The sequence below is a fragment of the Panulirus ornatus genome, chromosome 13 (assembly GCF_036320965.1).
Source record: "Panulirus ornatus isolate Po-2019 chromosome 13, ASM3632096v1, whole genome shotgun sequence".
Taxonomy (NCBI): Eukaryota; Metazoa; Arthropoda; class Malacostraca; order Decapoda; family Palinuridae; genus Panulirus; species Panulirus ornatus.
In genome coordinates this window covers 52,025,966-52,249,081 of record NC_092236.1, presented here as the reverse complement: position 1 = coordinate 52,249,081, position 223,116 = coordinate 52,025,966, and the positions used below count along the sequence as shown (strand labels likewise).

Sequence of the window (223,116 nt, the reverse complement as noted above, 5' to 3'; positions counted from 1 at the left end):
TCAGGGTTTGAAGTGATGGTAGAGGGCCATGGTTGTTGTGGTGGGGTTGGGACCATGTAGGAGAAAGCAGATTTAACATATACAACACCTACAGTAAAGCTTTTACATTAGACTTACGTATGTACTGTTGTGAATATTTACTAATGCTGTTGTAGGTAGTAGTTGGTAGGCTGCCACTGAGCAGGGAGGTATATTACCAGTGCTACTTGCCAGGGTGTTGGGAGAGTTAGTGACAGCTGCGTTGTGAACCATCACTAAAGTGAATGTCAAGTTGCACTTCTCTGACCCAGGAAGCTCTTTTTTTCTGCTTCATCCACATGTGGACTGCTGGCACTCTGTCCATAAACATAGAATCTCTCCTTGCTACACATGATTATTGACACCTAACCAACACAACTCATTCTTTGTAACTAGATTTTCCTGTGGTGAGTGCTGTGTGCCAGCCCTGCCTTTTGGCAAAATGTTAGGAGCAATAATAGTAGGGAGGTAGGAACGGTAGACAAGGGCATTATGTAGAAACAGTAGGCAGAAGTAGTTGGTAGTAACATTAGGTAAAAGTAATAGGTTGGAACATTAGACATACATTGTAGGTAGACATAGTCCTCAGGAACTTTAGGTTGGAGCCTCTGAAAACGCTGCGTTTGAGTTGCCCTCTGCCAGTGACCTGTTAAGGGCGAGGCAGTAAAGGCTAAGAAGTGGTACTGGAGTTCACCAGTTATGGAGGCTCTTTTGTCATGGGGTTGATGGCCACTTCCTTGAGGGAGTTGCTGAAGTGAATGAGTGTCAAGAGATATAAAAAGATTGATAGATTTACTGCTGTAAATTTCTTTCAGCATCACCCACATGTGGACTACTGGCATTCTGTCCACAAACATACAAGCCCTTAACTCACACAGCTCATTCTTTGTAACTAGACTTTCCTTTGATGAGCGCTATGTCCTTACCCTGCCCTTTGACAAAATGGAAGGAGCAATAATTGGAAGTAATAGGAAGGAGTTTTAGATAGAAACATCAGGTAGTATTAGTTGGTAGGAACACTGGGCAGGAGCATTAGGCAGAAGTAGTCAGGAGCCTCTACAACCACTGCACCAGACTTGCCCTCTGTTAAGGGTGAGGCATTAAAGGCTAAAAAGTGGCACTGGAGCTCACTAGTCATGGAGACTCTATTGCCATGGGCACCCCAATGAGGGAGTTCCAGAAGTGAACAGATATCAGGGATGTAAGTAGATAGATAGGAAGTGTCACAAGTTGAGAGTGCAGGTTAAGAGATGTTGATAGCCTGGGGAATGTGGCGAGGTGGGCAACGTTAACCAAACCAAACCAACTGTATACATATATCAATATTTTATTACAGTACAATGAAATCTTTTATTTTAGAGGAATTCATAATTATATTTGCTGTGTATGTGGTGGATTCCACGTCAGTGAGAAAACAGTACATAAGTACATTCGCGAAGCTTGGTCATCTGTTGTTTATTTTATCTCATCTCTGCAGAAATAACCAAAGCTTGTTGAATTACTCCAAAACCTTTGTAGCCTACAATTATCTTTGTCAATCTTTCCTCGCTCATTCTCTCCATGTGACCAACCCATTTCAACACACCTTCTGCTCTCAACCACTCTTTATTACCTCGCATCCCTCTTACCCTTTCGATTTTTCCAACACATCCACTCTCCTCCGCACAACCCTATATATATATATATATATATATATATATATATCATGTATGTGTGTGTGTGTGAGTGGATGGGCCATTCTTCGCCTCCTAGTGCAACATCGCTGACGCAGGAAACGGAGATCAAGTATAATAAAATGAATAAATTATATATATATATATATATATATATATATATATATATATATATATATATATATATATATATATATATTGGAAAGGATCACAATTTTGCACTAATGGAGCAGGAGCCAAGACTCAAGCTTGGGTGTTTGAATGAGTGACGATGCAAACAGGAGGAAAGGAAAGGGAATCTGAATATTTTGCCTCTGAGGGAAACAAAGCTCAAGGGTAAAAGGAGGAATGTTTTTTGGAAATGCCTTCGGGGTAGAGTCAGAGGTTGAAGAAAAAGAAATGGAGGACGGTAATAACTCCTGGAACTCTACCCAAGTGCATTACTATGAAACATGATTAGTATTAAAAAAAATTCTTCTGTAACCAAGAATAAGAAAGATACCGTAACATAATACTGTAGCGTTGGCATTAATAGTATAGTATGACCTTTTGGCATTTTATGCGATAATCTTGATAGGATACTATCTATTTTCTTTGCCTTCGACGAGTCGCAAAACCCCCGATTCTTCAACTCAGATGGACAGAAGCAGCGAGAGAATTTATTAGCACTAGGAATATTTCAGATGAGGTTGCTGTGAATTTATTTATACTTATGGTGATCGAATGTAATGTAAATGTATTTGTGTGTGGCATCGGTAGGAAGATGATGTCGGTTTCACGAAATCGACTTGATGCGCAAAGTGAAGAAGTAAGAAGCGTTTATGTAACTTTTATATGACACCGTCGGATATGAGTTGAAAAATATTACTGAATAATTTCTAAAGCTTTTTGTTTCTGGTCCAACTCAGATGGAAATGGAGTTGATGCTGATAGACAGATAACTAAAAAGCAGCTATTGGAGCTGTCTCGATCTTACTAATCTGAATCTGGATTTGCAGTTGGACAAACCAAATTGTTAGCAGACTTTATTATCGGTTCATATTGTTGAGTTGTATCGAAGTTTTTTTAATCTAATTTCTCTATTACTAGGACTTTGATACATGAAAAATACTTTATTTTTTTTAGAAAATGTGAATAGTTGCTATCTTTTTGTGCAGTGATATCATACTAGTATTTCAAGCGTAAAATCAAACAACCTGTACATATCAGAAGGCGATTGAAACCTTGTGCGCAAAGTAAAATAATTCTTTATTAGTTTACAATTTTGCGTAAAGAACCCTGTGATTAGATTGATACTCAATTGTTTAATGAAATTCATAATCATACAATTTTTTCGAGTGAAGATGTATCATATAATTGGAGTCAGTATATTCATAATAGAGATTATTTGCTGCCGTCGAAATTTTTGCATTCTTCTGTTTATTTTGGGCGGAGAGAAGTGCCAAGTTTGAGAGGGTTGCCCCAACAGGTACTCTGCCGACATGTGTGTTTTTCATTTGTATGAATTAGATGTGTTGATCAAGAAAGATTCCATATTTCGCAGTTGGCAAGGTAAACACCTTAGCCTGAATTGGTCGTTATGACAGTAGTGTAGCGTGACACATGCCAGTTGAGGTGGCCGGCCTGCCGCTGACCTAATCATATACAAGTTGTGGCTTTATCGATTGCATTTTTATGAGACATGCTATACAGTGCTGTGGCATAAATAACTTTGGTAAAAGTGTTGGATGACTGTGTGTTTTAGGGGCCTGTCTCAGCTGATGGCTTTGAAAATCGTCCAATAAATGTCTCATTAGAATACATTGAATGGAGGTAAATGATGTATCAAGTGGTTATATACTTTCCCTGAGCAACCATATTGAATTTCTTTTATTCAGCTATACAGGGTAATTGATTTAATGCTGGTTATGAGAAATTTTCGAGGGATTGAATTACTTGTAGTTGATTTCCAGTTCAGGGTCAATCTGTACTGGACTCTTCATTCCCTTTTGTTCTGTTGGTGTTGCTGAATATGTTGGCTTTGAAGTCCTCCTACAGGTATATCAAGGCCTGCCCACTGTTTGTCCAATCTGTGTCTGAAAGAATCTTGGCTTTTGGATATAGTTTAAGGCAGTGTCCTGTCCTGCATATTCTGTTGAGTATTTTCTTAGCTGGACCATGTCACATACATATCTGGTTTAGTGACCATGATTGGTGAATCGTTTCATAATTCTTCACCATGCTTGCCGTATGTACTCTTCCTGTACCTTAAGCTGAGTAGTATCATATCCAGAGTCTTTCTGGAGGGATTAAATCCATCATCCATGGCAGTTGTTTATTGGATGTGTGTTGGAGTGTCAAAATTTTTCAAGATTTTGTGTCATGACGCCAGGTTACACTAGCAAAATCAAAATATGATTTTATCATTGAGTTTTGTAATTACCCAAATGTACTTCATGGGGAGGAGGTTGTACATTTGTGGGACCCCATCTCTTGAACACTCTCTATCATAGAACCTCTTGACTTTATGTATACTGTCTGCATTAACTATCTCCTCAGTAGATCTTTTCCAAGCATCTGTCACTCTTATATTATAAATGTATTTCTTTACATCCTTGATTACATTCCTTCATAATTTCATGTTATGTCCTCCGGTTCCTCCATCCCTATATTTATCAAAGTACTGTTCACTGTCCACTTCATTGGTCTCTAAAAACCTTAATTGATGTGATAAGCTCACCTCTCACTCTTCGGTTCTACTTGGACTTTTATATCATATAGCAGGAAATAGCATATGGGACATATATGAAATAGATTTGGTCAAGAATATGGTACACTAATGCCCTTTAATTTACTTAATTTTCAGTCATCTTTAGCTATGGGGAATTATAAGTCCAGACCTAAGTCTTCATGTTCTCGAGAACTTCTTCAGAAGATCTTAGAAAATTATGCTCTTTTAGAAGAAAAGTTGCAAGAAGACTTGCATTGGGAAGATGTTGAAGACTGTACAGACACCCAAAGAATATGCTGGTATGCAACTTTGTGTATTTATTATACTTTTCATTACTTGATATTGTTGCTGATTGACTATGTTGTGCTTATTTACAGTCAGTAATGTTATCTTTTTCATTAATTTGAATTTTGTTTTCCATCAGAGATTTTAACAACCAAATTGTCCTTAATCTATGCTGTTTAATCTTAGGTTGAGCAGCTGTGCACTGTGGTAAATGTATGATGTACAAAATGAATTTTTCATTTTTTCAGTGATGGAACGACAGATCAATTGGTGAATCTTTTGAGTTCTGAAAACTATGTTGAAAGAATAGACAATGATATGACACTCATGCATCTCTGCTGCTTGTCCTCTGTTGGTGTAAAAAATGGTGAGGCGGAAGAAAAGAAGGATAATGAAGTAGATATAAGGAAAGTTATATCCCAAGCACCTTGTTTCCTTCAGCTTATGAGATCTTCATGTGATAAGAGTCATCAGAAAGTTGGAGTTCAAGATAATGAAGGCAATAAAGTTGAACCAGATGCTTATAGACAATACATGAAGATGCACACAAGTAAAGAGATAAAAGACCAAATTCGTCTTCTGTTGCAAAAGGGAGCTGATCCTTCCATCATCAGTATCAATGGGTTTTCACCTCTTCACTTGGCATCTTACAAGGTTAAACCAGTAGACTGTTTGCGTTGGTTAACCATCCTACCTGCTTGGAGTGATCTCACCCTAGTGTACTCAAAGATGCTGGAATGGTGTGTATATTCTAACAGTTGATAGTGTGATGTAGTTAGAACACTTTTTATCTTTCATTTGTAATAAGAATAACTTGAGCTGATGCAGATTGGAATATAGAAATGCATTTACTGTAAGTGGGTATTAATGCCAATTTGTATTTGCCTGTTTTAACAAAAGGGAATGACACTCTACACCTGTGGGGCTCCTCCCCACATCTCTGTTTTCTCTTCAGGTTCAGATCGTCCTATGAGCCTTGAAAGAAACTGGTGAGGTAAGTGCCTCTTATCCCTTGCTAACCACCTATTTGGTGCTAGTGGCCTACTGGCTTGGCCTTTGGAGGAGAAGCAAACAAGACGAAGAGGAGGAAATAAGAGGCAAGATATCTGCAGAACCTTAAGAATTATATTCTCAAGTTTGCAGTTTTCAGCTGGGCAGCAGCCTTGAAAGACACGAACATTCGGATGCTTGACAATAGTTGGAACAAGCTGCTTTATGATGTGGATGCTGAGCCTGATTTTCAGGAGCACGAGCCAAGAAACTACCTCTGAATTCTTTTGAAGGCTGTAGAAAATTCTGCCAGTAAGGATTATGTTTGTGCCTGTCTTGGAGATGATACTGATGGACCATCAATTGACAGATGATGTTTTGGCTGGTGAGATTCATAAAGAAAGTGATAGCAAGTCTGATGAGGAACCTGTACTAGTTAAACCCAAACTGTCCTTTATATGGAAGTCCTTAGATATTATCATCAGTTTCATTGGTATCTCATCTGACATTAATGTGCAGTCTTGTTATAGGCATTTGAGAATTTTAAGGGAATTCATTGTAAGGAAGCAGCCCCAAAGCAAAATTCAGCCAAAGCTTGACTATTTTTTTTAAGCGTGTTACTCCTCCTCTTGCCATACTTTTTGTAGAATATTTTACCAGCACCAGCAAGAGGTCCAGAACCTGGAAGTAGTAGCAAAAGGAGAATCACTGTGTACTTTTCATACTCTGAATCATCTTTATTCAGAGTCCTGACTATACATCATGGCAATTTCCAACTTTATAAAGATTTACAAGACACAAGAGGTTAGTTGATGAAAACAGTATATTATATTATTTAATTTGTTTTAACACAGTACTGTATCTATTCATTTATTTTTCCTTCTCAACTTAATGATAGATATACATTGTACAGCAGTGTTAGTGAGTGTACAAACTTGCAATTTAATGGACAATCTGCATTAGCTGACAGCTATTCCCCATATTATTCCATTGAAGTGAGGGGTATGCTGTACTAATATGATTGTCTTGCCCTTGCACCTTTCTTTTGACCTCCTTATGCTTGCTGTTATTTTATACATCATCTAATCAATTGCATTCCTTCCATGTAAGTACCATCCAAATGCCTTCCTTTTCTCTTTCACTAGCAACTTTACTTCTTCATCCCACCACTCGCTCCCATTTCTAATCTGCCCACTTCCCATATTTCGCATGCCACATGCATCTCTTGTAAATGCCAAAACTGCTTCCCATTCTTCACCTTCTCCCATCGCTTCATTTACTCTCACCTTTGTCCATTCTACACTCAATTTCTCCTCGTATTTCTTCATACAAGTCTCCTTTCCGAGCTCACATACTTTCACCACTCTCTTCTCACGATATTGTTTTCTCTTTTCCTAAAACCTCTGCAAATCTTCATCATCTACTCCATAAGATAGTAATAAGACATCCTACCAGCTGCCCTTCTCTGCACATTTACAACCAAAAGTCTCTCTTTTGACCTCTTATCAATTAGTATGTAATCCATTAATGCCTCTGACCATCTTTCCTCTTCACATACTTATACTTGTATATGGCCTTCTTTTTAAAGTAGATATTACCTATCACCAATCCTTTTTCAGCACACAACTCCACAAGCTGTTCACCATTTCCGTCCATGATACTGAATAGCCCATGCCTTCTAATTGTACCCTCAACAGACACATTGCTTACCTTTGTATTCAGATCACCCATCACTAATACTCAGTCTCTTGCATCAGAACTTCTGACTCACTCACCCAACTGCTTCTAAAATACTTGCCTCATGATCTTTCTCTTCATGGCCAGGTTTATGAGCCCTAATAATCACCCTTCTCTTGCTGTCCATTTTCATTTTCACCCAAATCAATCTAGATTTCAATTTCTTACACTCTTTCACACACTCCCACAACTCCTGCATCAGGATTAGCGTAGTGCTGCTCTTTCGTTAGCTCTTGCTCCCAAAGACATTTCCAAACCATTCTTCCCCTTCACCCTTGATCTTTGTTTCACTCAGAGCCAGATCATCCAAGTTTCCCTCCTCAAACATATAGCTTATTTCTCCTCTCTTATCTTGTTACATCACACACATTTAGACACCACAGCCTGAGCCTTTGAGGAGGATGAGTATTCCATGTGTGGCTCCATTTCTGTTCCCTGTACATCCATATTTATATATGAATACCCTAGCCTAAGCCAGGTACCCATTTTATTGACCAGTACATAGAGGAGGATGAATGGCTGGGTTGACTGAGGACCAACTTCCACGAACAGGATTTGAAACTATGCTCTCAACCCTGGGCAGCTCACAAATGCATCATGTTCAGCGTTGCATACCACTCTGCCACAGAGATAATCTGTTCATGATCATTTCTGTCGAATATAGATTCTAGGTGCGGCGCCGGGTGTTTTATGAAATGATTCAAAGAACATTTGAAGAAAGCCCTCCAATTATTTTTTTGTTAAAGTTACCCCTTCCGAAAACTTAGGTATCCATCTGGAGATTAAGGTTAGATTGATTGTTAGTGTGATTTTTTGGAAAATATTTTTATGAATCTGTTGGTCATACTGATTTACTGTGCATATATGTGAACTTACATGTTAGATACTTTTGTAGTATATTTTGAAAGTAGTTAGCTCTTGATTATTGATATGCTTAGCACTGTAATTCATTTGTTCATTCCCAAGTTGATGTAAAAGTACATTATGAAATATTTTCTCATGTTATATTATTTCTAACACCCACAGGGAGATGTGGATTTAGTTCGACTATTCCTGGAAAAGTGCAACTACTTGGACCACACTGGTGCAGGGAGCTTGACTGCTCTTCACATATCTTGTCTTGCTGGCCATCTTGAAGTTACACAGGCATTGGCTCAACGTGGTGCTAACATTGAGGCCAGGGATGCTGTGTCTTTTTCTCCACTTCATATAGCCTGTTTGTTTGGGAATGAATCTGTAAGTTGTTTTTTTTTTTCATCAAAGTTGTCTTGTTTACAGGTTAGGAAGCAATGGACATCCTTTTTGCTTTTTTTATATATTATTTGCTTTTTTGAGTGCCTATTTTATTGTACTAGTACTATGCTGTATTTTATCTACCGGACAGTAATAGATCACAATGATATTTAAAACTTTTTTTTGTGATATCTTGATAGTTTCCCTTGACACCAGTACCAAGGCCTTCTTCATTTGCCTCTTACTTATGTTTCCTTTCATGTATACTGTTTATGCTCAGCTGACATTACTTTGCAGTTTTACACTCTGAGTCCCATCTACTGTTTCATATTACATAGGTGTCTGAATAATGCAGAAGTTATTCTAGTCATCATTGTCTCTACGCTACTTGTTTTTCTTACTGTTTTAACTTGTTCTGGGTCATATAAAGAGATACTTTTGATTGGTCTAACCAGTGTATCTTTAGTTTTCCTTATACCTTATTCACATACACTCATTTAGTCAGTCTTTTCACATCCAATCTCCTTGGTTGTTACTAGCTCATTTCATAATTTTTTTCATGATTTACTCACTCTATATTAACTGTTTGCCCTTTAGTACAGTAACATGAACTTATCTGGACTCTGGAACATGGAGAGCACAAAGAACTGTATTAGTGCATGTATGTATCAAGACACCTGTATCCTAGCTGGAGCATGCAGTCAACCACTCACTCCTATGCATGTAAGGCTAATGGTTAGGACAGAAACTTTTATGTAGTTCTCAGTCAGCATTCATCTTTCAGGACACAACAAGCTTATCCCCATTTTTATTTACAACAGGCTTCCCATGTTTGCCAGTTATAATCACAATTGCCATATCACCCAGTCTTGCATTCAGATTCCTTGTCTCCTAGTTTTAATCACATGCATCAAAACTACCAAAGCATTTGCTCAGATTCTCTTAAGAAGCACCTCTTTCTTTTTCACTTATCACACTTCCAGGTGCATAAACACTTACAGTCACCCACCTCACCTCACTTTAACCCACATCAGTCCTTAACTTCCTTACACTCTTTAACATATTCCCACACCTCACTCATCATAAGTACCACCTCATTTCTTACTGTTGCCCCTACACTATCCCTGGACTGTAACTCCTAAACATTCCTGAACCATTCTACCCCATTTCCATTAATCTTAGTTCACTCATGGCCAGAACATCCAGGTTCTGACGTTAAACAGAGCGTCTCTCCCATTTTTTGTCTTGGCTACTACAGACTCAGACAAGATTTTCTGAAGCTTCAAAGACAAATCTTCACTTGGCTCTTTCTTCTCATGTTTTGGAAAGGAATATTACAAGGATAGGAGGGGTTTCAGACCTTCGCTCCCTTTTGTGTTTGTCAGTTTTTATTACACATTGGAGACACATGGGTAGAATTGTTACTACCCCATCCCCTGTTTTTCATTTAAGATAGTTTTCAAAACACAAGGAATAGGGATGTTATCTCTTTGTACAAAACATAAATCTTGTAAGATTATTTATCTCCGACACAGAAAACTGCTAGATCCATGAAACAGAAATGAAAATGTATGAAAATTCCAAGAAATGGATGATCAAGTATATGCTATCTGTCTGTCGAATTGCAGTATTGTCATTGAATCTATACCCATGGACTAGACCAAGTGTGTGTTGGCCCCAGTCTATCAGTCTTATCAATAAATCTGCTTCCAAGTCAATAGGATGGATCAGATAATTTTTTTTTTTAACATTGGAGGCTCTAGTCAATGACAAAAATCCACATCATAGCTGGGCCTTCGTTGACATATAGAGAGGATAATGGAAGGGAAAAAGAAGAGACAAGAGAAAGTATTTATAGATTTTGGAGGAAGTAGATAAAACTTTCTGAAAATATGTAAGGTCATAGTTATTGGAGAAGACATGAGAAGGTAGAGAGTTCCAGAGCTTTAAGGTTTAGGGAAAGAAACAGTTTTTAAAATGCCCCACCCTTGAGTTGCTAACTGCCACACAGTAATCATGTGATGCTGCAGCTTGCTGAGTATTGTGTGGTCTAGCTAGTGGTGGGGGCACAGAAGCAGCCAGTTCTCGGGAGCAAAAACCACCAAAGTGATACGTACAGAAGGTGGAAAGTGAACGATCAATGTAATGCAGGGTAAGCAGGTCAAGTGTTGAAGTTAGCATGGGAAAGTTTTCAACACAACTTTGTCAAGTAAGGATACAGAGCAAGAACCACTCCAGATGGATCACTTTTTTGTATAAACTGGGCAACTGTTTGGAAGAAAAGAAATTTCAACATCTAAGGTGGACTCTTGGGTTCTTAGAGGCAGACTTAGTTACTTCTGTAGTGCAGGGTTTCCAAGGTAGAGTGGATATTACAGTAATACCATGTATGTTGATTGAGTCAAGAGGTGGAATTACAGGACCATAGAAGAAGAAAGGAAAGTTGTGAGGAATTTTCAATAGAGAGATGAGCAGAGACTGGATCGTGGAGGCAGTAAACATAACCAGATTTCATCTACCCCCCTGAAGTTTCCTGTCCAAGTCTAAAATTATTTGATAAGTTGTTTTGAGATGTGATGCAGATCGTGTCAGAGAAGGAGGAGCAGAGTTGAAGAATGTGGAGGAATGCATTGTTAAGTTATCAGCACATGAGTCCTTTTGGTCATTTGTGGAAGAAAGGAAATCTTTGATAAAAGGAGAAAACGTTTTGGGGAGAGGACAGAACCTTAAGGGACATCTATGTCGATGGAGATAGATTGGCATGAAAGGATGCTAGACATTAGAGAACAAAGTGAGAGAGGGAAGCCAAAAGAGGGAACTTTGAGATGAGACTTCTATGCTACACCCTGTCAAAAGCTTTGTATATGTCAAGGGTGACAACATACGATTCCCCAAAATCATTCATATAGCATTTCTAAAGATTAGTGATTGCTTCTTTTAAGAAGTTTTGATACAAACTTGCATCAAACTTATGACCCATTTGTAATGTTGATATTAGGTCTTGTTGGTAAGGAGTAGAATCTCTCAATATTCTTAAGATCATTTGTATGCCTGAACCTGTGAGCTGACATATTCCCCTGTCCTGGGAATAGTCCCAGGAAATGATAAAGTTTCTGTGGGTTACTTTTTTACCATTGTTTATTTTTAGATGAACTACTGATAGTTAGGTGTATATGATACTTTTTTATATACAAATGTAACGCCATAGGACAGTTAGGGTTTTGATGGTAATATTGATGTTTTGTATTATGAAAGCTTGGGTCCTGAATGCATCTTGTTTATTCCCATTAGAAGATATATATAATTACTGTACTTTTGATATTTGTGCAGTTCTCTAGGAATTGTAGAAATTGATTGTTGTAGGCACACACACTCAGGATGTTTGTGTGAATGGCCTGTAAAGATAGTGCACTTGATTTACCCCATAAAGATAAAGATAGTGCACTTGATTTACCCCATAAAGATAACAGTGGAGTTGAACTTGATAAAGATGGTTAGGTTAATTTGATAGTTCTTTCCATCATCAAATGAAATGTACAGTTGACTTATTGTAAGTTTTATATGGAAGATCAAGCATTGATTATCTGTCTTTTGTAGTAGTTTAGTGTTTGATATGGTGATTTTCCATTCGCAGGTAGTAGAATACTTACTGTCTCGTGGAGTAGATGTCAATATTGCAGGATCTGTTGGTGATCGACCGCTTCATTTGGCTGCTACTTATGGATATTATAAGATTGTACAAATGCTTCTTAAGAAAGGAGCAAAAGGTTGGTGTTAAAAGGATACTGTAGTTATAGATGAATGAACCAAAGCTGACCTGAGGAGAGGTTTAGGAAGCATTAAGTTATTCCCTATTTAGTTTGTGTAAGGGTTTCAAAGGCAGAAAAGATTGTTGGATGACCTAAGTGATGAAGAGGGACTCCTACTACACATATCAGTTTCAAAGAAATATGAAGAATAACATGAGAAATGAAGATTTTTATGATGACCTAAGTGATGAAAAGGAATTCCTGTGGTATGTATCTGTTTGTGAGGAACAAGAAGAAGAATATGAGAAATGTGAAGAAATAAGTGAATCAAAGAGTCATTTTTGTAGCAATATGTAAGAAGGAGGGAGCCCACCATGAGAGGCATCCCCTCTGACCTAATGCTTAATGGAGAGATTGCATAACAACTGCACCTAAGTTTCTCTCTGAGATTCCCGAGTAATTGAGGACTTTGGTAACAGACGATAGGTAAAGATTTTAAGATTTCCAAAGAAAAACAGATCTGATATCTAGTCCATCCCTCTAAAGGTATTTATTTATGATTATGTATTGGAACTTTATGGTAAGAGGTTTTTACATTAATGAATAGTTTAAAAGTATTGTGCAGATTTTACACCAACTCAGTCTAATAATAGATATTGAATGATCTTCATATGATTTGGTTTGATCCTTACAGTGCGCCTGCAGGATGAAGAGGGCAACACAGCCCTCCACTGCTGTGTGGGAAATGGACATTTTGGTATTCTCAATTTGTTACTTCAGCCTCAGTATCGCACAGATGCTCATGTAACCAATGTTTATCATGATACTCCACTTCATGTGTATGTATATCTCTTGTTTGCCACTTTAGAAATTGCTTAGACCTTTGTGCTGATTATTATCACATGCTTGGCTTTCAAGCTTTGAATGAATATCTGCTTATTTTCATTACAATTGCATGGTTATTAATCATTCAACAGTATAGTAAAAGACAAACATTGGCTCTGTTTACTCACATCCACTCTGTAGCTTCCATGTGTACTACATTGAAACCAGAGCCCATTATCCACAGGCTAGCTCTGCAAACATTATAGGGATTCCTTTAACAGCTTTACATGCCCAGGCTCAGCCCATTGACAGCTTACTGCCTTGGTGACAGCACACATCCTTGACCATCATACGACATGTAGGGGTGATCTCTCTATAGATGCATCATCCCTATTTTCATTTACATACCTTCACTGGGAACTACTCTCCTTCCTCTCAGCCTACTTACTTACGAGCCTTAATCTCCCAATAGAAACTTTACATTGCATGTAGTAACTTTACATTCACCCCATACAGTAGATTTGTAGCACCTCCCACAAGGTCTCTCTCTTAATCCTATCATGTTTGTTTTCCAGATCCATAGATGCCATACATTATTATCGTTATTATTGTTATTATTATTATTATTTATTATTTATTATTATTTATCCCTGGGGATAGGGGATTAAGAATACTTCCCACGTATTCCCTGCGTGTCGTAGAAGGCGACTAAAAGGGGAGGGAGCGGGGGGCTGGAAATCCTCCCCTCTCGTTTTTTTCTTTTTTTTTTCCAAAAGAAGGAACAGAGAATTGGGCCAGATGAGGGTATTCCCTCAAAGGCCCAGTCCTCTGTTCTTAACGCTACCTCGCTAATGCGGGAAATGGCGAATAGTTTGAAAGAGAAAGAAAGACTACTATTATTATTAGTAGTAGTATTAGTATTATATTATTATTGTTATTATTATTATTATGATTATGGGAATGAATAAAGGCAGACAGTGTGAATTGTGTGCATGTGTATATATGTGTCTGCGTGTGTATATATATGTGTACATTGAGATGTATGGGTATGTATATTTGCATGTGTGGACGTGTATGTATATACATGTGTATAGGGGTGGGTTGGGCCATTTCTTTCGTCTGTTTCCTTGCGCTACCTGGCAAACGCGGGAGACAGCGACAAAGCAAAAAAAAAAAATTTTTTTTTTTTTTTTTTTTTTTTTTTAATACTTTGTCGCTGTCTCCCGCGATTGCGAGGTAGCGCAAAATTATTATTATTAACATTATTATTATTATTATTTTTTTTTTTTTTTCCAAAAGAAGGAACAGAGACGAGGGCCAGGTGAGGATATTCCCTCAAAGGCCCAGTCCTCTGTTCTTAACGCTACCTCGCTATCGCGGGAAATGGCGAATAGTATGAAAAAAAAAAAAAAAAAATTATTATTATTATTATTATTATTATTATTATTATTATTATTATCATTATTATCTTCGGTCAGCCTGTGGTTGGCGTTTGAACCTAGCTTAGATCATTTTGAGGGTCTAGTCAGGAAGGCCATTAAATGCAACACACTCATCTTCATTAAATTACATCTTTTGCTATACCTTCATCTTCACTAACTTATGTCTTCACTGTACCCTCATCTTTACTACACTTTATCATCTCTGCACCCTCATCATCATCATACTTTCATCTCTACTAGACCTTAATCTTCACTTCCTCATTATATTTCGTACATCCTTATCTTCATTAACTAGGATCAGTCCATGTTCAATACGCTATTTATTATACTGTCATCTTCACAGTTTCCACATCTTTACTAAGCTTTATTTACTATGCTTTTCTGCACTGCATCCTTAGATTCACAATCCATATATCTGCACTAACCTAAGTTCACCATACTCTTCTTCCTAACACCCATATTTTTATCGTTACCTCACTATGGTGTTTTCACTATACCCTCATCTTCCTGAAGGTTTGTTCATTGTACTTCTCTTCACTACACCCTTATCTTCAGTTAGTTAGGTTCATTGTTTTCTTTATCACTACTCCACAATCTTCACAATACCCTTATCTTTGCTAGGCTAGGCTTGCTGAACTTTTGTTCACTACATACCCTCACAGTAACCTTATCTTTTTAAAGCTGGATCAGTTTGCTGTTTCTCTTTACATCCCCTTCTTCACAATACTCTTGTCCTCACTAATTTAGGCTCTCTCTACTCCTATTTACTACTGGAGTGGATGGTATTACAGTTGAATTTCTTGGGAAAGGAGGTGACTGTGTTATTGATTGGTTAGTTAGGATTTTTCAGTGTTTGTATGGATCATGAGGAGGTGCCTGAGGATTGGATGAATGCATGTATAAGAAGTGCCATTGTATAAATGCAAGTGGAACAGAGATGAGTGTTCAGACTAGTGTTCAAACATTTAATAAATGTCAGATGTTGATGGGATGGAAGTGCCAAAAGGTATGCAGACAAGACTAGGGATGATACATATAGAGAAAGATCATCCCTAAATATCATATGATGATCAAAGAAAGTTGGCTGCATTCAATGTTTTATTATTTGAACATTCTCATTGCTGTGACAGTATCATATAGAGATGATCTTGATAATTGTATCATCCCTGTTCTACTTCAGATACCTTTTGGCACCTCCATCCCAACATTGTCTTTCATCTGTTAAATGTTTTTATTACTTATGCATATCTGATTTTTATTCCAACCATGGGTTACTGTTACCAACCATTTCACTGCCTCTTTTGTGATGTGACAAAACTCTACAAAGCATATTACCAGGATTGGTTTAAGTGTGCCATGACAAATTGGAGGCTTAAAAATTTCTTAGAAATGAGACTAAAGAGGAAATATAATGCATATGTACCTGTTACTTATTTGATTAGTATTGTTCTTTCCTTCCTGAATGGGAATAGCTGAGCCACTGCCACATTTTGTTTAACAACGAAGGTTATATCCCCTACAGAGCATGCTACCAGGGATGGTTTGAGTGTGCTAAGGCCCTACTGACTTATGGTGGCTCCAGTCTCCTTTTGAAGGAAAACCTGTGGGGAGAAACAGCTCTCCATGCAGCTTGCACTGGAGGACAATGCATAGATCTTGTGGATTATTTATTGACCCAGGATGCTACTTTTGTCAACTATCAGGTATATTTTTTTGTGTTCCATAGTTCTAGTGGTCTGTGTGGTGCTTTTAAAGAAGTGGGTCCAATATTTGAATTAATTTCCATGACAAAGTTACCAGTGAGGTGTATTCATAGAGAAACATTAGAGAAGATGTTCTTTGCTGTAAATACAAAAGGTGCAAATTTTTTAAAGAATTAAGATACCTGAAGTTCTGTATGCATTCTAGGAACCTTTGGTTCCATGACTCAACTATTACTGAGAGTCTCCTCCTGAGTGTTCCTTCATTGACATCACAGTACATCTTTTCTGGGTTACTGCACTTTCTTACAGAGATGTAAACTATCAGTAACACTGTTGGTTTAGGATCAGTAGGGTTAAAACAACTTGAATCAAATATCCCTTGCAGGATAACAACCTGCTAAAGGCTTAACCCTATAAATCTTTTTGATATGTTAAAGCTTTCAGGAATGGGCAAGAGAAACATGGAAACAGCATATAAGAAGTTTACTGAAATCCATCTTTTGCTGACTCAGCAACTTAAGATTGCATCCAAGATGGCTGCCATTTTCTGTTTCACACGTCTTAATGACTAGATGTGAGAAAAATGCAAAGACGTCTAAACATAGGTTTTTTGACACATAATTCAATGAAGTAACTAATTCAAACAAAACCTCAAATTCCAGATAGCTGCCAATATGGCGGCCAGAACCAATGTAAATAACACCTTTACATTGAAGAGTGGTAGAATTGTTTAAGAAAACGTTCAATTTCAACTTAGCAAGGACAGTGATATCTGGTCTTTTAACATTCATAGAAATTTACATATAGCTATTAGACATGTACTAAAAGTATAGCCATGTACCTTGTAATGTGTTCCACAGATGGAGAAGTAATTGCATGGTTCAGTTCACCACTTGCTACATTTGTGCAGGGTAGCACAGTTAGTCTATTTATATTTTGTTAAAATCTGTTGCACAATGTTACTGACCCTGCTAGGGTTAAGGAGGGTAAATAAGGCCATAGTAAACTTTTTTAGTGGCATTATGAATTTGCTCAGCTTTTAGATAATGTTCATAGGTCACAGAAGCATACAACATCATAGCTTTTTTCAGAAGCCTTGTGATTGGCTGATTTTTGTTCACTAGATCAGATCTTTTACATCATTATAAGTCATGTTCATGGGATTATATAAATCTTTAGCTTTTTCAGTCTGTACTGGACCTTAGATATGGTGTCTAATTGCTTTACTTTAAGTTTTGATAGGGTTTTCCATTTACCAAATAAATGGTGTCTAACTTACTTACTTTAAGTTTTGATAGGGTTTTCCATTTACCAGAAAAAACTTTAGTAGCTGTTCTTCATGAGCCTTAATATTGTAAATATTTGATGAACCAGCAATGTATTCTTTCATTGAATCGGTAATCATTTGCAATTTTTTTTTTCTGATGCGGTATTAGTACAGCATCCTTGCATTTTACTCCTCTACTAGAGGAATGTCTTTCCATTAGTATTTTGTTAGGATTAGATGCCTTCATGATGTAGAAAATATCCATCACCTAAGTGCTCAAGACCTCCCTGACAATGTCACCACTACCAAAACCTATCAGTGGGGTGATGATCTGGGGTTGCTTTAATACTTCATGTCTTAGGAGGTTATCTTTAGATCTAGAAGTCTTCTTTGGGCGACCAGAGATAGATTTTGGTGAAGATGATATTGTAAGGGAGGTCCTGAGCACTGGCAAGCAGTGCTTCTAGAAATCTCAAATGCACCTGCATTTTTGTGGTTGCAGGCAAGAACTTTGGCTTTCTCTTCCTTAGAAAGGTAAGAGCTAACCATTTTGAAACACAAGTGGAAGAAAGTCAGCACTCAGAAGTGAAGTTTCCAAAATTAAGCAGGAGCCAGGAAGAGTAAAGAAGGAACATCCTTCCCTAAAGATAGCCTGAGGCACAGTGGGGTAGATTGCTGGTGCTCATACTATTAGAAACGCTAGTCTCAGCAACCAGATATACAATGATTTCACCCTGAGAGCATTATATGCTTATACCAGCAGCAAACCTAAGCTGAGTATCACATTTGAAAATATACTGTTAATGGACTTTGTTTTTTTTTTTCAGACTGTAAATTCATTACATGTGACGAATGTGAAAAACTAACAAAGCTGCCAAATGGTAACAGTAGGAGCTAATATCGTGTCCTATATCTTCAAGAAGCTTTAGGAGCAAGCTAAAACTTAGGATCATATGGATACTAGTTACTGAAGTATGCTTTTTCACTGGGAGGTATTGAAAATTTGGGATACAATATTTTTTTTCCAGTTACTTGAAATTTACCTCTGTCTAGTATTACTCAGAATCTTGTAAGGATACATATAGTGCTATTCAAAGCCTAGAATTTGATTGTTAGTTGATTAAACCTGTTCATGGCATAGTTAGTTAAGCTTTTTCAAGTTATGTTATTTCAAGTGAACTGATTATATATTTATGACTTGGATGTGGTATGACATATTAAGGGGAAAATGTTTGAAAATTGAAGAAAACAAATAACTGCCAAAATTACTTCATGCATGAACAACTTAAGTACTTAATTGATAATGTTTAAGTAATTTCACTACCTGTATTTAAGATTAATTTACTCAAATGCCATATAACAATTTCAGAGTCCAGATGGTCACACACCTCTTCACTCTGCATGTTACCATGGACACACGAGAATAGTTCAACTCCTCCTAAGTCATGGAGCAGACATCAACCTTACTGCTCATGATCGTTTTTTTATTTATGAGAAAAAAGTGAGTATATGAGAAACAATCTTAATTTTAATCCTACATGAAATAAACAGTCTCCCCAACATTTTATTGGCTTTACAGGTTCTCAGCAACTAGGTCTTGTTGATAGTTTAGGCTATTTTCAGTCTTCAATGTCTAAGGGAAGATTTGGCTAGGCATTGTGACTTGAGTTATGGTCCTATATGTACTTGAGACTCAGTCTGCCCTGGATTCCATACAAAACACCAAGATATCCATTGAGAACTTCACATTGTCTACACACAGTGCCAGTTGCCTACAGTCCTCCATGCTTTGTCTCTTCACATTTAGTAGACCTATAGAAAGCACCAAGTGTCAATTCGCCTCTGATCATGGAAAACTATTAAGTCTCTGCTTGCCCTTCTGCTCACAGGATATTGCTGTATCTACACTTGTACATTTGAAACAAAGATTATCCCAAAGGTATTCTGTGGTATACTGTTCAACAGAGAACCCCCTACAATGTGACTTTACATTGTACATATACATCTTTCTTGACAATCAAAGATTTTTATGGTGACCAGACAAAAATATTATGATTCATAACACATATGATATATCGCACATCAAATTACTTATGACCCTCGTTGACAAGTATATCATTTGTATCTAATAAGTAACTTACCATAACCCAAATAACACTTGCAACTTTTACATGATAGTAGAGGATTGTAGAGGATTGTGATGCTGTTTCCAGTGGGGCAGGGTAGCGCCAGGAATGGATGAAGCAAGTATGATTATGTACATGTGTATATATGTATGTGTAAGTGTATGTGTACATTTTGGTATGTGTATTTATGTACATGGGCATTTATATATATATTTGTGTAAATAAGTGGATGGGCCTTTCTTTGTCTGTTTCCTGGCACTACCTAGCTGACACAGGAGAGAGCGATTAAGTATGATAAAAAAAGATTAACATTTATGATATATCATTGCCTCAAAACATATGCAAAAATTAGTTATGAGCATAAAACAACTCACAGTTATTGAAAGTAAGATTGTCCAACTTCCATGAAGTTTTACAGGACTTCAGGCTGGTGTTGGAACCTCTCTTGCACATCCAAGTCATTGTGCTGTCTGCCACTGCTTCACGTAATCACAGCAATTAGAAGATATGGGGGTCTTAAACACCTTGGTGCTTGTAAACTAAAATGACCTGCTGCTCTAAGCTTCTGGTGTCATATGTCTTAGTCCAACCCTGCCTCTGCCATGTTATCTAACTTTCTTGCTTTATCCTATCATGTACTTTCCCCTGTTCTGCTTATGCCAATCATCTCCCTAAGAAGTTGTAGTGGCAGGGATTAGCAAAACCGTAAACTAGGTAGTTTGCACTGTCCTATCTGTAGTTAACATCATACAACACATTTCTGAATCAATGTATATTGTACTTACATCGTCATACTTCTGCTGTCTTAATTTTGCTTTGTCTTACTTTTATAGCAGTAGCATTTGTAGACTGGCATATAGACACATGAAATAATACTGCATTAGTACTGAACCCCCTAATAGAAATGTAGATAACAAGCGCAAGAGTGGTTGCAGGCCAGTACAGATCTCACTAAAGACTTTGCTTTTATTAAACAGATGGAAGATATTACGATGTTATCTGTCCTTTGTAAATTTCTTTCTTGAGGCTTATTTTCATTGTTTTCATACCACTACACCATCTCTACATGTTGTATATTACTCCTCATGTATCAAAGCTGGATTTTGTATTCGTATTCGGACCTTATTAGGTATCCTAGACCTGAGAGTAATGATTAAGATACTCATTGAAAAATTTCCAAAGTTGTTTTGGATATTATATATTAGAAGCTGTTACAGCTTATATAGACTTATGTGTGTAATGAGAATAAGATCTGCCCTAGAAACTGATATAAAGTAGGTTGATAGTAAATGACTGCTGTTTAAGGGTTGTATGGGTTCAGTGAAAGTAACAGATCACTAAGTGGGATGGGTAGGGAATGAGGCCAAAGAAAATAACCAAAAGCATAACAGGGACATTCTTTTACCTTTCTCTTGGTGTTGTTTCTACTGGTGACAATTTTTAGCAAACCTGTTACTCATTATTATGTCGTAAGTTCTTCAGAAGTAATAGTAATCATTTTGATGTAAAAGATTTATACAGTGTTAAAGGTAAATAGGGATACAGTATTTTCATTTTCCATTCATCAGATTTGCTCTTAGATCTCAGTATAACCTTTAACAGCTTTCAAATTTCATTGCATTTTTATGTGTTATTTCCTTTATTGCTCAGGAAGAGCAGACCCCTCTGATGTGGGCTTATGATCGAGGGCATGATGACATAGCCAACTTCCTGAAGCATTTTCGTCGACCAGGATTATGTGAGGATTATGCTAGAGGAGACTATCTGTCAGGATTTGACACCTCTTATTTCCCCATTCCTTCACCCATTGGCAAACTGCGGACAATGATTCAAGGTAGTGTCTTCCCATGGGTCCTATGAGAAAAATAGACTGGTATTGTCTTTTAGATACAGTTTTTTAACTTACAAAACTTGATTTCATTTACTAAAACAGTGTTTTATATTATCTTATAAATTTCAGAAAAGATAGATGTGCTTCATTTGCGTTCAGTGTTACCACCTGATCTTCACCTTAGTCTGTCGGAGATAGAAAACTTGGAAAATATTGGTTCTGGCTCTTTTGGGAAAGTCTATAAAGTGAGTATTTAATCATGATTTTAATGAAATTCTGTAAAATATGATGACACAGTCATGAGTGTTATTATTAATATAACACCAAAACCACAGCTCCCTATCCACATCCAGGTCTCACAGACCTTTCCATGGTTTACTCTGGATGACTTACATGCGCTGGTTCATTCCATTGACAGCATGTCAACCTCATTATACCATACTGTTCCAGTTCACTCTATTCTGTGCATGCCTTTCACCCTCTTGCATGTTCAGGCCCCGATTTGCGAAATCTTTTTTTATTCCATCCTTCCATCTCCAATTTGGTATCCCATTTCTCCTTTTTCCCTCCACTTCTGACACAGATATCCTTTTTGTCTGTCTTTCTTTACTCATTCTCTCCCTATGTCCAAACCATTTCAACACACCATTTTCTGTTCTCTTTTTATTGCCACACATCTCTATTACCATTTCATTTTACTTACTCAATCAAACCACCTCACACCACATACTGTCCTCAAATATTTCAGTTCCAACACATCCACCCTCCTCTGCACAACCCTATCTATAGCCTACATAATATTGTTGGAACTACCATTCCTTCAAACATACCCATATTTGTTCTCTGAGCTACATTATCTCTTTCCACACATTCTTCATTGCTCTCAGAACCTTTGTCCCTTCCCCACCCTATGACTCACTTCCACCTCCATGGCAAACAATAAGTGGGTTATTTCCCAGGCCTTCTCATCCCAACAAACTGCATACTCTTCCCTGTCCCCAAGACTCTTGCATTTATGGAATAGATGAAAGCAAGCAAGTATGAATATGGATGAATATATGTATATATGTCTGTGTATATGTATGTATATGTTGATATGTATATGTATGTATATGTGTGTGTCAGGGCATTTATGTATATGTGTATATGAGTGGATGGGCCATTCTTCATCTGTTTCCTGGCGCTACCTCACTGATGCGGGAAACAAAAGTATACTAAAAGAAAGCAAGCAAGTATGAATATGTATGAATATATGTATATATGTATATGTCTATGTATATGTATGTATATGTTGATATGTATATGTATGTATATGTGTGTGTCAGGGCATTTATGTATATGTGTATATGAGTGGATGGGCCATTCTTCATCTGTTTCCTGGCGCTACCTCACTGATGCGGGAAACAAAAGTATACTAAAAGAAATGAAATATAAGTGTTTTTTTTTTTTTTTTTTTTTTTTTTTTTATACTTTGTCGCTGTCTCCCGCGTTTGCGAGGTAGCGCAAGGAAACAGACGAAAGAAATGGCCCAACCCCCCCCATACACATGTATATACATACGTCCACACACGCAAATATACATACCTACACAGCTTTCCATGGTTTACCCCAGACGCTTCACATGCCTTGATTCAATCCACTGACAGCACGTCAGCCCCGGTATACCACATCGCTCCAATTCACTCTGTTCCTTGCCCTCCTTTCACCCTCCTGCATGTTCAGGCCCCGATCACACAAAATCTTTTTCACTCCAATTTGGTCTCCCTCTTCTCCTTGTTCCCTCCACCTCCGACACATATATCCTCTTGGTCAATCTTTCCTCACTCATCCTCTCCATGTGCCCAAACCACTTCAAAACACCCTCTTCTGCTCTCTCAACCACGCTCTTTTTATTTCCACACATCTCTCTTATCCTTACGTTACTCACTCGATCAAACCACCTCACACCACACATTGTCCTCAAACATCTCATTTCCAGCACATCCATCCTCCTGCGCACAACTCTATCCATAGCCCATGCCTCGCAACCATACAACATTGTTGGAACCACTATTCCTTCAAACATACCCATTTTTGCTTTCCGAGATAATGTTCTCGACTTCCACACATTCTTCAAGGCCCCCAGAATTTTCGCCCCCTCCGCCACCCTATGATCCACTTCCGCTTCCATGGTTCCATCCGCTGCCAGATCCACTCCCAGATATCTAAAACACTTCACTTCCTCCAGTTTTTCTCCATTCAAACTCACCTCCCAATTGACTTGACCCTCAACCCTACTGTACCTAATAACCTTGCTCTTATTCACATTTACTCTTAACTTTCTTCTTCCACACACTTTACCAAACTCAGTCACCAGCTTCTGCAGTTTCACACATGAATCAGCCACCAGCGCTGTGTCATCAGCGAACAACAACTGACTCACTTCCCAAGCTCTCTCATCCCCAACAGACTTCATACTTGCCCCTCTTTCCAAAACTCTAAGTGTATTTTATTATTATTATTATTAGTGGATTGAATCAGGGCATGTGAAGAGTCTGGGGTAAACCATGGAAAGCTGTGTAGGTATGTATATTTGCGTGTGTGGACGTATGTATATACATGTGTATGGGGGTGGGTTGGGCCATTTCTTTCGTCTGTTTCCTTGCGCTACCTCGCAAACGCGGGAGACAGCGACAAAGCAAAAAAAAAAAAAAATATATTATTATTATTATTATTATTATTATTATTATTATTATTATTATTTGTAATAGTAATATAGTAACGTTCCACCTTTTAAAAACTGAAATGCTAAAAGGGGGGGTTTCTAGCCTTCCTTACATTCCCACTCCCTTTACTTGCCTTGTGTGACATGTAGGTAATATGAAGATAGAAATGTTTCTCTCTTACCCCAGGGTTTGATTACCTTTTCATGCTCTAATTCTCATGATTGACTTTACCTATAATTTGTGTAGCAGGGTTGCAAGTTTATCTTAGAGTGATATGCATCCTAAACCTTTTTACTTGCTTGCAGGGTTAGGATTGGGGAACCCAGTTTTATGAATATCTTTCACAAAAGATGTATGTACCCTTGGATGAAAGAGCTTACCATAAACTGCTTTCATCTAGAAATAAAGGAATGAATGAGTAAGTAGAAACTGAGGGAAATGAATGATGAATGTGAGAGGATGGAACTTGCAAATTTTTTTTGAAAGTAGAAATTTGGCATAATTTGTTTATATGAGATAAGGCAATGAGTTTTTAAAGATTTTACAGGCCTCATCCTAGAAGATTTGGCATAATTGGTTTATATGAGATAAGGCTATGAGTTTTTAAAGATTTAACAGGCTTCAGCCTAGAAGAGGCCCTTGTCTTTAGATGACCTGTAATGAGACCTTTGAAGCTAGTTGTGCAAGAGAAGTGCTGTACTGTGAGTGAAGGATGAGTTCTTTGGAAAGATGTTTGATTAAATGTCTTTGAAGAATATTAGTTGCTGAGTTTAACTGTGATAGGATAAGAATATCTGTAATGGTTACATATGTTCCATATAATAATAGATGAGAAGATGTTAGGATGCTTTCTGTAGAGAACTCGAAAGGGCAATAGAGAAAGTGAGAAAGTAGATTTATGAGAGAGACTGTACGATGGATGAACTGTATGGATGGAAGGGGGAGAAAGTAGAGAAGGGAGTGATAGGTGGATGTAGGGTCCTAAGTGCAAATGACAATATTGGAAGAGTTAGTGGACTGTATGCATCAGTAGGTATAAGTGTCACAAAACATGCCTTAAGCATGAAGATGCTCGTAAGTACACTTAATACAGACATAGGGAAGATGGAGGACCTGGTGTATTTCAATTGCTGTGTAATTACAACCTTTGACAGAAAAAGAGATACAATTTGGAATTGGATTTTTGTTGAAAGTTCCTGTAGAGCCTTCAGAAATATAGTGTCACAAGTCATCACTTTAGAAATTTGGCAGCATTTAGATTTGATTATTCATTTTGATCTTTATTTTTCAAAACCTGAGTTTTTGCTGCTACCTGTAAATAAGTTCCACTTTCTTCCAAAAGGAAACTTTTATCCCAAAAGTTATGATATCTTCTTAGGCCCCAGTAAGTATTTGTTCATTACACTAATTTCCATAGAAGGATGTTTTCTTAGGCTTTTGAAAACTGGTGAAGATATATGATTTTGCTTATTAGTGTGGATATAACACCTGGCCATGTAAATAAATGGATGCTCTACTTTTTTTTTTTTTGCAGCCGAGATGGCATAGGCAGCTGAGGCCCTAATCAAGCCCATCCCATTAATGCTATGTATATATATGTATGTGTCTCCATGGTTGTTTAATATGTTTATGGATGGGGTTGTTAGGGAGGTGAATGCAAGAGTTTTGGAAAGAGGGGCAAGTATGAAGTCTGTTGTGGATGAGAGAGCTTGGGAAGTGAGTCAGTTGTTGTTCGCTGATGATACAGTGCTGGTGGCTGATTCATGTGAGAAACTGCAGAAGCTGGTGACTGAGTTTGGTAAACTGTGTGAAAGAAGAAAGTTAAGAGTAAATGTGAATAAGAGCAAGGTTATTAGGTACAATAGGGTTGAGGGTCAAGTCAATTGGGAGGTAAGTTTGAATGGAGAAAAACTGGAGGAAGTAAAGTGTTTTAGATATCTGGGAGTGGATCTGGCAGCAGATGGAACCATGGAAGTGGAAGTGAATCATAGGGTGGGGGAGGGGTCGAAAATCCTGGGAGCCTTGAAGAATGTGTGGAAGTCGAGAACATTATCTCGGAAAGCAAAAATGGGTATGTTTGAAGGAATAGTGGTTCCAACAATGTTGTATGGTTGCGAGGCGTGGGCTATGGATAGAGTTGTGCGCAGGAGGGTGGATGTGCTGGAAATGAGATGTTTGAGGACAATGTGTGGTGTGAGGTGGTTTGATCGAGTAAGTAATGTAAGGGTAAGAGAGATGTGTGGAAATAAAAAGAGCGTGGTTGAGAGAGCAGAAGAGGGTGTTTTGAAATGGTTTGGGCACATGGAAAGAATGAGTGAGGAAAGATTGACCAAGAGGATATATGTGTCGGAGGTGGAGGGAACGAGGAGAAGAGGGAGACCAAATTGGAGGTGGAAAGATGGAGTGAAAAAGATTTTGAGTGATCGGGGCCTGAACATGCAGGAGGGTGAGAGGTGGGCAAGGAATAGAGTGAGTTGGATCGATGTGGTATACCGGGGTTGACGGGCTGTCAGTGGATTGGATCAGGGCATGTGAAGCGTGTGGGGTAGACCATGGAAAGCTGTATGGGGCCTGGATGTGGAAAGGGAGCTGTGGTTTCGGGCATTATTGCGTGACAGCTGGGGACTGGGTGTGAACGGATGGGGCCTTTGTTGTCTTTTCCTGGCGGTACCCCGCACACATGAGGGGGGAGGGGGATGGTATTCCATGTGTGGCAAGGTGGCGATGGGAATGAACAGGGGCAGACAGTGTGAATTGTGTGCATGGGTATATATATGTATGTGTCTGTGTGTGTAATATATATGTGTACATTGAGATGTATAGGTATGTATATTTGCGTGTGTGGACGTATGTGTATATACATGTGTATGGGGGTGGGTTGGGCCATTTCTTTCGTCTGTTTCCTTGCGCTACCTCGCAAACGCGGGAGACAGCGACAAAGCAAAATAAATAAAAAATAAAAATATAAATATATATATATATATATATATTTATATATTCTTTCTTTCATACTATTCGCCATTTCCCACGTTAGCGAGGTAGCGTGAAGAACAGAGGACTGGGCCTTTGAGGGAATATCCCCACCTGGCTCCCTTCTCTGTTCCTTCTTTTGGAAAATCAAAAAAAAAAGAGAGGGGAGGATTTCCAGCCCCCTGCTCCCTTCCCTTTTAGTTGTCTTCTACAACACGCAAGGAATACGTGAGAAGTATTCTTTCATCCCAATCCCCAGGGGTATATATACATATATACATACACATACATACCCTAGTCTGAGCCAGGTACCCATTTTATCGACTAACCCTTAGGGGTGGATGAACAGCTGGGTTGACTGTGGACCAACTGCCGTAACCAGGATTCGAACCTGTGCGCTCGACTTAGGGTGTCCCATGAATGTGTCATGGTCAGGAATGCTAACCGCTACCCCTTCTTCATTTCTTCCGTATGAACACTCAGATACTTCGGAAGTGTGGAGAAAATTTGCTTCTGAGGGAAAGAGTTTGGGGTCTTTCGTCACCCTTCCCCTCATTTTCACTATAAAGTCCTGTATTGTAGGCTGATTGTATGTGTAGGGGGATGAAATTACAAGTATGGAAGGGAAGGAAATTAAAAATGGTTGTCTCTCCATGTACAAATAAATCTCTGTTGGTTTTTTCCTCAGGTGTTATGCATTGATTTATCTAATCATTCTTCTCGGTAATTATGCTCACAGTAATTCCATCCATGATCTTGGGTTTCTTTGTATATAACCTTGAACTCAACTTTAGGAAAATATACCACTCCTGCACCAAAATAGCTTTTCTCTTTCAGTAGTATACTGCTTCAGTAGTATACTGCTTGGGTTAACTCTTATGTTTTTTGTCATGCATTTATGGAACTCTGTGGTGCTCTTCAGAGATATTTTTCCTTTCTCTTTTATTTTTTCCCATGGTTCTACCTTTGACTTCCTGCTGCCACATTTTGTTCTCTTAATTGTGCTTTTTTGAACTTCTTTCATTCTTAGGATATCCATTGAGAAGCCAACCGGTTTGGAGTATTCTTCAATATATTTTATGTGTTGCCATTAGTTCTGCAAATAGTAAAGCATGGAGATACTTGAAGATACTGCATGTACTAACCTCTTTCATCAGGGAAAATGCATGCACAGAGTAGATGGATGCAGTAATTATAAGTATCTGTATTGATAGACAATAAGATATATAAAGAAGTCTTCATGATTAGGATATTCTTATAAATTTTTTCTGCTAATACCATTTAAATGTGATTTACTGAATTTTCTAATTTCCAGGGAAAGTACAATGACAAGATTGTTGCTGTGAAAAGGTATAGAGCCAATATGTCTTATGGGAAAAGTGATGTTGAGATGTTTTGCCGTGAAGTTTCTGTTCTTGGATCTTTGGATTCTCCATATATTGTCAAGTTTGTTGGGGCATGTCTACATGACCCTAGTGTAAGTGCCAATTTTCACATTATATTTATGTATTCAGGAAAAGCTGTATTACCTGGCTTTAAACTTAGTGGATGGTTCTTGTATCCAGAATTTCCTGTGTTTCCCAGTAGAAATGTATATTAGTGGATGGTTCTTGTATCCAGAATTTCCTGTGTTTCCTAGTAGACATGTATATTAATTGAACCATTTTCCACACAGTTTTATTTTGATTTTTTAGCCTTCTCTGAATGCTAGTTGAATATCTATGCCTCTACAGTAGTTCCCTACAACATTTCTTTGTGGTATTATTTAGGTTACCCACCTGTATTCACTTGCTATTCACCACTACAGTTATTCTCATCCACACATATGCTGACTATATTTTTAGATACTTTCTACAACATGCAGTTATGGCATACAACTCCAGCAAGATAGTATTGGAAAGACTTTCTTCAATAGAAATTAGTTATACTAAAGCTACATTAGCAAGTAGACATTTATAAATGAGTGAAGAAAGGTGAAGAACATAATAATGAACATATTTATGTGTGTGTATGAGTGGATGGGCCATTCTTTGTTTCCTGGCGCTACCTCACTGATGGAGGAAACATCAATTATGTATAATGATAATAATAGTAATAATGATGATGATAATAATAATGATAATAATAATAACAATAATTATGGAGAGAATGAGTGAGGAAAGATTGACCAAGAGGATATATGTGTCGGAGGTGGAGGGAACGAGGAGAAGTGGGAGACCAAATTGGAGGTGGAATTGGAGTGAAAAAGATTTTGAGTGATCGGGGCCTAAACATGCAGGAGGGTGAAAGGCGGGCAAGGAATAGAGTGAATTGGATCGATGTGGTATACAGGGGTTGACGTGCTGTCAGTGGATTGAATCAGGGTATGTGAAGCGTCTGGGGTAAACCATGGAAAGTTGTGTGGGGCCTGGATGTGGAAAGGGAGCTGTGGTTTTGGGCATTATTGCATGACAGCTAGAGACTGAGTGTGAACGAATGGGGCCTTTGTTGTCTTTTCCTAGCGCTACCTCGCACACATGAGGGGGGAGGGGGATGGTATTCCATGTGTGGTGAGGTGGCGATGGGAATGAATAAAGGCAGACAGTGTGAATTGTGTGCATGGGTATATATGTATGTGTCTGTGTGTGTATATATATGTGTACATTGAGATATATAGGTATGTATATTTGCGTGTGTGGACGTGTATGTATATACATGTGTATGGGGGTGGGTTGGGCCATTTCTTTCGTCTGTTTCCTTGCGCTACCTCGCAAACACGGGAGACAGCGACAAAGCAAAATAATATGATAAAAAAAATAATAATAATAATAATGATAATAATAGGGGAGAAAGAATACTTCCCACATATTCCCAGCTTGTTGTAGAAGGTAACTAAAAGGGGAGGGAGTAGGGGGCTGGAAATCCTCCCCCTCTCATTTTTTTCAGTTTTCCAAAAGAAAGAACAGAGAAGGGGGCCAGGTGAGGATATTCCCTCAAAGGCTCAGTCCTCTGTTCTTAATGCTGCCTTGCTGACACGGGAAGTGGCGAATAGTATGAAAAAAAGATAATAATAATGATAATATTAGCTTTTTGTGGTATTGATGCCCAAAAAGAAAACTCAAGTCTATTGCTGATTCTGAGTCAGAAAAAGATTTTGCAAAGCAAAAGGATCTTGCCAAACTTAAATTAGAGCAGTTAGACACCATACTATATGAATGGTTCAAGCTGAAACAGTCTGCAAATGCACCAGTTTCAAGTCCCATGATGATTAATTAAACCAGTTTTTTGCATGCATATTGTTGTTTAAAATTGTTAATATGATGCAGAGTTAAATAAAGTCAGCACTTTAAAATGTTAACATTGTGTTAAAAATGTCAAATGAAATATGCAGGGAAACGGTCTCATGACTGGCATATTGTCATGTGTCACTGTATAGGTCTAGCAGATGGTAGATGATGAAGTGTTTTCACTGCTATAATTAAAGGAGTCTTTAATTAATTAATTGACTGTATAGAAAAGGATTTTTACTATCATGGTGCCTTATCTTGTAATCTCATAATTTTACCATATGATTTCATTATTTTGAAACATGTATCTCTTTTACTTATAATTTGTTCCAACTGTTCTGTATTTTTTTTGTTTGAAATACTTTCATATATGTCTTTTGATAAATCTTTTTCTTTGTTGCAACCACTAGCAATCAACACTTGAATAACAAAACAAAAATTGCCTACAGTGCAGTCCCACCTCACATGCTCAGTGCCCAAATTTTTGGGTGCTAAGTCTGTCACTTAAGTAGTCACCATTTTTCATGCACGAAAAGTTCACCCATGCCTCACACTTTAAAGATGTCATTCTGATCTGTTTCTGTTTTTCTCATTTTGAGGTTGTCAAGTCAATCTAAGTTAATCTAAGGACCTGTAAAAAGAGAGACAGGGGGGGGGGGGGAAATAACATTATTATCAGTCTTTGATTGATTCTTTTATATTGTTGTGCCATTATTATGTTAGTTTATGAGCCTCACTGCCTTTCATTTTATATTTGGACACCATTACTTGCAGATATGCTAGCATTTCTCCACTTGATGCATGCAATATGTAGCAAGCCTTTGTTTAGCTCATTGTATCTTCCCAGGTAGTTAGACACAGTTTATTATGGAAAATTGGCCCATCTCACTTTTCTTTATAGTGGAATATATGTACACCATAGACAGGTATCAAACTTTACACAGTACAGTAGGGGGACAAATGTATTAACTTTAGGGGTGTCATACATGATTAGAAATGGTACAGATGCATGTAATGAAAGGATGCCACACTTTGCAGTTGAATTTAGTATGATAATCATACATCATTTTAGTTTATAATATGCCATTGATGTTTAATATCTCTTGGAAATGATATAAATACAGGGAAAATGTAGAAAACTGGAAATGATATAAATACAGGGAAAATGTAGGGAAAATGTAGAAAATTGATAAAGGTAAAGGAGAGATTAAGTAAAATAGTTTATTATTTTCACAGCAATTTGCAATTGTTACCGAATTTGTACCTGGGGGCTCTCTCTTCAGTACATTGCATGAACAGAAGAGGTCAATTGATACCATAACAAGATTCAATATAGCCATTGATGTGGCAAAAGGCATGCATTATCTTCATACTCTTCCTCAGCCAATCATACACCGAGATTTGAATTCTCATAATATCCTGCTCAACAATGAGGTTGGTGATTCACAGTTTAGTTGACTGCAGAATGGAGTTAATGGTTGCATGGATTCACTTCATGTTGTGAATGTGTTATGAACACACTGATTCTGTATGTTGTTGTGAGACCATGATTGTATATCTCAAAGTTTGCATTTGTGTATAAATGTGCATGAGTCAGTGGACAAGTAGTTAATGATAGTTCCTTTCGTTAAAGGATTTTTGCATGTTGATTTTCAAGTAATGTTTACATTAGATTTCTTTACCATGATATTATGATGCTTAGTCATTCGTAAGAAAGTTAGTGTAATCTTTGGTTTCTTTATGCATCAGTTTTGTTGAAAAAGGTTTTTCTAAGCAGTTAATTCGTGAGTAGTCAAGGCTCTTATTTTGCAGTGCAGTGTAATATTGAAGATCATTTGATTAGAACCAATAATATTTGCACTTACATAAACAAATACCTTCAGAGGCGAAGTATCAGTTTACCCTTGCCAGTCTGTGCTTTTGTAGAATTAGACAAAACTGGTATCCATACATACCACACACTTGCTCAGTAGAAGTGATATATACAGGTTCTGCATGACTTGGAGCAATTTGTGTTCTGAATAATCATTAGTGGAAGGGCTGTAAAGATCAAGGAAAATCTGGGGTTAATGAACATAAATAGTTGAAACGCTTTCAGAAATCAACAGAACCTATAAAAGTCTCACCTGGCTTTCCATAGCATCTGAGATTTGTTGTAGAAATTATACATCATTGATATGGCCTGTTGCAAATAACCTCACGGAGTGAGTGGTTTTAGGGAGGATAGATAGTGGTGCCACCAGCCGTCTGATGTGTTGTCTTATGGTTTACATTTTTCATTGGTTGGCATGATGCTCAGTCATGGGTGTGTCTAATGTAAATTTACTGTGACATTGAAAATCAGTGTAAATCTTAGCTTATAGGGAAAGTTAGGTGAGTTTTTCATAAGTGTTGTTTATTTCTAAAAGTGTTTCACCTACCTTTCTATTAATCATTCCCATACTTTCCCTAATCTTCTCAACCTCACTAATTGTCATATATTTATTGTTGTAGAGTAAAACAGAATGCTCCAAACCATGCATCATCTGTCTAAATCACTTCTACAAAGTGTAAGAAATGTACTGATACCACATTCATCTTATTCTGTATGGAAATATAGTGGTGGGGCTAAACTGATACAAAGTTAATATTAACTTTTTGTAATGTTTATACTAATAACATTATAATGATACATTTGTAATCTTTAACAACATCAATGTTATTATTGTTTAACCATTAGCTATAAGTAGCGTAGAATTACAACAATTGAGTGTGTTTAGATGAGTTAACCTGAGACCCATACCCATCAGTAAGAATTGCCATGTCTTCTATGTTTCAAGAACAGGGAAATCCCATTCAAAATTCATGTCTTCTTATATGTTTCAAGAACAGGGAAATCCCATTCAAAATGAATTTGGACTGTACATGTTGCATGGTATTATGCTATATGACTTATGGTAGATTACATATTTCATTTGTCCTAAAAAAAGATGAAGGAAAATTATATAAAATGCTGTGCAAAAGATACTATATTCTCAATTTGTGTGGGAATTTACTGTATGAGCAGAGGCTACAGTTTCAGGCAATGTAACAGATGTAGATCCAGTCACATTTAGGGGAGTTTGAGGAGGGAATGGGTTATGATGATGAGTCACATCTTAATTGTACATTGAGAAAAGCCATATGAACAGGTATGAAATTGGAAGCTTGTACAGCTTTACTAATTAGCAGTCATAATGCTCTTGCAACAAATTTTGTTTTGCCATATTGACAAACCAAGAGTACATGCAGTAATAAGTTTGCTTTCAATTTTTTTCCTTTGCACATTTGGGTGACAAATATAATGTAACAAAACCTAAAGCGCTGCCTTTAAGAAAACACTTCTACATGGGTATTAGCTTTTTGTTGATATTCATTTTGGAGAAAGGGCCCAAAAGGAATCATATACAGTGAAAGGTTGATCTGCTTTACAGATTGGGAGACATCTATAATTCCTGGCATAGTCAATTTTTGAGCACCAGGAATAAAGAAAGAAAAGCCTTATCTGCCCTCATCCATTCTGTTGCTGTCATGTATAATGCACCAAAGCCACAGCTCCCTGTCCACAACCAGGCCCCACAGACCTTGCCATAGTTTGTTGATAGTTTTTAATGCATTATAATGGATATTTATGTAATGTTCTTTTGATCCCACACTTAATCTGGTGGGGCCTGAGGGGCCCATTAGAAGCTGAATTACAATACAATGAGGTTCCTTAGAATGGGATTTACTGTGACATGGGCCTCCTTAGTTAGAAAAGCAGTGTTCTTTATGTGATAGAATTTTGCTGGATACACTTCATGATACATTAAAGTATTCTGTTTAATAGTGTCATGCCAGAGTTGCTGATTTTGGGGAGTCCAGATTCGTACGCAATATTTGTGAAGAGAATATGACAAAACAACCTGGCAATCTTCGTTGGATGGCTCCTGAAGTGTTTACACAGGTGAGTGTTTGTCAACACTAGATCTGTATCTTAGGAAAAAGCCCTAGAGTAATTATGAATAAAATATAAGTGGCTGCATGTCTTTCCTGCTTGTATTAGAATGACCATTTTACCCATGAATAGAGGTGACTGAGAGAAGGCTGATAAGTGTTTTATATCATTTGTTTAATAATGTGTGTCAATTAGACCTCTGACTTCATTATTTTCGGTTAAGAACATGTAATATTCAAATCTGAAATATAGGAACAGAGAAGAGGTCCAGGTGAGGATATTCCCTCAAAGGCCCAGTCCTCTGTTCTTAATGCTACCTCGCTATCGCGGGAAATAGCGAATAGTATGAAAAAAAAAAAAAAAAAAAATCATGTAAATACCAATATTTCTTTCACAGTGTACCAGATACTCTATCAAGGCAGATGTTTTCTCCTTTGGGTTGTGCTTGTGGGAGCTGCTAGCTTCAGAGCTTCCATTTGCTCATTTAAAACCTGCTGCTGCTGCTGCTGATATGGCATACAAGTAAGCTAGATTTTTATTTTCATACTTGATTGCCACTTAATACTTTAGTGAGGCAGCTAGATATATATGGATTTTTATTAAAATGGTGCTGTGCACTTATTCTCATTACATTAAGATATGTAATCACACACTAGAAGTTTGTGTAATGCATAGTAATGACCATTAATTGTAACACATGGTAGGTAGTAGTTGTCTGGCAGCCAATGACCAGGGAGTTATATTACCAGTACTACCTACCTGGGTATCAGGAGGGTTAATGACATCTGCTTAGTGAGCCAGCACTTTAGTAGTTGTCAACTTGCAGTCCTCCGACCCAGGTAGCTGTCTTTACTTTCTGCCTCACTAACATGTGGACTGCTGGCATTCTGTCCACAAACATACAATTTCTCCTTGTCATATGTAACACTCAACAGCTCATTCTTTGTAATTCTAGGTTTTCATGGAGTGAGCACTATATGCTAGCCTTACTTTTTGGTAAAACGGTAAGAGCAGTAGATAGAAGTAGTAAGTAGGAATATTTAGGCAGGAGTATTAGTTATAAACGTTAGGTAGAAGTAGTGTGTAGGAGCATTTGATAGAAGTAGTCTTTAAGGAACATAAGGTAGGAGCCTCTGCAAACACTGTGCTAAACTCGCCTTCTACCAGTGGACTATTAAGAGTGAGGCTATAAAGACTAAGAAGCGGCACTGGAGTTCTTTAGTTATGAAGACTCTGTTGCTTTGGCCACCCCTTAGAGGGAGTTGCAATTGAAACAGGTGTCAGAGATATAGTTAGATAGATCTTTTCTTTTCTTTCATACTATCCGCCAATTCCCGTGTTAGCAAGGTAGCGTTGAGAACAGAGAACTGGACCTTTGAGGGAATATCCTCACCTGGCCCCCTTCTCTGTTCCTTCTTTTGAAAAAAAAAAGAAAGTGTGGAAAACCTCCAAGGACCCATGTAAATAAAAACCCATACCTTGGAAACCTCCAGAAGCTTCTCTGATGGTTTGGATGGACACATCAGTTCAAAGATGGGGGCATCCCTTCTTCAGAGGGTCATGTAGATGCATAACCTTGCATGGAAATGTGAATTCCTTTTGTGGCAACAAGGAACTATTATCTCCATGGTTTTATCATCTCCCAGAATGCCTTGAATCTGTGGTGTTGAATTTTATTTGTAATAGATGGAGGAAGTAAAGTGTTTTAGATATCTGGGAGTGGATCTGGCAGCGGATGAAACCATGGAAGCGGAAGTGGATCATAGGGTGGGGGAGGGGGCGAAAATCCTGGGAGCCTTGAAGAATGTGTGGAAGTCGAGAACATTATCTCGGAAAGCAAAAATGGGTATGTTTGAAGGAATAGTGGTTCCAACAATGTTGTATGGTTGCGAGGCTTGGGCTATGGATAGAGTTGTGCGCAGGAGGATGGATGTGCTGGAAATGAGATGTTTGAGGACAATGTGTGGTGTGAGGTGGTTTGATCGAGTAAGTAACGTAAGGGTAAGAGAGATGTGTGGAAATAAAAAGAGCGTGGTTGAGAGAGCAGAAGAGGGAGTTTTGAAATGGTTTGGGCACATGGAGAGAATGAGTGAGGAAAGATTGACCAAGAGGATATATGTGTCAGAGGTGGAGGGAACGAGGAGAAGTGGGAGACCAAATTGGAGGTGGAAAAATGGAGTGAAAAAGATTTTGTGTGATCGGGGCCTGAACATGCAGGAGGGTGAAAGGAGGGCAAGGAATAGAGTGAATTGGATCGATGTGGTATACCGGGGTTGACGTGCTGTCAGTGGATTGAATCAGGGCATGTGAAGCGTCTGGGGTAAACCATGGAAAGCTGTGTAGGTATGTATATTTGCATGTGTGGATGTATGTGTATACATGTGTATGGGGGTGGGTTGGGCCATTTCTTTCGTCTGTTTCCTTGGGCTACCTTGCAAACGCGGGAGACAGCGACAAGGCAAAAGAAAAAAAAGAAAAAAAATGGTAATGATGTTATCCTCTGTCTGATGTTGGAGACTTCTGCAAATCCTCAACTTTCTTAGAATTCTTAATTGGAAATAAGGCTTTCAGTTGGATTGCTTCCATAGGATTAGCAGTTTTACACATAGGAGCAGAGGTAAAAGGTCCTAACCACTTAATATTCCGAAAGAGAATATCTCATGCTCGTGGGATACCACTTTGGAGGGAAAAGGCTTTTCAAATTTTGAAATTAACATTATATTCACTTTACTCTTCTTATACTTTACACAGCTTCCTTTCTTTCTAGCCCCTTCGTTGTTCTTACTTTTACTTCCAGTTCCATTAAGCCTGCTTTGATGCTGCACAACTACCGTTATGGCTGGCCATATTCTCTTTAAACACCCCTTTAGTGAAAACTGAGTGCAGCCTTTTCTTATCCCAGCTATGATAAGTCAATCCCCTATTATTTATGAAGTATTATGTAAACATAATGCACAACCACTTAATTATTTCCAGCAGTATCTCAAAAATCTTGTACGATCTTAGTTTGGTTTAAAACAATGCATCTTTTTTCATATTTTGTGGTCTTCCTGTTGTCATTGCCTTCTGTATCATAGATATCATGAAATGATCATAAGTTTAATTTTCTCTCATAGGCACAGTCGACCACCCCTAGACTTAGCATTCCCTGTGGAGGTATCAGTCCTTCTAGAAAAAGCTTGGCACAAGGTACCTGAGGAGAGGCCTGATTTCTCTCAGGTGTGTATAAGTTACCTTAGAGGAGTTATGTTTTTGCACTTAATCATATCAATTCTTGACTTTAACATTAATTTTGAATATGTAGAGCCAGTGTGCATCTTTATGGATTAAAAGGTATTCAGACTCTAGAGACCCAGTATAGTCTGTATCTACTGGCACTTACTAAGTATAATTAATTATATTTGCTTAACCTCATTTATCTCAGTGATTACTAATCTCAACACATTTTCATGTTCAAGTTTTCAAGTTATTTGAAAACTCTCTCTCTTTTTTTTTTTACACAAGTAGAATATGACAGTGTTTTGTCTTGAATGATGCCCTTAGCAGAATATGCCAGTATGTTGTCTTGAATGATGCCCTAGTGTATTCAATTCTTTGGCACACACAATTAAAAGTAGTAAGTATGAAAATATGAAGACTGGGTAATTCATACTTCAGAACAAGGTCTTCTCCTGCCCACTTTTTCAGATTATTATGCCTGACTTATGCACTATAAAGTCTGCTGTGACTGGTCAGACCTCAGTCTTCATTACAGTTCTGTGTTTCTCATCACACTTTGTGGCTCATTATCAACTATAATGTCTCCTGAATGATGTTCCAAACTTAGCAGTTTCCTGAGTTTGGCACTTGTAAGGTTATAGGTGCTTAATGAAATAATACCTCTGCTTGAGGAATCCACCGTTCTGTTGTATAGTGCTGTGCAGGCATTCACCTATAATCACAGTCCATTGTTTTCTTTATTTTGCATCGCTCATAATAGCTTAATTACATCAAGCAAGTAACACTACAAGTTATGTTTAAGATGGCTTGAGGATTTTACACTTCCAAGTACATCAACTCTAACCTATTCACCAAACTCCTTGCCTGGTGCTTCTGGCTTAAGTTGACTTTTAATTATCTTCCAAGAACATCAAGACCAGCCCCTGTGACATTGCTCCTGCCTTTCCTGTAGCCTCAAACTCATTTCAGTAAAATATCATTTTTATTTCCTCACCCTCAGCTTCACCTGGGTTAGATAGGTACCACCCCCAGCAATTGAAAGAAAAAAAATATATAAGATTAAGGATTTTTTACTATATGGAGAGGGAATTGTACACTTATGGGGCCCCATCTCTTGAACCATCTCTACTGTCACTCAACATTTTAAACTAATGTATGCTGTCTACATTTGCTATTTCCTCATTAAGTTCACTCCATTCATCCTTTACTCTTGTGCTGTAAATTAACTTTGTTACATCCCTTCTAACAAGTTCCTTCTTTAATTGCATGATATAGCCTTTTGATATTTCTAAAAACTGTTCCTGCTGTACAACACCAAGCTGATTTAAAAACATAAAGGTTGATATCAGGTTACCCCTCACTCTTTTCCTTTTCATGGTGGGCAGATTTAGGTTTTTTATCATTTCCCTGTACTACATCATTTCTCTTAATTTTGTTACCATCTTTGTAGTATCATTAAGAATTACCAGATTCTTGAAGATATGTATCTAAGTGCTACCACATCTAGTAAGTTTCTTGCTAAGGTTGTGGAAGAAAGGATAAAACAGAAAGTCAGATAACAGTCAAAGATTAGTTTTTCAAGAAAAAGCAGCAAATCTTCCACCAACAAAGCCACTAAACATTTTAGAAGGAGAGCATTAAGCTATTGAACCTTTTTCTTGTATTGGATTCTCTTGTACATTATGTAGTGATTTAAGTATTAGATGGATGTTGTTAGAAGATATTGAAGTTAAATATCCACTTTTCAGGCTTGAATAAACTATGTTTTGGTATGGGAATGGATTGTGGACGCCCAAGGAACTTACTGATTTTTTTCAGAAGCTCCTAACAAGTATTGTTTGCAGCTTACTAGTTCACAAAAGATTCAGGAACCTGGCTTGTCAAACAAGCGTTGTCTTAAATTGTACATCAATTCCAGTTCTTCAGCTACATCATTTTTACTGTATGTTTTATCATTATCATTTGCAGATAATAGAAGACCTAGAAACTTTGTGTAAGTCTCAGAAGTATACTCTGCAAGATGGCAGTGACCATTTGCATCCACACCACCATCATCTTCATGCTTGCTGTTCTACGTGCTCTGCTGGCTCACCAACAGGAAGCACCACACCTCCAGATGCTTCTCAGCACACCAATTCAGAGCTTTCAGGTAGGATCCATGCTTCTCTCCGTTGCCACTGATGCAGGTGGAATGGTTTGTTGTTGCTCTTGCATTATTCCATGGTATCACCCTGAACTTACCTTTGTAAACCAGTATATTTGAGATTTGTAACCATTTGATAGTTTCTCTCCTCTGTAGTCTGTCCCATAATGATCAGAGATCCTATGGTATATTCATTAGCAAAAACCAGGGTGAGGACCTGACAACCCTCAGTGTTTCTGTTGAAGAAGCACTGGCCTTCTGAACCCTTTGTTACCCATTCAGCCATGGTAGCAGTAGTTTCTTTGTTTTGGTCCCACCCTCTACCAAGCAAAGACTGCCATAGAGATGATGTCATGAACTTACTCCATGTGACCACATGGCAGCACAAAATTCTCTTGGATTGTACACTTACAGATTGTCTTCCCATCACATAGATCAGTATCCTTTTTTTTTTTTATATACATATTTGATATTTCCTGCATTAGCAAGGTAGTGTTAAGAGCAGATGACTGAACCTTAGAGGAAAATATCTTCTCTGGCTCCTTTCTCTGTTCTTTCTTTTGGAAATGTAAAACAGAAGGGGAGGATTTCTTGCCACCCCTCTCCCACCCTTTGTAGTTGCCTTCCATGACATAGGGAATACATGGGTTGTATTCTTTCTCCCCTATCCCCAGGGATATATTTATTATTTAATTCGTTAAGAAAAATTATGGCTTTTGTCAGTATTTTAGGATATTCATATACAGTATAGTTTTATTAACTATACATAACCCCAGGACACCATTTATGGGACCCCTACAACTTAAGATTGTCCTCCAACCATAACCAGGACAATAATGGACTCCTTTAGAGTAGGAAGTACCTCAGTGTGATTGCATGATTGCATTCCTTTCCTTCCACTGGTGATGGCAACCTCACCAAAGAACACTTTTAGGCCACATCCCCTCTTATCCATTCTCCAGATGTCATGTGTAATGCATTGAAACCACAGCTCTCTGTTTTGGACCAGGGCCCACGAGCCTTTCCATAGTTTACCCTGGATGCTTCACATGCTCTGTTCTGTTCACTGACAGCACGTTGACTCCAGTATATCAAATCGTACCAGATCACTTTATCCCTTGTGTGCCTTTCACCCTCCTGCATATTCTGGCCCCAATTACTCAAAATCTTTTTCAATCCATCCTTCCATCTCCAGTTTTTTTCCTTTTCTGACACACATGTCCTCCTAGTCAGCCTTTCCTCACTCATTCTCTCCATATGTCCAAACCATTTCAGCACACCCTTTTCTGGTTTGTCAATCACACTCTTTTTGTTACCACACATCTCTCTTACCCTTTCATTACTTACTCGATTAAACCACCTAACACCACATATTGCCCTCAAACATTTCATTCCCAAAACTTCCACCTTCCTCAACACAGCCTTATCTGTAGCCTGTGCCTTGTATCCATATAATATTGTTGGGAACACTATTCCTTCAAACATATCCATTTTATTCCTCTTAGATAATGTTTTCTCTTTCTAGATGTTCTACAGTGCTCCCAAAACCTTCGCCCCCTCCCCCACCCCATGACTCACTTCTGCTTCCATGGTTCCATTCACTGTAAAGTCCACTCCCACGTAAGACACTTTACTTCCTCCAATCTTTCTCCATTCAAACTCACACCCCAACTAACCTGTCTCTCAACCCTGTTGGACCTAACAACCATGCCTTTATTCACATTCACATTCTCCTTTCACACACTTTTCCATACTCAGTCACCAACTCCTGCAGTTGCAAATAGTGCTGTATCATCAGCAAACAACAACTGACTCACTTCCTAGGCCCTCTCATCTCCCACAGACTGCAACTCGTTCCTCTTTCTAAGACATTCACATTAACCTCCCTCACCACCCCATCCATAAACAAAATTAACAACCATGTTGACATCACACACCCCATCATACACATATACAAAGCTCAAAATGGGAGGGAGCATTGGAGTTTCAGAAGTGGTAAAGGATGTTGGGATCAGGTGTTCACATGAAAGAATGTGTCTGAGAAATACATAGGGGAACAGATGAGTTTGTATGTGGCATTTATGGATCTGGAGAAAGCATATGGCAGGGTTGATGGAGATTCCTTATGGAAGGTCTCAAGAACATGTGGTGTGGGAGGAAACCTGCTAGAAGCATGATAAGTTTTTATCAAGGGTGTTAGGCATGTATACAAGTAGGAAGAGAGGAGAGTGAATGCTTCCAAGCAAAGGTTGGTCTGTAGCAGGGTAGTGTGATGTCACCATAGTTGTGTGAGGAAGGTAAATGCAAGATTCTTGGATAGAGGGGCAAGGATAGAGGGGCAAGTATGCTGTCTATGGGGGATGAGAGGGCCTGGGAAGTGAATTGATTGTTATTTGAGCACTGGAGGTAAATTTGAGTAAGAAACTGCAGAAGTTGGTAACTGAGTTTGGAATAAAAGCAAGGGTATTTAGTTTAGCAGGGCTGAGGGAAAGGTTAGTTGGGGGTGTCGGAATGAATGGAGAAAACTTGGAGAAAGTGAAATGTTTTAGATGCTCTGATGCCTTATACATGACTTCACCCTATCAGTTACTGTATACACTCCCATACAACTTACAAGGTACACTTAAAAAAATTATACCTCTAGTTTGAATACCCTCCTGTGTCCCCCATGCCTTTATACAATGGCATTATACATGCATTCTGCTATTCCAGAGGCTTCTCACCATGATCCATACATTTATTGAAAGTCCTAACTAACCAATCAAGAACAGTCACTCGCTTCCTTAGTAGATTCAACCTGCAGTATTGCACACTCCAGCCACCTTGTCACATTTCATCTTACACAAGGCTTACACCACCTATTCTCTCTTTACCAAACCATTCTTCATGACTTTCACTTTGCATACCACCCTAACTCAAACACCCTAAACCTGCCACCCTATCATCAAAGACTTTCAACAATCCTTCATAACACTCACTCCATCTCTTCCTGTTACTACTTCCCCATTTGCCATCTTCACTAAGGTTCCCATTTGTTCCTTTGTTTTTTACACATTATTAACTTCCTTCTAAAACATCTTATTTTCCCTAAAGTTTACTGATACTTGCTCATCCCAACTCTCATTTGCCCTATTTTTCAACCCCTGCACCATCCTCTTGACCTCCTGTTGCTTTTTCTTATACATCCTCCAAATATTTGCACTCCAACCCTGTAAGCACTGCCCAAATGCATGTCTAATCTCTTTCATGAGCAACTTTACTTCTTCATATCTCCATTCACTACCTTTTCTAATCTGCCCACCACCTATCTTTTGCATGCTTCATGAATTTCTTGCACATGTCAGCATTGCTTTCCTAAATACCTCCCATTCCTCACCCACTCCCCTTGTTTCATTTGTTCTCAATTTTTGCCATTCATCACTCAGTCTTTCTTGGTATTTCTTTACACAAGTCTCATTTCCAAGATCACGTATGAGATTGTCATATAGGGCCTAAAATACCAAGCAGCAGCTCATTTGCTGAGATTTGGCTAGAGCAATGGTGATTTGCCTTGCAAAATCTTGTGAATTTTGCTCTCCATCCAGAAGGGCAACTTGTCAAATGACCAGCTGAAAATCAAATTATATGTTGAATATATTAAAATGAAAACCAACAAACCTTTTTATGAAGAAAAATGCTGTGAATGTTACCTGTACCACTGATGTACTTTTAGTAGCATACTAATGTTATTCTCAATTTTTTATTTCAACTTTTGTTTTGACTACTATCTGTTTATCTATCTCTCTATATCTTTGATGCCTGCTCCCTTCTGGAACTCCCTCAAGGGGATGGCCATGGCAATAGAGTCTCCATAACTAGTGGAGTCTAGTGCCACTTTGCCTTTAGTGCCTCACCCTTAACAGACCACTGGCAGAGGGCAAGTCTAGTGCAGTGTTTGCAGAGGCTTCTACCTGATGTTCCTACTGACTACTTCTACCTAATGCTTCTGCCTAACATTCCTACCCACAACTTCTACTTAATGTTTCTATCTAATGCTCTTACGTGAATGTTCTTACCTACTACTTCTATCTATTGCCCCTTCCTTTTAGCCAAAAGACAGAATTAGCACATAGCACGTATCTCAGGAAAATCTAGAGTTAAGAGGAATGAGCTGTGTTAGTTTAAGAATGTGTATGAGAAGTACTTAGAGAAACAAAGATTTGTATGTGGCATGTATGGATTTGGAGAAACATCCATTTTATGTACACCTGTTGAGAGAATTCTCCAGTTTATTTTGCAGTTATGCTTCATCACAGAGTTTTTCAATTTATCCAGTTGATCTAAAGTTTTCTAGCATTTTGTACGACCCTTGGAAATTTACTCCAATAACTTCAGCTTATCCTTAAGTTATTTTATTTTAAGCATAGATTTTATTACTATAGCCATACAAGGAGCTTTCTTGTGTCATATTCACCATCTCCCTTGTGGTATCTTTTTCTCACTTAGAAAGCCTACATTTTGTTTCCAGATCCATACTAAACATCCTGACAGTAACAGTTAGCTTATTCTCTTAACAAAAATTTTCTTTCTGCTTCACCCACACGTGGGCTGCTGTCATTCGGTCCATAAACATGTGATTTCCACTTGTCACACATAACATTTTATACCACTTAACTCGTGCCACTCATTCTTCTTAACTCTAGATTTTCCTGCTGAGTTTTTTATCATTGAAATATAACTTTATGTTCTAATTAATCTTAAGAACAAACTCTAGATTTTTTCTCTTGTGTGCAAGTAGAATTGTTTTCATTTTCTCTTTGAAAGGTTTATCACACTTTTGAATGCAGGGTAGTCAGATAATTAGTTTACAATCCTTGCTGAAATGAGAATCTCTTCAGGTACAAGACTGTTTTTAGAGCCTTTAGAAACATTTAGAAACTTCTTTGGAGATTTATTGAAGTATAACTGTTTTGCTCAGATAATTAATCACAAAAGCTCCTATAAAGAGTAATTTGTATGGATCATCCAGTTAGTTTAGTGGTGTTACCAGATTCTTAACTGCATGAGGTTTCACTGCAAATGAAGTGTCATGGTGAGGCTGTATTATTGGGAGAACAGTCTCATCATGTTTTTCACTCCAAAGGACTCTCATTTCCCTGCAACTGGAAGTAGTGCAGCCTGGGACTGCAGAAGCCTTTGGAAAGGTTTTGGGGCAGTTACAGATATAGAGATGAATAAATCACTATAGTCAGGTGTGGCCCCTCTCTATAATTTTATGAATTTCCAGCCTGTGTATCTGCTATGTGAAAGGATACCTTCGGTGCTTGGCTATAGATGATTTAAAGCAGAAATTGAGGCCCATTTTGAGGCACATAGAGATAGACATTATGTAATTTGCTTTGTTATTTTAAGAGCCTATCTTGCTTTCATATGAAATATGAAGGAGTTGTGTTAAACTAACTTTATGTACCTGAGAAATGGCACGAGTAGATGAGCTTCAGCTAATTGATATTGTAAGTTATGTATTATATTTTCCCACAGGTCATGTCACAGCACTGAGAACGAGATGGGAACAAGAAGCCAGTCGAGGTCAGACAGCATTCAAATCATCACATCCCACAATTGAAGAGCTTAGAAGTCGCATGAATAACAATGGTTATGTTGAAGGAAATACTTACCAGTATCGTATTGCTCCTGTTTTCAGCAAACATCGAAAGTCCTTACTACAGAATTACTGACATTAGGCATAAGGGAGCAAATAGGTGTAACTTTAATGTGAAAAGATATTTTTTTCAACACATTTCTTACTTGAATTAGAATCTACAAAAGTATGGCAAGTGTGATATATATATTTTGGAAACAGGATAGTCATGAAAATTATCTAATAGTCTAACTAGATTTTTTAATTGGTGTGAGGATGTAGATCTCAATATCCTATGCTCAGTATGGAGCTTAATTTGGAATAATCACTAAGCATTTATTATTGCTTTTGATAAATCATTCTTTCTTGTGTTTCCTGGCACTACCTTGCTGATGCAGGAAACGGTGATCAAGTACAATAAATAAAAGATATAGATAAAGATATAGATAAATAGTAAATCAGAATTTTATTTCAGGATAGAATATGATTTATGCTACGTGACTTCCTTGATTTTGTTAGCTTGAACATCAGAACTCCCTTATACTGCAGAACAGAATGGTTTATGAGATATTAATCCCTCGAGATTTTGAAATAGATATTGAACTTCGTTGCGTTTGCAAGCTTGAATAATAAAAGATCACTTACTGCAGCACAACACAGTATACAAGATACTAACTTTTTAGGATTCCAGAATAATTAACAAGATGAAAAGTATTTAATATCAGTATTTAATCAAGAACTGAAAATTGATAATAGTTTTACAAAAACAGAAGTAGTATATAAGTTTTAAGATTAATCATTCTTTTCAGAATTACTGATTACCATAATTATGATGATGTTTAAGTTTTTATTTTGTCCCTTGTATTTTAATGTGCATTGTGTCCATTTTCTTATTCAATCAAAAAGGTTTGTCAGGAAACATTTCAAGACCATCATATATCCCTATAAATAGAAAAGCTTCCTCAAAACATATCAGCAATATAGTATTCTATACATTTTCAGAGAAACCTTCCTGTATATTTGACTTTGGCAGAAGTAAATCATTTGCTTACCTTTGTCAGTTGATTCAGATATGTAAATTTTCTGTATATATGATATTTGGTGTGGCAGTTGGTAGGCAGTTCATAGGCAGCCACTGACCAGGGAAGTATGTTACTGGTGCTTACTACCTAGTTATTAGGAGGGTCAGTGATGGCTATGTCGTGAAACAGCACTTCAGCTGTTGTCCAGTTGCACTTCTTTCTGCCTCACTCACACGTGGACTGCTGGCATTCTGTCCACAGACATGTGATCTCTCTAAGTCATACATAACACTTGACAACATAACTCACACAATTCATTTTTTCTAACTCTAGATTTATGTGTGATGAGTGCTATGCACTAGCCCTGCATTCTGGCAAAATAGTAAAAGTAATAGATAGAAGAAGTAAGTAGGAACATTAGAGAGGAGCATTAGGTAGAAACATTTGATAGAAGTGATAGGTAGGAACACTAGCTAGGAGCATTAGGTATAAGTAGTAGGTTTGAACATTATGTACACATTAGTTGATATTAGTTGATGGGAATATTAGATAGAAGCCTCTGAAAACACTGCACTAGAGTTGCCCTGTGCCAATAGCCTGTTAAGGGTGAGGTACTAAAGGTTAAGAAGTAGAACTAGAGTTCTTTAGTTATGGAGACTATTGCCATGGCCACCCCTTTGAGGAAGTTCCAATTGGAACAGATATCAGAGATATAGATAGATCATCTTTTATTCTGAACCTAGATAGTAGTGTTTGTTACATTTTTTAATAGAATGTTCAAGTGTACCCTTTTATTTTGCAAAACACGTCTTAATCTTTTATCGTCATTCTCAACTTGCTACATATTCCCATCTGTTGAATCTTAGTTTGAATCTAGCAATAGTAATATTATTACACCTCTTCTTTCTCTATGTGTAAAATCATACAACTCCATATATTTCATTGCCCTTTACTTCTGCTGTTGTCTTTAATACCTTTTGTTTCCAATATCTTCTTCTCTCTAAATTTCCCATCGACTATGTTCTTTAAATGTCTTATTTTTTGAGTACCTGAAAATCTTGCTCTTATTCAAAAAACATTCCTTTCTTTATTTGTCTTACTACTAGGTGCATAAGCATTAACTCTGATCCACTTCCCATAGTCTACTTTCAGTCTAAACCTCATCAGTCTTGAACTCACTTCCTTACACTCTTTAAGACAATCCCACAGCTACTTCATTATAAAATGAGGATATATCATATTTTCATTTATGCTTTTGATTCCATTTTCAAGTGCTGTGGTTTAGAGAACATTTAATGCACTTAGATGTGTCAAGGCATACCACCACTCAACAATGACACATGAATGTTCAGTAAGTTTGGGAATGATGAGCGATATATAGAACATCATTGTTAGTTAGTGAAGAGCATATGGATATGTGATTATGTGCAACTAGTCTTGTTTCAGTATTGTTCAAAATGCAGTTTATTCACCTCAGACCCCTAGATATGATGTAAATATTAGATGTATATATGATTATTTGTGACATTATTTTGAATCTTGTATAAAAACAATCTAATAAAAATGTGTGAAAATAGTGTGAATAATTCCTTCATTGGAAATTGGTCTGATAGAATAGTCAACTTTTTGCTTATTTGTTTGAAGTTTTTTTTTTTTTTTTTTTTTTTTTTTTTTTTTTTTCCGCTGTCTCCCGCGTTCGCGAGGTAGCGCAAGGAAACAGACGAAAGAAATGGCCCAACCCACCCCCATACACATGTATATACATACGTCCACACACGCAAATATACATACCTACACAGCTTTCCATGGTTTACCCCAGACGCTTCACATGCCTTGATTCAATCCACTGACAGCACGTCAACCCCGGTATACCACATCGCTCCAATTCACTCTATTCCTTGCCCTCCTTTCACCCTCCTGCATGTTCAGGCCCCGATCACACAAAATCTTTTTCACTCCATCTTTCCACCTCCAATTTGGTCTCCCTCTTCTCCTCGTTCCCTCCACCTCCGACACATATATCCTCTTGGTCAATCTTTCCTCACTCATTCTCTCCATGTGCCCAAACCATTTCAAAACACCCTCTTCTGCTCTCTCAACCAGGCTCTTTTTATTTCCACACATCTCTCTTACCCTTACGTTACTTACTCGATCAAACCACCTCACACCACACATTGTCCTCAAACATCTCATTTCCAGCACATCCATCCTCCTGCGCACAACTCTATCCATAGCCCAAGCCTCGCAACCATATGTGTAAAAATTACCATTTTGTAAACATCAAGCAGTATTACAGCAAGGGCTTCAAGATATGAAGATTCAAAATTTAGGAAATATCCTGAATGACATCCTGATTGTAACCAAAGAAGTCTTATTGATGAAAAGTAGAAAGAAAAAATCCCATAATTATGGTAAAACAATCTAGTATAGGTCATAAAATAAGTATTCTTCTTCTAGCACCAGTACCTACTGTGTTTATGTGTTCAATTGTTAAGAATGTGGGATTAATTGGAGGTAACAAAAAAAAATAAAACAGCTATATTAACATTACTGAATGTACGCAGCTGCTTTAATTTTCTCCAGCTAGAGTTGGAGCAAGAAATAGATGCTCCATGATGTTTCTACCAGGGTAGTGATGATGGAGTGTTGTGGTGGTACCACAAGATAGTGGAGGTGATGCAGGTGTCCCAGGTGTTTGTGCAGGAGAGAGAGGGTTTACCAAAGTGCTAGTAAGAGAAGGCTAACTATACCTAACCTAGCCTAGAACCTAAAGGGTAAGGGGTAGTCTAACCTAAGCTGACATTAAGCAGCCAAACTTATCTCAACCTAGCCTACCATAATGATGAAAGCTAGCACAAGTTAGTAATTCTAAGGCAGAGCATTAGTCTGTAGGCTGCTGGGGAAACACCAGTGTCTCTTGAGACAGTTCACCAACCATTTGGTGTTTCTGTGGGGGAATGTCAATGTCAAAGTACTGTGCTGGTGCAGCAGCACCCTGAATCCAACAGCCCTAGCAGCCAAAGACTCCATTTGGGAGGGCTGAAGGGATGTCAGGGTGTTGTAGTACTGCTGATCAAAGATTATGCAGCTGATAGAGAAGAAGGGCCCTGTGGGTAACCTAGTATATATACTCCATCTAAATTTTGACTGACGTTGGGGTATTTATTATACTAATTTTCTTTCATGTCTTTTTGTCTTACCACACTCACAGAAACCCAGAACTGGTTTTTAGGTTCTTGAATAAAGCCAGTTCTTCAATATCATGGTTAAGAAAGCAAGGACAAGAGTCTTAGGAGGTCAGATTTCTCTCGTCATGAGTGGAAAGGTTGACTCATCATAGCTCTGTGATAGTACATTCAATAGATAAGTAGATTGTATCAATTGTACTGAAACTTCGGTTACTGTACAAAGTGTTTGCTATACCAAACTGCGGAAGATAGCTGCACAAAAAGGTTTCTCCCTATGTGCATTTTAGACCACTGCTTTGCAAAGTTATGATCAAAGAAGGTTGCGAAAAGATATCAGGTTTCTCCTTATGTACATTTTAGACCACTACTTTGCAAAGTTGTGATCAAAGAAGGTTGCGAAAAGATATCAGGTTCTCCTTATGTGCATTTTAGACCACTACTTTGCAAAGTTATGATCAAAGAAGGTTGCGAAAAGGTATCAGGTTCTCCTTATGTGCATTTTAGACCACTACTTTGCAAAGTTATGATCAAAGAAGGTTGCGAAAAGATATCACTCCATTATCTGCCCATGTTTGCACACCAGCTGGAGACTTGTGGAAAGCTGGCAACCAGACCGACCATATTACCAATAACCCTTGGGATCCTCTTTAAATTTTTTTCATTGCCCGGATATGTATTTACTGTGTCTTTCCCACAACAAATCTAAGTAGGGGTACTGGTTGATAAGATAAATACTGAAAACATTAATAGTACTATTAAAAGGGTAAATTGTAGTATATGATAACCCTTTAAGGTATCGGCCAATATTTACTTGGTGGCAACTTGTTCTGTGGTCACGCGGCGGACGTCTTAGGTCGTCGTACCGTATCTGACGTCTACATTAAACCATTAAACCTGTTTACAAGAGCAAGTAACATGAGTGGAGAAGTGGAAGAGCTTCCTTCCTCGAAACTTGGTACAAAAGAATAGTAAGTTGTGGAAAATAACTCCTGCCAGTGGCTCTATGTATCTTGAATCCCTCGACCAAGTGTTGTTTGGGCGGTATCCCAACACTTCGATGTTTGCAGATTACCACCTAAATTTTTGAGAGGATTGCTATAGGGCCATTTAAAAACACCTATGACACTTTCTAGGACATAGTATGAAAGATATGATCAAGTTAATAGTGTATTGCTTTTTTTTCTGTATGTAATTGCGCGAATTTGTGTAGATATATATATATCCCTAACCCAGTGACAATGTGGTTTTAGAAGTGATAGAGGATGGATGGTTCAGATGTTTGTATTGAAGTATGTTTATGAGAAATATTTAAAGAAACATTAAGATTTTATCATCTTAATGCCTGACCATCAACGCATGGAGTGTATTTATCACACATATTTTTGTCTTCCTGTTATGAAAATAACACACTTCACACTTTTGAGACTGTAACACGACACGCAATATTCATCATGCTTTGTTTCATTATTTTCATATACATATATATATATATATATATATATATATATATATATATATATATATATATATATATATATGTAATCATGATTTTTTGCCTAGTGTGTTTTTTAATGCACAATGACCTGAGTTAGGTACATGTATGGCCACCACCACTTTTACTGGATTATACAATCTTTTTTCTTGTCTATCATGATTACTATCACTTTCCTAAGATCAGAATTATGTTCAGCATCTACTGAATCAGTATGACTATTATTTATACCCCAGGAACAATCTCTAATTTGCTGGGCCGAGCAAGAATAACTGCACAGCAATATTGTGGAAAGCAGCTAGTGAATATGCTTGGTTTGTACCTTTATTCTTAGTGTTATATAGGTAACTGACATAGCAGGATTTTTTTTATGATGCTAGTTACAGTTGCTATTGACATAAGGCATCTCCGCGTACAGTAAAAGCATGTCTTTGAATTTAATTGAGGGCATGAAGAGGCAGCTCAAATAATTAGGGTTGCAGTATCTATGTTAGGCATGTATTAATGTGTTTTCAGAGGATAAGGGGCTGAAAAAGCCAAAATGAATGAGTGTTTGTAGTTTTAAGTTTTTAGAAATGGTGACTTATGCTTAAATGCTGGATAACCATTAGGTTCTAGCAATTCGCAGAGTGTACATAAAATAATTGGTCAGTCAAACTTTTTTTTTTCAGTGAGTGACCCAATTTTTGAATCTCTTGTACTACTGTGGCCCCCTAAATTTTATAAATGACACTAATAAAAAACTATATAGCATAGCTGCAGTCGAATACATTTGCTTAGCACAATACATTCCTAATAGGGCATTTTTGCAGTATGAAACCACATGAGCAAAATTCAGCACCTTAGTGAAAAAGAACACAAAGCCACATGAGCAATATTCACCAACCTTGTCTAAAAGAACAAATTTTGGAAATTTTTGTGGCCTCCATAGGGTCTGTTGCTTTATGTGGTTCTTTAGGGATCCATATGGCCCAGTTTAAGAGTGGCCGGCCTAAATGTGGTGTGGAGAATGCACGGGCAAAAATCTATCTTCACACAGCATAGTATCAGTGGACAGGCAGCAAGTGTAAGTGCAGGGTGGTGGGCCAGGAGAGACTGGAACATGGTAGGTTGGTATGCCTTTCTTTGCTTTTGAGCCTTAACCTCCATAGAAGGAGCAAGGACAGTGTTTAGAATTTAATTTAAACTGCAAGCCAACTGTAGTATGTGTACAACGACATTGACCATACATAATGAGTTATTGGTAGGAATAGGGATGTCACATAAAAGTGAAAGTGCATGTGCTCGATTTACGTATAAGGAGAACTAAAGGACATAGGTCTTGGTAACAGTTTTGAAATGGGCTAGAATCAAAATTGTCATACTTCTGGGCACAGTGTTTGAACTATTTCTCTTTTTTTGACTTGTCAGATGGACTAGATTAACTCCTAAAAATGTTTGTAGATGATGCCAAGGTTATGAGGGAGGTACAGAATAATGATTTCATTAATTCATAACAGGCTCTAGACAAACTTCAAAGGTGGTCTGATTCACCATCAGTGAAATTCTGTAAAGTAAATGCGAAATAATGAGATAAGATAATTATATCACAGAGAATATGCTAAAGTAGTATGTGTACTTACCTGCACTGCGTTCACCACTTGTATGTTGATGAATGACGTTTCTCTCAACTGCCTCACATCCTTCCACTTGTCTTGTTTTTTTATAGTGTTATTTTTAATAGTAGCTACAACACTGTCATAATTATATATTCAAGATTCTTCAGTATTGTCCTCAGCCATAAGACTAATCTTCTGAATGTTTTTTGCGTTTGACTATTATTACTGTGCATACTATTTGGAACACATTATCTTTTCTCCCCTTTCATTTGTATAGCCTCTTGACAGAATACCTTTAAAGTGACGTCAGATTCTTCAAAATGTATAAACTATTATCAATGTTATAACTGTTTTCAGTCTTAAAACATTGATGCTTATTTTATCAACATATACATTTGGTACACGTCACTATGCCTCATATATCTCTCTTTGGTCATATCCTTCATGTCTAGAATGTGCAGAATATCTTTGATATCCTAATCTTCCTCTTAAGACCTATCCTGCCTGAATTCATTGTTTCTCTTGTAAACTTAGATTCTTTTTTTTTTACACTACCTCACTTTCAACAGTTTCACAGGGCCCAGTGCATTTGACTGCAAATATGAGAAGTACATCACAGAATATGTAAGAACATGTAACAGAGTTATTTTAAGTTAGCAGTGTAAGGAGCACTGCAACCTGCAGACTGATAGTTATGTGGTTTGAAAGGTTAATTCCAGTCTCCCTGATATGGAACATTGGTAACAGTATAAAAACCAGAAGTTCATTGCCCCAGAGAAGCAGTGATATGAAATTGTTGATAATTAAGCATTCTCTTCCTTTCAGTTGGGATTCTGCATATGATACGGAATTGTCAAACTATGCAATTGATGGAGACATTGGGGAAATTTGGTTTGGAGAAGAGAGCTTGGAACGGGTAATATCTTGGATGCTGGAATCTAATCTGGTGGATACTCATTCAGTTATCATTGATGTTGGCTGTGGAAATGGTGCTTTTCTACTATATTTGGTAAGGAAAAATAGCATATATTCATATACCCTGTATACGTATGTACAAATAAGTTACATCCTGCCTTATGTGTCTCCTCTATGTGGCTCCTGCAGTACTTAGGAATCCAGGCATACCCACTGAGTGGGACCACAGGTCATAAAGTATAGTGATATTTTGGGTTTGTGTCTATGTGGGAGAGTTCAGGGCAGTTGAGGAGGAAGTGTTTGGTGTCTTGACTGTGGTAGTTGCATTGTGGGCATGAAGGGTCCTAGGATGTATTGAATTGGAATTTGTAGGAGTGGGTGATATCTAGACTATAGAAAGGAAGGTGTGACTGGGGAGTTAAGTTATAGATGCTTGTATGTTTGATGGGTTGGTATTTAAGACTGAGTTGGGAGGGCAGTTGTGATTACTATTTGTGTGTTTTGGTAGATCTTATGCTTATGTTACCCCATCTCTTAACCTTGTATATGTGTACCTTATGTTTTACATAAAAACACTTACACACAGACACACCCCAGTCTAAGCCAGGTACCCATGTATCTACCTTTCCCAAGGGGAGGATGAACACATTGGTTGGGTGTTGGCCAACTGCCATACTCAGGATTTGAACCCATGTGGGTTAGACTGCAGCCTGGCCCGTGCTGATTCATGACCAGTAACACTAACCATTATACCTGGGAAAACTAATGTCTTCATCAGTTTGTTATTCTTTTGTAATGTTATTTCATTTCTTAACAGAAATAATTATCGATGAGGTGAAACTTCTATCTCTTTCTCATATTTTGTCCAATATTTTCTGAATATGTAGATAATTACCAATTCAAGCTTTATATAAGAACCTTTTGAAGCCAACTGTGTGGAAAAGATATATGAAAAATACAATATTCAAACAGTGGGCAATGAGAAATTGGTAAGAATTTCATGTTTCCATTTTTTCATAATTTTTTTCTTTTCTTTCAAACTATTTGCCATTTCCCGCATTAGCGAGGTAGCGTTAAGAACAGAGGACTGGGCCTCTGAGGGAATATCCTCACCTGGCCCCCTTCTTTGTCCCTTCTTTTTGGGGGAAAAAAAAAACGAGAGGGGAGGATTTCCAGCCCCCCGCTCCCTCCCCTTTTAGTCGCTTTCTACGACACGCAGGGAATACATGAGAAGTATTCCTTCTTCCCTTCATATTTCTCTAAATATGTAAATGAGTATTAATTCAATATTAATTCATACAATAGGTAAGAACCACCTGAAGAGAGATTTGTAGAAAAAATCAGTAAAAGGTCCAGTTTACAGTGTCATTTTACTGGTTGTATGCTAAATGTTTTTAGATGAAGAACATGAATGCTTTGTAGGACTTCCTTACACTTCATCTGTTTTCTCCTATATTTTTTCTGAATATAAAGGTTATCATCAGTTCATGCATTAGCTAAGAGCCTCGTGAAAACAGTGTTTAAAAATGTATGACATACAGTTTACCATTTTATTATGTGTTGGATGTTTTTAAGTGAAGCTAGATTTGCAGATGATTATTGATTCATGCATAAAGAACATCACAGAGAGAATAGTATATGAAAATATGAGGGGGGGTGGGAGATATTGCTACATGTGCTGAATCATGGTATATGAAATAGTCACAGTAAACCATGAGTCGTCTGTGTGGTTTGACTGTGGATAGGACTCTGTCATGGCATAATACATAATAGCAAGAGAGTGGATGTATGCAAGTAAGGGTTTTGTTTCTCTGTTAACACAAATTTGTGAAGGTGGGAGAAGCATTTGTGTATAAGAAGAATATGGCCATGAAAAACATTCTGTTTGCTATGTTATATGCAGCTGAAGCTTGCAATGTTTATTTTAGATCATAACAGAATATCACTTCAAGGTCTTTATCTTCTCATGTTTCAAATGATGGCATATCAGATATTTTATTGTTTTATCAGATACTTTTTATCATCAAAATTCCTTACTTTACATTTGTCTGTTGAAATCCATTCATAATTTCTGTAATCTTTTTATCAGATTGTCTAAATCTCTTTGAATAGTTGGACTATCCTTATTTTTTAGTTTTATTTTGTAAGTATGTATTGACATGTTGATTTTAATTCTTTTAAGTTGCTGAAAAGACACAGGTTAAAATGTACCTTATAATCGTTGCCATCTTAGATGAAGGAGAGAACAAAGAGTATGAAGATGTTTGTAGATCTGACTCTTAAAGGTGTAAAGGTTTTAGAAAGAGAGATATACTGGAGAAAGAAGAGAATTTCTCACTTTGTTGTGAAGTGAATGGTCAGCCTCCACACAGCGACCATTGGAGATGGCATCCAGGCACTTGCTGTGGGCCCAGATCTTCTTGGCTTGGAGTCATGCAGACAGCTCAAGAGGGCTGTGGCTGAAATAATGCCTGTAGAAGAGAGAGAGAGGGCAGAAGAATCATGGCAGACAAAAAGGCTGAGGACAGCAGATAGCAGGAGAGTTGATAAGGTGAAAGGCCTTTGATTTCACTTTACTTGAAAAAGAGATGAAGGAAGAGCCATCCCAATTATTGGATCAGTACTTCATACTGGGACAAATACAATGCCTCATAGATATTAAGTATTTGCTATACACAAATGAAAAACGATTGCAGCACCCAATACAACACTAACTTTTGGGAAGTAGTTTTTTATGATATTAATTTTTTGGGTTTTCTAAGACAAAGTTGAGGATATGGTCATGTCAGACATTTATATGTTATTATGAAGAATTTTACTGTTTTAAAACTCAATTGTGGGAAACAAGTAAGACTTGGAAATAGATGCAGGCAGAAACTGTGCCCATTTTAAGAAGCTGCACAGGTCTGAAGTAAGAGAGAGAAAATATGTTCATTCTGAGAAAAAGAACAAGTATTTGAGTGAAGAGGGGATGAGAAAGTGAGTTAAAGTGCTAGAGTGGAAGTATTGGCATAAGAATAAGTAGGATTAAAGGCTTATGAAAGATGATTAATAGGGAAAAGAAAGAGGGTAGATTACAAGACAGAACTCCGAGGTACATCAGTGTTGACAGAATGAGAGGGAGACTTTGTGCCAACAGCTACTGCTTCATTGGAACAACCAGAAAGGAACTTATACAGCAGAGAAAAGAGATAAACAGAAAGCCTGATTAAGAAAGTTTAGAAGCAAAAACCCTTTCAGAATCTATGGAGATGAGGAAAGATTAACTTGAATATCTGAGAGAGGAGGTCCAGAGATGAAAATGAGATTCCCAGTAGACCTTGTTCTACAAAAACTCTAATGATCTGATTGGAGGTAATGGGACATAGTGCTGAAGAAAGTGAAAGTGAAGGAGAATTTCAGAGACTTGGAGATGGCAAAAGTGATATTGTTAGGTTGTAGTTGGAAGGATTAGAATGATTTCCTTTCTTAGAGGTAGACTGCAAAGGAATGCTTCCGAGAAGAAGGGAAAGTTAAAAGTTTTAGGCTGAGGAAATGGGCAAACAAGGAATGTTGCTAACTCAGAGGCACTCTTCCTCAATACATGTGAAGATATGTCATATGGATAATGTTCTTTCACCCCTTGTAGCTGGAAGAATAATTGAAAGACCTTGCAAGAGGAAAATGCAAGAGAGGGCAAAAGTTTGGTAGGAATAGATGTCGGAGGACTAAATGTGGAATTGACTTAAGTAGTTAGATTTTAATAAGTTACCAGAAGGAGCAGCTTTATCAGTAGGAGAGTTAGCTGTAGATCAATCAGGTAGGAAAAGATGAGGAAATGCTGAATTGCATTAGTGGTGCTTTTGAATGTGAAATACTAATATATACCAGTAGAAGTTGAATTAACATAGTTCATATGAATAATAGCTCTACAGTGATTCTGAGCAGGAATGAAGTCAGAGTGAGATTCTAGAAGAAGAGTTTCATAGCCCATTAAACTTTGTCCCTAATATGACAGGCATCAGAGAGAGAGCTTCAGATTTTGATTCAGTTATAAAGGATTAATTGAAGAAGGGAGAAAGGACTCTATCTCAACCAAGATGACCTCCTTTATATGATAAGCAGTTGCGGAGGCAATGGCTGGTGAGTCTGTGTAAAAGCTACATAAGGGAAACAGTTGAACCCTCACAGAGCATTATAGTTGGCAAAGGGGGATGGGGCTGTACATACCAAGTTGGAAGTGACTAGGTTAAGAATGTGATCAGAGAACCAAAGTGGGCAGAAATTGGGGATGAATAGTTGGAAGCTTCTGGGGTAATAAAGAGGAGTGTGTTAGGGAGTGGTCATGATGTCAGGAATTCTGATGGGTATTTTATTATTTGCTTGAGAAGGACATCAGCTTGTGAATGTGATGAGACTATCACATCATGGCTGGAGGCCAGATAGTCAAAGATGTGATAATATACCCTGCTTGTCGTGTTAAGTCAGTCAGATGCCTCATTTTTATGTGTAGAATGATGCTCTATGTATCTTTATTTTTTCAGGCTGCAGAAGGCTTTACTAATCTTTATGGGATTGATTACTCTCAAAAGGCAATAGAACTTGCACAGGCAATTGCTACAAAGAAGAAGGTTGACATCAAATATGAGGTTAGTTTGCTGATAATTTTCAAGACCTAAAAGAATCTGGTTTTGAGCCTTGTAAATTTTGGTATGTGATCTTTTCAGTGAGTTCTTATATTTCATTATGCTTAGAGCTAGCTTATTTACTCTTATTTATCAAATTAAATTTTGTAACTCTGTAGTGGGCTTACAGTTTGTCTAGATTTGGTAGCACTAACATTATTTGCAGAAATGGCTGACTTTTCTGTTTGAGCTGACTCCTGTGTGAAAATATGAATTCAGACTCCATTCTTATCAAGTTCTGAAATTTTTAACATGTACTAAAATTGGTTCTGAAATAGTCATATTTTCATAATTGGCTACTGAGAGTAGATGACCCCTGATGGATCTCTCTCTTCTTATGGTAATGCTTCGATTGATATTCCATATACAGTATCCCCAGTAAATAGTGTGACCAGTTTTAAATTTGTCAAACTGGTGAGGTTCTTAATATCGGGATTAAACAATAAGAATATAGTTTAGGTATGGTCTGTAATCTTTTGCACCTCTTGTCCCCCTCAAAGACTTTGGTCATGAAACTGAGTGGAGCAGTGTTATTGTTATCACATGTAATGACTCAGTAATGGATAGAAATATTATTGAATTGTCCCTCATCAGACATAGTAGAGATAATTAGAATGAATCATAATGTTGGTACATATCTGGCTTCCTCTCTGGCTGATCTGTCTCTGTCGTTGTTGATGGATCAGCCTCCCCTCTTTTCTCCATCAACAGCAGTGTGACTCAAGCAATTTCCTCTCCTCCACAAAATGCACTCATTATGCTGACTACTCAACGCTGCATTCATCCCCATCCTTCGGTTCTGCTCTTCCTTCTGTCACTTGATCTGCATCTCAGTGGGTTAAATGAAATCTACTTAAGTTTAATGCCTCTAAGACCCAGTTTCTACCCATCTCTTTATAGAAAACTCCTCCCAACTCTTGTCTATCCTTTGATCCTTTGATGGCTCTGTAATTCTACCTGTTGACTCAATGAACTTATTTGGTATTACTGTAATTTATGCTCTTTCTTAAAAACCTCACATTACAGGAATAGCTAAAACTGCCTCTAAAAACTGGGTGTCCTGTTTAAATGTCAAAACTTCTTTTCTTCTGAATTTTTTTTTTATTCCAAGTTCCAGTCATGGACAAAAATTCACATCAAGGCCAAGCCCTAATTGAAATATAGAGAGAATTATGAAACAGAAAAAGAAAAGACAAGGAAGAATCAGTCCTTCCTGGCTGCTTGTGTGCTTACACCACTGGCTAGACCATAGTAGTATTTTGGTACTGTCAGTTGCATTACTGCTTCTATGTTGCAATTTTGATCAAATTAGTCTTTAAGTTTTTAAGTTTATATAGATTTAAGTTTGGCATAACTCTTCAACAGTTTATAATTACACTGTATATATTTTTATATACATCTACTGTATGTACATTTTTAATCAAGCCAGGGGTGCAATTTCAGTGCTTGCCATAGGCGCTATTTTCCCTAGGTACGCCCCTGGCACTCCGTCCTTGTGAGTATCATCCAAACACCTCTCTTTTCTCTTTCACTAACAACTTTACTTTGTCATCCCAACACTCACTACCCTTTCTGATATGCCTACCTCTCACCTTTTTCATGCCATATGCATCTTTTGCACATGCCATCACTGCATCCTTAAATACATCCCATTTCTCACCCACTCTCCGCACATCATTTGTCCTCACCTTTTCCTATTCTACACTTAATCTATCCTGGTACTTCCACACATAAGTATCATTTATTTATATATTTTGTGACATTAATTTCACTTTTGTTAAAGATATACTTTTTTTTTATCAAGCAAGTTGACTTAGTAACTGGGGATGATGGAGGAAACACATGGACCAGAAAATATGATGTGTGCCATGACAAAGGAACGTATGATGCTATCTCTCTCTGTCCAGAAGACCCTCAGAGCAAGAGGTTATCATACATCAAGAGTGTATTTCACCTTACTAAAGACAGTGGCTTGTTTGTCATAACATCTTGCAATTGGACGTGTGATGAATTGATTGAACATTTCAGTGATTGTAAGTAAATAGTACTATATTTTTCATTTTCTTAGTTTTGTGTATTTGATAGAAAATGTCTTTAGTTGGTAGGCAAACATTGACCTAGGGATGCGTATTACCAGTAATACCCGCCTGGGTATCAGGAGGGTTATTGACAACTGTTTACTGAGCCAGTTGTCAAGTTGCACTTCTGTGACCTTGGTAGTTGTCTTTTCTTTCTGCCTCACCCAGATGTGGACTTCTGGCATTCTTTTGACAAACAGACAATTTCTCCTTGTCATACATAACTCTTGACAGTGCTTAAATCACACAGCTCATTCTTCGTAGCTCTAGATTCTTCTGTGGTGAGCTCTGTGCACTAGCCCTGGCTTTTGGCAAAATGATAGTAGTTAGTAAAAGTAGTGGGTAGGAGCATTAGGTAGAAACTTTAGGTAGAAGTAGTAGCTAGGAGCATTAGGTAGTAGTCATTAGGAACATTAGGTAGGAGCCTCTGTAAACACTGTGCTAGAGTTGCATTTTGCCAGTGGCCTGTTAAAGGTTAGGTACTAAAGGCTGAGAAGCAGCCCTGAAATTTGCCAGTTATGGAGACTCTATTGCTGTGGCCACCCCCCTTGAGGGAGCTGCAGTTGGAACAGGCATCAGAGATAGATAAATGTCTACCTCCAAATAATCTATTTGAAACAGGAGTGCCTTTTTTCTCAAAGTTTGATATTGAATTGTTATTTTTCCTTACAAATAAAGCAGTAGTATTACAGAAATAAACTGACCTAATATGATGAGAATTGGTTGCAAAAGACAAAGCGCATTATAAAGACAAGTTATTGTTTAGAAACTATTTTTTTTTGTCTTGTACTTGGTTGAACCTAGGTTGGTGAATTCATAATGAGCTATTATCTGTGCAAGCACTTAGACTTTAGTAAACAGTTGTAGCATCATGGCACCATTCTTTAATAGGTCATTTGCCAAGGGGAAAAAATGTAGCTAGAAATCTTATTTTCTTTCCACTGTCAATGGGAATTCTTTTCAGAGTTAATTCTAAGAATTGTTAGATCTGCCCAATATACTGTTAAAGTTCCACAAGCCGTCATTCAACAGGTAATGCAAATCTCACATGAAGTTATGTGCTTATGATGAAATAGACTGTTTAAGCCCCTAAATTCATTTTGGGACTAAGAACTAAAGAACAAGAGAAGATACAAACTTCAGTTTGTTTTACAGAAAATAAATATATGCAAGTACTATGCAGAGAAAACTATGAAGATCTGGAAAGAATGGTTTTAGTTCTAGATTAAAATCACATAGTGAATAAAGTTTGTGGTACTTAAGTTCACAAGGTTATAAATTGAATATTAAAATATGTACAGATCAATACAACCTTCAGTATCCAAGAAACAAGAATACTTCCACAATTAATTCGATGAAAAGTAATCCATCACACAGATATATGAATTCAAAAATATACCAAAATACATCAACAGAAATGTTCTAGGGACTATTTAGTGAACAGTCAAGAATGTATTATAGCCATTAAATGAAAAATACAGTTGAGAATACACTGTTCATAGTTTTGTGAAATTATCACTTTCCTTGTTTTCTGTCAGTTTCTGTTACTTCAGATACCTTGGAATGTTTATTACAGTTGCATAAATCAATACATTTCAAATTAGATTAGACAAGTTATAGGAACATTGTTTGGATGGACATTGGTCTTGTCAACAGTGCCTTAGTCTTGATTGACTGTTTGGTTGATGATTTCATCATATATGATTCAGTTAAAAGTTCTGTCTTAGAGCTAGACTGTCAATGCACCAGTTTCTGAAATAGCTTGATATCCAGGAAGATTGACTGGAAAACTGGTCATTTCCAGCTGGTATGCAGAGGGTGTCTTGCATAGTTCAACAATCAAAATGATGGAGTACATACAGTATTAGCTAACATGATAGAATCATTGTTAGCTTATTGATATTAAGTTTATCAAATTTACACTGAAAAGTAATGATATAGATGTACTGTGAACATTTTCTTTTCTTCACTTTTCCAAAGTTAGTGAGGTAGTGCCAGGAACACACCAAGAAAAGGCCTCATTCTCTCATATCCATTCTCAAGCTGTCATGGGTAATGCACAGAGACCACAGCCCCCATCCACAACCAGGCCCCAGGGACTTTTTCATGGTTTACCCCAGCTACTTCATGTGCCCAGGTTCAGTCCACTGACAGCATGTTGCCGCTGTATACCACATCACTCCAAATCATTCTATTCTGTGCATGCATTTCACCCTTCTGCATGTTCAGGCCTCAACCACTCAAAATATTTTACACTCTATCCTTTCATCTCCAGTTTGGTACTCCCTGCTCTTTTTCCTACCCACTTCATACATATATATCTTCTTTGTCAACATCTCCACACTAATTTTGTCTGTATGTCCTAATAATTACAGTACACCCTCTTCAGCTTTCTCATCCACACTTTTGATTACCACACCTCTTACCATTTTATAACTTAATCAAACCACCTTCACACCACATGTCCTCAAACATCAAATTTCCATTATATCACCCCTTTTGTACACATTCTCATCTATAGCCCATGATTCACATCCTTATAACAGTGTTGGGACTACTATACTATCAAACAAAATCATCTCCCCTCCCAGATATTGTTCTCTCACTTCTCACATCCCACAGTGCTCCCAGTACCTTCTCCCTCTCATCCACCTTATGACTCACTTCAGCTTTAATGATTCCATTTGCTGCCATATCCATTCCCAGGTATCTGATATACTCCAGTCTTCAGAATTTCTCCACTCAAACTTACAATTCAACTAACCTGCCCCTCAACCCTGCAAAACCTAATAACCTTGCTTTTATTCACATTTACTCTAAACTTCCTTTTTCACACACTGTCCCAAACTCAGTCACCACCTTCTGCAGTTTCTCACTTCAATCTGCCACCTGTGCTGTGTCATCAGCATACTCACTTCCAAGGCTTCCTCACCCTCTACAGACTGCATACTCGCCCCTCTGTTTCATGTGTGGAGGGGTTGCAACGGGAATGGATGAAGGCAGCAAGTATGAATATGTACATGTGTATGTATGTATATGTCTGTGTATGTATAGGTATGTATTTGCTTTGTCGCTGTCTCCCACGTTAGCGAGGTAGCGCAAGGAAACAGACGAAAGAATGGCTCAACCCACCCACATGCACATGTATATACATACACGTCCACACACGCACATATGTATACCTACACATCTCAACGTATACATATATATATACACACACACAGACATATACATATATGCACATGTACGTAATTCATACTGTCTGCCCTTATTCATTTCTGTCGCTTCCCTGCCACACATGAAATGAAAACCCCCTCCCCCTGCATGTGCGCAAGGTAGCGCTAGGAAAAGACAACAAAGGCCACATTCGTTCACACTCAATCTCTAGCTGTCATGTATAATGCACCGAAACCACAGCTCCCTTTCCACATCCAGGCCCCACAAAACTTTCCATGGTTTACCCCAGACGCTCACATGCCCTGATTCAATCCATTGACAGCACGTTGACCCTGGTATACCACATCGTTCCAATTCTCTCTATTCCTTGCACGCCTTTCACCCTCCTGCATGTTCAGGCCCCGATCACTCAAAATCTTTTTCACTCCATCTTTCCACCTCCAATTTGGTCTCCCACTTCTTGTTCCCTCCACCTCTGACACATATATCCTCTTTGTCAATCTTTCCTCACTCTTTCTCTCCATGTGAATAAACCATTTCAAAACACCCTCTTCTGCTCTCTCAACCACACTCTTTTTATTACCACACATCTCTCTTACCCTATTATTACTTACTCGATCAAACCACCTCACACCACATATTGTCCTCAAACATCTCATTTCCAGCACATCCACCCTCCTGCGCACAACTCTATCCATAGCCCATGCCTCGCAACCATACAACATTGTTGGGACCACTATTCCTTCAAACATGCCCATTTTTGCTTTCCAAGATAACGTTCTTGACTTCCACACATTTTTCAATGCTTCTCCCAGAACTTTCGCCCCCTCCCCCACCCTATGATTCACTTCCGCTTCCATGGTTTCATCTGCTGCTAAATCGACTCCCAGATACCTAAAACACTTCACTTCCTCCGGTTTTTCTCCATTCAAACTTACCTCCCAATTGACTCGTCCCTCAACCGTACTGTACCTAATAACCTGGCTCTTATTCACATTTACTCTCAGCTTCTTCTTTCACACACTTTACCAAACTCAGTCACCAGCTTCTGCAGTTTCTCACCTGAATCAGCCACCAGCACTGTATCATCAGCGAACAACAATTGACTCACTTCCCAAGCTCTCTCATCTGCAACAGACTGCAGACTTGCCCCTCTTTCCAAAACTCTTGCATTCACCTCCCTAACAACCCATCCATTAACAAATTAAATAACCATGGAGATATCACGCACCCCTGCCACAAGCTAACATTCACTGAGAACCAATAACTTTCCTCTCTTCCTATGTATATGAATTGCTCAAAATGTGGTAGAATCTATGAGAGAAATTATGAATCCTTCCGTGACAGTCTGGTTCCTAGAAAGGGAAGTGATGTTTGGAGTTCATGGAGGGAACAGGCATCAGAATTGTAGGTAGATAGGAAGTAAACATGGCAGTGAATGGAACCTGAAGTAGACTTCTTTCTTTTATACATTTTTGCCTTTTCCCCACTTTAACCACTTTCATTCACATCCACTCTCTACCTGTCATGTATAATTCACTGCATTCACATTCCCTGGTTCATCCCTCTGACAGCATATCAAACCCTGTTTACCACATCACTCCTGTTCACTCTCATCCTCTGTATGTCTCATACCCTCTTGCATATTCAAACCCTGATCACTCATGTCTTTCCACCTCCTCCTTGGTTTTCCCCTTTTATGTGTTCCCTTCACTTCTGATGTGTATGCCTTCTTGGTCATCGTATTCTCACTTATCCTCTCCTGTTCAGAGTATCTCTGCTTTCTATCTTCAGCTCCCTCACATATACTTCTTTCACCACCTCATCTCTTTCTTACTGTCATTTTCTTATTTGATCAACCCTTCTCACACCAAATATTGTTCTCACATGTTTAATTTCCAACACTTCCATCCTCATCTTTACATTTTTAGCTAAGGCCCACACCTCACATCCAGACAACACCAGAGGGACTTTTATATCATCAAACATACCTACCTTACCCATAGAGACAGTGAGCTCTCTTTCCACACATTCTTATTGTGCCCATGACCTTTGCCCCTTCACCCACCCTGTGTCTCACTTCAGCTCCATGGGTTCATTTGCTTCTGTATCCACTCCCATATATCAAAAACACTCCACTTCCTCCAAGTTTTGGTACATGTAGACTTTCATTCCAAATAACTCATCTTTATTTGCTGCAAAACTTAATAAACTTGTTTTTATTACCATATACTCACAACTTTCTTTCACACTCACTCTCAAACTCAGACACCAGCTTATGCAGCTTTTTTGTCAAATCCCCAACTGCATTCTGTCATCAGCAGACAGCATCTGACTCATCTCCAAGGCCCACTTCCCAACTTCCACCTCCAGCAGATTGCATAATTGCTCCAGTCTCCAAGATCTTTCCTTTTACCTCCCTTACCATCCCATCCATAAACAAATAAACAGCTCTGTGACAGTGGCAAATATGTATGAGAATATGTAATAATAGTAATATTGATAACAAGATTTTGGTAGGAAATCCAGCTGCAGTCTCTGTAAAATTTATCTCCTTTTCACTTAGCACTCACTTATTAATATTCCTTTGTTTTCCACAGATTTCTTTAAAGAACATATCATCCCCACTCCAACATTCATGTTTGGAGGTAAGGTTGGTTCTCAATTAAGTTGCATTGTATTTAGAAAACTTTTAAAGTAACTGTTATTACTTTGTATACTAGTTAGATAAGTAGGAGTCTTAATGCACTAGAATTATATTATCCTGTGTCAAGTCACTAGTACAATAAATCATGCAGGTCTTGGTTTACAGATACTTATGTAATGTATAAAAGAGATTTCAGAACTGATTGTGTGCATCTGTTAATTTCTATGGCACGCTTCTATCATAGAAACAAGGGACTAGGGCATGGAGAACCATTGCGGTAGTAAAGAATTTACATCAGAAAAGTTTAATGCCAGAGAAAAAAGTCCTCAACAGTAATGTAATTTTCAGGACTGATAAGTGTTGCATTAGGATCATTATATTATAGTGTGTACGGTGTTAGGAATATAAAGTATTTTTAACCTTACTTGTGTTGTGAAGGAGAGTGGATAGCATTGTAACAATATGCATTTTGTATGTACGTTGCGTAATAGAATACTTCATTATAAAGGCAGGGTGTCATGAATTTTTTACATCATATTTGAGTCTTGGGACTTTGGTAATGCAAATGATTATTTCCATTAAAGGTGCATCATCCTGAATGCAAAATATTATGCCTGCAGCTGCATTTAGCAAACTATATGAATTCATATAGCTAAGTGGAATTTCTTGAGAAAAACTTGAAATGAGCATAAGCAGTAGAAAGCATTAAACATTTTTAATGACTATAGGTGTGGTGTGGATTTGTGACAAAGTTTTTAGGCAGTGGAGCATTTAATTTGATTAACATGAAGAAAGATATGAAACAGAATTTTAGAGGTTGTGGAAGGTTATATATGGTAAATTGGAATTTTTGATGTTGATAAGTTGCTTGAGGAAGGGTTGATCACAAATATTTCGGATCTAGTGTAGTATTTACTGTAGTCAAGTACATGATACCTGTAGTAGTTACTAATCCACCAGATAATGACTGAGGAGATGAGAAGGATTCATTCTAGAGAAGGCTTGAAAGAGTAGTTGAGGAAGTGAATATATAGAAAAAACTAATTTATTTGAATGATTTGATTGGATGGATAGGAGATTAAGAGTTGTTTTAGCCCTACTTTACAGGTTTTTTTTAAAACTTATGATCCTTAGATATCCAACAGCAGCTGCCAGTTGATCCTAGAGTAATACTTTAAGGATGAAGAACTGACAATGTTGGTTTGAGGTTGGGCATCTGGTTATAAAGTGTGATGTGGTATGCAATAGAGAAAGCAGAGTGGGTTACAGGATGATAGGAGCTTGTACTGATATTGATTGAAGAGTCAGTAATGTTTGCAGTGGAGCATGGCTAAATGAACTCCCATTTCTCAGAAAATTATAATTGAAAAATTGTTTGTCTAGTATTTTACATTTTTTATGTCTAATCTTTGATGTAGTTGGATTGAACATATTGTTTGGAATGGTTTGTAATTTGATTGTATTCGTGTTTGTCACCTTCATGCACTCAGTTGTTTGCAGAAGAACCAGACCCATTCCACCCAAACCACTTCATGATTAACCAACCAACCCCCAGGTACAAATACATCTAAAGAAGCACTGAGAGCTAATGGAGAAGGTTGGTGCAATTGAGAGCTGAGTTACAGGGAAATGCTTGAGGCTTTGAATTTACCCATTTTGAAAGAGAAAAATCTGGGGACTGAATTGATCTCAAAATTTAAGTTTTAAAACAGGTTGATAACCTAGATATTGAACAGGTCCATGAGAGATGCAGGGATAGAGCAACTGGAGGACATAAAATGAAATTAATCAAGAAACTTTGTAAGATGCAAATAAGTACTTTTATGATATGAGAGTGATGGATGAATGGAATAAGATGACTAAGAACATGGTTGATGCAGACAGCATATGTGAAAGTAATAGCAATAGGGAATATTCAGAAGGGGTCCCACAAGTGTAAAACTTCCACCCTGTGTGGTGCAAAATAAGTAATTAGAACATCACAACACTTCATGACCTGTGGCCCCACTTGTTAGACATGGCTGGCATCCTAAGTGTTCTGGGAGTTCCATAAAGATCGAAAGTACTCCTAGGACAGGAAATAAGTAACCTTCATATTAAGTAGTCTTGTATTGGGTGAAGTTTTTTTTTTTTTACTTGGTTTTGAATTTAGTACTGCCTTCAATAATGAAAAGTCCTTCATTTAGGATTATTTGAAATATTTAGATATGGAGTCTTTAAAGCTGTTTGTATGTGATTTAACCCATAAAATTGGGAAAAATTATGATATATTGATAGATGTAGTTGTGGAAGCTCACCTAAGGTATGCATTAATAGCTTATATTTGTTTGTTCAGTGGTTCATTTTGTTATCTGAATCTGGTTTTTGTTCATGCTTTTAGTGTGTTGATATTGAGTGTGACCTCAAGCATAAAGTAGTTGCATAAATGTCATACTCTTGTTAAGTGTAATCTTAAGAATGGTGAAGTGTTTCTTGTGAAGTCGTAGTTAACTCAAGTATGAATACTTGGTTTTACGTTGAATTCATGTCTCTGATATGAAAAAAAGTATTGGACGATTTAGGTGTTGAGTCTTCCAGACATCTGTGAGCCAGCTTTTCATGTTTCAGATGCATAGTCAAGGTATGTTTATATTGATGTGGCTAAGTAGTTTCCATTTGAAAGAATAGACTCTGCAGGATGAAGGTTGAAAGAAGTGCAAGGATGGGTTGAAATGGATGTGGAAAAAGAGTGGATCCTCAGGGGCCCTCTTTCAAGAAGCTGCTTGGTAATTTTTTTTTCTTTTTTTGAGGATAAGAAATTTTCAAGCACTCTTTTACTCTTATTGTGCGTTGTGTTAATCAGAACTTTGTCGGTATTTGATAGGGAATGGCACCATATGCTTTGCTTAGCAGTGAGTTTTGTGCTAAGGGAATTTTTTAGAATGAAACCATCTTCAGGAAGAAGCTTTATTTTATAGCATCTCTCAGACCTTGGCAGTGCTGGTAAGTACATCATACCATTATTTTAAAGCATTTATTATGTCCAAAACAGTTACAAAAGTGTTTTCCATAGATATTTTACTCCAAAAATTTTGAGTACTTATTATTTTTCTAAATTATCTTATGCCTTCATGTGTTTTTAACAGAAAGTATTTAAAGATGGGAAAGTTGGAAAAACAAACATGAATTGTATAAATCCATTGGTACTGAAGCTTGTGTATTTTAAGAACATTTCTGTTAGAATCTTTTATACAGTATGGTGTCCAACTGCTTTTTATGATTCTGACTCAGGAAAAAATTAAAAAAGTCCCTTTCTAATGAACCTTGATGGACATAGTTCTTGCTATTTTATCTATCTGTATCTCTGATGCCTGTTCCCACCTGGAGCACCCTCAAGTAGAGTCTCCATCACTAATGAATCTCCAGTGCCACTTTTTAGCCTTTAAGTTACTGACTCCTACCTAATGCTCCTGCCTAATGTTCCTTCCTACTACTTCTGCCTAATACTCCTGCCTAAATGTTCCTACCTACTACTTCTCTCTATTACTCCTACCATTTATTGTTAATGAACCAGTTTAATCTTCTCATTAACTCAGTATGCCTCTCACCTTCCTGCATTCTTTCATTGATAACAGCTTTCTGGTGCACTGTTCGTACAATTTACATTACATTTCTTATCTAGAGGGTCTTTCTCTTGGTACCTTGCTGGAGTTGGATGCCATAACAAAAGGACTTTGAAGATATTCAAAGCCTATATATGATTATGAATCACTGTAATGTTATTTAGCAGCTGAAGATTGGCAGGGAAGACTGTTAAAGAAGCATTGAAAGTGGGCTAAAACATACGGTAGAAAATTGTATGGATATCCAGTACGATGGTATACATGTGTGTGTGTATTGGGTCATTTACATGCTAGATAATAAAGCTTTTTCTGAAATTTTCATGAGAAGGTGCAGAGAGGTTGTTGGTATTGGATTTTCATGGGACAGAACTTTGTTCTGAGGGGTACTAGAAGGGTGTATAGGTCGATTTCTTGAAGGATGAATATTTCAAGTATTCTGGATGGTTTCAAAGGATGGAAATAGGTTTGTATAAGAGGCTGTTTTAATGTTTGAATTAGGATAATGGTAACTTTTTAGGTGGGTTTAGTATCTTGTATGCAGATCCAGAATGAATTGAAAATACCAGTAGGGGAAGTTATGTTTTTGGAGACATTAGCTTCAGATTTATCTGTTTTGAGGAATAAATGTAGAGGGAAGCAAGGGGGGATCCTCAACATTAATTTTTTCATCTTTTGGTATTTATTATATTGATGTGTATTGTGGATTTATAGCGAAGTGATACACAGTGGTTTATTATGTTACTGAGAGCTTGGTGGGTTGAAGTTGTAAGGAATGTTAGTTATAATGATTTAAGGTTGGAAGCTGAATTTTTGGAAAAGTGATGAGCAGTTAGTGAAGATGAGTCATCATTATACTACAGCCAATGTAATGTTATAGATCAGGTACAAATTCATGGTTAATGAAGACAGTAGTTATAAATTTAAGAAGCTGTATGACAGTAGAGAATGTTCAAGAGATTGGCCCTTACAAGAGTAAAGATCCTTCCCCATGCAGTACAGATAGGTAATTAACATGCATCTTCAACCATTGCTTAGTGTGTCATGGGGAAACATTGACTTTCATGCTCACTTTACACACTTAAGTTGATTCATCAGTGCTTCCACAGTCTGCTTACCACCTCATTCACAGAATGCTTTCGCTGCATCCAGTCCCCAGACATTCCTCTAGTACCTTCATCTAAGGTATTTCTACAACTAACCTGTTCTCTGACTACTTAATGAGTGCTGGGTATGGCTAAACCAAGGTGGAAATGGAGTTGAAGCTAACTTATTTGATATATTGTGGTGATATCTTATTTAAATATGAATATTTAAACAGAATGGTGGGTTGGTTTGAGATCGTTCATAGGAGGATGATATTGAAAGTGAATGATGGAAATGTTTTGACCCTCTTGTTAATAAAGATGAAAAATTAGGAGTCAGGGATCCTAGTCATTTCTAAGTGAATATCACTGAAGCTGGCAGTGGGGAAGGTAAAAAATTCAGAGGTGGAGTTACACAGGTACAGAGAAGTCAGAGGAATGAGAAGAAATTTAGTGTGACAGAGGCTTTACTTGTTGTCGTAGAGTTATCTCGCACTTTATGCATAGCTGTGAAACCTTTTGATTGGTACATTTGTGGAATTTGCAAGAACTTAATGGCTATACAGCACTTTGTAGCATGAAAGAGATAGAGAAAACTTTATATATTTATAGGTTATTACATCAGCACCTCTTTATAAGAAGGAGTCTTAGGGCTACCCAGAACCTCTTTCTGAAGGCATCTGCAGCCTGAGGCTGCAGTATAACTAAGAGCAGAGAAATGTGAATGCCTTTGAAGTGAGAATTTCTTTGATAAAACAGTATTACCAGTGATACAGGCCTGCCATAGGAACAGAGAAGGGGGCCAAGTGAGGATATTCCCTCAAAGGCTCAGTCCTCTGTTCTTAATGCTACCTCGGTAATGCGAGAAATGGCGAATAGTATGAAAAAAAACCAAATGTAGAATCATATATTTGGTATTCCTTTTAAAAATTTCATCAAACTTTTTATATTGGTATTATTGATAAAATTTTTCCAGTTGTATCATTTCTTCCACTGTTCTTGTGTAAATTATATCTGCCTCTGAGGGTCACAGCTATGGCAGTTCGTTAGTGCATTTTCTGTTGTAATACTGCAGTTGCAGGTGTCACATATTGATGTAGGTCTCCTCTCCATTGAGTGACTTGGGTCAGTATGGTATGTCCAATCTTTAGTCAAAAAAGAATCGTCTCAAAATGGCAGTCCTTTTGAAAGGCCAGTCTTCAATACTTTTCCTTTTTCTTCTTTAGCTTATTAATGTTTTTTATTTCCAGAGTACTAATAAGTAAACAAATGTGAAAGCTTTAGGGATGACAGACTACATAATATAGTAGAATTTGGAGAATTCATTGATGAAAGAATGAAAATGTTAGAAAGATATGTAATGAATGGTTAGATGGGTGCAAAAATAAGAACTTGAGATGATACGTCCACAGTAGGGATATAGCAGATTATAAGTTGATGTACAAGGTCTGTGATAATATGATTGATATTTTGAGATTAGGTAACTTTTAAAAGGAGATGAGTGCATACAGTGCTGTTAAAAGTTAAGGGCATTTCAGGTGAGGCTGTCTTTAAGTTTGTCTGTTTGTAAAGGTAGAAATGTGAATGCAGACTTTAATCTTGCATGGCAGCTGAACTTTATGTGCCAAGTGAATTATTAAGGAATGATTTGGTAACGTGGAAGCTTGTATTCACCCAAGTACTTGCAGCAGAAGCTGAGGACACATGATTGACCAATTGGTATTAATCGATACCTTGTAAGTGATCAGAGATCGATGAAAATATTGTTTATTGTCATGATTGTATCATTATGTGATTACAACAGATAAATTGTAAAGGTAAGAAGTTAGGGTAATTATAATGAATTTGTATTGTTTAGCCATTAAATTGAATCCTTGTTTAAAAACTTGTATTTCTTATTCTTCAGTTTTTTTCTGTATGTCATAAGGGTAAATTTCTATTGTAAAAGTCAGAAGCATAAAATTTCTTTGCACACCTTTGGTGAGGGATTATGAGGGAAGTGGCAGAGGCAAGTGAAATTTGTGTGTGACAGTGATACAGTGGAGTACAGGCTGCAGCTGTGCAATTTTCAAGATGAGAAATGGTGCATTAGGTGATTTTAAGAGAGTAATGAGGAAGTTAATTATGAATGTACATTGTTAGCATAGTAGACTCGGTACATTTGAGACTAAATTTAATTTTTTTTTTGCTAGCTTAAAGAGAAAGTATGAGATAAATGTTATATGAAAGTAAAATCCAGGAGTTATGATGTTTTATGTGTTAAGAAAATATATGCAACTTGTGTTGAAACTTAAAATCTTATTTTTTTACGTGAAGGCATGAAAATTTTTTTAAGGTGAGACCAGAGGTTTTGTAGATATATAAACATATTGGCTAAATAATTCTTTTGATTAAATATTTGCTGAAACTTATTATTATATAATATTGGATTGGATATATTGCTTTCGCTCTAGTAAAGTTCATTTTTTGCTTAGTGAACAGAAAAAATTATGGATGACGGATCAGGATAGTCAGATTAAAGCTCCTTATGGTACATAATCTTTTCTTCCTCAAAGCTTTTGATAACCTCTTGTAGTTCTCACACAAGCATTTTGCAGTCCTTTAGTGATTATTAAGTTTTTGCTGTTTTCATTTTAAGAAATGTGTACAGAAAAATGTTAGTAATAACACAGTAACCGAAGCTCCTCTGCTTTGCCATGCATACAGATGCTGATTAACCCATAAGTGCACCCTGTGCTAACCTTGCCTTTTGGCAGAATGGCAGAGAGCAATTTGAGATTTAAGAAGTTGGTATGAACATTAGGTATGGGCCTCAGGAAACTGCGCTAGAGTTGCCCTCTGCTGATGGCCTGTTAAGAAGGGTTAGGCACTAAAGGTTGAGAAGCAGTATAGGAGTTCACCAGTTATGGAAACTTTTGACATGGCAACCCCCTTGAGGGAGTTAGGCAATCAGAAATATAGAGATATATGGAAGTATAGTTGGTTGCTTTGTCCTCTATTAAGACATGCTTGCCCACCACGAGTTAAATTCTCCATTCATTGTAGGCTGGGCATAGATGGCCACCCAAAGTGAAAGTCAGTGGAGCTGCCTAGAGGCCTCAGTAACCCACTGGTGACCACAGTGTGCAGTTGCGCTCATTTTCTTGGGACTCATCATCTCTGGCATCCACTGCTGCTTGTACCAGCCACTGATGTGACCCTACTGTCATTGCATAGGAAAGGCCAAGATTGTAATTTGCTTTTCCTAGACTACAAATACTGTTAATTGGTAAGAAAAAAATAGTTGCTTTTATAGTTTCTGTTTCTGATCACTTTAATATAAATGTTATGAAGTTTATGTGCACACAGGATTAGCCAGTCCAGTAGATAAGGTGTTTTTCCAAGAGTTGGTTGTCTAATTTTTACAAAAACTGCACCTATGGATAGAATGAGATTGTGTGAGGAAAAGTTGACAAAGAGGATATATGTGTCAGAGGGAGACCAAATTGGAGGGGTAAGGATGATGTGAAAAAGATTTTGAATGATCAGGGCTTGAACATACAAGAGAGAGAGAGGCTGAGAGGTGTGCAAGGAATAGAGTGAATTGGAATGATGTGGTATACCGGGGTCGATGTGCTGTCAGCGGACTGAACCAGGGCATGTGAAATGTGGGGTAAACCATGAAAGGTATGTAAGGTTTGGATGTGGATAGGAAGCTTTGGTTTTGGGGCATTACCCATGACAGCTAGAGAACAAATGTGAGCAGATGTAGGCTTTCTTCATCATCTTCCTAGTGCTACCTCGCTGATGCAGGGGGTGGCGATAGGGTGTTGGGGAAGAGAAAAGAATGTGTGTTATCTTTTTCTTTTCTTTCATTCATTGGTGCTATTTTCTGTGGGGCAGGGTGGCATTGGGAGTGGATGCAGATAAGCAGTTATAAATATGTACATGTGTATATACTGTATGTATATATGTATATATGCACATGTGTGTATATGTATATATATGGGGATGTCTTTCTTTGTGTTTCCTGGCTCTACCTCACTAACACAGGAAACGGTGTTCAAGTATGAAAATTATTTTCAGTTGCTTTTGAGAGCTGATTGATCATTTCTTTTTCATCCTTTGTGATGGAATTTCTAGACTCATGCCCATTGTTTAAGGGATAAACATCCAACTGAGTCAGCATACCATTAGTAGCTTATAATGGTCCCTTACACCTACCATTATAGGTGTATACCCTTTAACTTGCAAATTGTGCATTCATGATCCCATGGTAATACAGATAATGTTGAATGACTTAGGTGATTAGGAGAAACAATAATAAGTACAAGTTTGTGAGGAAAATTTAAGGAGAATAACATGAAAGTTTTTAAGATATATGTAATGGAGATTTTAATGGGATTACATGAGGAGCAGAGAGACAGCACAGGAAGCCTTGGCCTTTGCTCACTTGAAAGAAATATTTAAAGACTGTGGCTGGGTTGATGGAGGACTTTCGAAGAAAAATTGCTTTAACTATCTTTCCCACACAATCTTCTTCACATCCATACATTAAGTGGATGCAAAGTGTGGCCTCTGAATGTGCATATACAGAAGACAGTGAATGTGCTTGAAATGGAATGTTTGATGACAGTATGTGATGTAATTAAGAAATGATGAGAGGTGTGTTAATAAGAAGAGTGTCCTTGAGAGAGTAGAAGAGGGTGTGCTGCAATGTTTTGGACGTAAGGAGAAAATGAGTGAGAAGTTGACTAAGAGGATATATTTGTCAGAAGTGGACAGGACAAGGAGAACGAAACTGACTTGGAGATGGAAGAATGGAGTGAAAAGGGCTCAGAGTGCCTGGAGAGTGAACATGCAGCATGATATAAGGCATGCATGGGATTGAGTGAAGTGGATCAATGTGGTATGTGGGCATGATGTACTGTCACTTCATTGAACCAGGGCATATGAAGTAGTCAGGGTAAATCACAGAAAGGATTTTAAGGTTTTGTTGTAGATAAGAGGTTGTGGTTTTAGTGTATGTGAAGTTTTCAGCCACCTAGAGACTGGATGTAAGCAAATGGGGACATTTCTTCATCTGTTCCTGGCACTACTGCACTAATATGGAAAACGGCACACAACTCTAAATGGTGTGCTTATACAGTCGTGAAAAATACTATATACTATATGGTCACTCCACCTGGGTTGCCACATATCACCACAGTCCACCAGAATGTCACGAAATATATATTCCCAGTCAGTCTTACATATGATAAAAGTATCATGAAAAGTTCTGAGGGGCTGTTTTATTTTTTTTTTCTTACACCTTACTTTTTGCTTCTTAGCAAGGTGGTAAAAGGTCTCCTCACCAAAGAGGAAAGGTAGGCAGGTAGAAAAGAGAGAGAGTATTTGATTGAGATGAAAGGATGAGAGATCAGAGGAATATCAAATGGTTACTGAGAAGGGAAGTGTGTGTGACTGTCATAAGTACTGTATGGTATAAACACACATGATATTTAGAGGCATTCCCCCTACAGCTGTATATATTTCACAGAAAAGCAAAATATATAAATCTATGTAAATAACTAAACTTTTAGATATTTTCATGCTAAAAAAGCCAAGCAACCATTAGGTTCTGGTGCTAGATAAATTCTACACAATCAATCTTTTCATGAGACAAGGCATTTTGGGTTATATATACATATGAATAAATGTATATCTTTTCTTTAATTCCTTAAAATTCTCAGTTCAGAGAATAACATACAAAAAGTATACTTCAAATAAATAAGTATTAAAAATGGAAAGATATAAATTGTAAATGTAAGATTTACTGATTTTTCACTATTTAAAAATTCTAAGGAATTCTATCTTACAAAAATAAAATGAACCCTTAGAATATGAACACATTTTTCTTAAGGTATTGTTGGTTTTAATAATGGTATTGGCTTCCTTTATTTTGGCTATTCAGGGTATTTCATGTAGGATAGTGAATATTTAATAGCCAGCAATCAATACCTTAATGCTACTGGAAAGCTATGCATAATTCCCTTTGCATGAAAGGTTATCTGGCTTGAATAAATACTGTTTCTTGTGGAAAGAGTCCTGCGTCCTTTAAAGTTAATCCTATGTCCATATGTGAGATTTCTCGGCGAGGGAAATTGGTGATCAATTCATACTGCTCACTGCTGTACCCTTTACTGCCAACATATTTCACCAGAGCCTGCAAAAAAAAAAAAGTTCGTCATTATCAAAATAATTTTAAGATAAAATTAACCCAACACTAAAGCTGCTTTACTCATAATACACAAATAAAGCATTTTTCTTTACAATATATATATAAAGGGGAAATATGTAAAACTTTGATTACAGAGGTTTGGAGAAAATGCTGCAAAGGGCCTAGTTTAAAGTTTACACTATATTACTAAATACTTCTAGAAAGGTGAACCAAGTAGCATTTTCTCAAACAAAATTTTTGGTCATTCCCTTCGCCATCCACATGAAGGGGAATATTGACTGTAAGTCCAAGCATACTTGCCTATCTATCTATATCTCTGACGACTGTTCTCTCCAGGAACTCCCATCAAGGAGTGGCCACAGCAAAAGAACCTCAGCCTATCTCTGCCTTCATATGCCTCGCTCACATACACCATTCCATGCATTCTTCCACCCTCACATAACAACCCCTTTAATTCTAGTATCATACAGTCTCCCTGTAAACTCCCAGTCTTGCATTCTTTCCACATGCCCAAACCACCCCAAAGTATTACAATTCACTTATTCTACCACTCCATAATTAATTTTCTGCCACAGCGCAGCTCTGCTCTTCTCAAATAGCTCATTTCCACAGCTCTGTGACCTCCATGACTCATTCCATGTCCATGTTTTGGTTGGCTGCATAGGTTAGGGTTGGGAGGGCTATGCTGTCCCTTAATCCTCTCTTTTCACCAACATACACCTTTGCACCCCTTTTCCCGTTTTGCTTTCATTTCTCATCACTCCATCCATAAATGTATTAAAAAGCCACAGTGACATCACACAGCCCTGCCTCACACTTAAATGTATCCTAAAACTCTTGCTTAACTCTCCATCCACTTTTACACTTGCATTTGCTCCTCTATCGAACCTTTCACTCCATCCAGCAGCTGTCCCCCTACACCATACATCCTTAACACGTCCCATAAAGCATTCCACGACTTTGTCATACAACTTCTTACCTTTCGTGAAATACTTTTCTACTGCCATCATTACAACAAAAATCTGATCCATGCACCCCCTACCTTTCCTAAAACCCCCTTGCTCTTCATTATTCTAACATTCTTGCATACATTTTTTGTGGCATACCTAAAAAACTTATTCCCTCATAAGTGCTAAACACATAGCAGGAAGGCAAAGTGAACCTTTCTGAAACTACATAATGACCCTGAGCCAAGTGAACTTCTGATCTGGAACAGTCTGATATTTCTTCCAACTGAGTGCTCTGGAAAACAAGATTTAAGAAGTTTAGGCTGACACATCCTTCTTTTGAATCTGTTATGATCAGAAAATTTTCAAGTTGTTCCAGTACTACTGCTCTAATGATGTTAGTCCAACAAAGAGTGCCAGGACTGACCTGGTAAAAATCTCTGGCAATATGGTTTGCCTGAAAGGCATCAACCTGAACTGTACGTACCTGATCCATCCCATGGAAATCGGGGCACAGTTCGTAATGATATATGGACAGATCAACAAAACATCAAAAATCCATAAAAGAAATTAAGATGTTATAAAAGATGTAAAAAAATAAGCTGTGGGAAATGAATAAATGGAAAAAGCGAAGTGAAGAAACTATGGAAGTAAAAGATATAAAAAGCCTCGTGAAACATTAAATAATTACAAATAAATAAGTGATAAAATCTTAAAAGAATTATTAGGCATAATCCAATACTCCACACATGTTAGTAGAATACTGATGAACAGCAAAGTACAAAAGGGATTATATGTATGACGATATAATGGATAAATGGGAGAGTATTCAATCTCTTGTCCCGAGACAGGAAAGAAAGAATACTACCCACATTTCTCCTAAGTGTAGTATGAAGTGACTGAGAGGGGCAGGATCAGGGAGCTGCAAATCCTTCCCTCCTATATTACTTTCCAAAAGAAGGAATAAAGGAAGGAGCTCAGCATCATTTTTTTTCCCCCTGTAAAGCTCCTTCATCTGTTCCTGATGCTACCTTGCTTACATGGGAAATAAAGATAATATAGAAAATTAAATTCATGTATGTAGTATAATGAAATTAAAGTGTTGTTATAATGCAGCAGATTAAAGTGTTTCAACACAATTGTGGCCACAATAACAAACCATTAATGGGAAAGCTCCCCAATGTACAAATGCTCCTTGGGGCAACCAAGAATAAAATGACCTCTTGACTCCAATTGTAACACCTTTAAGTACTGTGAGTTTACTTCATAACTAATTTATAATCTATCACAGGCATGTTTGCCATTTTCAGCATTCACAGTACAGGTGCAATACACAACAGAAAGGTTCAAGATGGCAGTCTAGCTTACTTCATGGTCACTGCTATATTTCCAAGAATTTTAGTAATAACAAACCATTAGTTTAGATGATGATGGCATAGACACAATGTCTCTGGAACCATCTGGCAGCCTCAGCATTAATTTTGATTCAGGATCAGTTGGTGGGCCTAAATGTAATTTCCACTCCTCTTCACTGTTAGAGCATTTATTGTCTGATGACTCTTCTTCATTACATATACTATCCCTGCCATTCTTTTCATCCTCAACTGCACTATTAAATTTCCTGCATAAAACACTTTCACCATTGAATGTTCTCTTAATGGTTTCCTTTTTTGGTCTTTCCTTTACAAAGGAATAATCTGTATCATCAGTTTCTGAGTCAAATGTCTCCAGTGCATCTGAATCTTCTTTGTCTTCATCATCATCCTCAACAGTGGCTGAGGGGGGACTGGGGTCATCACGCATCACCTCGGCAAGTGATGCTTTAATGGCAGCTTCTATTTGGGATGCTTCATCAGCCTCCAAGATGCTCTCACTCATATCCTGCAAAATCACATAAAAATAGAATACTGAGAATAAAAACTAACACATCAAATTTATTTCACAAATGGTGGGTATCTTTATTTAATCTGCCTCTTAACTTTGTTCTGAAAAAGTATAATGAAGCATATGCATCATGTGTAACCATAAATGATGCACAATTTCAGAATCAATGTGGAGGTAAAGTGAACAAGCAGTTATACAGACACTAAAAAAGTCCAAAAATAAGTATAAACAGCAAAAAGAGCCGACAAAAGAGCAAGCAGTGAGCACACAATTTGAAAAAAAAGGTTTACATTGAAACTGCATGATGAATAGATTTTTGAAGAGGTAAGAAATCTAAATGGTACATTATAAAGCTCACATGAAGAGTATTGGATAGAAATAATATTTTGACAGCCTCATACAAGTAGAGAAAATTTTATTCAAAGAGACAAACCATATCTAGATTATGCTTTCCACCTCAGTGGTATTACCCAAGAGTGGAACAGTAATGGGATCAGTTATGCAAAGCTCTGTTATCATTTGGAGGGAAGGAATGTAAGGAGTATTTAGAGATAAGTGTGAGAGACTTAAGGAAAAATGGTTTACAAAAGAAACACACACAAAAAAAAATTCCATGACAGAACTGAAAGCAGCATGAGGTCTGGGTGGAAGGTACAACACTTGAAAAACAGGGCAAGTTTTGGAAGCAGATAAACAGAATGAGAAAAACAAGAGAACAAGGGGGAACATCAGGGAAGGAGGCAAATGGAGAAGTGATCAGAGGAGAAGATGAGTTGAAGACCTGGAATGAGTCTTTGCAGGACCAATTAATTTGTTTGATAATACGATGGCTGATGTGAGGTGTCTGGGTTGTGGAGGTATGCAAAGTGAGAGTCGTAGCAAGTGGTTTGGTGAAAGCCTTGTGCAAGATGAAATATGGCAAGGCAGCTGGGAGTGGATGGTCCTGCAGCTGAATTTCTTAAGAAGTGAAGTGAGTGTGTTGTTGCTTGGTTAGTTAGGATTTTCCATGTGTTGTATAATTACATGAAATAATAATGGAAATTTCATATCTCATAAAGCTTCCAGAAGCTGAAAGATACCTAACAAATATGAACCGAATAATCACAGAATCTTCTAAAACAGTAACCATTAATTACTTATTTACAAGCCTTAATGTCCCCCCAACATATATTTCAACTCCAGATTTGAATTCAGTATGAAAATCTATTACCCTCACAAAAATTAATTTGCAAGCAACTGTTTAGGGAATTTTTGGCCAAATAAACATTTTGTTTTAAAATTGAAATATGACATTATAAAACACTCAAGCAGTTGAAATAATCATGGAAAATATCTCACAATGCTTCCCCAAGCCGAGATACCCAATAAACATGAACCGAATATTCAGAGAACCTCCTAAAAGAATAGCCATTTATTACTTATAACAGGCTTTAATGTCCCCAATGTATATTTCAATCCAATTCAAATTCAGCATGAAAAGTAATGCTTATACTGAGGTTTTGAAGCAAATCTATTACCCCCTCAAAAATACCAAAAATTACAGGTAATAGCTAAGGGAATTTTCAAGCCCAATTTTTTTTTGTTTTGCTTCAAAACTGGTATGATATAATGAAACATATCTATACTTGAAGTAATCATGGGAAACATCTCAAAAGACTTCCCAAGCAATAAATGCAAACTGCAAAACCACAGAATATTCTAAGAGAGAAACCTTTAATTACTTATTTACAGGCCTTAATGTCCCCCAACATATATTTCAACTTCATATTTGAATTTAACATGAAAAATAGACCTTATACTAAGATTTTCAAGCAAATCTATTACCCTCACAAAAAAGAAAAAAAAAATGCACATAAGAGTTTGTGGAATAACTCGAAAAAAAAGCCCATCTGTTTTAAAACTGAAATATGACAAATGAAATGCTTCTATCCTCAAAATAATTGTGGAAAATATCTCATAATGCTTCCCCAGGCTGACATATACCCAATAAATACAAACTGAATTATCATAAAATCTTCTGAAAGAGTAATTATTAATTACTTACTTATAGGCCTTAATGTCTCCCAACATATGTTTCAAACCCAGATAAGGATTCAACATGAAAAATAATCCTTATACTAAAGTTTTCAAGCAAATCTATGACCCTCACAAAAATTTATTAGGCTAAAAAACCTTCATGTTATAAAACTGAATTAAGACATAACGAAACTCTTCAATACTTAAAATAATCATGGAAAATACCTCACAATGCTTCCCAAGCCAAAATAATCATGGAAAATACCTCATAATACTTCCCAAGCCAAAAGATACCTAACAAATACATTCATAATAATCACAACCTAAAAGAATGACCATTAATTACTTATTCATATACCTTAAAGTCCCCTAAAATATATTTCAAACCCAGATTTGAATTTAGCATGAAAAGTAGTCCTTGTACTGGGGTTATCAAGCATATCTATTACCCTCACAAAAAACACCAAGAATTGCAGGTAATAGTATAGGGAATGGCAGATCTCCATAACTGATGAACTCCAGTGCCACATTAAAGCCTTTAGTGCCGCACCCTTGAAAGCCACTGGCAGAGCGCAGCTCTAGTGCAGTATTTTCAGAGGCTCCTACTGACTTCTGTTACCTGATGTGTCTACCTAATGTTCCAAACTATTACTTTTACCTCATGCTCCCACCTATCATTTCTGCCTACTACTTCTACCTAATGCAACTGTCTTATGTTCCTACCTACTTCTATCTATTCCTCCTACCATTCTGCAAAGACAGGGCTAGCACATAGTGCTCACTACAGGAAAAATCTAGAGTTACGAAGAAAAAGTTGTGCAAGTTAAACTGTCAGGGTTTATGTGTGACATGGAGAGATTGTATATTTGTGGACAGAATGTCAGCAGTCCATGTATGGACTCCTAGTAATTATCATCAGTGTCTTGTAAGCAGTCCATGTATGGACTCCTAGTAATTATTATCAGTGTCTTGTATGTCACTATTCCTCCAACCGTACTTTTATCATTCTCTTCATCTCCCATGAATTTCATACTTAATAATCAGCAATTTTTTATTATATAACATACCCTCATTTTTCACAAGGCAAAAAATACTGGTGAAAGAGGCCAAGCTTTTCTGAAATACAACCTAATGAATATTTAGATGTGAGTGTAGGATTCTAAAAATATGTAAAAAATCAAAGCTCTTTTTGTCTATGACATACTGATAAAGATCTGTGGTAATGGTTACAAAAAGAATTTAACAAACCGCTCGTGTTTTCTTCTTTGGTGGGGATGAATTTTCACTAAAGCTTGGATATGATGATAAAAACTCAGTAACCAAGTCACAAAATGTCACAGCATCAAGTTTATGCCAAGTAACCAAGCACTCTCCAGTCCTGGGGTCCAGTACTGATACATGTGGCCATTGAGACACTTGATAAAACATCATATACCGTTGACCTTCTTCACTATCATGGTAAACCTGGAAAAGAAAATACACTTCAGGTGATGAGAATTTGGAAAAAGGAATAATAGAACAGATAAAGGAGAAAGAAAAATTTAAAACAGGAAAAGAGAAATGTTTTTATTTAAGATAAGGCAACACAAAAAGCTATCATCTTTTTCCCATGCCCAGTCAGTCCAAATGTAATAAATCCATCTCTAGTGAAATAAAAATACAAACAGCAACACCCTACTTGGGCATATCAAATCTACAGTGTTGGTGAAAAAATTATGTCCACCCTCATGTATTTTCAAAGGCGACACATAGCTAAGGCTGATTGTAGATACAAGCTCACAATGCACTAGCAGTAAAATCATTGTACATCTCGTTGATGAGCCTTAGTGTTTCTGATAATGTGAGCCATCAATTGATCTCAGTGTGCCTCAGGCTATCTTGAGGGAAGGATGTTCCTAATTTTGGAAACTTTGTTTCCAGGTGCTGTATTTCCTTCAACTATGTTTCAAGATGGTTGGCTCTTACCTCTCTAAGGAGGAGAAATCCCAAACTTTCCACCTAGAAGCAAGGAAATATTGGTATACGTGAGATTCTTAGGGAGAGTGGGTGCTTTGAATGCCCAATCAGGTGCCTGCTTCCAACAACACCTCATCCGTGCCTTGCCTCATTCAAGAGATTAAGACCCAATGGACCCAAATCATGGACTTATTATACTTCAAGAACCATGCCAATTCCATGCCCAGACATTTGCAGATCAGGGCCAAAGAAGAGATTACAAAGTACTAAAATGTAAGTGTAACATCATCTTTCAAAATGTATAGTAAGGTAGACAATTGTATTTGTGGACACTGTATGTCAATGACAATAACCATGCACAATCTATGTAGAAGATACATTTTAAGTGTGTGGGCAAACGGCTACCACTTCATTATGAATTTAAGACTCCTGATTGAATTAGCCTAAAGCAACAAGTGTTTTGAAAGCTTGAGTAGTCAGTCTTGTAACCTGACTTCCATATCTAACTGCTATTAAGTTTAGGCTCAAACAGATATGGGTCTGTGTTGCTTGCCTGTGTAATGGAAACTTCATTCATAATTTTACCACCTAGCTCCTTGCATTTAGTTCCACTATGTACCTGGTCTTGGTGCATTATACGTAACAACAAAATAAATACAAGCAAGAAAGCCAGCTGTTCATTTGTTCTTAATGATGCCTGACTTAGGTGGCTAGTGAATGAATACATGCAAGGTAGGCCTATGTTCATTTGTTACTAATGCTGCCTCACCAAAATGGAAGTCATATTCATATCACAGCTCTCTTTTATACTCTAAAGCCAGCAATTCTGTCAAAAGCTTTTCTGATATTTCAAACACAGCACATCTCTGTGCACATACTTATACATAGCTTTAATCAAACTGTATCTTACATCAAAAACAAGTATACCTGCCAAAATATGAAGTGCTCCTTAACAATAGTTTTCACAGCTGATGTGGACCACACATCACGATTGAGAACTTGGCAGGCAAATTCACTGGAATCCTGAATATTAACCATCAGCCACCGTTTTCTAGATACACCTGCATCCCGAGCCTGTGGAGTTTGTCAAAACATTAATCTTATTCATTACAGAAATATACAACTGCATGGTGGAAGGTAAAATCTGTACAAAGTGTATGAAACATTCAGTATTAATAACCAATTAAAAAAGGAATGACAAGGAATTTTTACATAACAAACATTTGGGTGGCTGATAAAAAGAACTAAAGGATGCATATGAGCATTGGAAGCCACCTAAATTCCGCCCTCATTATAAGTGGAGGACATGTTCTTTGAAAAGGATGATTGATGCAAATTGTTCACCTTCAAAGTTCTACTTCAAAGTTGAAGGTTTCCATCGTGAATGGGACATTACATTCCAAATGTCATCCCCACAATCTAGTATTACTGATTTAGGACAAATAAAATGTATAAATCTAATAAAAAAGTATATGAGTAATACTCACTCTATGCTGGTTAAGTTGTAGGAATGTGCTAAGCAATGAGTAAGAAAATGAGTTGGAGCCTGATGAGGGTAAAAAAGATTGTGGATTTTAAGAGGTGGATGATTATTTATGCTTATGCACCTGGCCATGAGAATGATAAAAGATAGGCACATGTTTTAGAAGCAGTTGAGTGTGTTTGTCAACAGTTTTATGTGAGAAATCAGTTACTAGAGATGGGGAGTAGTTGGTACGAAGCCAACAACCAGGGAGGTATATCACCAGAATTACCTGCCTGGGCATTAGGAGGGTTAGTGATGTCCCCCAGTGATGACTTGGGGACAGAGTGATACTGTCACATGAACTTACTTTAATAAAAGATCCCATCAGTGCACCAATGTTGTGTGCGCTGATGGCAAACAAATCCTATGGTCTCTTTGTAGAATGATGAAGAAGGGCCCATACTACATTCTAAATAGTCAGTCATCACCAAAGAGTTCACCAGCATATCATATAAACACCATCTGAGGGATGCTACTGGACTGTGCCTTCTTGACATTACGCTGCAAGTGAAGTTACCTTTGACAAGACTGCAATATTGGAGGTACTGTCTTGTCAAAAATCTCACTCTAAAAGAGTGCATGTTTCTCTTTCACCATTTGCCTCATCAATGAGGTAGCACCAGGAACAGACGAAGGGAGACCTATTTGCTCCCGTCCATTCTCTAATTGTCATGTTTAAGGCAATGAAACCACATCCCCTATACACAACCAGGCTCCACGGACCTTTCTGTGGTTTCCTCCAGCTGCTTCACACACTCCAGTCCAGTCCATTGACAATAAATTGCACAAAGTATACCACATCCCTCCAGTTCACATTTTCCCATGTATGTCTTTCACCCTCCTGTGTTCATGCCCCAAGCACTAAAATTCTTTTTTACACCATACTTCCATCTTCAGTTTGGTCTCCCCTTCTCTTTATCACTTCCACTTCTGACTCATATATCCTCTTTGGTAACCTTCCTCACTCATTCTTTCTGCATGTCTAAAACATTTCAGCAAAGCCTCTTCAGCTTTTTTGACCACACTTCTTATTACTACACCTCTTTCTAGCCCAATTTTACTTAGTTGATCATGCACATACCTTATATTGTCCTTAAACATTTCATTCAAATACATCACCCTTCTTCACATTCTCATCTGTAACAGCCCATGCCTTGCATTTACACAACATCTTTAGGACTACAATACCTTCAAACATGCCCATTTTGCCCTCCCAGATGACAAATTCTCTTTCCACACATTCCTCAATGCTTCTATGACCAGCAACCCTTCATCCACCCTATAACTTACTTCTGCTTCCATGGATCCATTCACTGCTATTTTCACACCCAGGTATTTAAAACACTTCACTTCCTCCAAATTTTTTTCATTCAAACTCACACCCACGTAACCTGTCCCTCTGCACTGCTAAACCTAATAATCTTGCTTTTATTCATAGTTATTCTCAATTTAGTCCTTTCGCATACTTCTAAATTCAGACATCAACTTTTGCAGTTTCTCATTTGAATTTGCCACCAATGCTGTGACACCAGCAAACAAACGACTCATTTCCTAGGCCCTCCCTCATCTCATCCCATACAGACTGAATACTTGCCCTTCTCTCCAAGACCCTTGTATTTACCTTCCTTGCCATACCATCTGTAAACAAATTAAACAACCATGATGACATCACAAACCCCTACCACAAACCCACCTTCACCTGGAACCACTTTCTATGTACATACACATGTTTTACACTCTTAATAAAAACTTTTCATTGCGTCTCGTAGTGCATAAAAGATTGAGCAAACAATGCAAAAAGTATTGGAAGTGGCCCACATAGCTTATGTTTGTGAAAGGTGACCAACAACTGGAAAAATAATAGTTACAAAATATGGAGTGAAGCAGCAGGAGACTAAGGGGGTTGGAGGAATCTATATGACCTTGGAGGAACATGATGTTTTGTCCAGAAAGGTGGAGTAAGCCTGAATTTTTTTTTTCAACAGAGGCTCCAGTCATGGACAATAGATCACATCAAGGCTGGGCTTTAATTGAAATATAGAAAGGTTAATGATAAAGAAAAAGAGACAAAAGAAAGTATGAATTTTGGAGGAAGGGAAAACCTGTCTTAAAATGTGCCGGGTCAAAATTATTGGGAAAGATTTAAGAGGGTAGAGAGTTCCTAAGCTATGAAGAGTGGGAAAAGAAACAGCTATCAAAACAGCCCATCCTTGAGTTGCCAATGACAACAACATATGAGGAGTAAGAAAAGAAACAGCTATCAAAACAGCCCATCCTTGAGTTGCCAACAACCACACAATAATCATGTGATGCAGCAGCTGGCCAAATATTGCATGGGCTAACTGGCGGTGGAGGTACACAAGTTGCCAGCTTTCAGGAGCAAAAACCACAGAACAATTGTAGAAGAGGAAAAGTGAACCAACATAGTGGCGCAAGACAAGCAGGTCAAGTTTTGAAATTAGCCTGGGAGATTTTATAGGCTGAACTGTTTTCAATACAATTCTGTTAAGTGCAGATGCAGAGCAGAAACCACCAGATGTGAGAGCAGTACTCAATACAAGGATGGGTCAATTCTTTGTATAATTGGAGAAACTGTTTGGAAAAAACAGGACTCTCAGTTTCTTAAAGCAGACTTACCTATTTCTGTAATGTGGGGTTTCAAAGATAGAGTGGATGTAACAGTAATGCCAAGTATTTTCAGTGAATCAAAAGGTGGAATTACAGAACCATCATTGGAGAGAAAAGCTGTGAGGAATTTTTGATAAAAAGATGGGTAGAAACACTGTCTTGCAGGCACCAAACTTAACCAAGTTATGACCACCCCACTAACATATCCTGTCCCAGTCTCAGTCTATTGAGGAAGTTGAGTAAAGAAGAGATTCAGAGAAGAAGGAATAGAACTGAAGGATGTGAAAGAATGCAGAGTTGTTGAATCATCAGCATATGAGTGCATTTGGTTATTTGCAGAAGAGAGGAAATCATTGATAAAATTAGAAAAAGCCTATGAGACAAAACAGAACCTAAATAGACAATGCTGTTGATGGACAAAGGTGTAGAGGCTGATCCATCAACAATGGATCAGCCAGGGAGGAAGCTAGATATGAGGGACCAATGTGAGGGAGGGAGGAAAGCCAAAAGAGGGGAGCTTATTGATGAGACCTCAATACCACACCCTTTCAAAAGCTTTAGGTATGTCAAAGGTAATTACATAAGACTCCCCAAATTCTTTCAGGGATGATGACCAGACATGGGAAGATAGGTAAGAATATCACCATGATCTCACCTTATAGAAGCCATATTGGTAATCAGAGAGAAGCTGGAGAGATTCAAGATGTCTAAGGGCATGGGAGTTAAGGAAGGATTCAAAGACTTCGGATATGGTAGATATCAAAACAATAGAACAATAGTTAGAGGGGTTAGAACAGTCACCATTCTTAAGGATGGGATTTACCAATGCATGCTTCCTAAAGGAAGGAAAAGTTCTATTTTTTAAATAGAAATGAAACAGACAATCAAGCCTAAGAGCAAATTCAGAGGCACTCTTTTTCAGTAAAGAGGGACGAATGCTATCAAGAGCATATGCCATGCTTGTGTCCAAAGAATGAGTGGATGAGTCCTTCTTTATCTGTTTCCTGGCACTATAGTAATAAAATAATAATAATAATAATATTAATTTTTTTTTTTTTTTTTTTGCTTTGTCGCTGTCTCCCACGTTTGTGAGGTAGCGCAAGGAAACAGACGAAAGAAATGGCCCAACCCACCCACATACATATGTATATACATACGTCCACACACGCAAATATACATACCTACACAGCTTTCCATGGTTTACCCCAGACGCTTCACATGCCCTGATTCAATCCACTGACAGCACGTCAACCCCGGTATACCACATCGATCCAATTCACTCTATTCCTTGCCCTCCTTTCACCCTCCTGCATGTTTAGGCCCTGATCACACAAAATCTTTTTCACTCCATCTTTCCACCTCCAATTTGGTCTCCCACTTCTCCTCGTTTCCTCCACCTCCGACACATATATCCTCTTGGTCAATCTTTCCTCACTCATTCTCTCCATGTGCCCAAACCATTTCAAAACACCCTCTTCTGCTCTCTCAACCACGCTCCTTTTATTTCCACACATCTCTCTTACCCTTACGTTACTTACTCGATCAAACCACCTCACACCACACATTGTCCTCAAACATCTCATTTCCAGCACATCCATCCTCCTGCGCACAACGCTATCCATAGCCCACGCCTCACAACCATACAACATTGTTGGAACCACTATTCCTTCAAACATACCCATTTTTGCTTTCCGAGATAATGTTCTCGACTTCCACACATTCTTCAAGGCTCCCAGGATTTTCGCCCCCTCCCCCACCCTAATAAAAGAGTTGGAGCAAGTTGTTATGAACAAGAAGAATTTAATGATGAGTTAAGGGCAATGTGACGTGTTTAAGGCTTTCGAAAGTATTGGTTCAGTGTAATTAGGTGTTGACAGGCCCGAGTGTGTGACCCTGCCATGGTTTTAATTTGTCTATCGGAGGAGTTTAGGATAATCAGCATTTCCTGGTAAAGGGTCAAAGAAAAGTCGTTGGGAAGTAGGCTTGGATGAAGATCAGTGTTCTGTAAAAGAAGACAAGCGCAGGTAGTTGAATTCAGATGAAAAACTCAGAAAATGTGCATGAGTTGGTAAATGGTGGAAGAAGAAAAAGTAATAAATGTGAATTAATGAGTAGAGTTATTAGAACAGGTAGGTCTGAGTCAGTCATTTGGAGGTGAGTTTGAATGGAGAAAAGGAGAAGTGAAGTGTTTAGATATCGGAGTGTTATCTGCAGGTGCGAAGGTAATGTGGAAGGAATCAATAGGGTGGAGGGAAGGCAAAAAATTTGGGAGGCCTGAAAATTGATGGAAGTCGTGACAAATTATCGGACAAGCAAAAATGGGTATGAGACGGAAAGTTGAGTTACTGAACAATGATGGTGCGAGCAAGGGGAATGGGTAGAGTGCGCAGGAGGCAACTTGTGCTGGAAATGAGTTTGAGGACAATGTTCGGATGTGAGTGGTGGTGATGAAGTTAGTAAGAAGGGAAATGATATGGTGATATAAAGAGCTATGGTGAGAGCAGAAGAGGGTGCTGTTTAAATGGTTGGCATTTGGGAGAATGAGGTGGAGTATAGATTGACAAAGAGATGCTAAAATAGGGGATGAGGATAGAGGTTGAAGCAGGGCCAAATTTGGAGGTTGCTCATTTGATTGAAAGAAGATTTGTATGCTAAATCGGCGATAAAATCAAAGAGGTAACTGGGGTCAAGGTCAATCCATATTGTCAAATGTAGTTATAAATGAGTTGTAACTACTGTAGGATGAATTCAGAGGTCAAGGAAGATAATATTAATAATATTAATAATAATAATGATAATGTTAATGTGATGGATCTTGATTAGGGCCTTGCTTGTCAGTGCCATCTCAGAGAGAGAGAGAGAGAGAGAGAGAGAGAGATGGGTTGATAAAGAGCTCTGGATTTATTATTCATCTCAAAAGCAAAGAATGAAAAGATGAGTTACAGGGTGCCAAGGACACTGATTCAATGCCCTCTTTCTCTGCATCTTCCTGAGGAAGAAGATGCATTGCTGGATGGGACAGGCAATAATACAAACACTCCCTCACCCTGCCATGAACATCAGCCTACCACTCCACTCCACCACCAACTCACACTCTATCATCATTTTTTTTATGTTGGAGGCTTCACTTACAGAAAAAAGTCCACATGAAGTCTGGACCTTAACTGAAATATAGAGAGGTTCATGAAAAAGAAAGACAAAGGGAAAGTATTTATGAATTTTGGAGGAAGTGAAAAACCTTCATTTAAAAATGTACCAGATCATAATTACTGGGAAAGACATGAGAGGTAAAACAGTAATACCAAAGATGTTCATTGAGTAAGAACCTACAAAAGGAATTATCCTGTCCAGGTCTGAGTTTACTGAGGAAGTGACAAGATGAGATGAAGAAGAACTGGAGAATGTGGAGGAATGCATGCATAGTTTAGTCATCAGCAACTGAGTGCCGTAGGTTATTTGTGGAAGAAAAGAAATAGTCGAGAAAAAGGAGGAAAATTTAAGAGGCAGGTCAGAACTTTGAGAGACTTCACTGTTGACAGAGAATTGGGGATAGGCTGATCCATCAATAACCAGGGAGAGAGACTGGCCAAAGTTGGAGGAGTTACATGTAGGGAAACAAAGCAATGGAGAGAAGCCAAAAGAGGGAAGCTCAGAGATGAGACCTCAATGCCAAACTCTGTCAAAAGCTTTGGGTATGTCAAGGACAACGACATAGGATTCCTCAAAATCTATCAGGGATGGTGACTAGACATTAGTAAGAAGGGAAGGAATATCACTATAGGATCTTGCTTTACAGAAGCCATACTGGTGATCAGAGAGAAGAATGCAAGGTTAAAGATGTCTGAGTTTAAGGGAGTTGAGGAGGGAGTCATAGACTATGAAAACAGAAGATGCCAAAACAATAGGATGATAATTAGAGTGGTTTGAACAGTCTTGCATTTTTGCAATTTCCTCATTCTCTTTGAAGAAGGCTTCTGCATAAGTCAAAACATCAGAAGAATAAAACTCAAAAGTTCTCACCTGTGTTTATTCACTGTCCCAATCCACATACTTGTCATAATGAATTATTCATAAATATGAAATTGTTAACTACTGTATGCATGAATATTCTGAGTTCAAAAGATACAAATTCATTAAAATATTAATGAGAATCTGCTTTACGTAATAGTTCCCTAGACATACCTCAAATCCATAAAATACTTGCCAGTTCAACCATAAATCCCCATGCTTTACATGATTTACCGATGATTTTTTATTTATACTCTAACAACAGCATTAAATTAGGCTTTGGTTCACTTGAATTCTAGGTAATTATAGAATGACTTACAGCCTGGAATGTGCCTCTATATATGAGATCAATGGGTGGTCTGAAGAGATCTTCCAGTGTTTTCATCTTGCGGCGGTGGCGATTTGGAGGTGCAATGCTTCTGCTTGTGGATGCTCCAGCTACTGCCCCTGCCTCACTACCCGTGCTTCCTCCTAAAAGTTCTTCCTCTTGACGTTCTGTTGAGAAATGTAACTTAACTAAGATACAAAAGATTTGTCCTACATAAAGAGGATACTACGCTGACTAGAATTGCTTTAACACAAGTGATTCAAAAGTCATGTAAGAAAAAATTTACAGCAACCTGGAAAAAAATTGATGTCAATATACTGCACAAAGTTATCTTTGTTACGAGTGCTTTGGCAAACTTCCACACTACCTTGGAAGTCTTACCAGACAACATTTTTTATGTGAAATTCTTTTGCTGAGTAATTATATTAGGGGGTGGGCTCAAAATCACTATTCATCTACTGAAAAATAAGCCTTCATTTTGTACTTTTATTTTTTCCAGCTGTACTGATCTTGAAATTTACAAATAAAATGCTGAGAATAACATGAAAATGCAGCAAAGCAAGAAATTTGAAGTTTCATGAAATTTTTATCACAAATCTTACAAAAAATAACTTGTTATTACACTCAAGTGAAAATTCAAATGAATGATAAAATATCAAGCCTAAAGTAATCTATAATCACATACTGTAAATGTAATACACATACAGAATTTTGCATAAAATCTGCCATATATCCTTCCCTGTACATTCCACTGAGCCTTTTCCTATAATCCTTGGTTCCTGGCTGCTAAACTCCAATCTTTTTCAGCACAGAAATTGTTGAGGTTTGTGCACTTTCCATGATTATATCTCCTATTTAGGTCTTGTCTCATTTCTACTCTTTTAACATTCTCATTACCTCACTATCAAAACTGAGTATAATAAAATCACTTTTTCCAAATGGTATTTAATATAAAATTTTCTCAATATCCATATCAGTATGTGTGAAGGTACAATCTAGCATGTTGGTGTATCACTCCCTCTCACCCTAGTATGTTCCCTGATGTGATATTATTGGAAATTTTCCTGTATATGCTAACAAGGTAACATCAGGAACATATGAAGAAAAGACCTCATTTGCCTATATCAATTCTCTAGGTGTCATGTGTATTGCACTGATACCACAGCCCCCTATCCACAACCAGGCCCCATAAACCTTTCCATGGTTTTCCCACAGCTTCATGTGTCCTGGTACACTACACGGATAAACATTGCCCCCTGTGAACCACATCACTTTGCACTGTCTGCTGAAACTTTAGGCCACTTTTATCAATAGGGCTACTCCTTCCCCTCCTTTGCTTTCTCTTTCCCTCCTTACTATCATATTCTCCTCGGGGCAGAAGAGGTAAAAATTTTTCTCTTTGCTAAGTTTTGTTTCCACAACTCCAACAACATCAGGTGCAATTCCTCTTACCCTAAAATGGTCCTTGAATTCTAACTCCTTACTAATCCATCAACAAATGTATACGATGCCATCTATCAATACTCCTAACCACTTAACAGTCCTTGTTGGGGTCCTCTGTCCTCTTGCCTCATGTGGAATCTCCAGATTTTTGCCTTCTGACTATCTTCTTTGCTCATCTCCTTTTCTTCCTCTGATCTATCCCTTCTCTTCCTATGATCTCTCACATATGACAAATAACCAACTAAATTCCACCTTGTCTTTAAGTTTCTTAGCTTGTCTTAAGTACATCCTACCAAGATAACGCCAAGTCAAATATAACAATAACTGATCATCCCCTTACATCTTGCTTATAACCACCAAAACTGCATCTGGCAAATCTACAACCTACAGTAAGCTTTTAATGAACATTCCTTCTTTTTCCCACCTTTCTTTATTTAATGTGAGATCTTCCAAACCAACTGTAATCAGATCTTGATTCTTTACCCTCCTGCTTTACTAATCTTTCTAATTCTAGTGCAACCATTTTCAGCTAGATCCTTCACAGGTGAATTGTCAGCCTTTGTCTCTGACTTTCTCTGAAGTCTGTCTTATAGCTAACAAGCACTGGTCCTGAATGCTCTGCACTTTTCTAAACATTTCATCGATAGGCTATACACCTCCTTGACCACTCTATCTCAAACAATGTATTTTAATCTTTCTACAGCTTTACTAAATTTCCTGGGTACCTCTGTTTGTATGACCCCAGGTCCACTACATCTGTCTTTATGCTCTGTTTCTGTCAATCAGGTGCTGAAACTGCTTCTTCTGCCCACTCCCCACCCACTATTTTAAGTAGATTCTTAATATTTCCACTAGTTTAACAGCCTCTAAAACATATAGAAAAGACCAATCTGATGTCCTTCGCTTTATAACAAATTCGCCTTTTTTCTATGGTTATGTACTTTCTAAGTTTCAACTAAACTGAATCTTTGTTCATACTTACTATCTACATTTTTCAAACCCCTAAGTTCCTCTCACATTTCATAACACCTTTCTAGATCTTTAACTTAATTTCTCAGTATCTGTTCTTCCAGCTCCAATTGTTTGGTCTCATGAAACCAGTTTTCAAATATTTCAAATATCCTCAATCTACTGATATATGTTGGTTCATGCTTTGACTTTTCCTCATTTTTCTTCTTGTGGATCAAGTCACAACTGCACTTCCCTTTATGTAAATCTATTTCTCATTATAGAAAAAAAAATTTGAGCATTTGATAAAACATTTACGTCAGCTATCACTGTTGGTCAGGCTGTTTGAACTAAATTCTATACTTTCTTATACTACTAACTACTTTCTTAGTTTAAGTAATGTTACTTTTCCCTAGAATGGTAAGAATAATAGTAATATCCTGGGGATAGGGGAGAAAAAATACTATCCACTTATCTCCCATGTATCACAGAGGGCCACTAAAAGGTGTGGAAGTGGGATACCGGAAATCCTCCCTGCCTGTAATATTACTTTCCAAAAGAAGAAACAAAGGAAAGAGCCAAGTGAGGGGTTTTCCTCTAATGACTAATCATGTTTCTGACAGTACCCCATTAATGAAGAAAACAGCAAACATGCATGAATGAAAAAAGAAAAAAACACTAATATAGCTTGTTGGTATACAGCTAGCTGTTGTTGCCTCGTGGCTTTAAATATTTTACCATCTACTGTTTACACGCTGTTATATCAATTGTTAGATAAACTTGCTCTCTCACCCCATGTTAGCCACTCTCAGTACTTATTACCCAGATATCCTGTCCAATATTTAAAAAATTCAGTGTAAAGTTGGGAACACTCTGGGCATTAATTTGAAACCTGGGAACTTCCTATTCTCTACTGTTCCTAAATTCCTAAGAATTGGCAGAGTCAGATCTAATATCCAAACAATTTATCATAAAGGGGCCCTTTCACACTCCATTCTCTCCCCTGCCTTACTTGTATATAATAGGCCTTGAATAATCTTGAATAAAAGCTTAAAGTGGAGGCATCTCCCTGCAGCAAGTATACATGTAACTATCTATTTGTAATGTATAGGGAGAAGGCCCCATCTCTTAACCTTTCTCTATCATGCGTCTTCTTAACATTCAGTATGCTGTCCGCATTAACCATGTTTTCAGTCACTATATTCCATTCATTCACCTCTCTATTACTATAAACCTACTTACATTTTTTTTATAAGTTTCTCGCTAAATTTCAAGTTATGTCTCGTAAGTTTCTTACTAAATTTCAAGTTATTTAGCCACTGGTTGTGCTATCCCTACATGTCTTCAAAAATTTTTCACCACCTAAATCATCAATCTGTTTTAAAAACAAAGGCTGTAATCAGGTCATCACTCACTACTCTCTCTTCCAAGGTGTACAAATTTAAAGCCTCTGGCCTTTTCATGTAACTTAGCTTTCTTAATTCTTGTAACACTCTTTGTTGCCTTCCTCTGGACCTTCTCCATTAATTTTTTGTGCTTCTTATAGTGTGTCGACCAAACTTGAGAAGCTTATTCTAGTTTTGGCTTTATGCAGGATAAGAACATCTTGCTAAATAGTCCCTCATCCATATACTTAAAACCTATTCCAACATTTGCCTGTAGACAGTCAGTCTCCTTAATTATTCTCCCAAGGTGGGACTCTGGTGATAGGTTCAGGACAATGCAATCTCCCATGTCCTTTTCACAAACAGATGCCTGAAGCTTACTTTCTGATAAAAAATGATCATACTGAAGCCTTTCTCTCTGTCACATCCAAATTATTACACATTACCATGTTTCAGAGCAACTCAGGCTTTTGTCAAGGTCCCTATGTAAATTGATGCAATCCACCTCACTTTTCACTTCTGTAATGACCTTCTCATTATCTGCAAATATATTTAAAGATAAGCCATACCTTCAGGAATGTCATTTCCTTAGATAAAAAAAAATAATAATGGTTCCAGAACAGCATCCTATGGTACTCCACTGGTCATCTTGACCCATTTTGAGAAGGCTCCTCGGACATGCCTACTTTGTCTCATTCCACCTGAATAATCTATCCATCAAAGAGGTTTTCCCCCTTATTCCTGCCTGGTGATTCAGCTTTTAAATCAGCCTAACATGCAGGGTAGCGTCAGATGCTTTCAGGCATTCTAGATACAAACAATTCACCAAGCCTTCTCTTTTGTGTAAAACAGTGCTCACTCTTTCATAAAAATCGAAGAGATTTCTTCCTCTCACTTCAATACTTACTCATCAGATCATCATCCATTTGCTTTCCAATTATCTTTTCCAGAATCTTACAGACCACATTCATTAGTGAGATCAGTCAGTAGTTTAAAGCCTATTTCCAGTCTCCTTTCTTATAAATTGGAATGATGTTAGCCATTTTCCACTACCTCATCTCTCTCTCTATCTCTCTCCCTCGCTAATGAGATCTTGAACAGTATTTCTAGAGGTTGTCTGCTGCATCTGCACACATCTTCAGTATATAAGATGAAATTTCCTCAGGATCATAAGCCTTATACTAGTCAAGACCTTTTAATAATGTGTTAATGTCTTTTCTGGATATCTCAATGTTTTCTAAAACCTCCTCTCCGCAATAACTCACTAGTGATAGGACTACAATGTAATCCACTCTGGAAACATTTTTAAACTTGTCAATCAGCTCCTCACATATCCTTACATCCTCCTCTACTATTCTTACCTTTGAATCCCTTAAACTAATTACACGCTCTTTTTTCTTTTGATCGACAATTCATTCCTTATGAATCTATGGAAAAGTTTTGGATATCCTCCTGCTTTGTCCATAATTTTCTTTTGTAATTTCTTTGTTCCTCCTTTCTTATCCTGCCAAACTTGTTCCTTGCCCTCTTAAACCTAGCAAAAGCTGGCTGGCTGGAGTGTTATCTATATTTTCACCACAGCACATCATGAGGCTCTTTTACTTTTTGACATCTTTTATTGAACCCTCTTTCATAACATAAACTCTGTTTTCAAGGCTAGAGGTACACTTGTTCCTATTTCTTCATTGGAAATTTCACAGAATCTCTCACCACAGTGCCCTACTTCTTGGTTACTGAGCTGCACTTCCCAATCTATGTTACTATAGAACTGTTTCCTTGGTTATATCTCCTTTTTAGGTCTTGTCTCACCCCTGTTCTCATAACTCATGTCATTCATCACTTGGTCAAGCTTGAGCATCACATGATCTTTGTTTTCCAGTTGGTGTACCATATATAATATTTTCAAATATCCATGCTAGTACTGGTGAAGATAAGGTCTGGTAATAATGGTGTATCAGTCCCTCTCATCCTAGAGAATATACTGACTTGTTTGTACACAAAATTTTAATGTATACACTCTAAAAACTTGTCTTCATAACTCCCTGTCACATTAGGAATCTAATTCCTCCAGTCTCTCTCTCTACAATTGCAATCCCCAATTACCAGTTCTCTACCATCTCTGAGAAGTGTGTGCTTTACAGCTTCCTGCACCAACCTGACTGTTCCTTCATTGTTATCACTATACATTTGTTCTAGATCTATGCAATTCTTTGGAAGATTATGCAATATCAACAGTGTTATTCATATCTTACCTACATTTACTCCTATTATGTATTATCTGAAAGGGCCATCTTCCACTATTTCCGGAAATGTACAGTTATCTCTTATTAAAAGGGTCAATTCTTCTATGCCTTTGCCTTCTCTTTCCCTCCTTACTACCAAGCACCCCTTCGGGCAGAACAGGTGAGATCTCTAAAAAGCTCATTTCCACACCTCTAACAGCAGGTGGATTTTCCCTAATAAAATACCTAAATTCCAGCTCTTTCTTATTTACAAGTTATCTATTCGCATTTGAATACAACCCTTTCGCTGTGACATTTCCATCAAGTAATTTTCCTGATTTGTCTGCAGTACTGGCAGGAGTGTTCCATCCTATTGCCTCATTTTGCAATTTCCTTTTTTTTCCCCATTTGACTATATTCCTCTTTCCTTTCTCTACTCCCCTGGTCTATCACATATGATGCAAACCCCAATGAATTCTGTCTTTTTTAAGTTTCTTTGCCCGCGTAAAGACCTCTTGTCATCAAAATCAGATATTCTCTTACGTCTTGTTTGAAACCAAAATTACTTTTTCTTTTATTGCAGTAAGCTTTTAATGAGTATTTATTCCCTTCTTTCTCCTTTCCATCCTATTTGGTGTATTAACTTCTATAGCTTTTGTGACCCCGACTTTAAGGCTAAGTCTAATACTTTTATTAAATCAACCTCTGTTACTGGCATTCTCTAATACTACTTTTTTGCTAACAAGCACTTTATCCTGTATGGAGCTCTTCTTTGGTCAGCTGTGTAATTACCTAATTTACAGGGGGACAATTTTACACTAATGGGGCTCCATCTTTTCAACATTCTCCACTGTCTGACAATTTTGATTTATATATGCAGTCTGCATTGATAATGTCCTCAGTCATTTTATTCCATTCATATACTACTTTTACTTTAAATCACTTCTTTCCATCTTTTATACCAAACTTCCTGTTGTTTCATGTTTATGTCCTCTGGTTGCTCCATCCCTAAATGTTTCGAAGAGCTGTTCACTATCCATGTCATCAAGCTGTTTCAAAAATTTGAACATTTTGTTCAGGTCACCCCTCACCTTTCATTCTTCCTAAGTAGGCAAATTTAAAGCCTTTTGCCTTTCCCTGTAACTAAGCTCTCTAAGTCTGGTACCACTTCTGTTATCCTCCACTGAACCTTCTCTATCAGCTCTTTAAGATTCTTAAAGTGTAGTGACCAAACTTGTGATCCCTGGGGATAGGGGAGAAAGAATACTTCCCATGTGTCGTAGAAGGCAACTAAAGGAGACGGGAGAGGGGGGCTAGAAACCCTACCCTCCTTGTATTTTAACTTTCTAAAAGGGGAAACAGAAGAAGGTGTCACACAGGGAGTGCTCATCCTCCTCAAAGGCTCAGATTGGGATGTCTAAATGTGTGTGGATGCAACCAAGATGAGAAAAAAAGGAGAGATAGGTAGTATGTTTGAGGAAAGGAACCTGGATGTTTTGGCTCTGAGTGAAACGAAGTTCAAGGGTAAAGGGAATGTTTGGGAATGTTTTGAGAACAAAGTTGGGTAGGTGAGAGGACAAGAGCAAAGGAAACAGTAGCACTACTCCTGAAACAGGAGTGGTGGGAGTATGTGACAAGAGTGTAAGAAAGTAAACTCTAGATTGATATGGGTAAAACTGAAAGTGGATGGAGAGAGATGGGTGATTATTGGTGCATATGCACCTGGGCATGAGAAGAAAGATCATGAGAGGCAAGTGTTTTGGGAGCAGCTGAGTGAGTGTGTTAGTAGTTTTGATGCACGAGATTGGGTTATAGTAATGGGTGATTTGAATGCAAAGGTGAGTAATATGGCAGTTGAGGGAATAATTGGTGTACATGGGGTGTTCAGTGCTGTAAATGGAAACGGTGAAGAGCTTGCAGATTTGTGTGCTAAAGGAGGACTTGTGATTGGGAATATCTGGTTTAAAAAGAGTATGCGTATATAAGTAGGAGAGATGGCCAGAGAGCGTTATTGGATTACGTGTTAATTGATAAGCGTGTGAGAGACTTTTGGATGTTAATGTGCTGAGAGGTGCAACTGGAGGGGTGTTTGATCATTATCTTGTGGAGGCGAAGGTGAAGATTTGTAGAGTTTTCAAAAAAAGAAGAGAGAATGTTGGGGTGAAGAGAGTGGTGAGAGTAAGTGAGCTTGGGAAGGAGACTTGTGTGAGGAAGTACCAGGAGAGACTGAGGGAGAATGGAAAAAGGTGAGAGCAAAGGATGTAAGGGGAGTGGGGGAGGAACGGGATGTATTTAGGGAAGCAGTGATGGCTTGTGCAAAAGATGCTTGTGGCATGAGAAGAATAGGAGGTGGGCAGATTAGAAAGGGTAGTGAGTGGTGGAATGAAGAATTAAGATTATCAGTGAAAGAGAAGAGAGAGGCTTTTGGACGAGTTTTGCAGGGAAATAGTGCAAATGACTGGGAAATGTATAAAAGAAAGAGGCAGGAGGTCAAGAGAAAGATGCAAGAGTTGAAAAAGAGGATAAATGAGAGTTGGGGTGAGAGAGTATCATTAAATTTTGGGGAGAATTAAAAGATTTTTGGAAGAGGTAAATAAAGTGCATAAGACAAGAGAACAAATGGGAACATCGGTGACAGGGGCTAATGGGGAGGTGATAACAAGTGGTGGTGATGTGAGAAGGAGATGGAGTGAGTATTTTTAAGATTTGTTGAATGTGTTTGATGATAGTGGCAGATATGGCATGTTTTGGTCGAGGTGGTGTGCAAAGTGAGAGGGTTAGGGAGACTGATTTGGTAAACAGAGAAGAGGTAGTAAAAGCTTTGCAGAAGATGAAAGCCAACAAGGCAGAGGGTTTGGATGGTATTGCAGTGGAATTTATTAAAAAAGGGGGGTGACTGTGTTGTTGACTGGCTGGTAAGGATATTTAATGTATGTATGACTCATGGTGAGGTGCCTGAGGATTGGCGGAATGCATGCATGCAAAGTGCCATTGTACAAAGGCAAAGGGGATGAAGGTGAATGCTCAAATTACAGAGGTATAAGTTTGTTGAGTATTCCTGGGAAATTATATGGGAGGGTATTGACTGAGAGGGTGAAGGCATCAGATTGGGGAAGAGCAGTGTGGTTTCAGAAGTGGTAGAGGATGTGTGGATCAGGTGTTTGCTTTGAAGAACGTATGTGAGAAATACTTAGAAAAGCAAATGAATTTGTATGCAGCATTTATGGATCTGGAGAAGGCATATGATAGAGTTGCTCTGTGGAAGGTATTAAGAATATATGGTGTGGGAGGCAAGTTGTTAGAAGCAGTGAAAGGTTTTTATCGAGGATGTAAGGCAGGTGTACAAGTAGGAAGAGAGGAAAGTGACTGGTTCTCAGTGAATGTCAGTTTGCAGCAGGGGTGCGTGATGTCTCCATGGTTGTCTAATTTGTTTATAGATGGGTTGTTAGGGAGGTGAATGCAAGAGTTTTGGAGAGAAGGGCAAGTATGCAGTCTGTTGTGGATGAGAGAGCTTGGGAAGTGAGTCAGATGTTCGCTGATGATACAGTGCTGGTGGCTGATTCGGGTGAGAAACTGCAGAAGCTGGTGACTTTGAGTTTGGTAAAGTGTGTGAAAGAAGAAAGCTGAGAGTGAATGTGAATAAGAGCAAGGTTATTAGGTACAGTAGGGTTGAGGGACAAGTCAACTGGGAGGTAAGTTTGAATGGAGAAAAACTGGAGGAAGTGAAGTGTTTTAGATATCTCGGAGTGGATTTGGCAGTGGATGGAACCATGGAAGCAGAAGTGAGTCACAGGGTGGGGAGGGGGCGAAACTTCTGGGAGCATTGAAAAATGTGTGGAAGGCAAGAACATTATCTCAGAAAGCAAAAATGGGTATGTTTGATGGAATGGTGGTTGCTATATGTATACGTTGAAATGTATAGGTATGTATATGTGCGTGTGTGGATGTGTATGTATATACATGTGTATGTGGGTGGGTTGGGCCATTTCTTTTGTCTGTTTCCTTGCGCTGCCTCGCAAACGTGGGAGACAGCGACAAAGCAAAATAAATAAATGAAAACATATACTTGAAAGCTATTCTAATATTTATGTGTGTGTGTGTGTGTGTGTGTGTGTGTGTGTGTGTGTGTGTGTGTGTGTGTGTGTGTGTGTGTGGATTAAGGATAAGAATGTGACTGGCAACCATCAGATGCTGACTAAAGAATAATTTTCTTAAAGGCAAGCTTCATAAGTGAAATAAGCATAAACTTACTTGTTTCTGCTTCAAAGTCACGAAACTTATCAAAAACAGATCGTGCTATTCTTCGTTTTCCACGGAATGTGTACGCAAGTTCATCTAGTCCCTCTACAAGTACTTCTTGCTTCTGTGGGATGGGAGCACGCACGGTCTCCTCCTCACCCTGAGGAATATTTTCATGTGTAAACATCAGGTTCACGATAAGGCAAGAATAATCTCCTCCTTCCTCCTCCCACTTGCTTTGCCTTTTACTCAATCTACTGAATTATTAGACATTCTTCTGAAAAAAGAAAAATATTTAGCTCAAGAAAATGATATTTTGAATTATGCTTCGATGAAGGATCATGGCAGTATTACAGATTAGTAGAGAAAAAAGTATAAAAAGATATACCAAAAGCAGAGCACTATGAATGTGAAAGACAGAACTTGCTCTTAGTGGGGATAAAAAACAAATGGCATCACTTCCCTGGCCAGAGAAGCTTGTTCACAGAGATCCAACAGCCAAGCATTTGGGGAAGTTTGGACTGGAGATCTGCTACTGTAGCAGGCTAATAACTGTGATACAGTACTTTTACCCAGTCTTATTCCATACTGGCCTTCAGTGATAAGTTGTAGCTATTCAGGAGCTCCAATATGTTTTCCTCGTCTACAGATTCTTATTACACGGGATGACAAAGATAGACTCTTTCGTATATCATTATCCTTGCTCATACGTAAAGGAAATCTAAAATAACTAAAAGCAAATAAAAAATCAAGTTACTTAAATCTACACAAAGGCTCACACACAGCTATAACAGGAGTTCCTCTTGCTGCATCGACTGGACCATCAGAATTAGAGGAAGCTGATCCGTCATGAACACCTTCCATATGCATATTGACAGCCATCTCCAAGTTGTTTCCACATGCTTCTAAGAGACTTCTAGCAAGTGGTTTATCAGCACCTGCAAATAATACAAATTCTGTTAATGAAAAGATCAAAGGTATTCATTTACCAATGAAACTACAATGCAGTTAACCTTAGCTGAAAGAAAGTTGAGTGAAAATCTTAAGGAAAATAAGAAACTGTACGAGAAGGAAGTGAAAAAGAAAGCGGTTGAAGAAAAACTGGAAAAGTAAATATAAGAAATAAGGAAGGGGAGTTACTGAATCAAAGAGAGGAAGTGAAAAAAGATGGAAAGAGTGTTTTGAAGAACTGATGAATGTGTGAGAAGGTGAGAAAGCAGTATGAGTATGGAGGATGAAAGGAAAAGGATACAAGTGCAGGGGTTTATAGAAAGAAGGGAAGTAAAAAGGGGCAATTAAAAGGTTGGAGTGGATGGGATCATGGCTGAAATGTTAGTGTATGGGGGAGAAAGTGTGACATAGAATGGATGCATTTGATACATAATTCTGCATGGAAGCAAAAGGTTGTGATAGAGGATACAGTGAAAGCTATCATTGTTCCTTCATTCTAAGGAAAATGTGCTTAGGATTAACGTGATTGACACAGTGATGGAAGTGATTAATGCAGAATAAGTGAGAAGCATGGGGATTTTAGGAAAGGTAGATGTGTGGATCAGGTGTTTGTTGAGAGAATAAGTGTGGAAAACCATCTAGTTAAAGGTAAGAAGCTTTATGCAGCTTTTATGGATTTGGAGAAAGCATATGATGGAGTCAAGTGGAATGCTTTTGGGGATGTGTTAAGGACACATGGAGTACGAGAATAACTGTTGGATGGTGTGAAAGCCTTGTACACAGGAGGAAATGCATGCGTAAGAGTGGATGGAAATTTAAGCAAAAGGCTTGGTATACATGTGGTTGTGTTGTCACCATGGCTTTTTAATGTATATAAGAGGTGATGGGAGAGATGAAAGAAAAACTCAGGAAAGGGAGTGACAGAGATGGAGAGTAGGGGCGAGGTATGGCAGCTACTGACACGCCTGCTTGTAGCTGATACTGCATTGTTTGCTGAGAGTGAAGAGGAGTTGCAGAAAGTTGTACTGTATGATGTATGTAAGCAAAAAATATTGAAGGTAAATGTGAGAAAAAGTAAAGTAGTGGTGTTGAAGAGGAAACTGTGTGAAAGTACAGATTTTGCAAACCTTACAAAGTAAAAAAGAAAACAGTGTACTAAAGTGTGTTACAGCTATGGGGGAAGAAAGATTGAAAGAGGAGACTGACTTTAAGTATTTGGGAGCTATCTTTGGTTAGTGATACAGAAGGAAAGATATGGGAGAGAGCAGTGCAGGGTAGAAGAGTCATTGGGTCCCTTAACAGAACAATGAAGGATAGAGTTGTAAGCATGGAAGTGAAGAAAGGATTAAGGGACAGCATGGTCATCCTGACCTATGCAACTGAAACATGGACACAGAATGAGTCACAAAGGCCAAGAATCCAGACTATGGAAATGGGCTATCTGATAGGAGCATATGGCATGACTAGATGGAATAGAGAATGAAATAAGGGTGTGTATGAGAGATCTGGTATGGAAGGCAATGCATACAGAATAAATTGTGGAGTGGTTGATGGGTGACTTGTAATACTTTGTGGTAGTTTGGGGATATGGAAAGAATGCAAGACAGAAGAGTGCATGATGGTACAACTAAAGTGGTTGGTGTGAAAGGAAGACCACGTGTGACAGGGTGAAATACAGTGAAAGAGTACTGGAGGGAGAAAAATGGAGGAGTTGTAGTTGATGGAGTTCCTGGAGGGAATCGGCATCAGAGATAAAGACACATGGATAGCTTAAGAGCAGTAGCTGAATTTTCCTCTCAATGACCACTTTATTAACAATGTTTTGAGGTATTTGTTATGTCTCACTTATCTCCACCCTCAGTATATGGATTTAAAGGAAGCCATTTCTCTTTGGCTTTAGGCAGACAAAAAATTCACTGTTTACACTATCAAAGTATATCTATCTATTTATCTATATCTCTGATGTCTGTTACAATTGGAACTTCCTCAAAGGAGTGGCCACGGCAATTGAGTCACCATAACTAGTGAACTTCAGTGCCACTTCTTATTCTTTCGTGCCTCACCCTTAACAGGCAACTGGCAGAGGGCAACTCTATCGCAGTTTTTGCTGAGGCTTCTACCTAATGTTCCTACTGACTATTATTTAATGCTCCTATCAACAACTTCTACCAAATATTTCAACCCAATTCTCCTGCCTAAATGTTCCTACTAACTACTTCTATCTACTGCTCCTACCATTTTGCCAAAAGGCAAGAGTAATACATAGTGCTCACCACAGGCAAAACTTGAGTTACGAAGAATGAGCTGTGCGAGTTGAGTGTTGTCAATTGTTATGTATGATAAAGAGAGATTGTACATTTGTGGACAGAATGCCAGTAGTCCACATGTTAGTGAGGCAGGAAGAAAAAACAGCTACCTGGGTCAGAGGAGTGCAACTTAACAACCACTGAAGTGCTGGCTCATCAAGCAAATGTAACTAACCCTCCTGAGACCCAGGCAAGTAGTACTGGTAATATACTTTCCTGGTCACTGGCTGCCTACCAACTACTACCTATTTCTTTTCTTTCATACTATTTGCCATTTCCCACGTTAGCGAGGTAGCGTCAAGAACAGAGGACTAGACCTTTGAGGGAACATCCTCACCTGGCTCCCAACTACTACCTATATTTTACTATAAACCATTTAGTCCTTGCCCCTGTCCCCACTGATGGAGTTCCTGGAGGAAACAGGTATAAGAAATATAGATAAATAGATAGCTTAGCTGCAATATCTAAATTTTCCACTTACTGAACACTGAAGCACAGAATAAACTCAATATACAAATATTTGTCAATTTCAAAAACAGTTAACATTGCTCTATGTGTGAGGTCTCACTTGTCTCCACCTTCAGTACACAGATTTAGTGGAAGCCATTTCAGCTTCAGGCAGACCAAAAATTCAGTTTACACTATCAAAATATATTTTACTATAAATTATTTAGCCCTAGCTCTATATGTCCTATATGAATCAAAAATTTCTTGCAAACTTCCTGTAACTATACACTTTAGAAATGGTTGGCCAGATGTCAGATTTTTTTTCTAAGTCTTCACTTGCAGCATTTCCTCAGCATGCAACATTCTGAAAATGTGAATTTGTTTCACAAGAGCCTGAAGGTATATATATACATATATATTTTGTTAGGGAGGTAAATGCAAGAGTTTTGGAAAGAGGGGCAAGTATGAAGTCTGTTGGGGATGAGAGAGCTTGGGAAGTGAGTCAGTTGTTGTTCGCTGATGATACAGCGCTGGTGGCTGATTCATGTGAGAAACTGCAGAAGCTGGTGACTGAGTTTGGTAAAGTGTGTGGAAGAAGAAAGTTAAGAGTAAATGTGAATAAGAGCAAGGTTATTAGGTACAGTAGGGTTGAGGGTCAAGTCAATTGGGAGGTGAGTTTGAATGGAGAAAAACTGGAGGAAGTGAAGTGTTTTAGATATCTGGGAGTGGATCTGGCAGCGGATGGAACCATGGAAGCGGAAGTGGATCATAGGGTGGGGGAGGGGGCGAAAATTCTGGGGGCCTTGAAGAATGTGTGGAAGTCGAGAACATTATCTCGGAAAGCAAAAATGGGTATGTTTGAAGGAATAGTGGTTCCAACAATGTTGTATGGTTGCGAGGCGTGGGCTATGGATAGAGTTGTGCGCAGGAGGATGGATGTGCTGGAAATGAGATGTTTGAGGACAATGTGTGGTGTGAGGTGGTTTGATCGAGTGAGTAACGTAAGGGTAAGAGAGATGTGTGGAAATAAAAAGAGCGTGGTTGAGAGAGCAGAAGAGGGTGTTTTGAAGTGGTTTGGGCACATGGAGAGAATGAGTCAGGAAAGATTGACCAAGAGGATATATGTGTCGGAGGTGGAGGGAACGAGGAGAAGAGGGAGACCAAATTGGAGGTGGAAAGATGGAATGAAAAAGATTTTGTGTGATCGGGGCCTGAACATGCAGGAGGGTGAAAGGAGGGCAAGGAATAGAGTGAATTGGAGCGATGTGGTATACCGGGGTTGACGTGCTGTCAGTGGATTGAATCAAGGCATGTGAAGCATCTGGGGTAAACCATGGAAAGCTGTGTAGGTATGTATATTTGCGTGTGTGGACGTATGTATATACATGTGTATGGGGGGGGGGGGGGTTGGGCCATTTCTTTCGTCTGTTTCCTTGCGCTACCTCGCAAACGCGGGAGACAGCGACAAAGTATAAAAAAAAAAAATATTTTTTTATTATACTTTGTCACTGTCTCCCGCGTTAGCGATGTAGCACAAGGAAACAGACGAAAGAATGGCCAAACCCACCTACATACACATGTATATACATACACGTCCACACACACACACACACATATACGTACCTATACATCTCAACATATACACACACAGACATATACATATATACACATGTACATAATTCATACTGTTTGCCCTTATTCATTCCCGTCGCTACCCCGCCACATAATGAAATACCAAACCCCTCCCCCAACATGTGCACGAGGTACCACTAGGAAAAGACAACAAAGGCTACATTCGTTCACACTCAGTCTCTGGCTGTCATGTATAATGCACCAAAACCACATATATATATATATATATATATATATATATATATATATATATATATATATATATATATGCCTTATCAAGGATGTAAGGCATGTGCACGTGTAGGAAGAGAGGAAAGTGATTGGTTCTCGGTGAATGTTGGTTTGCGGCAGGGGTGCGTGATGTCTCCATGGTTGTTTAATTTGTTTATGGATGGGGTTGTTAGGGAGGTGAATGCAAGAGTTTTGGAAAGAGGGGCAAGTATGCAGTCTGTTGTGGATGAAAGAGCTTGGGAAGTGAGTCAGTTGTTGTTCACTGATGATACAGCTGGTGGCTGATTTGGGTGAGAAACTGCAAAAGCTGGTGACTGAGTTTGGTAAAGTGTGTGAAAGAAGAAAGCTGAGAGTAAATGTGAATAAGAGCAAGGTTATTAGGTACAGTAGGGTTGAGGGACAAGTCAACTTCGAGGTAAGTTGGAATGGAGAAAAACTGGAGGAAGTGAAGTGTTTTAGATATCTCGGAGTGGATTTGGCAGCAGATGAAACCATGGAAGCGGAAGTGAATCATAGGGTGGGGGAGAGGGCGAAAGTTCTGGGAGCATCGAAGAATGTGTGGAAGTCGAGAACGTTATCTTGGAAAGCAAAAATGGATATGTTTGAAGGAATAGTGGTTCCAACAGTGTTATATGGTTGCAAGGCGTGGGCTATAGATAGAGTTGTGCGGAGGAGGGCAGATGGGCTGGAAATGAGATGTTTGAGGGCAATATGCGGTGTGAGGTGGTTTGATCGAGTAAGTAATGAAAGGGTAAGAGAGATGTGTGGTAATAAAAAGTGTGTGGTTGAGAGAGCAGAAGAGGGTGTTTTGAAATGGTTTGGTCACATGGAGAGAATGAGTGAGGAGAGATTGACTAAGAGGATATGTGTCAGAGGTGGATGGAATGAGGAGAAGTGGGAGACCAAACTGGAGGTAGAAAGATGGAGTGAAAAAGATTTTGAGTGATTGGGGCCTGAACATGAAGGAGGGTGAAAGGCGTGCAAGGAATAGAGTGAATTGGAATGATGTGGTATACCGAGGTCGACGTGCTGTCAATGGAGTGAACCAGGGAATGTGAAGCGTCTGGGGTAAGCCATGGTAAGTTCTGTGGGGCCTGGATGTGGAAAGGGAGCTGTGGTTTCGGTGACAGCTAGAGACCTAGTGTGAATAAATGTGGCCTTTGCTGTCTTTTCCTAGCGCTACCTTGCGCACATGCGGGGGGGAGGGGGTTGTTATTTCCTGTGTGGCAGGGTAGCGACAGGAATGAAGAAGGGCAGACAGTATGAATTATGTACATGTGTATATATGTATATGTCTGTGTGTGTATATACATGCATACATTGAGATGTATAGGTATGTATATGTGCGTTTGTGGACGTGTATGTATATACATGTGTATGTGGGTGGGTTGGGCCATTCTTTCATCTGTTTCCCTGTGCTACCTGGCTAACGCGGGAGACAGCGACAAAGTATAATAATAAAAAATAAATATATATATATATATATATATATATATATATATATATATATATATATATATATATATATATAATATAAACTTGCTATGAATAGGTTTTTCAAAGACTTAAAAACACTGCTGTTTCTTCAGACAAGTATTTTAAAAGTTTTCAAGATGATGAACCAAAGAAACAATACAGCTCTATAATACACAAACAACTTTTTAGATGAAAATAGTTAATAATCAATACATAAATTTTGTTTCAGCCTCTATTAGGTATGGATGGTCAAAGACCCAGTGATGTAAATCAAAGACATATGGAGATTAAACCTCCCAGCCCTATTTTGATTTTGATGAAAAATCAAAATGTTTTCTCTGAAACTCTAACACCAGCATTTCCTGAATAAGCAGAAAGGTGAAAGGTGTGCAAGGGGTAGAGTGAATTACAATAATGCGGTATACTGGGGTTGACATGTTGTCAATGGACTGAACCAGGACAGTGAAGCATCCAAGGTAAACCATGGAAAGGTTGTGGATAGAGAGCTATGGTTTCGGAGCATTACATATGACAGCCATAGAATGGATGTAAGTGGATGTGGCCTTTCAAGTACAAAAGAAAGATGAAAATGAACAACTAGTTTGAAAATTATCTAAAGTTTCATCTACAGATATGCAAAAACATGAAAGAGGATAATTCTAATATATCTTAGCATACATGGAACAAGAGCTTTCACCAGTCAGAAAAGGACGTGAGAGTCATAACCAACAAAAGACTGAATTCTGACGATCATGATTCAGAAAACTTAACACAGCAAATGTGAAACTCTTCTGCCACTTGGATACTAAAACTTTTAAAATGTTACACACAAACCTAATTCAATTCCATGAAAAATAAGCAAACCACATGTGGTCTACAGAGGAAAAAGCATATAGAAATGATTGTAAATGTGCAGAAAAGACCAACCAAACTTGTGAAATGGTAATAATCTGACTTAAGGAAAGACTGAGAGTTCTGACATCACCTATTCTGTCATACTGAAGGGTACTGGGATATATTACTGAAATATATGTGGTTTTGATTGCAAGACATAATTATAAATGAGAACAAATTTTATATCAAATGATAAAAGGAGGCATGAAAATATCTTCATTAGGATATCATAATCATCTATAAGAAAATGTGCATTCAGTTATGTGTGATTAATGCCTGTAATTACTAATTGTGTCTAACAGGGAGATAGTTTTATATTCATGTTGTCCCATCTCTTAGCCTATATAAGGCTTTTACATACACACACACTGAAGCCTATGCCAGATACCCGTTTATTGACCTTCCCCAAGAGGAGGATGAGCACCTGCATTAGGTGAAGGGTGATTGCCACGACCAGGATTCAAACCCATGCAGGTCTGACCATAGACTGCCCTGTGCTGACTCATGATCAGTAACATCAACCATTACAACAATGAGGCCTGTGTAGTACATTTACGGAACAATAAAATTCCAGTTTAGGAGTACCACTAATTCACCTACTGCTTTGGATAAAGTGCGTATCAATTTCCCTCTGCTTTACCAGCTATATGTTACTGGAGGAGAGAAACTGTCAGAAAACAAATGTAACTGATAAATGAAAACTACATACATTTTTTCATATAACTTTGTAAATACAGTAAACTTAGATTACTACAGAAACACTGAGTAAGGTCTTCCTAGGTTCTGTAAACTTCTATAAGTTTCTCTTACTTATATCCAACATCCCATAATATCATTCCCTCCTCAGCATCATTAGCTTCAATCAATGAATAAAAAAATCACTAAATCCCTTTTCCCTTGGTATGAATCACATCAAAATACAAGAACTTCACTGTTTCTTCATTAGCCATATGTATTATCTGTGGTGCCCTTAAAGTGGGACTTTACGTACACAACTGTTTACCTTCCTAGTTTAATTGGAGCCAGAGTAGTGAAGTCTATGAAAAAAGAAATAAAAGAGGAAAATACTGTTCTGACTGGACTGGACCTTAATCATTATAAAGATTTTGAAAGAAGACCTCATGCTATAGGTAAACAACGCCATCTACCAAAATTCACCTGTGTAACAACGTAAAAAGCCCAGAGTGTGATGGCCCCCCCTTAAGGAAAACTGGATAAAGCTCTGGGATAATGAACCCTGAAAACACATCCCGAAATAATAAATAAAAAAAAGTCCTACACCCAAGACCGTACGTTGCAGTGATGACACAGATGTGACTACGGGACCCCAGCAAAACAACACAATCAAAAGAAGATTTGAGATGATTTATTACCCCACAATCAACAATGACCTGGTGCTGCACTCCAAGTGAACCCTTGGCCATTCCCGCACGCACGGAACCCCACATCTCGTGAAATTTACCTGTTATGTTACAAAATTCATCTATGAGCGTTTTGCTTGGTCTGGATGATTTACTCGGTGGCATTTTTATAAAAAGTTTCCCGTCGATGGCCTCCTCTTCTTCCCAAGTCAGCCTCTCAGCCCCAGCGCCGCCTCTGTTTACTACAAGTGTCGACCAGGCTCACGGCCCCCTCACTGCATCGCCAGGCATTGCTATCATTTCCCTCATTCTCTTCTACCTCATCCTATTTCATTATCATTACTCGACTGAAATAATGAACTGGGATATATATTTTATCAAAGGAGGGGGAGTGGGGGTGTAGAATTTTTATCAAGCTAATTTTTCTCGTGAAAATATACGTAAGATCCTAACGTTTGGTAAGTACTACGTAGACCCGCTGGGTATACCTGGCAAGTATTCATAGTAGTGAAACTAAACGTAAGATGGTAGGACCATCGCCAAAAGGTGGACTGGGGTTATTTCATTTTGGAAGTTTTTCGTCATTTCCCTCTTTCAAGTGGGGTTCAGTCATCATGGTATGGATCAAATACCCGCACAGGTCTGTCTTAGGCCCCAGGTGCCCGCTTTTTCCTCGTCTTTCATTATCTAACTGTCCTTAGAGAATAATAGCCATAACTCTGGTCACCACAGCCATCTAATGACGATATCTTTGTATTTCGGCAAAATTCTGTTACGATGATTGTGGGTAAAATGGTATGATAACGTGAAATATATCTTACAAAACATAAGAAAAAGAATAAGGATAAAAAAAAAAAGTGATTGAGCGTCACTTTGCGTCGCCAATTCCAGGCTAACTTCCAAACTTAACCCTATGGCCCTACGCCGCAGTGTTAGTTCATTTTCCCAATTCTCAAGGTATTACTTTGGTTCTTGCTCCCGAGGGCTGTGTCTGCCTGTGTACCCTTAGCACCAGCTAGATCACATAATACTCGGCAAACTGCTGCGTCACATGATTACAGTGTGGCCGTTGGCATCTCAAGGGTGGGCCGTTTTGATATCTCTTTCTTTCCCTACACCTCGAAGCTTTGGAACTCTCTACCTTCTCGTGTCTTTCTTTCCCAGTGAATATAATCTGGCACATTTTAAAAGACAGATTTTCACTTTCTCCAGAATTCGTAAGTACTTTCCCTTGTCTCTCCTTTCTTCCTTTCATAATCCTCTATATATTTCAGTTAAGGCTGGGCCTTGATGCGGTCTTCTGTCCGTGACAGGAGCCTCCAACTTAAGAAGAAAAAAATCTGAAGACTTGAAATCTAAACAGAACTCTCAGTTTCTTAGTGGCAGACTTAGTCATTTCCGTAATGTGGGGTTTCAAAGACAGAATAGATGTTACAGTAATATCACGTATGTTCATTGAGTCAAGAGGTGGAATTCCGTTGAAATACCCTAAGTAGAGGATCTACATTTGTGGATGAGAGGGTGCCGAAGTCTCATGGTAGGTGTTTAGATGGTCGAATAACGATATAAAATGTCGAGACTTAGGAGAGCACTGGGCGAAACAAAGGAAAAGTGTGGTGGTCGGGAGACAGACCTACGACCACAGACAATCAAAATTTGGGGTTCTTGGTCCTCAAGGCGTGCAGCGGGAGTGCTGATGTTGTAATGAGCAAAGACAGTACCTCTGAACCGGAATCATGAGTGGGGCTAGTGAGAACATCATTAGACAGTTGTCTGTCTACTACCTATCCTGATATATCAAGAGAGGTACTAGACAGAAGAGGGGTTACTAGAATGTTGGTATAGTGAACAGAAAAGGTGGAACTAAGGTCTCTCAGAGAGGGAAAGGTTGTGGTAGGGGCTGGTAGTGCTACTGCCTGTCCTCATTAGTTGTAGAGTCAGGCGGGAGCCCTTAGATTCTTAGCTCCTCGTGATGCCGGGGACTATGGGCCATTGTTTGATGGACTCTATCATGATTAAACTAAAAATACGATTATATACCACTAATATCCGGTCTCTTATATCCAAACTGCTGACACACACACTCAGTTACTCCCAAAACACTTGCCTCTCATGATCTTTCTTCTCATGGCTAGGTACATAAGCACTAATACATCATCCACCTCTCAACATTCACTTTCACATTTATCCATATCAATCCTTAGACTTTCCTACACTCTGTCACACACTCCCACGACTGCTTCAGGTGTAGTGCTACTTCTTACGTTGCTCTTGTCCTTGTACCAACACCTGATTTTACTCCTAAGACATTTCTGAACCATTCTTCTCCTTTACCTTTGAGCATTGTTTCACTCAGAATCAGAACATCCAGGTTTCTTTCCTCAAACACGCTACCTATCTCTCCTTTCTTCTCATCTTGGTTACATTCACACACACACACATTTAGACACTACTTGTAAGGCGAGTCCGAGGAAGAAGTCAGCCGGACGTGTACAACAATCATTGCGTCACATTAGAAAAGAGAGATAAGCTACGTGGAAAGGCTGATGGCTTAATTTTACCCACCTTGGAAGAGACAAGACTGAGGGGTGACATGATCACAACTGTTGTTGTGGACTACTTTGAAAGTTATAAAGAGAAATCAGAGAATATATATATATATATATATATATATATATATATATATATATATATATATATATATATATATATATATATATATATCCCTGGGGATAGGGGATTAAGAATACTTCCCACGTATTCCCTGCGTGTCGTAGAAGGCGACTAAAAGGGGAGGGAGCGGGGGGCTGGAAATCCTCCCCTCTCGGTTTTTTTTTTTTTTTTTTTTTTTGCAAAAGAAGGAACAGAGAATTGGGCCAGGTGAGGGTATTCCCTCAAAGGCCCAGTCCTCTGTTCTTAATGCTACCTCGCTAACGCGGGAAATGGCGAATAGTTTAAAACTATTCGCCATTTCCCGCGTTAGCGAGGTAGCGTTAAGAACAAAGAACTGGGCCTTAGAGGAAATATCCTCACCTGGCCCCCTTCTCTGTTCCTTCTTTTGGAAAATTAAAAAAAAAAAAATGAGAGGGGAGGATTTCCAGCCCCCCCCCGCTCCCTCCCCTTTTAGTCGCCTTCTACGACACGCAGGGAATACGTGGAAAGTATTCTTTCTCCCCTATCCCCAGGGATATATATATATATATATATATATATATATATATATATATATATATATATATATATATATATATATATATATATATATAATTAAGTAAGAAACTTGTAAATCAAGGTGTGGAGAAATACTTTTGAGTGGTGGATGAATGGAACAGATTAACTGTTAACATAGTTAATGCATATACTATACAATAAAGTCAAGAGGTTGTAAAACAGTGGAGAGTGTTCATGAGATGGGGCCTCACGATTGTAAAACTCCCTCCCCGTACAGTACCAAAAAGTAATACCATAATTTTAGAGAAGATATTCGTAGGCAAATAATTTGCTATCATAGCAGAGGGAATACCTGATTTATCTCACCAAGAGGCGACTTTCACCCTAAGCTTGTCTCAGAGCAGAACGTTCTTCCCTTGTCATTCAAGAAAGATTTTTGACGTCCATTGATTGCAATAAGAAGACCGGGGCTTACATTTCACATTTGATATTCGATTTCTTAACTGATAGAATACCAATATGGTTGGTGTTGATAATGGCTTAAACATTTCTGTGGAATAGCTCAAAAGCCTTACAGTCTATTTAGATGTATCCTACAGCGATGAAACATTTTTTCTAAGAATACAGGATGTAGTTTTCATGGACTCAGAGGAACATGATGGATAGATAGAAAAGACAGAGTCAGGCCGTTTACAGCCCATATTTCTGGGACCACCGATGCAGTCAGAAATTCTTCTAGTCTTACACTTATCAAAAAAGGAATAGATTCCTTAATGACAATTTGAAGTCATTCCTTGCACATTTAGGAATGGTATTGTGACTACTTATCTTTACCATATAGAGAGGAAGTTTCACGCTCCTAGGACCCCTTCTTTCGAACAGTCTCTGCTGGTATTAAACTTTTTAGATTTCTGTATGCTGTAACTGACAAATGCAGTCAAGTACTGCAGACCCACAGAGCTAACTGACACTGAAATCAATAAACTGAAAGTCTATTGACATAAAGAAAAAAAAACATGAACGTTGGATATCAGTTCTCACAGAAGCAAATTTGGTTGAAAACATCATATATGAAATTGCAAAACACACCTGCATGCTTAAATGATAACACTTTTTAGGCATAATATTAGATCTCCTCGCTGTTCATTTGGTAGTATCTTCATCAATTAGCTTAGTGTTTTCAATATTTCTGTTGTAACCCTATTACTCCATTAAATAAATGTTCTACCTTCCATGCTGGGCAATCAAACATTTCCGTATGATGCCTTTTTTTTCTGTATTTCCAGGTAATGCCACTGATTTGATAATTTCTGTATCTACTTTAGTAAGTTGCGTATAAGTTTAAGTTGTTGGTTTTTAAACCTGTTTCATCTGGGCATATGCTTTAATAAATCTATCAGGATCTCTAGTCTAGTTCTATCGGTCTTTCATGGTAGTTCCTGTGCTCATGTCCACTTGTTTTACTTGTGTTTTATTATGCTCTTTCATGAATCCTCATGCTGAAAGTTCTGATGATTGTACCTAGTAGATGCAGTAATTACATATTTTTTTGTAGTTTTTGCTCGTACGTTCTTCCAGGCAAAAGACCATCAGTGACTACTGCATCTTGACCTCATTCTACATATTCCCTCTCAGCTGAGAAGAATGAATCACATACCTTAATTCATGATAAGTCTTCCTCCTTACTTTATACCAAGAACTTGCATATTCATTGCGGCATATTTATTTTGCACAAGCAACACTTTCCTATGCCTTTTGTAAAATGTTTGATGAATTTCCCTGATTGCCCTGTTTGTGGCTGTGTAAACTGCCTTCTCTGTGGCTTCTCAATATGCTTATATGTCTGATTGTTTCCATATCTCTTTTTGACTTCCATATCTGTTCTTACTCTAAGCTTAAACCCTGCTGGCTGAAAGCTTAATTCATGATAAGTCTTCCTCCTTACTTTATACCAAGAACTTGCATATTCATTGCGGCATATTTATTTTGCACAAGCAACACTTTCCTATGCCTTTTGTAAAATGTTTGATGAATTTCCCTGATTGCCCTGTTTGTGGCTGTGTAAACTGCCTTCTCTGTGGCTTCTCAATATGCTTATATGTCTGATTGTTTCCATATCTCTTTTTGACTTCCATATCTGTTCTTACTCTAAGCTTAAACCCTGCTGGCTGAAAGCTTATGTCATTTCGATCAAGGCGGTCATTATGATAGGTTTTGTACTCAATTTGATTATGCTGAACATGTTACAATCTTGAGAGGGTTGGAACTTGAGTCTGCTGTTCCAGAAGTGCTAGGTGCTGGGTATCAGAGACCAGGACAGCCCCTTCATAGGCCCTAGTGTAGTAGCTTGGTGCAGAGATTCAGCTGAATATCAGGACAAAACATCAAGTTATGTAATGAGGTACAGTGTGAATGGGTCCTGAAACTGCTAGTCTGCTTGATGGCTTACAAGGTTTGTAAAGCATGAGCAGCTGGAGTACTCAACTGGAGGAGGTTCACCTCATGAGTGAGCCCCTGGAAATAAAGGAGGAAGCACACTACCAAGCATATATGAATCTGAGGGTTTCTGAAAAGGATATGTTTTAGTGCAGTTCTGCTACAAATCTTGTCCAAATAATTACCTTACCTGTTCCCACATAGACCACAGCCATGAAGTTGTAGGAGTCTTATAAAAGGAGTCCAGGGGTTGCATAACTTAAATGTATAGGGATTACCCAAAAGATTATATGTCTTTAGAGCCATGATTTCATCATTAGGATCACATTTTTTTAGCAGCACTATATTGATATAACATATGTAACATTTCCTGTTCTTTGTTTTTCCATCGTTATCTTCTTATGTGCATTGTTTGATCACAGCTACTTAGGTTATCCTTGCTTTTCATTTATGCTCTTGTTTCCTCTCCTCCAAGTCATCAAAGATGACTTTTTCATGTAATAGCCTGAACAATGCCAAGATTCCTTTTGTAAATGTTTCTAACGTTACTGTTAATTTTTTTTCACCACCATAATTGGAATATGAAGAAAAATGTCTTCACTCAGGATTTTAGGTTAAGTTTTGATGTCAGATTGAGAGTTAAAAAGCTAGATTGCTTTAGCAGAGACTGTCAAGTGCAAATAAAGTATTAGAGTAACCTCAACTGTAAGAGCTGTACTCCTCAGTACATATCATCCTTTGTATAATCAAAGTAACTGCTAATATATCATTTCATAAAGGATGTTCTTTTCTTGCAATGTGTGATGGAATTTACAGGCTGTGCCTACTGTTTATGGGTTAAATCATACCATCATTCCAATGTTGCTGATAAGGGTCATATAAAAGTAATGGAGGAGAGGAATATAAAATTCTTAGGCTGAATAAACAAGATTAAAGTTTTACTATGATTCATTGTTATTAGATGCTAGTGGCTTTACATTACAATGTTTAAGATCATATACTGATTAAATTAGATATATATCCAGTGATTAAAGCTCTCAAGAAGGAAAAAAAAAAATCATATGTATATTTATATATATATATATATATATATAAAACAAAACATTTATTAAAAGTTACTTTAGTACATAAATATTTCCCATTTATTCTAGCATTACCTCTGCTTACCACACAGATGCAAAGAATTATATACACACTGTATAATAAAAACACACAGTTAGTTTGAGCATTGAGTTACATGCCTTAATTAAGATGATATAGTCTAAAAACAATGACTAAAGAAAATTCCTGTCACTGCATCAAACTATATCATAAGCAATACAAAGAAACTTTTCATTATTGCAAGTTTTTCATATTTTGTCATTGCAGACAAACTGCTGACCTAATTCTACTAAAATAATGACTGACAAAATCTGAACACATGTAGAGTTTTCATTGTTAAAATTTTGGATGTTTCAGGAATAATCAGAGATAGGAACATCAGAAAAGCTGTCATTAAACATTTTCCAAAAAAAATAAAAACCAATTTTTCTTAGGTGCCATGGGCCTCTGGTAAGCTCAGTCTTTGATAAACTAATAGCTACTTCAGTCATCAACTTAGTCATTCAACAAAAATCTACTTACTGTCTTAAGAGTCTGCCATCATAGTTGTGTATAAAGCCAGCAAGAATCCAACATATCTTAACCACAATAATTGTAGGATGACCTCTCTTGATTCTCCTCTGTATATATGTGCCAAATCTTACAAATTTAATTCTTTTACAAGTAGGCTTTATCATTCAGTTACATATCTAGAAAGCCAAGACATAGTACATACATATATCATTTATAAGGGCAATAATCCAAATATTTTGATGTTATTTGCTACAAAAGTACTACTTCAAAAATCTCAATCTTTTGTCTGCATTCTGATCTTCATTCTTTTTCCTGCCTACCTTAAGCAAGTATCAGGTTTATCCACAACTGAATCTTTCTTTATCATTTTAAACCCAGAAAGAGGGGAAGGAAGGGATGGGAAAATAAGTGGATACTCATATGTCTTCTACAGGTAGAAAATTTGTTTCTTCATACTTCAAAATCTACATTTCTCATCTCTGGACTGAAACAAATGAACCTCATAGAGCATACCCACATGCAGGAAGTGGGACCTTAAGAAAAAACCTAACCCTTAGCAACAATTTTTCTCTTACTATGGATCACTCTGTTCCAAAGGCAATACCCAAAGCAAAACAAGGGAGGCTCACTGGATTCAAGAAGTATTGTCTAATATATATGATGAATGCACTGACCTCTTATGCTAATCTCATCCAACTAGAGAATTCTTCCTAGGCCCAGACAGAAGCACACTTCCTTACATTATGGGTACTAGTAGTCACCCCTAATTAGGAAAGGAGTACTGAACTAACTTTTTGATTAACAAAATTTCCCTCGAAGACAAAAGGGCAGAGAGAAACATCATGAAACTTTCAGTTAAACTACAGAAATATTAAAGCCTTTGACAAGATAAAAAGGATTATGTTACAAAGATGTGTTTCTCCCCCTCCAAAAAAGAAAAAAAATAAATATAATTTTTTTTTATTATACTTTGTCGCTGTCTCCCGCGTTAGCGAGGTAGCGCAAGGAAATAGACGAAAGAATGGCCCAAACTCACCCACATACACAAGTATATACATACACGTACACACACGCACATATACATACCTATACATTTCAACGTATACATGTATATACATACACAGACATATACATATATACACATGTACATAATTCAAACTTGCTGCCTTTATTCATTCCTGCTGCCACCCAGCCACACATGAAATGACACCCCCCCCCCCCCAGAAAGACAACAAAGGCCACATTCGTTCAAACTCTGTCTCTAGCTGTCATGTATAATGTACCGAAACCACAGCTCCCATTCCACATCCAGGCCCCACAAATCTTTTCATGGTTTACCCCAGATGCTGTACATGCCCTGGTTCAATCCATTGACAGCACATCGACCCCGGTATACCACATCATTCCAATTCACTCTATAATTAAGTAAACACAATGTTAGATGATATAAAACATAAAAAACAAAAAACTCAATCTTCATTAGCAGCTGTATTACCTTTAATTGTCCTTAGCTGTATGATAGTTTGTGAGCCTGGTTATGAACTTGTTTCCATTGTCTAACTGTCATCATGAAAAAATTTGAAATCACCATCATTCTTTCTTTGTATCACAAATTTTCATCAATACTGTATCTATTCATCAATATCGTATCTTTTTCTTTCCATGGTGCTGCATGACTTTGTTTGTGGCTGCCAAATGCAAAGGTATACCTGCCACATGCATACTTTAATAAGGATTCTTTAACCATAATGTTTGTAAGGTAACATGCAGTTGTGAAATTTCTGAGGGCTTATTAGTATTGCCAATGGCAAATAGTATCTGCATATCTTAATGGCCACTCCAGGGTACTTGGGATGGGGTGGGAAACATCATTTCACATCTCATACATGTGTAGAACTTTGGTACTAAAAGTATGACATACATGTGTTGGACTAAAAAGGACAAAACAAGTTTCAATTTGCTTTAACCATTTCATCTTAGCACAAAAAGTTTTGACTTTACTTTGGTTTTAACCCATAAAATGGTGATCATCAAATTTAAGTGAATCTCTGTCTAGACACTGCATGAATTTCAAATCCTTCTTTCTGATCCAAGTGTTGCATGAAAGTTTTCATATGAAGGCTTTACAGAGCCATGCTAACCATAAAACCAACCAGTTGTAAAGGTTCAAAGACCTAGTGACAGAGAGAAATGAGAAGCTCAGAGATATTAAAAGATTTAGCCATAATGGCAGAACCAGCATGAAGCACTCACCACACATCTTCCTCGATGAATAAGGCAGTCCTCAGCTGGAACCTGCATTACATAATTATCTCTTTTTGGTTCATCTGGGACTGGTTTCAACCATATGTCAAGTACTTTTAAATGTTTCTGTAATTGTTCCATGCATGTTTCTTATTTTTCCAGACAGTACAATTAATAATCCTTTTAGTTTCCTGGTTGGGCTGTCATATTTTTGTCTGATTTATTTTCAGTACATTCCATGGTATTTCTGAAGACTTAATAACCCTGTATTTTCCCTTTTGAGATGTGCTTTTAAGTTTAACATATTTTCTCTTAAATCTTCAAATGTTGCCATGCAGAGGATATCATACATAGTTGCAATTCTTTCATCCTTTCATGGTAGTTCACATGTTCCATCCACCTCAATTCTGTTCGAGAGCAGCTTCTGAATTCTCTCTTACATATTTGTTTCTGTTTGTTTTATTGGTGACCATAAAATACAGTGGTAATTAATTCTGCTTGTTAATACACTAAACAATCTTGTGAATATGTTTCTGTTTCCATTTCTTGTAGTGACAGTTCTCAGATTCATACTACTCATCACTTGATATTGTTGCTTACTCAATATGCTTTCTGAAATCTAGTTCCTCATTTATGATGACATCAAAATCTTTTACAATTATTCCATTATCCATCACTTTCCCTGTTTGGTCTATTAAAGGTATCACTAATGAATCCTTCCTTGTCCTGTAACTTATTGCTTGAATTTATCTTCATTAAATTCCATCAGGTTCACTTTCGCTCATTTATAAATTGTCTTTTGCATCCCCGTTTGATCAGTCTCTGATCCTATCACATAACTTGTCTCTGATCCTATCACATAACTTACTCTGGCTACATCAGCAAAGCTCTTTACTATGATTTCATTTCCTTCACTGTCAATGTCTGATATCATTATTACACAGAGTAATTAGGCCAACACTTCCTGTGGTACCCCAGACAGGACATCCTCCTCAGACACAGGTCTATAAACTTTCAATTAGAAACTGTTATCCATTTTCCTATATCACAATTCATTTTGTTTAGCTACATTCTACAGCAAAATCCTGTATTTATCTTTGTAAAATGCTTCTGCAGTCAAGAAAAATGTTCATTCCTTTTCCTTGGATAAAACTCATGTCACTGTCATGAACTAATACTGTAATTGGGTTTGTGTACTTCTAAACATAAACCCATACTGGCCTCTGTTTATATATCTATTCTTGATTAGGTGTTTAATATATGTCCCTTTATTAGTCAAACTAAATGGTCTGTCTTGTTTAAGTACTAGGTATTTTGCTGTCACTCACTTTTTTCCAATTCATTTTCGGATCATGACGTGACACTTGTTACACAGCATTGTTAAATCAATAGTTTGTATATAAAGTGCTGGGAGTCTAATAAAAATTAATCGAAAGTGTAAAGTATTGATAGTGACCTCAAAACAGCATATGAGGTGTCCACATATTTGTGTGTAAATGTCTCCACCCTTTCCCACTGCCATCACCTGGTATCAGCCACACACCTGGTCAATTTTAGATTGATTTGAACTGTTAAGTAACTGTTTAGATATGTTTTATATTCTTAGTTATACTCCTTTTGACATGCTGTTTAGTTTCTAAATGGACGGAATGTAAACAGTTGCACAATATCGCCATCCCCAACCTCACCCAGGCTGAGTTTGTTGAGTGTTTCCACAGCATATAGATGACATACTTTCTTTTCATTTGTTTCTCTATCTTTTCACAGTTAAGGTGTATTTTGTACTTTCTAGGGTTTATTTTGCCAAAATTTGACTTGTCTTTCACCAAGCTGCACTCGGGGTAAGGTGATGGGGTAAATGTGGCCCCCCCCACAAAAGGTTAATGATTAAATTATCTTACCAAGGATTTTGGAAGAAAATTATCTACACAAGTGAAGACTGAAGTTAAGAATCAAATGACAAATGAGGCTCAAGAAGGAAATGACATAAACTACATGATACAAAAGGGCTTAGGAAGGAACTGGACCCACACATGGCATATGGTCCAGACAATATCACAAGTTGTATATTCAAAAAAGTACAAAGGCCATAAGCAAGGCAATTATGATGTTAAGAACTAATATGAAAAGATTTCTGTACCAGAAAAGAGGAAGACACCATAAGTAACAACTGTCTTTATGAAAGGTGAAAAGGTTGCAGTGAACTATGGACCTATCTCATCATCAAATGTAGTTTTCATACTTCCGTAAAAGGTAATTAACATGCAAACCAATGAATTCCTGGTTGAGAGGAAATGGAATATGTAACAAATCTCCTGGACTTTTTTTTGGAGTAAACAACACATTGTACCAGAAAAGAGAGATGGGTGGAAGGACTGCCAGAAAACCTCTGTGTTTTAAATGCCATTAAAAAAAAGGGAGTTTCAGGCTGGTATTTGGACTTATTAAATGGATTAAAAACTTCTTAACAGGAAGGGAACTAACAAATCATGTAAATGATATTTTATCAAACTGGTTGAAAAATATAGTCCCTCATGGGTCAATTATGGAACCACTATTATGTTAAAAGGATATGGATAATATTTGATATATTTGGTGATTATTCAACAATTATTAAATAGGTAAGGAATACCTAAAAGTATACAAATCTAAATAGATTTAACAGAAACAGTCACAGATATGGTTATGGAAGTAAAAAAAAAAAGCAATTGAAAAGCAACAGAGATGGCACAGGGTGAAAACAGACTGTCCTCTGATTACATACATAAGCAACAAAATTCAAAATGCAATAGGACCTGGGTGTGCATATTAAGTATGATCCATTTCTAGAGAATTACTACAGTAGAGTAGTACAAGAAGTAAGCTGTAACCTGGTCAAAGTCAAAGCTGCTTTCCAGCACAGGCACAGTGATGTTTTACATAAAAAAACTATCATGAAAGATAGAACATGCATCATTTGCTTGGTCTCCCCATGTGAATAAACAGACACTTGCAAAATGAGGTCTAATTATTTACCACAATTAAGTGGCTAGATTTACGAGTGATGAGCAATGAAGGACAGAAGCCCTCAAACTACCCATGACTGAAGAAAGAATATTAAGGACATAAAAGAAATATTCAGGTTCCTCAGGAATCATGACAGAGTTCATGTTAACCACTTCTCTGATATAAAGAGGGCAGAAGCAAGTAGAGGTGATAACAGAGCTTGAGCAAAAGATGTGTCAAGAAAACATAAAACAAAACATTCCAGCCGTAGAACTGATAACTGAACCCAGGCAGGATATATGTCAAGGAAAACAAAGAAAACACTTCAGCAGTAGAGCTGGTGAACACAAAACATTTTCATAAATTCTATAACCCCAGGACCCCTTTTATGGGTCTCTTGATGCTTCATAGCTGCACTAAAATCAGTACCCTAGAAAAGATGGACTCCTCGGAAATGAGAAGTTCCTCAGCAAGAACATATACCTTGTCATCCGATAATGCTAATAAAACCTCCCTAAAAGTAACTTTATACTCATGGTGTAACTTCAAGTTAGTGGAGTCTGATAACAGCCAATCCCTAAAAGTAACTTTATACTCATGGTGTAACTTCAAGTCAGTGGAGTCTGATAACAGCCAAAGAACAAGTTAAACTAGGAAATAGTATGAGCAATAAAAAATTCAAAAGTCTCTTCGATATAAGTATAAAGCAATGAAGACTCCCAAGCATAAATCTCATCCATAAGCACACATAAGAAAATTAATTCAAACACTACAGAGAGGAACAGATAAACAAGTGAAAACATACATACCTCACTGGTTCATCCTCTCTTTAAAAAAATTTAAATTTCTTCCTTTATAAAGTTATTTGCATACAAAAGTGCAATCCCCACTTTTGTTATATTTTACACTGATTTCTTACACAGGCACAGCACTGGTGGTGAGTAACATTACTAATATTTACAGTAAGGTACATTCTTATGTACTTTACATACTTTATATAATTTTGCATACTACATTTTCATATACTTATTCAACCCAATACCACACTCACTATACCATATGACAAAAAAAAATTCATTTTGCCTTCTTACAGTGTACATGCATACAGCACTATCTGTGTTGATACTCTTTTTTCCAGCCAGTGGAACAGGTTCCAGAGTGTTGTGACATACCTTCCTTGGTTACACGACTGTCTGGGACATACCTACAACGACTAGAATTTTCAGAGTGATAGGGGTGGCCTCCCAACTCCTTCCATTATCCCCAAATAATATCACTCTCCTAGTCTTCTATCATCTTTACATTTCTCATGTTATTGTTTTGCTTTTCTCAAGTGGATACACATCATAAGAGTCTCTTGTACTAATTTAATTCATCCAACAATCTATGTATTTCCTGCAGGATTACCATGTACACATGACATCAGGTCAACAGCTAAATTACAATAGACATCATTGTTACAATTGTGATCACAGAGAGCCAAATCTTTATATGTGCCTTCCTGGTAACAGAAGAGACCTCTACTGGCTACTAATGGTATAAGTCAGCTGGATATTAAAACAAAGGCAGAAGTTAACTCATCACATGCTGATGGAAGCAGTCCTACAAGGATCATCAACTGACAATGGGAGCAGGTCAAAGTCTAAAAGAGCTGAGTTACAGTAAGAGATTAGTGGCTATAAATTTGTTCAACAGAGGAGGCAGAAAAGTAAGGAGCCAATTGATCTCGACCTTCAAATTTCTAAACCAATTTGATGATGTTGACAGAGAATACCCCTTTGAAAGATGCAGTAATATAGCAACTATAAGCCATACTATAAGATTAGGGAAGAAAATTGTTAGAAAAGATGTAAAGAAGTACCTTTACGTTATCAGAGTAGTGGATACATGGAATAAGCTCAGCAATAAAATCTGTAATTGCTGACAATAAACCAAGTGGAATGCTAAAGGCTCAGTCTTGGGGACCCCCTACCCTTCTTAGTCTAAGAAAATGACTTGCCAGAAGAACCACACTATCACCAGAAAATGTTCATGGATGATGCCAAGGTCAAGATTACATAAGTAACATAAAGATAATGATCAGGACGGCATCAATTTTCAAGGGGATAAGGACATAACTCCAGAGATGGTATGATATATAGTTGATGATATTTAACCCAAGTAAATGCAAAATAATTAAGATGAGACAGTGAAAGAAGGAATCAGTATAATCCCAATCTGGCAGGAAACAAGCAACACAAGTCTGTGCATGTGAGAGACCCAGGAGATGACACTGACAAATTTGCCAGCAGAGGTCAACATCAGGAAACTGTGATGTCCAGCTATCTGCTTGCAAACATCAAAAAAACATCTAAGTGCACGGATAAGGAAATGCCCAACACTTCACAATGTACAGAAGACCAAAACTAAAAAATGTTTCTCAGGTCTGGTCACTGCTTTTGAAGAAGTAAAAAGATCTAACCGAGATGTTCAGAGAAGAGCAACAAAGATATGGTACCTGCTTTCTCAAAGCTGAGCAACAAAGGGAGGCTGGAGACAACTGAGTTGCCCATCATAGAGGAGAGAATAGTAAGAGGTGACCCCTCTCCTCAGCCTTCAGGTTTCTTAATCAGCTGATGACACTGACAGCAATAATTTCTTCATAACATGCACAAACTGAACTAACAGAGGGAACTGTAAGAGGTTAAGAAAGAAGCCTGTGAGAAAGCATGAAAAGATGTAGGGAAGTATTGCTTCAGTAGCAGAGTGGCAGATGAGTGGAACAGGATAAATAATGAAAAGATGAATGCTGGGAGCATATACAAATTCGAGAAGCAGATTCATGATAAACAAATGTTGGGGTCACTTGAATGTGAAATTCCCTCACCAAACCATACAAACAGGTATTTAAACACATGAACACACCAGAATTACGAAATATGAGTTACAGGGAGAGGTTACAGGCTTTAAACTTTCCCACCATGGAAGAAAGACCAGTGGGAAGGTGACCTGATCACAACTTTGAAGTCTTTAAACCAAAGTGGTGATGAAGACAGAGAACAGGTCTATGAAAGATATAAGAATACAACAGCCAGAAGACATAAGAAAGTAAGCAAAAAACTTGTTCAAAAGGATGTATAGAAGCACTTTTATGGTAAAAGAGCAGTGGATGAATGGAATACACTAAAAGATATAAATGTGGACAGCATACATATGTTTGAAAAGTTGAAAAACAGTAGAGAATATTCAACAGATTTTGGGGCCAAAATGTAAAATTACCTCTGCGTTCGGTACAAATAGATCATTACACACACAAACATAAATCTATAATTTCCTGTTTGCTTTCTGAGTTTTTGACTATGTAAGAACTGTGGCTTAATAACAGTGAGAATCCTTAATTAGTCCTTAACTTTCATACCTCCTTTATTAGATGCAAATGTTTGACCAACTGAAAAAATACACTTAAGGAGAGACACAAAGAGTAATTCACTCCCAATTACACAGGCATGGCCTCAAACATACACTTTCAAAACACTAATACACATGCACAAAAGAAATACAATTAATAGGCATACATGCCTGATTTAGAAAGCAGAAATGATTTACTTATTCACTTACTCATGTATTTTTTCCATACAATGAGGAAAGATCACATCAAACATCACACTCATGAGTATTTTCTCCATCAGCCTTTCACAAAATGGCAGAAATATAACAATACCTCATGTTCAAAATCAATCAAACATTTACAAAAAATTTAAAGTTAATTGAGATTGTAAAATTCTTAGAACAATATGAAGCTTCTCACCCTGGTCTTCCAATGAAAGTGGGGATGAACACCTTATTGCAGTCTTCATGTTGTGACTGTTAAAACTCTACAGGTGACTTTTTTGTAGTTTAGTGTGGGAGAAGTGGCCACCATTATAAAGGAATCTGACCATGTGAAGGAAAAGCTTGATCTCCAATAAATACCAAACCTAGGCATGTTGGATTTGACAATATGTCAGTTGTAAGATCACTTCCCCTAGATAATTTAGAAGACAATTTTGGACAATAACATAGTAAAGAATTGCATTTTTGTAAAAAAAAAAAAAAAAAGTCCCCCAAAAAGTATAACCCAACAGGACCTGAAATTTGTGTACCTTCACATCTTTTCACTTTGACCAATTCCCAAATGGAACCTAGCTTCTCTACTCTAGGTTTGGCTTAAGTGTATCACTTAGCAAAAGCTTTCTCTGATTTTGATTCATCAAAAGACCTGAAAAACTTTATTTTCTGAGTACTGACATTATAAACAGGTGATGACACAACTGTATTCTCAACTGTATTCCCAACTTTCTGGTATTGTTAAATATGTTTATTTTCAAACGAAGCATTAGTACTGCTCAATTACGTTTCACTACTTTCACTATATGAAAGTTTGTCCATGGATGACTTGCTAAAATTGGAGATAACTGCAGTATGCAGAAAATATCCAGAATTTATATAAAGCTAGGCCATCTGATGAATGTGAATCACAGTGGCAGCAGGTAGCAACTGAAGCTTGGGTGGGGAAACAGTAAGCAATGCAGCAAAGTGGTGGCACAGCAGCATGAACTTTTCAACAAGCATTGCAAGTGGGTTGAAATTTGCCAGATAAATTTTTATGGATACTGGTTACTATATATGCTTTTGTATAGCAGAATACTGGAAATCTGATACAAGAGCTTCTGATTAGTTTGCTGGATTAGAAAGCTTTTCATGAAATATCTTCTGGCCATAGAACTACACATAAATATATAATTTCCTCTGGTTTGTTTCTGAGTTTTTGGCCAAGTTCTAACTGTGACTTAGATACATGAGAATCTTTAAACAGTCCTTAACTTTCATACCTCCTTTATCAGATGCAAATGTTTTGACTAATTGATTTTCTTTTATGATGATATCTCTTTTAATCAGAAGGGATTATTATGTTATCTAACTGCCCTTTGATCACCTACCTTTGTTTTTATCCATGAAGATACCAGCTCCCTAACCATTAACCCTTTTCATAAAAGAATAATATCACTGTCTTCACAGCTTCCCTGACACGAGCACACAGAGCTTATCAGCAATAACTTTCTCCAAACATATCAATGGGAACTGCATATATAGGTAAGCATTACAGGATACTGGGGCTAAGCACATTCTTATAGCAGTCTTGTTTTAACACAAATCTCTTGAAATAAAACATTCATTTATTAGGCTCATCTTATCTAGCCTTTTGCAGCACTAATATTATGCTAAAAATACTACTCCAACTTATTGCAGAAACCCATCAGAGAAACTGATCATTCTAGCTTTCAAATTAAGAGGTCTTAACTCATTCAGAAGAATGTAGGAATTACTGCAGTCATAGAAACTTCTTCCACTGACAAACTAATGTCTCTGAACTGCTACATACCTAATAAAACATGGATTGACAAAATGAAAATCATATATCCTTTTATTTCCAAATTAACAAAGTAAATGGCACTGATACATTGCCGACATATTTACAATTTACAATGTAAAGAAAATAAATATATGAAAAATTCTGGTAGTACAAAAAAAGAAGAAAAAATAAAGCAATATATAAGAAAATAAGCTAAATTCTTAACACTGTCAGTGCGTAAGTAACTTGTCAAGGCTCCTTTGTCTCAACTTCAACAAACTGTACAAACTAAGATACTACTGGCTGCATGAGATTACACTTGCATTCAATAAGCCCACCTAATTACATTCTGACCCAAGTTTGCTACTCATATTTCAATCTATGAGGAAACAGAAGGGTCCCACAACCATTAAGAAATTCTCAAGTGGAGAACAGGAATACATCCATGATTCTACGTCTGAAAAAGAATGGGAGAAAAATTTTGGATCATATTGCTAAATTTCATCATCACTACACATTACAAGAATTACTTAAAAACAAATGGCTTAGTTGCTAATTATCTTAATTAAGAAATGCTTATGTATGCTACAAATGAGATAGGTGTATAAGAGAAAAGATACACAAAGAAATGCCATACATATATACCAGAGGCAGGGCATTCTCAAGGGAGTTTATCAAACTCTTCAAAACACAGTTAAAGTAAAGACTAATTTAATACTTATATGCACCTACAAAATAATCCTTACAAACCAAAACTACAGCAGGGGCCAAAGCATCACATGAAAAAATTCTAAAAAAATGTGATTTGGAGAAATGAAAAAAAAGTGAGATTTTTAACTCTCAAACGGGTTACCAAAATTTGTACAAAATTCCTGCCTAAGTGATAGGAGAGCTCTCACTTTATAGCATAGCAGTCCCATTTTTAATATTAATAACAGTACTGGCAGTCAACAATTAAGAGACCACACACTGTCCAGAAAAATCTCTAATTTTGAAAATATCTTTCATTTGATGGCAGATTTACATTCATGCATTACATCCCATAAGTGCTACACTGCTGTTCAAAGGAAGTGAACTAAGGGGCAGATGCCATGACAAGTGTATCTTTGCATAGCCCTGTTTTGGTTAAAAACCTCTCAGATTCAGAATCAGTTAAAACTTTCTCCCACTATGAATGAGCTCAGTTATGTGGTTTCACTCACACAAGTTTTAATTAATGACACCAATTTCTGGAAATAAGGGATGGTTTTACTTATTACTCACATACAGTAAGTGCCAGAGCAGATGGAGCATGCTGTCCTAAAAGTGCACAACAAGGGATTGAGAGAGGTGCTGGTACTACTTTTGATTATGCATTCCTGGATTATCTCCTCCCCTTCACTCCTCCATGCCCAAATATCTAGTTCCTGTCAAAGTATTCTTGTTTCACTCTGCCATTTAAATTTTGACTATTTCTTGCTTTACTGTCTGGGATTTTGTGGATTTTGTAAAGTGCTCGAATTCAATGATTATTTAGCACACTTAAGCATGAAAGGGGGTATTTCAGCTTTCTTTAAAACATTTAAAAACTCAAAATTATTTATATACATCTATATATCCTTGCTTACTACACACAAAAAAATCATGTCTAGTTATATAAATGTTAAAACATTGTCTAAAATGTCTCTATTACTCATTTCTTCTATTATCATTATATTAATTTTATTTATCTATTTTGCTTTGTTGCTGTCTCCCACGCCAGCGAGGCAACGCAAGGAAAAAGACGAAAGAATGGTCCAACCCACCCACATACACATGTATATACATACACGTCCGCACATGCAAATATACATACCTATACATCTCAACATATACATATATATACACACACAGACATATACATATATACACATGTACATAATTCATAGTCTGCCTTTATTCATTCCCAACGCCACCCCGCCACACATGAAATAACAACCCCCTTCCCCCTCATGTGTGCAAGGTAGCACTAAGAAAAGACAACAAAGGCCACATTCACTCACTCAGTCTCTAGCTGTCATGTAATAATGCACCGAAACCACAGCTCCCTTTCCACATCCAGGCCCCACAGAACTTTCCATGGTTTACCCCAGATGCTTCACATGCCCTGGTTCAATCCATTGACAGCACGTCGACCCTGGTATACCACATCGTTCCAATTCACTCTATTCCTTGCATGCCTTTCACCCTCCTGCATGTTCAGGCCCCAATTACTCAAAATCTTTTTCACTACATCTTTCCACCTCCAATTTGGTCTCCCACTTCTCCTCGTTCCCTCCACCTCTGACACATATATCCTCTTGGTCAATCTTTCCTCACTCATTATTATTATCATGCAATTCATACCTCTCTTACTCATGAGACATATATTTTAGGCATTCTATTAGTACATGTTCTAAGGCCGTACTGCAACTGCAGGTGTCACATACTGATGAATCATAAGTCAACAAAGAAGTCTCAATATGACAATTCTTGTTGAAGGAAGAATGCCATACTTCAACATCTTTCTTTATCCTCAATGGTTTATCATTCTAGGGCTTCCAAAACCATCTAATTTGCCCTTTCCATTACAGTTTTTCATTTTGCGCATATAACTCTTATATACAGATCTGCTATTTCATGACTGTTTAATACTATAATGTCCAGAACACAGGCAAAATAACTACATTCTTATGCTGTGAGTGGATTCGTACAATCCAATCTTGGACTTTTGAACCATGAGATGTGTCACTGCACATCCATGAGATGTGTCAATGCATATTGAGGTAGAGAAATACTTAAATTCTCTAACCTCTTCCAGTCTCTCTCTTTCTCTCTCCCCATATCTGTAAGATAGTTTAGTACACTTTCTTCTTTCAATTCCTAAGGTTTTGCAATATCACTACTTTTACTCTGTTTCCTTTCAAACATCATTACTTTTACTTGCCTACACTTACACACATCGTAAAACACACTTACAATCTCCTGCAACTCCTCTACACTCTCACCAAACAACATCATATCAACCACAAAGAGGCTTGTCACTACCCACCACACTCCATCTCTAGTTTTATTTTCACCTTTATTATCACTCTATCCATACATGTGTTAAAAAGCCATGGTAACATCACACATCCACTCTTACATATGCATTTGTTACTCTATAGAAGTCTTTCACTTCATCCAACAGTTGTCCCCTACCCCATATATATCCTTAACACATCCCATGAAGCATTCAAGTCGGCTGTGTCATGTGCTTTCTCCAGATCAATAAAAGCTGCAAAGCTTCTTACCATTTGCAAAATACTTTATCACAGACATTTTTAATCACAAAAATCTGATCCAAACATCCTCTGCCTTTTCTAAAACCCCCCTTGCTCCTCACTTATTCTGCATTCAATCACTACCATAACTCTGTTGATCAACACTTGCATACACTCTTCCTGGTATATTAACAGACTTATTCCCCTGTAATTGCTACAGACGTTCTTAGCACCTCCTTTGAACAAAGGAACAACAACAGCCTTCACCCTATCCTCATGTACAACCCTCTCTTTCCATGCTAAATCATATATCAATTTTTTTTATCATACTTAATCGCTGTTTCCCATGTCAGCAAGGTAGAGCCAGGAAACAGATGAAGAATGGCCCATCCACTCATATACACATGTATATGCATAAATGCCCATACACACACCTATACATACATATACCTATCAACACATACATTATCATTTTTTTTTATTTTGCTTTGTCGCTCTCTCCCGCGTTAGCGAGGTAGCGCAAGGAAACAGACAAAAGAATGACCCAACCCACCCACATACACATGTATATACATACACGTCCACACACGCAAATATACATACCTATACATCTCAATGTACACATATATATACACACACAGACATATACATATATACACATGTACATAATTCATACTATCTGCCTTCATTTATTCCCACCACCACCTCGCCACACATGGAATAACAACCCCCTCCCCCCTCATGTGTGTGAGGTAGCGCTAGGAAAAGACAACAAAGGCCCCATTCGTTCACACTCAGTCTCTAGCTGTCATGTAATAATGCACCGAAACCACAGCTCCCTTTCCACATCCAGGCCCCATAGCACGTCGACCCCGGTATACCACATCGTTCCAATTCACTCTATTCCTTGCATGCCTTTCACCCTCCTGGAAATCCTCCCCTCTCGTTTTTTTTTTTTTTTTTTTTTTTTTTTTTTTTTTTTTCCAAAAGAAGGAACAGAGGAGAGGTCCAGGTGAGGATATTCCCCCAAAGGCCCAGTCCTCTGTTCTTAACGCTACCTCGCTATCGCGGGAAATAGCGAATAGTATGAAAAAAAAAAAAAATATATATATATATATATATATATATATATATATATATATATATATATATATATATATATAAATATATATTACGACACGCAGGGAATACATGGGAAGTATTCTTTCTCCCCTATCCCCAGGGATAATATATATATACATATATATATATATATATTAAGAATATATGGTGTGGGAGGCAAGTTGTTAGAAGCAGTGAAAAGTTTTTATCGAGGATGTAAGGCATGTGTACGTGTAGGAAGAGAGGAAAGTGATTGGTTCTCAGTGAATGTAGGTTTGCGGCAGGGGTGTGTGATGTCTCCATGGTTGTTTAATTTGTTTATGGATGGGGTTGTTAGGGAGGTGAATGCAAGAGTTTTGGAAAGAGGGGCAAGTATGAAGTCTGTTGGGGATGAGAGAGCTTGGGAAGTGAGTCAGTTGTTGTTCGCTGATGATACAGCGCTGGTGGCGGATTCATGTGAGAAACTGCAGAAGCTGGTGACGGAGTTTGGTAAAGTGTGTGGAAGAAGAAAGTTAAGAGTAAATGTCAATAAGAGCAAGGTTATTAGGTACAGTAGGGTTGAGGGTCAAGTCAACTGGGAGGTGAGTTTGAATGGTGAGAGGCTGGAGGAAGTGAAGTGTTTTAGATATCTGGGAGTGGATCTGTCAGCGGATGGAACCATGGAAGCGGAAGTGGATCATAGGGTGGGGGAGGGGGCGAAAATTTTGGGAGCCTTGAAAAATGTGTGGAAGTCGAGAACATTATCCCGGAAAGCAAAAATGGGTATGTTTGAAGGAATAGTGGTTCCAACAATGTTGTATGGTTGCGAGGCGTGGGCTGTGGATAGAGTTGTGCGCAGGAGGATGGATGTGCTGGAAATGAGATGTTTGAGGACAATGTGTGGTGTGAGGTGGTTTGATCGAGTAAGTAACGTAAGGGTAAGAGGGATGTGTGGAAATAAAAAGAGCGTGGTTGAGAGAGCAGAAGAGGGTGTTTTGAAGTGGTTTGGGCACATGGAGAGAATGAGTGAGGAAAGATTGACCAAGAGGATATATGTGTCGGAGGTGGAGGGAACGAGGAGAAGAGGGAGACCAAATTGGAGGTGGAAAGATGGAGTGAAAAGGATTTTGTGTGATCGGGGCCTGAACATGCAGGAGGGTGAAAGGAGGGCAAGGAATAGAGTGAATTGGAGCGATGTGGTATACAGGGGTTGACGTGCTGTCAGTGGATTGAATCAAGGCATGTGAAGCGTCTGGGGTAAACCATGGAAAGCTGTGTAGGTATGTATATTGCGTGTGTGGACGTGTGTATGTACATGTGTATGGGGGGGTTGGGCCATTTCTTTCGTCTGTTTCCTTGCGCTACCTCGCAAACGCGGGAGACAGCGACAAAGTATAAAAAAAAAAAAAAAAAAAAAAAAATATATATATATATATATATATATATATATATATATATATATATATATATATATATATATATATTATCCCTGGGGATAGGGGAGAAAGAATACTTCCCACGTATTCCCTGCGTGTCGTAGAAGGCGACTAAAAGGGGAGGGAGCGGGGGGCTGGAAATCCTCCCCTCTCGTTTTTTTTTTTTGATTTTCCAAAAGAAGGAACAGAGAAGGGGGCCAGGTGAGGACATTCCCTCAAAGGCCCAGTCCTCTGTTCTTAATGCTACCTCGCTAACGCGGGAAATGGCGAATAGTTTGAAAGAAAAAGATATATATATATATATATATATATATATATATATATATATTTTTTTTTTTTTGGCTTTGTCGCTGTCTCCCGCGTTTGCGAGGTAGCGCAAGGAAACAGACGAAAGAAATGGCCCAACCCACCCCCATACACATGTATATACATACGTCCACACATGCAAATATACATACCTACACAGCTTTCCATGGTTTACCCCAGACGCTTCACATGCCCTGATTCAATCCACTGACAGCACGTCAACCCCGGTATACCACATCGATCCAATTCACTCTATTCCTTGCCCTCCTTTCACCCTCCTGCATGTTCAGGCCCCGATCACACAAAATCTTTTTCACTCCATCTTTCCACCTCCAATTTGGTCTTCCACTTCTCCTCGTTCCCTCCACCTCCGACACATATATCCTCTTGGTCAATCTTTCCTCACTCATTCTCTCCATGTGCCCAAACCATTTCAAAACACCCTCTTCTGCTCTCTCAACCACGCTCTTTTTATTTCCACACATCTCTCTTACCCTTACGTTACTTACTCGATCAAACCATCTCACACCACACATTGTCCTCAAACATCTCATTTCCAGCACATCCATCCTCCTGTGCACTACTCTATCCATAGCCCACGCCACATATATATACATGTACATATTCATACCTGCTTGCCTTCATTCGTTCCTGTTGCTACCCCACCACACAGGAAATAGAATCGCTAGCCCCTGCTTCAGCAAGGTAGCACCAGGAAAACAGACAAAAAAGGACGTATTTGTTCACACTCAATCTCTGGCTATAATGTGTAATGTATCGAAACCACAGCTTCCTATCCACATCCAGGTCCCAAACTTTCCATGGTTTACCCCAAACGCTTCACATGCCCTGGTTCAGTCCACTGACAACATGTCGACCCTGGTATACCACATTGTTCCAATTCACTCTATTCCTTGCATGCCTCTCACCCTCCTGTATATTCAAACAAGGTTACAGCCCTTTGGTCTTCACTAACCATCCATTCAGCAGCTGCAATTCACTCTGTTGAGGACATCATTGTTTCCCACAAGCAGATCACTGGACAGCCTAGCTGCAATTCACTCTGTTGAGGACATCATTGTTTCCCACAAGCAGATCACTGGACAGCCTAGCCACCTTATGTTTCAAAATAAGGGCAAGGTAGAGGTTTGTGCTGGAGCAAGGGGGGATTTGTGAGGGTTTCAGGAGAATCTTTTATGGATGGTAGTAATGTGCAGAGGAAGTGGCACCAATGAGTGCATATGGAGCATCCAATGGAGTAGATATTTTTGGTGATGGGCATTTGGCAAATTGAGCAGAGGAACACTGGTGATCCATGGTGAGGGTTAGTATCACCAGCTTGCATACATATACAAAAGTAAAAGTATGTAAGATTATTGAAACCTCTGAAAATCCTACATAGGGTCTTGCTGTGGTAATAAATATGGTAAAAGTCCATTCCAATGTAAGTTGATATGGTTGGGGCACAGTGAAAGGAGGACTATTCATGACTACATTCTTGTAAAAGCTATTTGATAGCATTATGTGAATGGGATTTGGGTGCCATAGTAAGCAAACTAGTCCCAGAACATCACATCTATAGAATTGTTAGTCATCATCAAAATTGCTTTCATGTAAATGGAAATGAAAAGGTTCAAAAAAGTATTTACATCATATTTTAGACTCACATTAGAGTACAGAGCTCTAGGTTGGTCACCCATTTAATAAGTATTAATTTACAAGAGTGAGTTTAGCAGACAGCAATAAGTAGAGGAACTGATGAAAAAGTAAGAAAAATGCAACAGTGTATTCATATGCCAGTCAGCGAAGTCATGCACCATTTGATAGCTCAGTGTAATACTATAACCAATAAATTACATATTTCTGCAATCTGAGGAAAGTATTCTATTACTCCCACACTCAACAAAGTTTAAACTGTTTTTGATTAAGTGCTTCCTGGAGCTACCATGAGAATGGGCATGCTTTGTGGCTGAAAAAGAAAGTAAAACAATTGCAGGATAAGCCAAACTAAATTACTGTCTTGTTAACTACTCTAATTCATCACTTGACTACTCTAATTTATCAGAATCTTTATCTATCTACACAATTTCATTAGTCACTAAATCACTAACTTGTTATGGAGCTAGCCTTGTTGGAGCAAGTATTCGAAATATCATAACTAAAGGACAATGTTTCTAAAATGAACTGATAAAAATTAGAGCACATGATTTTCTTTAAGAAACTAGGTACTGTTCAATATGGTTGTGTCAGTAAAATTCCACTTATAAATAACTTCATGAAGGTTCTGATTCCTCTATTTCTAAACAATATGCTGAAATATATTCATGCTACATCAGTATATTGAAAAAATGAAATATCAGTAAACTGAAAAATGAAATAAGGATTATTACTTAGCCAAACCTACTCCTACCATGCTCAAGTAAAAATCAAATGAAACACTTAAGAGTACTGTGTATTTCATAGACGAAAAATATCAGTCTCAATCAGCAGCAGCAATGGGAAGGATCCTGGGTGGAAGGGTCTTTCTTCATAAAATTCCACCTCTCAAAAATAGTAGAAAACCTCAAGTCCTGGAAGCCATTGAATCTTATCACATTCAACGGTATTCCTTAATTCTATTCACTCCCAGTCAACACATGATTTATATACTTTTGATTACTTGCTTCCTGGAGATGTGACAGCCTCTGTGATGCTTAGGAGTACATTATAATATGACCTGTCTGCCTCTACATTACTGTTTCAGGCCCTTATAAAATGACTAATGGTAATTTTACAGGTATACTGAAATACACGAGCCAATTGAACCCCAAACTGGGAAGGGTGAAACATGTAACATGCTAGGTTATTCTATGGCCTGGTCAAACACACATGCAGAACATACAAACAAGCAATCAATACAGTCCAAGGCATCAGCACTCAATCACAAAATGAAAAATAGCATAGTAAAATAATTTTCATATATATCTAACGCAAAGAAGGCGAAAAATCAATACCCTTGTGGTACTGAGAAGCTCCACTGAATATGTGCTAAATCAATTGTTCTTACCGCATTATCACAGTCTTCACAAAACCATGAATAACCACGACGTTTTGGTGACTTCTTAAGTGGCGGCTCAAGGCAATTAAAATGATACGCTTTATTGCACTCATCACACCTGTAAGAATAAAAAATATACACTATTCAAAAGCTGGGATGTAATGATCCAGCTTTAACTTTGAGTGTATTCATATGTGTGAGATTGCCTATTCAGGAATATTGGGCTCCCCCACTTGCATAACCACCAAATTCATGCATACATGATTTACCTTTTGCTATCAAAATTTGCTTTTACCAAACTAGAGCTTATAATTATGTGCTTGGACTTAGATAAAACACATTTGAAAAGAACAGAGGTATAATTCATGCTTGTTTGGAAATGGTTGTCAAATTAATGATATTAACAGAATAATAAAAAACTGAAAAATTATGGACAGGTTATAAATGGTAAAGGAATTCTGATAGAAATGCAACTGTACCTAAGACAGTAAATCAAGGAAAATGTGGCATGATATGGTGCTCATTTATAGTCTGATTTGATTAATGCATTATTACTGTTAGAAAATATCTAATCTCTAATGAGGTAATGTAAATATGTTAGAAACTATAAGAAACTGGTGTAAGATCAGTTTTCTGCTTAAATGTAGGAAGCTGACAAAGAGAATGACAGCTTTGCAAAGTTGAAAGTACAGCTTGATTTGGGCCCATAAACCATGAAATAAAGACAAAAACAAAAACCAATGATATCCAACCCCTAACTGGCTATTACTTAGAAGATAGTGGGTGCCAGGCATCTACTGTCCACGGATATACTACTGCCTAAGCACTGGGAAGGTTACAGATGGTAATTCGACCCCCTTCCTAGCCCAGGTCAATGTTTTTTCATTTTGCCCTACCTATGTGTGGGATGCATGCATCTGCTTCACCTTAAGTACAACTCACCTACCTGATTATCCTCCCCATCAAAGAAAAATATCAAAGCTGCAAACCACACAGTAAAACAGAACAATCAGAACAATCACCAACTGCCTTGCAACCACAAACTTTCAACTCCAGTACTATGAAACAAAAATACTCAACATGCTCAGCAACACAGCATTAGACCCTCCTCCTCGAAGCCACTCTGTAACGAACCACTAACCCCAAGAAGAAATAGGGAGCTTATATCTGCTTCACACTCAACAACCTACATTCACAGATACTCCTCTCCAACAAACATGACACTGACAAAATATATGTGCACCAAAATGACCTCACAAGAACTTAAAAAACCACCCTCTCCCAGTCTAAAACACCACCCCACTAAACGCATACCCACCTGAAGCTATATTGTCCAGACATGTATGTTAATTTTTCTGTCTAAATTCTGGACAACTGCAGCCTTTGATTCAACATATCACAACACCCCTCATGTACAATTGCTACACTGAAGATACTGTATGTTTACTCCTCAACTTTTCAGTACTCTCTACACAAACATACACACACTATCATCAACTGCCTAGCAACCACAACATTTCAACTCCTGTATAATGAATCAAAAATACTACCTATACAATCTCCTCAATATGCTCATCACTTTGTAGACAAGGAACAGTTCTTTGAAAAGTTATAGAAAAAGTAACCATAAGAATTGACATTCAACTGAGAAAGATGTAGTTACTTCTATGGTGTACGATTGTGGGTGACAGAAATAAAATGACTGAGGATATGGCTAAAGCAGACAGCATACATAAATTTAAGAAGCTGTATGACAGAAGAGAAATTTCAAAAGATGAGGCCCCATGAATGTAACACCCTCACCCCTTGCACAGTGGAAATAAGTAATTACATCAAATTAGGAGAATAGTTAAGGAAACAAACTGTTTGCTGGTAAATATTAGAACAGGTTAAAGTATATGGATGAGGAAATATTCAGCAAGCTGTTCATATCCTATATAAAGCCCAAACTAGAATATGCTTCTCAAATTTGGCCACTGCACCCAAAGAAGCACAAAGAGCCAACTGAAAAGCTCCAGAGATGGGCAACACAAATGGTAAAGCATTAAGAAGGCATTAAGAAGGGTGAATTCCATGAAAATGATAAGAGGCTTTAAACCTGCCCATCCTAGAAGAAAGAAGAGTAAGGTGACCAGATCAATACCTTTAAGTTTTTATAACAGATTAACGATGCAGACAGCAAACAGTTCTTCAAGAGATGAAGGGATTGATGAATCAGAGAACATAACCTCAAACTATGAAAGAAATTTGATTATGAAAAATGTAAAGTACTTCTATTGTATAAGAGTGGTGGATGAATGGAAAATGCAGACAGCATTTAGAAACTTACGATGTATGACAGTGGATAATGTTCTAGAGATGGAGCCCCACAGTATATAAGTCCCTGACAATACAGTATAAACATGTAATACCAAAAAATTGTAACTACATCATCCCACATTTTGACTTGTGGTCCTGCCCACTGGACCTGATCAGCTTCTTGAGGGCTGCAGAAGCCCCACAGAAGGAAATTTCAGGGCAGAAAGTTAAAGGTGTATATATACGACCATCCCCAGACAAGGGCTCCATTTGAGACATATTGCACTTTTGAGAATCAGGGTATATTCTTGGCTTGCAATATGTACCACACCTCTCTAATCATATCATTTGTTGTTTGATCAACCCTCCTCACACCACAGATTGTCCTCAAATATCTAATTCCCGACACATTCACCTTCTTTAAAATTCTGCCTAGGGTCTATGTCTCACATCCGTATATCTCAAAAATGACTACTATACCATCAAACATACCCATCTTCACAACAAGACAACAAAAGCCACATTCGTTCACACTAAGTCTCTAGCTGTCATGTGCAATGCACCATAAACATAGCTCCCTTTCCACTTTCCACATCCAGGCTCAACAAAACTTTCCATGGTTTACCCCAGATGCTTTACATACCCTGATTCAATCCACTGACAGCACATTGACCCCGGTATACCACATCGTTCCAATTCACTATTCTTTGCAGGCCTTTCACCCTCCTATATGTTCAGGCCGTAATTGCTAAAAATCTTTTTCACCCCATCCTTCCACCTCCAATTTGGCCTCCTGCTTCTCCTCGTTCCCTCCACCTTTGACACAAATATCCTCTTTGTCAATCTTTCCTCACTCATTTTCTCCATGTGACCAAACCATTTCAATACACCCTCTTCTGCTCTCTCAACCACACTCTTTATATATATATATATATAAAAAAAACTAGGCATCTAATATAACCTCTTAATATCAATAAAAAATAGTGTGCCTTTTATCTGCATATTATATGTGGGTAAAACTATTTGCTTCCATGCTTCTCTCATTATTTCATACTAAATCAAGCAATATAATTAAGAATGTCTTTAAAAGATAAACTGTTATAATGAATGTTAAACAGAGAAATATATAACTTGAAATTTTGCTAAATCAATCAATCCATTCACTAGGCTTATCTGTGGAAAGCATTTTTTGTTGTTGTTGCAGTTGAATCATATAAAAATGTCAAAACAAACATATCTAATTTCACTCACGAAACTGTATTGGTGACTCCACCCGTCTCACCACAAACATCACACTTGCTAAATTGCTGTGGATCACTTGGATCTGATCTTCTTCGATTAGCTGAACCAGGAGAATGTTGGGAATTTCCAGTAGAGGTGAAAGTATTTGAATGACTCTGAAAAAGAAACAGTATAAATCCTAAAGATGAGTACATGTTGTCCAGGAATTTTGGTTACTGACTTACTGGAGTTCTATTCATGCTATTGAAGGGCATGAACACTTATTCAAGTGAGGGTGAATTATCACAAATACAGCTACATTTTACATAATAAGTACATTTGCAAAAAATTGTTTCCTACTGTGGCAGATGCAAAAATTTATGGTCAACAGAAAATCTGGAAAAACTGACAATTCTTAAACAATGTTACAGTAACCTTCATATCAAAGGGCTGTGGAGCTCCATAGTCACTTGAAAAATGATCTAACACAATATTTGGAAAAGGGGACACTGTACAGTAACCAAGAAATTTTGCGTATAACAATCCTTAAAAGACCATGCTTGGGGTTTATCAAAAAATTCAAAAAATATTTCAATCTAATCAGTTCATAAGAAAATTAAAAAACCTAAAGACAATGGAAAAATCTGGTAGATTTGGCAAGCTGTGAAAGCTTGGTTTATCATGAGTTTGTTGACTTTTGTTAGCACATACATCTTTGTTTCTTCGCCAACAATACAAATGGTCTACTGATACATAAAAAACTTCTCTCAGTGTTTGCCATTCAATCATTATCACCATAATTTGCACCCAAGAGCCAATTGCTAACTAACTAAAACTGATGTTGAGTGTCACCAGGGTACCTACACAAACTGATAAAATATACCCTGTCAATTCAAATTACAATGGGAAATTGATGTGGACTGTACATCAGGGCTTTACCTTCCTTCACCCGTTACATTATATGAGTATCTAAGGCACTAGGATTTTTTTATAGGAGTAGATGTCTATGACATAAGGCATCTCTTGGCACAGACAAAATGTGCCTTTCAGTTTAAATAATGGTGAGAAAAAGCAACCTGTACAAGTATGGCACTTGTCCCCAAAGGGGTAAGACATTGTGCTTTATGGGTAACTATAGACAAGGATTTTTTCCTGGTGCTATTTGCTATTACTTTTGACAAAAGGTACCTTTACATATCAATAAAGTGTGCCTTTGAACTTATATAATGGCAGAAAATGGCAATCCATACAAGTAGAGCTAGGGGCCCCATACCATAAAAAAAATACAAGTGAGGTTAGAGTCCTTTAGGGACAATGAGAGATCACCCAAAAAATAGAAAAAATTATGTATTTGAAAGTTGAAAAAACTTTTCTCTTTGAGATGTTCCATCAGCACGAGATGCATTTCAAAGTTGAAAAGCCTTTTCTCTACGAGCATGAAATACATTCTTTGGAAATAAACCAAATAGGACCATGTCCAGCCTCATATCAAATGAAGCATAAGTCTCTGCTCACCCTTACCTAATAACTCATTGATATCTGTAGCCAGTGCCCATCTATCTGGGTCCACCCTCAGGCATAAAGCTATTGTCCCTTAACAGGGACCATTAGAATAAGAAAAGCCCCCCTAAAAAAATATAAATATTATCTGAAGAACATTTTCTAAAAAAATCTGAGAAAAGATATTTTGGTTCCATAAACTTCTGGCCACATATAGGATCTGTTTTAAACCTGAAAAAAAAATCACAAATTGAGAGTAACACATGGTTCTAGTTATGTAGATATCCACTGAGAGATCACTCTAAATGAGAGGACAACCAATTAGAAAGTGTCTCTATATTGAAAACTTAATGAAAAATCTGATCTGGGTAGGTCATCTACTTACTCAAAGCATACTCACTAGAGTAAAAAACTTAGTGAAAAAAAAGAGGGCCACTGAATGTTGCTAGGTAGCATATATAAGTTGTATGATAGTAATGAATATTCAAACAGATGGGGCCTCAGGCAGTAGCAATACCAGCCCCTATCATGACCATTCCCCCTCATATAGACCTACCTCTTTTTTCTATTCACAATACCAACATCTGTGGTCTCTAGTAGCCTCACCACATATCATGTATCTCTTCTAATATCTTACTTCTCTCCAAGACCCAATTGTCTAATGATGTTCTCACAAGCCATTTTTTCATGCCCAACTGTAATCTCCATTCACGATTCAAAGGTGGTGTCTGTGATTATTCCAATGACAAAACACCTGCTGCATACCTCAAAAATCTTGAGTACTCAAACTTTGATGTTATCCAGCTCTGTCTCTCAACTACCATAACTCTGTTTTGCCTGATGCTGTCCTAATTCTATAAATCTTATATCTCTTTAACAATCTAAAATCCTGCCATGAGCTGGTGGCATCTTTTCACCCACAAACCGAAATCCTCTACCAAGGGGATTCCAACATTCACCATAGGGAATGGCTGAATTCCACCCATATGGATGGTTGGGGGATTGAAGCCCCTCATGTTCTCTATACTCAATGATCTATAGCAAATCATCTCCCAACCTACCCATATTCTTAACTAGTGAGACTATTCTGAATCCTTTTTCATCTCTAATCCTTTGCACTCTTACTATGCAATCATGCCCCCAGTTGGTTCATCTGACCATATTCTCATATGTAGATCTATTTCATTGGCACTTCAACCTTCTACATGTAAATATTGGCACCTTAATAAAACTGACTGGAATAACTTACAATAATTCTTTTCTGACTTTCCTATAGTAAATTACTGTCTCTTGTGTGGTGACACTTCTGTCTCTGCCAAACATGTAGCAAAAGTTATCATTGCAGGAATTGACGCATTTATCCCTTCTTCCTCCAAGACGACCTCTTCCTCCAATCCATGGCTCAACTGTTCCTGTTCTGAGTCCATTCAGACAAGGGATCAGGCATATCAAGCTTGGAAGAACCCTCCTTCCTCCTCCATCAAAAATTCCTCACGAAAATTCCTCACAACTTTCCTCTCTCCTTCAGCAGATCTGTAATTTCACCTCTTGACTCAATGAATGTACTTGGTACTGCTTTAACATCCACTCTATCTCAGAAACCCCTCTTTACAAAAAACAGCCACATCTAACTGAAAAATTAGTGCTATTGAATGTTAAAATTTCTATTCTTCCAAAAAGTTGCTTTGTTTATACAAAGGATTCATCCGTCCTTGTACGAAGTACTGCTCTCACATGTAACATGGTTCTAGTTCTGCATCCTTCCTTACAAGAATGAGTTGAAATCCCAGGCTAACTTCAAAACTTCATCCACTTACCCTCTGCCGAAATGCTGGTTCACTTTCCCTTTTCTATAGGTATTACTATGGTTTTTGCTCCCAAAAGCTGACTGCTTGTGTGCTCCACCACTAGCTAGATTGCACAATACTCAATTCAAGGGTGGGCCATTTTGATGGCTGTTTCTTTCCCTACACCCAGAGGTTTTGGAACTTTCTACACATTTACATCTTCCCCACATTTTAAGAGACAGGTTTTTCACTTCCTCCAAAATTCATAAATACTTCCCTTTTGATGCTTCCCCACTCATTAACCTCTCTATATTTCAATTAGGTACAGCCCTTGATATGAACTTTTGTCTGTGACTGGTGCCTCCAAAAGAAAAAAAAAAGTACCAAACTCACTCCCTGTGCTGTACAAATCAGTAACTAATAGTTCAAAAACAAGCAAATATCACAAGCGTCTGTTGCATCAGATACTGAGAAGCACAGTACATCCACAGAGTGAACATCCATACCCTAACTCAGGATGCTCTAGGATATGAAAATAGCACAGGCCCAATATCTGCTTAATGAAGAATACACAAATCCTACACTCCTTCCAAGGGCATGACCAAATGATCTTCTAAAGATTGAAAATCCTTCAAAAGACTGGAAATCCATCCTAATTCGAAATGTTCATGCGATACCTCTAGAAAAGTTATCTTTTTCCCTGTGCCCTGGTATAGCCAGGCATTCATCTGCAAAAAGAACTTCCTGAGAAGCTGCTCAAGTTGATGTTGAGACATCTAGGCTGGGAAGTTAAGAGATCTTATACCCTTAACTACTCACTTATGTTTCCTTTCCAACCATGTGAATCTCAGTTTTTCAAGTTGTTTTATACGTGCAATTAATATTACAATTTCAAAGATATTTACAAAACAATGAAAAAATCTCTTCAGAAGTCAAACACATCCCCCCCCCCTTATTTTCATTCTGGTAATGTGTAGAAGTTTTGAAGATGTTTCAGTACAGTGTGATAAAAAGTGCAGGAATAAGCCTGAGAGTCAAGTAAGCTGCCACTATATTCTATCATCAATTTTACCTTCATTGAAAAAATGAATACTGATTACAATGTTTTATCTTATAAATTTCTTTCTTCTTATATTTAGCATGATCCACGGATAATCTTTTAATATCAACAAAATATGAAAATTTGACAATGAATCCTATTGGAGTACAACTAAAGTGACTTCCCATTCAATCACACACCACTTAATGTGACTGAGATAAGATTCAATACCTATCTAATCTGGGAATGCCAATTCTGGAAAAATAAGCTTATTATTTCCTTCCTTAAAAATATATTCCACTTCTTACAAGGATACCTGAAAAGAATGGCATACAGTGGAAAAGTGCAATGGGAAACCAAAATATTGTGGCAGTAGATGGTCATGTAAACACTGCAGAGAACATTTCAAATCAAATCTGAGACATATGAAAATAAACTCACGTTTGAAGATAATTTAAGAAAAACTCATAAAACTACAAAACCTCCATTCCTTGATGCAATTAATCAATATACAATATGCATATTTCACTACAGTAGGTATCTTACCGTTAAAGCTTGGCTGGTGGTGGAGACTGAAAAGTGTGAGGAAGTGGAATGACTAGGAGCTGATGTAGGCACCAATGAGGATGAGGGCGGAGCCATCGGCTGAGTTAACGTGTAGCCAGGTGGTAGAGGTGGGTATCCAGCTGGAGGAGTCATTGTTTGGTAATTTGGATGAACATAGGGTGTGGTAGTGGTATTGGTAGTTGTGGTGTTTGTAGTGGAAGCAGTGATGGCGATGGCAGTTGTGGCTGTGGTGCTGGTGGCAGAAATGGAGGTTGTTGAAACCTGAGTTGCTGCAGATGATGGATTTACTGCTGTGGGTAGAGTCACTGTGTTAGTTCCAATGCCGTTTTCATCCGTTGGACGTGGTGGAAGTGGCTTGATCTGTAAAATACAGATCAAGTTATTATGTATCTATTTATGTTCAATATAGTATATTTCACATACTGCCAACCTGGCTGCTCATACAGATTCTTTTCCATGTATTACTATCATTGTACAGTACATCTGTGTACATTCTCTCTGATCAACTTTCTTTATGCACATATATTCTCACAATAACTAATTTTCCAGGACATTATATAAACACAAACACATATTCACTATGTCCTTTTCATCAACAACCCTCATGCAAACATACCCCCTCAGTATATCCCTTCCAACAGCTAAACCCCCTATATATGAACTATATTGCTATATCCTTCATTCCCAATTTTTATTCTCACACTCCCTCACTACATTCTCCCCTATTCCCATTCTGTATTACTGGTGCAGCTAGATATGAAAGTGTTTTGGGAGCAGAGGAATGAATATGTCAGTATTCATACGATCAGGTATAAGTGCAGGGTGATTTAAATGCAAAAGTAAGTAATGTGGCATCTGAGGGTATAATTTGGAGGCATGGGGTATTCAGTGAAGTGAATGGAAATGCCGCCTCCACAAGACAGTGCTTAGACATCCCACAAGCTGCCCCTCTTACCACATTTACATCCAAAAGTCTCTCTCCCTTTACCCAAGATGGCATGGGCAACTAAAGCACTAATCAAGCCCATTTCAATATATGTCCTGATTCAGTCCACTGACAGCAAGTCAACCCCGGTATACCACATCATTGTTTCAATTCACTCTATTCCTTGCACGCCTCTCACCCTCCTGTATGCTCAGGCCCCCGATCACTCAAAATCTTTTTCACTCCATCCTTCCACCTCCAATTTGGTCTCTTACTTCTTGTTCCCTCCACCTTTGACACATATATCCTCTTTGTCAACCTTTCCGCACTCATTCTCTCCATATGTCCAAACCATTTCAACACACCCTCTTCTGCTCTCTCAACAACACTCTTTTTATTACCACAATCTCTCTTACCCTTTCATTATTTACCCGATCAAACCCCTCACATCACATACTGCCCTCAAACATTTCATTTCCAACACATCCACCCTGTTCCACACAACCCTATCTATAGCCCATGTCTCACAACCAAAATAATATTGTTAGGACTCATTCCTTCAAACATTCCCATTTTTGCCCTCCCAGATAATGTTCTCTCTTTCCACACATTCTTCAGCACTACCAGAACCTTCACCCCCTCACTCACCCTTTAAGTCATTTCTGCTTCCATGGTCCCATTCAGTGCCAAGTCCACTCCCAGATATCTAAAACTCTTCACTCCCTCCAGGTTTTCTCCATTCAAACTTACATCCCAACTAACTTGTCCCTCAACCCTGCTAAACCTAATAACCTTGTTCTTATTCACATTCACTCTCAACCTTCTCCTTTCACACTTTTCCAAACTCAGTCACCACCTTCTGCAGTTTCTCATTCCAATCAGCCACAAGTGCTATATCTTCAGCAAACAACAACTGACTCACTTCCTAAGCCCTCCTATCCTCCACAGACTGCATACTCACCTCCCTCTCCAAGACTTGAATTTACCTCCCTCATCACCCTATCCATAAACAAATTAAACAGCCATTTTCACATCACACACCCATCACAGACCAACCTTCACTTAGAAACATTCCTCTCTTCCTACTTGAACACATGCCTTACACCCTTCATAAAAACTTTTCACTGCTTCTAGCAGCTTACCTCCCACACCATATATTAAGACCTTCCACAAAGCATCTATATCAGCCATATCATGTGCCTTCTCTAGATCCATAAATGCCACATATGAATCCATCTGTTTTCCTAAATATTTCTCAAACATTCTTCAAAGCAAACACCTGACCCACACATCCTCTACCACTTTTGAAAACACATTACTCCTCCCTAATCTGATGTTCTCTTCATGTCTTCATCCTCTCAATCAATACCCTCCCATACAACTTACCAGGTATACTCAACAAACTTATACCTCTGTAGTTTGAACATTCACATTATTCCCCTTGCCTTTATACAATGACTGTACACAAGCATTCTGCCAATCCTCAGGTACCTCACCATGATATATACATACAATGAAAATCCTTACTAACCAATCAACAGCACAGGCATCTCCTTTCTAAATATATTCAACTACAATGCCATCCACTCTAGCCGTCTTGCCACACTGCATCTTACACAAGGCTTTCATCACCTCTTCTCTCTCCACCATACCACTCTTTCGACTCTCTCACTTCATATACCACCCCGACCTAAACACCCTACATCTGCCACTCTATCATCAAACACACTTAATAGTCCTTCAAAATACTCACTCCATCACCTCAATACTCCTCATGTAAACTGTACAACACATCCAATGCCAACAATTTCAACATTACTGCCTTGAATGTACATACCACTGTTACAGACCTGTTACCACATGGGTAGTCCTTAATAGACATATGTGAGTACTTGTTAATGAAAATCACTCAATTCTCACAAGACACCCCCACTATGGTGGGTGTTAAGTGTTTGGTGTACAGCATCTATGTAACAGATGGCATGTCCTAAGAGTCATGAGTCACTTTTATATAGATAACTTTTCATGTACTAGGTTTGTAGCTCCTTGAGCGTAATAAATTGTAAAAAACAAAAAAAATCCTCCTCACTTCATCACTACCTGTTATCACTTCCCCTTTTGCTTCCTTCATCAATGCTACCATTTGTTTTCTTGTCTTTCACAATTTATTTGCCTCTTCCCAAAACATCTTATTATCCCTACAGTTTACTGATACTCACTTACCCTAACTTTCATTTTGCCCTCTTTATCAACCCTTGCACCTTTCTCTTAACATCCTACCACTTTCTCTTTTACATCTCCCAATCATTAGCACTCCTTCCTTGTAAGTACCACGCAAACACCTCTCTTCTCTCTTTCATTAGCAACTTTACTTTATCATCCCACCACTCTCTACCCTTTCTATTCTGCCTACGTCCCACCTCTTGCATGCCACATACATCTCTTGCTCATTCCATCACTGCTTCTCCAAATACTTCCATTCCCCACCCATTTCCCTTGCTCCATTTACTCTCACCTTTTGCCATTCTGCACTCAATCTCCCCATGCATTGCTTCACACAAGTCTCCTTTCCATATATACATATTTTTTACATACTTGATTGCCATTTCCCGCATTAGTGAGGTAGTACCAGAAGCACAGAAAGAAAAGCCACATCCACTCACATTCATTCTCTTGCTGTCATGTGTAATGCACCAAAACCATGGCTCCCTCTCCACAACCAGGCACCACAGTGGAAAGTCACTTTTGGTGAGGCTGTAACACTGGGAACAGTATCATCACAAACTCCTCACTCCAATGGGGTCCACATTTCCCTGTTACTGGATATAGCACAGCCATGGGCTGCAGGAGCCTTTAGAAAGAGGTTATAAGTAATAAGAAGATACTTTCACAGAAATTGGTCCTGGAGTAACAATAGATAAATAGATAAAATTCAAATCAATATAAAAGTGCATGGAACTGAATGAATTCAATTGATATGGTATCTGGAGGGGGCAGTGTTGTCAATGAGATGAAGCAGGGCAAGCAAAGTGATCATGGTAAACCATGGAGTAGTCTGTGGGGCTTGCTGTGTATGATAAATCTTGGCTTGGTACACTGCAGATGACATCTAAAGAAATGAAATGTGCAAACAAAGTCACTGTTCATTTATATCCCATACCATTTCATTGAAGATGCAGAGGCAACTGGATATAAAACTGTACCATTTTCATCATCAATACCATCAACTTATACTTTTCACTGTCGCTAGCACAAGGACACAAATTCATACACATGCCATTCATAAAACAGTTACTTACCTTAATTCTCACTGGAGTGACCATCTCTGATGCCATTTCTCCCAAACTGTGTTTATCACGGTGATGGTGTTTCTTTCTCTTTCTAACACCATCAAGTTCCTTGTCTTTATCCTTCTTTTTCTTCTTACTACCATCACGATGTCTCTTTTCCTTACGTGGGGAAGTGGGATCATCTTCTGCACTGTGGAATGATTCAGAAGTGGGTGAGTGTAGAGAAGCAGCTGAAGGAAGAGATTCTACACTTGTATCTAAGTGAACATTGGGACCTATTCGTCGGCGAGAGTGAACTTCACAATTTTCAGATGCTAATGTAGGAGGATTACCAGAGCTTGAAACTGTATCAACATCGGTCTGCACTGATGGCTGAGACTGAGACTCTGTGAGATCAACACTGAGGTCTGCTTGGTTCCTACGGCTACGGAGAGGAGATGAAAGTTGCTGATGTGGAGTTTCACTAGTTTCACATGGCTGTCGTCGCTGATGAGATGGAGATGATGTAACCTGTGAAACAACTGATGAGGGGGTTAAGTCAGCTTGTGCTCGACGAGTCCTGCTTGGGGAAGTAGGCTCTAGAGTTTGCGTTGTAGATGTTGATGATATTGTCACTGCTGTTGTTGTTGTGCATAATGCCATGGATGTTGTCATGGAAGTTGTCACAGATACTGTTGTGGATGCAGAAAATGCATTTGTTAGTGGTGCCTCTGGAAGGATTTTCTTTCCTCGAGCAGAGCGAGTTTCAAGTGGTGTGACCTGAATGATTTCCTGTGCTGCACCTTCAACTGGTACCTTCTTCCCACGAGTATTAGTAGGAGACATCTTACTTACAGGACTAGACTCAACTGATTTATTTCCTGAAACTGGTTCTCCTGGGGAATTTTCCACTTCATCCAGCAATTTTTTCTTCTTTTTCGCATTAACTTTTTTACCATCACTACTCCTTCTCCTTTTTCCAGAAACACTGGCAGCATCCATGGATTCCTCTGGGCCTGCAGGCACTGATGCTACTCCAGGATGGTAAAGATGGGTTGGAGGCTTCTCAGCTTGAGGCTGAGTTGTAGTGGCCTGGGTATTGCTTGCTATATTACTACTGTGATGACTCTTGTCACCAGAATCAATGACCTGCAATTAAGCAGAAAAAATTTTAATTGCAAATACAAGTTCTAAAAACTTACTAGAAGAGTTCTAAACATGCATTATATTCAACAATACCTAATGCTGAAAATTCCATTTAACCGTACTAACATTACTTCAATTTTTGTCAACCTCATCATATACTCCCTGGCTTGTCCTAGCTTACTGTATGGAGAGGGAATTTTAAACTTGCTGCACCCCATCTCAACATTTCTGGACTTCAGGGTACTGACAATAAAGCTTGCAGGAAGTCTTCAAATAACTTTCATTACAGTTAAAAATACCAGTCTGTATTACCTTAGGTTCTGAAGCTATTGATGGAGAAAATTTTGCAGGTTCTTTAATATTTCTACGTAATCTGCGAGGTGCTGCTGTGTCTACTTCAGGTGCTTTATCAGAGTCTGAAGACTTACAGCAGTCTGAACACTGCCTGTAAAAGAAAAAAGTAAAAAAATGATGATGTAATATACATATCATTCCCTTAATTCAATTAAAAAACAGCTCAACTATTCTCTTACAGGCAGTGAAAATCCTCAATTTCAAAAACATAAACCTTGTAATCCATTATTCCATTACCCTTTGAACTGCTATTTATCTTGTTCCCAAACACAAATCCTACTCCTGAATATATAAACTTTCCACTAATTCAATGACATTCAGCATCGTTGATTTGTATCCTACCGAGAATTATTTCAACCTTTCAATGATATGAAAATTTCTCTTTAAAACTTTTACAATATATAACAGCAACACCTATAATTCTTTTACTATCTACTTTACATAAATTTCTCTTGATTCATCTTCATATATAATCCAAAAGACAATCACCTAAAGACAATCATCTCACACACTTAACCAATAAGGAGTCCAAACATGATTTCATGATTTTTTTCTTCATCTCCACCACTGACATACACAGGAACATCAAACAAAAGCAATCAACACTAACTCTTGGTAGCATGCCTTGGTGTAACCCACCCATATGAAAGCAGACTGCTCTAACTCTTCCAAGTACTGCACCACTGCTCTCACTTCTGTTATCTCCAAACTCTTTGAAATTCTGAATACACTTTCTCAAACATTTAGAATCTCATTTCCTTCTTTCCAATAACCAATGCAGCTCTCACTGAACAAGGTCCACTATTAATCTCTTCTAAGTAACTCACCTCTAGCCCTCCTCTCTCAGGGATTTTGGTGATCTTTCACCATGGTTCTCAACATCTCTAAAGCATCTGACAGGGTGTAGAATGTCTTTGCTTTCTAAACTTCCTTTGTTTGGCTTTCCTGCTTTCTCTATTCCCTAAGAAATAGTTTCATCTCTATGAAGCAGTAGATGTTGATGGAAGAACCACCTCCTATCCAATCAACAGTGTTATCCCTTTAAGTTTTGCCCTATCACCTGATGTTTTTCTCAACTTACTTTCCCTCCCCGCCTCAACCAAATACACCTTCCCTCTCTCTCTCACACTAAAAATATCTCCTCTAACAGTTCAGACCTATGCTGCTTCTCAAATTAAGAAAGCAGTAACCTGGTATAGACCAATACTGATAAAATGCCATTTCTACCTATAACTCTTTCTAAATGTCAATAATTCCCCTAAACTGAATTTGAAAACATCACAATCCAACTTTATAATGATATAACACTTTGGACATAAATATATCTTCCACATAAAACCTATATGGGAGAGTATTGATTGAGAGGGTGAAGGCATGTACAGAGCATCAGATTGGGGAAGAGCAGTGTGGTTTCAGAAGTGGTAGAGGATGTGTGGATCAGGTGTTTGCTTTGAAGAATGTATGTGAGAAATACTTAGAAAAGCAAATGGATTTGTATGTAGCATTTATGGATCTGGAGAAGGCATATGATAGAGTTGATAGAGATGCTCTGTGGAAGGTATTAAGAATATATGGTGTGGGAGGCAAGTTGTTAGAAGCAGTGAAAAGTTTTTATCGAGGATGCAAGGCATGTGTACGTGTAGGAAGAGAGGAAAGTGATTGGTTCTCAGTGAATGTAGGTTTGCGGCAGGGGTGTGTGATGTCTCCATGGTTGTTTAATTTGTTTATGGATGGGGTTGTTAGGGAGGTAAATGCAAGAGTCTTGGAAAGAGGGGCAAGTATGAAGTCTGTTGGGGATGAGAGAGCTTGGGAAGTGAGTCAGTTGTTGTTTGCTGATGATACAGCGCTGGTGGCGGATTCATGTGAGAAACTGCAGAAGCTGGTGACGGAGTTTGGTAAAGTGTGTGGAAGAAGAAAGTTAAGAGTAAATGTGAATAAGAGCAAGGTTATTAGGTACAGTAGGGTTGAGGGTCAAGTCAATTGGGAGGTGAGTTTGAATGGAGAAAAACTGGAGGAAGTGAAGTGTTTTAGATATCTGGGAGTGGATCTGTCAGCGGATGGAACCATGGAAGCGGAAGTGGATCATAGGGTATGGGAGGGGGCGAAAATTTTGGGAGCCTTGAAAAATGTGTGGAAGTCGAGAACATTATCCCGGAAAGCAAAAATGGGTATGTTTGAAGGAATAGTAGTTCCAACAATGTTGTATGGTTGCGAGGCGTGGGATATGGATAGAGTTGTGCGCAGGAGGATGGATGTGCTGGAAATGAGATGTTTGAGGACAATGTGTGGTGTGAGGTGGTTTGATCGAGTAAGTAACGTAAGGGTAAGAGAGATGTGTGGAAATAAAAAGAGCGTGGTTGAGAGAGCAGAAGAGGGTGTTTTGAAATGGTTTGGGCACATGGAGAGAATGAGTGAGGAAAGATTGACCAAGAGGATATATGTGTCGGAGGTGGAGGGAACGAGGAGAAGAGGGAGACCAAATTGGAGGTGGAAAGATGGAGTGAAAAGGATTTTGTGTGATCGGGGCCTGAACATGCAGGAGGGTGAAAGGAGGGCAAGGAATAGAGTGAATTGGAGCGATGTGGTATACAGGGGTTGACGTGCTGTCAGTGGATTGAATCAAGGCATGTGAAGCGTCCGGGGTAAACCATGGAAAGCTGTGTAGGTATGTATATTTGCGTGTGTGGACGTGTGTATGTACATGTGTATGGGGGGGGGTTGGGCCATTTCTTTCGTCTGTTTCCTTGCGCTACCTCGCAGACGCGGGAGACAGCGACAAAGTATAAAAAAAAAAAAAAAAAAAAAAAAACCTAGAAACCTTACATAATCACAAAATTTTTCTTGTGACCAGTTATTTCACATGTACAGGGGCTTCATTTGTTTCAGTATGGGATACTGCTCATAAATCAAGTAAGTTCTCTCCCCACCTCTCTATGAGCCTGAATGAAATTGGAAGACTTTCATTTCATTAATATTTCAAGCATCACCTCTTTCCAACTATCTCTTTCTGGTTCCTGTGATCTTGCTGCTGTTATCTTCCTTTTCATGCATGCAGGATAGTGCCATGAACAGGGGAAAAATTACTTCATTTGCTGACCTTTGATCTCTAACTGTTATGTATAATGAATCAAAACCTATTCTCAATCAGCCCCAACAGACCTTTCTGTTTTTTAATTTTTTTCTTACCACTTGTTATGCTCTGGTTCAGCTGAGTTACAGCATGTTGCCCCCGTATACTATGATGCTCCAATACCCTCTATCCCACACACATCTCACACCCTCCTGCATGTCCATGCTTCAGTCAAGCAAAGCATCTCTCACTCCATCCTTACATTTCATCCTCAGTCTCCTCCTTCTCCTTGTTACCTCCACTTATGACACATATCTTCTTAGTCAGCCTCTCCTTATGCATTCTCTCCAATGTCTAAACTAGTATGGCATGTCCTCTTTAGCATTCACAACCATACTCTTCTTAAAACTACACCTATCTCTTACAGCTCAGTGTTTTGGGAAGAGCTGAATGAGTGTGTCAACAGTTTTGATGCAAGGGATTGAGTATTAGTGATAGGTTATTTGAATGTGAGAGACAGTAATGCAGCAGGGTATCACTGGAGGGCACGAGGTACCCAGTGATGTGAATGAAAATACAAAAACAGTTTGTGAATTATGTGCAAGTTGGGAATGCCTATCATAAAGAAAGATTACATAAAAATAAGTAGGAGAGTGAGGTGTGAAGATGGTAATCAGGCATTATTGGATTATATAAGACTTGTAGGTATGCATTAGAGAGATTCTTGGATGTGAATAAGCTGAGAGGGGCTGCTCGTGGGATGTCTGATCATAACTTGGTAGAAACGAGGGTGAAGATTTGTAGAGGTTTTAGTTAAAGAGGAAATGATAAGGGTGGGAAGAGAGTGGTGAAAATGAGTAAGCTTAGAAAAGAAGCTTTGTGAAGAGATACAAGGAGTGACTGGGAGTAAACTGGCAAAAGATGGGAGTAAATAAAGTTAGGGAGAAGACAAGCATTGGGAGATATCTACGAAAGTAGTGCTTACATTTGTGAAAGACACATGTGACATGAGGAAGGTGGGAGATAGGCATATTCAAATGGGTAGTGAGTAGTGGGATGAAGAATTCATGTTCCTTGTCAAAGAGTAAAGATAAGTATGGGCATTACATGCATGGAAGGAATGAAAGTGGCTGGGAAATATATAAAAAAAGCAGCATGGACTCAAAAGGAAGGTTCAGTCATGGAAAAAAGAAAAAGAGAGATGAGGTGAACTATTATTTATATCTGATGTCCATTCCCTTCAAGAAATCCTGACATGGGTAAAAGATAGCAACAAAAATTGAGAGTAGGAGCCAAGAATCTCTTCTCAACTAGTTTTGACGGTATCTTTAGAATAACAAAACATCCTGACAGATATGTAAATTTATGTCCAAAACTGGTGAATCATGGAACTGGATGCTGAGAAGAGTCATTGCCTGATTGGTCCAAAGATCATGCTTGCCTGCTGCAAACTAGACAATCACAGAGCCCCATTTCTACCACTACTTTCACTTATATGATAGAGCAAACTTGGGTAATTTGGTATACAGGGGGTGACTTGATCTCAATGGGGAGAACCATGGTTTATGAAGCAGCTATGAGAAACCACAGAACAGTCTGTGGGGTCCTGGTTGTGGATAGGAGGCTCTGGTTTTGGTGTATTATACGTGATATCTAGAGAATGGATGCGAACAAATTAAGTCTTTTTCTCCGCCCCTGGCACTATCTCACTGCCACTGAAAACAGCAAGCAAACAAATAAAAATGTCTGTGTATGTAAACAAATAACCCACACAAGTAATTATATAAACACCAACATATAAAAATTATGAAATACGAAAAAGATGCTTATCCATATCACCAGGTGACTGCAGCAGAATATAAGTGTGTATTATGTGATTTGAAGGAATCGTTAGCTCTGAATGAGTGTGAGATAGTGGGCTGATAACAACAAACTGGTGGTGGTTGCTGTTTGTCAACCAAAATGGGTAAGTGAAAAAAAGTTTCCTCACTAATATCTTCAAAAATTGTCACATAAACATCACAATCCCCTGCAAAATAAGCTTCAGTGCAACAAAATCCAAAGTTCTATGTCCTTCAGAGAAACTTATGAAGGGATTTCAGTGATTTTTAAGGAAGTTAGTTACTAGATAAGTTAATACTTAAAGTAAACTCAGTTTCTAATCAGAAAAAGACCAGTGGCAGTCAGCTGAAGAGGATGTGGCAACTGTTTGATGATATGATTTCTTATTCTACATGGTATATGCTACCAATCAGCCAAATAATTCAGGTATACCTATAGTTTACTGTCATGTATACATATGGGAAGAGTTTAACACTGCTCTTCATTCATCATCTGCCTAACCATACTTTTAACTTAAAGATAATTTTATACCATAATGTGTATACAAGACATGAGCATGTAAAACCCTGACCTGTTTAGCCAAAACATGGACATAGAATGAGTCACAGAGGTCAAGAATCCAAGCTTTGGAAATTAGTTATTTGAGGCCAGCATATGGTATGACTAAATGAAATGAAGAAAGATATGAGGGGATGTATGAGAGATTTGGTACGATTGAGAATGCAAAAGGAATGAATTGTAGATCGATAGAGTGGGTGAAACACAATACTTTGTGCAGGTTTGAGCTTGTTGAAAGAATGCGAAATGGGAGTTTACAAGTAGAGCTTAAGAAAGCATAATCAAAGAGGTTCATAGTGAGAGAAATACAACCTCTGACATGAGGGAACAGAGTGGAAGAGTACTGGATGGAGAGAAATCATGGAACAATGCATGGAATGATGTATGCAAGGAAGGCATGTATGGACGGGGAAGGGTGGAGACTCTCGCCTTGGCCAACCCATTGAAGGAAGTTCCCGGAGGGAATGGGCAGTATACAGAATGTGTATATAACACATTAGAATGTAAAACCATGTTGTATATATCAGGCAAGACAATACATAAAAAGCAACAGCCTACCATCCCATCTGCTTGGTCTTCTTAGGCATGCGTGTCAGAGGTGGATCTAGACATGACAGATGATAATAATGTCCACATGTATCACATTCAATCAATAAATGTTGTTCTTTTGTCATTTGACAGATGCGACATCTATTCAGTGGCAGGGTACTTGATACTGTCTCTGAAAAGAGAAAAATTAACTTACATGTAAATCAGCTTATACAAATATAATTCACATATTTTTCACATGTGTGTGGGGGTGAGTTGGGCCATTTCTTTCATCTGTTTCCTTGCGCTACCTCTCAGGCGTGGGAGACAGCGACAAAGCAAAATAAGTAAATAAATAAATATATTTTTCACATGTTTGGTAAACAAATACTATGTCAATTTTATAATCAATTCATGAAATTTAGAAATAATATATAGACCAGAAATGATCAACTACTGTAATAAGTTTAATCTTGATATCTACACATGTAACAAAAGAAAGAGTGAAATCTCCTAGGTAAAAATTCGTAATTCTTAAACGGGTAGGTAGTAGTTGGTAGGCAGCCAATGACCAGGGAGGTATGTTACCAGTACTTCCCGCTTGGGTATTGGGAGGGTTAGAGATGGCTGTATAGTGAGCTTGCACTTTAGTGGTTGTCAAGCTGCACTCTTCTGACCCAGGCAGCTGCCTTTTCTTTCTGCCTTACCCACACGAAAACTATTGGCATTCTGTCCAAATACATACAATCTCTCCTTGTCATGAATTACACTTGACAACACAGCATACACAGTTCATTCTTTGTAACTCTAGATTTTCCTGAGGTGAGCACTATACACTAGCCCTGCCTTTCGGCAAAATGGTAGGAGCAATATATTGAAGCAGTAGATAGGAATATTTAGGAAGGAGCATTGGGTAGACACATTAAGTAGAAGTAGTAGGTATGAACATTAGGCAAGAGCATTAGGAGTAGACAGTAGGAACATTATGTTGGAGCCTCACCAAACATTGTTAGACTTGCCCTTTGCCAATGGCCTATTAAGGGTGAGGTACTAAAGGCTAAGAAGCGGCACTGGAGTTCATAAGCTATAGAGACTCTCCTGCCATGGTCACCCCTTTGAGGGAGTTCCAGGAGGGAACATGTGTTACAGATATAGAGAGATAGATAAACTCGAATGGCCTTCAAGCTCTCCCTGATAGAGCTTAAATTTCAAATGCTGTGAATGTATTCACACAGATTCTTCTAACAAAGAATTTCCCAATTTCATCATGTTGTTTTAAAAACAACCTAGGCTAATATAATACTTGCAAAATGTTTCATCTTTTATAATACACTAAACAGAATGATTCCTCCACTGTGGCATGATATTTGAGGTATGCATAGAAAGCAGCCCTGTCCACTTTGGCTGTCAACCACTGCCTCCTGTGAGCTACAAACAACAGCATTATTCAAAATAAAATGGAAGGGTTTTCAAGTCACAGCTCTTCAGTAAAAATAATGACTGCTAGAATAATATAATTCTAGCAGGAACTGAAAAGCTGTTCTAATAACAACACCATCAAACACTAAAATGAAAAGAAGGTAAATACATGCATCCATCAGGCCTCCTTGTTAAAGATCCGATGCTGGTCTCTCCACATAAAAGCGATTATCTACTTTAAACAGGGTCTGGAAAATACATTCTAAAAATACAAAGCTGGCATTGCCAGATTCCACCTGAATGTGGTTATGCAAAGAAAGAAGTCACCTTTGGTGAGGCTGTATTATCATCAGCAGACAAAAAGGTGTCCAATTTTGTTAAAGAACTCATTTCATCTCTACACCCCTTTTCCCTAGTTTTACTTTCATCTCTCTTATCACTCCATCCATATGTATGTTAAAAAGCCAAGGTGACATACGCATCAATGAAGGAAGCAGATGGAGATATGGCAGCAAGCAAGCAAAGAAGAGATGAAGAACTATCATGAGTATTTTGAAGACTGCTGAAAAAGTTAAATGAGAGGGTGGCATATGTGGAGGTATATGAAGAGAGTCACTGCAAGAACTTAGTGAAAAGATAAGAGGTGATGAATGCATTGAGAAAGATCAAGTGTGGGAAAGTAGCTGGAGTGGACAGGATTGCAGGTGAATCTCTCATCAAAGGGGAAAATGATACTGATTGGCTAGTTTGGATTTTCAATGTACTAATGTATCACCCAAGGCAAGGTGCCCGAGACTTGATGGAATGCCTATTTAGTGCCATTGTTTAAAGGGGAACAAGAGTGAATGCTAAGATTACAGGGGCATAAGGTGGTTGAGTATCCCTTGTAAGCTGTACAGGAGAATGCTAATTGAGAGGGTGGTGGGATGCACAGAGCATCAGACTGGGGAGGGACAATGTGGCTTCCAGAGTGGTAGAGGGAGTTTGGATCAGGTATCTGCTTTGAAGAATCTGTATGATAAATACTTAGAGAAAGAAAATGTGAAGGTGGGTCTACATCAAGGGCGTGTGGTGTCACCAAGCCTATTTAATCCATTTATGGATGGGGTGACATGGTAAATGCAAGGATCTTTGGGAGGGATGGCTCTAAATTCTGTTGGGGTGGTGGGCCTAAGAGGCGAGTCAGTTGCTGTTCGATGATGACATTTCTTTTGTGGCATGCTCAATGAATAAATTGCAATAGTTGGTGCCTGAGTTTGGGAGTGTAAGAAAGGAGAAAGCTGAAAACTATAAAGTTTAGCAAAGGTGAGAGCCAGGTTCGTTGGAGTATGAGTTGAGGGTAGAAAACCTGTAGGAAGTGGAGCATTTTAAATAGCATGAAGTAGACATGGCAGCAGATGGACTCATGGGAAATGATGCAAACCATAGGGAGGATGAAGGGGTCAAGATCCTGAGTGCACTGAAGAGAGTGTGTGGAAAGAGGGGTCGTGAGGATTAAGATGAGCATGTCTCAGGTTATAGTAGTCCTAACTGTGTTATATGGAAAGGAGGTGTAGACCCTATATTAAAAAAGGTTGGGAAAATTGGATGTGTTGAAAAGGAAGTGTCTGACGACAATATAGGGTGTGAGAAGGGTTGACCTATTAACAAATGGTAGGTTACAGGATACAAGATAGGTATGAGTATTAGAAGAATATGGCTGAAAGAGATGAAGATGGTGTAATGAAATAATTTGGACATAGAGAGAGGATGAGTGAGGAGGGGCTGACTAAGAGGGTATACATTTCAGAATTGGAGGAAACAAGGAGACAGGAGAGACAAAGGATGAGATGGAAGGATGGAGTGAAAAAAGCTTGCATGATCAGGACATGAATATGCAAGAGTGTGTGAAATGTGCATGAGACAGAGTGAATTAGAGGAATATGGTAAGCTGGAAATGATGTGTTGTCAGCAGGTTGAACCAAGGCATATGAAGAGGTCAGAGGAAACCACCCAGAGGTTTTTAAGGATAGCTGTGAATATGGGGCACCTGCTTTTGGTGCAGTATGCATGAGAGCTTGAAAGAGAATCTAAGCAAATAAGGCTGATTTTCATCTGATCCTGGGGCTATCTTGTTATTTGGGGAACAGTGAACAGGCATAAAATAAATATATGAAAATTACTATCAATATCACCTGCTAAATACAATGAACTGAAATGCACTACATAAAAAATAATGATTTCTGGTCACAAGTCCAGGACTCACCTCCTGTGTGTGGTACCTGCTCTGTTATGATCATTTTGGCTGCTGCCTTAGTCTTAATAGGCCCCTGCAAAGTGCCCTTAGGTAGTGGCCTAGTAGGTAGTGGAGGGCTTGGAGGGTTATGAAGGGCAGCTACAACAGGTGGGAGAGGGAGAGGTCTCCCAGCTAAACCTTTGAGAAGATCATGAAGTTCCAGAGCCTTGTTGAGAAGTATATCATTCTCAGATTTAATGCTTTCACACTCAGCCTCCATATGCTTGCATCTGTGAAGATAAGCTGCTTTAAAACGACGACAGAAAAATTTAAGACTGATACTGAAGATAATAAAGTTACAGTTACTATATCTTGATATGAAGATGTTAACCTTCCTAAAAATAAGTGTAATCTGACCTAAAGCTTTACAGAAAAAAACCAACACATATTACTTCTCAAAGGCATGTCATGATTGTGTGATCACACATAAGAAATGAAAGCACTTAACAAATACATTCTGTTTTTAGGACCTAAGTACTCCTACCTGACTGTGGAAGCATCAGATAAAAATTAAGACATATCTGTACACATCCACTCTCTAGCTGTCATGAATAATGTACTTCAAAGAAAACATCATCTTTAGCCATGTCCAACATACTATCCACGAGTAACCTTGCCTGTTTCATATACCATGGTTCAGACCACTGGTAGCATACCATCCCCCACATACCACACTGATCCATTTCATTTTATTCCATTTAGGCCACTCACTCTCTTTATGTTCAGGCCCTGATACCCTAAAGCATTGTTCAATCCATGCTTCCATCTCCAACTCCCTTTTGGTCTTCCCTTCCCCCTTCCTCCCTTAACTTTTGATACTGAGATCCTCTCAGTCAGTCTTTCTTCATCCACCCTCTCCATATGTTTCAACCATCTCCACACATCTTGATCAGTACTCTCAGTTAGACTATGCTTACTACTATATTTCTCCCTTATGCTTATCCCTTACATGATCAACCTATCTCACAACACAACATCAGATATTTCATTTCTATGTTCACTTTCTTTTATTTTTCTTTTTTTTTGTATCCAGAGCATAGAAGTAAAGGATGGCCTAATATGATCATCATCTAGCCGGAAATAAACTGCAGAAGTTGGTGAATGAGTTTGGAAAAGTGTGTGAATAGAAGCAAGATTATTAGGTTCAGCAGGGTTGAGGGACAAGTTAATTGGGATGTAAGTTTGAGTGGAGAAAAACTGAAGAAAGTAAAGTGTCTTAGATATCTAGGAGAGGACTTAGCAACGAATGGAACCACGGAAGTAGAAGTGAGCCACAGGTTGGGGGAGGGGGCGAAGGTTCTGGGAGCGATGAAGAATGTGTGGAAGGAGAGAGCGTTATCTCAGAGAGCAAAAATCGGTATGTTTGAGGGAATAGTAGTTCCAACAATATCACATGGTTGCGAGGTTTGGGCTATAGATAGGGTTGTACAGAGGAGGGTGGATATGTTGGAAATGAAATGTTTGAGGACAACATGTGGTGTGAGGAGGATTGATCGAGTAAGTAATGAAAGGGTAAGACAGATGTGTGGAAAGAAAAGAGTGTGGTTGAGAGAGCAGAAGAGGAGGTGTTGAAATGGTTTGAAGATATGGAGAGAATGAGTGAGGAAAGATTGACAAAGATGATATATATAAGTCAGAGGTGGAGGGAACAAGGAGAAGCAGGAGACCAAACTGGAGGTGGAGGGATGGAGTGAAAAAGATTTTGAGTGATTGGGGCCTGAACATACAGGAGAGTGAGAGGCATGCAAGGAAAAAAGTGAATAGGAATGATGTGGTATACTGGGGTCGACGTGCTGTCAATGGACTGAACCAGGGCATGTGAAATGTCTGAGGTAAACCATGGAAAAGTCTGTGGGGCCTGGATCGGGAGCTGTGGTTTTGGTGCATTACACATGACAGCTAGAGACAGTGGGAACGAATGTGGCCTTTTTTGTCTGAAGCAGGGGTAGCAATGCTGTTACCTGTGGGGCAAGGTGGCACCAGGAATGGATGAAGGCAATAAAGTATATGTACAGATGTGTATACATTGATAAAGTATATGTAAATGTATGTACATAAGCATATGTGGTCATATATGTATTTATGGTGCATGTATATACATGTGTTGGGCCATTCTATCATCATTTCGTTGCACTACCTCGCTAAAACAGGAGACAGCGACAAAGTATAATAAATATATAGGGGATAGGGGAGAAAGAATACTTCCCATGTATTCCCTGTGTGTCGTAGACGGTGACTAAAGGGGGAGGGAGAGTGGGGCTGGAAATCCTCCCCTCTCTTTTTTAATCTTCCAAAAGAAGGAACAGAGAAGGGGTTCAAAGGAGGATATTCCCTCAAAGGCTTAGTCCTCTGTTCTTAATGCTACCTCGCTAATGCGGGAAATGGCAAACGGTATAAAAAAAATACACACACACATATATATATGTGCATACGAGTGGATGGGCAGTTCTTTTTCTGTTTCCTGGCGCTACCTCGCTGATGCGAGAAATGGTGATTAACATAATACAAAAATTACAGGAAATAAACTTAAGGATTCTGTGTGTGAGAAGGATGAGAGTAGACATTGCCCTTTACCCGTTGCCAGAATTCCACATCAGGAGAATGGTTAACAGAAAAACTGTCTGCTGGCAAATATAAGAATAGCTTTCATGTATATGGATAAAGAATATTCAGAAAGTTATTCATACCCTACATAAGGCCAAAACTACAATATGCTTCTCAGGTTTGCTTGCAACACCTAAAGAAGCACCAAGAGCTCATATAGAAAATGCAGAGGAGGGCTACAAAAGATCGTATCAGAACTATTACAGCTAAACTACAGGGAAAGGCTAGAGACTTTAAACTTATCCATCTTGCAACTTGTCACAACCTTTAAGTTTTTAAATGAGAATGACATAGTAGATTGTGGACAGTTCTTTGAGAGATGTAGGGATAGAGCAACCAGGGGACACTACCTAAAATTAAATAAACAACTTGTAAATAAGGATGTAAAGAAATACTTTTATGGTATAAGCATGGTGGATGAACAGAACAGATTCACCAAGGCCATAGTTAATACAACCGGTCACATGACAGAAGAAAGTGCTCAAGAGATGGGGACCCACAGATGTAAAACTCTTTCCCCATACAATACAAATACATAAAAAATGGGTAACTGCACACACCATAAAACATTGTAAGGACTACTATACCTTCACACACACCCACCTTTGCCATAACACACTCTTTAATTCACCTAAGACATATTGCCTTCTCCAAACCTCTGATGCACTTCAGCTCTATGGTTTCATCCAGTCATATCCACTCCCAGGTACCTAAATCACTCCACTTACCTCAGGTTCCTCCCATTTAAACTTCCTAAAACCATCAAGTCTCCTTCCTTTGCTGCACCATATTACCTTTCTTTTGCTCAAATATACTCTCAACTTTCTCCTTTTGCACACTCTTCCAAACTCTGCTATACATGAATGAAAATATCAAAGTATATCAACAAGACCAATAATTTATCCAAATCCCAAAATTGTAACTAACAGTTTGGATTAATCAAATGTAAGTACTAAGACTCTAGTCCCTAAATAGAATGTCAAGAACACTAGTGGTCATAACCTTCTCTAATATTTGACTACGTAAAGCACAGCTTAGAAAACTTTAAAACTTTCCATATAACCAAAAACAAAGGTCCAAACTGACACACATAGCCTCCACAACCTCTTTGCATCACTACTGCCTGATAGCAATAAACACCGTTAAAGAGCTAACACGAATAATGGCCTTACCACAGTCACTAACACGAATAATGGCCTTACCACAGTCAAAAAATCAATCTCAGCAGTCAACAACCAACAAACAACATACATACAGCTCCATCATGCTATCAGAGCTTACCTACAGAGGATATCAACTCATTTGAAGCCCTCACTGTTGAGCATGCAACAAGCAGCACTAGTTTCATGCACTACCAATAAACAAGCATTAGGAATGGCAAGTGTGTCTTCATTTCATCCTGTCCAGCACCAGAAATGAGTCTCTCAGAGTCAAAACACATCTAAGTCTGACAGTAAATTGAAGACACTAGTGTTCATAATCAATTAGTATGTTTACAGTAAATTGAAGACACTAGTATTCATAATCAATTAGGTGAGTAGTTGATGTTCAGGATGCAAACTATTCATTCATTCCCTACTATGGTTACACATTCTCTCAAGTACTCGGAGATGCTTATAACTAACATGACTGCATTTCAAATCATATCTCTAAAGTTACCAAAATTTATGTACATATGTCTCAAATGAAGGCCAGGAACAAAATAATTTCCATGTGAAGCCACTGAATTCTGAAACTCTTATTTTCTAAAATCAAAGTAAAACCTTTTCAGAAGCTAGAAGCATTTGATGAAGCCATTCAAAAAAAAAGGTGTGCACTGAAATATTACTAGATATTAGGTAATCTATTCATCAAATGAAACTCTATTCCTGTTTACATGGGATGGATCAATTGTAAACAGCATTTCCACTCACATCTACCCTTAATTTCCACTCAGTGTGCTAAAATAAAAACAAAGGCTTCTACACTAATATAGTATATCTTAAGTAATCACATTGCACACTTAATTAAAAAAAAAAAAGACATGCAAACTGATATTGGAAACAATAAATTAACTAACCAGCCATTTTCTTCAGCCTAAAGACATCAACACACACATCCCTTTATGGACCACAGACTGCAATAACTGAGGTGCATGAGGAAGATTAACTGAAGACTTGTTATCAAACATTTGACATGATGTAAGCCCAACTCAACATCAGTACACACTAGAAAACTTTCTGGTATTGACCTTTCAGTCTGTTCCAGTGATTTTTACTACACTTTAACAAGTTAGTTCAAGATTTTCACAGAAGTAATTACTTTCCAATGCTGCTCAGCAAAGCATAGAATTCTACACTGAAGAACCCCTTGATGGATACTTAAGATGGCTATGAATGTAAAGCTAGAAATTTGATCAATCAGAGACGGTATGAATTTTCTAGTGATGTCCTGGTCATGAAGAAGCATATGCTTATTTTGAAAATGCTATTTCAGATGCATCCGGGAGCTGCTCTTGTAAACCAAAACAAAGATTAACGATGATGTAGGCTCCCAAGTCCTTCCTACACACAGAATCCTGAAGATTATTTCATGATAGATAATAAAAATTCTGAGGCCTTCTTGCATGCAGTCCCATCCTCATTACTCTACAACTGCCTGGGCTGAATTTCATCAAACGTGTATCAGACCAACTTTGGATTGTGTTTGGGTCCCCCTTGTAAGTTGAAGCAATCTTCTTGCCTTTAAATTCCCTCATGACCTTTGCTTTAACACATTCTGGTTGGAGTCCATTCCATCAAGTAAGTCATTTACTGATCAAGACAAGTGATGGTTCCAGAACAGACCCCTGTGGCACTCTGCTGATCATGTCGACTCATTTGGAGGCTCCTCTGACATGCATCCTTTGTTCCCTTCCACTGTGATAATCTATAGCTCAATGGAAATTTCTCCTTATTCCTGCAAGGTGATCCAGCTTCTTAATCAGCTTACCTTCTAGTGCAATGTACAAACAATCCACTCCACTCAGCCTTCCACTTTGCATAAGACAGAACTCACTCTCTCATAGAAATCAGAGAAGTTTGTTACTTAAATGTAATTAACTATTCATACTGTATGGGGCAATTGTGGGGCCCCATCTCTTGAAAATTCTCTAACATACAACTTCTTAAAGTTTTATATGCTGTCTGCATTAACCATCTCATTCATTTAATTCCACTCCTTCACCACTCTTATGCTATAAAAGTAATTCTTTAAATTTTTTTTCAATATGTTTGTTGCTTCATTTCATGTTAAGACCTCTACCTGACCTATCCTACATCTCTAAATGAACTGTTCAATGTCTGCATCATCAATCTGTTTTAAAAACTTTAAAAGTTGTGATCAGGTCACCTGTCACTCTTCTCTCTTCAATGGTAAACAAATTCAAAGCTTCTAGTCTTTCCATGTAGCTAGGTTCTCTTACTTCTCTTCAGTCATTTTATTCCAATTTTATACTATAAAAGGAATTCTTTACTTATCTTTTTAAAAGTTTCTTGCTTAATCTCATGCCACTTTTGAATGACTACCCCTACAACTTTCAGAGAACATTCATTGCCTATGTCATCAATCTGGTGTGAAAATTAAAAGATTGTTATCAAGTCACCCTTCTCTCTTCTCTTCTGCAATGTAAGTAAATTCAAGGCTCCTGGCCTTCCCCTATAGCTTAGATTTCTTAATTCTGGCAAAGTCTTTCATGCTCTTCTCTGGACATATGTTAGCTTTTTGTGCTTCTTTAGGTCAAGAATCAAGGCTATGGAAATGACTTATTTGAGATGAGCATGTAGCATGACTAGCTGGAAAGAAGAAAGTAATAAAAGGGTGTACAAGTGATTTGGTATGGCAGGGAATGCAAAGGGAATGCACTGTGGGGTGGGAGAGTGGGTGAAACATAATACTTTGAGGTGATTTGAGCATGAGGATAGAATGCAAGACAGACAGTGTGCAATAACAGTGTATGATAGCAAGATTAAAGAGGTTGGTGAGAGAGGATGACAACCTGTGACACGGGAACAGAATGGAAGAGTACTGAAGGGAGAGAAATGAGAGAAGAATGTGTGGAATGGTGTATGTAAATGAAGCACGAACAGATGGGGATAAGTGGAGACTTTTACCATAGCCACCCCCTTGATGAGAGTTCCCAGAGGGGACATCTTTGATGGTGAAAGCTAAGTTTATATTTCATGTATCAATTTGTGAATTTCTTGTTCTCTTGGGAAAATTTGAGATACAAGGGAAATTAACTCCTACTGGACTGCTGTTACCCAATTAGTCCTTTATAATGGAATTTCATTGTATTCAATAAGCAAGACACGTCGTGACCACTACATGCTTCTTTTGGCAAAATCTCTCTGTAGGTGCTCATTAGCAGGTAATTCATTTTTACTCCCATGGTGGGAGACAACATATAGAATAAAAGAGATGTTGAAATCTACTTGAATCTTAAAGATTATGGCATGAGAACTGACTTACTTCACTCTAAGTTCTGTCTCCTCTTGTATCAACTGTGAATTTTCAGTTAGTAGCTGATCCAAACGTTCTTTCATCTCTGACAGACGGTTTGTGCGGTCTAAGTAATAACTGATGAACTCCACACTGTAAAAATTAGAGAAATAATGAGCACACATCAGGAGAAATAAACACTTTGAAAGTGATATTCCCAAATATGCCAGATATAACCAAAAAATAAAGGAAAGTGAATTACACAAAATAAATTATTTTCCTTTTGTTTTTCAAGCTTTAACAGGAGCTAGCTTCAATTTTGCTATGATGGGGTCCTATACCACACAGTGTAGATATTGGCTTCCCATGATATTCACTGCAACTTAAAAGCATTCTCCTAAAATGTCACTTGAAATATCTGCACTCACTTGAATGCTGGGGGAATATGCCACTTCTTTCTTATGTCGCCAACATTTAATGACTGCAATGGCTGGGATTCAGTGCTAAGGCCCATCAACTCTGTCTTGTGTAGTAGAGAGCGAAAAAGAGAAGCTGAGGTGGACAGCGCTCTTGGCATCTTTTGAGTGGGATCTGGATATAAAGAACAATATCAAATATATTTGAAGACTATGATGGAATAAAAGAGGACATTTTCCTTTGTCATAGTAAGTGAAACAATATTTTAAAAATTCTGTTCCTTGGAGTGTTTTAGATACCTGGGAGTGGGAACAGCAGCAGACAGAACCATTGAAGCTGAAGCTATAGTGTGGGTGAGGAAGTTAAGGTCCAGGGCACAATGAGGAGTGTGTGAAAAGGGAGTTCAATGTCTGTGAGGCACAGAAGGAGATGCTTGATGTTACATTAGTTCCAACAATGATGCATGGATGCAAAGTTTGAGCCCTCAATGAAAAAGTAAGGAAGATGACACATGTTGGAAATGAAATATTTGAAGGTAATATGTGATGTGAAAATGGTTGACTGAATAAGAGATGATATGTTTAGAGTTGATGATACAGTTGATAGAGATGCTCTGTGGAGGGTATTAAGAGTATATGGTGTGGGAAGTAAGTTGCTAGAAGCAGTGAAAAGTTTTTATCAAGGATGTAAGGCATGTGTACGAGTAGGAAGAGAAGAAAGTGAGTGGTTCCCAGTAAATGTTGGTTTGCGGCAGGGGTGTGTGATGTCTCCATGGTTGTTTAATTTGTTTATGGATGGGGTTGTTAGGGAAGTGAATGCAAGAGTTTTGGAGAGAGGGGCAAGTATGCAGTCTGTTGTGGATGAGAGGGTTTGGGAAGTGAGTCAGTTGTTGTTCGCTGATGATACAGCGCTGGTGGCTGATTCGTGTGAGAAACTGCAGAAGCTGGTGACTGAGTTTGGTAAAGTGTGTGAAAGAAGAAAGCTGAGAGCAAATGTGAATAAGAGCAAGGTTATTAGGTACAGTAGGGTTGAGGGACAAGTAAATTGGGAGGTAAGTTTGAATGGAGAAAAACTTGACGAAGTGAAGTGTTTTAGATATCTGGGAGTGGATTTGGCAGCGGATGGAACCATGGAAGCGGAAGTGAGTCATAGGGTGGGGGAGGGGGCAAAGGTTCTGGGAGCCTTTAAGAATGTGTGGAAGGCGAGAACATTATCTCGGAGAGCAAAAATGAGTATGGCTGAAGGAATAGTGGTTCCAACAACGTTATATGGTTGTGAGGCGTGGGCGATAGATAGGGTTGAGAGGAGGAGGGTGGATGTGTTGGAAATGAGATGTTTGAGGACAATATGTGGTGTGAGGTGGTTTGATTAAGTAATGAATGGGGTAAGAGAGATGTGTGGAAATAAAAAGAGTGTGGTTGAGAGAGCAGAAGAGGGTGTATTAAAATGGTTTGGTCACATGGAGAGAATGAGTGAGGAAAGATTGACAAAGAGGATATATGTGTCAGAGGTGGAGGGAACAAGAAGAAGCAGGAGACCAAATTGGAGGTGTAAGGATGTAGTGAAAAAGATTTTGAGCTATCGGGGCTTGAACATACAGGAGGGTGAAAGGCGTGCAAGGAATAGAGTGAATTGGAACAATGTGGTATAACGTGGTCGACGTGCTCTCAATGGATTGAACCAGGGCATGTGAAGTGTCTGGGGTAAAACTTGGAAAGTTTTGTGGGGCCTGGATGTGGAAAGGAAGCTGTGGTTTTGGTGCATTTTACATGACAGCTAGGAACTGAGTACGAACAAATGTGGCCTTTGTAGTTGTTTCCTGGCATTACCTCATGCGCACACGGGGGGAGAGGGGGTGTCATTTCATGGGTGGCGGGGTGGCGGCAGAATGGATGAAGACAACAATTATGAATATGTACATGTGTATATATGTATATGTCTGTGTATGTATATGTATGTATACGATGAAATGTATAGGTATGTATATGTGCGTGTGAGCGTTTATGTATATACATGTGTATGTGGGTGGGTTGGGCCATTCTTTCATCTGTTTACTTGCGCTACCTCTCTAATCCAGGAGACAGCGTCAAAGTATAATAAATATATACATAAATGTTTAGAGAGAGGTATGGAAGTAAGAGAGGTAAGTAGGAGAAAGCTGATGGGGTTGAGCTGAAATGTTTGGAAACATGCAAAAGTTGATTGATGTGAGGCTGACCAAGAGGGGATACATGCCTGAAGTAATGGGAATAAGAAGAAGCAGATAATCAAGGAGGAATTGGAAGGATGAAATGCAACAAGCTTTGAGGGCTCCGGGTCTGAACATCCAAGGAAGGTATGAGACAGAATGAATTGGTGTGATGGGGTATAAAGGGGCAACATGCTATCAATGGGCTGCACCAGGACATATGAAGCAGTCAGGGGTAACTATGGAAAGGATGGATAAGCTTGAGTGTGGATAGAGACTCTGGTTTTTGTACACTATTCAAGACAGCTAAAAACAGAGTATGAGCAATATTTTTCAAAAAGGCTACATTAAGGTACTTAAAGCTTATTGTCATATGCTTAACTTCACAAATCTTGGGTTGGAAAGACAACCTATGAAATGTTATTACAAATAACAGAATTCTTATGGCTGCACAGCATGGGAGATCTTTGTTTGAAACAACATAAACACCTTCGACAACTCCTAATTAGGAAATACGTGTCTTTAAGAAAAACAACCTAAGAATCAACCCCAGGTAGGTCTCAAAACCAGGTTAGTTAAGAGGTTCCTGACAGTGGGACCCAAAGGCAGTCTTGTGAAAGATTCTCTTTTCTTCTTTAAGGCAGCATTTAAGCAAACCTTCAGAAATCCCAAAGGAATCTAAATTTCATGGAATAGATGAAAAGGATCCAAAACTGACTGATACTTTCTGAGTCACAAAGATTACCCTATGAAGAGACATTTCCCAACTTTCAGGCTGCAAAAATGAGAATAAATCTATTCATGTAAAATTCTAAAAACCCCTTTCATGACTGCTTTAGGTAAAAAAAAAAACTAGAGATTCTATCACATCTACTTACACCAAGGAGTGGACCTGTTGTTCTTACTAATCAGATACTTGTCGCGGTAGCGGCTTAGCTTTCGCTGAATACGGTCTTGAGTTTCTTGACTTGCACCTGATTTGTCTGCCTCTCCCTGTTTCATGTGAAGCTGTAGTGCCAACCAGTTCCTTTTTCTTCGTCTTATGAAAAAAAAATATGTGAAAAAAGGAATTCATAAGCATTAGAAAAAAATTATACAAATACCCTTACACACATCCTGGTTATATATAGGAAAGCAATTATTGTAATAGAGTTGCAAAGCACACTATAAACTGTCCTTTTATTGCCTGGGTCATTCAATTCATTTTGTTTATTACATTACAGGATTCTTTTGGATTTTGGAGTATTTGCATATCCATAATATGTGGAAAACAGGATGATATGGAAACAAATGGGTTAGAACTGAGACATCCCTCAATGTTTCGACCATTCAATGGTCTTCCTCAGGAGATGCTGATTCCAGCATTTGGGGAACTGCATTCCCCAGCAAGTAATGGTCACCTGGTAGGAAGCATTGGTGTATCACTCTCTAATTGGATCGCTTGTCCTGCTGCCTCCACCTGTTCACAGCAATCTCCGCTGCCTGAAATGAGCAGCAGATGAACCTAGACCTTGTGTTAATATTGTTCCTATTCCCTTCCTCTAAGTAAGCTCTCAAACTATCACAAATGGGTTGTCACTTGCCTGTAATTGCCTTGGCATCAACTGACAGTGATTATGTGAGAGCTTACCTAGAGGAAGGGATTACGAACAACGTTAACACAAGATCTGGGTTCATCTGCTGGTCATGTCGGGCAGCGGATATTGTTGTGAACGCATGAAGCCAGCAGGACAAACAATCCAATCAGAGAACGACACGCCAAGGCGTCTGCATGGGTGACTATCACTTGCAGGGGAACACATTCCTGCTGAATGCTGGAATCAGTATCTCCTGAGGAAGACCGTTGAATGGTCAAAACATTGAGGTATGTTTCACGTACAACTTATACATATAGCCTAAAGGTAATGTATACAATGTTTCTAATAATCATGCACATGAAACAAAGTTTGTGTAACAATGAACCATCCTAAGGTGTCATAATGTCACCTGCCCATGTGGACAAATAGTGGTTGTTTAGCATCACTTTCATTCCAGACTGAATTCCTATGCCACTGATAAGCAATCACTTTCTTACATTTATTCACACAAAGCAGAGAATAAGCAAAAAAACACAGTGAATAATGCATGTAGGTCTGGTGGTGACAATGGTGTGTAACAAACTGGTGCCAAGAGAGCATCAGAGCCCAGCACGGGCAAGTGAGGTCAGGTATGGAATTTTCCACTTGTAACGTCATGTCACTGCTCAAAAAGTTTTGGATTTTGGAGCATTTCAGATTTTGGATTTTCAGATAAGGGATGTTCAACCTGTACTACAAGTCAAAGAACATTTATACAAAGCCACTACATTCACATGACAATCAATTTTGACCACATCAAGCCTTACTTATGACTCGTACCATAATCCCTAAACAGTCTATCCATCCATGAAGCTCTCCTTGATATCACTGGAGGGTGACTGATAGTGGGGAGAAATCACAGTGCACTGCAACACAAAAGCCACCCAGGCCCTGTGGGTTGCATTCAGAGGGAGAGACAAAACAGGATGAAGAGATCTACTTCTAGAGGAGTATCTTAGCTTCCATGGACCTATGTCTGAAGGGGTTTGAGGGATAAATATCTTCTGAATTATAAGATAAGGGAGGGTGGTAAATCATATTGATAGTGTTTCATGTATAGTCTATATCTAAGAGTGATGTACAAAAACGTTATGCTCAGGAACATAACTCCTCTTAAGTACTGGGTTTCAATTGCTTGTTATTGAAAGAATGCTTAAAGATTCTGGTACATCATCAAAAGCGGTTCAACATTCTATATAACTCCTCCAACTCAGCTAAAAAACAGAGCTTCATCTAAACACCGTAAATGTAGCAACCTCCATTCCGTTTTTCTGTGCCTAACCAGTTCACTGTCACAGTAAAAGCTGCATTTGTAATCTGCAAGCGTAATTTTTTGGAAAAACATAATGTATTGTGATTATGAGTGCACTGAGCAAGAAATATGATCAGAATAATGTAAGTGAGCAAGAAAAATAATCAGAATCATGTAAGAAGGGCAATAAGGAAGCATGAGAGATAGAGTCAGTGTCATGTTAGCCTCTAGGTGGTGTTTGCCACCCAACAGTAACACATCCTAACACCCAGTCCCTCAGCTAGCATGCAAATGCTTATGACAATCATTAAATTGTGATGCTGTGATTGATCTACCTTTGTCTTTTTCTGCATGCATTGAATCATATGTGATTCCTCCATGAAAATGTTTACACCCTTGGCCTGGACTGCGCCCTTTACATGATGGCAAGTGTGATGAAGAAGAGGGTAACAGTGAGTGTGGAGTTAGGTTAGGTTAGGGTGAGCACTGGCCTTGTTTGCATCCCTTACACATTGAACTGAGTGGCAATTTAGTAAGATTTTTGGGTGAGGTAGGAAGTTAGGTTTGTGTGAACACTGGCCTGGATTGCTTGCTCAACACAAAAGTCTCTGTGGAAAATTAACGAGGTTGTGGGTGAAGTTCAGAGTGCGGTTGAGGGTTAGGTTGAGGGTGAAGCTGAAGGTGAGAATATGTCTACATCGCTCCCTTAATCCATGGGCCTGTAAGGTGATCTGGTAAGGTTAAGAGTGAGGGTGAGGGTGATGAAAGTTAGTTCACAATAATAGACTAGGTTAGGGTGAGATTTGGCCTGGATTTCTCCCTTCACACATTGGGCTGTGTGATGAAATTGAGGATAAGGCCATAGTCCAAGGCATACCCAAAAGGGGAGGATGGGTAATTGTCCCTCCCTCTTGAACTATACAATACACAATAAACTTACTTTACAATGACTATGGTTAAACTATTCTGACAATAATCATTCTAACTCTTACAATCCCTTGAAAGAAAAATAAAATCATATCTATTCTTATCTAATTGTTTCAAATATAAACTTCTGAATAATGAAAGGACTTGTCAGTTTCAATGCCTTTCTAAACACTGACATAAGCTTGTAACGAGAAACCTTTCTCTATCAGTAAAAACATGTCAATGTTTCATCAAACAAAATACCTTGATAATTGTTGTCAACTGTTTTATCTTTTCAAATATCAAAGACATATTTTCATTCAGAAATTGTTGCTGGTCTCATTACATAAATACTTGTGTAGAACAGCTGCATCCAATTTCACGAGAATGTGACATATCTTAGTAAATGAAACTAATTTTTGAATAACCCTAAAATCATTAAGGTCTCTAAGGTACGATGTGTTTCTATATATCATTTTTGTTTTGAGCACTTCATTATTGTCTAAGTTCATAAACTGTCCCCCCTTGAAACTTCATTTCGTTCCCCTTTGAAAGTTCATAATCCCCCACCATATCCAGGTTCAGAAAAACCTATAAACATGAGACTTCAGGTGAAGCCTCCCAGCTACTACTATGCATGTCTGCATATCAAAATTCTTAGCATGTAATGGTTAACAGCATTCACACGTGTCTTCCAAACACACCATACTGAGTTGGAACTTCTCAGGGTATTTTCACATTCACTCTTGTGTCTTTTCCGAGTACATAAATGCAGTAAACACCTTCATTATCTCTAGAGCAGTCTCAACTGCATGTTTAAGTGCAAAAAACTACACACCCTCTCTGCTTCCTGAACTTATGCTTTCAGGATGATAAATCACCATCCTACCACATACTTTGCCAGATTCTTTCTCTTTACAATAATCATGAATTATTAAAAAGAACTAGGTGGCAACATCTTAGGCAACAATAAATGTAATCAGGTATGACCAATAAAGCATCATCATTCTTGAACTTTTCTAGTACAGTAAAGAAACACACAACTTAAAAAACATAAGCCTATGTCCTGGAAGCCTTTACTGTCTTCCAAGTATTCATGCTAAGAATACCTTATGAGTTCTCTGTCAGTGTGAAGTTTGCAATGGGCATAGTAAGGATCAGCTTGGTCAGCCTCCCCATGGTTCACCTCCGAAAGTAAACCCTCACGTTGAGCACTGCAATGAACATGAGGGAAATTAAAAGTTACATCAGAATGCATATTACATTTAAAGTAGAATAATGTACTTACAGCAGAGTAAAATAATGAATGGCAAAATATGACAATCAATCTGACCAAAGTCAATATACAAGCCTTCATTTCCACCGTGAGAGGATTTTTTAAAAATTTCCTGCCAGCCTTAATGATAGTTTTATTCAGGTTTAGGGTTGGTCCAAATAGTCATAAATCTAAAAAAGAATCAGTCTCTGAAATTGTAAGTCATACTCAGAACCACAAAAATGCTCACCTGAAGGAATACATATCAGAACAACTATAGTAAATATGCTCTGACCTCCAGAACACAGCTTTTATCCTTTTCCAATACCTTAAACCCTTTTCAAATTCTAACTTTCCCTCTACACTTATACCTTAAAGAAAACCTGAATAATATCTCTTCAGCTATGTACACCTTGATCTCCAAACTGAAATCCTCTAAAAATCCCATCTTTACTTCCAATATTGTAAACTCTTGAATAACCTACCCACCTACACTTCTTTTCCTTGTGTATTCTAAAACAAGCCACCAGCCTACCTAGCATTCTTCCTAATAGTACATTAATATATTCTAACACAGTAAGCTGGGAGGTAGTAGTTGGTAAGCAGCCAATGACCAAGGAGGTATATCACCAGTACTACACACCTGGGTATCATGAGGGTTAGTGACAATTGCACAGTAAGTCAGCACTTTAGCGGTTGTCAAGTTGCACTCCTCTGACCCAAGTAACTGTCTTTTCTTTCTGCCTCACCCACATGCAGATTACAGGTATTGAACCACTCATCCAGAAAGCTTGGGACCAGAGGCAACCCAGATTTCAGGATTTTCCAGATTTCTGGAACATGGCTTAATATATACATAAAATATAAAACAAACAATAAAAAATAAAGAACGAAATTGTACTGAGATGCAAATTAACAACTTTCTAAAGCAGGGTCTGTTTGATCTACAAAGCCTGCCACATTCAAAACTAGCCAGTTTAAAAAATATATGGATTTCTGGAATCTGATTAAATGGTTCAGTACCTGTACTGGAATTCTGTCCACAAACATACAATCTCTTCTTGTTATACATAACATCTGACAACACTTAAAATCCATTTCTCATTCTTCTTAACTCAAAAAAATCCTGCAGTGAGCATTATAAGCTAGCCCCGTTTTTTGGCAAAATGGGAGAAGTAAAAGATAGAAGCAGTAGTCAGGAACATTTAGGCAGGAGCATTATGTAGAAATCTTTGATGGAAGTAGTAGGTAGGAACATTAGGCAGGAGCATTAGATAGAAGTGGTCAGTAAGAACATAAGGTAGGAGCCTCTGCAAACACTGCTCTAGAGTTGCCCTCTGCCAGTGGCCTGTTAAGGGTGAGGTACTAAAGGTTAAGCAATGGCACTGGAGTTCAATAGTTATGGAGACTCTACTGTTGTGGCCACCCTTTTCAGGGAGTTCCAGGTGGGAAAAGACATTGGAGATGTAGATAGATAGACAGGTAGACAGATAGTATTGTCTTTTATTTTCTAGTATTTCCATCAACCCATCAACCAATATACTGTTTATGGAAAGTTTCTGATGGAAGAATGTCTTGCAGGCCAAGTCAAGGGTTAGACAAAAGGGTGAGAGCAAAATAAGGGGTGGCACTTTAGCTGAAGGCAGAGTTGTGGGAATGTGTGAAAGAGTAAGGGCATAAGCCCAAGACTATTGAGGGCGAAATAAAAGTGGCTTATAAGACGTGGGTCAATGTTAATACTATTACACCTGGAGTCAAGAGGAGCAATAGGTAGTCATTGGTAGGCCTGGGAAAAAGACCACATGTGACATGGGGAAACACAGTGGAAGAATACTGGTGGGAGAGACATGGTGGAAGAATGAACAGAATAATGCTTGCAAGGGAAGCATGTACAGACAGGGATAAGTAGAGACTTTTTTGCTGATGGGAGTTCCTGGAGAGAACAGGCATAAAAAAAGAAGAAAAATATATGTGGTTTCAGTGCATTGTACATGACAATTAGAGACTGAGTGTGAACGAATGTGGCCTATGTTGTCTTTTCCTAGCACTACCTCGCGCACATGCAGGGGGAGGGGGTTGTTATTTCATGTGTGGCCGGGTGGTGATGGGAATGAATAAGGGCAGACAGTATGAATTATGTACATGTGTATATATGTATATGTCTGTGTGTGTATATATATGTATACGTTGAGATGTATTAGCGCAAAGTCCACTAGGCTTTGTGGTATTGCAGTGGAATTAAAAAAAAGGGGGTGACCGCTATTGTGACTGTTGGTAAGGTATATATTTAATATGTTTTTATGACTATTGGTAAGGGACCTGAGGATTGCGGAATCTTCACAGGGCCATGTACTAAAGTGAAAGGAAAAGATGACATAAATTTTACGAGGTTTTAAGTTTGTTTGAATAGTCATTCTTAGAAATATATATGGGATGGGATTGTGTACAGGTGAAGGCATTACAGAGTCAGAATTTGGTAAATTGGTATAACAGAATAGTAAAAATTCAATGGATCAGAGTTTTTGCTTTGATTAGTGTATGATATGAAAAATTAAGCAAATGTATTTTGCTTTTAGTAAGCATTTTGATAAGAAGTTGCATATTGATAGAGTATAAGAGATCCAGTGGAAGGGTTAAAAATAAATGGCTTGAAGAAAAATTGTAATACGAAAGTGCATTTATATTTGATACAGTTGAATGTAAGAAGATGTTAGAACGTTGTCAAGTAAGAATGAAGGATATGGTGATAGTTTATTTGCATTCTCTAAAATTAGATTAGCGCAGGGTGTAATGAAGTCACCATTTTCAATTCTAGTCAATGAAGTCAGTTTGGATACTATTCAAAGAGTACTTTGGATCAATGGATAAGTGCATCAACGTGTTGGAGGAGAGAGACTATAGGAAGTAGTTCAGTTTAGTTCTGTGAGAGAAACAGCGTCTGGCGGATTCATGGAGTAAAATGCAATAGTCTGGTGAATGGAAGTATAGAACAAGTTAGTAATGTCTAATGATGAATGTTTCACTATATAAGAATGTCAATAAGCAAGTTATTAAATGGAACATCAGTCTTGAAGGGCAACAAGGGTGGAAGATTTCATGGTGAGACAAAAGAGCTTGAACTTGGTTTTAATATGCTGGATGGACTGGATCTTGCAGCGGATAAAAAACATTGGATGGACAGGATTACTAGAGGCCCATTTGGGGAGTTGGGTCGAAATTATTGGGAGCCTTGAAAAATCGTTAGTCGAGAAAATTATCCCGGAAAGCAAAAATGGGTATGTTTGAAGGAATAGTAGTTCCAACAATGTTGTATGGTTGCGAGGCGTGGGCTATGGATAGAGTTGTGCGCAGGAGGATGGATGTGCTGGAAATGAGATGTTTGAGGACAATGTGTGGTGTGAGGTGGTTTGATCGAGTAAGTAACGTAAGGGTAAGAGAGATGTGTGGAAATAAAAAGAGCGTGGTTGAGAGAGCAGAAGAGGGTGTTTTGAAATGGTTTGGGCACATGGAGAGAATGAGTGAGGAAAGATTGACCAAGAGGATATATGTGTCGGAGGTGGAGGGAACGAGGAGAAGAGGGAGACCAAATTGGAGGTGGAAAGATGGAGTGAAAAGGATTTTGTGTGATCGGGGCCTGAACATGCAGGAGGGTGAAAGGAGGGCAAGGAATAGAGTGAATTGGAGCGATGTGGTATACAGGGGTTGACGTGCTGTCAGTGGATTGAATCAAGGCATGTGAAGCGTCCGGGGTAAACCATGGAAAGCTGTGTAGGTATGTATATTTCCGTGTGTGGACGTGTGTATGTACATGTGTATGGGGGGGTTGGGCCATTTCTTTCGTCTGTTTCCTTGCGCTACCTCGCAAACGCGGGAGACAGCGACAAAGTATAAAAAAAAAAAAAAAAAAAAAAAAAATATATATATATATATCTTTCTTTCTTTTTTCATACTATTCGCCATTTCCCGCGTTAGCGAGGTAGCGTTAAGAACAGAGGACTGGGCCTTTGAGAGAATATCCTCATCTGGCCCCCTTCTCTTTTCCTTCATTGGGAAAAAAAAAAAGAGGGGAGGATTTCCAGCCCCCCGCTCCTATATATATAAATGAGAGTTGGGGTGAGAGACTATCAGTAAATTTTAGGGAGAATAAAAAGATGTTCTGGAAGGAGGTAAATAGGGTGCGTAAGACAAGGGAGCAAATGGGAACTTCAGTGAAGGGCGTAAATGGGGAGGTGATAACAAGTAGCGGTGATGTGAGAAGGAGATGGAATGAGTATTTTGAAGGTTTGTTGAATGTGTCTGATGACAGAGTGGCAGATATAGGGTGTTTTGGTCGAGGTGGTGTGCAAAGTGAGAGGGTTAGGGAAAATGATTTGATAAACAGAGAAGAGGTAGTAAAAGCTTTGCGGAAGATGAAAGCCGGCAAGGCAGCAGGTTTGGATGGTATTGCAGTGGAATTTATTAAGAAAGGGGGTGACTGTATTGTTGACTGGTTGGTAAGGTTATTTAATGTATGTATGACTCATGGTGAGGTGCCTGAGGATTGGCGGAATGCGTGCATAGTGCCATTGTACAAAGGCAAAGGGGATAAGAGTGAGTGCTCAAATTACAGAGGTATAAGTTTGTTGAGTATTCCTGGTAAATTATATGGGAGGGTATTGATTGAGAGGGTGAAGGCATGTACAGAGCATCAGATTGGGGAAGAGCAGTGCGGTTTCAGAAGTGGTAGAGGATGTGTGGATCAGGTGTTTGCTTTGAAGAATGTATGTGAGAAATACTTAGAAAAGCAAATGGATTTGTATGTAGCATTTATGGATCTGGAGAAGGCATATGATAGAGTTGATAGAGATGCTCTGTGGAAGGTATTAAGAATATATGGTGTGGGAGGCAAGTTGTTAGAAGCAGTGAAAAGTTTTTATCGAGGATGTAAGGCATGTGTACGTGTAGGAAGAGAGGAAAGTGATTGGTTCTCAGTGAATGTAGGTTTGCGGCAGGGGTGTGTGATGTCTCCATGGTTGTTTAATTTGTTTATGGATGGGGTTGTAAAGGAGGTGAATGCAAGAGTCCTGGAAAGAGGGGCAAGTATGAAGTCTGTTGGGGATGAGAGAGCTTGGGAAGTGAGTCAATTGTTGTTCGCTGATGATACAGCGCTGGTGGCTGATTCATGTGAGAAACTGCAGAAGCTGGTGACTGAGTTTGGTAAAGTGTGTGGAAGAAGAAAGTTGAGAGTAAATGTGAATAAGAGCAAGGTTATTAGGTACAGTAGGGGTGAGGGTCAAGTCAATTGGGAGGTGAGTTTGAATGGAGAAAAACTGGAGGAAGTGAAGTGTTTTAGATATCTGGGAGTGGATCTGTCAGCGGATGGAACCATGGAAGCGGAAGTGGATCATAGGGTGGGGGAGGGGGCGAAAATTTTGGGAGCCTTGAAAAATGTGTGGAAGTCGAGAACATTATCTCGGAAAGCAAAAATGGGTATGTTTGAGGGAATAGTGGTTCCAACAATGCTGTATGGTTGCGAGGCGTGGGCTATGGATAGAGATGTGCGCAGGAGGATGGATGTGCTGGAAATGAGATGTTTGAGGACAATGTGTGGTGTGAGGTGGTTTGATCGAGTAAGTAACGTAAGGGTAAGAGAGATGTGTGGAAATAAAAAGAGCGTGGTCGAGAGAGCAGAAGAGGGTGTTTTGAAATGGTTTGGGCACATGGAGAGAATGAGTGAGGAGAGATTGACCAAGAGGATATATGTGTCGGAGGTGGAGGGAACGAGGAGAAGAGGGAGACCAAATTGGAGGTGGAAAGATGGAGTGAAAAAGATTTTGTGTGATCGGGGCCTGAACATGCAGGAGGGTGAAAGGAGGGCAAGAAATAGAGTGAATTGGAGTCATGTGGTATACAGGGGTTGACGTGCTGTCAGTGGATTGAAGCAAGGCATGTGAAGCGTCTGGGGTAAACCATGGAAAGCTGTGTAGGTATGTATATTTGCGTGTCTGGACGTGTGTATGTACATGTGTATGGGGGGGGGGGGGTTGGGCCATTTCTTTCGTCTGTTTCCTTGCGCTACCTCGCAAACGCGGGAGACAGCGACAAAGTATAAAAAAAAAAAAAAAAAAAAAAAAAAAAATATATATATATATATATATATATATGGGTACAGAGAGAAACTGGACTATGAATCTTCATTCTTCACAGGGAGCCAGAAAGGGAATTAATGACATGAGACAGAAAGATATACAGATAATTTTTTTTGTGTGTTCTTTATAAGGTATATGTTTGAATAGCTCATGGGTTGTTTAAAGAAATGAATAATGTGTTGGGATGACTTTGAGGTCTAGCTGCTCCTCTAGACAATGCTAATATTAACAAGTGCAAATGCCACTGGTCTAAATTCTAATGAACTGATACAGCTGAAAAACATTCCCAAATGCAAATATCGTTCTCTGTTTTTATTCCAGTGGTATGCCATCTATGGCAAAAATTAATCTATACTTTCTTACTTCTCTGCCTTACTTAGCTAACAGCCATATCTATACAATGAATTCTTTAGCCAATGCTTTGATATCTTCTTCATGTAATAATAAGGAATCACAAGTTAACACAAATCTAACAGCTAAATCAATACAAAAAAAAAATATCTAGGTAATACTCTGAAGAGTGCTATGTTGTTGTCATCACTTAATGAGATCACATGTTAACAGAATATGTAAGAAGTATTCTAAAAGAAACTCCTTCCAGTAAATCTAAAATAAAGTAAAATCATGAAGATATGTGTGTATCAGTTTATTTGCAATATCTCTAAACCTACTTATAAAAAAAAACTTACCATGTAACATGAAAGTAAGAGCGACACATCCCAGCATCACAGCCAATGCACACTCCAGTCTTGGAATATCTTTCATCTTCACACAGAGTACATGTTTTGGATCCCCATTTACTATATGGCATTTCAAACAGTGTTGGGAAGGACAGCTTATCCACCTAATAATGAAAGTAAAATTTTCAAATTATCAGTTACTGTGAAGAGAAAATCAATCCTGCTGAGCAATTTTTGATACTCAGAGTAAAATTTCATAATCTTATATTAAGTGGAATGAAAGAGAACACAAAGTTATCATAATGTCTAATTCATTAATGCTTTCCCCCTCTTACTGATACACATAACTGTCAACTATACCAAATGCACTGAAAACTGGTAATCAATCCAGTTTCTCTATCATAATGAGAAACAAGGGAGGAAAAAGCACCTTTCCCTCTTGATGGTGGCAAAAAATGCTTTACAACTTCCTGGCTTACTAATATAGTCTGGATGCATTCCCTGGCCAATTTGGCAGGAATAAAAAAAAAATTTCTGTGATGGACAGACATTACTTAAGAGGCCCCACTTATTGCACGACTTTTGCTTTATATCTCATATCATGCAATGAACTTGACCTATCACCTTCTGAACTCAAAACTAATACAACCTCTCTCATGAGGAAAAATCATGCTAAAGGTTTCATGAAATTCACCCTGCTGAACTTGAATTACTTCATGGAAAAAAAAATCATCTTCAAAATCATATCACAGTGTAGTAGTGACCTTGAAGAACTATGTGCTGAATAATGAATGGTGACTGGAAACACCCAGTTTAAAAAGGACATACATAAGTACAACTGGGTGAGGGGGATAAATAGTGAGTGGGCATTATCAGATTATGTACTAACTGTGATAGAAATGCTATGAAAATATGTTTAGAGGGGCAGCTGGTGAGATGTCTGATCATTTCCCAGTGGAAGCTTCAGGAAAAGAGGTATTGATATGTGTAGGAAAAGGCCAGTGACAGTAGGAATGATTGGAAAAGGGCTTGTGTTGGAATATACTAGGAGATAATGGGTGAAGAACAGAAGATAAAAGCAAATGTAACTAAGGAAAAGGGCGAGGAATGGGTAGTATTTAGGGAAGCAGTGCTCACATGTTCAATAGAAGCATGTCTGGAATGCAGAAGCTGGGTTATGGGCATGTGAGATAGGGTAGTAAGTTATGAGATATGGAAGTTAAGCTGTTTGTGAAAGAGAAAAGTAAGTTGCAGGAGGTAATGAAGAGGAAAAAAAAAGGCATATGAAAGTTGGTGTGACAGAATATTGGCAAACTTCAAGAAAAAAATACTTTGAAAGTAGGTGAGAAGTGTAAGGGGAGATATAAAAAAAAAAAAAGGGGAACAACAGTAAAGGGGAGATGGAGAGGTAGTAACAAGCAAAGAGATAAAGATGAGATGGAATGCATATTTTGAGGGGCTGATGAATGAATACCTAAAATGAGATCATGCCATGAGGGCAGATATAACACGTAGTAATCACCGCTTGTCTTGGTTGCTGGATAATTCTATTTCTTTGTTTTCCTGGTACTGCATCAAATAATCATTCCAACTTCCTCACTCGGCATTCACATTCTTTGGTCTTGTGTCTTTTTAAGTTACCAGGTATCTTACTTAATTTACTGAGTCTGCATCTTCTTTGCTGAGTTGCTTTCATGTTCAAAACGCTGCTCTTGAGAGTGTGTGAGTGTGTGTGTGCGCCTAGTTCAGTATACCTATCTGTAAAACAAAACTTTGCCACTAAGCAGAGCCATGAGTAATGATAAAGGAAAAGATAAAGGACTCAACTTACCTCACTAAAGGCTACACCTGGGATGTACAAGGCACATACCAAATGAACCCATCTCCCCATTTCTGTTTCTTTGAAAATTGTGTACCCTGCAAATGAATGAAAATTGTATCATAAAACCATCAATTCTGCTGATATCTAAATAATTTCAAACCACTCCTCATTCAGAGACTATATGGCAAAAGAAAGATTTATGATCTTTGTTCCCGAATAGTTTAGCTACAAAATGTTTAGTTACAGACATGAAAAGTACGTATCAAGAACCATCATCACTCCTGCTAGCCCATGCAATTTCATAAAGCTCTCAAAGAAGGAAGTTTTGTCTAAAAAAAATTCTGGCTATCAGAATTTTCTAAGCTTATTTGGGACATACTGAAAACGTTTTCCAGCTTCATGTTTCTTGTCCAGAAATATCTTTGAGCAATAAAGTACATGATAAGCCAAAACAAGAGTGCACAGCTGGTTCTAAATTAAGTTAAATGAATAACTGTGCAGAGTCATATATCCAAAACATTAAGTAACAGAAGCTTTTTCAGTTTTTTCAATCAACTAGTACAGCTGAGGGAATAACGTCTGATTCAAGATACTTCATGTAGCAGAGGCCAAAATATACCTGCCACAATAGATAAAATACAGTGGATTGTAAGTGAAAGCTTCAGATGAGCTCATTCCAACTTGAGAGGCAAGCTAAATGCAGAAGAACTGAATATATAGCCAAAATATTTATATATGTAAGGTGATCATTTACTCACCCTCTTTCCAGACTCAAAATGTCCCAAGGCATTTGTCATTCAGTTATATGATAGTAGCTCCTATTCAGAGAACATTTCATCAGGCTTGCAAGTGTTCCAGTGGTGCCAAAAAAGGCTTACACATTCCATGTTAAGTGTGCAGATCTTACTTTCCATCTCCATTACAGATCTTACTTTCCATCTCCATTAAAGTTAAGCCACCATGCTTATCATGATATTACTGAAGATGGTGATTTACTACTTATCTATCAATGAAAGTAAGGACAGAAAATTAACTTAGCAGACTTCTTCAGTAGTCTGACATATTCAATAGTTATGCTTGATATTAAGGGACATAATGAAGCCATTATCAAGATTCTGACATGAGGGCAATTTCAGGGTTATCAAAATTCAGTGTAAAAATGTAGACATGCCCTCAAGAAAAATACACAATGCACAATAAAAAAACTGAGAAGCAGTCTGTATAAAAGAAAATAAAGAAAATAATCACATATGGTTATGGTCTACAGCAGTGGATTTCAAGTTTTTGAACATGAAGCCCCCTTTTGGTTTTAGTGAAATCCTCATGCCCCCCCTCACATTCTTATCTTAATAAATTCTACATTTTGCATTATATGTTTTAGTGAGCAGATGTGGCCCTTCTTTGTGTTTTCCTGGTGCTATCTTGTTAACATGAGAAACGGTGATCAAGTATGAACAAAAAAATGTTTTATTGTTGAGGATAAGCTAATTGGTAATTAATCTATCCTTGTACCTCATGAATAAAAATGAAGACAAATTAAACAGAAATAATGCAGTAAATGACATGTAGCATGTATATCTATTAATTTCAATAAATAATTACTCTTACAGAAGCCAGAGCTAAATGAAAACAAAAATCATAAAAACCAAAACGTCACACTCACATCTCGAAAACCCATTCAAACAAAAAACTTGTATTGTTCTCCAAACTATGAATCAAAACTGTCAAGACATGGCACATTATATCTGGTGATTACCAAACTGAAAATGAAAAATTATTTGCATTCAGTGAGATGGATAATGATGCCTTTCTATCACATGCTCAGAAATTCTAAGTCTCAAGGATGAAAGAGCACAATGCAAGTCATTTTCTACAACCAGTCAATTACACTGTTTTTTCAATACAATGAGAACTGAAAAACCAACTTTGCTGAGATCATAAGTAAAGGTAATCATCAAAAGAAGTGATTCTTCCCCAAGTTTTGGGTATTTTACCAAGAACTCTTCCAGACTCATGGTTTCAAAGTTGCCCTTTACACTTAAGTCACACTTCAAATTGATGGCTTCTTTTGCAAAGGGTCCAGTAAAGAGTTCACATCAACATTAAATGGATTCTGCACCAATTTCCAAACACAATTCTCCATGATGACATCTGGAAAATAGCACATAAATTCCTGAATAAGGGGATCTAGAGATTATTTTTTTTTGTCCATGCCATATTGATTAAATTCTTTCTTCGCAACTAGCAGTTCATAAAGATGAGGAAAAGCTTAAAAATTCTCACCATGTACTTTACATTTTCAAAGCTAAATCATCTACATGAAAGCTCTGACAACATCATAATGGGCAATGAAGCTTGTGTGTATTCCTAGTAGCTTTAAGATGAGGTTGAAAGCCTCAAAAATGTCCAAAAGGTACACCAGTGAAAGTTGAAACCTTTTGTCTGTGAATGTATCAAACAGTTCTTCATGTTTCTGGCTTTGTTGAAAAATTTGCACTTCATCCTTGAGTTCACAGATTTGACTCAGCATATTCCCTTTTGAGATCCAGTGAACTTCTGTGTGTAACAAGAGAGCTTTCAGATCAGCTCCATATCTGTGCAAAGAGCAGCGAAAAGCCTAGAATTCAAAGATCTCTTCTTCATAAAATTCATATCTTTTATTGCCAAACTCACTGAACTGCATAGGTCATCTGAAAAGGTCTTAGCAGCTAGTACCTGTCTGTGGATGACATAGTGAAAGTCAATTATGGCTTGATTCTTTTCTCTGACCAATTTTATGAATCCAGAGCAAGACCCAAGTATTGTTGGGGCCCTGTCAGTACAGATACCAACTAGCTTCTCCCATGAAAGATAACTTTCCTGAAAAAAGTTAGAAACTAGCAAAAACATCAGAACCTTTTGGAGTGGTCTACAGTGCTTTTGAGAAAAGCATTCCTTCTTTCATAGCTGGAAACTCTGCCTTCTTGCATTTCATTTTCTAAAAGAAGGAATAAAAGAAGATGCCAAGCAGAGAGTGCTCATCCTCTTCAAAGGCTCAGGGTGGGGAGCCTTAATGTGTGTGAATGTAATCAAGAAAGGTGAGATAGGTATATTTTTGAGGAAAGAAACCTGGATGTGCTGGCTCTGAGTGAAAAAAAAAGCTCACTGGTAAAGGGGAAGAATGGTTTAGAAATGTCTTTGGAGCCTCATAATAACAGGGGACAACTGGAACAGGAAGTGAGTGAAGTAAATATGTAGAAAGGTGATAAAGATGTTTTTTGGAAGGTGCTAAGAATATATGGATTGGGAGTAAAGCTACAAGAAGCACTGAGTTTTCATCAAGAGAGTGATGTGTGTGTGCAAGTAGAAGAGGATGGTGAGTTGCTCCAGGGGAAGATGGCTCTCCAGCAGGGTTGTGTGATGTCATCATGGTTGCTTAACATGTTTATGGATGGGGTGGTGAGGGAGGTGAATGTAAGGGTTTCAGAGAAAGTGGTAAGCCTGCAGTCTTTTAGAAGTAAGGGAGCCTGAAAGGTGAGTCTGTAACTGTTTGCTGATGACATTCCACTGGTGACAGATTTGAGCAAGAAACTACAGAAACTGGTGTCTGAATTATCAGTGCTATACATCATAAATATTTCTGGCACAATATAAAGTACTCTTAGATAAAAATTCAAAATGCAATATACTATTTCATGACAAGATATCAAACATTATATGCAATGAACAGTTATAATTTGACTGACATTCTTTAAGCTAATAACGTAATAAACTTACCAAGATTTGGACAGAGTTCGCATGGCGGATCAACAACTCCTGCTTTGCAGGCATCACAAAACCAAGGTTCTGTTGAGCTTGATGAAACTGTGCTTGATACGGATACTGAATCGCTGATGCCATAGCAGCCCTCGTGAACAGAAACACTACATCCATCACATGTCACAATTTCATTGACATCATCTGAGTGGTCACCAAGACATACAGCACATACCAAAATCTTGGGACGTTCCACACCCTGAGAAGAGAACAATAACAGTATCTTTAAATATGTACATGGATGGAGAGAATGCGTGGGGGTTCAAATTCTTAACAGTACCTGTGTAATATAAATATTAATGCCTTCACTAATCATATCATATACCCACTTACAAAAACCCCTTCTATACTGTTAGCAAAGGCTTTAAAGCATATGAAAGTATTGGGTTATTCAGCATTAAAACACATTTCTAATCCTCCAATGAGGTGGATCCATAATTCAGCCCCTTAGACCATAATAAAACACATAATACTGGCAGATGTTTGTTTATACGACTAAAGATCATATAGCAATCTCAACCAGGCCTAGGATTTCACAGCACAGAGGTGAGGCAAGACTGATCAATCATCCGTCCCCATTCACTGACTGACTAGTGGTGTCTGTACCTTGGGCCTGTCAGAGTACTTATCTTTTTGTATTTACATTATTTGAATTGTACAGGAAGAGCATTTTATACTCATAGGACTCCCATCCCTTGAACATTAATGCTGTCATACTTCTTAAATTTCTGTGTTGTCTGCATTAACCACATCTTCAGTCATTTTACTCAATTCATCCACCACTCATACTATAAAAGTACATCCTCATATATAGTTCTGCATTTTTTGCTTTATTTCATATTTTGTCTTCCAGATGTTCTATACCTAAACCTCTCAAGAAATTGCTCACTGTCTACATCATTAATCTATTCTAAAAACTTAAAAGGTTGAGGTCAGGTTACACTTAACCCTTCTCTCTTCCAAGGTTAGCAAATTTATCAAAATGTTTCGCCTTTCCCTAAAACTAATTCTGGTAACATCTTTGTTCTCTCCTCTGGACCTTCTGTACTTGCTCTCTGTGGTTCTTTAAAAGCGGTAACTGAACTTTAGAAGAATGCTTTACTAATGGCTTTCGGTATGATGTGAAAAGCTTGCTGAATATTTCCTTATCCATGAACTTAAACGCAGTTTTAATCCTTGCTAAAAGACAGTTTGTCCCCTTAACTAATCTCCTACGATGGGACTCTAGCAACGGGTTAGGGACACTGTCCATTCTCAAGTCTTTCTCACACAGATTCCTGCAGCCTGTTTCCTGCTGGATGATATTCATATGAAGGCCTTATTGCTATGACCCATTCTCATTACTTTACATTTACTCGTGTTGAACTTCATCGACCACGTACAAGACCAACTCTGAAGTCAGTATAACTTGGTGCAACCCTTCCCACTTTTCACTTCCCTCATGTTCTTTCCATCATCTGCAAGCATATTTATGTAAAAGTCCATACCTTCTGGCATGTCATCTACATAAAATAAGAAGAGTTATGGTCCCAGAACAGAACCCTGTGATACTCTGCTGGTGAATTCAACCCATTTTGAGAAGGATTATCTGACTTACATTATTTGTTCCCTTCAAATGAGAAAATTTTCTATACATCGAAGGTGTCTTCCCCTTACTCCTGCCTGGCGATCCTGCTTCTTAATCAGCCTCTCACGCAAAACAGAGTCAAATCCCATCTGGCAGTTCAGATACAAACAATCCAACCAACCTTCCTTTATGTCTAAGAGCTCACTCTCTCAAAATAATCTTAAGAGGTTTGTTGCACATGACCTCATTCTCTAAAACTGTCCGGTCTCTCATCCAAGTAGCCTTTCCAATGTAGAAATTTACCTGAAAGCTTTCTAATCAGTAAGACAGGTCTGTAGCTCAATGCCTCTTCTTCAGGAACAAAAAAAAATTTATTTTGAAAATAAAGGGGAAAGAACAGGAAGGGAAATTACATAAATGTTCATGGGGCCCTGTCTAATGTAAAAATTATGATAAGACCCTTATGAGCATAACTAAATGAAGGAGGAACTTCAGAAAAACATGAGGAAATCTATAAAGGAAGAACCTGCTCTTAATGACATATGAACGCCATTCTGGACCAACCTCTTCTGATGACACCATACCCAAAACCACATAAGGTAAATCAAACCTGTGCATAGGAATCACTGAACAAGCATAAACCAATAAACTATAGTAGATATACAAAAAATAGCACCCATAACACCTGCACACAAAGGTAGTTCTCAGCTAATTCCAAAAACAATATTGACCAGTCAGTCTAAAATACAATCAAAACATATGAAAGTGAGAGAAATACGAACAAACCATCTAAATAGGAACAATATAATTAGTGAAGGACAACATGGGCTTGCACTATACCAAAGAACACAAACATAATTACTGATTTAGAAACTCGGTGGCTGTTATCAAGTCATCCCATTCTCTCTTCTCCTCCATGGTGGACAACTTTGTAGCACTCAGCCTCTCATCACAGCTCAGTTCTCTTCATTCATGTATCATCTATTTGCTCTTCTCTATACCCACTCAAATAATGTTACAATTTATAACAGACTATAAGCATTTATGAAGTGAGCAATGCCAGTGGCTGTGGGAACTGGAGTAACACTAGGTTTGCTATAGGGTTAATGGGCTATTGTAAATTTTTGCTTAATATCCACTTGGTATGTTCCAAAGTATTACTTCAGACTTAATCAATGTTTCCTTTAAGCTGGGATACTTTCACAGCAAGCATATTGCTTTTGATATCCTCATCTTGTTGCTATGCACAGATGATCATATATCTTTCTTTTATTAGTAAGTTGTAGAGTTCAAATTCTTTCATCCCTTAATGATCCTTCAGAGGCTCTATTCCCCCGATTTTACTTGTGCAGTGTTTCTGAATTTTTTTTCTAGCTTGTTGATTTTTTATTGCCTCAATGGCATCCATACCATATTGCAGTATTCAAGTCTGCATTTCTTATTCATGTACTAAACTGTTTCATCTGGTGAATGTTCTCATTATTACTCCACTTATTACTTGACCACAAAATGTTAGGCTATCAATGTGTTCTCCATAAACTGGCTTACTATTTACAAATACATTAAGTCTATAACACTCATAAGTATGAATTTCCTCTCCCATTGGTCCAACCATTGTCTGATATCTTTCACTGACTCATTAATTCAAATTTCACTTCATTAAATTCCAATGAATTCCTTACTATTCTAAAACCCCAAATAAAGAATACCATAAAATCTGTTTACTAATAGCTGAGAGTGTTGTATATGGGCCAAAATAATCTTTCTTCTGAAAAGTTATTCCATACCTACTTAATTCTTATTCATCCCAATGTGGAGGACAGGTAATCATCTTCCACCTCTCTCTTAAGAGACAATGGAATCAGAAGTCTTCTACCTTACTGCCTTCCCAGTTACCATATCTCTTAAACCATCCCTTTCTGTCCACCATAATGTTGATGCCCTCTCTCTGTTCTACAAGTATCATTTCAGTCACTACTCTCATGAGCTCTGTGTGTGTGTCCCATCTTCTTGGGTATGAACCTCTGGCACATGCCTGGATGCTGCTTCCTTCAGCCTGTGTGAATAGCTACATGAGGACCGATCATTATGATATCTCCTCCTTTCCTTGAAAAGCAAAGCAATGGACTTTTCTTGCTTCATTCATCTTTCTCTCTTCAAACAACCTTTCTCCCTTCTACAGTTAAATCTACAAACATGTGCAGCTCAAATTTCTAATTTGTTCTTGTAGTCTTCATTTTTTCTTTCATTCAAAATGGCCATGTTTCTGCCCATGTCATGTTGGCTACAATAAAATCATATATATATATGCTTAACTCATGCCTTTTACTAAGACAGGAAAATTCTTCATAAATGCCTGCCCTCTACAGGCAAAGAACATGCATCTCAACATCCTCTTTGTTGGCAATTCTACAAATCTTTACTCATCCTTATTCCCTTATCACTTAATGTAATGGTTACACTGCTCCCAGCAAACTTCACCACACCTAATAGTTCACATTTTCCTGCTACTTACCTCTTTACCACCTCAGCAATCTGCCTGCCTTCAAAAAAAAAAAAAAAAAAAAAAATATCTACGCTTCCTTTCTACTTACATTGTGGCATAATTTTTTTCTCTTTACATTGGAGGCTCCAGTCACAGACATCAAATGGGCCTCAAATGAAATACAGAAAGGTTTGTGAAAAGGAAGGTTTAGAGACAAGGGAAAGTATCTAAAAAAAATTTGAAGACAGTGAAAAACCTGCCTTTTCAGGTGTACCAGGTTATAGCTATTGGGAAAGACATAAAAGGGTAAGGAGTTCTACAGTTTCAAAGTACAAGAAAAGAAACACTTATCAAAATGGCCCACCCCGAGTTGCCAATGGCCACACAGTCATCACGATGCATCAGCTTGCCAAGTTTTAAGTGGTCTAGCTAGTGGTGGAGTACACAAGCAGCCAGCTCTCAGAAGGAAAAACAAAAGTAATAACAACAGAAAAGAGAAAATGAGCCAATATTGCAGAATAGGGAAAGTGGGTCAAGCTTTGAAGTTAGCCTGAGTAACTTTAAATATGTCAAACTGCTTTTGAAAATGTATTAACAACAAATTTGAAATTCATTAATCTCTCCATCTTTAATCCATCCATCAAAATTTAACATCTTAAAACTCCTTTCTCCAGCACATTTCATCTCATTGCATGTACACTGCACTAAATTTTCTTTCATGGCTCCCTATTTCCTTTTAATTGATGCTGATTCTAATACTATCCCTAATCTAAAACTTGGGTCACACTCATTTTTAACTCCTTAAACAGGAACATAAATTTCCTTATGCTGATGAAAAAAATGGGTGTTTTTCAAGCAAAGGAAGAAAAAAATTCTCTCATAACAGGAAAACATCATATAAGAAATCAACCACTAAACAAGTGAATAAGGCCACAAGAAACAACAACTTCTCGAGGTAGCATACAGTACTGTTATCGATATCATATTATTGTGCCAACATGTAACAGAACTTGGTTCCTTTTATCATCTCCATATAGATTATTAGCTGGATTGCTATACTTCTTATCTCTATGAAGCAACTACACATAGCATGCTATTGTACCATCCTCCATATGCCATGGGTGATGGATAACTAAAAAAACTCGTATACTGGTAACTGCTGTATAAGGAGTCCTTAAGCAACTCATGCCACCACGGAAGAACAGCTGAAATTCAAGTAGTTGGTACAAATGCATATATCGTAAGCAAAGATCCATGTGAGGTCTACTTTGAGTGTTAATATCACTGTAAACTACTGATTCTCGTGTAAGTAAATTTCAGAAATGTTTTCCCTGGTTGGGTAAACTTTTCCATTCTCCTTTCCATATAAACAAAACTAACCTGGAAAAAATACATGATCATGAACATTATACTGAAGTACAAGAAAAATATTGCATGTGACAAAGACCACTTTAACCATATCATGCAAATATCACCTACAAGGAGTGTTTCTACAAAGACGTGAGTCCTGGCATTTGTTTTGTTATTCAAGATTGTTTGTTCCTAGCACCACCAGGTTACTGTCCAAGGTGCAACCAGCCAAATAACTGTTCCAGATTATGATTTATAGGCAAATAGCTGATGGCAACTTGACTACAGCCTCTTTACAGAACTCAAAACTAATTTTACAGCCTATAACCACTAAACTGTCCTGAAGATCATTGCAAATGCACCCTGGTCCAACTACCACACTTACAAGTAACACACAGACAGTTGAGATGATAATCTTCGTGAAATAATGTCAGTCATCTTGGCAATCCCATAAGATTGCAATACACATTTCCTTCTGTAAGTGCAATGTCTCCACAAAAGAAAATTGTCCACCTAGAGTAAAGATGTCAAAAGTTACCACTGACAGACAGATAGACAAACTAAAAATCAAGCAGTATGTTTCAGCAAAAGATGATGAGAATTACAGCCAAGCAACCACTGTGTAAAATAATTGTACCAGGAATATATGGATAGACTGACACTCCAATCAAAATAAGGGTAAGGACAAAAATTTCATACTCCTGTGACAATTTTGTATAAGTACCTCTAGTACCTCTAAAGCTTGTTTTTTTTTAGCTTGTTCCAGTAGTTCTGTGACAGTGAGATTCTTTTCTGTTGCAACTGGCAGTTCCATCTCTTCCTCACTTTCTCCTTCATCTTCAATGTCATCATCATCATCATCATCATCATCATCGTCATCAATATCTGGTGCATCTGGGTCACTATTGATAGAAATGTCATCGTCATCATTCAGTTTGGCCTCATCTACATTAAAATCACTGTCGTCCGAACTTTCCCCCAAGTCCAGTTCTGCCAAGTCGACAAGAGCAGCTTTGGATGGCTTCACCTTCCTCTTCCCTGGCTCACGGTCCACTGCAAATAACAATATACAGTCAAAACACAACAATTCTCTTTCCGCAGTCAACTTCAAATAATAAATACCTGTGAACATACAGCAAAGCTCTTTTCATGGTTCTCCCTGAATGCAGATAATTTAATAAAAAATCTTTCACAGTTTACTCTAAACACTCACTGCCTGCCAAGAGATACCCAAATTTTATCATGATCCAATGCTACGGCAAAATGATTCTTCCAGGCAATTTTATATCTTTTCCCATCAATTTGGGATAGGACATAAGCATAGAAATTTGCTGATAACAGGCACAGACAAATACCTAATTTTAAGTGCACATGTGGTATGGAAGCTTTACATTAGAAAGAGGGTTTTCTTCCAAACTAAAACCCTTTCAGTTGATTCTACTACCAAAAAAACCAAGGTTGTGCTCATTGGGGTTCTATCCTTCAAGTAGGTATTTTCAAGATGCAGTAATGCTAATATGCTATCTGCAGCTTATTATCAACTTTGTGAAATGCTCTAGGATTTTTCTATCCAATTAAAAATTCTTTGGATAAACAGAATTGATGTCGTTTTAATCCTTGTCTTTATGTTCATGGAATAAAGTATTTTGCATCGTTATGAAAACATAATTTTTTTTTGAACAAAAATTAATACCCAAGGCACAGTTCAATTAAGAGTAAAATCAATATTTCTTCATGGGTAATGCTCTTATTATGGAATATAATGAAGACCATGCCTCAAGATGAAAGACAAAATGAAGAAGAACGAGGGTTTGATGAACACCAGAAAGCGGACACCTACTTTTGAAAAAGGGACAGGTCACTGCTGTAAGGAAAAACATGTTTTACAACAGCAAAAAGGAAGGTAAGAAAAAGAGAATGTGAAGAAAGCAGTCAAAAAGAAAAACATAGGCAAATGTAAAAGCTAGCACAGTAACTTAGTGTTAATGAGATAGAAAAAAAGACCAGCAATCCTGCCAAGGGTATATGATACTTCAAGGCATCACCTTAACACTCCTATGGCAAGATGATTGTACAGAGGCTATTTACAACTTATTATGTAATTGTTGCTTTATAACATTTCCAGCATGAGTAAACTGAACCGAGTACTAACAACAAAGTCAACAGTTGGAAAAATGAGTCCCATATTAGGGACTAGTGCTGTCAAACATCAGAATAGTCTTCAAGAATGTGCATAAGGAAATATTTAGCAAGCTATTCATATCCCAAATAATGCCAAAACTAGAATATGCATCTAAAGAAGCACAATGAGCTCACAGAAAAGGTCTAGAAATGGGCAGCAAAGACCATCCCAGAATTAAAAGATGTAAGCTACAGGGAAAGGTTGGAGGCTTTAAATTTACCCATCTTGAAAGAGAGTTCAGGAGTGACCTGATCATAACATTTACATTTCTAAAAGAAAATGATGAAGTGAGAAGTGGACAGTACTTTGAGAGATGTATGGATAGAGTAACCAGAGGCCAGAACATGAAATTAAGTAAGAAACCTAGAAATAATAATGTATAAAACTTAAGAGAGGTGGATGATGGAAAAGACTGACTGAGGACATAGTTAATATAGACAGCATACATAAAGTCAAGAGGTTGTATGATAGGAAAGTGTGTTCAAGAGGTGGGGCCCCATGATTGGAAAAACTCCTCCCATAGAGTACAAATAATTACACACACATACACACACTCACTCAAAGTGAATTTTCATTAGGACAATGAGCTTTGTATGAGTCTACATTAAAAGGTCTTGACCCATACAAAGCTCATGGTCTTGATGAAACGTCACCTTGTATGCTGATGGTGAAAGCTGATACATAAACAGGCCTCTTGAAGTATTGTTCAAGATGCTGCTGGGGAAAGGCAAAATGCCATGAGGCAAACTTCATACCCATCTATAAAGGAGACCACGAAGAGGCACTGAACTTTAGACCTTGACAACTGTGGTCTGTAAGGTACTGGAAAAGTTAATCAAAATGTAAATGGATCACTTTCTACAAAGGAAAAATTACACTAGTTAGAGTCAATGTGGTTTCAAGGAAAGACTTTTATGACAGAATGAGCTGTCACTGAAAAAAAAGGAAGGCTGCGTAGACTGTTTATATCTTTACTACCAAAAAGCATGTGAAACAGTACTGCATGCAAGGACAATCAAGAAGCTGGAATATCAGAAAAGAATAAGGGGGAGATTTCTATTATGGGTAGAATATTATCTTACTGCATGGAAACAAAGGATACATGAGAGAGGAGCCTCCTCCCATAGGGTGGATGTCCCCAGGGTTCTGTTTGAGGATGATACTCTCCTTGGTCTAACTGAATAGCCTGAAGGTATGAACTCTAACCTGAACATGTTTGCAGATGCAAAAGTTATGAGGGAAGTGAAAAGCAAAGAGGAATGCATCAGCAAACAGACTCAAAAGTTGGTCTGACACATATCAGATGAAATTCAGCTCAGATAAATATAAAGTAATGAAGATCTTTTAGATTTTTTTTGAAGTATACTGATATCATAAACAGGGAACAATGTGGTAATATAAAGTGTAGTTGAGAGAACAGAAGACGGTGTGCTGAAATGGTTTGGACATATGGAAAGAATGAGAGAAGAAAGGTTGACATTGAGTATACATGTGTCAGAAGTGAAGGGAACAAGGAGAACAGGGAGACCAAATTGGAGATGAGGAGTGAAAATGATCTTAAGCGATCAGGGTTAAACATGCAGGAGGGTGAAAGGCATGCTGAGGACAGAGTGAATTGGAACAATGCAGTATACTGGGGTTGATGTGCTGAGCCAAGCCATGCAAAACATCTGAGGTAAACCATGGAAAGGGAGCTGTGCTTTTGGTGCACTACACATGACAGCATGAGAATAGAGGTGAGTGGATGTAGCTTTTCTTCACCCGTTTTTAGCTGTAACTCGCTAGCATGAAAAAACAAAATACATACATGTATGTGTGTGTGTGTGTGTGTGTGTGTGAACAAATGGGAATTCAGTGAAGGGCTTTCCAAAAGGAAAAGTAGTAACAACTAGAGATGAAGTGAGTTGGAGATGGAGTGCGTATTTTGAAGGATTCTTGAGTGGTTGATGATACAGTGGCAGATGTAAGGAAGTTGGGTCAGGGTAGTATGTAAAGTGAGAGAGTCACAGAGAGTGGTTTGGTGAAGAGAGAAAGGTGAAAACCTTAAGCAAGATGAAATGTGACAAGGCCGTTGCAGTGGATGCAGGGTGGAATGTAAAGTGAGAGAGTCATGGAGAGTGGTTTGGTGAAGAGAGAAGAGGTGATGAAAACCTTAAGTAAGATGAAATGCAGCAAGGCACATGGGGTTGATGGTAATGCAGTTAAATTCATTATTAAGAAACAGGGTGACTGCATTGTTCATTGGATTTTCAAAGTATGTATAAATCATGGTGAGGTGCCTGAAGAGTGACAGAAAGCATGTATAGTGCCAGTGTACATATGCAGAGGATATAGGTGAGTGTTAAAACAACAAAGGTATAAGTCTATTGAGTGCAATTGGAAAGTTGTATGGAAAAGTAGTGAATGAAACGTTGAAGGGACATACAGATCATCCGATTGAGGAAAAGCAGTGTGGTTTCAAAAGAGAAAGAGGATGGTGGATCAAGTTTTTGCTTTAAAGAATGTGTGTGTGAAACACTAATAAAACATATGGATTTGTATGTGGCACTTACGGATCTGGAGAAAGCTTATAATATGGTTGTGGAAGGTCTTAAGAACAAACTATGAGGGAAAAAAGCTGCTAGAATCAGAGAAGTTTTTATCAAGGGTGTAGGAAGGATAATGAATGGTTCCAAGTGAAGGTTGGTCTGCACCAGGGGTGTATGTCACCAAGGTTGTTTATGGATGGGGTGGTGAGGAACGTAGGCGCAATAGTTTTAGAGAGAGGGATGAGTATGCAGTCCATAGGAGATATGAGCACCAGGGAAGAGAGTTGTTTTTTTGCTGATGACACAATACTCAGCACTGAAGGTAGATTAAAAAAAAGATACTGCAGAAGTTGGTGACTGAGCCTGGGAGAGAGAGTGAAAGGAAAAAGTTGAGAGTAAACCAAAATAAATGCAAGATTGTTTGGTTTAGCGGGGCTGAGGGAGAGGTAAGCTGGGATGTGAGTTTGACTGGAGGAAAACTGGAGGAAGTGAAGTGTTTTAGATACATGAAAGAGAACATGGGAGTGAATGAAACCATGGAAGTGGAAGTGAGTCAGAAAGTGGGTGAGGGGGCGAAGGTTCTTGGAGTACTACTGAATGTATTGAATGAGATATTGTTATGTGGGAGGGAAAAATGGGTATGTTTGAAGGTATAATAATTCCAATGATAATATATGGATGCAAGGCATGGGATATAGATGGATAAGGCTGTATGGATGAGAGTGGATGTGCTGAAAATTAAATGTTTGAGGAAAATATGTGGTGTCTGTGGATTGAATGAATAAGTATTGAAAGGATAAATGAGAGGTGTGGTAATAAATTGTGTGATTGAGTGAGCTGAAGAGGGTGTGTTGAAAGGTTTGGCCATATGGAGAGAATGAGTGAGGAAAGGTTGACAAAGAGGATATATAAGTCAGAAGTGGAAGGAACAAGGAGAACAGGGAGACCAAACTGGAAATGGAAGGATGTAGTGAAAAAGATTTTGATCAATTGGGGCCTGAACATGCAGGAGGGTGAATGACTTGTACAGAATAGAGTGAACTGGAATGATGTGGTATGCAGGAGTTGACGAGTCATGGCATGTGAAGCATCCGAGGTAAACCATGGAAAGGTCTGTGTAGTGTGGGTGTGGATAGGGAGCTGTGGTTTCTGTGCAATACACATAACAGCTAGAGAATGAATGTGAGTGGATGCAGCCTTTGTTCATCTGATCCTAGAACTACCTCTCTAAAACAAGAAATGGCAATCAAGTATGAGAAAAAATTATGTATATGTATATGTAGACCAGTTTATAAGTCATTTATGAATAAATTCCAGTTTAGCAATGTTATGGAGGTGTTATAGTAAACAGTAACAGTTTGCAAATCAAGACATCACACATTAAATTTTCTCAATGATATCATAGATGGCAATATTAATGAGTATTGTGTTTCAGGCAAAATGTGCAGTTTATTTATGTAAAACCCTTGTCAAAAATCAACAGAACCCATTATCACTGTACCTAGCAGCTACTGTGTAAGGAAAAATTACAGTGAACCAACTTTAAATTGAACTGATGTGAGGACTGCAAGGCCGCTCACTCCGTCATTCATTTGCTGACATCCGGTAACATTTCCAAAATGTTCAATCATGGGTGTGCATGGTATATTTTGACTACAGTACTGTACATTAAGAAAATTTTTGATTGCTAAGGGTTTTAGGTGAGGCTTTCATAGAGTACATTATTTCCTTTTAAATATATCAACTATTCTTGCACAACTCAACTTCAAATTTTTCCCAATATAGATGAACTTCATTACTGAAGCCTTGTCTATCATCATTCAATAAAACAGAATGGTAAAATTCATGTTCTAAAAAGTTGCATTCATTGAACACTTCAGAGAATCCAGAATAACATTAGTGAATATCCACAGCTAACAACAATTTCATGCTGAACTAGCATTTTACCAAGTGTTATTTAGGAAGCTTATTATATTGCAACAGAAAGGCATCCAATACATACACTACACCACTACAGCAGAAACATAATAGGGAAATTCATTTTCAACATCTCTTCTGTACACTTCAATAGAAAACTTCAGAGTATAAACCTAAATGGATCTTGTAGTTTCCCATCACTACCACATCATCCCAAAAGACTTTATTCCTCAAAAATAAAAAGGAAGAATAAACTATTTTCCACTGTTAAGCTAAACTAAGCTGTAGCCGATTTAAACTACATCAAACTGTTTGTGGTCAAGGGAACAGTGAAAAAACCGTGATAACAAAAATGGGAAAGTGGCTGAATACTCCCCAGTATCCAGACTGAAAACTTGAGACATTAAACCATTACATGGTTCTATGTGATCATTTATCGTACAAAACAGTTGTGTAATGCTATCAGCACATAATTTTACTATATAAGCAACAAACTTGCATATTTCCTTTATCATGGACAATAAAATCTGAGACAGGTATTCTGAAAGCCCTGAAATAAAAAAAAAATAATGAAATTAACTCTCCTGGCTGGACATAAAATGATCACTACCGTAAAAGACACGTTGCCTAATCTTGCTACATGATCGAACATTCACGACAGAGTATTGGCAGAGGTCAAAACAGAGTTTAGTACGAGTGAGAATGGCTGTCAGTAAGTCAAATCGCCGCGCCCCTCCCCAGCAGCCAATCCTACCCAGCCTCGGCCGCACAACTCACACCTCCCTCCCCGTCGCCACTCACCACCTACCATCATTCTACCCATCATCAAATAACTCCCCGAAGCTTGAAAGTACGATGGAGCACTTCCAACGGTGACTTTCCTCTTAACTTACCCATTGCCTGCAGAAACAAGCCCACTGTGTCATTTTTCCCCGCTTTGTTTTCATTCGCCATGTTTGCGGCGTCTGCTGGAGACAAGTGACGCGAGCCATGCATCACCTCCCCTCCTGCATCAAAGGACAATATGAATGAGCAACCCATATATACATATATATATATATATATATATATATATATATATATATATATATATATATATATATATATATATATATTCATAACATTCGCCATTTCCCGCTTTGGAGAGGGAGCGCCAGGTAGAGACGAGAGAATGACTTCATCCACTCACATCAACTCTTTTGCTTAATTCATACTTAACCCAAAGCACAAGTCCCCTTTATCCAAAACTGGGTCTCATAGAAGTTAATGTTGTTTCCCCGACCGCCTCTTATTCCCAGGCTCAGCCTAATGACAGCACCTCGTCCTATGTATACCACATAAGTTAAAATCCATTCTATCCCTTGCACTCCTCACATTCTCTAGCAAGTTCAGGCCCCAAATCTTTAAGGCATCTTTCATTCCACCCTTAAGCCTTCTCATTGGTTTCAATGTCCACAGGTATCAACAAAGCATTCGACACGATCTCCCGATACATCCTCACACAAAAGATACTTGACATTCAGAACAAAAATAAAGGAGTTATAGTCGTAGAAACTACACAAACCTCACTTATTTCTATGGTCACGTAAACTGAGAGGGGGCATTCAGTGGCCAGGAAGCAGGGCGTTGTGTTGAATGATTCTGTGATGTTTACAGTGAGGGAGTAGAGGCATGGGCACCGCAAGCCTCAAATACAAAGGGAATGGCAAGAAAGAGGAAAGAATTGTTTAATATAAGATGTGATCGTAAAGAACAGGAGGTCCAAGACATTTAGTGGCGAACAGGGCAACCTAGCCAACTAACACTGGCAATATATAAGAGCACTGAACGGGTACAGGAGGATAGGAAGAAAGGAAGAAAAACAAAAATTGAAAGGAATATTATGAAAAAGGCAGCTGAAAATCCAAAATTATTCCATAAAGTTATCAGGAGCCAGTTGTCAGTTAAGGAGCAGCTAATCAGGCTAAAAGATTCAAAGGGAAATATTTAAAAAGAATGATGTAAGGAAAGGTGAGGAAATGAAAAGCAAGTTCAAGAGTGTTTTCACAGTGGAAGACACTATAGCCACAACATCAGTAAGCTAGAACGGGAACGAAGTTTTGAAATTCGTTGAGAAATAAAAAAAAAAAAATGAGAACATCAAGTAGATTTGACCCATGCAAGGTTCATGATCTTGGTGAAATTTCATGATATGTGCTACAGAGGTATGCACATACGCTTGATAGACGACTAGAATTACTGCTCAAGATATCACTGGAGAGAGATATATTGCCAAAGGAATGGAAAAAGGCAAACGTCATTCCTATATATAAGAAAGGAGTCTAGGAACAGGGGCTAAATTGCAGACCGGTTTCACAAACGAGTGTAATGTGTAAGGTTCTGGAGAAGATTGTTAGAAAACAAGTGGATGACTTTCTTCTGAGAGCAAATTTCCTAAATGAGAGAAAGCATGGTATTAGGGAAAGGAGGTCAAGTATAACTAACCTTTTAGAAATTCATGAGAGAGTGAGCTTAGCACTGAACAAATATGGAAAAGCTGTGTGGACTGTCTGTATCTGGATTGCCGGAAAGCAGTTGATACTAGACTAGGCTGACTATGAAGCTGAATTACTAAGCCCGAATAAGGGGGGAAACACCTTCATTGGATAGACTATTTCAGTAGGACGGAACAATGGACGCTTTTTCCTAACGAGTTGAAGAGATCAGCGGAGTGCCCCAAGATTCGGTTCTGCGACCATTGTTGCTCTTTGCCAACAATAAAAGCTATCCAGTTTATATAGACCTTCACTAAAATTCATATTACAATTCTTTCTGTATTTGGTGATTCAATTACATTTTTCTTGATCAAGCAGTTATAACTGAATTAAAACTATTCCAATCAATACACTGGTCAATTTCCAACAGGTTTAAACAAAGCATTTGATTTCTGTCCTGTTCTTATACAATATTTATGTCAGGTCAAACAGAGATCCTTACCAAGTCTACCAAAAATAAAACATATTACAGCTTATCCAAGTGATTCAGCAAAGTCAGCAGAATCTTTTTTTTTTTTCAAGATGTTCTTAGTATCATTGTTTTTGCTGAAGGCAATATTTACATTAAAGGCTCTGAGTAAGTTGGAAATTAAGGTAGAATTATCACTGAAAAAAAAAATACCCCTAGATTACCCCCCCCCCCCCCCTCCCGAATAGTTAGGGGTATTTTTTTTTTTTAGCTCAAAATAGTTTTTGTTTCAAAACTGAAAGATAAGATATTCAAACACTTCTATAACTTAAATAATCATGGAAAATAAAGTGAGGGTTTGACACCAGAAAACACTAATCAGTCAGATGCTCCGTTTTCCTTCTTTGGTTTCGCCTCCATTGCTCATCATCCCTTGCATAAAAGGACTACTCACAGCTGTGGACATACAGCAGCCACTAAGACGCAAACATCCGAGTCTTTTCCCATACCCTCACACTTCAAGCACAAATACCCATGAAATTGCTCCCATATCCTTCCTCTATAACTACACAACCCTAAAGCATGACAGACAAGGATCATGAGGAAGGAAGACTCGTGACGTTTATACACAACCTCCTACATAACAGATCACAAACCATGACAACACCCTGGAAATCCAGTCCAGGAAAACAATACAACATAACACTTATTACAACATGATCAACACATCCATAACTCACCTTACCACCTACCCTGCCAAATATATATACTCCCCACTGGCAGAATCTAACCAACATGCCCAACACTAATCTATGTAGAGATTTCTATACCAATCATCCTATGTGGCTCAACACTCATACAGGATCCTCGAGGTTATATACCCATAAACTAACAGCATTCTTTCAGCTCCCCTAAACTTGTCCAACCCACCACCTCCAGCAGGTAATCGTAGTCAGACGTTACCTTCTGTGTACATCAACATTGCACACGAGGACGTCCCACTTTGTTGCACAAGTACATAAATTCTTTTCTGATCGCTTATCAGTTCTGATAACTTTTCGACTTACCCATCCCACACAGCCGTAAACAAAGAAAAAATATAAGAAAGTTGATAGGCCATTATTCAGACAGGACATATAATCCAAGCTCCAAAACTTTATCACAGACGATCTTCCACCCACAGATCACGCCATCTTTTAAGTAAACACATTGTCTGTGAGTTAAGTCGTCACCAAACTACCGGGGATGAAATAAGGAAACTCAAGTTTCTGGGTCTGCTAAATCATTTCTCATAAGTCTTAGGTAAGCACTTGATCCACAGAATTGAGCAGCATAAGATCCGTTCTCAGGATGGAAGCAGGGAACGAGGCAGGTACCGACCATGATGGGACAGTACAAGCCGAGGTTACGTATTATGTTCACGTAGGTGGACAGGCTCCCCACTGCCACTGCTGCACGCATACATAACAACGAAAAGAAGTCTCAATCATGTATTTAGAATAATGTGTTAACGTACGGAGCATGGTAACCAATTCTCGGAGTTGGAGACAATTGTATTGGAAGACTATGATATTAACGGCATTTCGGAATCTTCGCTCCACCTTAGAGATTTCTTCGTCGAATAACGCCATTTCTATACTTAACAGTGATAAGGAAATAAAGTAGCCGGGGTTGTCTTGCTCTTTGTTAAAGTTTATCTAAATCCTGTGCTGAAAAATTTTACTGAAATCAAAGATGTTTCGAAATGAAATAACGATAGGATAAGTTTATAGGTCCCAGGCACTGACATCAAAGGTAGACGAAACACTCTTCATCAGATAGCATGAATGGTATAATTTAGCGAGGAAAATGGTTTGATCATAGTAAGAGAATTTGACATACCATTATCTAAGGGGGGAGAATCCCTTACCGGTAGCTTGGGTGTGTGGGATTTACCCAAATTGATAGTGCCTTAATACAATAAGTTGATAACCCTACGAGCGACAAGAACATATAAGATTAATTCTAATTCTAAATGAGGATCTCGTTGACAATATTGAAACAGAAGAAAAGTTTGGCACAAGTGATCACCGGCGAACCACTTCTAAGCAGATTTTCAACATTGCCTGTAATGCTGGTCAACATGAGAGTCACAAAGAAACACCAAATTTTCGACTTGCAGATTTCAAAGATCTTCGCAGTGTTATTGACGCAAACTTAGGATGATATAAATGAAAGCGATATGGATGAAGCTTAGGAGAGCTCCAGTAAAACTTTCAAGTCAGTGGAGGAACATCTTTGCTTCTGAAAACATTCTACCAGTTCACAGTTGAAACAAGTAGAATAACAGACTTATAGTCACAAGGAGAAAACTAACTAAAATCATCGTAGTGTTTACAAAATTCATGAAACCATTGACAATTGTCTCCCATTTTATCAATCCCACATCTGAAAGAGTTCTCTCCAATCTTTTGCAATTTTTGGGGGGAGGAGTATGAGTAATAAAGTCGTAGCTGTAGCATTTGTGAATATTTATTTCCAACACTGCAACACATGAAGACATGATAAAATGCAGGTGTGTGTCAGGTTATGTGGATTGCCAGTGATCAGATGACATGCAGCTTCCGAAGGTATTCTAGTGCAGTGGATGACATATAGTCACCATCAAAGGCATGGAAAAAAGTATGTATAGTGGTTGTGCTGTACATGATATATGACATAAATATGACATTAATATAATTGCAGTAGACCATAAGTAACAAACAGATTTCAAAGTTCATAAATTTAGAAAGTTCATATTTCTTTAAAGAATCAAATGAATTTCTGTAAATTTTTGAACGATCATATTCATGTCTATTGAGGAGGAGAGAGCATTCTGGCTACAAATGTGTGTGAAGCACTGGAGTCCTTAAACTATGCAACTTGAGAGACGGCCTCATACACGCGCATACACCCGGAACGGCCAGTCTGCAGTATAATTGCCAATAAAGATACCAAGTGGAAACACTAGCTAGGAGTAAGGTCCAAGTGGATTCCTTTATTGTGAGTAACATCTAACAACCTCTTGTTGGCCTTACTTGCCCAAGTTATACGTCCATAACTGTCGCCGTCAACAGTCGGGATACAACCTCCAGGTCGCCTCAGAACACCTTCACTCACTAGGAGTTGGAAAACGTTTCCGTGTGAGCCGGGAGAAGGGGAAGATCATCTTCCATTGACACCCCTAAAAAGAAGAAGAAAACAAGTTAAATTGCAGTCAGGTGCAACTCTTTTCCCGATTAGACTTCTATATCTTGTCTGTCCACTAGTTCGGGAGACATTCTCATGTTCTACGGAGGGGTCCAGATGTAAGATCTCTGGGATCTATGTTAATTTTCAACCTCCAGATACAGAACGTTTAAAGTGAAAAAAGAAAGAAAAGTCAACCCCAGATGCCAGTAGAAAGTTTCAACATACAAATCATTTTCGAGGCATTCTTTGGGACCCTCAGTTGGGGGCCTCATGGTTGCCGTGTTCCCTCTGTCTCAGCTCCAGCCTCCGCTTGGGATCCACCACACACGTCTGGTCACCTCCTGTCACCCTTCCATCTTTCATTATTTTAAGAGATGAGTACTTCTTAAAGGTGAATTCACACACACACACACACACACACACACACACACACACACACACACACACACGATGTAATAACGCAGGAGTCCATGATTCCCAGAGCGGGATTCCAACCCAAGACTCCAAGAGTAACGACGTAGTACATCTCTATGAAGAGGACCTCAAATGGAACATATGTTAGCACAGTAGAGAAGGTTGGTGTACACGCTGGTACAGTGGAGAATAGTGAACCACACACTGTTACAATAGTTTGTTGGTCCACTCTCTGGTACAATAGAGAATGCTTGTCCGCACCCTGGTACAAGAATGTTGGTCCACACATTGGTACAACAGAGAAGGTTGAACCACATGCTGGTACTGTAGAGATGGTTGGACCACGCGCTGGTACAATTAATAGGGCTGGTCTACACACTGGTCCAGCAGAGAAAAGTGGACCACACATTGGTAAAATAGAGTAGGTTTATCCATACGCTGCTACATTATGGACCATGGTGCTATGGCACAACCATCAGACCACGCGGGGCTACAGCGGTGGAGATCTGTATGGGAAACTGGAATGGTCTACCTATGCAAGTGGACAGTGACGCATGTTGGACCACTTCTTACAGTGGGAGCACAAGGTCGGGGGGGTGAGAAAGGCTAAATATAGAGGATGGGGACTCCCTAGTAACAAGGTAAGGTCGCCCTATGGCCATAGACGGTATAATTTTTCTCTACAGAGGACTTGGAGAAATGGCTGATGTGTGCTGAGTGGTCAGCCAAAGTGTACCATCTCACCGCGAGTTGAAAAGCCTACTCCGGGGGGGAGAGGGACGCCAACCCACTCCACAGAAAAGCCTACGCCAGGGGGGAGAGGGACGCCAACCCACTCCACAGAAAAGCCTACGCCAGGGGAGAGAGGGACGCCAACCACTCCACAGAAAAGCCTACTCCGGGGGAGAGAGGGAAGCCACCCACTCCACAGAAAAGCCTACGCCAGGAGAGAGAGGGACGCCACCCACTCCACAGAAAAGCCTACGCCAGGGGAGTGAGGGACGCCAACCACTCCACAGAAAAGCCTACTCCGGGGGAGAGAGGGAAGCCACCCACTCCACAGAAAAGCCTACGCCAGGAGAGAGAGGGACGCCACCCACTCCACAGAAAAGCCTACACCAGGGGAGAGAGGGACGCCAACCACTCCACAGAAAAGCCTACGCCAGGGGAGAGAGGGACGACAACCACTCCACAGAAAAGCTTACGCCAGGGGAGAGGGACGCCACCCACTCCACAGAAAAGCCTACGCCAGGGGAGTGAGGGACGACAACTACTCCACAAGACATGGCGATCTTATCATCCTAACAGGTGACCGCGAAGGTTACCGGGAGAGGAACACATTACCACCAGTCTTGAGACATCTTTTCCAGGTCGAGGAAAGGCGTGTCGAAGCAGATCATTTTCGTAAATCTCCTGAGCGTCAGGGATATCGAAGGCTTCTACCAACACGCGGGAGCCGTTGTGGGAGCTGAGCTCCCCTGGAGGGAGGGAGTGTCTGGCGGGCAGCTTACCTCGACTGAACACCAGCCCGAGGCAGGCAGCTCTAGGAAACGAGCTACGATGTTGCGAAATGATAAAAATGCCCGGGAAAACACCACCCTCCTCATGCAAAAAAATGGATCAGTATCAAGGACCAAATAATGAGGGAGTGTGTGCAGGTCAAAGACACCATTAATTACCCTCGGGAGCGGTACGGCCCCACAGAAAAAGTACAACATACGGGATATCACCAGCCCAACCTTCCATTACGCTCATCTGATAGAGATACGAGTCTATCGTTAGGTGGGAACGAAAGAGGAAGAAAAGTAAGAAGTGTTTCCTGGGTTCTCAGAAGCCTATGGGACTTGAATCCCACATATGCCATGAGGGAGACCAGACAACACCTGTCACTGGGTTTGTATCTCGTATGACAAGGAAAGATATAGACAGAGCAGAGAACATACTACTTGCGTTTTAGTGCCAGGTATCTAGTGAAGTATGACCACAATGTGGGCAAGCTACAAGAGCCTTAGGTATCGTGGTAATTATTAGGTGCTCAAGAGGGAGAGAGGATGGTGAGGGTGTGGTGATGAGGAGGGAGAGAGGATGGTGAGGGCGTGGTGATGAGGAGGGAGAGAGGATGGTGAGGGTGTGGTGATGAGGAGGGAGAGAGGATGGTGAGGGCGTGGTGATGAGGAGGGAGAGAGGATGGTGAGGGTGTGGTGATGAGGAGGAAGAGAGGATGGTGAGGGCGTGGTGATGAAGAGGGAGAGAGGATGGTGAGGGCGTGGTAGTAAGGAAGGAGAAGATAGAGGGCATTGTAGCCAGGAAGGAGGGGAGGGATTATGAGTATAAGGGAGTAAATGGGATGGACTGATGGATATAAGACCTTATGGTACATGACGACATTATCTAGTTAAAGATAGTTAATAGTTTGCCCTGATGCCACAACCCCATTGCAGACAAAGACAACGCAGTACAATAAGAAAGCACCACCCGCCCATCTCTCACTCTGGCACAGCCCTCGCCAGTTGAAAGAGAAAAAAATACCGCTAAGATTCGAGAGAATACAATGACTTAAGACATTAGGAGAGCTTGATTAGGGATAACTAAATTAGAGAGGAATATGATTGTGTTCGTCCCTCGTGAACAGGCTTATCTGCAGATAATTGATATATCTGGAGTATTTGTCTCGCCCTGATATAAAAGGCAGTGATACTCATCGCACAGATATCTGGTGGCATACGAGTATTATTGTGGGAGTGAGTCTCCATCTGATGTGAAGAGAGTTCCGGGTCTTATGCTGTCGAGGTTGTATGGGACTATGAAAACTTCCATTAGATCTAGGATTTTTTTTTTCTTCTTTAGAAATTTTGTATTCTCAGCTCCCTTTTACTTCTGTTTACCTCTAGGTGACTAGAACCAATTTCGCTGTTCGTTGTATCTTTCCACGTCCTGAATCAAGCTCGGTGACCAGAACTAAGCAGTAAACTCAAATATGACTAGGTAGTTGAAGAGTTGAATATGGTATATCCATGGTGTTTGCACTGTTCATTCCTTGCTTGGATACCAAACATTTTGTTTGCTTTATCGTCAAGGCCTAAATCATGCTTTACGTAATGTAGGTCATTACTGATTGTAACTCTTAAGATCTTTTTCTTTTTACTTTTAACTTACCCAACATTTTTTGTTGATATTTTTTTTCCTCACTCACCTAATGCATTACACTACATTTGTCAACAATGAAGCCCATTTTCCATGGCTCTGGCCGCGTCTGGGGTATGTTTCCAAAAACTTCGTATCATCGGCCGCTCCATTGGTTTGTTTAAATCAATTTGAGTATTTAAGTAGTCTCCCCTTTCGTCTGGGGTAAGTTTCCAAAACTTCGTATCATCGGCAAATGTGGAAATTCCTGTGGTGAATCCTGTCTCTTAAGACCAATAACGTAGGTAATGATATGGGAACCCTGGACTCACCCCCGTGGGACCCCACTTGTCACGGTGAGCCAATCTGATGCTTCCACCCTTTAATACCACTCGTTGGGAATGTGCATTAATAACATTCGTTGTATATATGCGTCCGTTCGGCATCCAGGCGCCGATTCCGTTTTCTATGCCTTGTACTTCCTGTTTTCCAAACATTCTGTTTTGAAATGGTGCTTTGTTGAAGGCTTCCCGGAAGTGTGTGTCATCTGAGGGTGTCTTGGAATCTCAGTTGTCAATCCATATAGGGTGGCCCAGAAGTCCTGCATCGTATGGGGGTAATGATAAAATATTTTGCGTGAATACTTGGCTTAGATTTAGGTATTTATATATCCTCCCCTCTCTTTTTTTTTTTTTTTTCCAAAAGAAAGAACAGAGAAGGGGGCCAGGTGAGGATATTCCCTCAAAGGCCCAGTCCTCTGTTCTTAACGCTACCTCGCTAATGCGGGAGATGGCGAATGGTATGAAAAAAAAGAATATATATATATATATATATATATATATATATATATATATATATATATATATATATATATATATATATATGAGTGATAATCGCTGTTTCCCGCATCAGCGAGGTAGCGGAAGGGAACAGACAAAGAATGGTCGAAGCACACACACACACACACACACACATATATATATATATATATATATATATATATATATATATATATATATATATATATATATATATATATATATATATATATATATAGCGTGTTAATGAGACGGCCTTCGTTAAGGCATTCAGTTGCCGGTAGCATATTAAAGAAAAAAAAAAAGGAAACGGGATTAACTCGGGGTTTCTGTAAACGGTTGGTGCGATATTCATCACCTCACAATCGTACGACCAATATTCAGTGTTGGGTATTTGGACTGGAGACTTGTTATAGCTCTACTAAAATACACAATCACTCCATCCCAGAACAATTCAAACTCCATGAAACGAATGACGTATTGCCAATAAGACGGCGCCACATACCACATTTCGTTGCAGATATTCGGTATTTATTGAACGAGAACATACCTGATACAGTCAGGATTTAGGTAGAAGGGATCCGATTAAATAGCCACCACGGTGCCCAAACCTGACTCCAATGGACTTCTTTTTGCCAAGTTACCTCAAGAATACACGAGCAAGAAAATCGTTCAAGGACATTTGAGCCATCGATTAAGAAGGAAGGCTTTTACTGTACGCAAGAGCATTACTACAGACGATATTGCTATTGTAAACAACGGATTACATTCACTAGATCGTCTCGTGAGAGGCAAGGAACAAATTCGAAAATTTCGTTTGATTACTCATTGTCAGTTATCCACAAGCGGAATATGTATTTACCATTAATGAAATTAAAAAAGAAGTAAATGATTAAGATTTTTTTTTTTTCCTTGTGGAAAGTCCCATTATGACACTATATAAGTATACGGATTATGTACATAAGTTTATGTGGGTGGGTTGGGCCATTCTTTCGTCTGTTTTCTTGCGCTACCTGTCTAACGCGGGAGACAGCGACAAAGTTTAATATATATATATATATATATATATATATATATATATATATATATATATATATATATATATATATTCTTTTTTGCGTTGGAGGCTCCAAACAAGGACAAGCGATTTGATTGAAATACAGAGAGGATTATGAAAAGGAATAAGACGAGACAAAGAAAAGTATTTACGTATTTTGGAGGAAGTGGAAAACTTGCTTTATAAAATGTGCCAGGTCGTAGTTACTGGGGAAAACATAAGAAGGTAGAGAGTTTTAAAGCTTCGTGGTTTGGGGAAAGAAACAGCTAACAAAACGGCCCACCCTTGAGTTGCCATGGTCCACACCACACAATAATCATGTGATGCAGCAGCTTGCCGAGTATCACGTGGTCTATTTAGTGGTGGGGGGCACAAGGGAAGACAGCTCTCGTGAGCGACAACCAGAGTAATACCTACAGAAGAGGCAAAGGAAATCAACATTACGGTGTAGGCGAACATGATCAAGTTTGGAAGTTAGCCAGGGAGAGTTTATAAGTCGGATCGCTTTCGATTCAACTCAGTCAAGTAAGGATGCAGAGCTAAAACCACCCCAAGATGTGAGAGCAGTGCTCCATACAAGGACGAACCAACCCTTTTTGTAAAAAAAAAAAACAAAAAAAAACGGAGCAACTGTTCAGAAGAAAAGAAATTTCGACATCTAATTAGGAATCCTAGTTTCTTAGAAGCAGACTTAGCTATTTCCGTAATGTGGTGCCTCCTAGAAAGAGTGGATGTTACTGAAATACCAAGTATGTTCATCGAGTCAAGAGGTGGAATCACAGACCCGTGATAGGAGAGAAGTGAGAGGAGTCTTCGATAGAGAGTTGGGTAGAAAATGGGTCTTGGAGGCATTAACCTTAACTACTAGATTTCATCTACCTCACTGAACGTATCCTATTGCATTCGTTAAACATGATCTTCCATTGTGGAAATCACGTTGCCAATCGGCAATTTTAAGACTTTAACCTTGAAAATATCAAAGACTTTGTTCCTAATTATTGTTTCTATCAACGTACCTTAAAACTCGACCATCTCCCTCCCTGCAGACCCTTGCTGTCTGCTGGATTTGTCTCAACACTCAGGGAGAGATAAGCGACCTCTGGGGTTTGATGATGGTGACCTTGATGGCTCAGGCCAGGGGGACCAGCAGCTCTATGGTGAAAGGTGGATCACGTGAGCGGCGGCGCGGTGGCTGGTGCTGCCAGGGGTGGCGCGCCTCCGTCCACCTCTGGTCTGCGGGCGTGGGCTGCACGTGATGACCTCGGCCACCTGCCCACTAGGGGTGGCGCGCCTCCGTCCGCTGGTGCTCTAAGGGCGTGGGCCAGGGGAGGGGTAGGAAAGAGGCTGGTTGGGGGATAACAGAGGAGGGGCGGCGTGTCGTAAGGTAGGGGCTGGATTGAGGCACATGAACGGGGTATTTGGGGTTGGGTAGCGGAGTGACAGGCGGCTGGGGTAAGTGAGGGGCAGAGGAGGGGATAAGAGAGCAGTGGAAAGGGGAAGGGGTGACATTAGAGATGGGGTAGGGTCCGGAACGCCATCATTATAAGTGCGGCGACCAAGCTTCGAAAGCTGATTCTAGTTTTGGCCTCATGTGTGATGGCAAGTGCGGGCTCTGTATATTTCCTGAGCCGTACACTTGAATGATGATGTACTATCATCCAACAGAAAGTTCGTCTCCTTGGCCACAGATTAGGGACGAAGTCAACTTCCAAGTCCCTCCCCCTACACACAGAGAGACTCCTGTGGCCTATTTCTGCCGGATTGTATTCTAACTGAAGCCATTGTTCACTATGTCCCATCCTTATTACATTACATTCACTCGGGTTGAATTTCATCAGCCATATATCAGATCAACACTAAATTTGCTCTTCTTATTTCTGAAATACTGGCTTGCTGGAGTTTTGCCCCTGTCTTCACCATAGCACATCACATCAAGCTACTTCGCTCTATAACATCATTTACTGAACTACTCTTCATACTTTTTTTCTTTCTCAACATTTCTTCCCGTATCTTCCCGTATCTTCCCGTATCACGTTCTTGCTCCGGCATCGTAAGTTTCACAAACACTTCCAACATCATGTCCCACCAGTTCCAGTAACTCTTGTCTCCCCAGTTTATGTGATCACAGATAATGTTGTACTCTGTGTGTGGTTGACAAGATCATTATCTCCGTGGTAGTATGCAAGGAGATTAGGTGTGATGATCGCGTACCAGCACCTTCCATCCTCGTTCGTTAAGTGACATGCTGGCATAGAAAATTCTCCTCATCCGCTCCAAAAAAAATTTGTCATCATGACTTCCCAACTCTATGAGATTCCAAATTCCCCCAGTGTATTCCTTTGTGATTGAATCCCCCATTAGTAGTCCTTTGCCATCTCTGAAAAAGTGTGTGTTTTACTACTTTAAGTACCAACTTGACTGTTTCTTCGTTGCTATCATTGTATTTTGTGTTCTAGATCATTAGAATTACTTGGAGGGCTATCTATTATCAACACCACTTCACATTTCTCTCCTACCGTTATATATCCATGGTACATTGTTGTAGCAGACTATATACTGTTTCAGCGAGTCATATATTGCTTCAACGGGTCAAAGGTTGTTTCAACGGGTCATACATTGTTTCAGCGGGCCATATATTGTTTCTACGGGTCATATATTGTTTCAGCGGGCCATATATTGTTTCAGCGGGCCATATATTGTTTCAGCGGGCCATATATTGTTTCTACGGGTCATATATTGTTTCAGCGGGCCATATATTGTTTCAGCGGGCCATATATTGTTTCAGCGGGCCATATACTGTTTCAGCAGGCCATCTCCCAGTATTAGCTGAAACTTAAAGCTGTCTACCATTACGAGGGCTGGCCCCCCTCCTCCTTGGTCATCTTTCCCTCCTTGCTGTATCATGTACCCGTCGAGACACCAGGGAAGATCTTATCTCTCTAGTAAGTTCATTTTTTCTTTTCCTCCAGTACTCCAACAATATCAACTGCATCTTTTTTCCCTCCCAGATACAAGCCATCAATTACAGTTCTTTCTCGTGTCCCACTTGTCCGATTGTAATTGTCGACTTTGATTTCAGTCTGCTACTTCCATCACAACGTCCCTGAGGTGTCTGTGGTGCTGGCTGGCGTCCCCCCGACCGATTCAGTCTTACATTCTTTTTCGTTTTGCCTTCTGACTGTTTTCTTGCCGTCTCTTTCTCTCTGAACTTCTCTTCTTCTGTGAAGTTTCTTAGGCTCCCTAGGTCCATACCTCCTGATAAATATCAGATGTAGTCGTTCTCTTATGTTATGACAATAGATCCGTCAATTTTTCCACATTCTTTTATGATGAGCACTGCCAGGCTTAGCATGTCTATCGTCTCTAAAAGTATATCAGTCAGTATTCGCTTCTTTTCTATCCTTTCCTCATGAGCCACATGCATAGTGAGAGTGTACATAGTCTTAGAATTATCTTTAACACCTGTAGAAAATGTTTTCAAGATTTTTCGGTTGGTGGATGGAGTTTACGTTGACAGCCTTAATGACCCCTGGCAGGTGATAGGCCTAATGCCCACACAACCGACCAACCATCCTTTCCTCTTTGAAATAGGGTCGACTGAATCATCAGTGATTCACATCTATCTTAGCCTCCTCCTACCTCACAAACCTACCCAGCTTCGGTGTCACCCACTTTTCTACCAGTGTTGGCTTAGTCTCATGTTTCTAGTTATCCCTAAAATCCCAATTCTTATCAATAAGCATTGATCTTGTATATTTCAGTTTGTGTTTTATTCTTGCATCTACTGGATCAGAGATATCCCTAATTGCTCTGTATTTCCTTGTATCTACAGCTTCACATGATCCTCCGTGTCTTGATTCAACGTTCCCTGGTCTCTCTATCTCTGCAACAGTCCCTTATGCCAAGAGGTTGTTGAACCGCCCCAGATATTGCTCTTGTTTCTCCTCCCAGCCCACTATAATCAGTAGTTGTTTGTACCATGTGTTATGGACATTACTTTTTTGTCTCCAGGACATCCAGAAACGACTCTTCTGGTCTTATTTCATTTATTTTTCCATCTTTCCCCTAGTTACGTTACTTTCTAAATTTCTATCAGCCAAATTGATTTTGTGTTCGTGCTCGCTGACCAAATGTGTCAATTTCCTAATTTTTCCCTCACCTTCTGACGCTTTTTAATGTTCTTTTTCATCCCTTAGTTTCGTTACTTCCTCCTCTAAGTTGTTAACTTGATCCATTTTAATTATCACCAGGTTTATTATGGTTTCAGACCTCTTTGAATTCTTCATTTACTTCCTTCAAAAAACCCTCATTTTTGCATAGTTCCTACTTATGGATCTAATCCCAACTATCAGATCTTGATGCTATCCCTTATCTAAATTCATTTTAATTTGAATATAAAATTCATATATTCTGGCATACCACTGGCTTTGTGTACTTGATACAGACTCTCGAGACCAACTTATCTGCCTTTGGTCTACATTTTCAATATTCTGGTTTATAGATCCCTATTTGGCTGGTTCAGGTAACACTCAAGTCTTGAATCATTTCCTGGTTTTAAGAACTGCACTTAGTTTGCTTAATTAGCATAATAAAAGAATATTATCTATCAGAAGAAAAAAACTGAAGCACATCAGCTGGCGGTGTTTCTCCATCATTCACAAATACATCAATTCCCTTTCCTAGTGACTGTTACTCTACTCTATTGTGTTTCCCTCACCAACTTCTCTCTTCACTCCACGTCAGTTGCTGACATTAACTCCCGTTTTAGTGTTATCTAAATAAGCAATCATTTAAAAGTATTAATGTACTGAAGAATGCCAACGCTCCCGACCTGTTGATTTGAATTTCTTAGTCTTTCCTCCCTAACTGCTAATTCACACCGCCAGTTGATGCAGTGAAAAGTTATACTCCCATGATATTACTACATTCGGGGGCCCTTGGGGTAATGAAAATTGGAGCTCCAGATCTTGAGAAGAAGCAAGGCAAGCCCCGGAGCTGGTGTTAACTGGTGTTAATGGTGCGTATGTGTACTACTGTGGGGCTGTAACTGTGTGAGGCTGTACTTGTGTTGGGTGTACCAGTGTGGGGCTGTACAAGTGTTGGGCTGAACTAGTGTGAGGCTGTCTGTACCAGTGTGAGGCTGTAGCATTGTATGGCTGTACTAGTGTGAGGCTGTACCAGTGTGGGGCTGTACGAGTGTGGGGCTGTATCAGTGTGGGGCTGTACCAGTGTGAAGGCGAGGGCCCTGAGTATGGTAGTTGGGACGTTACCAACAGGTGGGGTTGGGGCCAGCTGGGCTAGCTGGTATATGAGACTCCGACTGTTCTTGGGTGTGTCCACCCACACCTGACGCTTCCTACGTCATCCTTACAATGTAACTCATACTCACCTGTGTCTGCATAACTCTCCATATACTCATCTGTGTGTGCATAACCATCTATACAATCACCAGTATCTGCATCACTGTCTCTATATACACTCAAGTTTGTTGAGTACCTAAATCGTCTTGCCCACGCCACATCATGAGTTCCGGGAAACCGATGACAAAGCCTAGTCAATGCAGGCCACACATCTGCTCCCGCTACACCCAAGGATTTGACAGCTCCGAAATACCATCTTGATTGATTCTGTGGATTTCGTAAAACTGTAGAACCTAAATCTTACCAAGTGTGTCTCAGCATGAAATAGATATCTAAAAACTTAAGATAATTTACTTCGAATATATACATCTTTGTTTCCTTAAACATTTATCTAAAAATATTTATATGAATGTATAGATTTTGATTTTCTGTAAGAATATATCTCTATCTAGATCAACACTTGTCGAACATTTCTAAACTAGTTTTATTCTTTCCATGATTATTAAGTATGTCGTAAGTTTAAGGAACTTTTGAAAAAAAAAAAAAAAAGCCGATTTGGTCAGCGGGTGCAAGGTGACCTTAATCCAGACTGGTGGTGGACCGAGAGCTGCTATTAGATGACAGCCGGGTGACCTGACCCCGTGTCTGGCTGACCTCACCTGCAGGTCATCGTCTCCTTTGCCACGCCTACCTCAATTACCCCAAATCCACCTCTCCTGCTACGCAGACTGACCCATATCCGATCTATATATCTATATATATATATATATATATATATATATATATATATATATATATATATTTTTTTTTTTTTTTCTTTTTTTGTCGCTGTCTCCCGCGTTTGCGAGGTAGCGCAAGGAAACAGACGAAAGAAATGGCCCAACCCACCCCCATACACATGTATATACATACGTCCACACGCAAATATACATACCTACACAGCTTTCCATGGTTTACCCCAGACGCTTCACATGCCCTGATTCAATCCACTGGCAGCACGTCAACCCCGGTATACCACATCGATCCAATTCACTCAATTCCTTGTCCTTTCACCCTCCTGCATGTTCAGGCCCCGATCACACAAAATCTTTTTCACTCCATCTTTCCACCTCCAATTTGGTCTCCCACTTCTCGTTCCCTCCACCTCCGACACATATATCCTCTTGGTCAATCTTTCCTCACTCATTCTCTCCATATGCCCAAACCATTTCAAAACACCCTCTTCTGCTCTCTCAACCACGCTCTTTTTATTTCCACACATCTCTCTTACCCTTACGTTACTTACTCGATCAAACCACCTCACACCACACATTGTCCTCAAACATCTCATTTCCAGCACATCCATCCTCCTGCGCACAACTCTATCCATAGCCCACGCCTCGCAACCATACAACCATAGGGGATTAAGAATACTTCCCACGTATTCCCTGCGTGTCGTAGAAGGCGACTAAAAGGGGTGGGAGCGGGGGGCTGGAAATCCTCCCCTCTCGTTTTTTTTTTAATTTTCCAAAAGACGGAACAGAGAAGGGGGCCAGGTGAGGGTATTCCCTCAAAGGCCCAGTCCTCTGTTCTTAATGCTACCTCGCTAACGCGGGAAATGGCGAATAGTTTAAAAGAAAAAAAGAAAAAAAAAATATATATATATATATATATATATATATATATATATATATATATATATATATATATATATATATATATATATATATATATATATACATATATCTTTCTTTCATACTATTCGCCATTTCCCGCATTAGCGAGGTAGCGTTAAGAACAGAGGACTGGGCCTTTGAGGGAATATCCTCACCTGGCCCCCCTTCTCTGTTCCTTCTTTTGGAAAATTGAAAAAAAAAAAAACGAGAGGGGAGATTTCCAGCCACCCGCTCCCTCCCCTTTTAGTCGCCTTCTACGACACGCAGGGAATACGTGGGAAGTATTCCTTCTCCCCTATCCACAGGGAAGAGACGAAGCTAGGACGCCATTTGGCGTCCTAGCTTCGTCTCTTCGATGTATATCAACTGACTGTTATATTCCTCTCTTGTGTCTCCCCTGATGATGTGATTATTACACGAAAGTGCACTTGGGAACTTTTCGTGTTTCATATTCCCCGTGGACTCATAGGAATATCTTGATCACGCGCAAAATTGTGATCCTTTCCAATATATATATATATATATATATATATATATATATATATATATATATATATATATATATATATATATATATAAACTCGCTGGAAAAAAATGAACAAAGAAACTCCAAACTTTCGACTGTATTTCAAGCCATTTTCAAGGATACAGAGTCAACATAGAAAAAAAAAAAAACCAGACTTCACCACAGCTGAGTAAACAAGGAACGGTTAATCTGAGAAAGATGGAAAGGTTGACCAGAATGGCTAGTGGACCCGCCCTTTTACCTGGCAAAGGACTTCAGGTTAGCTACTGCTTTCTTGATTGTGCCTCATTTCAATGGAGAATTCATTCAAATATCATCTGATTCATCCATTCCTTCATTCCTTTTTATGGTGTTATCTGATAAAAGAAGATTCAATGAGAAGCCTTTCTATAAGTGAGACACAAGTGTAAACAATTCTCGACTCCTCCCAATTAACTGGGTGTGAATATATCTTCAATATGTTTGAATAGTGCGTTTGATTCTAAGGCTGTCCTTACAGAACATTTATGTTATCGAATCCTTTCCTTTATAGATTTACCTGTTTGCCCAATATAATCTTAATACAGAGTTTACATGAAAAAAAAAATTAAGAAAACAGGAACTGACGTGACGTCTTTTGCCAGGCAGAAAGACGGGTAAGTTTCCTATCCTGGTCAACCTTTCCATGCTTCTCAAATTTTCTGTTCCTTGTTTCCTTAGGTGTGGTGAAATCTAGTTTTGTATATATTCTTCTGTTCATGTTGACTCTGTATCCTTGAAAATGGCTTGAAATACAGTCGAGAGCTTGGAGCTAGTTTTCCTTCTGCTCTACAAACTCTTTCCAATTAGTCCATATTTACCTTACACCTGTAAATCATCAATACAACACAAGCCGGCAACAACACGAATGCAGAAAAACTCTATCGCCGTAACACACAAAGAGATATCACATGCATTTCATATCTACGTTATCTGTACGCCCATCGCCACATATGTAACGCACATTCATTGCTCATTCATGTATTCGCTGACGATTTAAATGTTGTTCTTTGTAGACGAATGTTGGACATCCTCAAAGCTGATACTTGTTTGGATGGTCTCAGCTGTGCCAGTCACATATTGCTGCTGCTGGTCGGGATGCATCTACTGTAGCCAGGACTGTAAGTGGCGATACATCTACTGTAACCAAGACTGTAAGTGGTGATACATCTACTGTAGCCAGGACAGTGAGCGGTGATACATCTGCTGTAGGCAGGACTGTAAGTCGTGATGCATCTACTATAGCCAGGACAGAGTGGTGATACATCTACTGTAGGCAGGACTGTAAGTCGTGATACATCTACTGTAGACAGGACAGTGAGCGGTGATACATCTGCTGTAGCCAGGAGAGTGAGCGCTGATGAATCTACTCTCAGTCAGGACGGTGGTGGGTGGCGATACGCGCAATGGAATCAAGGACGATCCTTTGAATATGCTCACCTTGGCGGCAGTTGGCTGCCTTAGTCGTGTTGAGGGCTGCACGTATCCGTAGGGTGACCACCTGAGGAGGGACATGGGTGACAAACATCGCCAGTCATGGATCCACAATGCCACAGTGAATTTATTCTTTCAGGAAGTGTAATGCAAAGACTTGGTGCACTGTTGATGTTCTTGATCTCTTTCTACCGGCCAAAGGACGTGTTAACACCAACATGTGCCTGTTTGAGGACACTCTAAGGCTCTGCCATAACATATTAGACTCTGCCACAGCACATCAGACAGCCACAATACCTCAGACCCTGCCACATAACCTCAGGCTCTGCCACAATACCTCAAACTCTGCCAAACCACCTCAGACCCTGCCACAACGCCTGAGACAGCCACAACACCTCATACCCTGCCACAACGCATCAGATTCTCCCACAACACACCAGACTCTGCCGTAAAACATGAGTGATGAGACTCAGCCACAGCACCTCAGGCTATGGCACAACACCTCTTGGCTCCACTATAACACCTCAAGCTGTGCCACACAATCTCTAGGCGTCTACCGACAACTCCGAAACACTGATTTCCTTCGATATATTCCATCGTCTCCTTAGTCCCCTGTAATGTTACATGCAGAGATAACCTTTTGTTATAAATATAATGATACTACTACTGATGATAATGATAATAGTAATAATAATAATAATAATGATAATAA

The 223,116-nt window shown here is 38.5% G+C and overlaps 4 protein-coding genes across 15 annotated transcripts; 2 read left to right on the top strand and 2 right to left on the bottom strand.

The window, feature by feature from the left end:
• Window positions 1-3,037: 3,037 nt before the first annotated feature.
• On the top strand, window positions 3,038-48,063 carry LOC139752885 (serine/threonine-protein kinase TNNI3K-like). Of its 3 annotated transcripts, none has more exons than XM_071668904.1 (17): window positions 3,038-3,159; window positions 4,537-4,700; window positions 4,935-5,340; window positions 8,440-8,649; window positions 12,281-12,413; window positions 13,090-13,234; window positions 16,185-16,365; window positions 19,002-19,133; window positions 21,409-21,592; window positions 21,719-21,834; window positions 28,580-28,741; window positions 31,767-31,964; window positions 34,378-34,494; window positions 34,883-35,007; window positions 37,602-37,704; window positions 39,673-39,853; window positions 45,368-48,063. In XM_071668904.1, exons 2-17 carry the CDS (start codon window positions 4,549-4,551, stop codon window positions 45,562-45,564), a joined length of 2,742 nt encoding a protein of 913 aa, XP_071525005.1. In that variant the 5' UTR covers window positions 3,038-3,159; window positions 4,537-4,548; the 3' UTR covers window positions 45,565-48,063. The 3 variants fall into 3 exon arrangements, with proteins under 3 accessions (XP_071525005.1, XP_071525006.1, XP_071525007.1); XM_071668905.1 differs by having other exon boundaries at window positions 3,130-3,242; window positions 45,368-45,714; XM_071668906.1 differs by lacking the exons at window positions 3,038-3,159; window positions 4,537-4,700; window positions 4,935-5,340 and adding an exon at window positions 6,299-6,480 and having other exon boundaries at window positions 45,368-45,714.
• A 2,411-nt stretch (window positions 48,064-50,474) lies between these two features.
• LOC139752883 (EEF1A lysine methyltransferase 2-like) lies at window positions 50,475-152,509 on the top strand. Of its 7 annotated transcripts, none has more exons than XR_011713609.1 (7): window positions 50,482-50,645; window positions 53,593-53,776; window positions 58,206-58,310; window positions 60,151-60,379; window positions 66,202-66,249; window positions 73,978-74,200; window positions 152,488-152,509. XR_011713609.1 is itself a non-coding variant. In XM_071668900.1 (6 exons), exons 1-6 carry the CDS (start codon window positions 50,593-50,595, stop codon window positions 83,949-83,951), a joined length of 672 nt encoding a protein of 223 aa, XP_071525001.1. In that variant the 5' UTR covers window positions 50,481-50,592; the 3' UTR covers window positions 83,952-84,606. The 7 variants fall into 7 exon arrangements, 5 of the variants coding, with proteins under 5 accessions (XP_071525003.1, XP_071525004.1, XP_071525001.1 ...); XR_011713608.1 differs by lacking the exon at window positions 152,488-152,509 and adding an exon at window positions 83,899-84,014; XM_071668900.1 differs by lacking the exons at window positions 73,978-74,200; window positions 152,488-152,509 and adding an exon at window positions 83,899-84,606 and having other exon boundaries at window positions 50,481-50,645.
• On the bottom strand, window positions 76,605-112,387 carry LOC139752882 (UBX domain-containing protein 7). 2 transcript variants are annotated; one of them, XM_071668897.1, is made up of 8 exons: window positions 112,060-112,387; window positions 103,444-103,598; window positions 102,673-102,820; window positions 92,415-92,590; window positions 84,862-85,008; window positions 83,227-83,442; window positions 79,492-79,959; window positions 76,605-77,116 (listed from the first exon to the last, which is right to left on the bottom strand). In XM_071668897.1, exons 1-8 carry the CDS (start codon window positions 112,121-112,123, stop codon window positions 76,958-76,960), a joined length of 1,533 nt encoding a protein of 510 aa, XP_071524998.1. In that variant the 5' UTR covers window positions 112,124-112,387; the 3' UTR covers window positions 76,605-76,957. The 2 variants fall into 2 exon arrangements, with proteins under 2 accessions (XP_071524998.1, XP_071524999.1); XM_071668898.1 differs by lacking the exon at window positions 112,060-112,387 and having other exon boundaries at window positions 102,673-102,937; window positions 103,444-103,582.
• Window positions 118,630-215,371, bottom strand: LOC139752881 (uncharacterized). Of its 3 annotated transcripts, none has more exons than XM_071668894.1 (19): window positions 214,428-215,371; window positions 207,846-207,991; window positions 202,740-202,853; window positions 195,944-196,272; window positions 189,779-190,016; window positions 186,032-186,117; window positions 184,210-184,364; window positions 177,247-177,351; window positions 173,242-173,402; window positions 170,187-170,349; window positions 169,789-169,911; window positions 162,667-162,926; window positions 159,033-159,195; window positions 152,963-153,095; window positions 151,535-152,653; window positions 147,290-147,670; window positions 142,448-142,593; window positions 138,908-139,016; window positions 118,630-130,236 (listed from the first exon to the last, which is right to left on the bottom strand). In XM_071668894.1, the coding sequence occupies exons 3-19, from the start codon at window positions 202,840-202,842 to the stop codon at window positions 130,231-130,233; spliced, it is 3,780 nt and encodes a 1,259-aa protein (XP_071524995.1). In that variant the 5' UTR covers window positions 202,843-202,853; window positions 207,846-207,991; window positions 214,428-215,371; the 3' UTR covers window positions 118,630-130,230. The 3 variants fall into 3 exon arrangements, with proteins under 3 accessions (XP_071524995.1, XP_071524996.1, XP_071524997.1); XM_071668895.1 differs by having other exon boundaries at window positions 195,953-196,272; XM_071668896.1 differs by lacking the exon at window positions 202,740-202,853.
• Between the last annotated feature and the right edge of the window lie 7,745 nt (window positions 215,372-223,116).

Coding starts and splice junctions, on each gene's coding strand:
- LOC139752881 (XM_071668894.1), bottom strand. CDS start 202,842: ATGCATGGCTCGCGTCACTTGTCTCCAGCAGACGCCGCAAACATGGCG. Junction 196,273..202,739: donor CTTGTTTCTGCAGGCAATGG/GTAAGTTAAGAG, acceptor TGTTATTTGCAG/TGGACCGTGAGCCAGGGAAG. Junction 159,196..162,666: donor GCAGGTACCACACACAGGAG/GTGAGTCCTGGA, acceptor TTCTCTTTTCAG/AGACAGTATCAAGTACCCTG.
- LOC139752885 (XM_071668904.1), top strand. CDS start 4,549: ATGGGGAATTATAAGTCCAGACCTAAGTCTTCATGTTCTCGAGAACTT. Junction 21,593..21,718: donor ACTGCGGACAATGATTCAAG/GTAGTGTCTTCC, acceptor TATAAATTTCAG/AAAAGATAGATGTGCTTCAT. Junction 37,705..39,672: donor AGAGGCCTGATTTCTCTCAG/GTGTGTATAAGT, acceptor TATCATTTGCAG/ATAATAGAAGACCTAGAAAC.
- LOC139752882 (XM_071668897.1), bottom strand. CDS start 112,123: ATGCCACCGAGTAAATCATCCAGACCAAGCAAAACGCTCATAGATGAA. Junction 102,821..103,443: donor GAGGAACTCCTGTTATAGCT/GTGTGTGAGCCT, acceptor AATATTCCTCAG/GGTGAGGAGGAGACCGTGCG. Junction 92,591..102,672: donor TGACTTTGAAGCAGAAACAA/GTAAGTTTATGC, acceptor ATTTCTCAACAG/AACGTCAAGAGGAAGAACTT.
- LOC139752883 (XM_071668900.1), top strand. CDS start 50,593: ATGAGTGGAGAAGTGGAAGAGCTTCCTTCCTCGAAACTTGGTACAAAA. Junction 53,777..58,205: donor GTGCTTTTCTACTATATTTG/GTAAGGAAAAAT, acceptor TTATTTTTTCAG/GCTGCAGAAGGCTTTACTAA. Junction 60,380..66,201: donor GATTGAACATTTCAGTGATT/GTAAGTAAATAG, acceptor TGTTTTCCACAG/ATTTCTTTAAAGAACATATC.